Genomic DNA, 288,358 nt, shown 5'->3' on the forward strand with positions numbered 1-288,358 from the left:
AGAACAAGCAAAAATTAATTGCCTGAGCTTGAGCTTGAGCTGAAAATATTTAATTCTAATAAAGGTATGAAGTGCATCTTTGATATTGATGAGGAGAAATGAGGTTTGAGGCAAGTGTAGCAAAGCAAACGATGAAAGTGGTCAGAAAGCTGAGATGTTGCTTTACTTTCCGGCTCTTCTCCTCCCCCCCCCCCCCCCCCCCCCCAAAGCTAAGAAATTCTTTATCAAAAGCAAAATACTGCGGATGCTGGAAATCTGAAATAAAAACGGAAAATGCTGGAAATTCTCAGCAAGTCAGGAAGCATCTGTGCAGAAGGAAACAGAGTTAATGTTTCAGGTCGAAGACCTAACTCTGTTTCCTTCTCCACAGATGCTGCCTGACTTGCTGTGTTTCCAGCATTTTCTGTTCTTTATTTAAGAAATTCTTTATCCATGTTGGAGACTGAAATTCAGCTGATGTAGGATGTTTCTAGAGATCACACTGGAAACTATGAAGACTATTCTTGTTAGAAAAACAAACATTTATAAAATTGTAAAATTAATCATAATGGACAACTCACTTTCTTCTTACACAGAACCCTGGCTTTGACTTCAGTGGGGCTGACATATCTGGAAACTATGGTGGTGGAGGTCCAGATTTCTCAAATTTGGGAAAGTGAAGAAGACTGAAAGGCATAAAAAGTGGTGACAGAGTTTTTCCTACAGGGTACCCCATGGACTTTGAGAAGGCCAGTGCAGAAGACAGGCTGTTGTAGCGCTAGAAGGACTTAATGGCCCAGAATTTGCTGGGACAATAACAGCGAATTCACGGCGCACGCCTTTGTAAGCACGTAAATAACCCAGCAGTTTGTGGCGAGGAAGGTATACGCCATGAGTTGCGAATTGCTGGACGATTTGCACTGCACCGCTGTTAGCCTCGCAAAAACGGGATCTTGCCGTCAACCTCCTCATGCGTGTCAAGAAATTACAGGATTTGCACCATAATTACAAATTAAACTCACTGCAGAAAGTTAGGGCTGCTATTTCACATCGTAAGGACCCTGTTAATGGGGTGATTAATGGTCCTGACATGCCACTCAACCTCGGAGGCCCAGAAAGAGAACAATTGAAACTGAAGTCTCATTCCTGCAGGTAGTAAATTGTCCCTAGAGGTTTTTTAAATTTAAAATTTTAAAATTTTTCTCTTGCTTTTCCTTTCTATCTTTTTCTCTCTCTCAATCTAATCTTTATTTCTCTATCTTAATTCATCCTATTTCCTTTTCTGTCGTTTGCTTTGTTTCTCTATCCTAAAATTTCATTGGTTAAGGACATAGACTGTTAGTCCCATAGTTCACCAAGGTTGACCTTGGTTATCAATTCGTACTTCCGGCAATTTGCGGTACAAGAATAATTGGAGCCGAACGGTGAGGAAAAGAATCCGGCGCATGGCGCGAGATGCCCCACTTCAGCAAATTCTGGGCCACTGATACAGGAACTTTAAAATGCATTTTACTGCTTAAAAAATAAACTTCTGCACTAGAATTCATACATTAAAGTTGGCTTCTTGGTTATGATATTTGTAATGTGGAAGCACATACAAATATCATTAATGGTGAGATGTTTTTGGAGCAATATTTTCATTCATTTTGGATTAGATTTATCGGAACAATTGTCTGACAACTCTGATCTTCACAATAGCATGACAGGAATTCACCAAAATATATTTTTTAATTTGTTAAATTCTCAGCTGAAGGAAGTGAAAAAGAACACAAGTTTAAAAAAAATTAAGGAGTAGTGTTATATTATTGTCTTCGTATTTTTAAAAAAATATATTTAAATAGTTCACTTGTGCACAGTGCCATACCATGTGTTGACATGTTGGTGTGAGGTGTAGAATGACAGTTGGTAACATTGCAGGTTTCCATCCAAACAGGATTAATGGTCCTGCTGAAATATGGGCTAGGTTTCCCTTTTTAAACAGAATAAAAGCTTCAACTGCCCATTTGAAACTCTAGTCCTGATCCAGTAAGAGGATGAATATCTAATAATTTAGTGCTGGGCCCCACCTTGAGATCATTTATACTGGAAAGTTGGCCACAATAGACACTGTAGGCAAGAGGACAGCTACAAATATTTCAAACTGAATTACTTTGAGGCAACACATTCATTGTAATGTTCTGAAATAGCATGGAGCTCCCTTTACATCCGTATACAATTTAATTCAAGCCTTTAATGCCTACAAGCCCTCAACCCTGTTCACACAGAGGGTTGTGAATCTTTGGCATTCTTTACCCCAGAGTGCTGTGGATGCTAAGTTGTTGAATAAATTTACGGCTGAGATAGATAGATTTTTGGACTCATAAGGGAATCGAGGGATATGGGGATCAGGCAGGAAAGTGGAGTTGAGATCAAAGATCAGCTGTGATCTTATTGAATGGTGAGGCAGGCTCAAGGGGCCGTATGGTCTACACCTGCTCCTATTTCTTATGTTCTCAATCCAGTATACCACGATCCTTTAGTATTTAGTGCAGCTTTCTGTAGAGGATTAACATTGTTCAATGCAGCAAAAGAATTGGAGCAAATATCTTATAATATTGTATCTAAGGTTGCTATAATAATCAACCTGAAAGTGGGTTTAATACTTATTTCAAAGAGCTGTGCAGTTTCACTTGGCTTCAATGCCTTATACTGTTCTGTTATATCTAATGAAGTGAAGTTTGAGTGTGAAGATTTTTGTTTTATAAATGATTATGAAATAAACCAGTCATATATAATAAAATTGAATAAATGGTCCTTGTGTACTTTTCATGGAGTGCACCTTATTGAAAACTGAGTGATATACTGATTTAATACTGGGCTTTCACCTCTTGGACCTGGGTTCAAGTCCAACCCAGACTAATGGAATGAAATTTCAAGGTCATTGACAGTTGCCTTTGATTTTTGCCCCATTATTTTAACCATAAAATAACACTGAAATTAAGCCAGGTTGGTGATAGTAGTTTCACACATTCAAAAGGGCAGCTTTCTTAGATCTGTATGAAAATAAATATCTTGGCTGTTTTTCAGGGGAACCAAAGGAAAAACATTATATAAAATTATGATGGGACTTGATAGAATGGATAGGGAGGACCTATTTCCCATAGCAGATGGGACAGTGACCAGGGGCCATAGATTTAAGGTAATTGGTAGAAGGATTAGACAGGTGCTGAGGAGAATTTTGTTTCATCCAGAGGGTGATGGGGATCTGGAACTCATTGCCTGAAAGGGTGGTAGAGGCAGAAACCCTCAACTCGTTTAAAAAGTACTAGGATATGCACTTGAAGTGCCATAACCTACGGCCCAATTGCTGGAAAGTGGGATTAAGCTCGCTAGCTCCCCTTATGGCTGGCATAGACGTGATGGGCCGCCTTCTATACTGTAACTTTCTATAGAATCACAGAAAGATTACAACAGGGAAGGAGTCTATTCGGCCCATCGAGTCTGTGCCAGCTCTATGCAAGAGCATTCCAGCTAGTCCCACTCCCCTGCCCTTTCCCTATAGCCCTGCAAATGTTTTCCTTTCAAGTACTTATCCAGTTCCTTTTTGAAGGCCGTGATTGAATCTCCCTCCACCACCCCCTCGCAATGTGTCAGCTTTGGTTCTTTTGCCAATCACCTTAAATCTATGTCCTCTGGGCCTTGACCCTTCTGCCAATGGGAACAGTTTCTCTCTATCTACTCTGTCTAGACCCTTCATGATTATATTAAACGTAACCCCACCAGCGAACAAATGTTATCTGTTTTTAATATAACCGGTCATTGACTGTCTTCCTTATCTCTTTTTTTTGATGTGGAGATGCCGGTGATGGACTGGGGTTGACAATTGTAAACAATTTTACAACACCAAGTTATAGTCCAGCAATTTTATTTTAAATTCACAAGCTTTCGGAGGCTACCTCCTTCATCAGGTGAACGATGTGAAAATGGGGGGTTTGTATATTCAGTGGCCTTTTAGGTGACACCTTTCTGTCTGCTCACTGTGATTGCCTTGGCAACGGGCAGTAATCACCAGACATTGTTCTGTGATTTTAAAATGCGAAGGATTCGAAAATGTCATTTCCACACCACCTGAGGAAGGAGGAAGCCTCCGAAAGCTTGTGGGATTAAAAATAAAATTGTTGGACTATAACTTGGTGTTGTAAAATTGTTTACAATTGTCAACCCCAGTCCATCACCGGCATCTCCACGTCATATTAAAACTCGTGAGAGGGTGCAGAGCAGGTTCCTCAAGATGATAATCTATATTTAGATTGAATTTGCAGAGGTGGTAATCCATTTTGTTCAGTCATTTGATTGAAATTCGCTTGCACTCTTAAGATTTGTGCATTGCAGTTGCCGGGGTCGTGGCAGTCAGGCATTGAACTGAAGCAGTAGCTCACACCACTGATAACTGTACGGCACTGACAGTTCCGGTTGCCGTTTGACGTACAATGTTATGACCGAGCTGATTCACGGAAGTGACGCCAACACGTCGGAAAGGCGCAGCCGGCGAGGAGTGGTGTCGAGATGTCGGATCTGTTCGTGAAACCAGGTGAAGTGTGAAAAAAAAGTGAACTGTTTCGTGTAGGAAACGACAACTAAAGTTAAAAGAAAGCATAGGTGTATGAGGGGAGATTAGTAACAGACCTGCTTAGGGATCCAGGGTCCAGGTCCCTGACAGTTACCCTGGTTACGTGGCACTAGGTAGGACCCAGCGCCGGGTGGTGACGTAATGCTGTCCAGGAGCCTGGTGGTGTGTTTGCACCATGGATTGCTGCTGATAAAAAAAATTAATTGAAAACTTCGATAATCTCTGCACATTATAAGATGCAGAGGCAAATGGAAACAATAAATCTATATATAATTTTTTTTAAAGTTTATACTTAACAAACTTCTAGGCAGACCATTTAAAAGCAGTAGCTCTATTGTCAATAGCTGCAGCCCTAAGACAGGAAGTGTGGAAGACAAAGGAAAGGAGAGGGTCAGAAGTAAAGTGCAGCATTTAATGGTCTCAGAGGAGAAAAAGTGTCATGAGAAATTTTTAAAAAACTCATCTTCCTGCATCAGATCATCCTTTTAAAGAGCCTCTCACTGCAAATCTCTCTGGGAAAGGTTCTGAATAAGAATCCTCCACTTGCGTCCCTGTCTTGTGTAAAGCAATGTCCTTCAGGGGACAAAGGTTACTTCTGAGATTATTAGCCACCATCTAGGATTGTAGCTAAAAGTCCTGGACTGGAAAAGGAAGCCATTGAGTCGAATTTTGACTTAACAAATATGGCCCAACTCCGTTCACCTTATCTGGAATGACCATACGTAGAGCTGAGAAAGCTGAATAATGTAATTGATACCAGCAACTCATTTCTGAACCGTTTACATTTCAATGAAACTATGCATACCTAAAGTTTGTGTTTTAACCCTGTTCACAGCCTAAAAACATTTTAAAGGAGAATAATACATTTGATGGAGAGAAAAGTACATTCAATCTAACTTATCCCTCCTCCTGAAAATGAATTAGTGTTTATAATGACGAATGCTGGAGAAGAAATAGTCTTGGTTTTCCTAGAAAACCTGCCATATTACATTACCTCGCCAGGAAAGATTTTGATGATTGACTTTTCCATCAAGTCCATCCTGATTGTCACTGTTAAACAGGATCAATATTTATCCACAGCACAAAATTGCCACTTATCTGGTACATGTTGACACAACAGTTAGAAAGCTCACTCAAAGAGGATTTAAAAAGTTTAGAGTGAAAGGCTTACACTGATACATTGGCGAGTGCTCTTGTGATTTTTGGGCAGTGCAAGGAGAGCTCTACTTGGTACTGACATGGTAACAAAATGGAAAAATGTATTTCACTGTGCATCACTGATATCCTTCACCTTGATGAGTGCAAAAATGACTTTCCCAGGCAACAGCCTGTCATTTATCCTCCTTATCCCCTCTTCGTACATTTTAAAAGAAATATGCCGCCATTGGGTCAGTGGTTGTGTGTTCCTTTAGGTGAGAGTCATGCTGTAGGGTGAGTCTTTCCTATTTGGAGACTTGACATCAACACCTTTGCAGCAACATTTTTTTTTCAGCATTCGTCATTATAAACACTAATTCATTTTCAGGAGGAGGGATAAGTTAGATTGAATGTACTTTTCTCTCCATCAAATGTATTATTCTCCTTTAAAATGTTTTTAGGCTGTGAACAGGGTTAAAACACAAACTTTAGGTATGCATAGTTTTATTGAAATGTAAACTGTTCAGAAATGAGTTGCTGGTATCAATTACATTAATTTCACATCTTGCGAGTGAGATAATGGAAGGGAGTTTGGTGGAATGCTTGTGAGCACTGACGTGGTTGTGGAGGAAATAGGTTTAAGTTCTTTACCTTACAAGTAGTAGAGTAAATGCAAGTTGTCGGTGTCTTCTGTTTGCTGATTGGGAGCAACTCTGGATGTGTGCCTGTGTGTCTTATTCACAATTGGTTATTTGCTTAGGGAGACATAAATTCCTGATTTAACAAAACAGGAGAATGCCTGTTTTCCTCTGTAGTTAATGAACTGCTAACAAAATCACATTAACATGTAGCTTTGAAACATGCGGTTTCTGAGAATGCGGTTTTCATTCATCATTAATTATGGAGAAAAACAGGATCTTGTGAAGAGGAATTTCATGTTTTAAGTAAATTGGAGAGAAAAGAAAGGATTTGATATTGCCACACAAAGGTCTGTCCATTTGTGAAAATATTCATAACACTTACAATTTATTCTGTACATTTCAGTTTTCGAATAGTTCACTGTATTTAGTTGTTTACTGTTTTTTTGTATCATATATCAATTATACTGGCTTGCATGATTATAATTTCTTTTAAATCAGGAAACCAGGAGCGAGGCTGGAATGATCCTCCACAATTTTCGTATGGTTTGCAGACACAAGCACAGATAGGTCCAAGGAAACATTTTCTCACTAAGAGGGTACCAGCATCTCAGCCGGATAAACCGAAAGGTGAGTATTAGTTACTACATTACACATGCAGCCAAAGGCAGGTTATCTGCTTGGATTCAGTGGGCTCAAGTATTTAAATTACAGTTACATCAAAATTGTGGCCATCACCTGTTTTTTTCATACAATCAGACTTCCTCTTTTGTGTCTGTAAATCCACCAACTGTTTGCAAAATATAAGCTGCAAGTCTGGGTTATTTTTTACTCAAATCAGCACTTCCTCCACAACTATTACTGGGCAGCCCCAGTGTAAACATGGTTTTAATTTTCTCCAGCTTATGTGTGTTTTTTTTTAAATCTAACTATCTCCTCTTATATGTAGTTTCCTCACATGTTGCACTATTCCAGCTAAGGGGGGTGGGCAAGCGACCTCTGCACATGCTGATCTCTAATCTGCCATTAGGAGATTCACAGCGGTAAGCTGGATAACTGCCTCAATTTCCCTTTCTCCCTCTCCTGAGAGCAATCACCTGTCTTCCGCTCTGCACTTCCTCCTATCCACAATTGGGAATTCACCACATGGGAAAATGAGGCTGGGAAACTACCTTCTACCACTCTACACATCATGCAGCTCTCTGGCAACACGTGGTTTAATTTAAAATAGAAGCATAGAATGATACTGCATAGAAGGAGGCCATTCGGCCCATCATGCTTGTGACGGCTCTTTGAAAGAGATATCTAATTAGTTCTGTTCTCCTTCCCTTTCCCATACCCCTGCTTAATTCAGCGATTACTCCATTCCCCCTATAAAGTCTGGTACAGGCCACTTTTATCTTTTATGAAATAATGTATTGTATTTACTGCCAGTGGCACCATGATATAAATATTGTTTTTTCAACGACAAGATTCTAACGATATACTGTGTATTTTTCCTGTAGTTTGTGAACCAGCTGGAATTCCTCCTGCGAAGATACCGCCTGGCCCTTCCATAGCCTGCGAGAAGATGCCACCACCACCTCCAAAACTCTCTAGTCTGCCCAACATTTGTAAACCAGTACAAAGTACTACAGTTGTGTCTGAATGTGAAGTAAATATGGAAGATGTTTTAGCTCCATTGAATAAGACACTGGAGGCTTGTAGGACAACTGTTAAGGTAAGCAGCGTGTGAATGATATTCCTGCAGCAGGGCTCTGGAAATCTCATGCCACTAGGTTCTAAAAACAATAATAATGTTTCAGAGCCTCACCTAATTAAGGAATTAACCAGCTATTTTGATATTCTCCTGGTCAAATCAATCATGGTATACTATCTTAAACTCTTACCATGATTAACCAACAACGCACTATATAGAGGTAGGATGTGGATTCATGTATCTGATTATTTACACATTGAGTTCTGTGTCTCTGAAATGCTGAACACCAACCAAGTGCTTCCCCACAAAGTGGAAGGTAGGGAAGATTACCACAGAATTCCCATACTCTTAGCACCTGATTGTGGAGTTATTTTAGCAGATGTGTAGCAGCTTGTTGGTTGGAATTGGATGATGGAAGGCTAACAGGGGAGGAGGAATGATGCCATATACATTATAGTAAGTATTGAAACAAAAGCAATTGACCAAGGTAACAGAATAAGCACAAATTGATTTCTATTTTTATAGAAAGGAGAAAGATCTTGCATTTATATAGAACCTTATCACCTCTCTTAGACTCATCCCAAAGTGCTTCACATACAGTAAATTACTTTTAATTACCATTTTTATGTTCGCAAGCATGGCAGCCCTTATATGCACAGCAAGGTCCTGCAAACTGCGGTGAGATGAATGACAAGTTCATTTAGTTTTGGTCATTTTGGTTAAGGGAAGAATATCGACCAGAGCCCCAGGAGGACTTGCTGCCCCTTGAATAATGATCTAGACTCTCTAAACCACCTGAACCATTGGAACAAGCAAGTGGGGTATTGGTTTAGTGCCATATTTGAAGGAAGGCACCTCTAACAATACAGTGCAACCTCAGTACTGCACTGAAGTGTAAGCCTTGATTGTGTATTCAAGTCCTGGAGTGGAGCTTGAATCTACAACCTTCTGATTCAGTGGCAACAACCAAGCTGACATGCAGGAAAGCAACAACAGGAGCAGCAGTCTTTCAAGTAATAGTTCTATTCTCTCTTTGTGTTTCTATTGAAAGTGAGTATCAACTGTGTATAGAAATTTGGTATTTATAAAGCAACTTGGCAAAAAGTTGATATCAGTACAATGTATTATGGAATAGTGGGAAATTGGATTATGGCCTTGATTGCCCATATGCAGAGTTCCCAATTTCAGGTTATAAATTGAGTTACAGAGTAAAAGTAAAGCATTTCCCCAGAAAGAGGGAAAATCATATGACTGATTCAGTGGCCTTCCACATCTTCAAGGTGTGAATTTATTCTGTAGCAAAAGCCTAAGAATAGGTTGACTGCCCCCATTTGGGGATTGATGGGAGGTGCAGACGGATTTTAACAAAGAAAATTTATATTAGAACAGTGGAAAAAATAGTCTAAAACAAACATTTTTAAATTTTATTTTAAAAAAGCAATATTTTGATGGCGGCTGATAAGTGTTGTTTCATTTTGGATACTTACAGCCACTTATCATTAACATTTTTGTAACAGCTAATGACTGATGACTTTATTTTCAAACTTCCTGTCTAGAAACAAGTTTGTGATGATATTGGAAGACGGCTAATAATTTTCCAGGACATGTGGCAATCTGGAAAGCTGTCAGAATCAGTGCGAAAGAGGATGCACATGCTCGTCCAAGGTAACCAATTCATTGAGTCTTAAATGGAAACAACTTGGACAAGACTTAAATTAAACATAATAATTGTAGTATCCCATGGTTTAGATTTGTATGGAATATGCATTTTGGGATGTCTTGAGAGATGTGATAAGATACTATGTAAATACAAGTTCTGCTTCTCTAAGTGTAAAAGACCTATAACTCACAGGTTCCAAAATGTGAATGAGCAATGCTGCACATTTTTCTGTGAAGGCTATAAGTGAAAGGATAGACTTGTGAAATCCCTAATGCCAGCCAAGCCATTGCAAAAGGCACTAACTGGAGAACATGTGCTTCATCCCCTGCTACAAGAAGGTAAAATCAGAAAGTAATTCATTCAGTGCTAGTTCTATGCATCACTCACCAGCTGATCATAGTGCCATTGAAAAAGAGCATGACTTGTTGTATTTCTCAGCCAGAAAAAGATATATTTTATGGAGAAGCCAAAAAGATGAGAAAAATAAGTTTACAAATGGGAAATAGGGAATTAAGAAAGATGGTACAGTGCCTTGGAGTTTCTATGAGATGTGTTGAATAGGACACAAATTCATGCTGATTTCCCCACACTTCGAACACTGTCTAGGCATGCATTCAAGCAGTGGTGCCAAGCAGAATGTAGATGCTATGTATATTTGCCCAGAGACCAAAATGTGGAGTGAGAGTCACTTTCTAGCAGCTGAATGTAGAAACAATTCTGAGAACAGTCTGCCAGCCCCCTCTTGCATGAGGTGTGAATATTAGAATCATAGAATCTTACAGCACAGAAGGAGGCCATTTGGCCCGTTGTGCCTGTGCCGGCTCTTTGAAAGAGCGGTCCTTAGTTTAGTCCTACACCCCAGCTTTTTCCCCATAATCCTGCAAATTAGTCCTCTTCAAGTACATGGCCAATTGCCTTTTGAAAGTTCCTATGGAATCTGCTTCCACCGCCCTTTCAGGTAGTGCGTACCAGATCTTAACAACCCACTGTGTGAAAAAATTTCTCCTCATTTCCCCTCTAGTTCTTTTGCCAATGATTTTAAATCTATGACCTCTGGTTACTGAGCCACTTGCCAGAGGAATCAGTTTCTCCCTATTTGTTCCATCAAAACCCCATATGATTTTGAATTCCTCTATTAGGTCTCCCCTTAACCTTCTCTGTTCTAAGGAGAACAATCCCAGCTTCTCCAATCTCTCCACATAACTGAAGTCCCTGGCACCATTCTGGTAAACCTCCTCTGTACCCTCTCCAAGGCCTTGACATACTTCCTAAAGTGTGGTGCCCAGAATTCCACACAATACTCCAGCTGAGGCTTAGCCAGTGATTTGTAAAGGTTTATCATAGTAGGTACAGCACAGGAGGAGGCCTATCGTGCCTGTGCCGGCATTTTGAAAGAGCTATCCAATTAGTCCCATCCCCCTGCTCTTTCCCCATAGCCCTGTAATTTTTTTCCCTTCAAATATTTATCCAATTCCCTTTTGAAAGTTTCTGTTGTATCTGCTTCCACCACCCTTTCGGGCAGTGCATTCAGACTATTACAACTCGCTGAGAAAAAAATGTTTCCTCATGTTGCCTCTGACTCTTTTGTTGATCACCATAAATCTGTGTCCTCTAGTTACCAACCCTTCTGCCATTGGAAGGAGTTTCTCCTTATTTACTCTTTCAAAACCGTTCATGATTTTCAACTCCTCTATCAAATCTCCCCTTAACCTTCTCTGTTCTAAGGAGAACAATCCCACTTTCTCCAAACTCTCCACATAACTGAAGTCCCTCATCCCTGGTACCATTTGAGTTAATCTCTTCTGCACCTCCTCTAAGGATGGTGTGGTGCCGAGAATTGAACACAATACACCAGCTGAGACCTAACCAGTGTTTTATAAAGGTTTAGCATAACTTCCTTGTTTTTGTACTCAATGCCTCTATTAATAAAGCCCAGGATCCCATATGCTTTTTGAACAGCCTTCTCAACTTGTCCTGCCACCTTCAAAGATTTGTGTACATTCACCCTCAGGACTCTGTTCCTGCACTCCCTTTAAAATAGTTTATATTGCCTCTCCTCATTCTTCCTACTAAAATGTATCACTTCACACTTCTCTGCGTTAAATGTCATCCGCCACGTGTCTGCCCATTTCACCAGTCTGTCTACGCCCTCCTGAAGTCTGCTACTAACCTCACTATTTATTACGTTGCCAAGTTTTGTATCATCCGCAAACTTCGAAATTGTAGTCCCTATACCCACGTCCAGGTAATTTATTTATAACAAGAAAAGCAATGGTCCTAATACTGATCCCGAGGGACCCCACTTCTCTCCAGTCAGAAAAACATCCATTCACCACTACTCTCTACCTCCTATCCCTTAGCCAATCACATACCCAAGTTACCACCGTCCCTCTAATCCCATGTGCTTCTATTTTCCGAATAAGTCTGTTATATGGTACTTTATCAAATTCCTTTTGAAAGTCCATATATACATCCACTGCACTACTTTCATCAACCCTCCCTGATCCTTCATCAAAGAACTCATTCAAGTTAGTCAGACATGATTTACCTTTAACAAATCCGTACTGGCTGTTCCTTATTAGCCCATGGTTCTCCAGGTGAGAATTAAGTTTGTCCTTACCAATGCTCTCTAGTAGTTTTCGCATCACTGCGTTAGACGGATTGGCCTTTAGTTACCAGGTTTATCCTTCTCCCCTTTTTTGAACAGGGGTGTAACGTTTGCAAGCCTCCAGTCCTCTGGTACCACTCTCATATCCAAGGAGGATTGAAAGATTGTGGTCAGAACTTCTCCTATCTCCACCCTTGCTTCCCTCAGCAGCCTAGGATGCATCCCATTTGGACCGGGTGACTTGTTAACTTTGAGTGATGCCAATCTATTTAGCACCTCTTTTCTATCTGTTTTTATCCTATCCAATACCTCTACAGCCTCCTCCTCTACTGTGACATTAACTTCATCCTCTTCTTTTGTGAAGACAGATGCAAAGTACTCATTCAGTAGCGTAGTCATGCCCTCTGCCTCCACAAGAAGATTTCCCTCTTTGTCCCTAATTGGCCCCACCATTCCTTTGACTATCCTTTTACTTTTTACATGTTTACAAAAGATTTTTGGGTTCCCTTTCATGTTACCTGCAAATCTTTTCTGATGTTCTCTCTTTGCCCTTCTTGTATCCTTTTTCAATTTCCCCCTGCATTCTCTGTATTCTGTACCTGACATTTGTCATAAACCTTTTTCTGTTTTATTTTAACCTCTATTTCCTTTGTCATCCAGGGAGCTCTAGCTTTAGATGCTCTATCTTTTCTCCTTATGGGAATATGCTTGGTTTGTACCTGAACTATCTCTGCCTTGAAGGCCTGCCATTGCTCATTTACTGTTTTCTTGGCCAGTCTTTGTTTCCAGTCCACCTATGCTAGATCCCTTCTCAAATCACTGAAATTGGCTCTCTTCCAGTTGGGTATTTTCACCTTTGATTTTTCTTTATCCCTTTCTGTAACTACTTTAAACCTAATTATATTATGATCACTATTACCCAGATGTTTGAAACACACTCCACTTGCCCTACTTCATTCCCCAGAACTAGATCCAGCACTGCTTCCTTCCTCATTGAACTAGAAACACAAGTTTTTTTTTTACTTACAATGTGATTCTTTTAGCAGACCCCAGCCCCTCACCCAGTTCTATTAGCTTGTCTACACATCGAAATCCTAATTTGAAGCAAAAAACAATTAAATTTCCCTGTTATTTCAACAATTTCACAGCTGGAGATATGATTCAATTGAAAAGTCATTGAAATCTTTAATCACACCACAGATCTGAAAGTTGTGTAATAAGATAAAAATTTGATTCATCGTTTTATAAATCTCAAGGCACTATGAAACTTATTTCTAGGTAGTAACTGTTCAAGCTTCAATGTCTGAAGCTCCTAAGTTGTGAATTGATTATCATGTGTATAATAAATCATTCCAACTAGTAACTATATCAATGTATTTTTAATTCTGAATAAATTATTGATGACATTAAGCTTTCAGGGCACTATAGCCCCAATTTAAAACTGTGCAGTACATGAGCCACTCATTTTTTGCAATTTAATTGAGGGGGAGATGAACTATTCCTGGTTACACCCCATACAGCTGGCAAATAGTTGTGTTTAGTATTGGACCCAGCCACGAATGTTTGACTTGTACAGTAGTGTGCTGATCGAGCTTTAAGCACAAAATTATCCAATAAATAGACAGAACACAATGCACCAAAACACACTCTACAGCCAAAAAACACACTTAAATGTTTTCCTAAGCCCAATAAGTGATAGGTTTATTTCGAAGCTTAAATAAATAAATTTGTCAAGCAAAGCCATAGTAAAATGAGAGCTCTTTTAATAAGGGCAACCCCATAATGAGAAAAATGATTCTTCTCGTCAGCTTTTCATATTAATTAACGGGTTTATAATGTGAGACAGGAGTGTCTAACCTACAACCCATGGAGCATTTATAGCCCTTGAACCTGGGCAATTTGGACCATGGGAATGCAAGCAACTCAGTGTCTATGTATCCACTTTTAATTGCTGGCTTGTCCTGTTTGGAAAGGGTTGTTCTTAATGCTGTTACCTAATTGGTGGATAAGTCCTAAATCAGAATACCAAGATCTGTTAGCACTAGCAGATAGTGAAATGAAAACTAATGGGAACATTGATTTAAAATTTTATATCTGTCCTGTGAGGCTCTTTGTATGAAGCACAAAGACAAAAAGCTTGGGTACTCCTGATATATGGGAACTAAATCAGAATTGTGTCTCAGAACACAGCATAGGAAAATATTTATGCAGTGCTAGTTGACTGTTATGTGGATTAAGGAAGTTCAAAGTTTCCTTCTCTTACCTCTTATCTCCATCCCCCTGCCCTTCCAGCACATCTCTGAGTTTTTGTACATAGTATTTGGTTAATGACATCTTTTAAGTTCTAAGAATGTGTAGCATATGTTTGTCTGTTAACAGAAATGGAGCACTGCAATTGGGATTCTGCTGATGAAATCCACAGATCTTTGATGGTTGACCATGTGAATGAAGTGGGACAGTGGATGGTCGGAGTGAAACGTCTCATTGCTGAAACCAAAAATCTACCATCTGACCTAGCTGCCTGTGCAAATGAAGGTTGCGAATCAGAGAACTGAGATGCTGAGTTGAAACCGCTCGTGATGACCCAACTGATAAAACTGTTCTGCAGTGAGAATGCAGTCAAGAACCAAAATTATAAAACCGTAACATTAGGAATAAAGAAAATGCTTGTTTATGATACCTGCATTGAGCAGGAGAGAAAGCATGTATTCAGGCTGTACTGTATCTCAAGACTGTTCAAGAGTTTACAAAAGCACTTTAGTTTTAAAATAATGGACTGAGCTTCTCCAGTCTTAAAATGCCAAGAAGCTGCTGCAATTGTCAAATCCTTTCTATATATCCTGTTTGGAACACTAGTGTGTGATGTTGACTATATCAGTTTCCTCTGTCACAGAAAATACAGTCAAGCCTCATTACGACAAGCACGTAGGGTACTTCCAGAGAGGATTTTTGTCTTTTACGTGGCCGTCTTACTCACGTTTGAGCTCCTTAGCATTTGCTCAAGCAAAGGTCTATCAAAATGAGATTTCCTTGCAACTTTACTGCAAGCAATTCAGAAACTGTGGCCCTCCTGCTGCCTTTTTATTTTTAAAACCATTATTAAAGATTCAAGCTGGAGAGTCAACTTGAAATAACTTTGGGTTGCAGTGTGTATAAAGTCTTTCATTTTATAGAAAAATATTTTCCTTTCGTTCATACACACATACATATACCATGTCCTTATTTGGAATGTGCTGGATGATTGGATGTGATGAGGATAGCTGCTTGCTTGGCCTGTTCGGAACTGCACTATGGTGAAGGTTGTTTGCCTTTCCTCGCCCAGACAAAGCTGAGACTGGGAAATGCTCTCTGGGAAAGTAAACACTTTAGATATGTGCAATTATTGCCCTCTCTAAGTTCCATTTCTTGCAAAAAGACTGCCCAGAGACTTATCCCCTTAATAGTACACTGCATTTTTTGTCTTTTTATTTTCTTTTTCCTCAAAAAGGTTTCCTAATTGTTCAGTCTATAAAGTGACTTCTAATGCACAATACTGATACTTTTGCACACATTCTAGCAGCCAGTTTTCATCATTCTTGGCCATGTATGGAGATAGAGAATCTGTTCCCTGGCCTCTGGTCTGGGAGCAAGTTCTCAATCACCATCCATGGCCAAGCATGATGTCCATACCTTTCAAGTGTCCTGAATTGTCTGTTCTATTAGTTTGAAAAAAATTGTTTGTCCTGCTTGTTGGTATTTCACTATGAAGACTTTTTAAAAAAAAATTCTTTTGTTTTCCATGGAGGGGAGGTATCAGCATCCACATCACAAATTAAGTGTTCTTCGAACTATAAGCTATAACATTGTAATGGTACTCTCACTTTTGCTAGAAAGCAAAACAACAAAATGGGAATGGGGAAAAAATATTAAATAGACTAGGTACATGGCCAGGAAGAAGAAAAAGAGAGCTAGAAAGATAAAGGGAAAGTACACTTTCATTTTTATACTGCAATTATAGATGTAAAATTATAGAGGTAAAAAGTTAAAAACAGTGGATGTCCAAAGGGACTTAGGGGTTCAGGTACATAGATCATTGAAGTGTCATGAACAGGTGCAGAAAATAATCAATAAGGCTAATGGAATGCTGGCCTTTATATCTAGAGGACTAGAGTACAAGGGGGCAGAAGTTATGCTGCAGCTTTACAAAACCCTGGTTCAACCGCACCTGGAGTACTGTGAGCAGTTCTGGGCACTGCACCTTCGGAAGGACATATTGGCCTTGGAGGGAGTGCAGCGTAGGTTTACTAGAATGATACCCGGACTTCAAGGGTTAAGTTACGAGGAGAGATTACACAAATTGCGGTTGTATTCTCTGGAGTTTCGAAGGTTAAGGGGTGATCTGATCGAAGTTTATAAGATATTAAGGATAACTGATAGGGTGGATAGAGAGAAACTATTTCTGCTGGTTGGGGATTCTAGGAGTAGGGGGCACAGTCCAAAAATTAGAGCCAGACCTTTCAGGAGCGAGATTAGAAAACATTTCTACACACAAAGGGTAGTAGAAGTTTGGAACTCTCTGCTGCAAACGGCAATTGATACTAGCTCAATTGCTAAATTTAAATCTGAGATAGATAGCTTTTTGACAACCAAAGGTACTAAGGGATATGGGCCAAAGGCAGGTATATGGAGTTAGATCACAGATCAGCCATGATCTTATCAAATGGCGGAGCAGGCACGAGGGGCTGAATGGCCTACTCCTGTTCCTATGTAATATTGGCTGTATTTTTACAAGACAAAGAAAGAATCATGTTTCACTGCTTGCTTGCATGAAGTTGAGGTAGATAAATCTCTGTGCAGGTACACTCAAACTGGGCGGAGATTTGGCAGATGCAATACAATATTGGAAAATGTGAGGTTATGCACTATGGCAGGAAAAATCGGAGAGCAAGTTATTATCTTAAAGGCGAGAAACTGGAAAGTACTGCAGTACAAAGGGATCTGGGGGTCCTCGTGCAAGAAAATCAAAAAGTTAGTTTGCAGGTGCAGCAGGTGATCAAGAAGGCCAACGGAATGTTGGCTTTTATTGCTAGGGGGATAGAATATAAAAACAGGGAGGTATTGCTGCAGTTATATAGGGTATTGGTGAGACCGCACCTGGAATACTGCATACAGTTTTGGTCTCCATACTTAAGAAAAGACATACTTGCTCTCGAGGCAGTACAAAGAAGGTTCACTCGGTTAATCCCGGGGATGAGGGGGTGGACATATGAGGAGAGGTTGAGTAGATTGGGACTCTACTCATTGGAGTTCAGAAGAATGAGAGGCGATCGTATTGAAACATATAAGATTGTGAAGGGGCTTGATCGGGTGGATGCGGTAAGGATGTTCCCAAGGATGGGTGAAACTAGAACTAGGGGGCATAATCTTAGAATAAGGGGCTGCTCTTTCAAAACTGAGATGAGGAGAAACTTCTTCACTCAGAGGGTAGTAGGTCTGTGGAATTTGCTGCCCCAGGAAGCTGTGGAAGCTACATCATTAAATAAATTTAAAACAGAAATAGACAGTTTCCTAGAAGTAAAGGGAATTAGGGGTTACGGGGAGCGGGCAGGAAATTGGACATGAATTTAGATTTGAGGTTAGGATCAGATCAGCCATGACCTTATTGAATGGCGGAGCAGGCTCGAGGGGCCGATTGGCCTACTCCTGCTCCTATTTCTTATGTTCTTATGTTCTTATTTATGGTACACTGCTGCCCAGAAACTCCACCAGCAGTCTGAATTTTTTTTTATTATTAGCTAAGCCTGATCTTGTTACAGCCATTACCCACATATTTGTACTTTTTGCTGGGATTACTGAATAGTGATCAGTTCTAAAGAAATTAGATGGGATGCCATCTTTGCAATTCTCTAAAACCTATTTTTGAACTATGTGAAATCAGCTTAACTCTCTACTCGTGCACCTCTTATTAAACAATGGACGACCCTACTTCGTTCAAACTGATGAACTTTTTTGGGGTCGATGGCACAACCCCTTCAATTTTAAAATCTTCAATATGCAGCTTTGTCTGCTGTGGAGTCAGGGTTCAAATTTCAACTGCTTATCTCTTGTCTCAAACCTCTCGTTGATGCAGGCTGATGCATACTTTTTGACAGACCAAATATCTCACATTTATTCATTAATTCTGTTCATTGTATAGCCTGAAACATTTTAAAATCTCAGGAATTATACTTAGAATGTATTTCAATCACTGGTACTGTTGCATTGACTAATATCTTGCAGCAATAATATTGTGACTCTGACCTGTTAAGCCTCACTTATTTACAGTGACATTCATTTTAGTTTATACTTATTGTGTTTTGCTTATGCATGTCCTCTGAAAAATAACAGCTACAAATATTTAAATGGGTTTGTAATTTATCACTTTTGCTGATCGCAAAACTCAATCCTTTTAATTGCTGGATGTTGACAATTTGACTTTGAATGCACCCCACTAACAATGAATTTACTACTGGCTTTCTAGTACTTTAATAAGGATTAGGATTTTATTATAACGAGTTTCATAAGCAAAAGTTCTTAACGCATTTGGAATTTGTTTGAGGATATGAATCTTCAGGGAAAGGAAGAGGTGGATATACGGTTGAGAAGTCTGAGCTTGGGCAGGTGCAAGACAAAGGTGTGGGATAAACGGGCTGGGAACCTTTTTTCCGAGTTGCAGTGGTTGTGCGGGAGTGTTTGTGTGCTGGGGCCGGATGCACAACACTTCCTCTTGTTGGTGCAGAGAAGATGAACAGTGTGGTGTCGCGGCTCAACTCGCTGTTCGCCTTCACTCTGATGGTGATGGCGGCGCTCACCTTCCTCGTGTTCCTGAGCACAACGTTCCAGCAGCCCCGGGTACCAGTCAGCATTCGTGTGAGCGATGTCTCCCTGTGAGTGTGGCTCCGGTCGACAGCTGCAACAGGGGAGGGGCCGAAGGGTCGCTCGTTATAAGTCATTACCTTGAATATTTACTTATTTCCTATGTATTCACACATTATCATGTATCAATGGCCGAGGGTGGAAACTGGGTCATAGCTCTTAATTATAAATTGTATTCTATCTCTAATGTATCTTTGACTAATAGTTCAACACTGTACAACTGACATTACTTTCTCTTCGATTTCGTCTTCAATTTGTCTCCTCTGATAACTCATAATATTCTCCTACTGACGGGATGGAGGGTGGAGACTGGGCCATCGCTTTTAAATATTAATGCTAGTCTATCTTTAATTTGCCAGCCTTATAACTTAAACATTGTTATTGGTTTGTTACTTTCATTTCTTGTCCTAATTATTAAATTCTGCCTTTCACTTGTCTTATAATTCATAATACTATTCTGACTGAGGACAAATGGTGGAAACTGTGACCTAGCTCTTTATTAATTATATTGTATTTGATACAACTTATAGCAACAAGTTACATTTATTTAGTGCCTTTAGTGCGACCAAATGTACCGAGATAGTTTACAAGGAGAGCAGTGGGCATCGAGCAGGAGGTAAGGCTGAAATGAAAAGAAGTGATCAGAAGCACAGAAAAAATACATTTTGAGGATAGGGAGAGTTCAGGCAAGGCAAATAGGTTTGAGACGTAATGTAAAGTGTGCGGGGGCATGGTGGCTAAAGGTTCTGGCACTCATAGTGGAGCAGCAGAAAGGGAGGAGGAACCAAATGGCTCAGTTTGGAAGAGCAGAGGGAGTGTGATAGAACATGGAGCTGGAGAGGATTGCAGAGGTAGTAGGATGGAGTGAGGCCATGAAAGAATTTGAAGATTTTGAAATTGCTGCGCTTGGAACCAGTGGCGATGATGGATGTGCGATTGGTATTAACTGAACATCTCCCTATTGGGTCTGTTGCTGTTGCAGAAGAATAGTACAAAGTAGGAGGTTTAAAAGATGAGTTTTGTTCCCCAAATACAACGGGGAATACTTGAAAGTATTTTTCCCTGCATCTACCTTCTTTAATATATTTCAGTCTTGGTGTTCTTATGTTGTATCCATGCACATAAAGTTGCCAGAAAAAGTAGTAAGCCTGAGGATTGGGAGCATTTCAGAATTCAGCAAAGGAGGTCCAAGAAGTTGATTAACAAAAAAAGGGAAAATAGAATATGAGAGTAAACTAGCGAGAAACATAAAAACGGACTGTAAAAGCTTTTATAGGTATGTAAAAAGGAAAAGACTGGCGAAGGCAAATGTGGGTCCCTTACAGATAGAGATGGGAGAATTTATAATGGGGAATAAGGAAATGGCAGAGAAACTAAACAAATACTTTGTGTCTGTCTTCACGAAAGAAGACACAAAAAACCTCCCAGAAATACTAGAGAACCAAGGGTCTGGCGAGAATGAGGAACTGAAAGAAATTAGTATTAGTAAAAAAAATAGTACCAGAGAAATTAATGGGACTGAAAGTCGATAAATCCCAAGAACTTGATGATCTACATCCCAGGGTTTTGAAAGAGGTTACTATAGAGATAGTGGATGCATTGGTTGTCATCTTCCAAAATTCTATAGATTCTGGAATGGTTCCTGCAGAATGGAGGGTAGCAAATGTAACCCCACTATTTAAGAAAGGAGGGAGAGAGAAAACAGGGAACTACAGACCTGTTAGCCTGACATCAGTAGTAGGGAAAATGCTAGAATCTATTGTAAAGGATGTGATAACAGGACATTTAGAAAATATTAGGATTCGGCAGAGTCAACATGGATTTATGAAAGGGAAATAATGTTGACAAAGCTATTGGAGTTCTTTGAGGATGTAACTAGTAGAATAGATAAGGGGGAACCAGTGGATGTGTTGTATTTGGATTTTCAGAAGGCTTTTGATAAGGTCCCACACAGGAGGTTGGTGAACAAAGTTGGAGCACGTGGAATTGGGGGTAATATACTGGCATGGATTGAGAATTAGTTAACAGACAGAAAACAGAGAGTAGGAATAAATGGGTCTTTTTCAGGTTGGTAGACTGTGACTAGTGGGGTACCGCAGGGATCGGTGCTTGGGCCCCAGCTATTCACAATCTATATCAATGATTTGGATGAGGGAACCAAATGTAATATTTCCAAGTTTGCTGATGATACAAAACTAGGTGGGAATGTGAGTTGTGAGGAGGATAAAAAGAGGCTTCAAGGCGATATAGACAGGCTGAGTGAGTGGGCAAGAACATGGCAGATGGAATATAATGTGGAAAAATGTGAAGTTATCCACTTTGGTAGGAAAAACAGAAATGCAGAGTATTTTTGAAATATTGATGTTCAAAGGGACCTGGGTGTTCTTGTACATGAGTCACTGAAAGCTAACATGCAGGTGCAGCAAACAATTAGGAAGGCAAATGGTATGTTGGCCTTTATTACAAGAGGATTTGAGTACAGGAGTAAAGATGTCTTACTGCAATTATATAGGGCCTTAGTGAGACTGCACCTGGAGTATTGTGTACAATTTTGGTCTCCTTATCTAAGAAAGGATATACTTGCCATAGTAGGAGTGCAACGAAGGTTCACCAGACTGATTCCTGGGATGCCGGGATAGTATGAGGAGAGATTGAGTAGACGATCTTGTTGAATGGCGGAGCAGGCTCGAGGGGCCGGATGGCCTACTCCTGCTCCTATTTCTTATGTTATTCTTGACTTTTATTTATATTCACTGGCTATGCTTCTGGTTGTAACCTGATCCTTTAATCCTCTATATTTTACAGGCTAAGTATATTCTATTGAATTAGTCCATAATCTTAAATATCATGAAAAAGATACTTTAGAGAATGACTCATTTCTCAGTTGCACATTTTGACCATGTCTTGTGCTTCAGAACTGGTTACCATGAGACAGTTTGTGTGTAATTTTTGATGAATATGATGACTTGTTCCATTAACAACTAGAATGGGAATAGTAAAGGGAATTTATGGTAGTTTAGGTTTACTAAATATTTTACTCCATGATGTGTTTTTTCATATATACTGTTTGAATGTGGGCAGGAATAGTGGGAATAATAAAATCTATAAAGCTGTTGTATTCTACACCCATTACTTTTACATAATGTGTGGCAGAAAATTCCCTGGTAATTGGCTACCAATTTATTTCTCAACAAACCTGCAGTAATGACGTCACAATTGTTACTCTTTCAGTGTGAACGTCATCATGCATGAACGACGCCGCCGCACGGATTTGAATGCTGAATCTGGATTACAACACCAGGTGTCAGTTTAAGCAAGGTATTGCATGAGCTTTGCCCTCGCAATTTGTAATAACAGAACCGATTGATTGAATTACTGCCTAGTAATTACCTGCCAGCCATCCACTATTTTATATTCACATTGTCTGTACCAGCGATATTTTACAGCGGTGAAATTATTCCTGTTGTTGTATGAAAGTATCGATGGCAGTCGCCAATACGTGGTGTGCGCTTCTCAAGGCTGTTTATCTTTTTTTTCGATGCCACAGGAGCAAAGAAGTCCAATACCAGCAGCGCAAATCTAAATGCCTTTTCACCGTGGAAAATTCTTCCAAATGGCTGAATAATTTCTCGCTTTTAAAAAATTTCCTGCTGCTTTTTCCACATTTAAACTGTAATGGGTGTATAATAGAATATTGAATAGGTAGTGATAGGCTAATGGGTTTTTCACCCATAAAATAAGATTTTGTGAATTGTGTATCTTTCACAATATAAATAAAATACTCCAACTATGTGAAGTGAACAAGTGAAGCCTCACATGCTGTAAATGTAGAGAATATAAGAGCATAGTGCTGGGGGAGGAGGAAGAGTGTTGCATGTGTTTTGTAGTACTTATTTTTTTCTCTGCTTCTATTTCAGAAAAAAGTATGAAGACTACACAGGAAAAAGTGATTTAGGATCGATAAGTTTTAGCGTCTATGTTGATATCCTTTTTGTACTTAATTTTCTGTTATGGTTGTCAAGATGAGGGGTGTTGGGGCTGAATAACGGGGACATTTTCCATTTCAGGGGCTCCCAGGTTAGGTATAGGAACATAGGAATTGCTAGATGAAAAAAGACCAAGGTCCATCTAGTTCGCCTTCTACCACCCTGGTAGTTGCATGATACAATGATAATGGAGTTGTTGTCTAATCATGACATTCAATCTCTAACAATTATTGTACAACAGACCCATACATGCAAACATACAAAATTGACAAGCAGCAAAAGACCAGTTGGTCCATTAAGCCTGCTTCACACAACCTGCGACATGTGGAGCATCATGATTAAGCCTTCGCACCCACCTGCCCACCATCAGTCATGTAATCTCCTGGGAGAGGCAAAAAAAACTTCAGGCCAATCAGGGGGAAAAAAAATAAAAACATGAAACTGTTCCACTGGCAGGAGGGTCGGTAACCAGAGGACACAGATTTACGATAATTGGCAAAAGAATCCAGGGGGGAAATTAGGAAAAGTTTTTTTACACTGTGCATTGTTACGATCTGGAATGTACTACCTGAAAAGATGGTGGAAGCATATTCAATAGTAACTTTTGGAAGCGAATTGGATATATACTTGAAAAAGAAATTTGCAGGCCTATGAGGAAAGAGCAGGGGAGTGGGACTAATGGGATAGCTCTTTCATGGAGCCGGCACAGGCATGATGGGCCGAATGGCCTCCTTCTGTATGATTCTGTGTGGTGAGGAAACCTCCAGTGGTGGAGAGCTTTGGGAACCATAGGTCCAAAGTCATCTGTTCCTCCCAAGTATGCTACACTCGGCATATGTCATGTCTCAAATTACTCATATACTGTATCCCAAAATATTATTTGAAAGAAATGTACCTCATTTGCATTCATTTTCCACCGTCTCCCTAGGGAGCTTGTTCCATAGATTTACCACGCCCTCCCTGAAATAATGTTTCCGCATTATAACATAGTTAGATGCATAGTGAAGCTGCCTATACTCTGTCCAAACAGTGTACCTCAAGATCAATCCCTTACTGCATCAGTGTTTTTCATTTCATGCACCAGCCACTCCATATCAATTTGGATTGATATTGTAAATTTATTGCCAATTAATGCTGAATTATGGACACTTTCGTGCTGCAAAACCCATCAGGAACTGGGTTGAGAATGTCCAAACTGGCTTCACGTAGGACCCTTACAGCCAGCAGACAGAAGGGAGGTTCATCTCATCACACTGGGCTGGATTTGAACCAAGATACCAGAAGTGGAAAGAGCAGTGTCTAGCCCTCCCTACCACCAAATTCTGATATCCTTTTCAATTTCTCTAATGTCTTTTCAGTTATCCCATTTTTCTAATTATTCTCTCTCTTCCTTGAGAGAAGATTGCAGGAATAGTTATGCTTGGCTGCTCTTGTGCACCTAAGCAACTGTTTTGGCAGAAGCATGGATAGGCCCAAGAAAAGGAAAGACAGAACACACCTTAGAAAGGATGCTATTATGAGGTCGTTTTATCTGATTCTCACTTGGTGAATGGCCATTCTATCAAAGGTTTTGTTATAGTATGGGGCTGCTATTGTATGAATTTATCCAGAGCCCATTGGCTCGATTTTCCCGGGAAATTGGGGGTGGGGGGTGCTCTGAAAATCGGGGAAATCCCGTTCAGGTTCGGAGCCCATCTTCAACCAGCCAATGTCTGAGTTCCCCACGGACGCACCTGTGTGCGCGCGAGCGTCCCGAATCCGGAAGTCCCGCAGGCAATTAAAGCCGGCGGGATGATGGAGCCAAATGTACCTCATTGAGGTACTTAAGGCACTTGTGACATATTACGTAGTTGGAACGATTTTTAACTTACCTGGATGGCTTTCTCACGGCTTCTGATTCACGCCTGGTGAAACCAGGTGTGAAGGGTCAGATCAGGCAAAAAGAAACAAAATAAATTAAATAAAAAACCATTGCACAAAGTTAAAACACAAAATCAACCTACCTTTCCATCCTGCTCCAAAGTCTGATGTCTCCCTCTCCGATCTCCCCTTCTTTACCGCCCCCCCCCCTGATGTCTCCCCAATCTTCCACTCCACCCCCCACCCGCCCCCCCAACCCCGATCTTCATTTCCAGCGCCGGATGACGTCTGGCTCTCTTTCCCCCCCCACCCCCCCACCCCCCCTCGCGTTGCAGCTCCTGACAGCAGCCAGCCTGTCAATCATGAAACCCGGAGAGCATGTTAATCACCATCAGTCACGATGCGATTGCGTTGGAAACGGTAAGGTTTGTTTATTCGAGTTTGCCATGCGCACTTTCACTCCCCGCCCGCAACCTGCTGACAACCTAGCACTATTTCAAAATTTAGTCCATGTTTTCTTTAACTATATATCTACATCTGGGGCCAATATTTAACTGGAATGTTAAGCTGCTTTTCCTGTATCTAGCAGCAGAATATGCTACAGAGAACAATGTAAGTTGAGTTTGTGCAGGTGTGATATGTTGATGCTATACAAACTGAGTCTAGGTATACATCTATTTTGATGTGTTGTTTACATATTCTGGCCATTATGCATTATTTGTTCCAGTTGTATGTTCCATCTTTTCAGTAACCTGGTTCTTACATATAGTATTGTGCAGCAGTACATTACTGCTTTATTCTGTGCCTTTTAGTAACATTTACCTTTGGTGCAGTGTCATCTTGAAATTCCTTCCTGCACCTATTTTTATTAATTTCTTAAAATTTTATCATTCTGTTTATGTTTTTGTTCTGTGTTAACTTACAACATAGGCATTGAATCAAGTGGTTCTTTGGGATAAAATCCTTAAGCGAGGAGAGAATCCTAGACTTGATTTTCATGATATAAGTCCCAAATATTTATTCTTGGATGATGGAAATGGTCTGAAGTAAGTGAAAAATATTTCCACAATTTTTATAAGAAAATGGGAAGAGAATGAGAAAATGAAAAAGTTGTTGCTGAACTATACAACTTTTCTTGCTTGTTAATTGCATTTTACTGCTGTAGGACACAATGCTATAAGCTCCAGTGTTTTGAGGTTGTTCTAAAATTGTTGTTCAAGAAGTATAAACTGGTAACTATAGATAAGTTCGTTGAATGACGGTCGTGGGCAAACTCTTAAAATTCATAAGTTAAGGTCAAATTAATGAGCATTTATAAATGCGTGGAATAGTCAAGGATAGCCAGCATGCATTTGTTAAAGTTAGAATCAGCGAATGATACAGCACAGAAAGAGACCAATCGGCCCGTTGTGCCTGTGCCGGCCCTTTGAAAGAGCTACCCAATTAGAATCATAGAACGTTACAACACGGAAGGAGGCCATTCGGCCCATCGAGTCTGCGCTGGCTCTATGCATGAGCAATCCACCTAGTTTCACTGCCCAAACCTATCCCCGTAGCCCTGCGCATTTTTTCGTTTCAAGTACTTATCCAGTTCCCTTTGGAAGACCATGATTGAATCTGCCTCCACCATTCCTTCAGGCAGTGCATTCCAGATCCTAACCACTCGCTGTGTAAAAAGGTTTTTCCTCATGGAATTAGTCCCATTCTCCTGCCCTTTCCCCATTGACCTGGAAATTTTTCTCCTTCAAGTATTTATCCAATTCCCTTTTGAAAGTTATTATTGAATCTGCTTCCACCACCCTTTCAGGCAGTGCATTCCAGATGATAACAACTCGCTGTGTGTAAAAAAAAAAAAAAAAAAATTCTCCTTATCTTGCCTCTGGTTCTTTTGCCAGTTAATTGAGCAGCATTTGAGAAGTGTAATAGAGTTTTTGAAGTTAGGTAGATAAAGGAGATGTAATGTATATGGATTTTCAGAAGCCACTAGGTAAGGTGTCTCACAGGAGGCTTGTTTTAAAAAAAATTCAGGCTTTTTGTCTCGGAAAAATGTTAGCAGCATGGATAGAAAATTGGTTGATGGACAGGAAACAAAGGGTTAGATTTAAACTGTGTTGCTTGGATTAGAGGAGGGAAGTGATGTAATCCCAAGGGTCAGGCTGGATCCACTTTTGTATTCAGTAGATGATTTGGACTTGGGAATAGAGACATATCAAAATTTGCTGATAATACAAAAGTAGGAGGACGGTAAAATACTTCAGGAGGTTGTAAACAGGTCAGAGAAATGGGCAGTCAGGTGGAAGTAGCAGCATTTTACACTAATTTCTCCCTATCTCCCCCATGCCCTCTCTGAGCTCATCTTGTCCATGAGACACACCTGCTGCTCTCTTGACCCCATTTCCACTAAACTGCTGACCACCCAACTTCCCTTCCTGGCCCCCATTGTTAGCTGACATGGTAAATGGTTTCCTCTCCTCAGGCACATCCTTTAAAACTGCTGTCATGGTACCCTCCTCCAAAAACCTACCCTTGACCTCTCTGTCCTTGCAAATTACCACCTCATATCCAACCTCCCTTTCCTCTCCAAAGTTCTTGAACATATTGTCACCTACCAAATCCATGCCTATCTTTCCTTCAACTCCAGATTTGAATCCCCTGCTACAGCACTGAATCAGCTCTAATCAAAGTCACAAATGGCATCCTCTGTGACTGTGACCGTGATGCACTATCCCTTGACCTCTCAGAAGCCTTTGACAACACAGGTGACTACATCATCTCCTCCAACGCCTCTCTGTCCCCACCTTGGTTCCAATCTTATCTATCTAACTGCAGCCAGAACATCTCCATCAATAGCTTGTCTTCCCGCATTGTTACCTCTGAAGTCCCCCTGCTTGGGCCCCTCGGTGACATCATCCAATAACATGGAATCCCCTTCCATATGTACGCTGACGACACCCAGCGCTGCTTCTCCACCACTTCTCTCAACTGCTCCACTGTCTGTGTTGTCGGATCGCTTGTTTGACATCCAGTCCTGGATGAGCCGTAATTTCCTCCAGTTAAACATTGGGAAGACCGAAGCCCATCATCTTTCGGCCCCCGCCACAAATTTTATATCCTTGCCACTGATTTCATCTCCCTCCCTGGCCATTGTCTCGGGTTGAACCAGACTGTTAAGGAGGGTCTTAAAGGAGGAGAGGGAGATGGAGAGGTTTACGAAGGCAATTCCAGAGTTTAGGCCTCGATGGCTGAAGGAATGGCTCAGAAATGAACTGCTGACCCCATATCCTCTCCATCACAAAGACCACCTACTTTTACCTCCACAACTGCCTTTTTCCACCCCTGTTTCAATACATCTGCTGCTAAACCCTTTCATCCATGCCTTTGTCACCTCCAGACTCGACTATTCCAGTGCTCTCCTGGCCGGCCTCCCATCCTCCACCCTCCATAAACTTCAGTTCATCCAAAACACTGCTGCTTGTATCCTAACCTGCACCAAGTCCCACTCACATATCTCCCCTGTGCTCATTGAACTACATTAGCTCCCAGTCTCCCAATGCCTCAAGTTTAAAATTCTCATCCTTGTGTTCAAATCCCTTCGTGGTCTCACCCCTTTCTACCTCTGTAACCTTCTCCAACCCTACAACCCTCTGAGAACTCTGCATTCTTCCAGCTCTGGCCTCTTGTGTGTCCCAAAATCCCTTTCCCTCCATCATCGGCAGCCATTCCTTCGGCCGTCTAGGCCCTAAACTCTGAAATTGCCTCCGTAAATCTATCCATCTCCCTCTCCTCCTTTAAGACCCTCCTTAAAACCCACCCACGAGACTAAGCTTTTCGTCACCTCTCCTTCCCCCTCCCCATCCACTATCTCCTTCTTTAGCTCAGTGTCAATTTTTGTCTTATTACACTTTTGTGAAGCACATAGGGACATTTTTCCACGTTAAAAGAGCTATATAAATGCAAGTTGTTGGTTTTGTTTGGGGGGAAAATAAAGAATGGAAGTACACAATCAATGGTGTGAATGACCAGGGACTTATGGCTTCAAATACAGTTTAAAGTTATATGCTATGTTGCTGTTTATCTGCTAGCTTATCTTGCTTCTGTGTTGTAGTTATTTCAAGTAAGAGAGACGATATTATTCAGGCTATCAGTGTGATTTTTGTATATTGGAGTGATCAGGAATGTATAGTGGGCATCCTATACATCTTCTAGTGCAGAATATCTCACTCAAGGGTAGTTGTTAATCCTGTGGCACACTGACACATTCAGTTCGTAGGAGGCGTGTGCCTGCCTGTGGAAGCTACCTTGTTGCAGTGAGCACAGATATAGTGTTGGGGAAGGGTGGGGGGACTAAATTGTAACAGCTCCCAATCTAAACCTCACTCGAGATTGAGAAATTACTACGTGGGAATTGTGAACCTTTGGAGTAGAAATACATTGTGGTCCTACACCCTAACATTTTCAGGATTTATATTTGCTATTCCCCTATCCCTTCTCGATCAGTGCCATCTCTCATTTGTTAAAAAGGATTTTTTTTTAAACTGCTATTGACAAGCATCACTTTATGGTGCAAGAACAATAAATCCCTTCTCCAGATGATCCAATTAAGAGGAAACAAGAGTGGGAATGTCAGTTAAGAACAAGATTGGTATTCCACATTTCCTAATGTGAATCTAACACTCCCGTGTTGTCAAGACCAGGCTTCTGAAATTGTCAGATGATTGTGATTTGAACTATGTGCAGTTGCCTTTAACAATTTATTTTTAAACTTTCTTTTCTCCCCCTCCCCCCCCCCCCCCCCCCCACAGAGGAAATAAGAATGTCACCTTGTCCCTGTCGTGGAATATTGTTCCAAATGCTGGAATCTTGTATCTGATGCCTGCCTCTGGTCAGACAGTAATTCCATTACCTGAAAAATATGAAGAATTCAGAAGTTATTGATACAAAAGAAAGGGGTGTGTACAAGGCTGAGCCATGAGACTATGTTTGGAAAGCTATTTTCATTGGCATGTCTAAACCTTTTGTAATTTAGCTAAACAGTGCACAATGTTTTTAATAAAAGACTTCTAAAGAGAATGCACCACTTTTTATTTTATTTATTAGATTATTTTTAATCAATGTTTAGTTGTGGTTTAGTTCTCTTCATCCACAATGGGTATTATTCTGCCCCAAGAGTGAAATTAATATATGCCTGGTGCAGTGTGCGAGCCAAACTGATCATGTGATTAGGAGCATTCAAGTCTAATTATTATCTTTGGCCTAAATGTTATTTTGAGCAAATGAGGAGGTTAAACTACCTTGGCATCAATTTTTTTTTCCAGACGATCAAAGCTTCCTGGATGGTTTAGTGGGTGAATGCACTGGCTTGTGTGATACAGAGGCAAGTGCACTAGAAAGTCCCAGATTCAATCTCCGTTCTGGACTATATTTTCTAATCTTAGCAAGGGCAGGAATTGGGCAGTTACACTTGACTTCACTGATCATGGACTGGGAGAGGGAAAAAAATCAGGCAGAGTTCCTTCTTCTGATTCTGCAAAGTGAATGGGCAAGAAGGTGGCAGATGGAGTATAATGTGGGGAAATGTGAAGTTATTCACTTTGGTACGAAGAATAGAAAAACAGAATATTTTTTAAATGGTGAGAAACTAATAAATGTTGGTGTTCAGAGAGATTTGGGTGTCCTTGTACATGAAACACAGAAAGTTAACATGCAGGTACAGCAAGCAATTAGGAAGGCAAATGGTATGTTAGCCTTTATTGCAAGGGGATTGGAGTATAAGAGTAAGAAAGTCTTGCTACAATTGTACAGGGCTTTGGGTGAGACCACACCTGGAGTACTGTGTACAGTTTTGGCCTTCTTACCTAAGGAAGGATATACTTGCCTTAGATTCGGTGCAACGAAGGTTCACTAAATTGATTCCTGGGATGAGAGGGTTGTCCTATGAGGAGAGATTGAGAAGAATGGGCCTATATTCTCTGGAGTTTAGAAGAATGAGAGGTGACCTCATTGAAACTTAGAAAATTCTCATAGGGATTGACAGAGTAGATGCGGAGAGGCTGTTTCCCCTGGCTGGAGAGTCTAGAACTAGGGGTCATAGTCTCAGGATAAGGGGTCAGACATTTAGGACTGAGATGAGGAATTTCTTCACTCAGAGGGTCCATGAATATTTGGATTTCTCTATCCCAGAGGGCTGTGGATGCTTAGTCTTTGAGTATATTCAAGACTGAGATCGATAGATAAAACCATAAGACCAGAAGAGATAGGAGCAGGAGTAGGCCATTCGGCCCCTCGAGCCTGCTCTGCCATTTAATGAGATTATGGCTGATCTGATTTTTACCTCAACTCCACTTTCCCGCCCTTTCCCCATATTTTGGACTCTAAGGGAATCAAGGGATATCAGGATCGGGCAGGAAAGTGGAGTTGAGGTCAAGATCAGTCATGATCTTATTGAATGGTGAAGCAGGCTCGAGGGACCCTATGGCCTACTCCTGCTCCTATTTCTTATGTTCTTATGATATGATACTGCAAAGTGTATGTTTTTGGACATCGATTGAGGACAGGATCAGGTTGCACTGCAATTCCCTCCACCTAACTCATGGTTGCAAAACCTGCCAACATTTGCTCAAGTCATGAAGCCTGCTCGTACCTGTGGAACTGTGGCCTGGAGGGAATTTTATATACTTATCATGGAAGGAATACACACGTGTGTAAACAATCCTAGAAATGTAGAGCCTGCTGACCACAGTATATAAATGGGTATGCATTGCTTAGGAAGACACAATGGGATGCCCGAGGTGTGAATTGTTTGAGCCATCATATTCAGTCACAGATGTCCTTACCATTGCCAAGGATTGGTGCTTCGGCCTCAGCTATTTACAATCTATATTAATGACTTAGATGAAGGGACCGAGTGTAATGTATCCAGGTTTGCTGACAATACAAAGCTAGGTGGGAAAATAAGCTGTGAGGAGGACACAAAAGTCTGCAAAGGGATATAGACAGGTTAAGTGAGTGAGCAAGAAGGTGGCGGATGGAGTATAATGTGGGGAAATGTGAGGTTATTCATTTTGGTAGGAAGAATAGAAAAACAATATTTTGTAAATGGTGACAAATTATTAAATGTTGGTGTCCTTGTACAAGAAACACAAAAAGTTAGTATGCAGGTACAGCAGGCAATTAGGAAAGCAAATGGCATGTTGGACTTTATTGCCAGGGGGTTGGAGTACAAGAGTAAGGAAGTGTTGCTACAGTTATACAGGGAATTGGTAAGACCTAACCTGGAGTACTGGTCTCCTTATCTAAGGAAGGAAATACTTACCTTGAACGCGGTGCAACAAAGATTCACTAGATTAATTCCTGGGATGAGAGGGTTGTCCAATGAGGAGAGATTGAGAAGAACGGCCTATATTCTCTGGAGTTTAGAAGAATGAGAGGTGATCTCATTGCAGTTCTCCAGTGGCTTTTTTTCAATATAACTTCAAAGAGATTTTGATCTTCTATCATTAAATAACCTGTTTTTAAGTTTGTGCTGGTCAGCAAGAAAACTAGGCCAGGTGGAAGCTACAGCAAATGAACTTCTGTTTAAAGTCTATGTTTATATAGAAGTTGAATGGCATATTTATTATTTCATGTAATGAAAAGGGTAGTGAATGTATGATTCACTATTTTATATCATGATGGCATGTGTTGACAGGGTTGTGATCCCTGGGTCTCACTATCATACTATCATTTACCTCAAAACTGGGCAGAAAAAGGTATATGCCAGATTATAGGGAATGCAAGGCTCACTTAACGAATTGGCCAGTAACGCTGAACCGACAAAATATCTAGCATTTAAGGTATTGGCAGCACATTGAAGCACCAATACATGTTACTGTGGAGTAAGAACATAAGAAATAGGAGCAGGAGTAAGCCATATGGCCCTTCGAGACTGCTCCACCATTCAATAAGATCGTGGCTGATCTTTGACCTCAACTCCACTTTCCTGCCCGATCCCCATATCCCTTGATTGCCCTTAGAGTTCAAAAATCTATCGATCTCAGTCTTGAATGTACTCAACGACGGCATCCACAGCCCTCCGGGGTAGAGAATTCCAAATATTCACGACCCTCTGAGTGAAGAAATTCCTCCTCATCTCAGTCCTAAATGTCCGACCACTTAGCCTGAGACGATGACCCCTAGTTCTAGACTCTCCAGCCAAGGGAAACATCCTCTCAGCATCTACCCTGTCAAACCCTCTTAGAATCTTTTATGTTTCACTTCTCATTCACTTCTCATTCTTCTAAATCAGAGAGTATAGGCCCATTCTACTCAATCTTTCCTCGTAGGACAACCCTCTAATCCCAGGATGGGACGCAGGTTGCATGGGTCACTTACAGGTAACTGTGTATACCAATAATGTGGAGATCTGATAATCAGTCCATGATTGCTCCACGTCGTGCTGCAGAAAATGGGTATGTACAGGGCTCTAGCAAGGAATACAACAAGGACAGATGTTTAGTTTTTTAAAAGTTCAACAGAATTAAAACTGGGGTACATTCGGTGGGTATTTATCAGTAATGCTATTTATCTGTGTGTTTCCCTTTTAATACCAACTCATTACAGCCTTAGTCCAAACATTGACAAAAGAGCTGAATTCCAGAGGTGAGCTGAGAGTGACTGCCCTTGACATCAAGGCAGCATTTGACTGAGTGTGGCACCAAGAAGCCCTAGTAAAATTGAAGTCAATGGGAATCAGGGGGAAAACTTTCCAGTGGCTGGAGTCATACCTAGCACAAAGGAAGATGGTAGTGGTTGTTGGAGGCCAATCATCTCAGCCCCAGGGCATTGCTGCAGGAGTTCCTCAGGGCAGTGTCCTCGGCCCAACCATCTTCAGCTGCTTCATCAATGACCTTCCCTCCATCATAAGGTCAGAAATGGGGATGTTTGCTGATGATTGCACAATGTTCAGTTCCATTCACAACCCCTCAAATAATGAAGCAGTCTGAGCCCGCATGCAGTAAGACCTGGACAACATCCAGGCTTGGGCTGATAAGTGGCAAGTAACATTCATGCCAGACAAGTGCCAGGCAATGACCGTCTCCAACAAGAGAGAGTCTAACCACCTCCCCTGACATTCAATGGCATTACCATTGCCAAATCTCCCATCATCAACATCCTGGGGGTCACCATTGACCAGAAACTTAACTGGACCAGCCACATAAATACTGTGGCTACAAGAGCAGGTCAGAGGCTGGGTATTCTGCAGCGAGTGACTCACCTCCTGACTCCCCAAAGCCTTTCCACCATCTACAAGGCACAAGTCAGGAGTGTGATGGAATACTCTCCACTTGCCTGGATGAGTGCAGTTCCAACAACACTCAAGAAGCTCGACAACATCCAGGACAAAGCAGCCCGCTTGATTGGCACCCCATCCACCACCCTAAACATTCACACCCTTCAACACCGACGCACAGTGGCTGCAGTGTGTACCATCCACAAGATGCACTGCAGTAACTCGCCAAGGCTTCTTCGACAGCACCTCCCAAACCCACGACCTCTACCACCTAGAAGGACAAGAGCAGCAGACACATGGGAACAACACCACCTGCACGTTCCCCTCCAAGTCACACACCATCCCGACTTGGAAATATATCGCCGTTCCTTCATCGTCACTGGGTCAAAATCCCGGAACTCCCTTCCTAACAGCACTGTGGGAGAACCTTCACCATACGGACTGCAGCGGTTCAAGGAGGCGGCTCACCACCACCTTCTCAAGGGCAATTAGGGATGGGCAATAAATGCTGGCCTCGCCATCAAAGCCCACATCCCATGAACGAATAAAAAAAAACAGTTTTTCTTTTATTATTCGTTCATGGGATGTGGGCATCGCTGGCGTGGTGTTGTTTCCACGTGCCTGCTGCCCTTGTCCTTCTAGGTGGTAGAGGTCACGGGCTTGGGAGATGCTGTCAAAGAAGCTTTGGCAAGTTACTGCAGCGCATCCTGTAGATGGTGCACACTGAAGCCACGATGCGCCGGTGTTGAAGGGAGTGAATGTTTAGGGTGGTGGATGGGGTGCCAACCAAGCGGGCTGCTTTGCCCTGGATGGTTTCGAGCTTGTGTGTTGTTGGAGCTGCACTCATCCAGGCTAGTGGAGAGTATTCCATCACAATCCTGGCTTGTGCCTTGTAGATGGTGGAAAAGCTTTGGGGAGTCAGGAGGTGAGTCACTTGCCGCAGAATACCCAGCCTCTGACTTGCTCTTATAGCTACAGTATTTATGTGGCTGGTCCAGTTAAGTTTCTGGTCAATGGTGACTCCCAGGATGTTGATGGTGGGGGATTCGGCAATGGTAATGCCGTTGACTATCAAGGGGAGGTAGTTAGATTCTCACTTGTTGGAGATTCTCAATTGCCTGGCACTTGTTTGGCGCGAATGTTACTTGCCACTTATCAGCTCAAGCCTGGTCTTGCTGCATGTGGGCATGGACTGCTTCATTATTTGAGGGGTTGCGAATGGAACTGAACACTGTGCAATCATCAGCAAACATCCCCATTTCTGACCTTATGACGAAGAGAAGGTCATTGATGTTTTCATGTCACTGGTCCTAGCAGTAGCCACTTCTGCAGTATAGACAAGATAAAAATGCAAATCATTTTGGCAAGTGAGCGATATATCTAGAATCTGTAGCCTCAGAAATGCAAGTAGTTCTCTGTACAAGTGAAGCCTGAGAAACATGCAGGAGCTACAAATTGCTGGACTTCCTTGCTGTTTTCTGTTAGCTAACACTATTTCCTGGCTGCAGTTTCTGTGATGAAGCTACAATCTGCTTAAGCTTTTCCCTATTTTCCTGCTGCAAACTTGCTCTGGTACTCAGCCAATCACATGGAATCCAGATGTTCAGCTCTCAGCCAGGAGGTTGGTCATGGTCCATCATTTCAATAGCCTGATTATAAAGTGCTGTGGTAAGACGGTACCTTGATATTGTATTCAGTTGTCATCAAGGCACAAGTGAAACTTCTAACTAGAGTTGGTACTGAGAAGGGTCGGAAAAATGATCCTAGAACTTGGTTCAAGTTATGAAGAAAAGTTTAAAAAGATGTGTACTCTTCAGCTTTAAAATGAGAATGAGTGGGACCCTGACAAAAGTGAAATTATTAAAGTTAATCCAGAGCACTATTTCAAGTAAGCTACAGCTGCAGGAGAATAGATCATTGGTCGAAAAGGAGTAAAAGGTAAGTTCAGGACCGATGTCAGAAAGCAGTTCTTCACCCAAAGGGTGACGAATACTTGGAATGGTCTTTCAGGTAGGGTAGAAGAGGAAAATCTCTGGAATCATTCGATAGAAGTTATTGTGATGGGAGTAATGCATGCTTTGCCAGAATGGCAAGCTGAAGGAGCCAAATGCATTCGTATGCAGGTGGTGACCTGTGTTTTAAGATCCTATGGTATTGTTTGAAAAATATCATGGGAATGATAATTGTGAGCAGAGGCCACGTGCAAAGTCATTTAAACATATGAAGCTGTGTTTACTTTTAGCAGTGCAAAAAATAAAGTCAGAACTTTTGCAGGTTAGCATACACTCAGTGATAAGGTAGTTGCTGCTGCACTTCCCATCACCAAAATGGCCATGGGGTGGCTTCAGCCCAGCCGCAGATAGTTCTGCGCAGGCGTCACCCACCCTGCGCCCAGAGTTTGGTCTCCAGCAATCTTCACGTCGTGCCTAATACGGCTGCTCTGATAGGCTGGCTCCGGCCCATGGCAAATTGACGACGTGAGCGGATTGGAGAACCTCAACGTAGCAACGGCGCCATTTTGTTCCTGGACCAGAAAGGTGCGGAACTGGAATGAAAAACCGTGAACGGCAGGCACGGTAAGGGCCCAGTAAATAGCGGCGGAGGCTCGCGCGCGGCACCCGTTGCTTTGGAGTGTTAATGCGCCACTCGAATTTTATGCGGCCCGGGGGGCGGGAAGATTTGCGGTGGGTCCCCGCTCCTCTTCCGCCGCCGCCCCCCACACAGTGTGGGCAGTGTTGGCGGAGACACGGGACAATAAGGCTGCAGCTCATTGGCCGCCCGGCTGTGTGAGTGTGAGTATGTGAGCAGCAGAGAACCCGAACCTTGCGGGACCCAGGGGAGAGGGACAGGCCGAGGCCCCAGTGCGAGGCATCGAGGGGTGGGAAATGAGAAGGTGCAGACCCCCGGGCGGCGGCGGCGGCGGCGGGGGGGGTGGTGGAAAGGGAGCGACTATACGGCGTGACACCCAACCGGAGGGGAGTGGGAGCGGACCCAGTGGGAGACAAGAGAAGGAAGTGGCCTGAGTGCGTGGGACAAAGAGGGAGAAGCTCCACAAGTTACAACATGGAAATGGGCCACTTGGCCCAGACTGTATCAGTATTTACCCTCCTCGTGAGGTGTTTAGTTCTAATTACATTAACCCACCCTATTGCTCTATCTCTTCAACCCCTTGTCCTTCATCCACCGAGCAAAATAAATCTTGAATATTGATAGATTCTGCCTCAATCACTGACCCTGGAAGTGAATTCCATAGCCTCACAACTCTGTAAAGTTTCTTCTGCCCCTCTGTTTGAAATCTGTGATTTAATCTTGTATCTATGGTCTCTCGTTCCAGACCCACCAACAACCAAGAACATAAGAAATAGGAGTGGCCCCTCAAGCCGACTCCGCCATCCAGTAAGATCATGGCTGATCTTTGACCTCAACTCTACTTTCCCGCCCAACTGGAAACCGTGTGCTTCCATTTTTTTTATTCGTTCACAGGAGTGGGTGTTGCTGGTAAGGCCGGCACTTATTGCCCATCCCTAATTGCCCTTGAGAAGGTGGTGGTGAGCCGCCTTCTTGAACCGCTGCAGTCTGTGTGGTGAAGGTTCTCCCACAGTGCTGTTAGGAAGGGAGTTCCAGGATTTTGACCCAGCGATGATGAAGGAACGGCGATATATTTCCAAGTCGGGATGTTGTGTGACTTGGAGGGGAACGTGCAGATGGTGTTGTTCCCATGTACCTGCTGCTCTTGTCTTTCTAGGTGGTAGAGGTCGTGGGTTTGGGAGGTGCTGTCGAAGAAGTCTTGGCGAGTTGCTGCAGTGCATCCTGTGGATGGTACACACTGCAGCCACAGTGCGCCGGTGGTGAAGGGAGTGAATGTTTAGGGTGGTGGATGGGGTGACAATCAAGCGGGCTGCTTTGCCCTGGATGTTGTTGGAGCTGCACTCATCCAGGCAAGTGGAGTGTATTCCATCACCCTCCTGACTTGTGCCTTGTAGATGGTGGAAAGGCTTTGGGGGAGTCAGGAGGTGAGTCACTCGCTGCAGAATACCCAGCCTGTGACCTGCTCTTTTAGCCACAGTATTTATGTAACTGGTCCAGTTAAGTTTCTGGTCAATGGTGACCCCCAGGATGTTGATGGTGGGGGATTCGGCGATGGTAATGCCGTTGAATGTCAAGGGGAGGTGGTTCGACTCTTTCTTGTTGGAGATAGTCATTGCCTGGCACTTGTCTGGCACGAATGTTACTTGCCACTTATCAGCCCAAGCCTGGATGTTGTCCAGGTCTTACTGCATGCGGGCTCGCACTGCTTCATTATTTGAGGGGTTGCGAATGGAACTGAACATTGTGCAATCATCAGCAAACATCCCCATTTCTGACCTTATGATGGAGGGAAGGTCATTGCTGAAGCAGCTGAAGATGGTTGGGCCGAGGACACTGCCCTGAGGAACTCCTGCAGCAATGCCCTGGGGCTGAGATGATTGGCCTTCAACAACCACTACCACCTTCCTTTGTGCTAGGTATGACTCCAGCCACTGGAGAGTTTTCCCCTGATTCCCATTAGCTTCAATTTTACTAGGGCTCCTTGGTGCCACGCTTAGTCAAATGCTGCCTTGATGTCAAGGGCAGTCACTCTCAGCTCACCTCCTGGAATTCAGCTCTTTTGTCCATGTTTGGACCAAGGCTGTAATGAGGTCTGGAGCTGAGTGGAGTGAATCGAATTGGCTGAAGACTGGCTGCTGTGATGGTGGGGATATCGAGAGGAAGCCGAGATGGATCATCCACTCGGCACTTCTGGCTGAAGATGGTTGCAAACGCTTCAGCCCTGTCTTTTGCACTCACGTGCTGGACTCCGCAGCAACAGCTTGCATTTATATAGCACCTTTAACGCAGTAAAACTTCCCAAGGCGCTTCACAGGAGTGGTTTCAAACAAAATTTGACACTGAGCCATATAAAGATGTGTTACAACAGGTGACCAAAAGCTTGGTCAAAGATAGTACCCTGTACCCTCAATTTTAAACACTGTCATATCATACTGTAATCTGTGCTTTTCTATTGAAAAAACATTCTAGTTTAAGTCTTGGTATTTCCTCAAACCAGGTAGCATCCTAGTGAATCTGTAATGCACCCTTTCTAAAGCCTCAATATCCTACCTATCGTGTGGAGTTCAATACTGCACATAATGCTCCAAATGAGGTCTTAGCATGGTTTTATATAAGGTCATCATTACCTCTTGACTTTTATATTCTGTATTGTGATAAAACCTAGAATTTCATTAGCTTTTGTATGCCCTTAACCTAAGGTGCTACCTTTAATGTCCTGTGAAGTTGAACCTCCAAATCCCTCTTCTTCCACTGCAGTGAGCCTACATCCATTCAGAATATAATTACTGCTGTTCATTTTTTAACCAAAATGTGACACCTCATACTGAATTCCAACTGCAACTGTTTTAGTCCATCTCTGCACCCCCCCACCCCCCCCCCCAATCTGATCAATATCCCTTTGCAGCTTCCTTTGGTCTTCTAAAGATTAACTATACCTCCTATTTTATCAGATTTCAACAGGAGGAGATTTGTGCCTGTCTCAGTGAAAGAGAACTGCCCCAGTCAGCTTGGCTCAGTTGGTAGTATTCTCGTCCTGAGTCAGAAGGTTGTGGGATCAGACCAGACTGGCACTTATATGTAATCTAGGCTGACACTTTAGTGCAGTACTGAGGCAGTGTTGCGTTTTCAGAGGTACCTCTTTTTTGGATGAGACGTAGTGAATGTAAAGATCCCGTGGTATTATTTGAAGAGGAGCAGGGAGTTCTCTTGAAAGTCTTGAAGCCGTAGTCTGCAGGAAGATATCAGTGGACTGGTCAGGTGGGCAGAAAAGTGGCAAATGAAATTCAATCCGGAGAAGTGTGAGGTAATGCATTTGGGGAGGGCCATCAAGGCAAGGGAATACACAATAAATGGGAGGATACTGAGAAGTGTAGAGGAAGTGAGGGACCTTGGAGTGCATGTCCACAGATAACAGGACAGGTAGATAAGGTGGTTAACAAGGCATATGGGATACTTTCCTTTATTAGCCGAGGTATAGAATATAAGTGCAGGGAAGTTATGCTAGAACTGTGTAAAACACTAGCTAGGCCACAGCTGGAGTACTGCGTACAGTTCTGGTTACCACTTTACAGGAAAAATGTGATTGCACTAGAGGTTGCAGAGGAGATTTACGAGGATGTTGCCAGGACTAGAGAATTTTAGCTACGAGGAAAGATTGGATAGGCTGGGGTTGTTTCCTTTGGAAAAGCGGAAGCTGAGGGGAGATTTAATTGAGGTGTATAAAATTGAGGATCCGAGATAGGTCCTCCTTATCCACTCTATTTCCTTTAGCAAAGAGGTCAGTAACCAGGGGGCATAAATTTAAAGTGATTGGTAGAAGGATTAGAGGGGAGTTGAGGAGAAATTTTTTCACCCAGAGGATGGTGGGGGTCTGGAACTCACTGCCTGAAAGGGTGGTAGAGGCAAAAACCCTCACCCCCTCAACCAAGGGTACTTGGATGTGCACCTGAGGTGCCGCAACCTACAAGGATATGGACCAAGAGCTAGAAAGTGGGATTAGGCTGGATAGTTTTTCGTCCTGCACAGACAGGATGGGCCATAAATTGCTATGATTTGACCAACATTATACTCAACCAAACTGACAGTAATTAAATAGTAGTGAAACACTTTGGCATGACCTGAGGATGAGGGACATGCTATACAAATGCAGTTTCTTCGCTTGCATGCTGGGATTCAAAGTTTATTTTTTGGGCAGTGACGAGGGCTCATTTATTGAAAGTCCTCACAGCTTGAGGGGAGAGGTTGGGGGAGCAGTTTCTTTATACAGAATTACTGGAGCATGGAATACTTTGCCAGTGAATGGGTGAGGCAGTGATCATTGCATCTTTTTAGGGAATGGTATTTGAAGCAGAGGATGATGCAGCAATGAGAGAAGAAAGCAGGACATCAGGATTGGTTTTGGTTTGAACGAGCAATGGGCCAAATGGTGTTTTGTGCTGCAAACATCTACGCTTCTGTGGAAACAATAGAGGCATAAAACACATACTATGTCCTTAGTAATCTTATATAAAATTCATCATGGCAATAAATTAGATCTTTGTTTTATACTGCACCACTATAAACAGAACACTCAGTGATAATCCGATGAATGCCTGTTGTGATTTGGGTTTTGAAATGGTTTCACAGCATTTCCTATGAGGAGAACTTACACCACCACCCCCCCCCCACCGCCTGCTGCTCCTCCTCCCCGCCCCCCACCACCGCCTGCTGCTCCTCCTCCCCGCCCCCCACCACCGCCTGCTGCTCCTCCTCCCCCCCCCTCCCCCACCGCCTGCTGCTCCTCCTCCCCCCCCTCCCCCACCGCCTGCTGCTCCTCCCCCCCCCCCGCCTGCTGCTCCTCCTCCCCACCCCCCCCCCCGCCTGCTGCTCCTCCTCCCCCCCCCCCCCGCCTGCTGCTCCTCCCCCCCCCCCCCCCCCCCCGCCTGCTGCTCCTCCTCCTCCCCCTCCCCCCCCCCCCCCCCCCCCCCCGCCTGCTGCTCCTCCCCCCCCCCCCCCGCCTGCTGCTCCTCCTCCCCCCCCCCCGCCTGCTGCTCCTCCCCCCCCCCCCCCGCCTGCTGCTCCTCCTCCCCCCCCCCCCCCGCCTGCTGCTCCTCCTCCCCCCCCCCCCGCCTGCTGCTCCTCCTCCTCCCCCCCCCCCCCCGCCTGCTGCTCCTCCCCCCCCCCCCCCCCCCCCGCCTGCTGCTCCTCCTCCCCCCCCCCCCCCCGCCTGCTGCTCCTCCTCCCCCCCCCCCGCCTGCTGCTCCTCCTCCCCCCCCCCCCCCCCCCCGCCTGCTGCTCCTCCTCCTCCCCCCCCCCCCCCGCCTGCTGCTCCTCCTCCCCCCCCCCCCCCCCGCCTGCTGCTCCTCCTCCCCCCCCCCCCCCCCCGCCTGCTGCTCCTCCTCCCCCCCCCCCCGCCTGCTGCTCCTCCTCCTCCCCCCCCCCCGCCTGCTCCTCCCCCCCCCCCCCCCCCCGCCTGCTCCTCCCCCCCCCCCCCGCCTGCTCCTCCTCCCCCCCCCCCCGCCTGCTCCTCCTCCCCCCCCCCCCCCCGCCTGCTCCTCCTCCCCCCCCCCCCCGCCTGCTCCTCCTCCCCCCCCCCCCCGCCTGCTCCTCCTCCCCCCCCCCCCCCGCCTGCTCCTCCTCCCCCCCCCCCCCGCCTGCTCCTCCTCCCCCCCCCCCCCCCGCCTGCTCCTCCTCCCCCCCCCCCCCCCCCCCCCGCCTGCTCCTCCTCCCCCCCTCCCCCCCCCCGCCTGCTGCTCCTCCTCCCCCCCCCGCGCCTGCTGCTCCTCCTCCCCCCCCCCCCCCCCCCCCCCCCCCCCCGCCTGCTGCTCCTCCTTCCCCCCCCCCCCCCGCCTGCTGCTCCTCCTTCCCCCCCCCCCCCCCCCCCCCCCCCCCCCCCCCGCCTGCTGCTCCTCCTTCCCCCCCCCCCCCCCCCGCCTGCTGCTCCTCCTCCCCCCCCCCCCGCCTGCTGCTCCTCCTTCCCCCCCCCCCCGCCTGCTGCTCCTCCTCCCCCCCCCCCCGCCTGCTGCTCCTCCTCCCCCCCCCCCGCCTGCTGCTCCTCCTCCCCCCCCCCCCCCGCCTGCTGCTCCTCCTTCCTCCCCCCCCCCCCCCCCGCCTGCTGCTCCTCCTCCCCCCCCCCGCCTGCTGCTCCTCCTCCCCCCCCCCCCCCCCGCCTGCTGCTCCTCCTCCCCCCCCCCCCCCCTGCCTGCTGCTCCTCCTCCCCCCCCCCCCCCCCCTGCTGCTCCTCCTCCCCCCCCCCCCCCCGCCTGCTGCTCCTCCTCCCCCCCCCCCCCCCCCCCCCCGCCTGCTGCTCCTCCCCCCCCCCCCCGCCTGCTGCTCCTCCCCCCCCCCCCCGCCTGCTGCTCCTCCCCCCCCCCCCCCGCCTGCTGCTCCCCCCCCCCGCCTGCTGCTCCTCCTCCCCCCCCCCCCCCCCCCCCCCCGCCTGCTGCTCCTCCTCCCCCCCCCCCCCCGGCCTGCTGCTCCTCCTCCCCCCCCCCCCCCCCCCGCCTGCTGCTCCTCCTCCCCCCCCCCCCCCCGCCTACTGCTCCTCCCCCCCCCCCCCCCCCCCCGCCTGCTGCTCCTCCTCCCCCCCCCCCCCCCGCCTGCTGCTCTTCCTCCCCCCCCCCACCGCCTGCTGCTCCTCCTCCCCCCCCCCCACCGCCTGCTGCTCCTCCTCCCCCCCCCACCGCCTGCTGCTCCTCCTCTCCCCCCTCCCCCCCCCGCCCCTCCTCTCCCCCTCCCCCCCTCCCCTCCCCTCTCCCCCTCCTCCCCCCTCCCCCCTCCCCCCCCTCCCCTCCCCCCCTCCCCTCCTCCCGCGAATAAACTTGGAAGCTCTACTGTTTACATATTCTGCTATTGCAAATTAGCCCAATTGCAATAATCTGTGTGCTGGACTTTGTATATAGAATGATACTACATGAACAAAACACAATTTCAAAGCTTTTACTGGTTATAATTAACCAAAGTACATATTTGCAGATTAAACAACAACTTGCATTTATGTAGGTTGTTTCAAACATATGTCATAGGTCATTTGACACGTCATGTTTAAGTACAAGTGTTATTGATTGAGCAAAGGTATGGTGAGTCCGTAACACAGAGAACTTCTCAATGTAGCCACCGGTTCTTCATTTAAGTTCTAAAACTACCGCGTGTTGGACGGTTGCAGCAGTTTGTATTTGGATATTATGTATTTGTGTGTATTTTTCCGCTTTCTCGTCGGGTAGTGTCATTCCTTAATGCACAAAATTAATAAAAACCAGGGTAGCACTTGAATTATTTCGGTCGCTTTTGGATCAAAGATAATACCGAGACACCATCTGTCATAATGCAGCAGTATCGAGTTTGGTACCTTTTGAGATGAGAGCCCGTGTCCTTTCCACCACTGACATCTCACTTTCAGGTCAAACTCACCAATTCAGAGTCAACCCGCCGATGATCACTATACACACAGCGATTCAAGAAGGCGGCTCACCGTCACCTTCTCAAGGGCAATTAGAGATGGGCAATAAATGCTGGCCTTGCCATCAATGCCCACATCCCATGAACGAATAAAATAAAACACAGACTGTCCGGAGAATGGGGACTGCTGACAAAGAGTTTTACTGCAATAAAGTTTAAACCCGAAGCACTTGATAGTAGATTGCAGTCGTTAGAAATATATTTTTAAACATAAAAATACAATGATGCAGCGTGTGTCAAATACATTACCAAGTGGCATATTTTAATAGAAAGATACCAGGGGCCGAGTCTCAGGCAGTGTGAGCTCTCGTCTTGTTGCAGATTTCAAACCAGGCCTTTTAAAAAAAAAAACAAAGACAGCGGTGCTTGGACATCTGGTTTGTGCTGAATTATAATAATGAAAATTTTCCCTATTGCTTTGAACTAAATCAAATGTTAGTTTGTGAAACTTTAATCAAAAAAACTGGAAATTAGATTTTTCTGAAGGTGATATTGTTCTGTGATTCGGCATAGCGACATGAGTTATGGACTGAAGAAAAACCAAGTGACCAAAAGTTTTATACAAGACTCACGTTGAACATAAGGAGATTTTTTTTAAAATTTAAATGCAGCCCTAACTCTTTCGCTGGTTAAAATTGTGGATATTAACTTGTTAGGGTGAAAACCAATTTCACCCATATTGGAAACTGTTCGGTTGAAGGTGAGAAGCTTTGATCATTGGTAATAAATGGGAATAAAGTCAGCAAGAATACTGTAAACAAACTGAGATCAGGGAGGTGTGAGGGGTAATCGAAAGTCCAGCACCAGGCAGTCTCGGCTCAACCTCAAAACACATTTACTGTTCACAAAATAATTCAGAATTTACCACAAACCCATCACCAATAAGTAAAAATGTGTGTGTCTTAGTGACGGGAGGGGGATTACGACAGGGGAGTTCTGAAAGTTTAGCCAGCAAACGTTCCTTAAAAAAAAGGACAAGATTCAGAGTTGCATCTGCTCGCACAGTGCCTGAGACTTCAAACTGCACCAGCAGCATTCAATCAGCTAAAAAGACATGAATAAATGCCATTTTGAAACAATAACCTGTCATTGTTAGTGCAACTTAACATAAAGCAAGGGAAATGCATTTAACGCTTGTAATCCAACATGGCCACTGGAAGTTATCGACTAACATCATTAGGTACACCCGATAGTGCTTTTAACGTAGTGAAATGTCCCAAGGTGCTTCACAGGAGCGTTAACAAACAAAATTTGACACAGTCACGTAAGGAGACATTAGGACAGTGACCAAAAGCTTGGTCAAAGAAGTAGGTTTTAAGGAGCGTCTTAAAGGAGGGGGGGGAAGGGAGGGAGGTTTAGGGAAATGCATAAAAGAAGCACTATGCATCTAAAGCAGCACAATACAATAGTCGATCGTAAAGGTCTTTTGTAAGAGAATCTGCTAATGAAGTGAGGGTAACGTTTCTGGATAAAATACTGTAGATGAAGTTGTCTTTTTCTTGCCTCCTGCAGAATGCTTTGTTGATTGTCTCTGAATCTTGATAGAGGAGGAGATAATCGCTTCTTCGTACCAAATTTGTCCTACCATTAAGCATTTATCGCTTAAATCTCTCCAGTTCCATTTTGTAGGAATGCAGAGACCTAAGTGAGGTAAATACCCTACCCAATTCTCTGTTGTGATGCCATATAGTATATTCCAGAAGAATCCTGGCAAGTGATGTGCTCCTGGGACTCCAGGGGATGAGAAAAAGGGTGCTGATGCCTTTCCCTTAGATTTTTTTTCCCTAAATCAAAAGATTAGAAAAAAGAACTTGCTTTGATATAGCACCTTTTATGACCTCAGGACATCCCAAAGCACTTCACAGCCAGTGAAGTACTTTAGAAGTGCAGTCACTGTTGTAATGTAGAAAGCACAGCAGCCAATTTGCATGCATCAAGGCCTCACCAACAGCAATGAAATAAATGACCAGATAATCTGTTTTACTGATGTTGGTTGAGGGATAAATATTGACCAGGACACCGGGGGAATTCCTCTGCTCTTCTTTGAATGGTACCATGGGAACTTTTACGTTCTGTTGTGAAGGGGCTTCGGTTTAACGTTCATCTGAAAAAGGCACCTCCAACAGCATTCTCTCAGTACTGCACTAAAGTGTCAGCCCAGACTATGTGCACAAGTCTTTGGAGTGGGGCTTGAACCCACGGCCTTCTGACTCCGAGGCAAGAGTGCTAATAAAAATGCAAGGCTATTTCTTCTATTTACCTCAGTGGTAACACTCTTAGCTCTGAATCAGAAGGTTGTGGGTTCAAGTCCTAGTCCAGAGACTTGAGCATATAGTCTAGACTGACACTTCAGTGCAGTACTGAGGGAGTGTTGTACTGTCACAGGTTCCACTTTTCTGATGAGACATTAAACCAAGGCCCCATCTCCCCGTTCAGGTGTGAACGTAAAAGATCCCATGACACTATTCGAAGAAGAGCAGAGGAGTTCTCCACAGTGACCTGGCCAATATTTATCCCTCAACCAACAACAAAAGCAGATTATCTGGTGATTATATTCGTCATCTGAAATGCTAGACCGTCTTACACTCATTAGACACCAGGGCCTCTTTAAGCAGCAGGCAGGAGATGTTTATTACCTTGTACCTTTTGAACTCCTGGCATATTGTGTTTCAATAATATATACATTGTGTTACTCTGCTTAAAAAAAATGTGTACTACTATTCTTGGCTCAACTAGTTTTCCTGTTACCTCAAATCCCTCTGCCTCTGTGTCTTTCTTCCCATGACCAATCCAAATGCCTGCAGATTCAAAGTTGTGTGCCTCAAGAAAAATTCATTCATTTTGCCAATAATCGATGGGACCGTTGCATCTTCTATGATAGTCCTGAAAAGGAAAATGACAAACAAATGGTGACAAGGGGGAAAAGAAGAGAAAGAAAAATGACATTTTAACTTTTCCCCTGCATATTTAGTAGGATAATATGAAATGAATGGGCTTGGGTGTTGGAGGAGGCAGGGAACAATGAGGATGGGTGGTCAAATACCATGGAATTGTTGTCTTCATTTATTCAGCAGGTGATATTTACACAACATGGCACTAGGCACAATCCATATCAAACGTGTGTCGAAAGCATCAGTTGTATCAGAAATATTGGATCTTTAGTTGCCACGATGGTACGCGCCGTGGAGCCTGTATCTTAGCATATTGTGATCTACTGCACTTTTACACATGAAATAATTCTCAATTTAAGGGTTATTTGGAAAAGGTGAAGGGTGCTTCACACAACACTGATTTTACTTCTGTGTACCTGATCCATGCACTAATGTACCTTATTCAATCTATTTTACCCCCAGTTTGTCAAGGGACATCCTGATAGAAAGATATTGGGCACCACTGTGTAGTTTGCACTGAAACATTCATACTCTGATGCCCCCGATTGGCACATTTTTGATCACACATGCCTATCATACAAGACACTCAAGTTCCTTATTGATGAGTCCCAGAGCTGATATCAGTTAAGGAACTTTACGATGAGTTTGGAGACCAGAACTGGTAGGCAGAACTGGACAAACCACGTTAAATGCAAATGTTTCCCATCTGAAATTCTTGAAGTTCTTTTATTAAAAAAAACATCTGAATGAAAATACATCCTGTCACTTGTTTCCATTAAGTCGATAAAGATAATAACCTATGTGTGTTATATAAAATAGTTTTTGTTTGAGTAGGAGCCTATAACACATTGAAGTTCAGATCCTAATTGTTCAACATTGCTGTTGCTGTTTGCCACTTTTAATTTAACTCCTTGATTTATGTCAAACTTTGTAAAGTGTGTACTATTACTCAATAGATTATTTATGGTTGTATTTTAATGTAGAGCAGAAGGTTTGTAATATTTTTTGTTCCTCCTTTATCTCAAGGAATGGATGCCGCGTATGATGGAGCAGAGATAACACTGGTAACAGAAGAAATCGAAGGCTGTTACAGCTGCACAAAAAACTTTCCACCCAAAAAGAAAAAGAAATGGAAAGATCAAAGTGAGGATGGAGCTAAAAAAGGCAAAAAGCCCAGGTAAATAAGAATTCATCATTATCCAAAAGGTACTATTCATCTGAAATCTCGCATATCCTAAACATTCTAGATCTGTCTACTGGTGGTGTGTCTCCGTTGACCAGTTTCTGTGTTTAATGAGTTAAATTTGTTGATTGGAGGCAGTCTAGGATCAGATATTCTGTGCAGCGCTCCCTGCACTTTGACGTAGAATTCTATTGCAGTGATGACCTGGATGGGTAGGATTCTTTTAAAGACATGGGCAGTATGCTTCATAGATTAACTTCATCATGTGAAGCTTTCTCTTTTCAATGTCATTATTGCCGTTTAACAGTACCTACTGCTTTGGTTTAGTGCCAGCCTGATTTCAAAAATAGTTAATTTCAGTTTGATCTATTTAAACATTAACATCACAGTAAGGCTTCTGTTGGAGTTGCGCCTTTCAAAGCTCTATAGGGATATTGTAGTACCTCCACCCATTTTAATGTTGCACCCCACTAGAACAGAGTGAGGTGAGTGAGTTTTTCAAAATTATGAGGAATTTTGATGAGGTAAATAGGGTAAGTAAAGGACATAAATGTAAGGATTGCCAAGAAGAAAATGAGAGATTAGGAGAATTTTGTTTTTACACAGAGCGTTGTTACTGCCAGAAACAAGTGGGAGTAGAGTCCATAATAGCTTCTAAAAGAGAAGTGGATAAATATTAGAAAAACAAAAATTTAATGGGAAAAGGCAGAGGAATTGAACTAGGTGGATATCTCTTTCAGACAGCTGGCAAAGGTGTGATGGGCTGAATGGCAGCAGCCTCGCTCAAAAACTGTTATTGTGTGACCTCTGGGGAAACTTAGAAACGATAATCAAGGACAGAATTAACAGACACTTCGACAAGTGTGGATTGATTTGGGAAAGCTGGCATGGATTTGTTAAAGGCAAATCATGTTTAACTAACTTAGAATCATAGAGGTTTACAACATGGAAACAGGCCCTTCGGCCCAACATGTCCATGTCGCCCAGTTTATACCACTAAGCTAGTCCCAATTGCCTGCACTTGGCCCATATCCCTCTATACCCATCTTACCCATGTAACTGTCCAAATGCTTTTTAAAAGACAAAATTGTACCCGCCTCTACTACTGCCTCTGGCAGCTCGTTCCAGACACTCACCACCCTTTGAGTGAAAAAATTGCCCCTCTGGACCCTTTTGTATCTCTCCCCTCTCACCTTAAATCTATGCACCCTCGTTATAGACTCCCCTACCTTTGGGAAAAGATTTTGACTATCTACCTTATCTATGCCCCTCATTATTTTATAGACTTCTATAAGATCACCCCTAAACGTCCTACTCTCCAGGGAAAAAAGTCCCAGTCTGTCTAACCTCTCCCTATAAGTCAAACCATCAAGTCCCGGTAGCATCCTAGTAAATCTTTTCTGCACTCTTTCTAGTTTAATAATATCCTTTCTATAATAGGGTGACCAGAACTGTACACAGTATTCCAAGTGTGGCCTTACTAATGTCTTGTACAACTTCAACAAGACATCCCAACTCCTGTATTCAATGTTCTGACCAATGAAACCAAGCATGCTGAATGCCTTCTTCACCACTCTATCCACCTGTGACTCCACTTTCAAGGAGCTATGAACCTGTACTCCTAGATCTCTTTGTTCTATAACTCTCCCCAACGCCCTACCATTAACGGAGTAGGTCCTGGCCCGATTCGATCAACCAAAATGCATCACCTCACATTTATCTAAATTAAACTCCATCTGCCATTCATCGGCCCACTGACCCAATTTATCAAGATCCCGTTGCTATCCTAGATAACCTTCTTCACTGTCCACAATGCCACCAATCTTGGTGTCATCTGCAAACTTACTAACCATGCCTCCTAAATTCTCATCCAAATCATTAATATAAATAATAAATAACAGCGGACTCAGCACCGATCCCTGAGGCACACCGCTGGTCACAGGCCTCCAGTTTGAAAAACAACCCTCTACAACCACCCTCTGTCTTCTGTCGTCAATCCAATTTTGTATCCAATTGGCTACCTCACCTTGGATCCCATGAGATTTAACCTTATGTAACAACCTACCATGCGGTACCTTGTCAAAGGCTTTGCTAAAGTCCATGTAGACCATGTCTACTGCACAGCCCTCATCTATCTTCTTGGTTACCCCTTCAAAAAACTCAACCAAATTTGTGAGACATGATTTTCCTCTCACAAAACCATGCTGACTGTTCCTAATCAGTCCCTGCCTCTCCAAATGCTCGTAGATCCTGTCTCTCAGAATACCCTCTAATAACTTACCCACTACAGATGTCAGGCTCACTGGTCTGTAGTTCCCAGGCTTTTCCCTGCCACCCTTCTTAAACAAAGGCACAACATTTGCTACCCTCCAATCTTCAGGCACCTCACCTGTAGCTGTCGATGATTCAAATATCTCTGCTAGGGGACCCGCAATTTCCTCCCTAACCTCCCATAACGTCCTGGGATACATTTCATCAGGTCCCGGAGATTTATCTACCTTGATGCGCGTTAAGACTTCCAGCACCTCCCTCTCTGTAATATGTACACTCCTCAAGACATCACTATTTATTTCCCCAAGTTCCCTAACATCTATGCCTTTCTCAACCGTAAATACCGAACTTGATAGAGTTTTTTGATGAGGTGACAGAGAGGGTCGAAGAGGGCAGTGTGGTTGATGTGGTGTATCTGGACTTTCAAAAGGTGTTTGATAAAGTGTCGGATAATAGGCTTGTCATCAAGATTGAAGCCCATGGAATAAAAGGGGCAGTAGCAGCATAGATACAGAATTGGCTAAGTAACAGGAAACAGAGAGTAGTGGTGGATGGTTGTTTTTCAGACTGGAGGAAGGTGTACAGTGGTGTTCCCCAGGGGTCGGTACTAGGGCCACTGCTTTTCTTGATATGTATTAATGACTTGGACATGGGTGTTCAGGGCACAATTTCCAAATTTGCAGATGACATAAAACTTGGAAGTGTCGTGAACAGTGAGGAGGATAGTGATAGACTTCAAGAGGGTATAGACAGGCTGGTGAAATGGGTGGACACATGGCAGATGAAATTTGACGCAGAAAATGCAAAGAGATACATTTCGGTAAGAAGAATGAGGAGAGGCAATATAACTAAAGGGCACAATTCTAAACAGGGCGTAGGAACAGAGAGATCTGGGGGTATATGTGCACAAATTGTTGGAAGTGACAGGGCAGGTTGAGAAAGCAGTTGAAAAAGCATATGGGTTCCTGGGCTTTATAAATAAGAGGCATAGAGTACAAAAGCAAGGAACTCATGATGAACCTTTATAAAACACTGGTTTGACCACAACTGGAGTATTGTGTCCAGTTCTGGGAATTGCACTTTAGGAAAGATGTGAAGGCCTTCGGGTGCAGGAAAGATTTACTAGAATGATTCCAGGTATGAGGGACTTGAGTTACGTTGATAAACTGGAGAAGCTGGGATTGTTCTCCTTGGAACAGAGGAGGTTGAGAGGAGATTTGATAGAGGTATTTAAAATCATGATGGGTCTAGACAGAGTAGAGAGAGAGAAATTGTTCCCCTTGACGGAAGGGTCAAGACCCAAAGGACGTAGATTTAAGGTGACTGGCAAAAGAACTAAAGGTGACATGAGGAAAAACTTTTTTACACAGCGAGTGGTTAGGATCTGGAATGCACTGCCTGAGGGGGTGATGGAGGCAGATTCAATCGTGGCTTTCAAAAGGGAACTGGATAAGTACTTGAAAGGAAAACATTTGCGGGGATAGGGCGGGGAAGTGGGACTAATTGGATTGCTCTTTCATAGAGCCCACATGGACCGAATGGCCTCCTTCCGTGCTGTAACCTTTCTATGATTCAGATATGCAAATCTTTAAAAGTGGAAGGACAGTTTGATGCGCTGTAAACAAAAAAGCATATGGGATCCTGGTGATATAAAGTCTAACAGCAAAGAGGTAATGCTAAACCTATACAAATCATTTAGGCTACGTTTGAACTATGTCTCATTTTAGGAAGGATGTCCAGGCCTTGGAGAGGGTGCAAAGGAGATTCATTAAGATGATACCAAGGATGAGAAGCCTTAGTTATGGGGATAGATAATGGAAACAACGGCTCTTTCCATTAGAACAGAGAAGTTTAAGGAGAACTGATCAAAGTGTTCTTAAGTATGCAGGGTTTGATGAGTCGGTAACGAGAAGGCATAAGTTTAAGATCATCAAATGGAGAGGTTAGGAAAATTCTTTTCTGTAAAGGGTTGTTAGGATGTGGAATGCCCTACCAGAAATATTGGTGGAAATGGAATCCATAACAGCTTTTAAAGGGAAATGGATAAATATTTGCAAAATAAAAGGATATGGGGAAAGGCAGGGGAATGGGACTGAGTAGATAGCTCTTTCAGAGAGCCAGCACAGGCATAATTCTAGGCTGTAAAATTCTATGATTCATAAACTTGAGGTGTAAGATATACTATAATTCTGTTTGAAGAAATAATAATGCATGTAGAATTTTAAAGTACTTTTTGAATTAACCTTGATTTTATAGTCCTGTAGCTTGTTTTTGAAGCTGACCTTTTGGAACATGCATTTAGTTAAAACCCTAATCATATTTTAATATGAAAACTTTTGTTGCCTTGGCACCAAAACTGCGTCTTTATTTAAAAGTCTTGTGGCTCTTATGATCGCTTGGCAAATTTATCCAGTAAGAAGCTGAGCCAAAGAAACCAGAAAAGTCCTAAGTTTTACTCCCAGTCTGCTCATTTAGTGAATTTTAACTGGGAGTTGATGTTTGCTACAATTAGGGAAGAAACAAAGCAGCCAAGATTCACAAGAAAAGTTAAGACAAGAAAAAGGCATTTGACCCATGAAAGAAAACCTCTTTAAAAATACATCTGTATTTTTGAGCGTGGTTTTGGTTTAAATTTAGAATTTTTTAAAAATTTGATTTTGTCTCAAAATTCTTTCACTTGTGTGATAACTTGATTGTGGATGTATCTGACATTCTCCCCCTGAAATGACAGAACAATTTTTCCAAATTTCTCATATTCTTGTTCATACTGAGATATGTTTGTGTGGGAGCTGCATGCAGTATTGTGCTTTAATATGATGTTTGTATGTTTCAGGCCAGCATATCTACTGTACTATTATGATACTCACTTAAAAGTGCAACAAGACTTTCCTAATTTGCCCCGGTCCGAGATAAACAAGAAAATTAGTGAAAGCTGGAGGCGGCTTAGCGTTGCTGAAAAGAGTGTTTACCTTGAAAAGGCAAAACTGGAAAAAGAAGGAATAGATCCGGTAAAAGCTTTTTCTTACCTACAATACATAGATGTGCAGGTAAAAATATTTTTCAGCCTTTAGTTTCTTTTATAAGGTTCCGCCTTAAACCTCTGCTGTCCTCTCCCAATGGCACTTAGCTCCCAGTGGTATTACGAAGTGTGTAAGAGTAATCTGCAATAATTAGCCTTTTTATTTTTCCTTCTCTTTCATGGGCAGATGAAGCCGGTTATGTGACGGTGGGGAATGTGGGAGGAGAAGACGACAAGTGAATGACCAGAGACAGCCTGGTCGGTGATTGAGGCCTCTAGAGTGGAGATTCCGAAATGATAACGAGATTGAGGGGGTGGCTGTGGTTACGGGAGTTTTTGTGGAGGATGAGATATAAGTGAGATGGGAGGGTAGAGAAATCAGAGGAGGGGGACTAAGGGTATTTAATTGTACGCTGAAGTCATCAAGGAGGAGAGGCTAAGGGAGGCGATCTCGATGAGGAGCTTTGTATTGAGCTTGAAAGGGCAGTAAATGACAGCGATCTTTAAATGAGAGGCAAGTAGAATGGAAGACTTCTCCTGTTCTGTACAGCTCAGCATCACATAGATGCACTTGCATGCTGTGTATTGGAAAGCTCTGAAATTGCAATTTTGTTAGTTTCCATCTCTCTGTGGCAACAAAATGGTTGGCATAAAATCAACATGATACAAAGAGTTGTGATGTTAGGCTTTAACTCAAGATACCCATCTTCAATCGTATGATCTTAGAATAAATTGAAACAATTAAATATTATTTGGCTCAAAACCACTAATTTAGAGAGTAGCATGTACTGGATCGTATTATTTATCTATAACTGCATATTATTTCTAGATTAAATTTGCAGTGATTTATTTCAGTCATTTATATTTTTGCTGATGTCATGCATCAGCAACACAAAGCATTGGATGTTGCCATCTGTACTAAAAAAAATCGCTGCCAACAAAAAGATAAATCTGAATAGGGCTACCCTTATTAAAATAAGCTTTATATTAAAGAAAAAATAACATTCTGGAGTTCTTTCAGGGCTGTGGTTTTGGGTTGAGATGACTATAATACATTATTTAGCCTTTGCTCTGTGTGATATCATCTGGGCCTCTCAATCTGATGACTGCCTTGCAAGCGTTTGCTCTCATATTATTGATGTATTGCATTCTCAAACATGCTATTGACATTAGTATACTCCATAATTTCCATCAAAAATGGAGACTTTGCCTCTTTATATTGGATTTTGGTTTTAACCAAACTAGTGTATAAATGAGTTGTGCTCACATTGTGTTTTTTCTCCTCCCTACAGAATGATAAGCTAATCAGTGCATCGACTGGTGTCCCTCCTGCCGATATTCCAGGATTCCGCAAAATTCTTCCTCGTTCCAGTTATATTATAATTCCCACTTCTAATTTATCTGGAGATGGGAATGGTCAGCAGCTGGCGCAGTCTCCCATACAGAGGGGAGGTGAAGGCAATCCCACCTGGCAGACTCTTACCCACGACACTATACAAAGCCTCTTTACAGTTAGTAGCACACTTACGGACTCTGGCCATATTGACAATACCGAGGAGAGCATTGCTATTGATGGAATTACAGATGAAACCACTGCTTTCATTCACACAGAAACAATGCAGGAGATTGTTACATCGGAGATGCTGTCTCAATTTTCCAATGCTGGAGATAAAGTGACAGGAGAACTTGCCACCAATGAGACGTCTTTGGAATTAACTCATCCCTATGACTCCCCTTGTGTTATCATTGAAGGAACATTGATAAGTACAAGCGGCGATATTTCAGAAAGTGTAGCCAGCTGTACCAGCCAGCAGACTGTGGAGGCAAATCCTGTTATAGCAGTATTATCAAATCAGAGCAAGGCAACTGGAAGCCTCACGTCTCCTCATAAAACTGTAGGACAGGCTATTAGTATTAATACCAAACAGGTAGGTGACTATGAATGTGCTTTTTCACCCCTCACCTCAAAATGGTATAATGAGGTTACTAACTGAGATGTTTTTGGATTTATGCTGAGCCATAGGTATAAAGACCAAGCCCAAGTAATCCCTTTCACAGTCTACCTAAGGCTATAAAATCGCAACATAGTCAGTAACCTGTTTATAACTAATTTTGAGAGATCTTTCCTAAGGGTAAAAGCTATTCTATAGCAGTTTATGTTCAAGTGTCTTTTCCTTATCTTTGTCCCAAAGTTAGGTTGTCCATATTAAAAAGGAAACTGGATCACTTTTTACACAAGCTTTTCTTCAACCCCCATGTGCACACTGCGGTGGCTCTTCCTGTCTCTGAGGCGTTTATCTGCTTTACTTTCTTTTAATTTTCAATTGCTGCTATCTGGGTTCTTTTGTAGAACCCTTCAGATAAAGGTTCCTGTGAAATTTGAAAAAACATTTAAAATATGACATTGCTAATGTCCCACACTAAGCACATCCCGAGTCTATTGGCCAGATAGGTGACTTGTACCAGGATCTCTGCCCATGTTGCTGTGTTTCCAGTTGTTAGGAGTTGTGCAACAAAGCTGCAGGGTGTAGATTTCATTAACTAATCTCAGCTGACACTTCAGTGAAGTGCTGTGGGAGCGTTGCACTGTCTGAGGTGCCATCTTTCGATTAAGACGTTAAACCGAGGCCCCGCCTGCCCTCAGCTGGACCCAAAAGATCCACTGGCACTATTCAAAGACGAGCAGGGGAGTTCTCCACGGTGTCCTGGTCAATATTTATCCCTCAACCAATACCTAAAAACAGATCATCTGATTGTTATCACATTGCTGTTTGAGGGACCTTGCTGTGTGCAAATTGTCTGCCGCGTTTCCCTACATTACAGCAGTGACTACACTTCAAAAGTACTTAACTGGCTGTAAAGTGCTTTGGGACATCCTGAGGTTGTGAAAGGCATTATATAAATGCAAGTTTGTTTGTTCTTAATGATATGCACCTTACCTTTATTCTAACTCCCTACTACACCCATGGTTGAGATTGGAAATTGCAGGTGGAATTATCTGACCTCGTTCCAGGTCTCTGGTCCTAGTAACATTAATCTTAACTGACGATTCAGCAATCAGAATTTCTGTCAACGGTAAAGGTCCTGTCCAGGATATTGGCCAATCTTTTGGTCTGAACCAAAAGTGATTATTAAAAATTATTTTTACCTACCTTCCTTCCACCTGCTGCACTGGAACATATTATTTGTGCAGAAAATTGAGCCTCAGTTTTTTTGATGCAGAAAATTGAGTCGAGAGATGTGTGCAACGTATGTTATGCATGTCTATTGCCGGATTCGATTTTAGATAGGGAAACAATGGGGAATTTAAGGTTTTTGAAGCAAATTCAGGAGGAAATCATTTTTTTAATCAATTTGCCACCAGAAAAAGCATGAATTTATAATGGAAATTGGTAAAATCTAATTTTAGTGATCCTTATTTATATGCCATTACAATTAAGTGATAGCCTGAATGGATTTTCTCCTTTAGGAGTCGGGAGAAAATGTTGCAGCATCGGCCACCCAGTTCTTAATGTTACCATTGACGAGCAAGCAGTCGCCAGCCGCTCCAGCAAAAAAGGTGAGACGGACCTTGAATAATACCACAGCTTGGTTAGACTATATTTTAATATAAGTTTGGAACAGGCCTTGCCAGGTCATCCTATTACAATTTCAGGGTTTTAAAGAACCATTTCTCTCCAGGCAGCAGTCTCAGTAAATGCACCTTGTCCCTTTGTGACTGGGAAGCTGTAATATTTGAATAATCTTCCCTTGCAGATTGCATGACCTGGAAGGTTAGCAGTGACTCTATTTGTAGTCATGTGTTTACTGGATGAAACATCACCTTGTGACACACTATCACACTCACTTAATTGATATTACCCTCAGACTAGGATATTAGTTTGTTGTATATTCATAGGGAATGTATAAATACAAAATGTAAATATAACTTGAAAAGTCTATAATGAGCGAATTATCCTTGGTAAGTGCCTCAATGCTGAATTTCACTTTTGTCTGCTTCTAGCACCTTTAGTATCCGTTATCAGTTATCTAAATTCTAACATGAAGTATATAAAGTAAACCTCATATTTAAAGCCCTCTGTCTAAACCTATACCAGAACCGGAAAAAAACTTGAACTGAAACAACTCCATTTTTTAACCTGCTGGGCATTAGAGCCAAGCATTCTGGGAAATCTCAATCATTTACTTTTCACAGGCAGAAGTTAATAATAACCTATGGTATCAGACTAGCATAGGAGATGCTTGTAGCTGGTTTCAACTTTATCCTGCTCAAACCCTTGTACCTCAATTTCTGCTGATTATAGATTGATTCTGATTATAGATTTGTGAGATTAAGGAAAAGTATATATTTAGACATAATGATTTTCAGGGTTATTACTTCATTTAAATGGGGAGCATTTTTCCTATTTTTTAAAAGGTCAATTTCAGTACACTTGGACTGTACTTCTTGTTGTAAAAAGCTTCATTTTGGTCGTGAGAATCAGCTTGTGATCTTCTTTATTATAGTTCTGACAAAGGTTCCACACCTGAAATATTAATTTGTCTGTTTTCTCCACAAATACTGACTGAACTGCTGACTGTTTCCAGCATTTTTTGGGTTTTTTCAAATTCCCAGTATCTGCCATTTTTTGCTTTTTGTGACTTATTTTTCTTCTCTGCATCTAGTTTGAATGGTTCAGCACAGTGGGAAACATAGTTATTGAGTTGTAAACACTGCAGGAAGAAGAAATCCTTGTGATAGAAAAAGTGCTTTTGAAACCTGAATATCCCCAGGACAAAATGCTGTCTTGAAAGTTGCCATTTGACCTTTTTAAGAATTTCACCATCCAAGTTTCTTTTTCCATTTACCTTTCTCAGTAATTGTTATCAAAATCAGTATTTTCACTAGTTATGTTTAACTCGTTGGTTCAATAAGCTGTAGGGAGAAAAAACGCATTTAAGCAAATGTATATTACTGTGCCAATCCTAAGCATCAACTTTAAAAACTTTGAGGGAGCAGAACTGAGGCATCCAGTCATACTGTGGCATAGCACATTTGTGTTAACCCATTATTTCTGAATTTGGAAATATATTTTTCATCTTGTTCGAAGAAGGTTGCTGTCAATGTTGCCAAACTGATGGTGTTTGAAATCCTTTTTTGTGCAGTCCATCTTTGCCCAGAAGACAACCTATACACGAAGAGGCCGTGGCAGTTGTCCAAATCCAAACTGTTTGTTTACCTATGTCACAAGACACAAGCCCCCACAATGTCCAAATTGTGGGAAGTGGTTGGGAGGGAAGTGGATTCCAAAGGTAGGTTAATAACATGTTTGACAATGGTTAAATATAGTTTTGCTCCCAACACACAGCAGCAGGAATATCTGAGAGAAAAAAAAACTGACTTCAATTAAAATAGCCCTCAGGTGATCTTTTTGTGAAGAAGTAACTTCACTGTATAGGTTCAAGTTGGATTAATTTATTGTTTGGACTAAGATGAGGTGGTTTTCTAACAGGTTTGTTACATGTATCACTTTTATTAGGTAGATCGATCAGGAATTTCTCTATAGTTCAGAGCATTCACTTTGGATGGTTACAAGGTTTGCTTGAACTGATTTTCTTTAAGGAAAAGTTGCCACTCCTTGTGGTTCCTCTGTGTGATTGCTAATTGAGCTTGAGAGCTCACCAGTGGGCAAAACACCTCTTATAGAGCATTTATACACTTGCCATACCACCCTTATAAAAAGAGCTTTGAGATGAAGCCTATACATAGTTTAAGTAAAATGCATTTTTAAGAGATCCTTTTTTTTGCATGTGAACTAAGAGTTTTGATTTGTTTGTAACAGGGTAAGGAATTGCAGATATTAAATGTTCATCTGGAATGTAAGCAAGAGAAGCAAAGCAAGGTACATTGTAACGCTGGGTTCTCTGGCATACTTATCATCCTGTTTCTTTTCAAATGCTTATTTTTGCCACCAAAACTGGCACTGAAATACTAAAGGATTTTCAGATTGGTCATGATCTTTCAGATTCAGGAATTTGTAATTGTAGCAACTGAAACTTAGTTTTCAAAATCCACACTGTAACACATTAGTGAATGTGTTTTTATGTAGATCACTTATGGCAATGGGAGGTTAGAAGATTAAACTAAATAAATGTACTGGACCGAAAAATTTTCCTTTATTTAAAGTATTTGAGAATTGAACTAAGAATTACTTCACCCAACCTCCAAATGGAGAGACCCCTTTTAATTTTAAGCTCCTATTAAAGGGGCAGTCTTGCTCTCAGAACTCTTCCCCCTAAAATTTAGAAGTTGCCAAAGATCATGACCAATTTGAAAATCCTTCAGTTTTTCAGCATTTCAGTGCCAGAGAGAGGGACTGTCTGAAAATGAGATTTCTCTGGTTTTGCATAAAACAAGCCAAGTAGCTTTGTGTTCCAAGAAGTTCTGTAGTCTTAAAATTCCCAATGTAGCTAAATTCTAGGTTAAAACTAATAAATATGATTAAAATGACTGGACTGTTCCATAAAATTGTAACAGCATGCATGGCTAGCACATTTTTTCCATTCTGTAATTTGTTAGTATTCTTAGGTGATCATAACTATCCAGGTAGAATGATTTACCTGAAGTTCATCTGGGAATTATAGCCTGGACTAGTATTTTGGTTTACCACATATTCCATTCTAAATAAATTGAACAAAATTCTTTACTTCTATACTCTATTATTGGAAAATTTCCTAGCATGTTGTGTGGTCTAGAAGCAACCAAATGTGTATAGTGCTGAATAGATTTTTCTTAGAAAGCTCTCATAGCTGATTTCCTCTGTAAATGGACAGGAAGCAGCAGATGTGTCTGTGGGCACAAAGGACACGACCCAGTCCAGTTTGGAAAGTTCACAAGCGGTAACTCAGCTTCTAAGTGCAGCTTCAGAAGATCATGGGGAGGAGCAGCAACCGATGCAGACTAACTGGCAGCAAACTGTACACGTTGAGTCCAGTGAGCCAACTGTAGCAGTGCCCGCAGTAAAGACGGAGGAACAGGCCCTTCCAATACAGCTTTGCAATACAATATTGATTGGTGAGCATACAGTGGAGGCACAGTCTGAAGGTGTCGTAAAGGAGCCGGAGGTTCTAAACCACCAAACATCAGAAGCAAGTAACAGCACTGTCAGTAGCTCCCATGGAGTTAAGATTACAAGACCGGGATCAAGGTCAGTCTTTTGCCAAATAAATTTAATACTTTTCTGAACTTGGACATAACCAACAGTGGTGGAAAATTATATCTGAATAAGGTCAAGGCCTAATAGTTTTGAGAGACTGCAATAATTTGCCAAAAATAACAAATAAAGCCAGTTTAAATGTTAGTCTTGTTTCTGTTGTTAAAGGAAGCTGTACTACTACCATCTCAAGGGAGGCTTCCAGCAGAAGAAACAGAAAGCAAGTACCAAAGCCGGTCATGCACTGTGTGTTGATGGTTTCCCACAAAAAAGCATTGAGTAATGTGGCTTTACAACTTGGCATTTGCAGAATGAATTGAATTACAACTAGCGAGTAATGTCAGTACTGATACAGGTGGCTTATATTTTCATAAACCATGGTCCCTGATTTGTGCATTATACATATATAAATGTTAAAACTTTTATGAATGGTATAAATATTTTTCCTTGCTTTCCACTGATTTGGGGATTTGTATTTGTGAAAATGTAACCAGATAATGTAATAACAGATTTGGAAAGGTAAGTAGTTAAAAGGTCACTTTAAACTCTGTCTTTCTCCTCACTGCTGTCAAGGTGTAAATTCAAGCTGGAATACGAATCCACAATCAGCCCTCTGGTAATTCACTTCAGTGGCTGTCCTTCACATATGAACCCATTCTTCACGTGAACCTAGACAATAAATATTGGCTAGTTATTCAACTGGAGAAAGCACCACAATCCTGTCTTTACTTGATAGACACGTGCATACTTGCCAACAGGAGTACCTGGATGAAGATTAGGAATGAGAATATTTTCATGGTCCCAACAACACAGAAACCATCTTGTTCCATAAATTGTTTGATCATCTCATTCTATTTTTATCCTCAAGTTTGATTGACATTAAAAACCAGGCATTTATGCAGTCCCTTTTTAAATGAATTAATCAATACAGCACTAAATGCTTTTGGTGGGAGTCAGTTCATCAGACAATTAGTTGTGCCAGTCTTAAGACCATTCTAAACCAAGATTGTTCAGCAATCTCTCATTCTTCAAAAGAATTTTAAATTTCTCTTATAGAATGGCGGAAATAGTGATTGTTGTGACTACTTAGAATAAATGGAAAACTTATTACTGCTAATTATCTTCCAAAGAGGAAATTTTGCATCAAAGAAGCAACGCTTGTACCTGAAACCTCTACTCTGAGATAGCAGGAGTGGCTTAGAACACATCTCGGTTGTTATGTGAACAGAGCAATTCTTCTTTCTTCTCCCCTTGCCCCAGACCTGCAGATTTGAACTTGTAATCTACCATCCAGTGTATCACAGACGCACCACTGCACCTATTTGAGTTTTCTTCACCACCCCACCCCCCCCAATAAAATTTTTGATGAGAGCCTAATTCATAGAGAGAAAATTTCAAGGATAATGGTCACCCTCCCCTGTCCATGTGCAGTGGAACCAGTGGAGCTGTTGGGCTAATAGGGATTTAATTTATTCTTTTTTTTAATGCAGTCGTGTAAATTCCTTTCTGCATTATTTTTACACAGTTGTTAACCCTTTTCAAAAACAGGTGTAACAATAACACATTCAGGAATTCATGCAAATATGTTAATTCAATGCACTAAAACTAGCACACAGAAGAAATTAAACCTATTAGTGAGTTAGTCCTAATGCCTGGTGAGCAGCATGTTGTGCAGCCATGTTGAGTTCCAAAGGGAATGAATTTTATCAGGCAAATACTTTCTTTCTCTCCTGCAGTATTTCTAGACAAGGCTTACAAGTACGAAGAAGAAATAAAGTCAGGGGACGTGCAAAAGCCGGCTTATTGACTGGTGCTGCTCGGTCACGACCACCGCGAGTTATCCTGCCAGCAGCTCCATCTAATGCAGGTATGTATCAGTGTGGTGATACAAAAATGTTAGCCACATAACACTTTTTAATTTTACTCACTTATTAATTAACTATTGAGATAATAAAGTGAGACCCATACCAGCGTAGAGTCTTATTGATGCTCAGTGAGCTTTTATGAGTCAGATTTTAAATCAGCAACCAAAACAATGCCTTTTAGTGGTAATATAACCAAATTGTCCCTTGGGGCAAGGACCATCCTATGATGTGTACAGGGTGTCAAACATAATTTTATCTCAAATATCCATGTGTCCCGCTCCACAAAGAGGATAATTATTACTGGGGAAGGGAAAGAAGAGTAAACCATCCAAATGAAATAGGTGAGAAGATTCATCAGCAAGAACTTGCAATTTAGGAAGTCATGGTAGTATAGGAAATTATACAGCTCAGAAGGGGACCATCGTGCCTGTGCTAGCTCTTTGGAAGCGCTATCTAATTAGTCCCACTCCCCTGTTCTTTCCCCAAAGCCCTGCAAATTTTTCCTTTCAACTATATATCCAATTCCCTTTTTAAAGTTGAATGTGCTGCCACCACCTTTTAGGTAATGCATTCTAGATCATATCGCGCTGCGTAAAAATAACTTTTCTCATCTCTCCCTAGTTCTTTTGCCAATTATCTTAAATCTGGTCCTCTGGTTACCGATCCTTCTGCCACTGGAAACAGTTTACTCTATCAAAACCCTTCATAATTTTAAACACCTCTGTTAAATCCCCCATAACCTTCTCTGCTCTAACGAGAACAATAACCGCTTCTCTAGTCTCTCCATGTAACTGAAGTCCCTCATCCCTGGTATTGTTCTGGTAAATCTCTGCACCCTCTCCAAGGTCTTGAATTCTCCCTAAAGTGTAGCACTCAGAATTGGACACAATACTCCAGCAGAGGCCTAACCTATGATATCCTAATATATTGTGCCTTTTATAGCTGCACAGTCTGGGGTCACCTATATTCGAGTGGTCACAATGCCCGTCAATCAAGCAGATACAACAGAATCCTCTATGACTTCAGCAAGCAACGGAGCCACAGGTATAGAAATATTTATACAGTTGATGTGAAATAATCAACATTTTATTTTCCAGTAACCCGCTGGCAAAAAAAATCTCTGCCAATTATCTATTCCATGATGCCATGTGCCTAGAGATTGAATGTTACAATCTGCTTTATCTTTTCTCGTTACATTGCCTGTATTGTTCTACTTGCATTCATTGCACAGTCTTATTTTTTAAAATCATTAATGTATTACCTGGAACCAATTGCTGCCCAATAATTTTGAGACTGCAGTTCAAACTCAGGATACTGTTCATATTACTGGAGCCCATTCAGTGGATTGCAGTCTAAAAACTCATGTATTGCCATGTAGAAATATTTGAGATATTTTCTTAGCTAATTGGCGTCTGCAATGGTAAGGATGTAAATCTGTATCTGTTTTATGCTGGCATTTACTATAACCTTTGTAAATAGAATGTAAAATATTGAACAGCAAGACAAAAATAATATCTGTTAACAATTTGGGGGAAATCTTGAATCTTTCCCAAGATACTGAATCTTTTGAAGATCATTACATTGCTGGGGTAGAAAAATGGTGAAAGTTAAGAGCTCCAGCACATTTTGTCATAGAGTATTAACATATGCCACAAGACTAGGATGAGAAAATAAATTTAAGCCAACTATCAAGCATCTCCTACATGCCAGTTGTAGAGAGATCTGGGAGCATATCTACTGTTCTGTCATCAGAAATTGTTGTAGGGTTGGGAAATCATGAAAAGATAACATTACAAAAAAAAATCTTAATGTGTCTGATAGAGTATGCTAAAAATTGTAATTCTTTTTTAGCTAGAAGTTCCTCTGCAAAGAGCTTGATGAGTTCCCCTCCCCCATCAGGTTTGAAACCCAGCACCTTAAAGCAACTGGGGCATTCTGTTTTACATCCGAACTATGCTGATGGAGAAGAACAGGCAAGTGTTCAGCATTTGACAAAATTAATGATTTTAATCTTTGTGATATCGAAGTGACTTGGGTAAACATGCCAGTTCAAGGAAATGGACTCATTTTAATTAAATGTTCCTAGTTAGTCCTGATTTTAATTCACTCCACCTGAATTGGGATGGGGGGCTGGGAGCGGTTTGAGTCGTATTCCTGATGCCTTTCCGCCCACCGCCATTTTTACTTACCAGAAAACTCGTTTGATATGGCAGCCCGCCCCATGGAGGCAGAGCCTACTTTCGATTCAAAAGTCACAACGTGATGATGTCATTGGCGCCACAACAAGTTTTTAACTGCAGAAATCGCGATGTCCACACGTCTCCAAAAACGGCAGTGAAATCAGGTGGGAGACAGTTGAGAGGCCAGGATAAGCACTATTTTCCCAGTTTTTGTGAGGGTTCCTTGTGGGGCAGGAGGAGTAGGAGTGCTTTTCTAGGCCTCGCAAAGAATCGTTGGGCCTCTCCAGCCCCGGCCTTCCCTCAGTATTAACCTGATGCCAGGGACTGTTCTCTTGGGTCCCTGGCGACATCGGCCTCCCACCCAATTTCCTGCTCCCATCCCCAGCTGTGACATAATTCCCACTGGCTTCAGACAGGAGACGGTACTGCACTATTCAAATGAGGCCCGAGTTAAAATGACTCTGGTTTCATGCCGAACTCCTTGTGGAGCTTTCCCTCCTGTCTCACACACTCAATCCCTCCCCCTCCGTGAACACAACCTGCATTAAAATCTGGGATAGTACCTCAACTATACACTCTGCATATGATTGAAAGTGTTACTTCAAATTAGAACTGAATACTCATTACTAAAAGTAATGTCCAAGCTAATAATCACCTACATTCTTTAATACTACACTTATTTAAAGCCATTTTTGTGCTACCTACACTTTATAGGCCCTTGCTTATTCCTACCTACCAGTTCATTGCTGACTTCAACATAGAGTTTCAACTCTTGGCTTCTCCATCCTTTGCTAATACTGGTAGACTGCGGCTTCATGCCCTGCACTCTTACTTCACTGAGGGTCTAGGCCATGAACTTCTCTATACTCTATATTCTTGAGTTTAGAAAGTTGAGGGGTGATCTAATCAAAGCCCTTCAAATGTTAAAGGGATTCAATAGGGTTGATACAGAGAAAATATTTTCTGCTCAAGGAATCCAGAACAAGGGAGCATAATAAAATTAGAGCTAGGCCATTTAGGAGTGAAATCAGAGGGCACTTTTTCACAGAAAGGGTAGTGGAAGTCTGGAACTCTCTTTCCCCCCACAGGTTGAGGATGCTGGGTCAATTGAAATTTTTAAGATTAAGATCGATAGAGTTTTGTCAGGTAAGTATGTTGGAGGAGGGGTTTCTCATTTATAATTTACTCCTCAAATCAATGAGGTTTTAAAATATTGAATATCAGGTATCTCAGATTTATTAAGCATAAAGATTATGTAATAGTGCTTAAACATACTCTTAAAAGACAATACTTACATCTGAACCTTGCTGGTTTAGTTGAGGAACTCAAACACGTCACAGTTCTGAGCTCAGTATCTTAGGCCTTTACGAATCCAAATACTCATTACAAATAGCCAGTTTTATACATTTCTCTTACTCCATCCACGTGACAATCCACACAATTCTGCATTACTTAATTATATAATTGTTAAAATACAACTCCATATAAGGAGAATTTAATTGAATTATCCCTTATCAATAACTTCAGTTTTCCTGACTTAACAAGCTTTTTTGTTATCTTATCGATAGTTTCATTCTTGTTACATATAATTGCTATTCAACCAAATGAAACTTTAATTATAAGTCTGTCTTTGGGTATCATTCCGTATCAGTCAATGTCCTACTTTTAAAGAAAACTTAATTAAAAAGGTTGATGTATACCCAGAAGTTTTCCTTTTTAGAACTAACTGTTTTTTCGCACTGTTATCAAATGATTCAATGCCAGTCTTTAATTAAGCCTCTTATTACTTCATCCTGAAACTGATCATTGCTGGAGGGTCAACCCTGGCTGAATAGCCCAGTGGTGCTTTAAATTGACAAACTTCCCTGCTTAAAGGTTAACATTACTACTATAAAGATAAATTAATCATATAACATTAGTAGATTTCAGAACAGTCTAATTAACCCTCTCCTTACAAGGTATCAAGCGATATGGTGCAAAGGTAGGTAATTGGAGTTGAGGACAATGGAGATCAGTCATGATCTGATAGAATGGCGGAAAATGCTCAAGGGGCTAAATTGCCTACTCCTGTACCTATGTTCAGTGTTAACTTCTTGTCCTGATCATTGGACAAGTGGTGCAGCCCCGTTGAGAATTAACTGTTTCTTTTGCGCCCCACCAAAGAATTGGAGTGTTCCATTGCCACAGCACCAACACTGACAGGTTGCCTGAGAAATAATGAAAGGCAAGAACAATTGACTTCAAATGTAAGACCAGACGGGATTTAAATTTATGGGGGTCCAGCATTCTGCTACAAGAGCTGAAAGCTCTTTGTAACTATGCTGTTATAAAGAATAGTTGTTTTTTGCTTATAGACAGAATTAAAAGTTGCCACAGAGAATGGGTCACCTCAAGCCAGTGCAGTTTCTGTCAGAACTGTGTGCCTGACTCTTCCGAAAACCAACAAAGCGAGCGCTTTTGTAAGTAACATATGGACAATGAAAGAAGATTAGAATTTTGTTTTAAACATTCTGTAAAGAAAATCTAGCAGTTTTGTATGTATTTTCTCCTCTATTAACAACCTTCACTGTTTCCACATATATTGAGAGCATCGGTCACGCTCCAAACTTCGGTTCAGTCATCATTTGTTATTTTACACAATATTTTAAAAGAATACACACAAGTAAAAGGAACCCAGTTATTTCCCACTGTACTTTTGGCCTTAAGGTCCTGGAGAGGTTGCCAAGATAGCAGAGAGGAAACCAGCAGCTGCAAATTTAGAGAAATTTCAGTAGCAACAAAATTAGCCTCTAACTAACTTCGGGACTATTTAGACCACTTTCCCACAGGAAGTACCTGAGCTACAGCCTGAAAGCCAAAAACCAGGTTAGCAGATAACCACCACAGCTATGCTCCAGACTACCCATGAGTAATGTCGTGGGACATCAGCTGATGTGCAAGTAATCTTTGAAATGCAGCATTCGTGCATGATCCAAAACAATATAATGTGGAAAATCCTGTGGATTATTTTTAGATGAGAGATTTTTGTCCCTTCACCTTTTCTTTGACCTTGACACTATGTCAGAGAGTAACAGTAAGAATTTTTTTCAGTACGACAATAGTAAGAAGGAAGTCGGGAAAGAGGTGAGTACACCAAAGGGTGTTTTTTGTTCCTCTCTGGGAAAGTGCTTGTCTATTCAGTAACTCCACTTGATGGCACAGCTGGCATCAGTAGCACAACATGTGGAAGAAACCAAGTATGGACCTGCATCCTACCACTACACACTGCAGAGTACCTAGGGTGCCAGTGGTACTGTGCTCCCTTTTACGTGGGTGATCTTATAATACACTTGCCACTTTATGACACGAGTTTTTGGATTATCCTCCCTCTTGGGAATTCTAATTGTATTCCATGACTCCTTATCGTAAAATCATACAGCACAGAAGGAGGCCATTCGGCCCATCATACCTGTGCCGGCTCTCTGATAGAGCTACTAATTAGCCCCACTCCCCCGCTGTTTCCCAAAGCCCTGCAAATTTTTCCTTTTCAAGTATATATCCAATTCCCTTTTGAAATTTACTATTGAATCTGCTTCCACCACCCTTTTAGACAATGCATTCCAGATCATAACAACTAGCTGAGTTAAAAAAAATTTTCCTCATCTCCCTCCCTGGTTTTTTTTTGCCAGTTATCTTAAATCTGTATTCTCTGGTTACCGATCCTCTTGACAGTAGAAACAGTTTCTCCCTATCTACTCTATCAAAACCCCTAATAATTTTGAACACCTCTATTAAATCTCCCCTTAACCTTCATTGCTTTAAGGAGAACAATCCCAGCTTTCTTAGTCTCTCCATGTAACTGAATTCCCTCATCCCTGGCACTGTTCTGGTAAATCTCTTCTGCACCCTCTCGAAGGCCTTGACATCCTTCCTAAAGTGTGATACCCAATAGTCTAGCTGAGGTCTAACCAGTGATTTATAAAGGTTTACCATAACTTCCTTGCTATTGTACTTCATGCCTCTTTTTTGAAAGCCAAGGATCCCGTATGCTTTTTTAACAGATTTATCAACTTGTTCTGCCACCTTCAAAGAGTTGTGTTCCTACACTCCCTTTAAAATGTTAACATTTAGTTTATACTTCTTCTCATTTTTCTTTCCAAAATGCATTACTTCACACTTCTCTGCATTAAATTTCATCTGCCATATTTCTGCCCATTTCACCAGTCTGTCTATGTCCTCCTGAAGTCTGCTACTATCCTCCTCACTATTTACTACATTTCCAAGCTCTATGAAGTCTTCTGTTTTTAAATTTGTAGTTATGGTATGCTGTGTCAATAATCTGCTGCTGATTGTACTCTTCATTGTATTTTCAAGGACCTGGGTTTGGCAACTTGTAGAGGTAAAGGAAGATGTAAAAATCCGAAATGTACATATGTCTACATGAACCGGTACAAACCAGGAATTTGTCCAAAGTGTGGCTATGACTTCACAAGAGACAAACAGGATATAAAGCCATCGAAACCTGTTGTGAGTAATGTTTCTAAGGTATATAGTGTACAGTAACAAAGGTTCTCTTATAGAATGTATATTTAGACATTTTTAGAGGATTTGTTTTTACTCATTTCACGATATTGAGATTTCTTCACACCATACAACATTTTCCAGTTGTGGGGGCAGGCTCGCAACTTACGCCCAAGCCTTTCTTGACCATTAAGAGTATTCTGGGTGACTGACTTTCTGATCATTTGTGTTTTCCTCTCTTTTACTGTGGTGAAATACTTGTCTTCTGCTGTGCACCTGTCCTGACTGTGTGGTTGAGATCAACAACTACCACTTACAGAATTGTTGATTGCCTACTGGTGAGCTGGTGTTAATAATGAACACAGTGAAGCATTTGTTTCATGTGGTATTGTGGCAATCACACTCTCATGCACAGAATACTGTGTAGCCACAAAACTCATATTCTTCCCTAATATGTATGGCACATCCCTGGTTTGCGGTTCTGTAATGAGTGGCTCATGCATCTGATTTTACAGAAATACTTATGTGGTACTGTGTGCGCAAAACCTTTGAGATAGTATTGTTCCTATGCTTCAACTTTAATTTGTGTTGCACTGTAAATTGTTTATTTGCATAATGTGAAGTATTTATTTTTGCTTCCATTGTCTTAATTAGCACAAAGTTGCAAAACTTTGATGGAATGTAAAACTTCTTGCTGGGTGTGATTTTTTTTTTGAAGAGATCAGTGTTGTAGGGGTGAAAGAACATTCAGTTGTTTTATTTATAGACTTCCCCCAACCAAAACACAGTTTCCTACAGTGACAAGCTCATTGTGCTAAACTGAATCCATCAAATACCCTCTTCTGGTTCAATCCATTTTTGCCCTCTGCTTTTATCTAGCGCATATGGTTTGTCACCAGTTGTGAAGGCAACCTCTTTGTAATTACAGTCACGCTGCTTTGAGATTGATTTCGACAGGGAATGTGATTTTGAGGAGTCCAAGTTCTGTCAGCTCTTCTGCTATGAGGCCCTTAATGGAGTCCTAGTTGAATATGGACAGAATGTTCCCAACCAAGGTAGTCGTAGGTTTTAAACTTGCAATGATGTCTTTTGGCAAATAGAAGTCAATATTTCAAAGCTTTCTAAATGTGTATTTTAAATCCTCCTTATTCATCATGGAAACATAGAAAGTAGGAGCAGGAGTAGGTCATTCAGCCTTTCGAGCCTGCTCCGCCATTCAATATGATCATGGCTGATCCCCTATCTCAATACCATATTCCCGCTCTTTCCCCATACCCCTTGATGCCTTTTGTGTCTAGAAATCTATCTAGCTTCTTCTTAAATATATTCAGTGACTTGGCCTCCACAGCCTTCTGTGGTAGAGAATTCCACAGGTAATCATGTGGTCCTAGTGACTGGTTTAATAACTGAAGTTTACTTTTGCAGCACAAAGCTTATGGCTTTAAAAGCATGAAATAAAACTTGTGACCTTTAAGGATCTGCAGCACTGATTATTATAGTGTAGTTCCTGTTTCTGACCACATTGGGGACGATTTTAACCCTACCCACCTGGCGAAAACCAGGAGTGTGGCCAATTGAAATTGCCCAGGTTACTTACCCGCCAGTAAGCCACCTGGATCCCGCTGTCCATGATTTTAACCTGCTCTCTTGAGAAGCGGCAAGGACACCCATCCAAAGCCAGTGGGGTCCTTTGCATGTTGGGTCCCAGTGACATAATTATCTCAGCCAGGAGCGGGAAGCCCCCGCTGCTTTCCCTCCGAACCAACCTGGGACAGAAGAGGATCACCCCAGAAGAGGACAAAAAAGGTAAGTTTTTTTTTTCCTTTTGTGAGGTCAGGAGGAGCATGAGGAAGAGTGTGTAGTCACTGTTAATTGGAAAGTATCAAACTTCTGCAGCTGGAAATGGCGATGATTTGTGGGATGATGTGTCCATAGAGATGAGGGCAGAGCCAGAAAATAAAATTGAAAGGTGAAAGATGTCCAAGATGTTGTGCACAGCTTCTGGCTGCTTGTTGTTTGATTTATATATTTTATAAATATATAGTTTTAAATTTTAATTTCAGTTAAACAGTGCACTTTCCTTGGGTCTGCTGAATCCAGAGGAAGGGCTAACTCAGGCCCAGAAGGACTTGCAGCGCCAGACTACGTTACTGCTGCTCAGGAGGACCGTTCAGATCCCTGAGAACGAGGCTGAACTTCATGAAATTTTTAGTCTAATTCAGGAACTCAACAGCTCACGGTTGATCTTGTTGACAGTAAACGAGACCATAACACTTGAACAAAATTCGTGGCCTAATTACTTTGAATCTTCAGCCACCATTTGTGGCCTGTGTGACAGCCAGTTGTTCAAGGGTGGACACAAGTAAGGACATGTTTACTACTTCAATGTTGTTATTTATTAATGCTGTGTATTATTAAACAAAGCGCTCAATTGACATGCCTTGGAATTGTAAGACAAAGATTTGTATCTGCTAATTCTCTATCTAGCCATACTGCTGCAGGGAATTGGAAGGTTCTGAGCAGAGACCAGCTGCTTCCCCACAGGGATCAAGGGCTCGATTTTACCAGGCCTGCGGGTTTCCGGCGGGTTGGGTTTCGGGAGCGTGGTCAACTTGCTCAGTGAAATTAGTGGGTTGCCCGCGCGATCGTAGCAGGCAAACCACTAATTGGAGCCACTTACCTGCTCTTCCGGGCTCCGCGCTGCTGGTCTGCGCGTCGGGTGGGCTGCGCATGCGCAGTACGATCTGTCAGCTGGAGGCTCTCTAGTTAAAGGGGCAGTCCTCCACTGACAGATGCTGCAACCAATAGAACAAATTACAGCATGGAGCAGCCCAGGGGGAAGGCTGCTCCCAGTTTAATGATGCCTCACCCCAGGTATCATCAGATGGGGTGAGGAGGAGGGGGAGGACAGAGCTCTTCCACCCAGCGGGCGGGAGGAAGCGGCCTGCCTCTGCCACCAAGAAGGCCTGGCTCGAGGTGACAGAGGAGGTCACCTGCACCACCAACATATCGCCCACCTGCATACAGTGCAGGAGGCGCTCCAATGACCGCAGTAGGTCAGCCACAGTGAGAACACGAAGTCTTTCCCCTACACTCCGTCTGCCACAACACTGCCCCCACCCCACATCTCCTTCGGCACCGCCAACACTACTCTGTCACATCACCCCTCATACCCACTCAAACCCCATCCTCATCTTACCTGCACCTACTCACCTCGCGAGTACTCACCCCGCCACTAACACGCAACCCAATCCTCATCTAATCTCATGGCTCTATCCCATACTCACCCTCTCGTGCATCTCCCTCACGGCCAGCCTCACTCAACCTGCCACCACCTGTGCTGCAGCCACAGGGCATGCATCACATATGTGCAGTAGGCAGCGAAAGGCAAACGTGTCGTGAGCATGAAGGGGATGCACAAGGGTGTTTGAGGGTTTGTCATGGGTGTTACCTATATTGAATTTCAGAACAACTCACATCACACATTATATTGTCACCACCACTGCCATGTCTCCGCGAATCCTGTCTGTTTTGTGCAATAATGCCCGCTCCTGGGTATCACTATGAGGACCCACCACTGATGCCACCCATTGTGTTACTGCAGAGTAGGTGCAGGTGTATTTGCAGGGCTCTTCCGCGCAGACGACTGAGAGACATTGGCGGTGTACCCGGCTGCACCCTGGAAGGATGCGGTGGAGAAGTTGTGGAGGGCAGTGGTGACTTTGGCAGCGACAGGTAAGCAGATGGTGCTGGGGCCAGCCAGGAGCAGCTCGGCATGAAAGAGGCTGCAGATGTCCACGACTACATGTTGAGTGAATCTGCGCCTCCGTGTGCACTGCTGCTCGGAGAGGTCCGGGTAGCTGCGCCTCGGTCTGTGGACCCTGTGGCGAGGGTAGTGCCCTCTGCGACGCGTCTCTCTCTGCGGTAGCCCTCCCTCCTGCTGTACAGGTGGATGTGTCACAGCACTCTGTTGTGGAGCTCCACGTGTCAGAGGTGGACGGCGTGGATGGCGAGGCTGGCGATGTTGTGCGCCCTCCGAGGGGGTCATGACTGCAGCTACGGCGGCCCCCATCCGCAATATGTACATCTGAGGGGGTCTGCAAGGTAGGCACATGTCTCCGGACCCCGGGGTAAGTGTGCAGGTTGGTGACTTTGACCGTCAGGAGGGGGGTGGTGGAGGCCACACTTTGACCCAAGTGACAGAGCGGCCTCCTGCAATGGGTGAGGGTCTCCCCCCCCCCCCCCCCCCCCCCACCTGTCAAATGGACCTTTGCAGCTGCCACAGGCTGACGGCTGCAACACGTCCAGTTCAACTATGACTGTTTCCCCCAGTGTGTGAAACAGTCCCATGTTTCTCCAAAATCACACACAGTCCCTTAATCAGGTCAGTTAATGACCTGAACAAGCAAAATAAATACACTCAAGTGGCATCCCGCTGGCTTTAATTGCCTGCGGGATTCCCACCAGCGGGGGCTACGCACGCACCCCCGCACGTCATCGGGGAACCCGGAAGTGGGCGGGATCGTGGCGCGATCCGGTCACGTGCCTGGATATCGGGATTTTCGGGGCCCCCCCGCTGGAAACGCACAGGAAACCCGCCGGTAAAATCGAGCCCCAAAAGTCACTCTTGTGAAATTGTGTAAAATGCTTTTGATTTTATTTAAGTTTTAAAAATAACCAGCATGCTAGATTGCGATGTATTTGAAGAAAATTACAAATTGAATAGGTTTAGAAGGTTAAAGGGTGATCTAATCGAAGTTTATAAGATATTAAGGGGAACAGATAGTTTCTCTCTATCCACCCTATTTCCGCTGGTTGGGGATTCCAGGAGTAGGGGGCACAGTCCAAAAATTAGAGCCAGACCTTTCAGGAGTGAGATTAGAAAACATTTCTACACACAAAGGGTGGTAGAAGTTTGGAACGCTCTTCCGCAAACGGCAATTGATACTAGCTCAATTGCTAAATTTAAATGTGAGATAGATAGCTTTTTGGCAACCAGAGGTATTAAGGGATATGGGCCAAAGGCAGGTATATGGAGCTAGATCACAGATCAGCCATGATCTTATCAAATGACGGAGCAGGCACGAGGGGCTGAATGGCCTACTCCTGTTCCTATGTTTCTAATACCTTCCGTATGTCATCTGCCTCGCGTATATCTACAATACATTAAAAGCCATGCATACACCATGCACTTCATGTAAGTGTCACACTTATTTCATGTCAAGCTTTAGGCACCATACTTTGATGTCACTTTTTAGTGTTTCTTGTGATTCACCTTAAGCAATATCAAAGAGATATGCTAATATTTACTAAATGAAAATGTAGTTTTAAAATGTACATAGTAAAAACGAGCTGAGAGAAGACGGAGTTCAGGTAACCACATTTGAACATCAAAGGGAGGGATTTTAAATTCGCCCACCACGTAGAAATCGGTCAGAATGGGAGTTAAAATCATGCGGTACTTTTTGCCACTCGGATACCGCTCCACAGCTGTTGTAACACCAGTTGGTTGAAGTGTCCGCTTGACTCGGGCGCACGCCTCATTGATAAGTGCTAGCCGGGGTCCTATCACCCATATAGGACCCCTAAAAAAAAATTAACAACTGAAGTTTCCTTTGCTTATGGGTAGCAGATGGATTTGCATTAATGCCTTTCTGTGACTGACCACTGGATTGGAGAAGGGAGGTATCACACTTAAATTTTTATTTTTCTTCTGCTGGCTAAACACCTCTTCAGATCTGCTCAGTTTCTCCTGCAGGCAGACCTGATAATTTTGAGAGCTCAGCGCATAGTGTGTCTCGGGCACAAATCCATATTTTACCAGTCCACAGCACATTAAGAACATAAGAAATAGGAGCAGGAGTGGGCCATATGGCCCCTCATGCCTGCTCTACCATTCAATAAGATAATGGCTGATCTTCAACCTCAACTCCACTTTCCAGCCCGATCCCCATATCCCTTGATTCCCCTAGAATCCAAAAATCGATCCAAATCAGCCTTGAATATACTCAACGATTCAGCATCCACAGCCCTCTGGGGTAGATAATTCCAAAGGTTCACAACTCTCTGAGTGAAGAAATTCCTCTTCATCTCAGTCTTAAATGGCTGACCCTTTATTCTGAGACTATGCCCTCTAGTTCTAGACTCTCCAGCCAGGGGAAACAACCTCTCAGCATCTACCCTGTCAAGGCCCCTCAGAATTTTGTATGTTTCAATGGGATCACTTCTCATTCTTCTAAGTTCCAGAGAGTATGGGCCCATTCTACTCGATCTCTCCTCATAGGGCAACCCTCTCATCCCAGGAATTCATCTACTGGATGCACCGCCTCTAAGGCAAGTATATCCTTCGTTAGATAAGGAGACCAAAACTGTACGCAGTACTTGAGGTGAGGTCTCACCAATGCCCTGTACAACTGTAGTAAGACTTCCTTACTTTTGTACTCCAACTCCCTTGCAATAAAGGCCAACATTCCATTTGCGTTGCATGCTAACTTTTTGTGTTTCTTGTAAGAGGACACCCAAATCTCTCTGAACACTAACATTTAATAGTTTCTCACCATTTAAAAAATAATTCTGTTATCCTACTCTTCCTACCAAAGTGATTAACCTCACATTTCCCCACATTATACTCCATCTGCCACCTTCTTGCCCACTCATTTAACCTGTCTATATCCCTTTGCAGACTCTTTGTACCCTCCTCATAGCTTACTTTTCCACCTAACTTTGTATCGTTAGCAAACTTGGATACATTACACTTGGTCCCTTCATCTAAGTCATGAATATAGATTGTAAATAGCTGAGGCCCCAGCACTGATCCTTGCGGCACCCCACTGGTTACCATCTGCCAACCTGACAATGACCCGTTTATCCCTACTCTCTGTTTTCTGTCCGTTAACCAATCCTCTATCCATGCTAATATATTACCCCCAGCCCCATGAGCCCTTATCTTGCGTAACAGCCTTTTACGTGACACCTTATCAAATGCCTTTTGAAAATCCAAATATACAACACCTACTGGTTCCTCTTTATCTACCCTGCTAGTTACATCCTCAAAAAACTCTAATAAATTTGTTAAACACAATTTCCCTTTCATAAAACCATGTTGACTGCCGAATCATATTATGTTGTTCTAATAATGGATTCCAGCATTTTCCCAGCGACCGATGTCAGGCTAACTGGCCTCTGTGGTTCCCTGTTTTCTCTCTTCCTCCTTTCTTGAATAGCGGGGTTACATTTGCTACCTTCCAATCCGCTGGGACCATTCTAGAATTTAGGGAATTTTGGAAGATCATAACCAATGCATCCACTATCTCTGCAGCCACCTATTTTAGAACCCTAGGATGCAGGCCATCAGGTCCAGGGGATTTATGGGCTTTTAGTCCCATTTAGTTTCTCCAGTACTTTTTCTCTACTGTTATTAATTACTTTAAGTTCCTGACTCTCATTAGCCCCATGGTTCCCCACTATTTCTGGTATGCTTTTTATGTCTTCTAATGTGAAGACAGATGCAAAATATCTGTTTAACATCTCTGCCATTTCCTTATTCCCCATTATAATTTCTCCTGTCTCAGCCTCTAAGGGACCAACATTTACTTTTGCTGCTCTCTTCCTTTTTACATACTTGTAGAAGCTCTTACAACCTGTTTTTATATTTCTTGCTAGATTACTTTCATATTGTATTTTCTCCCTTTTTATCAATTTTTTGGTCATCCAAAAAAGTGCTACATATTGCACCGCCACATTGCTCAAAGTCTAAAGGGGGGAAAAATATCAAAACCAGCTTGTGTATAGCTTATGACCAACAACATTGGCTCTTTTACAGTTGAGGACAATGGTGATCAAAATACAGCATATAATCCTGTTAGAACAGCATGTACTTGGAACACTTGTGAACCTTTAAGATGTTGGCTAGTGAACCTGCACTGTGCGAGTACGCACAAGTGGACTGTTATTAATCATTAACCAACTGAACTGTATAGTGGGTCTGGGACCAAGAAGTCAAGTCCATCTGTGATTTCACCAAATTCAAGAAAACTAGGCAGTGCCGTAATTATAAACAAAGTGCTTCCCCATTTGTTTGAGGAGAGCTGTATTTTTTTTAATAAAATGAACATTTCACATACAAAATTAGTTCTATTTATTTGTATCTGAGGTGAAGCAGAAGCTTCTGGTCTGGTGGTACTTTCAGGAAAAGGTCAGCCTGACCTGCAAGATAATTTTTTTATTCTGGTCCTCACACTCGCCTGCCATGTGTGTGCAGGGATGTTTTTCGTTGCTTTCTTGGACAATTTTCTTCCCTTCTCTTTGCTGGGGTGCAGTTGTGGTTTCCCTTTGGTACCTCGCCAAGTAGTCATTAATCATGACCAAGTCTGGGCGATGCTATTTGATAGTGAGAGGCATCTCAATCAAAGAGTGACCAACAGTGATTGTTCATAGGCATCAGAAGCATTAATCTTTGGAATACTGAAAAAGCTTAGCTTTCAATGTAGGCACCTTTCTGTTGCTTCGCAATCTATAAGGATTGTTATTAGTAAATTTGTAATGGTGAGCATTTTGTAAATGCACAAAATCAGCCTGTTTTCCCAACATGGGGAGACCAGATGCTTCCGCACGGGGAAGGGATAACTTGCAAAGCAGTCACTATCACAGTCTGTGTCAGAGTGACCTTGGTAGATGCCTGTGATCAAATCAACCATTATACCCTCTTGGCTAGGCACAGGAAGAATAAATAGAGAAAAGGAAGAACTTCTGAATAAATAAAGGTTCTAATTTGGTTATATCTGATTTCGTGGACTAAAACACATCTCAAGTTCTGGGGAAGAAAGTCGGAAATATTTTTATTCAAAGTACCACTCTGATGTTCACTGATAGGGGAGTGTCCCTCTGCATGCCAGAATCATTCCGTTGAAAGTTCAGACCAGCCTGGATGCCGATTTGGATAGGTGGGCCCCATTAACAGTCACTAAAGTATCCTTAGGTAGAGATGCACTTTAACCTACAAGCATTTCAGTGATTGCATAATTAAATGATTTGAGGTCCTCACAATGTCAGAATTGAATTATCTCCAACCAGTGATGCAAATATTCACTGCTTTAGACAACATGGGCAAAGAGCAGGAATAGAAACAAATGGACTTAAATCATGATACTTACAATGGATACATTTTTATATAGGGTATTTAGCTGTGCGAACTCTTCTTTGAAGTAGCATTGTGTGCTCAGAACTGTACTACTTACTGTGTTCTAAAGACTGTATAGCCCATTTATGTATATTTATCTGTTGGTGTAATCTGCTAGAATCGTAAATAACTCAAAAATGGATTCAATTTTTAAATTTATGTTATAAGCTGTGGAAATTACTAGATATTTCTTTTAGTCCATTTAACAGAAAAAAGATACCAGAAATGTATGGCATTCAGAGATTATTCCATATTGTTCTGAGATATTTTAAGTATACACCAGTAGGTGGCAGTATGCTTTTTATTCAGAATAACATGAAACAGTGTGAGGCTATTAAAGTTCATTTCTCCACTTCAGTTTCAGCTATGTGATCTATCTGGATGTCTACCATATTGTATAAATATATGCACTTTTGCTGAACTCGGTCCAGTGAGAGTGTATTACTTTTGCTGAGTGTTTTTGGATGCAGTCCTCAGCACTCTTTTTGGAAATGCAGCTGCTAGTTTGTACTGCATTTTTCATTTCGGACTCTGAAACGATTCAAGAAGAATGCAGGAAGTTGATTTGGAGCTCATCAAGAAAGTAAATGTGTGTGACACATGTACCAAACACTTACAGTAATGCTTCCCCGCCACTTCTCGTAAAATGTGCATTGATTTCTCTGTTTCAACCCATTGCTTTTTATTTAAAAAATAGGTTCTTCAGGTTTCCTTGGTTTACACACTGAGTGAGCAAGTGGCTGGAGGAGATGGGGAAGAATGTCCCTGGGTGGCTTGCTATTCGAAAATTTTCCCTTGATGATGGCGGTGGGGAACGAGGAGAAGGGTCCTGTCCTCTTTACAGTCAGTGCCCCAATAGTGTGTATGTGGGGAGGGGGAATGGCTATGGATGTGGAGCCCATGTACATTACTGAGCAGCTGAGATCCAAGCTGGAGAAGCAAGGATTACAAGTTAGATCACAATTTTCAACATAATTGGCACAAATTTTCGGGGTGGCAAATTGTCAATCTTAAAATTTAAGCTAGCTCTGTGGCAACTAAGCTTAAATCATAAATTTTGCCGGTGCAGTGCATTAGAGTGTCGGTTGTGCTTTGTTAGTGCCAAGGCAGCTTTGTGTCGGTGATTCTTCACCACAACCTCAGCCATGTTGCGGAAGCGATGAGCAGTGGCCAGATCCTCCCAATAGGGAGAGGGATAAAGTCAACGGGATAGTTGCCCAGATTTAGCAATTAGTTATGGAATGTGATACTGTGCCACTCAAATTAAATTTTTGGTTGATAGAGTTTATATAGGGGCACGTACCATGGAGCCTTGCTGTGTCTAAGCCAGTAGTATGTGGTCTAAGGGGTCGGGAACACCGGGAAAAGAAACTGGAAATTCCCAACACTCCACGCCCCCAAAAAAATATACAATCCTGATCGTTTCTGTGCTGTAAGTCTGAACTTTATTGCTTAATCTTGTAAATGCTGACAGAATGGAGTACCAAATTGCTGATGAAGCTTGATTTTTTTTTTCTAGTTCAGTAGCTGGTCCTGAGGAATGCTGGCTGTTGACAGAAAGTCAATTCCAGGTGGTTATAGTTCAGACGAAAATCTGCTTGAACCCCCACTGTCTTGCACTTCATAATTTCACTGACATCAGCTCAGGTAAGAGATGTACCTTTTGCTGTGCCAATTTACCTCCTCCCACATCATTGTCCCAGGCTCCAAACAATCCTGTGTGAGCCAGCAATCTGTAGTTTCTCCAGTCAAGTATTTACTGCTTTACATTGGGGAGCCCGTGGGTGAGCAATTCCTGAACACCTCCAGTCCATATGCAAGTGTGACCCTTGACCTCCCTTGCTTTGGGATTTGAACTCAATCTCTGAGTTGCTAGTGCAGTTCAATAACTGCACACTACCATATCCATTTGCAGGTCATTCAGCCTATTAAGTCCCTCTCTGAGTAGAGTGTGTGTTTTTTCTCTCCATTTCTTTCCAAATTTCCAAAAATGCTTGCTTATTTTATAGGTTTCAGTTCTAGTGAAGGGTATACACCTAATATGTCAACTTCTCCTTTTTCTTCACAGATGCTGACTGACATGCTGTATATTTCTGGCAATTTCTGTTTTTAATTTCACATTTTCTGTGCCGGCTGTTTTTACATTTTATTTGTACCTTTTGTTACTGCGCTACACTATCTTATTAACAGTTTGTTGCGGTTCTGGAATGGGCTGAGATAACAAGCTCTACTTGTCAGATTTTAAATGTAATTTTTATATTGTAGAACACTAACAAATAATTGTAATTTTAATTATGATCACTACACTCGACCAATTATAGCATCACTCATGACTCAACTCTGCTTACAAATAGCAAGTTCTTGAGTTGAGCAAACTATCGACATAGGCTGTGCACCCTTGTTGCATAGCACTCCATGGATCCTGCTTTATTTTGTATGCTGTTATTAAATTTGGAGTTGAGGTGATTTTTTCCGCTCTGTTTTTGCTTTAAAGTGTTTCAATTGACTGTACCTTAATCATGCAGAATTTATGGTTGGAGTTAATCCTGACGTGGATCTTGAATCCAGCACACACAATAATTACCAGTGGTAATGACTAGCAGTTTTTATTTTGTATTTACTTCTGCAATATATGATATGGTAGCCATGAAATAAAAGGATCCCTTTCTGTATGTTTTTGGTGTACAGGAGAGGTTTATTACTTTGTACCCTTCGGGATTCATGCACTTAGAGTTTAGTTTGATTATGGGCACCATATTTAGGAACTTGTTATAAGCCCACTAATGCTTGCAAAATTTCACACTGGAATCATTCGTTGTTCTGTCTCATAGCTGGTTGTGTGAAGTTAAGAGAATTGCAACAGAAAAAATTAACAGATAAAAAGCAATCTCTCCATTAACTCCTGAGAGTTAGTAACTTAAAAAATTAATTCATGTTAGGATCATGTTAGGATTTTATTTTATTGCTTAAAATTGATCTTGGGTTTGTTCCTAATATCTATGAGTTAGTGTTCTGTAATCCTATTCTTGTTCCAATGGTGCTTGGCTACAAATGTTTAACTTTAATTCAAATATAAGTAAAGCAGCTGAAGGAATAATTGGCATGCATTCCAATATAGTAAATAACTGCATGATTTACCTCCCTGCTCAGAGTCACAATCTCCTCTTTGCACACTGTTTTGCTTTACATTCTACATTTTTTTCCCTATTTTTCCAGTATATACACAGTTTTCATGCATATGTATACTAGAAAAATACTTGTTTGAGGCACAGCTCTAAAGAAACAACATGCACTTATATAACATCTCTCACGAGCTCAGGACATCCTAACGCACTTTACAGGCGATGGATTACTTTTGAAATATAGTCACTGAGGTTTTCCAGGGCCTTGGTTTAACTTCTCATCTGACAGTGCAGAACTCCCTCAGTATTGCACTAAAGAATCAGCCCAAATTATGTGCTTAATTCCTGGAGCAGGGCTTGAACTCACAACTTGCTGACTCTGAGGTGAGAGTGCTACTACTGAACCAAGCTGACACTATACCTCATTTTACTTATAGTTTGTCTTTCTTTTTCAGTTCCATTTCTTGCCTCAATATCATCTTATTTTTTTTTGTCTGCTGCTTTTTCATTGCTTTCATTTTCTCTCCACACCCTTATCTCCTCATGGATTAGATTACACAGAACACAGAAATAGGTCATTTAGCCCAACCAGTCCGTATTGGTGTTTATCCTCCACACATTACACTTAATCCATATCCCTTATCTTTCCTTCATTTAACCTATCGTTAAATGTTGACATGATCTCTGCTTCAATCACTAACTCTCCAAGTCTCTCTTTGCTTTTATCTGAGTTTTTCTGAGATTGCTCTAGTTGCCTCTTACTGACACTCTTGCTCAAAGTGCATAAGGCTGCTCTGATCTATTTGTTTCACATTCTGCAGCCAATTGCTCAATCCTGCCACTAAGTTGGTTTGCGCAGTATGTAAGCTAACTAGTCAGCTTCCAGTTGCACTGTATACAAGGAATCAAGAGCAAGCATAGTCTTAGGGTGAAGCAGGGTTAGAGGGCAGGAGAATAAATAAACCAAGGTGAGAAGGCATAATTCTCTCTCCACTTTAAAGGCAAACATTTTGTGCTTATTTTTATATTTCCGTTATAAATGTCTCTGTCCATATTTATAATGAAACTGCCTATTTAAACTTGTCACGCTTTAATTACTTGCTCCTGCCATTTGTAATGCTGCAGCACCTCCATGGAGGGTATAATTGCAACGTAACAATTGCATAGGTATTTTAAATTTAATAGGTATGTTATAACTTCAGTTGTTAGAAACACCATTTTCTGTTCTTTTCCTCGTGCTGGGGAAGGGTTGGAATACTGTCATTATGATTTTAAAAAAACAGATTTCAGGGATTCCTTCTTGAATTCATCTTTTGTACCTGTACTTTCACATACAGATGAAAGCTCTGGTATAGTCAGTCTGCTTCTGATAAAATGCTTCGGTACAAGCAGAATAAAATGTGTGAAATGCTTACTTTGGCAAGGAATGAAGGATTTGTGTAAGCTCATTTTTGGCAACATAAGACTTAAATGAAGAAAATGGCTGCCAAGGGACCGTGTCGTAACTCCATAATTTCTTTATGGAACAGTAACTTTCTATGTTTTCAGCAGTGTAAACTCCTGATAATTTAATGGATTAAATATCTTACCTCTGCACGCACTTCCTGCCCACTTTTTCCATCATGAACTCTTGTCAACATTTATAATGGAAACTGCCTGTGTAAAGTGGTCACCCAGTAATTATGCCCTGCTGCAGCGCCACCATTGGCAGGAGGGTTAAATTACAGCATGACAAATTTACATACAGTTTCCATTTTAAATAATATGGGAATTTTTACTGGAAACTTAAAAATAAGCACAGAATATATGGCTTTAAAATAGGGACTGAATTATGCCTGTGCCCCTGGTCCCTTTATCCTCCACCCTGTGACCCTACTACACTTGAAAATTACACTTGATCTTGACTCCACATGTGCAACTCCACAGGAGATCGACCAGTGCTATATTACAATCACTCAAAATTGTAGTGACGAGGGAAAAAGCCTAACAAAGTTAAATTTGTTAAATTTCCACTTTCCAATCTGCCAAGTCTCCCAGATTAACACTGTTTTCCTGACGGAAGGACCTGTCTCGAGGACTCTGACAATCCCACCATTGAGGCCACATGCAGCCGCCTTCCCTATTGGTGGAAGAGGGCCTGAAACACACTGAGCACCTCCACTTATTGCACAGTTGGATTTGTTAAGTCCATCTTGTGAAGAATAGCATAGATAGATCAGTGTAATCATCACCCAATCCATATTTACTTCTGATGCACTCCGAGACCAGTCAGTTGCTTATCATTCTCAAAACTCAGCATTTTTCAAAGATAAATATTTGTGATGTTTTGTGACAAATTTTAGAGAATTCAAGAATTTTAGTAATTAACATTTGCCATTCCAGGTTTATTTAATATTGGAAACAAGCTTTTGGTCAGCTTGGACTTGCTGTTCAAAATAAGAAACCATATCAAGCTTGGAGAAGATCCTAGGGATGTGACCACTCCCATTTTGGACTCTGTTCAAAAATTCACAGGTAGGTTCAATATTTTTTGTGTGAATTGCTTCAAGTAGTCTGGGTTCCATTGTTGAAAGGTAAATAGAAGACCGTGGATAACCAAGTTCATGACCTGATTGTAATTTGATGTTCCAGCATTGCAATCTTGTGGTACTCTTTTCTTGCTACGGGTGACCTTTTGTGAGCAATGGAATTATAGTAGCACTCCTTTTATTTTGTATAGTTACTTACTGTGGAATTTCATTTTATTCTCAGGTCCTTTGGGATTTTTCTTTGTAGCTCCTGGACGCTTGTTGTGAAATCTTTTTGGGCACTTAAGCTTGAAAGCTTGTTGGTGGTTTTGAAACTTTTTTTTTATTCATTCATGGGATATGAGTGTTGCTGGCAAGGCCAGCATTTATTGCCCATCCCTTATTGCCCTTGAGAAGGTGGTGGTGAACAGCTGCCTTGAACCGCTGCAGTCCATGTGGTGAAGGTACTCCCACAGTGCTGCTTTCTGCAGCGGGATTATACAACTGAGTGGCTTGCTAGGCCATTTCAGAGGGCAGTTAAGCATCAACCACATTGCTGTGCGTCTGGAGTCACATATAGGCCAGACCAGATAAGGATGGCAGATTTCCTTCCCTAAAGGGCATTAGTGAACCAGATGGGTTTTTACGACAATCTGATAGTTTCATGGTCATCATCACTGATACTAATTTTTTATTCCAGATTTTATTTAATTAACTGAATTTAAATTCCCCAGTTGCCATGGTGGGATTTGAACTCCTGTCTCCAGATTATTAGTCCAGGCCATTAGTTCTGTGTACTTAAGAAAAGTATTCAGTTGGTAAACTGATGTAGAAGCACAAATAGTTTGGGTACTGAAGTGTTAGAGTAATGCTGACGAGCAATGAAAATAAAGTTTATTTTTTGTTACAAACAAATGATGGTTCTTTGGCAGCTTCTCTATACAGAACTTAATCGTAACACTGTGAGGTTATATAAAGCTGAAGATTAATAGACTTGGGTTGGAAGACGGGAGTTACAACTGCCACAAGTATAGTTGCACTTTGGACCTAGCCTGAATAAATATTTCTCATGTGACAAAAAGACAAGGAGAAATCTGTAGAAGCACTCCAACAGCTGAGCTATTTTTCCCTAGCCTGAATAACTATTTGATTTTATCGCTGATCAAATCTTTGGCATTGTCTGCTGCAAATATTACAAACTGTGCTTTTATTGCATTGATTTTTTTCTTTTTCGCCCTCTTCCTTTCCCCCTCTCTGCTGAAAAATTAATCCACTTCAAAATGGGTGAAGGGATACAATGATAGACTGTCCTTAATTTAGCACTAAATTGGAAATCTCTTACAGATAGATCACAAGGATGGCTGATGTCAAAATGGAAATACCAAGCTGCGTTTAGGTGGCATTAGTCTGAGATTGAGGCAAATTGTTAGGCAGAATTGAGGGAGTTTTGTTCTGGATCTAGCTCTTGTGAGTTAGGCATATTGACACTGACATTAAGTATAATAAAGCGTTCTATCCTTCAGTGATGACATCCCTCAAGCACCGTACAGCATTTTTTTTAAAACCATGAAAATTCACTGTTTCAAGCCATTTCTTTTTAAAACCATATATACTTAAAAGAGGGGTGCTGAATTTTTAATCCCATATTTAAAAATCTAATACATTTGACCAAGACAGATATCAGTTGATCCATAAATTTAAACAGAATTATGTTCATTTTAAAATCTGATGTCTGCAAAATGAAAACTATTTCAAAAAGTCTTCTAGTGGAGGAGAATCATTTGATTCCTGGCTTTTAACGGAACCTTGTGGGAATTTGAGGATAAAAGTTTCAAGCTTGTATGTTTTTGGCCAACCAGATGCTGCAATCTGGACTTCTGATTTTACTATTTCCCACAAGACCAATTTGTGAACAATGTTTCCAGATAACAGCTGAACATAAAACTTGTCAAGCTACATTTAACACATAACTTGCATGTAGTTAAAGTTGAAGTCAATTCAACAGAATTGTCACATAATCCTTACTAATTTATGTGGCAATTTGGGAGCTAACCCATTTCAAGCCTATGTAGCTGTAAAGAAACATGTGGCAGTTCTGGTTGATTGTAATCTTATTACTTGAGCATTTTGGTGGATTTTAACATTGTATGTCAGTACTGCGCTGTGCATCAGACCACCAGTTCCAGGATTTATTTTTGCACGTGCAATTTATATGGGGTATGTAAGATTAATTTTCATGTTCAGTGCCCCTTTATTGTAGAAATGATGTGTGCATTTCTGTAGTTTTTTTTAAAAGTAATTCTGATATCCTCAATTATGTTTTGATTTAATCTCTCAATCATATTTGGGTTAACTCTAGGATAAAATTACAGAACAGGAATTCAGAGTGTTTAAGTGCTATGTGCATAACCTAACAGCAGCAAGACATGAGCTTACATGCCTAGTGTGAAGACTCTGGTATTTCCCCCCAACCTTAATTTAACACGTGGTGTTGATAGCTTTGCTGCTTTAACCAAGACACAGCTGATTAAACTTGAGGTAAATGTAGCTTCTTACACTGAAAGGGAAACTTGCAAAAATTTGCTTAGTTATAGAGGCTCATTTAGTAGTTTAAGACTTCAATTTTAAAAAAGGAAGAGAATTCCAATTAGCATTTGTAAAGAATTAAGCAGTTGATAGTCTTCATTTAGTCAAATCCCAAATCAGAGTGGTTTTAAATATTTTTTATTTTAAAAAATAAAAACTTCTCAAGCTTTACTATGAGATCCCTTCCTATAAGTTATAGACAATACTTAGAGGAGATGGAAGAATCTAGGAGAGAATCATTGTTTTGCTGCTTTCTAGTCATCACTCTGTTCTGTTGAGGAGCTTCCCGATCACTGAGGATATTTTAGCCATGGCTCTTATGTTAATGAAGGAAACTTGGGCCACTCCTGCCCCAGGCTTCTCTCCCTCAACACACTTACCTGACTTTCAGGAAACAGTCCACATATCCCTGATGGCGGCCTCCTGCCACGCGTGCCCCATTTCCGCCCACTGGCCTCCAGATCATTCCTGCCCAGTTTGGGTGGAAGTCGAGCCTGGAGTATGGTAATGAGGCTTGGGGGTTAGAATGGCCTGGGCCTCACATCGGCGAGTTGGGAGCGAGCAGCAGGTTTGGCCTGCCGGCCCCATGCTGACCTCTCAATTCAACTTAAAATCGGAGCTATAGCCTCACGTAGACTGATTTATTTTCCAGAGAAAACCTTGTCTGAAGAGCAGCTGAATCACCTTCAAGAGCTTCTATGGAATGGGTATTGGGCATTTGAGTCCCTCACCATCCGTGATTACAATGACATGATTTGTGGGATCTGTGGAGTAGCACCCAAGCTAGAGGTAGCACAGAGAAGCCCTGAGAATGTTCTTGCACTGAAAAATGTTGAGGTATGTTTGAACATTAGTGACTTGATCATTGAGATTTTACGAGTTTTCTGCTTAATTGGATGGGACCAACTTGTTTTTGTATTCCATTTATGATGGTTAACTGCCTCTGCTTGGTCTTGCATGTCATCTGAAGCCCATATTCAGATTATTGCTTTGCAATCACTCCCGGATATCCATTATTATATATAAACCACTCATTTGCATGAAATTTTGCTGAGGGATTGATTAACTGAATGATTTGCTTTTGATTTGACGTCCCTCACTAAAACACTTATTTTGTCAAAGCAGTATGAACCTGCCATGTCAGAAATGCAGTAACCTCCTGAATTTTAAATTCCAGTCTTTCAATATGTTTTGTTTCTCTTTTATTGTCATAACCCAAATCCACAAGTTCTAGTGGTTAGAGGAAGGCATATCAGCTGTGGTGACTAAATCAATGCAGGAGGGAGAGACTATTGATTTCAGCAGAGGCCATTTAATTGTAACATAAGCATTGATCCTGACATTGCCATTTTCATTGACCATTTTTAGCCTTAATTGTTTCTTTCCATTCCATATGCATTGTACAATTCCCAGGCTAACAGTGCAGGCAGGTATAACCTACTATCTTAACATGGATCACATCACAGCTGAGACAAATCATGTCTTTATCCAATGTCCACAGATAGACACTTTCCAGCAGAGGTTACTGGGTGGTGATCTGCTATTTTTTTTTCTCTTCATAGCTCAGGGACTGGAACCAATTGTCTTGCTCCAGCCTGACATCAACCAAGACAACACAGATAGGGGATTGAACCTAAGATTTGTCCTGATTTGTACACCTCAGCACCAGCAGAAGTACATTTATGCACTGAGCTATGGAGGAACCCCTCCCCTGACTCTCAACTTTTATGTACATTTTTTCTTCGATCCCTCTTCACTTTTCCCTGATGGCTCAGATTAAATCACCATGTTGGGAATGCATAGCACAGTAGGTAGCATTAACCAGGTACTCTGCGTTAGGGTTAGGGTTATTGCCTTTTCATGTGTATCTCTTTTTTTTCTGACCAGTTTACATGGCCCGATTTCCTTACCTCAGATGAAGTAAACGTGGAGGATTTTTGGTCTACAATGGAGAATGAAGCCATAGAGCAAGCAGTATTTCCATCCAGTATCCCGATCACAAAATTTGATGCCTCCATAATTGCTCCATTCATTCCGCCACTCCTGAGGGGGCCTGTGGTGGTTAATAGTGAGAAAGATAAAAACCCTCAGCCACAGCCAGTTGCTGGTAAGACACTATTTCTGTATGGGTTTGAGCCTGCTGTTTCTACACAAGTTCCTGATCTTGGCTAAGGGCAACAAGGAGGCACTGACCAGGATTCCCTCACAGGGAGGAGCAAAAATCAGAGGGAGAGTCATAATATTATTTCTTACTAGCCATCAATATTTGATTTTAGTTAATAGTTAGTATCTAGTTTCTAATTCCCAGTTACTAACTGAATTATTGGATAATCTGGTTTTGATTATGATGTAATCATTAATCTGTCATTCTGAACATCATGCATCAGCTATGTGAATGCACAGGTCCTCAAGGTCCATCATGATCTGCCCCACTGGCCAAAAAGATCATCACTTCTACAATATCCATGGCACTAATGTGGTTTAAACAAAATATTCAAGCAAAGATTTTAATTATCCTTTTTTAAAAAATGACTAACGGTAGAAAGAATTCTTTAAGTATAGATATTTCACTTCATCAAGATCACATGGAGACTTATTTGGTGTGCTTGAGCCCGGAATGGATTACATGCCATTACTACTTTCAACAGGAAATCCAAGAGAACTGGTGAGACTGTTGCACGATGAGGTTTTCAAACTAGAGGAGCTCAACTCTTATACTGAAGCTGAACTAACAAACTTGCTAGTGTCATGTGACATTCCAATTCATCCTGGTGACTCCAAGGTAGGTCATCTGTGTACAAAAGAAAAAACATGAAACTAGAAATTCAGCCTATCCAGCTCACCTCACTACCCCTCCTCCCCATCCCTATTCTGCACTCCAGCCATTTAAGAATGTTTTTTTAACCTCAAACTAATACTTTGCTGCTCCATACAGAATGGGGAATTTGTGCAATTTCATTTTGAATACTCCAAACTGATGCATTATTTATTGCACTGAAGTTGAACCTTGGGGTAGAATCAATCCCTGTGAGAGGGAACATTCACATTACAGTGACAAGGATATTGAAGCAAATCATCTTCATTGGCTTTGTGCTGTATTGGAAGAATAATTATTGAGAACATGGCATATTTCATCTTTGCACTGGTCCTCTCTGACTGCAATCCTTTAAAATTTGAGGTTGGAGCAGCATATCTTGCCATATTTAGTAATTTTGGTAGGCTGTGGGAGGAACATTTCTGTTTTGGAATAATCAGTGCTGCAAGTCTAGATGCAGTCACAGTTTGGAGATTTATTTAAAATATTTATTTAAAAATGGTTTAAAAAACCCAAGTTTTTTTTGTTTTTTTTTCAGTTCTTACTTTTAGCATCAAAACTTGGGTGAAAATCAAAGGAGGGAATTACAGCCTGAAAAATCAGGGTAAATTTAGAGAAAATCAGATTTTATTTTAAACATAACTAAACCTCAAGAAATCGTGCAAGAAACTAACTAGGCGCAATCCACAATTATTTACACGCCTCACAGACACCACTTTTGCAGGCCTAAATGGTGTTCCAAAAGTAATGTAAATTTCCATAATCACAGAATATTATCAAGCTATTTTAACAGCAAAATATATTGATAGTATTTGTGGATGGATACTGTCAAAATGTTGACAGCTAAAATTAACATTTAAAGTAGCACATCACCACCATTGTATTGTGAAGCACAAATATTGTAAAAGTCTGAGTGAAATCTGAAATGGTTGATGCTAAAATTTAATCTTGCAGAATGTGCTATGGACATTATATTGCATGCAGTCTATCCGTTTTGTTAATAAGATGGCCATAATTATTATCAAGGCCCTTCAACATGCGCTCTTGACATTATGGATATGATGCACACAAATCTCTGGACTTGGTTATGGCATGAAAATTATGGGAAATTTCAGTTTTTCTTAAATTTGGCAGGAAATTAGATTTTACTGATTCACCATCTAAAAATGGTAATTTATTAGTGAAATTCACTTAAAACTTATTTTAAAGGGCCCTAAATATATCTGAGACTTTGTTCACTCTACAAAATAACCTACCACTCATCTTTTTGTGTCCTCCATAAAATCTGTAAATGGCGTCAAAAACAATGCCCTGCTCCAAGTGCTTGTTTTTAGCGGTAAAGTCCCCCTAATGTGTTTGTTTGAGATTCTAAACGTCCTGGTATGTGAAGCAGAATCACAGTTTACTGTGGTGCTAATAAAAGACCATGGTAAAAATACAATCAAAACTTACCTATGAGTTTGCTGAATCAGATAACTTGATTCCTTCTGTTCAATATTTGGTTTGGAGTGGGACTGAAAGTTATACGGGTAAGTACAGACAGAGATGGTCAAGTACTTCACAGTGTTATGGGAGATGAGGGGAGCAAGAGTGGTAGCATCTGGAATATAGTCAGCAACGTTAAATAGTGATAATATGGGAACAGGTAAGTATTCTGCAGGTTCACTTGATTACCCTTGGAGAACTTTTCCTCAGATTAAATAGGTGGAGTGCCACCCACAATAGGGTAGATAGTATGTGCATTGTGGAGGGAGAAGCTCAATAAGCCAGTCCTTGTTCTATGTTTTCTTCTTCTGAAGCATTCCATGCCTGCCTGACCACCAAATAAAATTAATCGTGTCACTTTCACGCCTGAGACAGACCTACATAACTCTTGGTACTTCAGTATTCATAAATTTAAAAAACAGCCCTTTTTTGATAAATGCAGTCTCGCCCTAGTTTCTCCACAGAACATGCTTTATAGGCTGCCCTGTTCTGACAATCCTTTTAAGAATTAATGATTTTGTAAATCTTCATATGTGAAATAAAAATTGGGCAAGATCTTGTTCCTCTTTAGAAAGAGAAGTTTTATATAGCATGACATCAACAATTGCTCTCACACAATTTCATCATAACATGCCAAGTTTTAACTTTTTCATTTCAATACCACAATCTGTGAGGTTTAATGTTGCCTGATACTCAATTAGATAAGATAGTTTGATAAAATTGCTGAGGTTTCTCTTTTAAAGATCGAAGCAACAGATTTGATAGCATAATATTCCGGTGTCCAAAAATATTGATTGTGTTGTACACTGTGATAACGTTCGAAAGAGTTGATCACGCCAACTTTCTGACTGACCCAAATACTGTATGTATGGTCCTAGGTTGGATGCAGTGATTGCTGTGTCTTTGACATTGAAAGGCTAATTAACTTTCAGACTGTGGAGACTTTCTTGTTCGTGTCCTTATCTGACTTTTGCCATCTGGCTTCCAAACAGTTCAAGTGAGTTTTTACATGGTTTTGCCAGTTATGAAGGGAAGATTTACGCTGGGCTGTTGCATCCCAGGTTCTGTTCCAGTGCATTGAACCTCAACTCTGACCGTCGTAATCCAGCCAGCACTTCACAGCTGTGTGACGAAGGCTGCCAAAAACCTCAGAAGTTGTTAACCAATGTTAATTTTCACATTAAGCTGTCTATAATGTGATCTCCTTATTGCGGTCTCCTTATAATGTGGTCTCCTTATTTAAGAAAGGACATAATTGTTTTAGAGGCGGTTCAGAGAAGGTTCACTCGACTGATTCCTGGGATGAGGAGGTTATCTTATGAGGAAAGGTTGGACAAGTTGGGCCTGTATACACTGGAGTTTAGAAGAATGAGAGGTGATCTTATTGAAACATATAAGATCCTGAGGGGACTTGAAGGGGCAGATGCTGAGAGGATGTTTCCTTTTGTGGGAGAGACGAGAACTAGGAGCCACAGTTTAAAAATGAGGGGTCTCCCATTTAAGATGGAGATGAGCAGAAATTTTTTCTCTAAGGGTCGTGAGTCTGTGGAACCTCCTTCCCCAGAGAGCAGTGGGGCAGGGTCATTTGAATATTTTTAAGGCTGAGTTAGATAGATTCCTGATTAACAAGGAAGTCAAAGGTTATAGTAGGTACACAGGAAAGTAGGGTTGAGGTCACAGTCAGATCAGTCATGATCTTATCAAATGGCAGAGCAGGCTCGAGGGGCTTAATGGCGTACTCCTGCTCTTAATTCGTATGTTCATATGTATGTTCGATCTGCTGGAAACATGTCATTTTCAAAAAAGCAGTGATATTCGCTGAACTCCTGTCTGCCTGTCAAACAGCTGTCTGCCAAAAGGACCAGAATAGCTTCAGTTGTAGAGTTAAGAGTTATCTTGTGCTCCATAGTAATAGGACAGTAGGGTTTTGAAGACAGAATGTGTTATATAGAGGATATTGTTTAAGTCCTAGTTTGATATTACATGTATCAGGATAGTGGAACCATCCATAAAGCATGACTACAAATGTATTATATCGACCTGGATACTATATTTGTATAATTGGTGTATTGCACTGAGACTTTACCGGTCACTCGAATTTTCTGTTTTTGACAGCAGTATTTTTTTAGAATTTTGGGGGAGTGTTTTACCATTAACAGCAGTCGCAGTTCTGTAGCTTCATTCACAGCTCTCCCATGATCTTATGGGTAAGAAAGCTGCACAGACCTGAAGGTGCTGCAAGGCTAATTGCAGGTTTGTGCTAAGTAAACTTGTCATAGCTAGTTTGGGCACTACAATTGACCATTGTGCTTCTTGGCTAAGGAAGGAATAATCAATCAAGGTCCTTGCTATCCATTAACATCTGCTGGACAGTGCATATGTGTGGACTTAGAGAGCACCGGTTTGGGCTTGATTCTGATGCTTTCCATGCCTGAAAGCTCTATCTAGTGCCTAAGGAACCAAATCCCAGCAAGAGTCAATCTCTTCAGGAAAGGATGGGGAAAATTGGGTGAGGGGAAAGAATAACCTTATTCACTATGTCCCTTACTGACAAAACATGTGTCTCTCTTTTTTTCTCGCTTCCTATTTCTCTCATGTTCACATTTAGCAAACAGCCTTGATATGAATGTATATCAGACTTGAGCCTAAAAGACAGATGTTCTTTCGCTGCTTGCTAAAGTGTTTTTAGAATATAGCTGTCGCATTGCCAAAATAAACAGTTGATGATATGCTTTGACTTCTCTTCGTCATGTTTGCCTGGTACATATTTTACAGGAGCATCTGTGTTCTTCATTAATCGCTCTGTATGCCAATGTGCTAGATGGATCAGCTGCACAGATCCAGCCTCCGTGTGACGTGACAGGAGGAAAAGTCTATAAATTGTGCCTGCATCAGGTAAGATGTGGTAGAAAGCAAACACTCCCGTGTTTATCATGGAAATATAGTTATTAAAATAGCTTTTAATATTGATTTTTACTTATCTCCCACTTTTCCATCTTACACCAAAGTTAGCTTTACACATTCCAATTAGTATCCTCTCAATTGGGAGTGTTTCAGCTGGCAGTGGTGCTCGCCTGAGCCCCAACCCCTGCCCCCCTCCAACCACTGATCCACTTTTATGTAGAATGGAAGATGATCAAGATGATCCCCTTTCTTGTGGAGCAAAGACCTGAGTGCAATTTTGTCCTGTGATAGGAAGTTAAATCTGTTGGTGGAGTGCTATGTGCTTTAGATTCATTACAAAGGCTAGGTGTTGTGGAAGAGCAGAGGGATTTGTGGGTACGGTTTCACAGAAAGGCAGCAACTCAAGTTGGTATGGTTATTCATAAAATAAAAGCTAATGGCATTCTCTGCTTTATCACAAAGTATAGAATATAAAAGCCGAAAAGTAATGGTAACCCTCTATAAGACCTTAATAGCCCTTAGTTGAACTACTGTGTGCAGTATTGGGCTCCACACGATAAGAAGAATATTGAGCTTTAAAGAGGGTACAACACAGATTCACTAAGATGCTGCCTGATATGAGGAAATACAAATACAAAGAAAGGCTTGAAAAATTGGGTCTTTTTTCATTCGAACAACACAGTTCAGAATGTGTTTAAAATTATTGAAGGGTGGGGCAACGTAGATTGAAGCAGACTGCCTCCAGTAGTTCAGAGGTCGAGCATGGGAGAAAATAGATGCGAGATTACATGCAGGAGATTTAGAACAGAGGGCAGGAGAAACCTCTATGCACAAGTGTTGTGTGGCTGTGGAAATCATTTCCAGAGTTAGTGGTTGAGAAACTATGTCAGCTTTCAAGATTAGATTGGCTAAGTGAATGGAGGAAAAAGGGTTGAAGGGATATGGGAACAAGGGTGGGTAAGTGTGCTCGAGTGGCGTGTAAACGCCAACATGCACTGATCGAGCCGAATGGCCTGTTTCCGTGTTGTAACTTCTGTGTATTTCTGTGTAATGTGGGCTGCCTCTAATCAGTTAAATACAGATTACATCGCTCAGTAGGAAAGCAAATAGATGCCTCAAAGAGAAGCATTGGAAAAGGTGCCCCTCACTCAGTTTATTTGCTTGCTGAGAAGCTATAGTAAATACCTGCAGTACCAAACAACAAAAATGAGGAAACCTTTAGTGTGTGCAAACCAGCCTGTGTTGTAGGTACCTGTGTGATACAATTTTCCATTTCAGGAATTTGTGGCTCCATGCAAGAATCGTTAGTTGGCCCAGTAGTATGTTGAACTGTGGTAATGGGTTTCGTAGAACACTGAGACAGCCATCCACGTTATAGGTCATAATAATGCAAATATTTTAACAGGATCATATTCTAGGTATGATGTGAGACTAGTCATTTAGTTTTATTCCTTATAAGCTAGCAGTGGCCAGAAATAAGCATGGTTATAGATGGGGGTCAGTTTGTCTCTAATAGAAACAGTGCTATAATCAAAATGGATTATTAAAGAAAGCCATTTACATCTACTTACAGGGGAGCTGCAGCATAGAAGTAAGAGCACTTATATGTGCTGTTGGGGGAGAGTTTGGTCGTTGGGCAGCCAACTGGCGGAGCGCACCAGCTGCCTGCCCGCTCAGCCAGTTTTCTTGTGGAGCCTGGAGCAGTACTCCTACTCCTCCTGACCGAATTTGCATATTAAAAGGGCTTACTGCTACAAACAGGCGGGCACTCCGACCACTCATTGGAAGGCCCCCTCCAAGATGGTGACAGCCGGAGCGCCAGCGTAAATGGGGCAGTAAGTGACCTCACACTACTTTTGGGCCACTACTGCCCCGTTTACGTCGGGCGAGCTGGCCAAAAATCGGACCCAATCAGTCTTTTGAGTGTGCAATGATGTGGAAGTATGCACCGACTGGGGGGAAGAAAGTGTTATTCGTTCTCTTCTGCCTGATGCTGGAATTCTGAAATTAAAAAAGAAACAACTGGGAATACACAGCAGGTCAGCCAGCGTCTGTAAAGGGAAAAGACAGGTTAATGTTTTGGGTGTATACCCTTTGCTGGAATTCTGTCCTGGTACAGTGCTGTACAGGTTTAAATAACTTTTGAAAGAAATTAATTTTTAATTACTCTCCCATTAGTAGATGGGAGTGGTCTGCCACAGGTTTGTATGCACAATGTCCTACACATCCAGTGTCTATTTTTGGTTGTACCATCAGACTGGCCAGCTGCTTATTCACAAGGAATTAGAAAAGTTACTGGACCAGTCACTAGTAGCGGCTCTCACACTTCCTGATGCTTGATTCAAGTGTTAGGTTGTCAGAAGTCAAGAGGATGTTGCATGCCTGCCTTCTTGCTGGAAAATATTATGTAGCATTGGGGGAAAACCCGCAGCTCTGAATCACAAGAATATATAGCAGTATTTGCAGAATGCTATGCTCTTTAAATCAATAATGGACTAATCATACTTTATGGGTGATGCAGGATTTTGCATGCATCTCTTATCTTTGTGCTCCGTTTTAAAGTTTTACTTCCCTTCTTCAGTTCTCCTTTGCTGCAGCACACACCATTCCAAGTAATCTGCTTTCAGGCCTCTACCAGTGCTGCTCTTGTACTTATTCTTGAAGGTGTGGAGTGAGCAGATCAGATTGACTATCCATCTCCCCAGCTGGAGAAGTGAATAATCTACGTGGTAGCACCAAAATTGGGAATTCACCTTATGGGGAAACTACAAAAATGAACCCATACTCATGCCAAGGGTGTGGCATGCTGGCTGAATTCTCCATTTTTTTTTGTTTAGCCCAAATACTTAAGCGAGGTCTCTTGCCTTGAGACCTCGCTTAAGTTGCTTTGGTTAGGTAAGTGAGAGTGGCACTGGGTGACTATCACTCTGTTTCCTCTCCTTGTGCACTTTCCTGTGAGAAGCATCTAGCTTCCAGTTGACTTCTCCGATGGCACAGCCGAGATTTGGAAAGTCATTTCACATTAGTGTTCCCAAAACTGTTACATTGCTCTCTGTCTTGATCTATCAACATCATTTAAGTGCATACACTGCAGTAGGGAAACAGTGGTTGAGTTGTAATCTAATTTTCAGGCCAGCTTCAGCTGAGGAACCCAACATTCCCACATTCCAGGTCTGCTCCGTTTAAAATGAATGTTGTTGGTAATTAGCAGAAAGCCATGTGACCTTATGAGTTCTGTGGGCATTTGCTTTTGAGATAAGACCTTCACTTGTTTCCTTCTAGGATTATAATTCCAGCATTTAAAATACAAAAAGCAAAAAATGTGCAGGGTAGTATTGTTGAGGTGAAATCACAATGGCTTCTTTGACAGTACGTACACACCATTTAGGTCAAAGAAATGCATGTTTAATGAAATTTAATGTCACCCTGTTTCACAGCAATAATCACTGAGGACATCCGGCCTTGGCTACTTGTGCAGAAACATGTTTAGAAATTATAAATGGGGTACAAGAGGATTATTGTAGGCTTTTTTTTGCCTTTTAGAATTCGTTAAATACATGACAAAGCCCTGGTAGAGTTCTTTGGGGAATGGGGCAGAAGACAGGTTCTCAGTCTTTAAACAGACCAATCCCATTGATAGCAGTGTTAAGGAGGAGGTGCCCTGTAAGGGGATCTCCTTGCTGTATGTCACTTTGGTGCTTTCATAATCTTTAGACAAATCAGAATATTTCCTTAATGGTGAGAGACAAGGAGCTGTGGAGGAACAAAGGGATTTAGGTGTCCACGTACACAATTCTCTATAAGCTACTGCAGATGTACAAAAAGTTAATCAAAAAGGCAAATGAAATGTTGGCCTTTATTGTAAGGAAGTTGGAATTCAAAACTGAGGAACGAATGCTTCAGTTGTATAGAGTCTTGGTTAGACCCCATCTGGAGTACTGAATTCAGTTTTGGGCACGAACTGCAGGAAAGATATATTGGCCCTGGACAGGGTACAGCGCAGATTCACCAGAATGGTACCGGGAATTAAAGGGTTATATTATGAGGACAGATTGCATAAACTTGGCTTGTATTCCCTTTTATTTAGAAGGTTGAGGAGTGATCAGATTGAGGTGTTTTAAATTATAACTGGATTAGATAGGGTAGATACAGAGAAACTATTTCCTCTCTGGTGGGGGAATCCAGAACAAGAGGGTGTAATCTTAAAATTAGAGTTAGGCCACTTGGGAGTAAAATCAGGAAGCACCTTTTCACAGATGGAAATCTGGAACTCCTCGTTTCCATTCACCCCCACTCCCCCCCCCCCCCCCCCCCCCCCCACCCCTCCACAGAGGCTGTGTCCATTGAAATTTTCAAGACTGAGATGGATAGATTTTTGTTCAGTAAGGATATCAATAGATATGGAGCAAAGGCGGGTAAACAGAGTTAAGGTAAAGATCAGCCATGATCTAACTGAATTACAGAACAGGCTTGAGGGACTGTATGGCCTACTCCTGTTCCTATCAGATCACACAGCAGAGGCTGCATCACTATAAACCAGCAGTGAGGAAGACCCATTTTTCACTGGGCCTGCCTGACTGCTCCTGTCTTACTGGAGTTAGTAAAAGTGCGTCGAAAAGTGTGCGGTTAGCCTTCAGAAACCAAATTTATAAGCATAAACATCAGGAGTCAGCTCGTGGATGCTGAGCTCCCAGAATCTGACTTAAAAGAAGACCGATATAAAAAGTCCTTACAAGTGGTAGAATAGCTAAGTAAGCTTACTCACTTGAGACTTGGGCTGCATTATTAAAAACATCTTTCAGCATATTAGCTTCTTTGGGATAAGTACTTAGGGGATCCACAGATCAGCTCAGTAAGCAGGGTTAGTTGGTGCACAAAGTGATTAATTAAAAGTTCTCTTGTTTTTGGCAAGTTCTTAGCTTGTAGTGAAACTTGTGCTAAAGTTCCCCATTAAAACACAGCGGAAATCCTATCCTATTTAAACTATAGGAATGGAATTGAGTTCAGGCACCTACAATAAGGCAGCATGGAGGCCCCTTTGTTGAAATGCAAAGCTAATTGGCAAAGCACTTGTATGGAATTCCTTTTCTTCTATAGGATCCCTGTAACATTTAATCTAAATTGTTTGGTCTTATATTTTGAAAAAAAGGAAAGAAAGAACAAACTTCCATTTATATAGTGCATTTCACATTCACGGAACGTCTTAAAGCCCTTCACAGCCATCACACTTTGAAATGTAATCACTTGTTACGTAGGCAAACACGTAGGCACACAGCAAACAGTGACATAATGGTCAGTATTTTGATGGTGTGGGTTGAGGGATAAATGTTGACCAGGTCACTGGGACAATTCCCTGTAGTTCTTCAAATAGAGCCACAGTGATTTGTTGAGATCAATCTGATTAGGCAGATTGGTTTAACATTTCACCCAAAAGAAGGTACCTCCAACAATGCAGCACACTCCATGCTGCCTTGAAGTGTCAGTTTAGATTATATGCTCAACTCCTGCAGTGGAGTTTGAACATAATGGATACGGTAGCATAGTGGTTATGTTACTGGACTAGTAATCCAGAGGCCTGGACTAATAATCTGGAGTCATGAGTTTAAATCCTGCCACGGCAGCTGGGGAATTTAAATTCAATTAATTAAATTCAATTAATGAAATAAAAATCTGGAATTAAAATACTAGTATCAGTAATGGTGGCCATGAAACAACTGGATTGTGGTAAAAACCCATCTGGTTCACTAATGTCCTTAGGGGAGGAAACCTGCCGTCCTTACCCGGTCTGGCCTATATGTGACTCCAGACCCACAGCAATGTGGTTGATTCTTAATTGCCCTCTGAAATGGCCTAGCAAGCCACTCAGTTGTAAAATCTCGCTAAAAAAAGTCATAATAAGAATAAAACCGGACGGACCACCCGGCATTGGACCACTCGGCACTGGACTGGACAACGGCGAACCAAGCCCAGTCGACCCTGCAATGTCCTCCTCACTAACATCTGGGGACTTGTGCCAAAATTGAGAGAGCTGTCCCACAGACTAGTCAAGCAACAGCCTGACATAGCCATACTCAGAATTATACCTTTCAGCCAACGTCGCAGACTCTTCCATCACCATCTCTGGGTATGTCCTGTCCCACCGGCAGGACAGACCCACCAGAGGTGGCGGTACAGTGATATACAGTCAGGAGGAAGTGGCCCTGGGAGTCCTCAACATTGACTGTGGACCCCATGAAATCTCATGGTATCAGGTCAAACGTGGGCAAGGAAACCTCTTGCTGATTACCATCTATGTCCTCCCTCAGCTGATGAATCAGTCCTCCTCCATGTTGAGCACTACTTGGAGGAAGCACTGAGTGTAGCAAGGGCACAAAATGTACTTTGGGTGGGGGACTTCAATGTCCATCACCAAGAGTGGCTCGGTAGCACCACTACTGACCGAGCCGGCCGAGTCCTGAAGGACATAGCTGCCAGACTAGGCCTGCGACAGGTGGTGAGCGAACCAACACGAGGGCAAAACATACTTGACCTTGTCCTCACCAATCTACCTGTCGCAAATGCATCTGTCCATGACAGTATTGGTAGGAGTGAAGCCCCATGTTCGCACTGAGGGCACCATCCAACGTGTTGTGTGGCACTACCACCGTGCTAAATAGGATAGATTCAGAACAGATCCAGCTGCTCAAAACTGGGCATCCATGAGGTGCTGTGGGCCATCAGCAGCAGCAGAATTGTATTCCAGCACAATCTGTAACCTCATGGCCCGGCATATTCCTCACTCTACCATCACCAACAAGCCAGGGGATCGACCCTGGTTCAATGAGGAGTATAGATCAGCATGCCTGGAGCAGCACCAGGCGTACCTAAAAATGAGGTGCCAACCTAGTGAAGCTACAACTCAGGTCTACATGCATGCTAAACAGCGGAAGCAACATGCCATAGACAGAGCTAAGCGATTCCACAACCAACGGATCAGATCAAAGCTCTGCAGTCCTGCCACATCCAGTCGTGAATGGTGGTGGACAATTAAACAACTAACGGGAGGAGGAGGCTCTGCAAACATCCCCATCCTCAATGATGGCGGAGTCCAGCACGTGAGTGCAGAAGACACGGCTGAAGCGTTTGCAACCATCTTCAGCCAGAAGTGTCGAGTGGTTGATCTATCTTGGCCTCCTCCCGATATCCCCACCATTACAGAAGCCAGTCTTCAGCCAATTTGATTCACTCCACGTGATATCAAGAAACGGCTGAGTGCACTGGGCACAGCAAAGGCTATGGGCCCCGACAACATCCCAGCTGTAGTGCTGAAGACTTGTGCTCCAGAACCAGCTGCTCCTCTAGCCAAACTGTTCCAGTACAGCTACAACACTGGCATCTACCCGACAATGTGGAAAATTGCCCAGGTATGTCCTGTCCACAAAAAGCAGGACAAATCCAATCCGGCCAATTACAGTCCCATCAGTCTCCTCTCAATCATCAGCAAAGTGATGGAAGGTGTCGTCGACAGTGCTATCAAACGGCACATACTCACCAATAATCTGCTCACCGATGCTCAGTTTGGATTCCGCCAGGACCACTTGGCTCCAGACCTCATTACAGCCTTGGTCCAAACATGGACAAAAGAGCTGAATTCCAGAGGTGAGGTGAAAGTGACTGCCCTTGACATCAAGGCAGCATTTGACCGAGTGTGGCACCAAAGAGCCCAAGTAAAATTGAAGTCAATGGGAATCAGGGGGAAAACTCTCCAGTGGCTGGAGTCATACCTAGCACAAAGGAAGATGATAGTGGTTGTTGGAGGCCAATCATCTCAGCCCCAGGGCATTGCTGCAGGAGTTCCTCAGGGCAGTGTCCTAGGCCCAACCATCTTCAGCTGCTTCATCAATGACCTTCCCTCCATCATGAGGTCAGAAATGGGGATGTTCGCTGATGATTGCACAGTGTTCAGTTCTATTTGCAACCCCTCAAATAATGAAGCAGTGCGAGCCCGCATGCAGCAAGACCTGGACAACATCCAGGCTTGGGCTGATAAGTGGCAAGTAACATTCGTGCCAGACAAGTACCAGGCAATGACCACATCCAACAAGAGAGAGTCTAATCACCTCCCCTTGACATTCAATGGCATTACCATCGCCGAATCCCCCACCATCAACATCCTGGGGGTCACCATTGACCAGAAACTTAACTGGACCAGCCATATAAATACTGTGGCTACAAAAGCAGGTCAGAGGCTGGGCATTCTGCGGCGAGTGACTCACCTCCTGACTCCCCAAAGCCTTTCCACCATCTACAAGGCGCAAGTCAGGAGTGTGATGGAATACTCTCCACTTGCTTGGATGAGTGCAGCTCCAACAACATTCAAGAAGCTCGACACCATCCAGGACAAAGCAGCTCGCAGTATTGGCACCCCATCCAGCACCCTAAACATTCACTCCCTTCACTACCGGCGCACAGTGGCTGCAGTGTGTACCATCCACAGGATGCACTGCAGCAACTCGCCAGGGCTTCTTCGACAGCACCTCCGAAACCCGCAACCTGTACCACCTAAAAGGACAAGAGCAGCAGGCACATGGGAACAACACCACCTGCACGTTCCCCTCCAAGTCACACACCATCCCGACTTGGAAATATATTGCTGTTCCTTCATCGTCGCTGGGTCAAAATCCTGGAACTCCCTTCCTAACAGCACTGTGGGAGAACCGTCACCACACGGACTGCAGCGGTTCAAGAAGGTGGCTCACTACCACCTTCTCAAGGGCAATTAGGGATGGGCAATAAATGCCGGCCTCGCTAGCGACGCACACATCCCATCAACGAATAAAAAAAAATAATGACCTTCTGATTTAGAGGGGAGAGTGTAACCACTGAATTCAAGGTGTTACTTTGAATGCTATTACTGTCCCCACCGCCTCTAGCGGCGCGATCATTGCTAACGCGATTTACCTGCACCATGCAGTGGGTGGTAAAACCATAATATGTATTAAAAAATGCAAACAGCTGAATGAAGCTGCCTGAAGTCTCCACCTTCTGACTGCTTCCCATAGTTGTTAACAGTACGAACAGCTGATTGAAGCCACTTGAAGACCTGATTTTGCTTGAAGTCAGCGAAGCTTTTAAATCGGTAATTACTGCACTGCACAAAATAGCATATGTTTTAAACTGTGCGTTTGTAATTGTCATATGTGATGATGACAAATGGTTAGCGGCATTTGCCCAACATGTGGCTGTCCGTGATAATCGCCGACGGTGTAAGTGATGGGGACTGTATATTGAACTTGTGCCACTGTGCCAATGCATTTATCTGTGTATCGGTTTCACAAAAGTGATGACTGACTCTGGAAATAAATGAATCTTAACAAGCCTACAACCTTGTTTTTGGTACGTACGCTAAACAACTAAAATGATTTTGTGCCACGGGCTGTTTTCCTTTTTAATTAACTGAAGATTTAAAAAAATTGTTCCAAAGCAAGACAGCCAATTAATTACTTCTGACATCACTTGATGTAGGCAAATATGGCAATCAGTTTGTACAGAGCAAGGTCCCATAAACTTCAATGAGATGATGAGCAGTTTTAGCTGTTAGTTAAGGGATAAATGTTGGCCAGGAGAACTCCCTTGTTCTTCAAATAGTGCCACACAATGCTTTACATCCACCTGAACAGGCATATGGGACATCAGTTAAACATCTCATCCGATTGACAGCACCTCCAACAATACAGTACTCTCTCAGTAATGCACTGAACAGACTAGAACTATGTCTTCATGTGTGCAAAGAAAAAATAATCATCTACTGATATTTGACTGTTCAAACTTCACTTTTATAATTCCTGAGAAGACTGATGATAGGAATACATAAATCTTTTATCTGTATTGCCTTGGTTCAGTGGTAGCACTTTCGCCTCTAAGTCAGAAGATCGTGGGTTCAAGTGCAACTCCAGAGACTTGAGCATGTAACCTAGGCTGTCTCTCCAGTACAGTACAGTCAGAGGTGCCGTCTTTCAGATGAGCTGTTAAACCGAAGCCCCATCTGCCTTTTCAGGGGTATGTAAAAGATACCGTGGCACTATTCAAAGAAGAGATGGGGAGTTCTCCTGGTGTCCTGGCCAACATTTATTCCTCAACCAACATCACTAAAACAGATTATCTGGTCATTTAACTTATTGCTGTTTGCAAATTGGCTGCTGCATATCCCTTCATTATAACAGTGACTGCAATTCATCAGTACTTCATTGGCTGTATAGCGCTTTGGGATATTTTGAGGTTGTGAAAGGTACTGTCATTGCAAGTTCTTTTCATTCCTTCTTTCAAATTGCTGAATTTAGCATTGCTGGCTATAATTTGCAGCAAAATAAAGTTTCTAAATTTTGTGACCAGGTTGTTTGTGGATCAAAGTACCTCGTGAGAAAAGAATCTGCGCGTGACCATGTTGACCTGCTGGTATCTTCGCGCTACTGGCCCCCAGTGTATGTGGTTGACATGGCTCCACATGTTGCATTAAATGCAGATGTGCGGTATCCAGAAGTTGCTGGACAAATGTGGGAACATAAACAAGGCTGCTTTTCAGATCCGCTGGAGCCACCAAAGGTTTGTACTACACCTTCCTGTTACTACTGTAACCTGAAAGCTAATGCACTTTATACCACACACATGATCTGAGAATCAGTGGGTTATTTTTGTTTAAATATTTTCTAACCCATGATTAAGCAATTTCTAACCCAGAAGTACTACTGATGGCCCATGGCTTTTGGGTCACATTCATTGGCCAGATGCTATTTGTGTGAACTGACTTTTCAATTTTAAGTGTATATTGTCACTTCTTTAAATGTCTCCATGGCTTTCCTTTCCCTATCTCTGTAACCTCATCCAGCCCTATAATCTTTCTTCACCTGGCCCCATATAATGACTCCTTCCTTCACTCCACCAGTAGCAGCCGTGCCTTCAGCCACCTAGACCCCAGGCTCTGGAATTCTCTCGCCAAATCCCTCCAGCTCTCCTCCTTTAAAACCCATCCCTTTGATCACCCGTCCTAATCGCTCCTTGGGCTCCATGGGATCTTTTATGTCCATCTGTGGGTGCAGGCGGGGCTTTGGATTCACATCTCATCTGAAAGATGGCACCTTTGACAGTGCAGCACTCCCTCAGTACTGCACTGAGGTGTCAGCCTGGATATTGTGCTCAAGTCTCTGGAGTGGGACTTGAACCCACAATCTTCTAACTCAGAGGCAAGAGTGCTACCATTGAGCCACAGCTGGCACCTTAATTGGTTGGCACATTTGCCTGGCGCTGTGCTTTGGAATGTCCTGAGGATGCTATATAAATGTAAATTTGTTTTCTTTCTTTCTTCCTTTCTTTGTTGTCCCTGATTGCCTCAGAGATTGCAGTACCAATGCTTTTCCCTCTCTTCCTACACTTTGCCAGGGTACAACACAGAACACCAAAGCAGTATTGAAAATGATAAGCTACTACTCTTAGAAATGTGCAGAGGCGAACTGGGCATGTGGGAAATCGGGAGATTTCCCGAGTGCCCCTGTGAATGGTTCCATAGTGCTGCATTATCAGCGCCCCCCTTTTTTCTGTGAGAATCCTGCGCCCTTTCAGGGAGCCAAGTACGCCGCTGGTATGTGACAATAACAAATCACATATCTTGAGTCTCTATTTTTGGAAAATAATAGTTAATAAAGTTGTCATGTTAGAGTCCAGGTGTGGGTATTTTGATACTGGATCTAAAACTGAATTCTTCTTCCAGCATGTGTCTTGTCCAGAGCTACTTGATCAGCATTACACTATGGATGTGACTCTAATGGACAGCAACATTCAACATCCTATAACCAAGTCCAATGCCCGCAGAATTGTGTACCATGATACAGACCAGAGCACAGAGAAGGACACAATGGCAAGACACCATTCTATCAGCCTTTGTAGTGAGCTGGAGCCTTACAGCGACGTCCTCAAAGCTATTCCAGACAGCAAGGTGGATAATGTGCGGCAAAAGTCCATCACCTTTGAAAATGCTACTTACTATTATTTATACAATCGCTTGGTCGACTTCCTCACCAGCAGAGACATTGTAAACCAACAAATCAGTGAAGTTTTGCAGAGCTGTCAGCCTGGAGAGGTGGTGATACGGGATAGTTTGTACAGACTGGGGATAGCACACCTTAACACAGAGAGTGAGACTGAGGAGCTGGCATAACAACTGGTCCTTAAAGTAGTTAAGGAAAATGATTTGTCAAGTAATGTATTTATTCACTACTATTTAATTAAAAATATTATGTGTTTGTGATTTCTTATACTCTTTTTTTAGAAACCTTTTAGTGGTCATGGGCAGGGGAAGGATGGTACGGTTGGATTTGATTTGGGTTGTGCCTGAGATTGTACTACCATAGAGAACACTTTGTAGTCTACATTTGTTACTGTTTTTGTACTCATCAAGGTGAGGGATGATAATGCTGGTGAATGGGACTGTTCCCTTTTTGGGTATCCAGTGTCAGCATCAAGCACTCTCAGGTAAGGCATAGAACAGCTTGATGCAGAGTGAAGCTCCCTATACTCTGCCCCAGCAACATGCCTCAGCCTCAACCTCAGAAGAGCACTCCATACTACATCAATGTGACATTTTCTTGTATTCCCTACTTAACAACTGTGACAACACTTCAAAGGTAGTTCATTGGCTGTGAAGCGCTTTGGGACGTCCTGAGTTCATGAAAAGTGCTATATAAATGCAAGTTTGTTCTTTATTCCTGTAAATTACACTCTTAAATTATTTTTTTAAAGTCACTTTGAGTCTGAATAACTTGCTCCTAGGAGCAGCCCTTGTACTTTTAGCAAATACTGGTTCAATGTCGCAGCTATAGTTGATTTACACTTTGTCAGATTATTTCTCTCCACAGATATTTTGCCTAGTGCAAAAGTCTTGAATGACTTTGAGCTTCTCTGTATTAGTAGGTCAGACTCCTGTGCTAAAGGCAGGATGCCGATTGAGTAAGAAAATAAGATGACTTGCCTCTTCACTCTTGGAGTATGGCATCTTTCATGTATTAAGGTGCAGCTCCATTGCCTCGCTAGAGATTCACTGTGAATTGGATACATCTGTGTGTTTTGTTATGTTTAACTGCACAGGTCCAGGTGAGATGACTTTGTGACAAGAATGGGAGAGCCACATGGGTGCTGCCCCAATGTCCTGATAATGTCTAAGTCTTAAATTGACTATTCAGTGATTCACCATATTGGTAAAATGGACTAACTTCTGTGATCTGTGAAGGGTGATTCATTCAAAGAGCATGGAGGTCCCTACAAGACCGGTAATTTCAATGTATCAGTAGTTTTGCTCTTGGGAGTTTTGTTGATTAAGCATTACTGATTGTTTGAATTGCAGAAAGCAGCGAGTTCAGCTCTATTTGGAATTTCTACATTCTTGATGATTCAACAATTCTGTAATCCAGATAAGATGCTACATTCTTTCCTTCAGTAAGTTTAAAACCTGCCCTGAAACTAAATACACACATTGGAAAAACAAAATTGATCCTTACATTAAGTATTTTCTATATCTAGGTTTATGAAGCCATCTGACCAAAAGAGTATTTAATAGCACTACCTATTCACAGCCATGCTTATGCTTTGTTTGATCGTAGTGTGAGATTATATAGCATTATAGTTATCTCTACGTGGTATGTTAAAACTCAATTTAGGTCATTGGAGTCTCATGGATGGTGTCTGCATCAGATGTTCCAATGCATAATGAGATGTTAACCAGTCTTTATCTTGAACATGTCAGTTGTACTTTTTTTCTCCAAAAATTGTAACTGTCAAAAAAGATAGGATAATGGCACAATCAGATGCTGAAATGTGCAACAATAATGTGTTATACCATGAATCCGAGGGTTCGCCCACTGAGTCCATATGGGTAGAACTGAAAAATAAGAAGGGAGAGATCACTTTGATAGGATTGTACTACAGACCCCCAAATAGTCAACGGGAAATTGAGGAGCAAATATGTAAGGAGATTACAGACAGCTGCAAGAAAAATAGGGTGGTAATAGTAGGGGACTTTAACTTTCCCAACATTGACTGGGACAGCCATAGCATTAGGGGCTTGGATGGAGAGAAATTTGTTGAGTGTATTCAGGAGGAATTTCTCATTCAGTATGTGGATGGCCCGACTAGAGAGGGGGCAAAACTTGACCTCCTCTTGGGAAATAAGGAAGGGCAGGTGACAGAAGTGTTAGTGAGGGATCACTTTGGGACCAGTGATCATAATTCCATTAGTTTTAAGATAGCTATGGAGAAGGATAGGTCTGGCCCAAAAGTTAAAATTCTAAATTGGGGAAAGGCCAATTTTGATGGTATTAGACAGGAACTATCAGAAGTTGATTGGGAGAGTCTGTTGGCAGGCAAAGGGACGTCTGGTAAGTGGGAGGCTTTCAAAAGTGTGTTAACCAGGGTTCAGGGTAAGCACATTCCTTATAAAGTGAAGGGCAAGGCTGGTAGAAGTAGGGAACCTTGGATGACTCGGGAGATTGAGGCACTAGTCAAAAATAAGAAGGAGGCATATGACATTCATAGGCAGCTGGGATCAAGTGGATCCCTTGAAGAGTATAGAGATTGCCGGAGTAGAGTTAAGAGAGAAATCAGGAGGGCAAAAAGGGGATATGAGATTGCTTTGGCAGATCAGGCAAAGGTGAATCCAAAGAGCTTCTACAAATACATAAAGGGCAAAAGGGTAACTAGGGAGAGAGTAGGGCCTCTTAAGGATCAACAAGGTCATCTATGTGCGGAACCACAAGAGATGGGTGAGATCCTGAATGAATATTTCACATCGGTATTTACGGTTGAGAAAGGCATGGATGTTAGGGAACTTGGGGAAATAAATAGTGATGTCTTGAGGAGTGTACATATTACAGAGAGGGAGGTGCTGGAAGTCTTAACGCGCATCAAGGTAGATAAATCTCCGGGACCTGATGAAATGTATCCCAGGACGTTATGGGAGGTTAGGGAGGAAATTGCGGGTCCCCTAGCAGAGATATTTGAATCATCCACCGCTACAGGTGAGGTGCCTGAAGATTGGAGGGTAGCAAATGTTGTGCCTTTGTTTAAGAAGGGCGGCAGGGAAAAGCCTGGGAACTACAGACCAGTGAGCCTGACATCTGTAGTGGGTAAGTTGTTAGAGGGTATTCTGAGGGACAGGATCTACAGGCATTTGGAGAGGCAGGGACTAATTAGGAACAGTCAGCATGGTTTTGTGAGACGAAAATCATGTCTCACGAATTTGATTGAGTTTTTTGAAGGGGTAACCAAGAAGATAGATGAGGGCTGTGCAGTAGACGTGGTCTACATGGACTTCAGCAAAGCATTTGACAAGGTACCGCATGGTAGGTTGTTACATAAGGTTAAATCTCATGGGATCCAAGGTGAGGTAGCCAATTGGATACAAAATTGGCTTGATGACAGAAGACAGAGGGTGGTTGTCGAGGGTTGTTTTTCAAACTGGATGCCTGTGTCCAGCGGTGTGCCTCAGGGATCGGTGCTGGGTCCGCTGTTATTTGTTATTTATATTAATGATTTGGATGAGAATTTAGGAGGCATGGTTAGTAAGTTTGCAGATGACACCAAGATTGGTGGCATTGTGGACAGTGAAGAAGGTTACCTAGGATTGCAACGGGATCTTGATAAATTGGGCCAGTGGGCCGATGAATGGCAGATGGAGTTTAATTTAGATAAATGTGAGGTGATGCATTTTGGTAGATCAAATCGGGCCAGGACCTACTCCGTTAATGGTAGGGCATTGGGGAGAGTTATAGAACAAAGAGATCTAGGAGTACAGATTCATAGCTCCTTGAAAGTGGAGTCACAGGTGGATAGGGTGGTGAAGAAGGCATTCAGCATGCTTGGTTTCATTGGTCAGAACATTGAATGCAGGAGTTGGGATGTCTTGTTGAAGTTGTACAGGGCATTGGTGAGGCCACACTTGGAGTACTGTGTACAGTTCTGGTCACCCTATTATAGAAAGGATATTATTAAACTAGAAAGAGTGCAGAAAAGATTTACTAGGATGCTACCGGGACTTGATGGTTTGACTTACAGGGAGAGGTTAGACAGACTGGGACTTTATTCCCTGGAGAGTAGGAGGTTAAGGGGTGATCTTATAGAAGTCTATAAAATAATGAGGGGCATAGATAAGGTCGATAGTCAAAATCTTTTCCCAAAGGTAGGGGAGTCTATAACGAGGGGGCACAGATTTAAGGTGAGAGGGGAGAGATACAAAAGGATCCAGAGGGGCAATTTTTTCACTCAAAGGGTGGTGAGAGTCTGGAACGAGCTGCCAGAGGCAGTAGTAGAGGCGGGTACAATTTTGTCTTTCAAAAAGCATTTGGACAGTTACATGGGGAAGATGGGTATCGAGGGATATGGGCCAAGTGCAGGCAATTGGGACTAGCTTAGTGGTATAAACTGGGCGACATGGACATGTTGGGCCGAAGGGCCTGTTTCCATGTTGTAACTTCTATGATTCTAATTGATGCGCTCAGCATGTTCATTGCAAGACTATGGGTTTTATTATTGGCAGTTTATTGTGTTGCATCATCAATTGGTGCTCTAAATATTAATGGTACATTGTGGAATCATTTTTCTTTAAGAACATAGGAGCAGGAATAGGCCATACGGCCCCTCGAGCCTGCTCCGCCATTCAATAAGATCATGGCTGATCTTTGACCTCATCTCCACTTTCCCGCCCGATCCCCATATCCCTTGGTTCCCCTAGAGTCCAAAAATCTTTCGCTCTCAGTCTTGAATATATTCAATGACTGAGCATCCAAGGCACTTTGGAGTACAGAATTCCAAATATTCATGACCCTCTGAATGAAGAACATCCTCCTCATCTCAGTCCTAAATGAACAACCCCTTATCCTGAGACTGTCTCCTAGTTCTAGACTCTCCAGCCATGGGAAACATCCGATCAGCATCTACCCTGTCAAGCCCTCTTAGAATATTATATGTTACAATGCAATCACTTCTCATTCTACTAAACTCCAGAGAGTATAGGCCCATTCTACTCAATCTTTCCTCATAGGAAAGTCCTTTCATCCCAGGAATCAATCTAGTGAACCTTTGTTGCACTGCCTCTAAGGTGGGTAAGGAGACCAAAATTGTACACCGTGCTCCAGGTGTGGTCCCACCAAAGCCCTGTACAATTTCAGCAAGATATCCATACTCTTGAATTCCAACCCCCTTGCAAAAAAGGCCACATACCATTTGCCTTCCTAATTGCTTGCTGTACCTGCATTTAACTTTGTTTTGTGTACAAGGACACCCAAATCCCTCTGAACACCAACATTTAATAGTTTCTCACCATTTAAAAAATATTCTGTTTTTCTATTTTTCCTACCAAAGTAAATAACCTCACATTTCCCCACATTAAACTCCATCTGCCACCTTCTCACCCACTCACTTAGCCTGTCTATATCCTTTTACAGCCTCTTTGCATCCTTCTCACAGCTTACTTTCCCACCTAGCTTTGTATCGTCAGCAGACTTGGATACATTACACTCCATCCCTTCATCTGCGTCATTAATATAGATTGTAAATAGCTGAGGCCCAAGCACCGATCCCTGCGGCACCCCACTACTTACATCCTGCCAAGACGAAAATGACCCGTTTATTTCTACTCTCTTCTGTCCATTAACCAATTCTCAATCCACACTAATATATTAGCCCCAATCCCATGAGCTCTAATCTTGTGTAACAACCTCTTGTGTGGAATTTTATCGAATGCCTTTTGAAAATCCAAATATACTGCATCCACTTGTTCCCCTTATCTGCCCTGCTAATTACACCATCAAAATACTCTTAATAGATTTGTTAAACACTATTTCCCTTTCATAAAACTATGTTGACTCTGCCTAATCATATTATGATTTTCTAAGTGCCCTGTTACTACGTCCTTGATAATAGATTGTAGCATTTTCCCTCCTACTAATATCAGGCTAACTGGCCTATAGTTCTGTGTTTTCTCTCTCCATACTTTCTTGAATAGTGGGGTTATATTTGCTACTTTCCAATCCATGGGGACCATTCTAGAATCTAATGAATTCTGGAAGATCAAAACCACCTCTTTTAAAACACTAGGATGTAGGCCATCAGGTCCCGGGGATTTGTTGGCTTTTAGTCCCATTAATTTTTCTAATCCTTTTGCTTTACCAATCTTAATCACTTTAAGTTCCTCCCTCTCATTACACCCTTGGTTCCCCACTATTTCCAGTATGTTTTTTGTGTCTCTCACTGTGAATACAGATATAAAATATTTGTTTAACGTCTCTGCCATTTCCCTATTCCCCATTATTCCCCATTATAGGCACATAGCAACAGGAGTAGGCCATTCAGCCCCTCGTGCCTGCTCCGCCATTTGATAAGATCATGGCTGATCTGTGATCTAACTCCATATACCTGCCTTTGGCCCATATCCCTTAATACCTTTGGTTGCCAAAAAGCTATCTATCTCAGATTTAAATTTAGTAATTGAACTAGTATCAATTGCCGTTTGTGGAAGAGAGTTCCAAACTTCTACCACCCTTTGTGTGTAGAAATGTTTTCTAATCTCACTCCTGAAAGGTCTGGCTCTAATTTTTAGACTGTGCCCCCTACTCCTAGAATCCCCAACCAGCGGAAATAGTTTCTCTCTATCCACCCTATCTGTTCCCCTTAATATCTCATAAACTTCGATCAGATCACCCCTTAACCTTCGAAACTCTCGAATACAACCCCAATTTGTGCAATCTCTCCTCGAAGTCCGGGTGTCATTCTAGTAAACCTACGCTGCACTCTCTCCAAGGCCGATGTGCCCTTCCGAAGGTGCGGTGCCCAGAACTGCTCACAGTACTCCAGGTGCGGTCTAACCAGGGTTTTGTATAGCTGCAGCATATCTTCTGCCCCCTTGTACTCTAGTCCTCTAGATACAAAGGCCAGAATTCCATTAGCCTTATTGATTATTTTCTGCACCTGTTCACGACACTTCAATGATCTATGTACCTGAACCCCTAAGTCCCTTTGGACATCCACTGTTTTTAACTTTTTACCATTTAGAAAGTACCCTGTTCTATCCTTTTTTTGATCCGAAGTGGATGACCTCATATTTGTCTACATTGAATTCCATTTGCCACAGTTTTGCCCATTCACCTAATCTATCAATATCGCTTTGTAATTTTTTGTTTTCATCTACACTGCTTACAATGCCACCAATCTTTGTGTCATCGGCAAACTTAGATATGAGACTTTCTATGCCTTCGTCTAAGTCGTTAATAAATATTGTGAATAATTGAGGCCCCAAGACAGATCCCTGCGGGCCTCCACTAGTCACATCCTGCCAATATGAGTACCTACCCATTATCCTTACTCTCTGTCGCCTTTCGCTCAGCCAACTTCCTAACCAAGTCTGTACTTTTCCCTTGATTCCATGGGCTTCTATCTTAGCTAACGGTCTCTTATGTGGGACCTCATCAAATGCCTTCTGGAAGTCCATATAAATAACATCCATTGACATTCCCCTGTCCACTACTTTAGTCACCTCTTAAAAAAATTCAATCAGGTTTGTCAGGCACGACCTACCTTTCACAAATCCATGCTGGCTCTCTCTGATTAACTGAAAATTCTCGGTGTTCAGTCACCCTATCCTTAATTATAGACTCCAGCATTTTCCCCACAACCGATGTTAGGCTAACTGGTCTATAATTTCCTGGTTTCCCTCTCCTTTCTTAAAAATCGGGGTGATGTGCAATTTTCCAATCTAGAGGATCAGTTCCTGAATCTAGAGAACTTTGAAAGATTATAGTTAGGGCATCTGCAATGTGCTCACCTACTTCCTTTAAAACCCTGGGATGGAAACCATCTGGTCCTGGGGATTTGTCACTCTTTAGTGCTATTATTTTCTTCATTACTGTTGCTTTACTTATGTTAATATTAATCGAGTCTCTGTCCCCGATTCAATATTAGTTTTCTTGGGATTTCCGGCATGCTATCCTCTTTTTCTACTGTAAATACTGACATGAAGTAATTGTTCAACATGTCCGCCATTTCCCCATTGTCAATGACAATATCCCCACTTTCAGTTTTTAAGGGGCCAACACTGCTCCTGACCACCCTCTTTTTCCTAATATAACTATAAAAGTTCTTCGTATTGGTTTTGATATCCCTTGCAAGTTTCTTTTCATACTCTCTTTGTAGCTCTTACTATCTGTTTTGTGACCCTTTGTTGATCTTTGTATCTTTCCCATTCGTCAGGATCTGTACCATTTTTTGCCTTTCCTTATGTCTTATACTGTCCCTTACCTCTTTAGTTATCCATGGCTGTTTTTTTGGCAAGTAGAGTTCTTGCCCCTCAGGGGTATAAACCGGTTCTGTATTACGTTAAGTGTTTCTTTAAACATTTCCCACTGATCATCAGTCGATTTACCCATTAACAGATTTGCCCAGTTTACTGTGGACAGTCTCTGTCTCATCCCATCGAAGTCAGCCTTACCCAAGTCTAGAATCTTAGCAGCTGCTTCACTTTTTTCCCTTTCAAACACTACATTGATCGCTATTGGATAGATGTTCACGCACAGTTAAGATGTTAATTAAATATGGTTCATTACTCATTACTAAATCTAGTATGGCTTGCCCCCTTGTTGCCTCTAGGACATACTGCTGTAGAAAACTATCCCGGACACACTCAAGAAATTCACTACCTTTCTGACAGTTGCTAGTCTGCTTTTCCCAATCTATGTGAAGGTTAAAGTCCCCCATTAAGACCACTATGCCTTTGTTACAAGCTTGTCTAATCTCTGCATTTATGCAATCTAGCACTTCAGAGCTGCTGCCAAGGGTCCTATATACAACTCCCTCTATAGTCTTAGATCCTTTCCTATTTCTCAATTCAACCTATACGGTCTCTGTTGGCTGCTTACCTCTCGTTATATCCTCCTTTATCATTTCTCCTGCCTCTGCCCTAAGGGACCCACATTTACTTTTGCTAATCTCTTTCTTTTTGTATACTTGTAGAAGCTCTTACAATCTTTTTATATTTCTTGCTAGTTTACTCTCATTCAATTTTCTCCCTCTTTATCAATTACTTGGTTATCCTTTGCTAATTTCTAAAACCCTCCCAATCCTCAGGCTTACTACTCTTTTTGGCAACATTGCAAGCCTCTTCTTTTAACTTAATTGATATCTTTTTGCACGCATGTGTACCCCAGATACTACAAAATGTTCTTAATTGCTTTGAATCAGCATTGAGAATTAGAATCTGCTTAACATAATGCCTAATGCAGGGCAACGGGGAAAGGGCGGGGGAGTGGGGCTAGCTGGATTGCTCTTGCATAAAGCCGCGCGGACTTGATGGGCCAAATGGCCTTTTTCTGTGCTGTAACCTTTCTATGATTCTGTAATGCCCTTTAATGGATCCCCCACATTTGCCTGTGAAGTAGCTGTCATCTGGCAGGCCGACATAAAGCTTAGAAGAAAAGGCTATTTGGCCCATCAAGTTAGCAGCTTTCACAGTTCATTCATGCCAATCTCAATCATGGATTACCCTTCTCCTTCCTACTGTTCTTTTTCTCCCCCCCCCCCCCCCCCCACCACCCAAAAAAAACCCACCAGTGAGCGAAAATAGAAATTTTACCTTGCTGGTAGGAGATGCAAAATACTTTTATATTTTACAAGTCGTAAGTGAGATGTACTTTAAATTTGAGGTGCTCCTCCCCTTCTCCTACAATGTCAGGTGCTGAACACGTACAAATATAATTTACAAATATAATTTTTTTATTTAAAAAAAAGTATTCTGTGGTTAAAAAATCTAGTACACATCTTAAAATACAGTATTACATTGAGCCAGCAATAAATATACAATTAATTTGTCTTTTATAAAGTAAATTTGTGTTTAATACATATGTTCACAGCTTTTGTATAGAAAATTACCCATAGTGTGACCAAAAACATTTCATGGAATTATTTATCCTGTGTGACTATGTATGGAGTGATACAGCTAGTAATTTGTGCTTGCTTTTAATGTGGAATCAATAACACCAACCTAACTACAGACAATGTTATTAATTATTGCATACTCTTGGATTGAGATAGCAAATGGGATTGGCTGAATAGTTGCATTAGAAAATAATTTTCACTCTTGCTCACTAGCTTGAAGTTAGCAGGTGAGAATCTTCCTCAGATGATGTCAGTGGACAACAGAATGGAGAGTATTAGCCACAGACATCATGAAGCACTGGTTGTAACTTGTATAAAGTAGGTAAAAAGATCTCCTTTCTCTCCTTGCTAATGTTCTCCCCTTCTCTCCTAAAGGATTCGACTCCTTGTTGAGTTATGATTCCACAGGCACTGGTTGCCCTTCTGTACCTTGCCCAAGAAACCATTATTCGTGCGTGAGCCTTGATGGTGAGTGTTGGCAAGTGATTGACCATCTAAGGCGATCTGGCAACAGCCAAGACTGATGTTATCCTCACCCAACATCCACATTTGTGTCCTTAAAACAAGGGCGGCTGAATCAGGAACAGCAACCCTAGCCAAATCCCTCCTCCATAACCCAGGAGTGCTGAGCCCTATTGTAGCAGTCCCATCACTGCCCTAGCTAAGATCAGCTGACTCAGCACAGATCGGAGATTGAACCTAGGACCATCTTGATCTGTAGGGTGCAGCCACGCGATGTGTGAACTGAACCATTAAAGGAGGCAAAACTTTCTATTTAAAAAGTGAATAAAATTTTAGTCCAAGGATATAATCCAACAGTATAAAATAAACCATTGCCTCCCAAGTTGAATATTTAGTTATATCCCCTTCTTCCACCCCACAGCATCAGAAGACGCAACATTAAAATGTTATCCAGCCAACTCTAAGTAGACTTACTACCTACCTACCTACCCACCCACCAGCCTGCCTCAGCCCTGATGCTACAAGGAGCTTGCAAAAGAGCTGAATGAACACTTGCCTGGTAAAATATATATATACACACAAACATTGCCAGTAGTAAAATCAAATTACTGCTTAGTAGCAAACACTGTTGAAAGAATTATGGCCAATATAATTCTTACAAGCAGTCTCATACAGACCCAGGCACACACTATTGCTTTTAACACACTGCCCCACACAGCACATCGATCCAGAGCAGCAATCCTCACTTGGATTCAGCCCAGGATGGGAGGAGAAAAACAAGGTGACTAGTCTTCCACTGCTGGATGTCACTTGTACTTTTCTTGGGGAGCTAACTGAAGAAGTTGACTGACAAAGGAAAAACTGCAAATGCTGGAAATCTGAAATAAAACAGAAAATGCAGATGGGTTGGTAACCAGATGACACAGATTTAAGATAATTGGCAAAAGAAACAGGAGAGAGATGGGAAGAATTTTTTTTCTGCAGTGTTATGATCTGGAATACACTACCTAAAAGGGTGGTGGAAGCAGATTCAATAGTAACTTTCAAAGGGGAATTGGACATATACTTGGAAAAGGAAAAATTTGCAGGGCTATGGAGGAAAGAGCAGGGGAGTGGGACTAATTGGTTAGCTCTTTCAAAGAACCGGCACAGGCACGATGGGCCGAATGGTCTGCTGTGCTGTGTGATTCTATACAGCTGGTCAGTAAGCATCAGAAAGGAAAGACAGGTTATGGTGTTTCAAGTGCATATCCTTTATCTGCATTTTATGTTTTTATGGCAAAGGGAAGGCAATGGGGAAAGTGGGCAACTAAAAAGGATGGAGAGATAATGAAAAAAAACATTTAAGATTCTAACAAAAAAAATCTATTCAAACCCCAGTTTTATAGTGGCTGGAAGGATTGACTAATGCATAAGTAGGTAAGCACATTATTTAGAACTCATTGAAATGATGAATTTCCAATTCAGAAGTGTGTGAAACAATAAATGACTGTGCTGACTATATACTGTTTAATGTAAGTTCAAGGCTACCCTGACAAAAAAAGGTTTATTGGCATTTTAAAGTTTTATGGAGTAACATTGTGACTCATTGCTCCAGGCATTATGTTCCAGAATCGCCTGACTTGAATTTGCATCCATGATCCTTCATGCCTGGAGTTATGGATCTCAGCCATATCATAGCAGGGAGTTGCTGACCAAAGTCCAAATACTCTTTGAGGGGGAGGGGATGATCAAGAAGAGTCAACTGTATGCCTGTTGTACATCTCCTCGTCGCTGGTTTTACTGATATTAGAAGAGATCTTAATGCAGGTCAGAGATAGTATGTGCTTTGGATTGACCCAAAAATGGGAAGGAGGCAAATACACCTCAAACAGTAGCAGTCTCGCCCTTCAAGAAATTTTTTAAAATATCACCCTTCAAGAATTTTTTTAAAATAATTTTGACAGTTGCAGAACTATGTAAGTTTAAATGTGAAATTTGTAATCATGGAACAACCAGTCAATGACTTTACTTCCTAAAGAGTGACTACCTTTACACCATATAGTATAATATTAGATAACGTGACAATCCCCTTCAAGCTGAGAAAGTGATTGATCCATGAGTTCGTGAAGGAGACATGGAAATAATTTTATGATTGAAGACTTACAACTCCAAGTGATGGAGTCACCAATTCATAAATAATTTTTCCTAATTGATGCCAATACTTGATGCTATGTATATCTCAAAACATTTTGTCACTTTCAGCAAAGTTTTCAATGTGAACTATGGAAATTTCACTTTTTTACAACGGGGAAAGGAACTCTTATGATGCCAAATTGCATGGTCAGGTTTCATGCTGGTGGTAGTTCAACATGATGTAGAGATGCTGGTGATGGACTGGGGTTGACAATTGTAAACAATTTTACAACACCAAGTTATAGTCCAACAATTTTATTTTAAAATCCACAAGCTTTCGGAGGCTTCCTCCTTCCTCAGGTGAATGTGGAAATGAAATCCACAATTTCATTTCCACATTCACCTGAGGAAGGAGGAAGCCTCCGAAAGCTTGTGGATTTTAAAATAAAATTGTTGGACTATAACTTGGTGTTGTAAAATTGTTTACAGTAGTTCAACATGGCACAGATCTCTGATCGAGGTGGGACTGGTTCTCATTTGTAATAATAGAAAATTCATTTTTTTTAATTGCAGAGCAGTATTTTTCCTGTGTTCTGCACTGAGGTCAGATGTAGCTTCTAACTTTTATAATGGGAAATGTTATGTGGCTGAGACTGGATGTAATGGTGGCTCAGGCCATGGGTTAATTAAGCTTCCCGTCTAGAGTGGATGAATTGAGCTCACAGTAGTGGGATTGTTTCAATTGTTAAGAGAAATTGTAGCAGTTTGATAGGTTCTGTTGTTCCTGACATTTAAATGTACCTCTCTCCGTTGCCATGGTGTAAATACTTATACCTAATGTTCCAAATGCACCTGATGTATCATATGGTGAGAAGAACAAGGGGAAATTGTCCAACTCATTTTGCTTTTGCTCCCTCGCCCCTTGATGTACATTTTGTGCCTTAGTCATCATTTCTCCTTCACTCATTTCATCTTCCACATACATTCAAGCTAGAAGTCCCTTGCTTTTCCTAACATAACAATGTTCATATTCTTTGTTGCCATCTATACAATTCATATAAATGTATTTTGTGAAAAGACAAGTAACTAACTTTTTTTTTGACATTCAAATGGTAAACTCTCATGATGTTGCTCAACCAATCCACTTTGCACAATCAGAGTATTACATTATTGGCATAAAATCTGTACAAGATCTACAAAATAAACGTATTCATTCTGAAGCATAGGACTCATTTCCAGTCGCATAATCTCCCTGCATCAATAAAATCATTGCTTTGTGCAAAACAATACCCTAAAATCTGGTCAATACTATTACATTTTTTTTTCACAACTGAGTCATTCTGATTGTACCATGAAGTAATATTAACTTAATAAAAACACGCACAAAAACCTATCTGGGCAGTTGTTTATAATATTTATCCTGCTGTGATCATGACATTGGTAATCACACCAATGGCTTCATTTCTTGTGTGTTATGAAGATGGGCTAAACTTGTAAGAAACGAATCATAACCCACTCTCTCCGGGACGGCTCATTCGTATATCCTGTATGTTTTCAGTGCCCAGCGTACCTACTAGATTGTAGAGAAGCCTGATAGAAAAGTACTTTTGTAAGTGCTGCAGGCTGAAAAGTTAAATTCTTCATTGATGAAGTAAGGCAAAGTAGAGAGCAGTTTGTGTATCAGTCTTCAGTTTGATATTCCTTCATGTACAATGGAAGGCAGCTGCAAACATAATGACTGAAGTAAAAGCCTGACGGGCACTGCTTCACTTGGGTTCTGCAAGGCAACCTGTAGCACCTATTTTTTTTTTGCAGAAGAAAGAGAAAAAGAAAAGATAAATCATTACGTTGAAGATTTATACAATGTTTACCTTCATGCAAGCCCTTGACAGGAGGACGTCATGTTTTTCAGGCCAATGCCTGGATAAATATTAGGATCAAATATTTTTAGTCTCATTAAATTTGATACAGATAGATTAATTTTAAAATATATGACTACATGTGCTATCTATTCCAGTCTTGCTGCTGTTCTGGATTATTCTCTTTTGCCAAGTCTATCATCACTCTTGTGGGCTATATCAATTATCCCTCATATTTGGAAAGTTAAGTTTCATTAGAATTAGTGTCAATAATTCTCTTTTGTAATGTATAAAGGATCTTGCATAAGAGTGCAGCCCTACTTCGTGTAGCCGATGAACTGACACCACTAGTATGCATGTCTATTGTCTATCTGACAGTACAGGCTGAGCATGGGATCGGTCAAACAGTGCAGGACCTCACTTAGTGACCTCCTAAGAATACAGCTGTGTGACTGATTGGATTCCATGACAGAGCAGCCTTATATCTGTGTGGCTAAATGATCTGGAGTACCTGGATCTGGCTGGATGTGTGCACTTAAGACCCTGCACATACATCCACTTACACAGATTGCATTTACAAATCAGCTGTCGTTATAGTGTTCTGTTTTTAAATCTGTTTGACCATATGCATCGTACAGAAGAATTGAGTGCTGCTAGGACATGTTTTCAAGATCATGGCTGTGCTGGGACAGAGGTACAAAACAGAGGTGAGATGTTTCTCCTACATAGAGGAGGCAAAGACCAGATGGCAATTACCCCGGGACTACTCATGAGAAACTGCAAGTGGCATATTGCGTAACACAACTGTCTTTGGTACAGATGTCAACATTGAGAAAAGTTTAGGAGACAATGCAATTAAATAGTGACATACACCAAAATTATCTCTCAATGAGTGATGGTCATATTTTGAGCTTATTGACTGCTGCAGTGGGGAAGACCTTGGTATCATTTATGTTTAAAAATGCTACTATTGAGTTAAAACTAGCTCTTCAGGGGTTAAATTCACAGGACAGTAAGGCCAGGAGATATAGATTAAGATTCAGATGATGTATCTGAACCAGGTTAATTAAATTAGTTTGGACATTTCAGTGACCGTTTGCACTTATTCTGGTTGAGCTGACTTGATCCATTTGAGCACAGCTAGGGCTACCTTCAATGTTCCATAATTTTTTTCAGAATTTCAAGAAAGTTGTACAGAGTAGAACCAATGTGATAATGAAGAAATGGTTTGTTAAACTTTGGTCACCTGCATGTTTGTGTATCAAACTTCTTCCCTTTGCGAAAGCATGAAGATACAGACTCTGTGCATTCACAGGTGCATTTATTGCTGTTCAAGGGTTGATTCTTTGGGCAGTTCTTCCTGCACACACACTCACAAGCATCCTCATCCCATTCCTTCTGTGGTTCACACAAACCGTGATGTTGTGTGTTGCTACAAACACATTTGCAGGTACTCTCATCAAATTCTTTGTTGGGGCCACAGCTTGATGTGGAAAGCCTGTTCATGCACATGCAACTGCACGTGTCTTCATCGAATACCATATAGGGCCCACAAAAGTCATCCATCTCGCCTTCACTATCATCTGACAAGTATACAGAAGAAATGTCAGCAACATCCAATATTTTGACAGCCACCATTTTAAATAATATTTTTTTTTGCTCTTATTTCAATTTTATTTTTCTTCCTTCTTTTGCTCGTCCCCTTCCAACCAATCCAGTCAAGGGCAGAGGATAAGCTGCTCTGAGCTTTCTGCTGGCAGATAGGTCTGTGTGCAGAAAGAGCCCAGAGGGTGACTAATCCTCTAGTTCTTTTCTCTTTCGTCTCTTTGTCTTCCAATGAGAAACGTCTGACTTCTGTTCAGTGATTCTGGTGGAATGAGTAAGTTTGGGAACTCACAAGAGAAATACAGTCATGAACCCGTATCATATCGTTCCATTAGACAGCACCTCTCACGTGGTTTTACGTAGTAAGCTGAGTAAACAGATTCAAGTGGAAAGGCATTTTACGAGTTAGATTTTTTTACTAGTCTTTTCATGTCGCTATAATTCTGCACCAGGCCTACAAAATATCTTCCTTAATCATATGAATTGTGACAGATTCGGCATACAGTGCTGACATTACAATAGTTCTTCCCACTCATTCAGTTTAATTTTAGTGTGACTGTAATGTTATCATTGCAGCCATTTGTTTTGAGGCTGCAATATAAATTACAAGGATACTATAGAGGAAGCTATTGAATACTTATTCTATGAGTTAGGAAATGTTTTATACCTCTACTTCCTAAAGCATCATAAATATTATAATTAAGAACTCCATATATAATATTCTGCTGATGTGAAGTTTCTTTCTAATTAGTGCTGCGATTTTATAAGTCTACTGGAATGGTAACCGGGTAATACTGCACTGATCCACTTCTTATATTGATGTATAACTTAAGAACGTGAGAAATAGGAGTAGAAGTAGGCCGTTTGGCCCCCTCGAGCCAGCTCCACCATTCAATAAGATCATGGCTGATCTTCTACCTCAACTCCACTTTCCTGCCCTAATCCCATATCGCTTGATTCCCTTTAGTGTCCAAATATCCATCGATCTCAGTCTTGAATATACTCAATGACTGAGCATCCACAGCCCTTTGGGGTAGAGAATTCCAAAGAATCTCAACCCTCAGTGAAGAAATTTTTCCTCATCTCTGTCTTAAATGGCTGACCCCTTATTTTGAGACTATGACCTCTAGTTCTAGACTCTCCAGCCTGGGGAAACATCCTCTCAGCATCTACCCTGTCAAGCCCTCAATGAATTTTATATGTTTCAATGAGATCACCTCTCATTCTTCTAAACTCCAGAGAATATAGGTCAAACTTCATCCAGTTTTGGGAGAGTGATGTCAATGTGCTGCTCTCCCATTTTTTTAAACTGAAACTGGGGAGGCCATCTCCATATGTACAATAGGTTCCACTTTTATACAAAGGCTACGAGACAGCTAACAACGCAGGACAGACTCCCTAGGGAGAGAAATTCAACTTTGGGGGGGGGGGCGGGGGGGGCGCAAAACCGGTGTTTGTATATTGTCCGCCCGTTATACACCCTTTTCCAGTGAAGTAACGAATGCCCGATCCGCTAACCCCCATTTTGCACTCCCACCGAAGTTGAATTTTACCTCCCCCACCCAGCCCCCAATGTGTTTACATGAATTACACCAGCTCTCTTATCATGAAGGCAAAATCGTAATCCCCCATTTTAGTGGTTCAGCAATACAGCTGGGATAAGGAAGCTGGGCTTATTTACACTATGGAATGCAGCTGACAGATTGAGCCTGAGTCTTCCTTCCTTGGCTTGCTCTCCAACAGTGTAAGAACATCCTAAGCAAATTTTTACCAAAAATTGAGGGGAGAAAAAAGCAAATTGGTAACCTGGTTCTGAATTGCTAGCAACTGAGCTGAAGAGCTCGTGTTTGGTGACACATCTGCAGTAATGGGGATCCCAGGTGAGACCATGCGGACATGTTTTGTTTTCCATTGCGCACCTATGGGGAGAAACATTTGAAAATTAGTTGCAAGGTCCATCAAGAGTCTCATCTAATTTTTGTCAACTGCAAGAAATATTATTACAGTCAGGTACTGTAAAAGGGGAGGTTGCTTTCTGTCATCCTGCAGGAGTACAGTTCCCCAGGCACTGGCAGACTCCTGCACCTTACTCAAGTGGCCATTCTTCATGTGAAAGTAGGCCAGGAATACTGGTTGGATACCTGATCCTGTCCTTGCCCAAAATCCACACATGCTTTTTGCAGCAAGTGTCACTGCTAAATGGATCAAGGGATATGGGGAAAAAGCGGGAACAGGGTACTGAGACAGCAGGCAGGTGCAGGAATCCTGGTGAATTTTCTTTTCCCTCTACTTAGCCCTGGGATGCTTAAACAAAAATTGTACAACCCCACCACCACGCTGAATAAGATCAGCTAACTCAATAAAGTTTAGTACCACACTAACCAGTGTGCTTACTCTAAGCCTTTTGGATAACCCACCACCAGGTGACACTTAAAAATTTTTCATAGAACCTATGCTAGGGTACGGTAGCATAGCGGTTATGTTACTGGACTAGTAATCCAGAGGCCTGGACCAATAATCAGGAGTCATGAGTTCAAATCCTGCCATGGCAGCTGGGGAATTTAAATTCCAGTTTTTATTTAATTAATTGAATTAAAAAAACTAGTATCAGTAACGGTGGCCATGAAACTACCGGATTGTCGTAAAAACCCATTTGGTTCACTAATGTCCTTTAGGGAAGGAAACCTGCCGTCTTTACCCGGTGTGGCCTATATGTGACTCCAGACCCACAGCAATGTGGTTGATTCGTAATTGCCCTCTGAAATGGCCCAGCAAGCCACTCAGTTGTACAATCTCGCTTTAAAAAAAGTCATAATAAGAATAAAATCGGACGGACCACTAGGCACCGGACACGACAAAGGCAAACCAAGCCCACTTGACCCTGCAAAGTCCTCCTCACTAATATCTGGGGACTTGTGCCAAAATTAGGAGAGCTGTCCCACAGACTAGTCAAGCAACAGCCTGACATAGCCATACTCACAGAATCATACCTTTCAGCCAACGTCCCAGACTCTTCCATCACCAAGTCTGGATATGTCCTGTCCCACCAGCAGGACAGACTGACTAGAGGTGGTAGTACAGTGATATACAGTCAGGAGGGAGTGGCCCTGGGAGTCCTCAACATTGACTGTGGACCCCATAAAATCTCATGGCATCAGGTCAAACATGGGCAAGGAAACCTCCTGCTGATTACCACCTACTGCCCTCCCTCAGCTGACAAATCAGTCCTCCTCCATGTTAAGCAGCACTGAGGGTAGCAAGGGCACAGAACGTACTCTGGTTGGGGGACTTCAATGTCTAGTACCAACTGTGGCTCGGTAGCACCACTACTGACCGAGCTGGCAGAGTCCTGAAGGACATAGCTACCAGACTGGGCCTGCGGCAGGTGGTGAGCGAACCAACACGAGGAAAAAACCTACTTGACCTCGTCCTCACCAATCTACCTGTCACAGACGCATCTGTCCACGACAGTATTGGTAGGAGTGACCACCACACAGTCCTCGTGGAGACGAAGTCCCGTCTTCACACTGAAGACACTATCCGACGTGTTATGTGGCACTACCACCGTGCTAAATGGGATAGATTCAGAACAGATCTAGTAGCTCAAAACTGGGCATCCTTGAGGCGCTGTGGGTCATCAGCAGCAGCAGAAATGTATTCCAGCACAATCTGTAACCTCATGGCACGGCATATTCCTCACTCTACCATTATCAATAAGCCAAGGGATCAACCATGGTTCAATGAGGAGTGTAGAAGAGCATGCCAGGAGCAGCACCAGGCGTACCTAAAAATGAGGTGCCAACCTGGTGAAGCTACAACTCAGGACTACATGCATGCTAAACAGCGGAAGCAACATGCTATAGACAGAGCTAAGCGATTCCACAACCAATGGATCAGATCAAAGCACTGCAGTCGTGCCACATCCAGTCGTGAATGGTGGTGGACAATTAATCAACTAACGGGAGGAGGAGGCTCTGCAAACATCTCCATCCTCAATGATGGCAGAGTCCAGCACGTGAGTGCAAAAGACAAGGCTGAAGCATTTGCAACCATCGTCAGCCAGAAGTACCGAGTGGATGATCCATCTCGGCCTCCTCCCGATATCCCCACCATCACAGAAGCCAGTCTTCAGCCAATTCGATTCACTCCACATGACATCAAGAAACGGCTGAGTACACTGGATACAGCAAAGGCTATGGGGCCCGACAACATCCCGGCTGTAGTGCTGAAGATTTGTGCTTCAGAACTAGCCGCGCCTCTAGCCAAACTGTTCCAGTACAGCTACAACACTGGCATCTACCCGACAATATGGAAAACTGCCCAGGTAAGTCCTTTCCTCAAAAAGCAGGACAAATTAAATCCGGCCAATTACTGCCCCATCAGTCCACTCTCAATCATCAGCAAAGTGATGGAAGGTGTCGTCGACAGTGCTGTCAAGCAGCACTTACTCACCAATAACCTGCTCACCGATGCTCAGTTTGGGTTCCGCCAGGACCACTCGGCTCCAGTCCTCATTACAGCCTTGGTCCAAACATGGACAAAAGAGCTGAATTCCAGAGGTGAGAGTGACTGCACTGGACATCAAGGCAACATTTGACCGTGTGGCACCAAGGAGCCCTAGTAAAATTGAAATCAATGGGAATCAGGGGGAAAACTCTCCAGTGGCTGGAGTCAAACCTAGCACAAAGGAAGATGGTAGTGGTTGTTGGAGGCCAAACATCTCAGCCCCAGGACATTGCTGCAGGATTCCTCAGGGCAGTGTCCTAGGCCCAACCATCTTCAGCTGCTTCATCAATGACCTTCCCACCATCATAAGGTCAGAAATGGGGATGTTCGCTGATGATTGCACAGTGTTCAGTTCCATTCGCAACCCCTCCCGCATGCAGCAAGACCTGGACAACATCCAGGCTTGGGCTGATAAGTGCCAAGTAACATTCACGCCAGACAAGTGCCAGGCAATGACCATCTCCAACAAGAGACAGTCTACCTCCCCTTGACATTCAATGTCATTACCATCGCCGAATCCCCCACCATCAACATCCTGGGGGTCACCATTGACCAGAAACTGAACTGGACCAGCCATATAAATACTGTGGATACAAGAGTAGGTCAGAGGCTGGGTATTCTGCGGCGAGTGTCTCACTTCCTGACTCCCCAAAGCCTTTCCACCATCTACAAGGCACAAGTTAGGAGTGTGATGGTATTCTCTCCACTTGCCTGGATGAGTGTAGCTCCAACAACACAAGAAGCTCGATACCATCCAGGACAAAGCAGCCCGCTTGATTGGCACCCCATCCACCACCCTAAACATTCACTCCCTTCACCACTGGCACACTGTGGCTGCAGTGTGTACCATCTACCGGATGCACTGCAGCAACTCGCCAAGGCTTCTTCGACAGCACCTCCCAAACTCGCGACCTCTACCACCTAGAAGGACAAGGGCTGCAGGCACGTGGGAACAACACCACCTGCACGTTCCCCTCCAAGTCACACACCATCCTGACTTGGAAATATATTGCCGTTCCTTCATTGTCGCTGGGTCATTATCCTGGAACTCCCTACCTAACAGCACTGTGGGAGAACCTTCACCACATGGACTGCAGCGGTTCAAGAAGGCGGCTCGCCACCACCTTCTTAAGGGCAATTAGGGATGGGCAATAAATGCCGGCCTCACCAGCAATGCCCACATCCCATGAAAGAATGTAATTAAAAAAAAATTTAACCTGACATAGCTGGCAGGAAACTGGCAGGTTCGGGCGAGCTGTAAAATGGGCCGATCCGATCTCATCTGTTTCCCGTTGGGTTAAAATGACCCTCTGTTTTTTCGTGGAAACTCAATGGGTACTGAGTGAAACAGAAACGTGGTTTGCTGGCACATTTCATTTGAAGAGAAAGTCCTCAGCCAGCTCACGTCACTAACGTATCTGACTTTTTATTACAGCAAATGGGATCTAAGGAACTGTTAAGATGTGGTTCTGTTCATTAGTTGCATGGAACACATCTAATGTTCAGAACTTAAGGATAACTAAGGAAAGAGTAGGGCCTATTAGAGACCAAAAAGGTAACCAATATGTGGAGGCAGAAGATGTTGGTATGGTTCTTAATGAATACTTTGCCTCTGTCTTCACAAAAGAGGGGAATGATGTAGAGATTGTAGTTAAGGAAGAGGAGTGTGAAATATTGGATGGGATAAACAGTGAGAGAGGAAGTATTAGGGGGATTAGCATCTTTGAAAGTAGATTAATAGCCAGGTCCAGATGAAATGTATCCTAGACTGTTAAGAGAAGTAAGGGAGGAAATAGCAGAGGCTCTGGCCATCATTTTCCAATCCTCCCCGGCTCTAGGCATGGTGCCGGAGAATTGGAGGACTGCTAACGTACCATTGTTTAAAAAGGGAGAAAGAAATAGACCGAGTAATTATAGGCCAGTCACTCTAATCTCGATGGTGGGCAAATTATTGTAATCGATTCTGAGGGACAACATAAATCATCATTTAGAAACGCACGGGTTGATCAAGGACAGTCAGCATGGATTTGTTAAGGGAAGGTCGGGACTAACCAACTTGATTGAATGAATTTTTTGAGCAGGTATCAAGGAGGGTTGATGAGGGTAACGCATTTGATGTAGTGTACATAGATTTTAGCAAGGCTTTTGACAAGATCCCACAATGCAGACTGGTCAAAAAAGTAAAAACCCATGGGATCCAAGGGAAACAGGCTAGTTGAATCCAAAATTGGCTCAGTGGTAGGAAGCAAAGGGTAGTGATAGTCAGGTGTTTTTGCGACTGGAAGGCTGTTTCCAGTGGGGTCCCTTGCTGTTTGTAGTATATATTAATGATTTGGATTTGAATGTAGGGGGTTTGATCAAGAAGTTTGCAGATGATATAAAAATTGGCCATGCGGTTGATAGTGAGGAGGAAAGCTGCAGACTGCAGAAAGATATCAATGGACTGGTCAGGCGGGCAGAAAAATGGCAAATGGAATTCAATCCAGAGAAGTGTGAGATAATGCATTTGGAGAGGGCAAACAAGGCAAGAGAGTACACAATAAATGGGAGATACTGAGAGGTGTAGAGGAACGAAGGGACCTTGGAGTGCATGTCCACAGATCCCTGAAGGTAGCAGAAAGGGTAAATTAAGTGGTTGAAAAGGCATAAGGGATACTTTCCTTTATTAGCCGAGGCACAGAATATAAGAGCAGGGAGGTTATGCTAGAACTGTATAAAACATTGGTTAGGCCACAGCTTGAGTACTGTGTACAGTTCTGGTCACCATATTACAGGAAAGATGTGATTGCACTAGAGAGGGTACAGAGGAGATTTACTAGGATGTTGCCAGGGCTGGAAAATTTTAGCTATGAGAAAAGATTGGATAGACTGGAGTTGTTTTCTTTGGAAAAAAGGAGGCTGAGCAGAGATTTAATTGAGGTATGTAAAATTATGACGGGACTAGATAGAGTGGATAGGAAGGACCTATTTCCCTTAGCAGAGGGGTCTATGACCAAGGGGCATAGATTTAAAGTAATTGGTAGAAGGATTAGAGGGGAGCTGAGGAGAATTTTTTTCTCCCAGAGGACGGTGGGGTCTGGAACTCACTGCCTGAAAGGGTGGTAGAGGCAGAAACCCTCAACTCATTTAAAAAGTACTTGGATGTGCACTTGAAGTGCTGTAACCTACAGGGCTATAGACCGAGTGCTGGAAAGTGAGATTAAGCTGTATAGCTCTTTTTCGGCCGGCACGGACATGATGGGCCGAATGGCCTCCTTCTGTGCCATAACTTTCAATGATTCTATGATTAACATTTACACTACTAGCTCATCCCAATGAAAAAAGTGTAAGTTCAGTTTATCAGGACAGAACATTTCTTTTTTTCTCTTCATTCATGGGACGTAGGCGTCGCTGGCAAGGCCAGCATTTATTGCCCATCCCTAATTGCCCTTGAGAAGGTGGTGGTGAGCCGCCTTCTTGAACCGCTGCAGTCCGTGTGGTGAAGCTACTCTCAGTGCTATTAGCTAGGGAGTTCCAGAATTTTGACCCAGCGACGATGAAGGAATGGCGATATATTTCCAAGTCAGGATGGTGTGTGACTTGGAAGGGAACGTGCAGGTGTTGTTCCCATGCACCTGCTGTCCTTGTCCTTCTAGGTGGTAGAGGTCATGGGTTTGGGGGGTGCTGTCGAAGAAGCCTTGGCAAGTAGCTGCAGTGCATCTTGTAGATAGTACACACCGTAGCCACGATGCGCCAGTGGTGGAGGGAGTGAATGTTTAGGGTGGTGGATGGGGTGCCTATCAAGCGGCCTGTTTTGTCCTGGATGGTGTCGAGCTTCTTGAGTGTTGTTGGAGCTGCACTCATCCAGGCAAGTGGAGAGTATTCCATCACACTCCTGACTTGTGCCTTGATCAGGAATGGATTAAATCAGACATTCAACCGTCCACTGTTACAAATTGATCTTGTTCATGATACGTAAATTGCTTCCAACCCACATCCTTCAAATGAAGAAACCTATAAAGCTCAGCGTGGCCATCCTGTAGAAACTACAGCAAAATCTGTTAGGCAGGGAGCACACAGACATCACTATCTGTCCATTGGGAGTTACTAAAAGAGTTCACCATTACTTGCCCTCTGCTAATTGATGAACAATACTGTTCTTCGAGGAAAAGAAACTGTAGTGACAATAAGGGTAATTTTCGAAGCTTGTGCTCCCAGCAGAGAGCTTCACCTGCTGAGAATACATATTCGAAAATGGCGTGCTGTGTACACCATATTTGTCAATATGCGCACTTGGGAACGCAAAGTCAGAAAATTACTCAAATATACCTTTTCAGCAACAACTTGCAATTGAATAGCACTTTTAACATAGAAAAAAACATCACAAGAGGATTCACAGAGGAGAAATGGAGCAGACACCAAGCCTTTGCTGGAGGGCTAAGAGACTTGACTAAAAGCTTAGTCGAAGTGATATACTTTAAGAAGGTTTTTAAAGGTAGGACATAGAGAGTTGGAGCTTTTTGGGCAGCGAGTTCCTAATGAAAAGGGCCGAGGTTGCTAAAGGCTCAGACAGTGAAGGTAGAGCAGAGGGATGTGCAGGAGGCCACAATTTGACTGGAGGATGGGGAAAGTATGTAAGACTGGAGAAGGTTGCAGAGGATGAGGCTGTGCAGGGATTTGTAGACAAGGATAATTGGGGCATAAAGAACCAATGTAGGTCATCATCCCCAGCCCTACTGACGAGTGGGGCTTAATGAGGGGCAGGATATGAGTGGTGGAGTTTTTGATGATTTGCAATACCATTGGTGACTTTGACCAGTGTGGTTTCAGTGCTGTAGATAAGGCAGACTGAAGGGATCTGAAGATTAGAGATTGGAAGGCCATCGAGAAAGGCATTTGAGAAATCGAGCCTAGAGATGGTGAAGGTGTGGATAATAGTTTTGGCAGCAGTGAGGTAAGGTATAGGCGGAGGTGGGAGTAAGCTGTTTAGGGAGTGGATAGAATAGGGGGTTTGGAACTCAGCTCCAGATTTAGCAGAACTCTGAGGGTATGTGCAGTCACATTCAATCTGAGTGTGCGGTAAGAGAGGGGATGGAGCCAATGGCAAAGGTGGAGAGTTTTTTGGCAGGAGCTGAAAACATTGGATTAGATCTTCTCAATGTTCAATTGCAGGAAATTCTGTCATAAAGTTAGACAACCTTCCTTTAGGAAGTATGTTAAGGCCACAGAGAAGGTGTAGAATAGATTCACTAAGATCATACCGGGTACGGTAGCCTAGTGGTTGTGTTACTGGACTAGTAATTCACGAGTTCAAATCCTGCCATGGCAGCTGAGGAATTTAAATTTAGTTAATTAAATAAAATCTGGAATAAAAAGCTAGTATCAGTAACGTGTGACCATGAAACTACCGGATTCTTGTATAAACCCATCTAATGTCCTTTAGGGAAGGAAACCTACCATCCTTACCTGATTTGGCCTATATGTGACTCCAGACCCACAGCAATGTGATTGATTCTTAACTGCCCTCCGAAATGGCCTACACGGTTGTACAATCCTGCTACAAAAAGACCTTCACTGCACGGACTGCAGCAGTTCAAGGCAGGAGCTCACCACCACCTTCTCAATGCAATTAGGGATGGGCAATAAATGTTGGCCTTGCCAGCGATGCCCACATCCCATGAATGAATAAAAAAAAACAAGGATGAGAAGCTTTTGTTCTGAGAGACTAGAGAAACTGGGGCTCTTTTCACTAGAATAAAGAAGTTTTGCAGGCGATCTAATTCAAAATTACGAGAGGTTTTGATGAAGTAAATTGGGAAAAATTGACTCCCGGTTGGTGAGTCAGTAACTTGATAACTTTTAAGACCATGACCAAAAGAACAAAGGGAGATTTTGAAGAATTTTTTTTTGTACCGAGGATTATTATTAGGGCACGGAATGCCCTAGCAGAAGTACTGGTGAAAACAAAATTCATAACAGCTTTTAAAAGGGAAGTCAACAAATATTTGAAAAAAGAAAAACAATTAAGAGTATGGGAAAAAGCAAGGGAATGGGACTAAATGGATAGTCCTTTCAGAAAGCAGACACAGGCTGAGTGGCCATCTTCCGTGCTGTAAAATTCTACAGCCTAGAAATTTGGGTGAGCCCCGTTAAATGAGTGCAATTCCCAAAGTCCATTCAGATTATTGGGTCTTCAGAGCAGAATTATACTGTTTTATATTGTTTACTTTTACTTCACTACCATTCCTTTCATGGATTCAGTCCAATTAAAATAACTTGGAGAATCTGTATATGGAGCAAACAGACCCATTTGTAACAGGTTGGCTCTTAGCCAGAGTAGTCAGTGGTTCCTAAACATTCCAGTGTATTTACCACTAATATAATATTCTCAAAGGGAAGTGAGCTGCAGGTCTCTTTCCATCAAGGAAAATCAAGTAATATAATTAACATGGAAGTACAGAATCCCGTGACAGTGAGCAAGTAACAAAGTCAGTGCTTTAACCAACAGTCGTATTGAAGTTGGAGTTGTAATAGCGGATTGGGTTTAAGAGAAGGGGCGATTATAACCCTGCCCACCCGGTGGAAATTGGGCAGTCATTTATAACTGCATGCGAGATTTAACAGAGAGGGAAACCTGCCGGTAACCAGCTCGATATATCTTTAAATATGCAGATAGGGCTCTGATGACATCATCGGGGCTCCACTACAATTTTAACTAGAGGCCTACACGGGAAAACTGTTGTGGCTGTCCCGCCAGGCCAACCTAGCAGGAAGAGCAGTCAGAGCAGTCAGAGCTGGAAAATGCCCAAAAAGGGAAAGGGGCTTCCTTCTTCTGAGTTTAGGCCACCCCTCACCACCCCCTTCCCTAACCTTAAGGCCCTCCTGAAACCCCTACCAGCAACTTCCCCCTAGTTTCGGGCAGGAGACTGATGCGGTCTATTCTGATGTGGCCCTGGAGCTAAAATCTCATGATGCTGAGGTCGGGACAGATTGTCCTCTGCCTCGGCCCTAGGCTGCACAATCACTGCCCTGAGTTAAAGTTGTGGCTAGAGAATATTGTGACTGACAGTCTCATAGTGAGTGTGTGGTATAGCAGGGACTGTGTTATACAGTGGATGCTATTCCCCATAATCATTGTAGTTCAGTGGAACTTTAGGGGGAATTTTATCTCTTGAGTGAGCGATTTATCTCCTGGCCCTACAAAGGAAAGAAATAAAACTTATCTGGAGGGGCCCCTTCTCCTTCTTAGCCTCCTCCCGCTAGCTTCAGCCTGTCAAGAAAGCCACTCAGACCAACGTTAAAATAGCAGTCGGGTACCCGATGACATCATTGGCTTAGATCTGCATATTTAAAGAAGAACCCCGCTGGCTTCAGGCGGGTGCCCTTGGCGCTGGTAGTTTAAAATTGCAGTCGGTAGGATCGTGGCATAAGGCCAGCGGGTAAGTCTCCCGCTCCATTTTAACTGCTCCCCCTCCCTTAGTCTTGATCACGTGATTCAGGTACAGGAGTCTGCTGTTTGTTGCTCTGTCTGATGTCATGTGGCACCAGAAACAACAAGTGGCTGATGACGAGGTTGAACACTCCCCTTTCTCCACCTCGCCCCCCCCACCCATTAACTTCATTCATGTACACAAGTTGATGCCTTTCAAGGGCATGGTTTGACTTGAGCCTCACTCTCACCATTTAAACCACCTGAGCTGTTACTGCCTGTAGCACACTCCAGCCCAAGTGTTACCCTCCTTAACAGAGAATCTGAATTACTTGTGCTTGGCCCTGACAGGGTGTGATCGCATGAATCCTTACCCGGTTTGTGCAGCGTGAAAAGAACGTCTGATAATCGAGTGGGAACGTGCGAAGGTGTCACGCTTGGGCTGACAGCTGCAGGCGGTGTGATTGATAAAGCTGATCATTACTGGCTTGGAGAGTCCGACTTGTGGTAGTGTGATCTCCATCAACTAGAGAAATAAAACACAAACTCCTTCTATAGCGATGGAACTAAAACGAACCCAGAAAATATCTGGCGAAGTAACACTGAACACTTAGCACGACAACAGTGATTGCCTTGGTACAAAGTGAAGCACAGAGGTAAAAAAAACACTTGCTTGATCAAGAATTTTAAGTAAATGCGAGTCGATTTCCTGTGGCATTGCTCATGGTGAGTTCTGTATACCCCGGATCTTTGAGTTTGTCTTTGCTTTTCTCTCTGTCCCCCTGTACTTGTGTCTATCTCACTCCACTGAGATGTCTTTCTTTGCCCACAAATTTCTTTTCTGCCCCTTGATTTGCCTGTGTGATTTTTCCTTATCTCAGATATTGGTCTTTGTCTCTCTCTTAGCTCTAATCTGCATGTCCCATGTCTTTCTATATCTCTATCTCTTCATGCGATCACTTCTGCACATGTGCCTCTACCTTGAATTGTTAGCCTTTCAATTTCCCCCACTGTCCTGTATCTCTGATGTTGATCTTTGCCTGTGTGTGAGATATTTGTATTTGTTTTTGTTTTCAGTAATATTTCTGTGTAGCATCTGTCTCACAGTCTCTGTGCTATATTTTATGTGTATTTGACTGTTTCCTGTCTTTTTTTTAAACCTCATCTCTTGCCTGCCCTCTGTCTCAGTGTTTATGTTCCTGAATGTTTCCCCTGGCTGTTGTTTGAACTAGTCTGTCTCTCTCTCACAGGCCGATCTCTCTCCTCCCCCATCCGCCTTCCAATCTCATCCCCCCACAAGTGCAATCTTCCTGTTGGTGCGGGTCGAACATACTGGAAAAGTTGAAAAACAAATGCAAATCGCCAGGATGCCAGCATTGGGTAGGTGGGAAGGCCCAGGGAGCCCAGGGAGGGGCGTAGGATGGGAGAGGACAACACAGAAATGCAGGGAGGCCACAAAAGGCAGAGGCCTACGAGTGGCTGCAGGGCAGAAAAAAAAACAGGGGCAAAAGCCCCAAAAACTAGATAAAATTTGGGACAAGAGGCTCACGAAAATCAACACAATCATCAGAATATCTGCATAGGCAGGTGGGGAAGGTTCAGGAGCCCCAGGAAAGGGCAGCAAAAAAGTGATATCAGGAGGCCCAAAAATTAAATGAAATCAGCAGGATGGCGGCATCGACTACAGGGCAAGTGGCCATAAGAGGAGAAACAGAGGTTAGTGGGGAGAAGCACAGAGCCTTGGAGAGGGGAAGAAATTGGGGGCGGGAGCTCAGCTGAGGAGAGAGGGCTGATGACCTGTGAGAAGTTCACAGCTCTTACATTATTGGTCTGTATCATTTCTTTGAAGTTTTGGGAGGTCAATTTGACTTTGGGCGATAATATAAAACGGTCGATGTCGATTCAGCCGCCCGTTATACGTCTCGCCCCAATGAACTCAATGGAAATGAATATCGGGGGAGATGTATGATGGGCGGCTGAATCGACAGCGACCATTTTAACACTGTCGCCCAAAGTCAATATTACCCGTTTTATGTTTTGTTTTCACATTTCAGCAATTTTCTTTTGGCGGGGGGCGGGGGTGGGGAAAAAAAAAGTAGAACTCCCCCCTCTTTTTAAGAGATTTTGCTTCTCCATTCCTCCTTGACCCCTCATACCATGCAACATCCACAGTGAAAAAAGTGGACCAGCAACTTGCTCTCAGGCCTCTAATGATGGCTCGTGAAACCGGAACACTAGAGGGGTGCCACTCCCTCCTTGCGAGGTTGCGCTTGGTGCCTCCTCACATGTTGCTTGACTGAGAACGGAAACACAGCATGTGCGCGACTGAGGGGGCCGTGCACTGCTGATTTGGCACAAAGCCCCTTGCACGGCGACAATGAACAAATATTTCAGACAGGCACGCTGAGCTAAACAAGATTAAAAGTCTAATGACAGGAAGAGGTACTTACCGTCTTACTGACATACGAAGTGCTGACGTTTACACACTGTAGTCCCTCGCTATTGCAGCAGCCTCCACATCTGTGGACAGACACACAGGGAGGTTTGTAGAACTTGTTTGTTGCAGTCCCAAGCTCTTTCCCCACATCCAAGCACACTTCTCTAGGCTTACACTGAGTCTTTTCCCATTCAAGTTCAATATCTGTCAAACGATTTGGTTTAGTTATTAGTTGCTTATTATGAAACATGCATTTAAATAAAGGATACTTACAACAGCAGATAGTGAGTACTGAGTTAGATCTATTGCGCACTTGGAGATTAATGGGGAAGGGAACTGGCTATTTAAAAACAAAATGGCCTGCCAAGTTATACTTCAATAGAATTTTATAATATCTTTAAAAATTCCTGCTCTTGTATCTTAGTCTCACAGCAAGGTCAATTTGACTTTGGGCGATAATGTAAAACGGTCGGTGTCAATTCAGCCGCCCGTTATACGTCTCGCCCCAATGAACTCAATGGAAATGAAAATCGGGGGAGTCTATAACGAGGGGGCATAGATTTAAGGTGAGAGGGGAGAGATACAAAAGGGTCCAGAGGGGCAATTTTTTCACTCAAAGGGTGGTGAGTGTCTGGAACGAGCTGCCAGAGGCAGTCGTAGAGGCGGGTACAATTTTGTCTTTTAAAAAGCATTTGGACAGTTACATGGGTAAGAAGGGTATAGAGGGATATGGGCCAAGTGCAGGCAATTGGGACTAGCTTAGTGGTATAAACTGGGCGACATGGACATGTTGGGCCGAAGGGCCTGTTTCCATGTTGTAAACTTCTATGATTCTAAGTTTGACATACACTTTAATGACATAGTTTGTCTAATTAGGCCTCTGCAAAGCACCTTGGAGCATTTTTCTACATTGAAGCTGCTATATAAATGCAAGTTGTTGCTGTTGAAACAATTCCAGTGTGCAATTATCTGCTCTATAATTTAACATATTCAATACCACCAGTCAATTCTTTAAAAAAAATTCCACCTTCCCATTATTTAAAGGTATTTCTATTTTTTACGTCAGTCCTGACACCTGGCACCATTCCCCGTCTGAAAGGATGGGCAGGTACTCTGGTCGCAGGTGTTAGCAGGGCCTCATCTTTATCCACTGAGGAAAACTGTCCTAGAAAATCATACCGTGACTTAGCTGATGTTTGCAGAGAATGCACTGTGTGTTTTTACAGCTTCTTCCTTTGCCAGCATAGCCTATAATGCGAATCTTCTGTGTGGGGAGGTGAGGGGGGAGGGAAGGACATGAGCCTGTGTAATAGCATTCATTTCCACAGTCGACAGAAGCTCCAACACAGTGCAGCATGGCCTGTCTTTTCTGCTTCCTGACAAAAAAAAGTACTTGTTTTTTGATGAAACACCACTGTCGGAGGTGCCATCTTTCAGATGAGACGTTAAAACGAGAACCCGTCTGCCCTCTCAGGTGGACGTAAAAGATCCCACGGCACTATTTCGAAGAAGAGCAGGGCAGTTCTCCCCGGTGTCCTGGCCAATATCAATCCCTCAACCAACATCTAAAAACAAATTATCTGGTCATTATCGCATTGCTGTTTGTGGGACCTTGCTGTGCACAAATTGGCTGTCACGTTTCCTACATTACAATAGTGACTGCACTTCAAAAGTACTTCATTGGCTGTAAAGCGCTTTGGGGCATCCTGAGGTCGTGAATAGTGCTATATAAACTTTCTTTTAGTTTGTGAAAAGTTTGCTCAGGCTTCTTGTTGACTTCTTAACTTAACAAATGAAGCATTAGTGTTCCTCACTTTTTAAATCTTCCTCTTTCCATAATATTGTATACGCTGCTGCCTCCTTCCACTCCTCTTCTTCAGTCTCTGACAGCCTATGCTCCACAATGTGGGCTTTCTTCTGCAGACACTCGTGGATCTTCCTGTACTCTGGGTAGAAGATATCCATCAATTCTGTGATGCTTGACGCAGACCTCAGCTGGTCCTCCAATTCGCTGCTGGCCTGGCTCTGGAACAAAGAGCATACAATGAATCTAACGCAGCAAATAATGCTGAGCATCCTGCCGCAATCATGGACCGGCTGAGAACTCTGGGATAAAACTGAAGTTGGCAGCTTATCCATTCCAGCTCAGCTGGTGCTTTTCATTCTCCCATTGATGATAAGCCAAACAAATTCATAACCCAGGATACACAAGAAGCATTTTACTTTGGGCAACTCGATGAAGGCCCATAATGCAGGACGCCAAAGTTGGGAGGAGTTGGGCAATGATGAGGTAAATCTAGAAACATTTGTTAGGTGAGACCAAGCTTGTGTAAAAGCATGTTGATTGCAGAAGGTTGCTGAGGGCAGAGTTCTGCAGTTTTGAGGTTCCAGGAAAGAGTGAGTTAGAGTAGGACATGGCGCATTGAGCTCTACAAAAAGCAAAATACTGCAAACGCTGGAAAGGTGAAACAAATACAAAAAACGTTGGAAACACTGACCAGAGTCAGGCAGCATTGATGGAAAGAGACAAGAAGTTTCGGGTATGGACCCTTCCTCATTACTAGAAGATATTACTGAGGAACAGCATTTAAAAAAGGAACGGAACAAAGGGCAGAAAGTGGGGGGGGGGGGGGGGGAAACAACCACACACAAAAGAAAAGAAATAGAATAACCTATAAAGTGATTAAGCGGAGAGCAAGAGATGGTTAAACATCAGAAGGATATTAGCATGAGACAATAGGAGGCATAATGAGAGAAATAAAAAAATAATAAGACACCTACGAAACATAGACAGTCTGTGAATAGCTAACAGTGGGGGGGGGGGGGCGGGGGGGGGGGAACAGTTAAGTAGGGGATATGCAGGGAGAAAGGGAAGCATGAAAAACTGGCCAAGCGGAGTGGGCTCCAGTGGTCCAGGAGCCATAGAAGACAAGAAGCAGGCCAAGGTACAGATTATCTCACCAGTACCATGTCTCACTGGAGATGCCCAACCCCAGCACCAACCTGTTCTTTCCCCTCATTCCTGGAACACCCACCCCATATTGCACCTCCTGCCAAAGGGAATATGGTGGCTGTGGTTAAGATCTGAAGTTATTTAAAGTCAGTATTAAAGTCAGAGGGCTCCACATAACGAGGTCGCAGAGACATGGGACTGAAATATAATGGGAATTTTGTTCTCTTGCATTTTAGAATGTTTTCCAATTAGTTTCTATGGTAGCCTTTTAGGTAATGGCTATTGTGTGTTATAACAAGACATGACCGATTTTACTGTAATCCACCAAAGTATTGTGGTGCTGTCTAAACACCCACTGTAAAAGGTGACGTTAATTCTCCATCTCACCATTAATGCCTAGCCAGTATAAATATTTTGCTCTACATTCTATAATCAGTCCTAGACTTGGGAATACGTAACAGCAGGTTTCCAAATAATTTAGTATTTTACTGCAGTGACTATACTATGCTCCTGGATATTTATAAATTGCATATATATATGTAAAATACCAATTTGTAACCTAACCAAACACAATGTTAGGTGGTTTACCCACTACCAACCCACTCATGGTTGAATCCATTAGGGGTCAGTCAATCGACATAAGGCATAACTGTGTGCACCTCCTGGCAGCCAATTAAGAGCAGCAATGACAGAGAGTCCGAGAAACAGATCATTCTGCCAGTCAATGATGGCAAAGAACCTGTAATGAACAGGGAAGGGGATACGGAGGGGAGGGGGAGGGGGAGGGGGAGGGGGAGGGCAGGAAACACATTTAAAAAATGGTACTTTCTAAAAATGTATTGAGATCATACTGTTTTCGATGGTGCAACCAATTAATGTGTGATTGACTAACCCCACGATGGTGCGACCCTGTAATGTGTGATTGACTAACCCCACGATGGTGCGACCCTGTAATGTGTGACTGACTGACCCCATGATGTGCAACCCTATTACTGTTTGACTAATTGACTCCATGATGGTTTTATTGTGTTTGGGTTTTATTGTGTTTGGGTTGCTTTTGGAAATTGTAACTGGCAAAAAAAAGCGGGTACTGTCATTACAGGATCACTCTGTAGTAGATTTTGGATCTCAGCTGTGGCTCAGTGGTAGCACGCTCATCTGAGTCACAAAGTTGTGGGTTCAAGTCCCACTCCAGAGACTTGAGCACAAAATCTAGGCTGACACATCAATGCAGTACTGAGAGAGTGCTGCACTGTTGGAGATGCTGTCTTTCAAATAAAACAACCTAAACCCTCAACCAACATCACTAATAAAACAGATGATCTGGTCATTTTATGTTTGTGGGTCCTTGCTGTGCACAAATTAGCTGTCGCATATTCTACATTACAATATTGACTGCACTTCAAAACTACTTCATTAGATGTGAAGCATTTTGAGATGTCCTGAGGTTGTGAAGGGTGCGATATAAATGCAACTTCTTTCTTTCTCTACCAAGCCCATATTTGTTGCTTAAGTAAACCTGGCCTTGTTAAGATCGGAAAACTGCGGTAGACGCAATTTTGGCTTCAACTGAAATATTTAGTTGGCTGCAGGAGAAATGCTGAACTAGCCCTGTCAACATAATCATTAGATCCAATTTTTTTCTTTTATTTTCTGTGCTTGTTGGTTGCTGTGACACCTTTCCTTTTTCGCTGACTGTCCCTCAAACTTAGACAGGGAGCATGGTGACCGACAATGTGAATAACAAAGAGTTCACAGTGGCAAAATATCAGTCAGTTTCTTGGCTCTGACCACCAGACCTGCCCCAGGAAAAACATATCAGTGCCAAACTGTAAATGGGTTTAACTCCAAAACTCCCTGCAGACTCCATTTTAGAGCCAACGTTGGTACAGTACCTTCTATTTAATTACATAACATCAATCTTGACGTAAACTCAATCAGCAAATACATTTAGTTTGGTAAGTAATGGCTCCTTAGTGAAATTACAGTGTTCGAGAGTTCAAATTCATAAGTTTTCCCTTTCAGTTTTTTCTTGTTAAATTTATGTTGCTTCCCCCTGCTGTGAATGGACTGTCCCATGGGTTGAAACTCAGCCATGTTCTTCACAGTGACTGTTCAACATATGTCTTCTTCATTCGCAGTTTCTATTTTCTGTTTTGGACAAGAAGATAGCATACTAGAGATTGTCAGAATGTGTTTTCCCTTCTCCTTCACCCCCCTCCCATTCAGCATCTGTGGGGTTCAAAATCCCTTTAACAAAAGACATTTGATGGAAAGGTTTAACTGTCCCCCTTTTAAACAAAGACATTTGAAAACCTACAAATACAGTAATGTAGTAAACTGTGTTTTCGCAAATCTTGTTTTCCCTCAATGACACTGATGACATTGGACAGCAGTATGAGTTTCGGGATCGAAGACATTGTACTGCGGATGGATATCTAGATTATTAAATAAATAAGATAGATAGATAATATTGAGCTTAAAGTGTTGTCAGGATTTCAAAACACATAGGCTTTTGGAAACACAAACTTTTCACACAGCAGGGGGTAATGTAAGAGAAGGCAACAAGGGCATACGTCAAAGGCTTCGGATCGGGAAAGCAATGATAGGTGTGAAAAAGCATGGGCCTCTCTTTCCTATCTGATAGAACCGGGATTTATAAAACATCAAATAATGTTGCATCCAGCATATGGTCAAATGGTATAAGGAATGGATTTGAAACCACTGAAGCAATCAAAATTGGATATGTCAGGGCCATTAAGAATGTATGGGCATAGAAATGAAAGGGGCTCTCTCTACATGATAGGCCATAAACAAAGATAGTAAAGAGGCCTTTTACATTCCATGGTTTGAGCACACAGTCTTTTCTACATCAAAGGGTCTCCATGATCAAAGCCTAAACTGTCAATCATTGGTGTATGTTAATGATTGAGGCATAGCAACAGGGAGCGATTGGACAAAACGAATGGCACACCCCAATCCTACATCCTATTGGTAAAAACAATGTTAGGGTAAAATTTGGGCTGTTGGGTTAAAGGCAAAGATGAAGTGACTATTGTGTGCATGGCTGCGGTCATTGCCCCAAGACCACACTGAAATGCGCTTTGTGTAGATCAGACTAACCATAATTAAAAGCTTAAACATAACACTTGACTACTAACAAAATGGACTCTACTAAACAAAATGGATTCTGTGACTGTGGGAAAGACAGTTAAAGTGCTGAGTTTGTATATTCCAAAACTGACTTACAGTCTGGGAATACAAAAGACATTTCACAACGAGCTGATAAAAACTACAGAACCAGGCTGAATAGACAAAGCCCATACTGTCTTAAGGTGATAACAGTTGTTTTAATATGATTGGAGGTCCGCGGTTGCTGTGCGGGCTTAATTGGCTAATGCATACACTAATAAAGACTAATGATGTAATAGCTACTGAAAATCTGTATTTCAAAGGTATAAAAAAGCATGACAACCATTTTGAAGTTGAGGAGGTAGTTGCGAACGCTGCAGAGCGTCCAGTTCTTCTCCCAAAGTACTTTGTCCAATAAACTGCATGTTGAATCTTTAAGTCTGACTCCGAGTGGTGATTTTCCCGCAACAAATATATAAAAAGACTTTGAGAAAGAACAGTCTCTTCATCACACGGCAGTCATAAGGAACGCACACTGTAGGTAAACATCACGCAAGAAGAGGACCTCATGGACTGAAGAGCTGATCACTTTCAGGCCCGTGAGCAAAATCCTTGGTTTAAAGGTTGTATATGTATTAATGATTTGCCTGATGTGTGTATGAATTGTTAAGTCATTACATAATAACATTGTGAATTATTAAGTGTATAACGGGATTTTATTAGAGGAAAGTCCAACATATGGTTTGATTTTGTTTCATGAATGCTCATATGAATTATATTAAATAATTACTTTTGATTAGCGAAACTACGTGAGTGAGGATGACTTTCTTTGTTTGACTATTTGTCCAGTTCTGAAAATCACAGGAAATAAGGAATACCCTATACATCTGCTCAGTGTCATGATGAGCAGCAGACCTGGTCTAATGGGCTCCTGACAATGCAGCTTTACCTGACCTCTCAATGGTGGGGCAAAGTGTCCGGGTTGTCTTGAGCAACTTGACTTCAGTTCAGCAAAGTCTTGCAAGACCAGAGCCCACATCAGAAGCTTAGCTTATGACAAAATCATGGATTTAGTACATGTGACTTACCATTCAATGGCACAGTGCACCAGACTGCAGCAAGTTATCTTGCTGAATCTCCAACTGATTCCAACAAAAAAAATTGCAAGTAACCGCGGCCGAAACCAAATAAAGTGTGTTCCACAATTTATTACACAGATTGTGAGCGGACTTTCAGTGACTAATGAGAATGGGTTTTCTTGCAGTAAAAATTACCTTTGGAAACATATCATAGCGACCAACATCTGGTCTCTCTTTGTGCAGGAACCGTATAAAGAATGCAAGAGAATGTGCACGCGTCACTTAGTCCTCAGTTTAATTCAAAGCAGGAGGCCTGTCTGTGTCATTATTGGAACAAATCACTGCTGAACAGCACCACTTCCAGTACTAATTGCCGACAGACCCAGCAACACTAACTAGATGCAGACTTTTGATTCATCATGCAGCTCATTTTGTTAATAATGCAGAAACAAAACTCATGCCCACACTGACCATCCACATGTGCAGCACAACTATCAGTGATGCAATAGGGATTGCTGGGATCAAGGTATATTTTTGGACAGACTAAAGGGAGCTTTACTCTGCACTTAATCCATGGTGTATCCGACCTGGGAGTGTTAGATACAAAAACATATTGAAGAAAAAATATTTTCGAGCACCGACATTTTTAGTCTTGCTGAACACAGAAAAAGACAAAGAGGAGAATGCAAAGGAAGGAACTCTTGTTATCACCCTGAGTCTCAGTGTGACAGGCTGTCCCACAACAGCTCCAGAGTCACTGACTGTCCCACAACAGCTCCAGAGTTACTGACTGTCCCACAACAGCTCCACAGAGTCACTGACTGTCCCACAACAGCTCCAGAGTCACTGACTGTCCCACAACAGCTCCACAGAGTCACTGACTGTCCCACAACAGCTCCAGAGTCACTGACTGTCCCACAACAGCTCCACAGAGTCACTGACTGTCCCACAACAGCTCCAGAGTCACTGACTGTCCCACAACAGCTCCAGAGTCACTGACTGTCCTACAACAGCTCCACAGAGTCACTGACTGTCCTACAACAGCTCCAGAGTCACTGACTGTCCTACAACAGCTCCACAGAGTCACTGACTGTCCTACAACAGCTCCACAGAGTCACTGACTGTCCTACAACAGCTCCACAGAGTCACTGACTGTCCTACAACAGCTCCACAGAGTCACTGACTGTCCTACAACAGCTCCACAGAGTCACTGACTGTCCTACAACAGCTCCACAGAGTCACTGACTGTCCCACAACAGCTCCAGAGTCACTGACTGTCCCACAACAGCTCCACAGAGTCACTGACTGTCCCACAACAGCTCCACAGAGTCACTGACTGTCCTACAACAGCTCCACAGAGTCACTGACTGTCCCACAACAGCTCCACAGAGTCACTGACTGTCCTACAACAGCTCCACAGAGTCACTGACTGTCCCACAACAGCTCCACAGAGTCACTGACTGTCCCACAACAGCTCCACAGAGTCACTGACTGTCCCACAACAGCTCCAGAGTCACTGACTGTCCTACAACAGCTCCACAGAGTCACTGACTGTCCCACAACAGCTCCACAGAGTCACTGACTGTCCCACAACAGCTCCACAGAGTCACTGACTGTCCTACAACAGCTCCACAGAGTCACTGACTGTCCCACAACAGCTCCACAGAGTCACTGACTGTCCCACAACAGCTCCAGAGTCACTGACTGTCCTACAACAGCTCCACAGAGTCACTGACTGTCCCACAACAGCTCCACAGAGTCACTGACTGTCCTACAACAGCTCCACAGAGTCACTGACTGTCCCACAACAGCTCCACAGAGTCACTGACTGTCCTACAACAGCTCCACAGAGTCACTGACTGTCCCACAACAGCTCCACAGAGTCACTGACTGTCCCACAACAGCTCCACAGAGTAGGGCTGGAGGGTTGGTGGATCTCCAAAGCAGACTGTTGACTTTTGAGCTGAGGCAAGTAGACCAGAGTTTCAATTTTCTGCATTGAAGATGCAGTGTTGCATCATGTTAAAATGTCTGCATGTGCTTCAGGCCATTCTCAGTTTTTCGAAACATGTAAAATCAACGTAAAACAGTCGCCCTGGAGTGTTTAAATTGATTTATAGCACAGGAAACACCTCAAACCTGAAGCAAATAGTTGTAGCTGCCCCAACCACAGGATATAAAAATCTGAGAATGATTGATTACCAAATTGACGTTTTAAAGCACTTCTCCATAAAAAGCAGGATAGGCAATGGAAGCAGTATCATAGTAGCACAGGAGGAGGCCATTCGGCCCATTGTGCCTGTACCAGCTCTTTGAAAGAGTTATCCAATTAGTCCCATTCCCCTGCTCTTTCCCCATAGCCCTGTACTTTTATTCCCTACAAGCCTTTATCTAATTCCCTTTTGAAAGTTACTATTGAATCTGCTTCCACCACCCTTTCAGGCAGTGCATTCCAGATCATTACAAGTCAAAAATGTTTCTTCATGTCGCCTCTAGCTCTTTTGCCAATCACCTTAAATCTGTGTCCTCTGGTTACTGGCCCTTCTGCCACTGGAAACAGTTTCTCCTTATTTACTCTATCAAAACAGTTCATGATCTTGAACACCTCTATCAAATCTCCTCTTAACCTTCTCTGTTCTAAGGAGAACAACCCCAGCTTTTCCAATCTCTCCACATAACTGAAGTCCCTCTTCCCTGGTACCATTGTAGTAAATTTCCTCTGCACTCTCTCTAAGGCCTTGACATCCTTCCTAAAGTGTGGTGCCCAGAATTGAACACAATACTCCAGCTGAGGCCTAACCAATGTTTTATAAAGGTTTAGCATAACTTCCTTGCTTTTGTCCTCTGTGCCTCTATTAATAAAGCCCAGGATCCCACATGATTTTTTAAACAGCCTTCTCAACTTGTCCTGCCACCTTCAAAGATTTGTGTATGTGCATCCCCAGGACTCCCATGCACCCCCTTTAAAATTGTACCATTTAGTTTATATTGCCTCTCCTCATTCTTCCTACCAAAATGCATCACTTCATACTTCTCTGCATTAAAATTCATCTGCCATATGTCTGCCCATTTCACTAGTATCCCTATATCCTCCCGAAGTCTGTTTCTATCCTCCACATTTTTTATTAAATTTCTGAGTTTCATGTCATCTGCAAACTTTGAAATTATACCCTCTATACCCAAGTCCAGGTCATTAATATACATTAAAGACAGCAGTGGTCCTAATACTGACCCCTTGGGGAACACTACTGTACACTTCCCTCCAGTCTGAAAAACAACCGTTCATCACTACTCTTTGCTTTCTGTCCCCTAGCCAATTTTGTACCCACACTGCCATTGTCCCTTTAATCCCATGGGCTTTAATTTTGCTAACATCTATTATGTGGTACTTTATCAAATACCTTTTCAAAGTCCATATGCACAACATCAACCACACTACCCTCAACAACCTTCAGTCATCAAAGAACTCAATCAAGTTAGTCAAACATGATTTTCCTTTCACAAATCCATGATGATTTTCATTTATTAGCCCATACTTTTCCAAGTGCCAATTTATTTTGTCCCACACAATACCAGTGTGTTCAATCATACAATTAAAAAACACACTTTTGAGTATCACATATATACCTGATTTAGGGGAAGCACTGAGTCTATCTTTAAACCATATGTATTAGCTTCTCACAGCAGCATGAAGCGTCAGCCACACTCAGGTGGCTGAACAACAACAAAGGTAAACAATTTCACGCCTTTAAAACTGGAACCGTGCAATCCAATTTCTACGCCAAACAGCCCACTTATTCCTCTTAGTACCACAGACCATTTGATCCAGCCAGCCAGCAATCCAATCCAAAGGAAAGCTCAGACGTTATAATAAAGGATCAAATGTGCAGTTACCCCTCGAGAAACATGGCAATGTATTGATCGTATTGAGTGCAAAAAAAGACTAATACGCTGGAGAATATTTCAAAAATAAATCGGAACTTTACAAAGGTGTTATTCTTGGAGTCTTCTTCTTTGGCATTCCCTCAGGGTCGAGGATGACTTGCTTCCACTCCAGGAGGGTGGGTTCTGCGGTGGTTGAATAGTCCAATCCTGGAGCTGCAGACTCTGCCACAGGCGGGGCAGGAAGTGCTTTATAAGGCGGGTAGATGAGACGCTCTGGATTCTGCATGCTCTTTCCGCTGATTGGGATTGTCCATAAGGGTCCTGATGTTCCAGGTCCCGAAATTCATTTGGATGGGTAGGGTGGGGTTGGGGTGAAAGATGCCTGTGCGTGGATTCTTTTAACGTGGGATGGTCGTTGCACACCAACCACCACACAGTCCCAGTGGAGCGAGGTCTTGGCCCAATGGCAGGGAAATCCAAGACGATTGGAGACCAGGCTCTGCTGTAGGACGGAGAATTCTTGGAGTAGGCTTTCCACGTTGTGAGAAAGAATGAGGTTTGGTGTATTTGAATTCTGTGCAGTGAAAGTGAATGAGGAGTGCTTGATGCATTAAAATTCAATGCATTGCTCAGCATTTTATTTAGGTCTGGCATATGTTTAATCTTTTTAATGAAAAATAATCTCTCTTTTGCTTTTTACATTGGCTCATGTCACATAATAGGGAAGAATTTCTAATCAGCAAAATTCAATTTGTGCACATTTAACATATTGTGCTAGATTCCTGTGTGCACCAACATTACATGGGGTTAACCCGTTAACGCCTGCATAAAAATAGCACACATAGAAGTGCAGTATAAGCCTGTTAAACATTTGTACGTGAACTTCGCTGATCAGATATTCTATCCTCGGTCAGGAGAGCATGCAAACTGTCTGCATCCTGGCCTTTCTAGTCTTGACAGAATGGTAACTGCCACTTTTTTGTGCTTTCAGGGGTTGTTATTTCCCTTTTTCTCTCCCTCCCTTTGGGGAAGTGCCTAACCTCTCTCTGCCTGGCATCTGGTCTCCCTTTTTACATTGCCAAGACTGGGAATTCATAGCATTGGGAATCGCCTGTTTTTATATAGTGTAACAGGACCTTGTTATAAATAAGTGGCTGCCCAGGTAGAGTTTTTGTGCCTGAGGAACATTTTTTTTTTAAAGTGAGTCTGTGTGTCTGTGTATTTAATGAATTCTCTGTGTGGCTGCCAGCTCTGATTCTATTTTTGGTAAAGTCCATGATATCATTGGCAAAAGAGCAAGAGGGGAGATGAGGAGACAGTTTTCTTTAATGCAGCGAGTTGTTATGATCTGGAATGCCCAGCCTGAAAGGGTGGTGGAAGCAGAATCAATAGTAACTTTCACAAGGGAATTGGAATGTGCAATGGGGAAAGAGCAGGGGAGTGGGATCAATTGGATAGCTCTTCCAAAAGGCACAATGGGCCGAATGGCCTCCTTCTGTGCTATGATTCGATGTTGCAACCTTGTGTAGAGATGCTCCTTTGTTTTGTTATAAATTCTACAAGGTCCAACAATGTACACTGTTGTCATCAGTATTTAAAACAGCTATGGAGGTGAGAATTACACAACAGATTTTAAAATATATTCATACATACAAGTGTAACATGCGTATGTCTAATGTGCGTCACTTGTTTCAATTCTACTTTGTATGTTATGTGTTGTATTATTCATTATGTGGACTGCTTCTGATTTATTTCCATTAGATTTTTTTTTTACAATTTTTCAAGAGAAAAAGAAAATAAAGGAAGTATGTAATGTGAAGCTTGGGTGCCTCCCTTTCTGATACTCCCTCCTTCTCCCCAGAGAGTCTCCAGGCCCTTGCTCTGTGTTTCCTCACAACGACACAGCTGAAATCTGGAAATCAGTAGTGTGGAGAGTTGTGGGCACAACACCCAGCCCCCAAACTCCCACTCCTCCACGGTGCCACAAGTTAGTGCTCCTACAAGCTATGCCACTGTGGCACCATATTCTAAAGCGGCAATAACCTGGACATTCCCTTCATTCGTGGTAACGGGCCTCAATGGTGATGGACCTATCTGGCTGTCCATTGGTTCATTTTGCACTCTTTGCTGATGGCTACCAGATTCTGGAGGAGGACCTTGCATTTAAAGAACACCTTTTGCCTTCTCAGGACATCCTAAATCACTTCACAACCAATGAAATATAATCACTATTGTAATGTAAGGAAAGTGACAGCCAATTTGCACACAGCAAGATCCCACAAACAGCAATGAGATCAATGGCCAGATAATCAATTTTTGGTGATGTGTTTTGAAGGATAAATATTGGCCAAGAAACTAGAAGTACTCCCCTTCTGTCCTCTGAATAATGCCATAGGATCTTTTACATCCACCTGAGATGGATATAGAGCCTCAGTTTAACATCTCATATGACAGTGCAGCATTCTCTCAGTACTGCATTGAAGTGCCAGCCTAGATTATGTGTTCAAGTCTGGAGTGGGGCTTGAACCCACCACCTTCTGATTCAGAAATGCATATGCTATCACTGACACTTTGAATATTATAATCTAACATAATCTTATAAGGATCAATCAGCAGTGTTCAAGCCAGAAATGAGGTTGTGCCTATGGTAAGTAGAGGGTAAAAGTCTAGCTCAACGGGAGCCAGGTTGCCACAAGATTTGTTACAACTCCCTCCCCCAAACTGTGTTTGAAACACAGTTCATGTTGTACCCTGCCGATTGGTACAGAGCTGGCATTATTACCACTGACATTTCAAAACTGGAAAACCAGGAATCGGATAGTTCTGCTCTCATGCTATTTTCCCCCCAGGGTCATATCAATAAAATAATTTCATCTGCTGGTCGTAGTTACTACCAGGTAAAAATTGAAATCATTGACTAGACTTATCACCAGTGGAGGGTGTCCAGGCACCTGTTGTGCCTTCAAAATCACTTCATCAGGCTTGTAAATACAATGACTAGTAATATCACTGTCAAATATTGCTTGTGCTATTAAAAATGTTACTTTTTGCATGAACTTAAATAAAAACGCAGGCTGAAAACTTTCAGGCCGCAAGCAAACTTGTAGCTATAGCCAACATGGTGACACATGAGTAGGCCCCTGGACTGTGGAGGGGAGGGGTACATCAGCCAGGGTTCCTTCACCTGATCGCTATACAGGGTGTATGTGAGGACACCAGGTGAGGACTGGATTGGAGTCAGAGGTGATGACCTCCATGGTTGGATAGTCTGCTGACAATCACTTTTAAGGCAGACACATGGGGTGAGGCACTGTGGGCCACTGATGCCCATTGAATTGTACTGTATTAAGGTTTCATTGCCTTCAGGAGGGAAAATAATTGGAGAGACAAAAATTGTAATCTATTTTGATGTATCTCACTCCTAAAACAGCTCTGTGTTTTTAAGTGGGTTTATGATCTGTCTCACTCTTTCTGATGAGGTGTCGACATTATTCAGATATAAAAAACAGAATATTGTTGACACCTCTACATTTGAACCGTGCTTTTCATTGTAATATTCCACAAACTGAGGCAACCGAAAGACAGACTCTCCCCCCATGCTCTGGCACTGCTCCTTTAATCAAGGGTCGCTATCGTTAGTCTAATACTGACCAATAAGAATATCACTACACTTGGCTGCAATCCAATAGTAAAATCCTCTTCTCATACTTCTGCAACTTCAAACTATGCTACTATTGCAGACCAATACTTCAGTGTGGTGAAATGTAATTGGAGGCATTGAGAGTGAAACGTAACTGTGCGTACATTAACCAGCAAAACACACCATGTGGTGTTAAAACAGAGGAAAGGACCACAGTTCTACACACTCACAGCAACTTATTGTTGGAAGGATAAGAGGGACAAGGATCCAGAGAGAGGAATGCATGGATAAACAGCCCATTTAATCTTACTAGTCTGACTGCCTCTTGGAATTCAACTTGCTGAATCTAATCCAAGCCACCTTTCACTCTGTAGTGAGGTTAAACTGCTACAGCAATGTAACTGTACATCCAGACATAAAGACTTTTCTGATCATGCATTGCAACATGACTTCTAAAATATAAGGGAACAAATCAGTTCTAAAAACCACACACCAAGTACCAGCACCTACATTAGAAAATACATCCGAATTTCCCAGTCACCAGCTGCACGTTATGTCAGTAAATCTGTACCAGTGACATTATAATCACTAATCCTCTTGTGTGATCATCACTCATCAAGGACAGAGAGTGCACTGACACTCAATATCTGTACTGACAACTGGCATCTGAACAGATGCTTGGGGCTCGATTTTGGGATCGTGTTTCCGGCGGGTTCCCAGCAGGGCGGCCCCGAAAATCCCGATATCCGGTCACGTGACCGGATCGCGACGAAATCCCGGCCACTGTCCGGGTACCGCGCTGACGTGCGGGGCTGCGCGCGCAAGCCCCGCTGGTGGGAATCCCGCAGGCAATTAAAGCCAGCGGGGTTCCACTTGAGTGTACTTAACTTGCTCGTTGTGGTCAGTTAATGAGCTGAAGCAGCTGTCAAAAGAGGAAGTGTGGGATTTTAGGTTCAAGGCAGTGAGTTTCACACACTGGGGGAAACAGTCCCTTTCCAACCAGGCGTGTTGCAGCCAGCAGCCTGTGGCAGGTGCCAAGGTGCGCTCCACAGGGGAGAGCCCTCACCCACGCAGGAGGCCACCGCGTCACATAGGGCAACCCCTGCCCTCCACCACCCCCCGCCAAGCCAGAGGACAGACCGACACGAAACCGCAGCCCCAGTCCGAGGACCCACCCACCTACCCTGCACAACCCCTCAGACCAACACCTGCCAGATGGGTGGTGCGTTGACATCGTCGGAGGACGAACAGGATGACCAGCCCCAGCAGCCTCGCAGTCCACGCCGTCCGCCTCAGAGACGTGGGGCCCCCCAACACGGTGCTGCGGCACACCCGCGTGCACAGCAGGAGGGAGGGCAACCGCAGAGAGAGATGCGTCGCAGGAGGCACTACCCTCCGCACAGGGTGTACAGAGCGAGGCTCAGCTTCATGGACCTCTCCGAGGAGCAGTGCATACGTCGGCTCAGAGTCAATCGCCAGGTAGTCGCCGACATCTGCAGCCTCCTCAACGACGAGCTGCTCCCTGATGGACCAAGCAGCATCTTCCTACCTGTCGCCGTCAAAGTCACCACTGCCCTCAACTTCTTCGCATCCGGTTCCTTCCAGGGTGCCACCGGGGACATCACCGGGGTCTGTCAGTCCTCTGCACACAAGTGCATAAGGCAGGTCACCGATGGGTTGTTCCGCAGGGCCTCGCACTACATCAACTTCGCCATGTACGAGCGCAGCCAGATGGAGAGGGCGGTTGGATTCCATGCCATGGCCGGCTTCCCACGGGTGCAGGGTGTAATCGACTGCACCCACATCGCAATACGGGCACCTCCGCATGAGCCAGGGCTGTTCATCAACAGGAAGGGGTATCACTCCATGAACGCCCAGCTCATCTGTGACCACCGCCAGAGATTCCTACACGTGTGCGCCAGATACCCCGGCAGCTGCCACGATGCCTTCGTCCTCAGGGAGTCCGCCGTCCCGCCCATCCTGCAGGCACCCAACGCCGGCAACGGCTGGCTCCTCGGCGACAAGGGGTATCCCCTACACACGTGGCTCATGACACCTCTGAGGAACCCCATCACCGAGCCGGAGCGTCGGTACAATGACAGCCACACGGCTACCGGGTCTACAATTGAGCAGACCATAGGGCTTCTCAAGATGCGCTTCAGGTGCCTTGATCGTTCTGGGGGAGCGCTGCAATACACACCATTCAGAGTGGGACGAATCATAGTTGTCTGCTGTGCCCTGCACAACATGGCCCAACAGAGGGGGGTGCCGCTGGAGGAGGCCCCATCCACACCCGCCACCCACATTGAGGAAGGCGAGGGCGAGTAGGAGGAGGAGGAGGAGGCGGAGGAGGCGGACGCGCCAGAGGATGTTGGACGACACATTGGCGAGCCGCGACTCACCGGGATGGTCGCCGGGCCAGGGAGGCACTCATACGTCAACGGTTCTCCTACAGTCAGACACTGCGAGGCGCTCACATCTCCTCACCTGCACATGCGAGCGGCCATACCAGCCCCCTCCACTGAAGAGTGCTGCCAGTAATCCTGCACCCACAGCAGTGTGCCCAATGGGTGGCAGCAGGTGTTCGCCGTCATGATGGCCTCCACGGAACGCACCTATTGCACAAGCCGCGGAAGAATGGACGAGAGGTGGCAGGAGTGGCGAGAATAGAGTATTTAATATCTCGAATGTGACATTATATAAAAAAGAAAAGTACAAATTAATAAACACCCTGGTGTATTCCCTTGGTGATTATAAGGCCTTTGCAATTCTTTTCCGGGAACCCCTACGTGGTGCTACCCCTGTGGCTCCAGCAGAGGTAGTGGCAGGTTGCTCGTGTTCTTGCCTTGACCGGGTAGATGCTTTTGGCGGACGGCCCCTGGGTTTCGGTGCCCGTGACGGCACCTCCACAGACTGCTCCTCCTGCACCGGGGCAGGGGCAGACTCGGCCACCTGGAGAGGAGGCACCATTGCGGGTACTGGTTGAGAGGTGGGCGACGGGTGGGACGTGGGGGCGCCTTGAGAAGCGTCCCCGCTTCCATGTCCCCGGTCACCATCATCCCTCTCTTGGCCTCGGCCCACATCACCCCTTCCACCCTGCTGGACGGCAGTTTGGATGGCATGTGTGAGGCCTTGCAAGGCCACCCCTAGTGTATCCCTCAGCCTGTTGATGGCGTCGGAATGTTGCTCACCCTGAATCCGTACAGACGTGGTCAGGGCCTGCATGGACTCGATCTGGAGCTGTGCGTGACGCTCGAGGGAGGCCAGCCTGTCCTCCACCGCAGACAGTCCCGCACCTACCCGCGACACTGTGTCGCCGGTAGCCTCCTGTGCCTGCGCCACCAATGCCCACATGCAGGAGTTGGACTCCTCCATCGCCTGCGCTATTGTGGACAATGCGCGCGGCACCTCTCCCAGTACCTCAGCAATTAGCTGGTGCCCCTCGACGACTCTCCTTTTCACTGGTGGCCCCCTGGGTACAGCATCTGGGTCCGGCTGAGCAGAGCCTGGAGATGAGTGCTCCCTCCGTCGCGGACCCTTCGCGGCTGCCCCTGCCACCAGGGTCTGCTCATGCTCACTCGTGCGCGGTGACTCACCAAGTGCTACCCCAACTAGTTGGCGAGGGGGACCCACCGAGGTGCGTGTCTCTGCGCTGGTGGATGGTTGGCTCTGATGTGACGATGCACCCTCAGAGACCGCCATGTCCTCTGAGGAATCGCCCTCCACGATCGCTTCACACAAAGACGGACCTGCAAGAGAACAGAGGGCACTTTGAGGCATGTGGACCAACTTGACAGTGCGCCTGATGGCAGGTGATGATACGGTAACTCGCGATCATGGGTGTTGAATGTCAGCTTTCCCTTACCGGCCGTTTCGGCAGCGACACACTCGCCATCGGCCACCGACAGGCAATGTCGCGTGCGGGCGAGGTCGAGCGCCTCCACCTCGGCGTCGGTGAGCTCCACCACTTGCGGCGGCCCACCTCCGGTGCGTTCCCTTTCCCTATTGTTCTTGCTTCTCTTCTCCTCTGAAGGCAAAACACAGATGTGTGAGTGGGTGCGTATTGCATCGTGAGACGCATCGAGCATCGGTGTGGTTGGATTGAGCGTGGCGCGGATGGATGGGAGGATGCGTGGGCCACGTGCCCATCCCATTGCATGGGGATTGGGGTGTGTGGTAGTGTTCGGGTGGGGTCAGGGACGGTGGGTACTTGCGTGCACGGCGAGGATGGTGAATGAGTGGCTGTGAGGATTGCTGATGGAGCGCAGTGGTGGCTGTGCAGGAGGGGTTGTGATCTGTTTGGCGTGATGGTGGGGACGGGATGTGGGAGGGTGCGTTGGTGTACTCACCTTGCCAGACCTAGTCAGGTCATTGAAGCGCTTGCGGCACTGCTCCCAAGTCCTTGGGGTGTTGCCCCTGCTGCTCACCTCCGCCGCCACCTCTGCCCATGCCTTCCTGGTGGCGGCGGCAGGGAACTTGCGTCCATCTTCTGGGAAGAGCGTTTCCCTCCTCCTCCTCACGCCCTCCAGCATCAGCTGCAGTGCCAGGTCTGAAAAACGGGGCGCAGCCTTTCCCCTTTGCTGAGCCATCATCTCAAACCGCTTGCTTGCAGCAGGAGGGGCTTTGGGAGACTGCCCCTTTAAGTGGAGCTCCTACATCGCGTCGCCGGTACTGCGCATGCGCAGCCGGCCGGCACGCAGCTGGGGAGCGGAGAACCCGGAAGCAGGGCTTAATCAGGTCAATTATCCCACGATCGCGTGGGGGACGCACACGATTAGCCGTCCGCGTTTTCCACGCTCCCGGAGGACCACCCGCTGGGAACCCGCAGGCCTGCTAAATTCGAGCCCTTGGTGTCTGTACTGAGCAATTTCCAGCATAAAAGGCCAAACTCAATTTTTAAAGCATATTATATTGAAACTATATATGAATGAGAGGATAGGATATGACTGTGAGGCTTTTGAGTGAAGGCATGAACATATAATTGGCAAAGCTGAAGCAAGATGACTGTCCCAAATAAACACCCCCAGTAGACTAGTAGTTATAAACATACAATAAACACCCATCAAAAGTGATTAGTTAATTAAATCCTTTGAAAGTAACCGATTAAATATATCTGGCTTCGGATGGAATTAAAGGTCATATGGATAAGTACTGGTTTAAATGGCCAAATACTCCCAGGCAATATTATGGTCTCCATCAGTGGAATGTAATTAGCTGGGGCTGAATAAAGTAGACTGTAATGTTAGACTGATACCCTGCAGCTTTCACGGGAATCAAGAAGTTCTGAGTTTCAACTTCTTAAGAGCTTTTTCCTGTGGTTATTCACCTCCCCCAGGAGATTAAAGAGCCAATTCATGATTGGAGGACGAGCATCAGCCCATGATTTAATTTTAGTTTTAATGGAGTGCCCAATTGAAGAATCAGCCCTTAAATACTTTAAGAAGAGTCTGTAATAGTGCCAGCTGTATGCAGTCTGTTGAAAAGACAGGATTTAATTCCACAAACAGCTTTTATCTCATTTCTTATATTCTTAAAGCTATAAACAAGTTTCAATTAGATTACACCTTGTAATGTCCACCAAGTATCCATTCTCCGAGATTTAAACCATCTGAGTCCCTCAATCAGATTGTAGTCTGCAATTCGTTCTCAAGTATCCACTATTCTATATGTAAACCATCTGAATGCCTCAATTAGATTACACTCTTGTAATCATTCCTAGGTATCCATTATTATGTAAACCATCTGAACATTACTGGAGGCAACTGGACGGAGGAGTCAGTAAACCAGATGGTGTGAGAGCTGATTGTAGTGCAGCTGATGCTATAACAATCTGGATTAATTACTGTTGGTCTCCAGTGTTTCCTCATACTGTCAGCCTCAAATGTCTCCAAGTAAATTTTTCCCAATTATATCATCAGCAGTTACTGTTTAAACAAACATATATAAAAATGATTTAAGGACCATTCTTTTTAAATTTCTATTTCTTCCTTCTCTCTATCTTCGGAGGTTGGTCAGGTTGCTTTGTGACTTCTGCCTGTGATGATCTATAATCAGACAGTGGGAAAGGCACAAGAGCAAGCAGGTGTGACTCTTCCTTTGACTTCTTCCCTCGCGACGCAGAACTGTCTGACCACCGTTCAATGGGGTCAATTTTCATGTGGAACATGTATCAGAAGGGCAGCGGGCAGAGTGTCTGCTCCAACTGCCTGACGATGTTGGCAGGAGGCCCAATGAATTTTTGTGTTTGGGCCTCATTTAAAAGCAATAGGTGCACTAATCATGCACATTATAGGCAGCTCACTGATTGGGAGGGCAGGAAATCCAGCAGGGTGGCTGCCACTTGATTGCAGAGTACAGGCCCTTAAAGGGGAGGTGTGATTTTCAAAAGGTGGTCAGTGGAGAATGAGTTATTGAAGCAGCAGACACCATGATGTCATCCAGGGCCCCCTGATTCTCCAATGCAAAACCATTGAGCAATGTGAGGGTACAGGAAGGAAGACCTCTTTTCCTCTGATAGGTGATGGGTGCACCTTCAAATTAGGTTCAGGGCTCCACCATCGCCTAGAACAGGCTGGTAGAGTGAATGGATAGGGGGTTCAGTGGTATCACTGATGTCCCACAGTCTGCTCTTCCACAGATCAGTAGGAGTGCTGAGCCGCAGCCCCATGGCAGGGGCAGTCGCACAATGGGAATGGAACGTCGGCATGTCTAGACACTTGCCATCCCCTCAACCAATGCCCACCCTGGTACCAGAAAGTTAGCTGAGCCAGACTGCCATGGCAGCCACTGAGTTGCTGCAGTCTACACCTCAAGAGCCCTTGACTGAGCCACAGCAACCTTCCACCTACCATGCTAAAGTAGGTAAAAGAGCATTTAAGACAGACACTATGGGCTCCATATGAGCACCAGGGTGATGATAGTGCGTAGGCATTTGTGTAAGTAAAATGAGAAACTTTTTTGAAATCTTTGTGCAGACAATGTTCCTGTAGTTGCTGGTGACATTGCAATGTCAGTTAACATGAATATCAATATCGGTCTTTGGGCCCTTGTAGTTTATTCAAGGGTGGAAGAACTGGAACAGATCGTGGACATGATTGTTAACGCAGTGGAGTGGGGATAGTTCAGCTGAAGTGCTGTTCAGTGAGCTGTTGCCGAAGAGCTCAGGAAGCTCTACAGAGGTGTTGGAGCCCTCCTGCTTCTTCAACATCTTCTGTGTCATTTCCCTTTATCATGTTGAAGGTTCTCATCCAATGGTGGCTTCACATGTTGTCCCCGTTGCAAAGCACAGTTATGCAACACAAAGCAAACCACTATCATACGGGGCACTCTTCGTGGGCAGTATTGCAGGAAGCCACCTGTTCTATTCAGGCAGTAGAGTCGTTTCTTCAGAACCCAATGAACTGCTTGATGAAGGCTATAATTGAGCCATGGATCTGATTGTTGCACAGTTCAGCTGAACGTGGGTTCCTGAGAGGAGTCATGAACCAAGCATGCAGGGGGCAGCCCTTGACCGAAACAGCTATCCTCTAGCCAAGAGGACGGGCAAGCCTCTCCTGATGCTGCTGCATATCTGGCATCTGAGAGGTGAATCAAAGAATCATAGAAAGTTCGGCACAAAAGGCAACTATTGTCCCACCGTTACTGTGGCAATGTTAGTTCCACATTGCAGGGGTCTACTGTAATTCCATTTCCTTCCTCTTTCCCTGTATCCTTTAATATTCTAGATCTTCATGTACTCACTTACTTGCCTCATTAATGTTGACAAATGTAAGGAATCTTACAACACCAGGTTATAGTCCAACTGTTTTATTTTCAAATAAAACATTTGGACTATAACCTGGTGTTGTAAGATTCCTTACATTTGTCAACCCCAGTCCATCACCGGCATCTCCACATCCTCATTAATGTTATGATTGATTGAGCTTCAACAGCCTCTTGCAATAATATATTCTAATAACTCCTTTATGAAAAATATTCTTCTAATCTTCCCCCTTTTTGCTTCTAGTACTAACCCTAAATTTATGCCCTCTTATTAACTGGGAAATATTTGTTCACCGTTTGCCCTCTCAAAACCTTTCAACATTTTGAACATTTTTTTAAAAATTCCCCCTTAACCTTCTATGGTCCAATGAATACAGTCCTGGTTTTCCAAGTTCTACTATAATCAGAAATAACCGAATCCCTGTCCTGAGCACAGCAATAACAGAAGGATCAGTAACTATTCCAGTTGCTGCATCAAAAGCATTTTTAAGGGAAGTCACGGATTTAAATTTCATTTTTGTGATTATCTTTTCAGCATGACCATGATTTATTCATTCAATCTCCTGGCGAGGTGGTAAGGAATGAAGTCAAAGAGAACTAGGCAGATTAAACTGATCTAAAAATCACAAAAGTTAATTTACAAGAGTAAAGACATTTAATTCCATAATTCGGAGGTCAGCTGTCCAGGCAGAAACCTGAAACGTCTGCCTTTGTTATAGTTCAGAGCAGCAGACAAGACTGACAACAGTTGAACTGTTTTCTGTCTCCCTGGCAACAGTTTATTCTTCAATGAGCATGGATTGCTAAGTCCTATTTGCAGAACTAATTAGAATACAGAGATTGAACCACAGCACACGTCCACCCAATGAGTACTGTCAGTTTCAGCAAACTGAGAGAAGGTCTGACAATGAACGAGTCAAAGGAGATGCTCACCAGTGATGATTCAGTTAATCCTCAGTTCTGGTGAACATGAAAGCCAGGTGCTCCTCCCACGGGATGGAAGGGAGCAAAGAGCAAAGGGAGAGTGAGTCACCTTAAACTGCATCTCTGAGATAAATTTTGTGCAGAGAGAGCAGCTCATCTATCTGCCCTGTTGGGAAGGGAGTGATACGTGGCACACGGAACGAAAGGGTACACCAAAATCTAAAATAATGTGAAACACAGCCAAAGTAAGAACTGGAAGTATCAATTACAATATCACAAAAATATTCAAGAAACGTTGAAGACACAAATTTCTAGGTCTTTATGGGAGGCAGAATTTTTCAGATTGCTTCTAAATCTGTTTAAATACAAAACAAATCTCTTGATTGGCCACAGTTACAGTAACAAATATCTGATGATTATTTCATTTAAATAGGAAATTCTTTTGACAGTGTTCTCCATCAGTCACGGGACTACTTGTGTGTTAGATTTTTCTTCAATTTTAATTTGATTTAATCTGAGATGCTGGGCATAGGATCATAGATTGTGATCTTTTTTACTCATTTCATGATTTAAAAAAACACTTTTTAAACTTGGGGTGAATTTTATACTCTACCTGGGGAGGAATTTCAGTGCTTGGGAATTGAATATTTTTGCATATTTTGCACCCACTATTAGTAGCAAGTACGTCTAGGTCAGGTGTAGCACAAATTAGATACAGGATGAAGTTAGCTCCACTCCAACTTTAGAATAGGACCCTCTACAGCGCGTGTGACATTTCCATTTCCAAAACAGCCATTGCTTTTGCCCTTCTGTTGAATGAAGCGACCAATTTAGAGGTCAAAGGTTTGATGCATTGCCTCTTCACCTGTGTATGTTGCAAAATTGCATATTTCAAACTCACAATTTCTGTCCATTAAAGTTAATGGATGGAAAATCATGGGCTGGGAGCACCCAATTTTGAAATTATGCGCTCCTAGCACAGGCCGAGGAGCTACTATACACTGGATTTTTAACCCTTTGGAGCTGAATTTTGGGTCGCTTTGTGCTGTGAACTTGCACCCAATAGATTGATTGGGATTGTTAAAATACATTTGACATAGGATCCTTATGGCCAGCAGTTAGAGGGGATTCCCATGCTGTCAACTTGCTACTATTCCAGCAGAGGAGACAGAGGGGTATTCTGGGAGAAGTCAGCTCAGTCACCTCCACTGAACAGTGGGTAGCAGAAGAAGCCCTTCAGTGACTACCAGGAGGAAAAGCGTCCAGCAGAGGAGACAGAGGGGTATTCTGGGAGAAGTCGGCTCAGTCACCTCCACTGAACAGTGGGTAGCAGAAGAACTGGTGTCGAGGAGCAGTGAAGGGCAAGGCTGGTAGAAGTAGGGAACCTTGGATGACTCGGGAGATTGAGGCCCGAGTCAAAAAGAAGAAGGAGGCATGTGACATGCATAGGCAGCTGGGATCAAGTGGATCCCTTGAAGAGTATAGAGATTGCCGGAGTAGAGTTAAGAGAGAAATCAGGAGGGCAAAAAGGGGACATGAGATTGCTTTGGCAGATAAGGCAAAGGAGAATCCAAAGAGCTTCTACAAATACATAAAGGGCAAAAGAGTAACTAGGGAGAGAGTAGGGCCTCTTAAGGATCAACAAGGTCATCTATGTGCGGAACCGCAAGAGATGGGTGAGATCCTGAATGAATATTTCACATCGGTATTTACGGTTGAGAAAGGCATGGATGTTAGGGAACTTGGGGAAATAAATAGTGATGTCTTGAGGAGTGTACATATTACAGAGAGGGAGGTGCTGGAAGTCTTAACATGCATCAAGGTAGATAAATCTCCGGGACCTGATGAAATGTATCCCAGGACGTTATGGGAGGTTAGGGAGGAAATCGCGGGTCCCCTAGCAGAGATATTTGAATCATCGACAGTTACAGGTGAGGTGCCTGAAGATTGGAGGGTAGCAAATGTTGTGCCTTTGTTTAATAAGGGCGGCAGGGAAAAGCCTGGGAACTACAGACCGGTGAGCCTGACATCTGTCGTGGGTAAGTTGTTAGAGGGTATTCTGAGGGACAGGATCTACAGGCATTTGGAGAGGCAGGGACTGATTAGGAACAGTCAGCATGGTTTTGTGAGAGGAGAATCATGTCTCACGAATTTGATTGAGTTTTTTGAAGGGTTAACCAAGAAGATAGATGAGGGCTGTGCAGTAGACGTGGTCTACATGGACTTCAGCAAAGCCTTTGACAAGGTACCGCATGGTAGGTTGTTACATAAGGTTAAATCTCACGGGATCCAAGGTGAGGTAGCCAATTGGATACAAAATTGGCTTGACGACAGAAGACAGAGGGTGGTTGTAGAGGATTGTTTTTCAAACTGGAGGCCTGTGTCCAGCGGTGTGCCTCAGGGATCGGTGCTGGGTCCGCTGTTATTTATATTAATGATTTGGATGAGAATTTAGGAGGCATGGTTAGTAAGTTTGCAGAGGACACCAAGATTGGTGGCATTGTGGACAGTGAAGAAGGTTATCTAGGATTGCAACGGGATCTTGATAAATTGGGCCAGTGGGCCGATGAATGGCAGATGGAGTTTAATTTAGATAAATGTGAGGTGATGCATTTTGGTTGATCGAATCGGGCCAGGACCTACTCCGTTAATGGTAGGGCGTTGGGGAGAGTTATAGAACAAAGAGATCTAGGAGTACAGGTTCACAGCTCCTTGAAAGTGGAGTCACAGGTGGATAGGGTGGTGAAGAAGGCATTCAGCATGCTTGGTTTCATTGGTCAGAACATTGAATATAGGAGTTGGGATGTCTTGATGAAGTTGTACAAGACATTAGTAAGGCCACACTTGGAATACTGTGTACAGTTCTGGTCACCCTATTATAGAAAGGATATTATTAAACTAGAAAGAGTGCAGAAAAGATTTACTAGGATGCTACCGGGACTTGATGGTTTGACTTATAGGGAGAGGTTAGATAGACTGGGACTTTTTTCCCTGGAGAGTAGGAGGTTAAGGGGTGATCTTATAGAAGTCTATTAAATAATGAGGGGCATAGATAAGGTAGATAGTCAAAATCTTTTCCCAAAGGTAGGGGAGTCTATAACAAGGGGACATAGATTTAAGGTGAGAGGGGAGAGATACAAAAGGGTCCAGAGGAGCAATTTTTTCACTCAAAGGGTGGTGAGTGTCTGGAACGAGCTGCCAGAGGCAGTAGTAGAGGCGGGTACAATTATGTCTTTTAAAAAGCATTTGGACAGTTACATGGGTAAGATGGGTATAGAGGGATATGGGCCAAGTGCAGGCAATTGGGACTAGCTTGGTGGTATAAACTGGGCGACATGGACACGTTGGGCCGAAGGGCCTGTTTCCATGTTGTAAACTTCTATGATTCTATGATTCTATGATTCTATCTAAACCCAGATGTGAAATAGCAGCATTCAGGTTCTCTATGTCATCTGGTCCCTCTTACTTAATTTTTTAATCGTCTGGTAGTTCAAGTGATTGACTGTTTGAACCCAACCAGAAGATTATTACTTCAAACTCTGAGGTTGTCTCTCACTCCAACCAACTTAAGCACAGTTGAGTAAGTTTAATTGTTGGGCTGATGGGTGAGTTTTGTCAGTATCAGGGCTGTCATGACAACCAGCACCAGCCCCCCAAAGCTCTCGGTGAGTTAGGCTTGATCTTGGAGCACTCACTAGATACAGCTGGTGTTACATCGTGGCAAGGCAGTAGCTGAAACAAATGTCAAATATCATTTTTGAATTGCATCTCCTACTGGCCAATAGCAGAGCAACACTAACCACAGCCATTAAGAAGTCCTGCACTGTGATTTATAGTCATTGTTCAAAGAATTTTGCTGTACATCTCACTTAAAATCTAAAGCTCTCCTAGGCCTGTTTCTACTGATGACAGTCAATTAAGTAGTTTTGAAGTGTAGTCACGGTTATAGGGAAATGCAGCAGCTAATTTGCTCATTGCAGGGTCTCACAAACAGCAACGAGATAAATTACCAGAAAATCCATTTTTGGTGGTGTTGGTTGAGGGATGAATGTTGGCCAGGACACCAGAAGATCTCCCCTGCTCTAACTTCAAATAGTGCCATGGGATCTTTTACACCCATCTAAAGGGGCAGACGAGGTTTTGGTTTAACATCTTGCATAAAAGACAGTACCTCCAAAAATGCAGCACTCCTTCAGTACTGCACTGATTTGTCAGCCCAGATTATGTGCTCAAATCTCTGGAGTGGGGCTTGAGCCCACGACCTTCTGACTCAGGCGAGAGTGCTGCCACTGAGCCAAGACTGTCAAAATAAGCTCTTTTAAACTTGTGTAGATCATTACTGAGACAATATTTGGTTTACTTTGTGGAATTTGATTCAATAAAAAGGATTCTGAGAAGAGCAACAAGTACGATTTTGAAAACTAGGGCTCTGTGTTATGAAGAAAACCTCACAGATCTTAATTTGTTTTCACTGGAGAAAAGAAGATACAGCACAGAAGGAGGCCATTCGGCCCATCGTGCCTATGCCGGCTCTTTGAAAGCGTTATAGTTCCACTGCCCTGCTCTTTCCCCATAGCCATGCAAATTTTCCTCCTTCAAGTATTTATCAAATTTCCTTTTGAAAGTTATTATTGAATCTGCTTCCACCACCCTTTCAGGCAGTGCATTCCAGATCACAACAACAGACGCTGCGTAAAAATATATTCTTCATGTCACCTCTGGTTCTTTTGCCAATTACCTTAAATCTGAGTCCTCTGGTTACTGCCACTGGAAACGCTTTCTCCTTATTTACTCTAACAAAATCCTTCAAGATTTTGTACACCTCTATCAAATCTCCCTTGACCTTCTCTGCTCTACATAAGAACATAAGAAATAGGAGCAGGAGTAGGCCATACTGCCCTTCGGGCCTGCTCCGCCATTCAATAAGATCATGGCTGATCTTCAACCTCAACTCCACTTTCCTACCCGATCCCCATATCCCTTGATTCCCCTAGAGTATAAAAATCTATCTATCTCAACCTTGAACATACAACCCTCTTGGGTAGACAATTCCAAAGATTCACAACCCTCGGAGTGAAGAAATTCATAAGAAATAGGAGCAGGAGTAGGCAATACGGCCCCTCGAGCCTGCTCCTTCTACTCAACCTCTCCTCATAGGACAACCCTCCCATCCCAGGAATTAATCTAGTGAATCTTCATTGTACCGCCTCCAAGGCAAGTATATCCTTCTTTAGATAAAGGAGAACAAAACTGAGTGCAGTACTCCAGGTGAGGTCTCACTAAAGCCCTCTGCAACTGTAGTAAGACTACCTTCCTCTTATACGCCAATCCCCTTGCAATAAAGGCCAACATGCCATATGCTTTCCTAATTGCCTGCTATACCTGCATACTAACTTTTTGTGTTTCTTATATGAGGACACCCAAGTATCTCTGAACACCAACATTTAATAGTTTCTCACCATTTAAAAAATATTCTGTGTTTCTATTCTTCCTACCAAAGTGAATAACCTCACATTTCCCCACATTACACTCCATCTGCCACTTTCTTGCCCACTCACTTAACCTGTCTATGTCCCTTTGCAGACTCTTTGTGGCCTCCTCACAGCTTACTTTCCCACCTAACTTTGTATAGTCAACAAACTTGGATACATTACACTCGGTCCCTTCATCTAAGTCATTAATATGGATTGTAAATAGCTGAGGCCCAAGCACCGATCCTTGCGGCACCTCACTAGTTACAGCCTGCCAACCTGAAAATGACCCGTTTATCCCTATTTCTGTTTTCTGTCCGTTAACCAATCCTCTAAACATGCCAATATATTACTCCCAACCCCACGAGCCCTTATCTTGCATAACAACCTTTTATGTGGCACCATATCAAATGCCTTTTGAAAATCCAAATATACTACATTCACTGGTTCCTTTATCTACCCTGCTAGTTACATCCTCAAAAAACTCTAATAAATGTCAAACACAATTTCCCTTTCATAAAACCATGTTGACTGCCTAATCCTATTATGATTTTCTAAGTGCCCTGTTACCACTTCCTTAATAATGGATTCCAGCATTTTCCCGACGACTGATGTCAGGCTAACTGGCCTGTAGTTCCCTGTTTTCTCTCTCCCTCCTTTCTTGAAAAACGGGGTTACATTTGCTACCTTCCAATCCGCTAGGACCATATTAGAATCAAGGGCATTTTGGAAGATCATAACCAATGCATCCACTATCTCTGCAGCCATCTTTTTTAGAACCCTGGGACTAACCTAACTCTAGTACCCATCAGATCCAGGGGAGAACAACCCCAGTTCCTCCAGTCTTTCATCCCTGGTACTATTCCAGTAAATCTCCTCTGCACCCTCTCTAAGGCCTTGACATCCTTCCTAAAGTGTGGTGGCCAGAATTGAACACAATACTCCAGCTGGGGCCTAACCATTGCTTTATAAAAGTCTAGCATAACTTCCTTGCTTTTGTACTCTATGCCTCTATTATAAAGCCAAGGAACCCATATGCCTTTTCAACAGCCTTCTCAACTTGTCCTGCCACCTTCAAAGACTTGTGTGCGTACACTCATAGGTCTCTCTGTTCTTGCACCCCCTTTAGAATTGTACCATTTAGTTTATATTGCTTCTCCTCATTTTTCCTACCAAAATGTATCGCTTCAGACTTCTCTTCATTAAATTTCATCTGCCATGTGTCTGCTCATTTCACCAGTCTGTCTACGTACCCCTGAAGTCTGTTACAATCCTTCTCATTGTTTACTACATTTCCGAGTTTCGTGTCATCTGCAAACTTTGAAATTATGCCCTGTATACCAAAGTCCAGGTCATTAATATATATCAAAATTAACAGTGGTCCCAACACCAACTCCTGGGGAACACCACTGTATACTTCCCTCCAGTCTGAAAAACAACCACTCACCACCATTCTCTGCTTTCTGTCCTTAGTCAATTCCATACATAGAAACATAGAAAATAGGAGCAAGAGTAGGTCATTTGGCCCTTCGGGCCTGCTCCGCCATTCAAAATGATCATGGCTGATCGTCTAACTCAGTACCCTGTTCCCGCTTTTTCCCCATATCCCTTGATCCCGTTAGCATTAAGAAATATATCTATCTCCTTCTTGAATACATCTAATGACTTGGCCTCCACTGCCTTCTGTGGTAAAGAATTCCACAGGTTCACCACCCTCTGAGTGAAGAAATTTCTCCTCATCTTGGTTCTAAATGGCATACCCCGTATCCTGAGACTGTGACCCCCGGTTCTGGACTCCCCAGCCATCGGGAACATCCTCCCTGCATCAAGTCTATCTAGTCCTGTTAGAATTTTATATGTTTCGATGAGATCACCTCTCATTCTTCTAAACTCCAGTGAATATAGTCGACCCAATCTCTCCTCATATGTCAGTCCTGCCATCCCAGGAATCAGTCTGGTAAACCTTCACTGCACTCCCTCCATGGCAAGGACATCCTTCCTCAGATAAGGAGACCAAAACTGCACACTATACTCCAGATGTGGTCTCACCAAGGCCCCGTATAACTGCAGTAAGACATCCCTGCTCCTGTACTCAAATCCTCTTGCAATGAAGGCAACGGCAACATACCATTCGCCTTCCTAACTGCTTGCTGCACCTGAATGCTCACTTTCAGCGACTGGTGTACAAGGACACCCAGGTCTCTTTGCACCTCCCATTTTCCCAATAGATCACCATTCAGGTAATAATCTGCCTTTCTGTTTTTGCAACCAAAGTGGATAACCTCACATTTATCCACGTTATACTGCATCTGCCATGTTCTTGCCCACTCACCCAACTTGTTGAAATCATGTTGGAACCTCTTTGCATCCTCCTCACAGCTCACATTCCACCCCAGCTTTGTGTCGTCTGCAAACTTGAAAATGTTACATTTAGTTCCCTCATTCAAATCATTGATCTATATCGTGAATAGCTGGGACCCAAGCACTGATCCCTGCGGTACTCCACTAGTCACTGCCTGCCACCCTACTCTCTGTTTCCTGTCTGTCAACCAATTCTCAATCCATGCCAGTATATTCCTCCCAATCCCATGTGCTTTAATTTTGCACACCAACCTCTTCTGTGGGACCTTATCAAAAGCCTTCTGAAAATCCAAATGCACCACATCCACTGGTTCTCCCCTATCTATTCTCCAGTAGATTTCTTAAGCATGATTTCCCTTTCATAAACCCATGCTGACTTTGTCCAATCCCGTTAACGCCTTCCAATTCTGTATCCACGCAGCCACTGCCCCTTTAATCCCATGGGCTTCAATTTTGCCAACAAGTCTATTATGTGGTACTTTATCAAATGCCTTTTGAAAGTCCAGATACACAACATCAACCACACTACTCTCATCAACCTTTTCCGTTACTTCATCAAAGAACTCAAATTCGGAAGGATGTCAAGGCTCTGGACAGGGTTCAAAGGAGGTTTACCAAGATGATTCCAGGGATGAGGGACTTCAGTTATGTGGAGAGATTAGAGAAGATGGGATTGTTCTCCTTAGTGCAGAGACCTAACAGAAGTATTCAATATTATGAGGGGTTTTGATAGAGCAAGTAGAGAGAAATTGTTTTCTCTGGCAAGTGGGTCGGTAACCAAAGGTCATAGATTTAAAATAATTGGCAAAAGAACCAGAGAGGAAATTAGGAGAGATTTTTAAGATCTGGAACGCACTACCTGAAAGGGTGGTGGAATCAGATTCCATAGGAGCTTTCAAAAGATAAGTGGACATGTACTTGAAGATAGCTAATTTGCAGGGTTATGGGGAAAAAGCTGAGGCGTAGGACTAAATTGGACAGCTCTTTCAAAGAGCCAGCACAGGCACGATGGGCTGAATGGCCTCCTTCTGTGCTTTAAGTTTCTATGATTCTATGACATGCAGAAAGACATAGAAATACTGATGTAAGCAGGCTATTTTACTTGTGCTGAAAAGTGCAGAACTAATAGAGATACATACAGCATTCGCAACATAAAGCAAGGTTGGAGACTAGAAGATTCTAGTCCCCCCTCCCCCCACCACCTCCAATAATGTAGTGGATATTTGGAACAAACATTCAGCAAAAGTAATTGATGTGTAGATTAGGTCCATTATAAAATAATAGGATAAATATTTGGTTACAAATGGGATTCAAAGTTATAGGGTTGAGTGCAGAGAGGATGATCAGGGAACACTATGGCCCAGAATTTGCTGGAGCGAGGCATCACACAGCATGCCCCGTTAGTTAGACTTTTCCCTCACCCTTCAGCTCGAAAATTGCTAGAAGTGTGTCAGCTAATAATGGGGCAACTGGGACCTTGGTAAACGACAGGACCAACAGTCTATCTCCTTAACCAATGAGATTTAAGGCATCTGAAGGAATGAGACTCCACAGTTTCAAATGTTCCCTTTCTGGGCCGGAGTGGTTAAGTGGCATTGCAGGAACATAAATCTCCTCATTAAAAGGGGCCTTACGCTGTTAAGTAGCAGCCCTAACTTTCTGCAGCAAGTTTAATTCATAATGAATGTGCCAATGCAGCAATTTTTTGAAATTCACTGGGAGGTTGAGGGTGAGATGCCCTTTTTGCGAGGCTAATGGCGGAGCAGCACAAATCATCCAGCAATTTCCTCGCCACAAATTGTTGGACAATTTACACACTAATAACAGTGTGCGTATTAAACTCTGCGTTATTTTGCCAGCAAATTCTGGCCCTATAGTTCCTGTACTGCTGTTATCATGGAAATGCCATCTGCAGAAAGCAACTTAGCAGGTGGCTTCTTGCTTTACTCTCTTTGGGGTCAAGAAGAAATTCTAAGACCTTTTTCTTAGTTGACTACATAAATGATTAGAGTTCACGATAGGTCAGAGTGGAAGGAGTGGACTTGATGGGATGAACAGCCTTTTCTTGTTCTACGCATTCTTATGTTCTTAATTTTAAATGGTACTTGACAAGCAGCAGACTGAAGCCAGGAAGTTAATGGCTGTTTGCCACCACCCATCATTTAAAAAAAACATAGTTATGATTTATGTGGGACAAAAACCCTACCTTAACCACAAAAGAGAAAATGCTGGGTAGGTCAAGAAAATCAGCTTAACCTTAGTTGAAAGGGTAATTTACAACAGGAGACCAGTTTTCAATCATTAAATAAAAAAGACAAAATTATTTGAAGTACTTAAAGCAAACAACTAACATTGATATATTAAAAGACAGTAACAGACTGATAGAAAAAAATGATTAGAATGTGAACCAAACTAAATAAGAAACTGAAATGATAATCTGAGATGAGAAAAAGAAAAACTGGAAGAAGAAATTTCAAGGAATATTAGGAACAAGAGAGTAGATTTTACTTTAGCCAAAATATTAACAGAGTGAGAGAACGAAATGACATGATAAAAATGTTAGAATTTTCTCCTATGCAGTTTTCACTGTATTAAACAACCAGTGTCCTTTCTGGTAACTGGAGAGGAACCAGATGCTTCGATTTCATGCAGGAAATGGAAGACAGTAATGAATTGGTCACTCAAAAACTTAAGTTTGGAATATCAATAAGGCAAAAGAATACTTTAGAAAATGAGGGAAAAAGTACCAGGATCTTGGCTAAAATCTTTTACAGCTTATTAAACACAGGGATAGTACTGCAAAATTGGAAAGTAGCTAATATTTTTCCAATTTGTATTAAAGAGAAAGGTCATGAGTTTGTTTCTAGGAATGATGGGCTGGTTAACTTGACATTGGAGTTATAAAGGAAGTAATTCAAGTTCAATTCAAGAAAGTACAGGCAATAATTCCCAGCCAACATGGGTTCATGAAAAACAAGTCATGCCTAGCAAAGTTATCAAAATATTTTGAGAATGCAATACAATTGGGGTGTGGGGGGCAGGGTGGTGGTGTTATATATCTTGACTTTGAGAAGGCAACCAATAAGGCAATTCACAACAGGCTTGAGGCTAATGTAAAAGCCCGTGGGATAAAGAATGAAGTTGTAAGTTGAATAGTGAATTGATAACATAACAGGAAACAAAGGATAATGATCAGTAATAATTAGTTCTAATTGGGCAGGCATAACCAACAAAGTACCTCACAGACCAGTCAACACAGAATGCAATTACTTCTTCCCACTGCATCACTTATTTATCACTGTGAAATAATTATTGCAAAATCTGCATGTAACATTATGACAAAGATGTTGCTGAACTCTCGCAGGCTCTTTCCCTCCCCCGAATGGTGATGATGCTCCCTTTAAAAGTAAAACGACTAGATAAATTGTTTTCTGGTGGTATTGGTTGAGGGAGTAATTTTAGCCCGAACACCGAGAAAGCATTCTGCTTCACTTTGATTAGTGCTACGGGATTTTTAACGTTCACCAGGACAAGGAGACATAGCTTTGATCCAATATTTCATCCGAAAAACAGCCACTCTAACAATGCAACTCTCCCCCAGTATTGCACAGGAGGGTCAACCTAGATTACAATCGTAAACCACTGTAAGGGGTTCAAACCCACAAGCTTCTGATCCAGAGGTGAGAGTGCTACCAGCCGAGACAAACAACTACAAAGGAACGTATGAAGCATCAGTAATAGAACCATAGAAAAGATACAGCACAGACGGGGGTCATTCGGCCAATCGTGTCCGCGCCAGCTTAATATTCATATATGTTCCGTAGAGGTCCATGTAAATGAAGTATTCCTTCAAAAATGCATTCCCAGGTATTCGGTATCTCTAACAGTTGTTAGGAAGCTAACCTCAAGTGTAATTCTGCACAGTTTCTCCCACTAAAATAACAGATACATATAAACCTTGAAGTTGCAGTGTAATGTTATCTTATGAACATTTAACACACTTGAATCTAATGCTTCTCTCCACAATTTTTTAAAGAAAATGTTAATCCATTGGGTTAATCGCTCTGTTAAAATAGCAAAGAAAGGAATTAAATGTGAGCACATTAAGCATTTGTAAGGTAACACAGTAATTTCCAGGTTATGGAAACTTAAAAATCACCAAGATTAGCATCTTCTACCACTTGGTGACACAACACACTGAAGCACCCAGGGAAGTCAATGGTTGGTTTGGGAAATGGAAATGCCACATTAGTTAGCAGGATTGTAGTAATCAGGAAGAAAAAAAAAGAGGACGATGTGACGAAAAATGTTTTAAAATTCTAAGATTCTGTCACAGTACATAAGGGATTAAAATACAGATTCATTCACGGAATTATTAATTTGACTTGTTTAAACGAATAGGTCTGCAGCCTTTGTAGAGAGATAGTCAGGACATGCAGCTTCCACAGACAGTGAGAAAAGAAAAAGAGCCATTATGTGATATTACTTATAGTTTAGCACAGCAGTTGTGAACTACATATCATTTTCTACTACACGAGGAGCTAGCATATGTTCTTAGCTTAACAACCACTGTAAAAATAGATTGTGTTACTGCTACTTTTCATTGTTAAAATCAAAGTCCAGTGTAGCGTTATTCTGCTGCCTTCCAAAGCGAACGACATGATAAAACCAATAGCTGAATTAAACTGAAGAGGGTTCTCTGATTAATTCCTGGGCATGCTATAAAATCTACTTAGCTCTCTATAACACAAGGTTTACCCACGAGAATAGTATGTGACATGCAAACAAAAAAAAGTTAAAGAATAAAGAAGCTCCAAGAAGAGCTTTACTCTATTAAAACCATGCTTGATGCCAACAGCAGATGCAAGAATTAGAGAATGTCCAGTTTTCCAACAGTGACAGCCCTCATCTAGATAAGCATAAAGTATTGAAAATGTTAAAAAAAAAGAGACCTAAGGCAGTAGATGATGTATCTGTTTGGCGCATCATCACTGCCGATGAGGATACTGACAGATTGAAATGAAAATAATTGTTAGTGCACATTCTAATTGTATTTCTTGATAATGGCCCTTCTTTCCAGTCAGGCATTTGAAAGTATGATTCGATGTACTTTGTTTCCACGCTTGTTTTTTTTTATTGATTAGATTAGATGTTAAAAAAAGAGACCAACTAAGATTACTTGTATGTGCAACAAAGAGCCATTCTACTTACAATAGTTGTACGCAGGACAAGTTTAGAATTTAACTTTTAGTAATGACTTTTCTTGACTTACAAAATACCCACCTGCCTCTGCTTTTATTCAAGATTCCTACACGGTGAGTTTGTGTTCTTTGACTTGCTGTCTGTGAGAGACATAGAGCGTGGCCAGGAAAATAATAGTATAAAATGTGATTAAATCATAAGATATCAGACTTTCTGCTAAGAAAATGCAGCTATATTTAATACCTTACTAAATTGTGTTACCACATTATTTTCCATTGCTTATGCTGTGCAGAAATCTTTCTATGTCATTTGCCTTGCTATATTGAATCTTCTTCATTTTTCTGCTGGGTTTCATTGATACTGATGGATGGACTTGTTCAGTTAGCAGTCTTTTCCTTTGTATTAGCATTCCTGGGTAATGACCTCAGTGTGCACAAATTGGCTGCCGCATTTCCTATATTACATTACAACAGTGACTACACTTCAAAAGTACTTCATTGGCTGTAAAGTGCTTTTAGACGTCTATATAAATGCGTCTTTCTTTCTATGTAGGAAACAAACCAACCTCTCTAGTTTTGTTAAATGTATCAAAGAAATAGTCTCTTCCAGATTTTTTTGCTTACTTGATCGACTGTAGCACCTTGTAAATAGGAGAAACACAAACAAATTCATATAAGAATAAACCAGCACCAGGATGGAACTGAAGGATATGCTACAAGCCACCAGTTAGGAAGACACACCATTGTACTAAAACTACATGTATGAACAAGAAACATCTTCTAGTCTATCACACTCCACAGACAGAATAATTCAGACCCCTAACGTTTTAGAATGTGTACAAAAAGGAGTAACAGCCCACACAACACAGCCCAAACTGAAGATGCAAATAGGTCAGTGGTTAGTATCCCTTTTCAATAAGAAAGAAAACATGTACATACATAGATCCTGAATTGGAAAATAAAGCCTCTAAATCTAAGATAAGATGCCCCAAACAAGGTTAAAATATGTCACAAAAGATAGAATGAAAATATATCCAAATGGAATTAGAATGGGGGAGGGGGAGCAAAGGGAACAGCCAGGAAGAGATTCAAATTTGGAACAGTCACAGCAGCCGATGATGAATAGATATTACACAGCAGAGGTTCTGTATCAACTGCTCATGCCCTGATTCAGGCTCCACAGTTCTGCTCTGTACATTAAGTTCACAGTCAGGCGACTCATACATAATCTCTCAAACTCCAGCACATGTACTAATGCTAAGGCTGCTGGTTGAAGTTTTCATGGAGAAATGGTCAGAATTGCGGAATGTAGTAAGAACATGCGAACGTCCGAAAATAATGGACAGCAAAAGACCAGCTGGTCCATTGAGCCTGTACCTTACTGTCGTGGTGCATCCTAACACCTATCAGGACCCACGTAATCTCCTGGGAGAGTCAAAAAAAAAATATTGAGAAAAAAACCCTGGGCTAAGTTAGGGGGAAACAATCTGGGAAATTCCCCTTTGACTCCACAGTGAACAGAAGACACATTACCCAATACCCCACCTACCTTTTGTACATTTGATATCAGCCACTGTTGGAACTCATCCAGCTCCCTTTTGATTGCTTGCAGCAAATCTACACTCACTGCATGAGCCTGCAACTTGTTACGACCGGTCAACAACCCTCTGTAAAATGAAAAACCTCCAGACACCTAACCTAGTTCTATGCTTAGATAACTTTTATGCATGTCCCCTGGTCCTCCCCAATCTACCTTTTTTTTTTATTTGTTCATGGGATGTAGGCGTCACTGGCAAGGCCAGCATTTATTGCCCATCCCTAATTGCCCTCGAGAAGGTGCCGCCTTGAACCGCTGCAGTCCGTGTGGTGAAGGTTCTCCCACAGTGCAATTAGGTAGGGAGTTCCAAGTTTTTGACCCAGCGCCGATGAAGGAACAGCAGTATATTTCCAAGTTGGGATGGTGTGTGACTTGGAGGGGAACGTGCAGGTGGTGTTGTTCCCATGTGTCTGCTGCCCTTGTGCTTCTAGGTGGTAGAGGTCATGGGTTTGGGAGGGGCTGTCGAAAAAGCCTTGGCAAGTTGCTGCAGTGCATCCCATGGATGGTACATACTGCAGCCACGGTGCGCCAGTGGTGAAGGGAATGAATGTTTAGGATGGTGGATGGGGTGCCAATCAAACGGGCTGCTTTGTCCTTGATGGTGTCGAGCTTCTTGAGTGTTGTTGGAGCTGCACTCATCCAGGCAAGCGGAGAGTATTCCATCACACTCCTGACTTGTGCCTTGTAGATGGTGGAAAGGCTTTGGGAAGTCAGGAGGTGAGTCACCCACCGCAGAATACCCAGCCTCTGACCTGCTTTTGAAGCCACAGTATTTATGTGGCTGGTCCAGTTAAGTTTCTGGTCAATGGTGACCCCCAGGATGTTGATGGTGGGGGATTCGGCGATGGTAATGCCGTTGAATGTCAAGGGGAGGTGGTTAGACTCTCTCTTTTTGGAGATGGTCATAGCCTGGCACTTGTCTGGCACGAATGTTACTTGCCACTTATCAGCCCAACCCTGGATGTTGTCCAGATCTTGCTGCATGCGAGCACAGACTGCTTAATTATCTCAGGGGTTGCGAATGGAACTGAACACTGCAATCATCAGCGAACATCCCCATTTCTGATCTAATTCAAATAGTCTATCCACATAGATTGAATCTAATCTGTTCATTATTTTAACAACTTCAATACAATCTCCTTCAAGTAAATGCTTTTCGAGAGTAAAAAGACCCAGCTCTCTAAGCTCATCCTGGACCTAAGGGCCTCTAAATTAGGTATCAGTCTAGTGGTTCTCCTCTGTACCTTTATCAGGGCCTCCATATCACCCAACATGTGAGGGGGCCAAAACTTGACACAGTATTCTAGATGAGGCCTAACCAAGGTCTTATACAAGGACAATATAGTGCTTTTTTTTGTATTGGATTGTTCTAACAATGCATCCTAACACTCTATTAGCTTTTGCTATAACCTCGAGGCACTGGTCATAAACCTTAACCGATTCAAGTACAATAACACCTAGATCTTTCTCCCGTTCATCAGCCTTAAGTTCACAACCCTGCATGGTGTACACATTCTTGGCATTAGCCCTACCCGCATGCATAACACTACATTTATCTGTATTAAATTACATCTGTTAGACACGGACCCATTTCCCCATCTAGATCTGCTTGTAATTTATTTTTCTCATCTAAGGTCCCGGCACCCACACAAATCTTTGTATCGTTCACAAACTTTCAGACAGTTCCTCTAACGCCCCCAATCATTAATACAGGTTGTGAAGAGCTACAGCCCTAACACTGATCCCAGCGGGACTCCACTAGTAACTGGTTTCCCCTCTCCCCTGCAAAGCCACTGCCATTAATAACAACTTTCTGCCTGTAAGAATTTCTTATCCAACCCAATATCAGGCTCTAATCCCACAGGACTTTAATTTTATTAAGTAGCCTATTGCATGGCACCTTGTCAAAATGCCCCAAATAATGGTAAGAATCCCAGAAAAAGGTATTTGATGTACTCACTCACCATAAGGGAATGGCAGCTCCTTTGATTTTTTTTACAGAAAAATCGACAGAATGTAAACTGAAAAACACTAGCAAAAATCCTGGAATCTCATGTAATTAATGCAAGATTTGACTTAATCATCCTAAACCAGAGGCCCCGACCATCAAACGACAAAGAAAAAATAAGAATGCAATGTAAGGAGTCTCTCTAATGTTTTAATTAGACATAGAAATTCCAACATATTGAAATAAGTGTCTCCGTTAATGGTTATCAGATCTCCTATGTTCTATAACGGTATCAGAACCAAAGGAAAGTTGCTGACAAGTTTATGGATTTTAGTCAACAGTTTCTGTCATGAAGTATCTATAATTACAACAGTGTTAGAAATGAGCCAGCCAGGAATCTGTACACAATCTAGTGATACAATAGTTGTTGGAAGACAACTGCAGTCTGGCCTCAATATCATTCTGACTTTTAAGTGTGCAGGATCCACACAATCTGGTATCTGCCAGCTGGGGCCAGTTTTACTCTCAGCTACTTGTGAAGAGGATAGTCAGGGAAAGGAAAGTGATTCCTGACTTACAATCCAACCTTCTGAAGGTCTATTGAGGATGATGGGCTATGTCAAGGGAATTGGATATATAGTTGAAAAGGAGACATTTGCAGGGCTATGGGGAAAGAGCAGCGGAGTGGGACTAATTGGATAGCTCTTTCAAAAAGCCCGCACAGGTACGATGGGCTGAATGGCCTCCTTCTGTGCTGTATGATTCTATTTCTGGGGGCGGGTGATAGAGGCCTTTACTGCGCCAATGGTGTGAGCAGTCAGTCTTCCAATACAAGCACGCAGGTAGCTGGTGACAGCACCCACATCCTCTGTAATCCAGGCGTACCTTTTAACAAAATTGATTCTCTAACAGCAATTACTTAGTGTACATAAAACCCCGCCTTATTGCAAGAAATCTTTTGGTGCCATGAACAATACTTAAAAGTTGACTCAAGGACTTAGAAGACTGTCTTGCATGGACACCGTCCTCTCAACATAAAAAAATATGAGCACATCAATAATTTTAAGGACAAAACGAGCAGATACAAAAGCTTCTAACAAGTCTAAATTACAATTCCAGCCAGCTGGAAACAAGAGCAATGTTAAAGTATTGTATGCTTCCTCTTTACCTCGCCTTCCTCTTCCTCCTGATACTGGTCATAGTAATCCTGGCTGGACTCGTAGGCAGAGCTGGGTCCCAGCAGCAGGACCTGCAGGAAGCACAGAGACACCAGCAGCCCTGACACGCTCCAAACTCGTCTAAACTTCTGACAGCCCACTCCTTCTTTGCTTCGGGGAAGTAACTCGCTTAAGCAAACGCACATTTTTTTTTTCCTTTTTCTACTTCAAAAAAAAAAGCTAAATGAATATCTAAAATCAAAAAGTCGATGCTTTTTCGAAATTTAAAAGAAAAATAACTTTTTCCCCCCCCCAAAATCCTGCAATTTTTTTTTTGGAATATAAAGAGAGAAAAGTAGTTGAAAATCGCCAAAATGTCCTTGTTGATGATGTTGTTTAAAAAAAAAATCAACAAGCCCCCAGTGTGCTTTCTGCTCATCAGCTTTTTTTAAAAAAGCCCTGCGCCTTTTTAATGTGGAGCTGCTTATCTTGGGATGAAAGTGGTCGCGACGTCAGAGGCTGGAAGTGCAATAAAACGCTGAATAAAAAAAGGTGGGTGATGTCTGGGGGCGGGCTGCCTGCGCTCTTTCCTCATTGCCTGTCAACATACTTCTCTCCCCGATCAAAAAATATGCCAAAAGCGTGTTAGTGCAAAATAATAGAAATATGATCCCGTGCGCTCGCCCGCTTAACCGTTTCAAAGCTCAGCAATTCCCCCCCGGCGTTGATAAATTGTCTCCTAACGCGTTTGTTGTGTTGAGATTGCCCATTTAAACCCGGTGTGTGAGGAACATGCACCTGAAAAACAAAGGGACGAGAGAAGGGCACCGTTTCCGGCCGAGACAACCCCCCCTCCCCCCCCCCCCTTTTCATCACAACTTTCCGGGGTTCATTTTCCAACTTGTCGCCCCCCTCCCCAAGGGCGTAAAACTGGCGCTGCTGCGGGAGCGCCCGATTTTTATTTCCACGACGGGCCGATTCCGGTAAGCACCCGGTTTTACGCCCAGGGCATCAAGTTGAAAATCTCCGCCTGAAACTCAAACCTCTTGTCTTTTTTTTGTTGTTGCAGATGTTTTGACAGACCTGCATTTTCTGCTGTTTCAGATCGGCGACCATCAGAGTCTTCCTTTTTATTTCTTTTGTGTTATAATGTAAAGAGTTCCCAGAGGGAAAATGTCACTTTGAATTACAAAACTCTGATACAACAATCGTTAGTGTTGATGTAGAATTGCAGAAACATTACAGCACCGAAGGAGGTCTTTTGGCCCATCGAGTCCGTGCCGGCTCTATGCACAAGCGATTCAGCTAATCCCATTCCCCCGCCTTATCCTCGTAGCCCTGCAAATTTTTTCCTTTCAAGTACTTATCCAGTTCCCTTTTGAAAGCCATGATTGAATCTGCCTCCACTATCCTCTCAGGCAGTGCATTCCAGATCCTAACCACTCACTGTGTAAAAAAGTTTTTCCTCATGTCATCTTTTGGTTCTTTTGCCAATCACCTTAAATCTATGTCCTCTGGTCCTTGACCCTTCTGCCAATGGGAACAGTTTCTCACTATCTACTCTGTCTAGACCCTTCATGATTTTGAATACCTCTATCAAATCTCCTCGCAACCGTCTCTGTTCCAAGGAGAACAACCCCAGCTTCTCCAGTCTATCACGTAACTAAAGTCCCTCGTCCCTGGAATCATTCCAGTAAATCTCTTCTGCACGCTCTCTAAGGCCTTCTCTTCTTTCCCAAAGTGCGGTGCCCAGAACTGGATACAATACTCCAGTTGTGGCCAAGCCAGTGTTTTATAAAGGTTCATCATGACTTCCATACTTTTGTACTCTATGCCTCTATTTATAAAGCCCACGATCCTGTATGCTTTTTTAACCACTTTCTCAATCTGCCCTGCCACCTTCAACGATTTGTGCACATATACCCCCCGACCTCTCTGTTCCTGTATCCCTTTTAGAGTTGTGCCCTCTAGTTTATATTGTCTCTCCTCATTCTTCCTACCGAAATGTATAACTTCGCATTTTTCTGGGTTAAATTTCATCTACCACGTGTCCACCCATGCCACCAGCCTGTCTATATTCTCTTGAAGTCTATCACTACCCTCCTCACTGTTTACTACCCTTCCAAGTTTTGTGTCATCTGCAAATTTTAAAATTGTGCCCTGTACACCCAAGTCCAAGACATTAATATATATCAAGAAAAGCAGTGGTCCCATCACTGACCCCTGAGGAACACCACTGTACACCTCCCTCCAGTCCGAAAAACAACCGTTCACCACTACTCTGTTTCCTGTCCCTTAGCCAATTCTGTATCCATGTTGCTACTGTCCCCTTTATTTCATGGGCTGCAATCTTGATGATAAGCCTTTATCAAACGCCTTTTTAAAGTCCATATACACCACATCAACTGCATTGCCCTCATCCACCCTCTCTGTTACCTCATCAAAAAACTCTTATCAGGTTGGTTAAACACAATTTGCCTTTAACAAATCCGTGCTGGCTTTCTCTAATCAATCCACACTTGTCCAAGTGCCTGTTAATTCTGTCCCAGATTATCATTTCTAAAAGTTTCCCCACCACTGAGGTTAAAACTGACTGGTCTGTAGTTGCTAGGTTTATCCTTACACCCTTTTTTGATCAAGGGTGTAACATTTGCAATTCTCCAGTCCTCTGGCACCACCCACGTATCTACGGATGTTTGGAAGATTATGGCCAGTACCTCTGCAATTTCCGCCCTTACTTCTTTCAGCAACCTAGGATGCATCCCATCCGGACCGAGTGACTTATCTACTTTAAGCCTTTCAGGTACCTCTTCTTTATCAATTTTTAGCCCATCCATTATCTCAACTTTACTGAGACTCTGGCAGCATCTTCTTCCTTGGTAAAGAGAGGTAGACTTTTCTTGATAGATATCATGTAGTCAGGTCTCAAAGACATAGGGGCTGTGTGATATTAGTATTAAGTACATTAAATTTTCATATCAAATTATTTTCCCCATTATATTAACTCTTTGTTAAAATAGTGGGTATAGGAATTTCATAGGAACACGTTAATGCATTCATTACTAATGTGATAAAATTTCACCCCGAAAGTATCTTGTTTATAAACAGAGCAATGGTGTCAGGAGATAATGATCATTGGAGGCGATTTTCTGTCTCCATAACATATCGGACAGATGGTAGGCAAGGCAACACAAAGGTGATGTTGGCAGGAGGCCCAGTCGATTTTAGTGGTCGGGCATCATTTAAATACAATAGGCAAGCTGCCAGTGCTAATTGTGCCACTTATAGCCACCTCACCGCTTGGATGGGCAGGAATCCCGGCGAATGTCACAGGCCTGCAGCAGAACCTTAAAGAAGGGGGGGATGAAGTGTTGAGAGCGAAACATGGCAGCGGTTTTCAGAAGCAGGGAAATTTCTGCAGCAGCCACAGCAGCAAGGAGATTAAATAACAGAAGTCTTTAAGGCTCCAAATACACAAGAGACTGAAGAAAAAAATGAACTATTTCCAGCCTTCCGCTGACTGCAGCTAAAGGAATACCGTTGGAAATGGCCGTCTCCTGACCTGTACAGCCCATGGTTTGTGGGCAGGTTGAGGAAGTACAGGTAGCAGCACTGGTTGAGCTAGAAGCGGAGTTGGGGGTTCAGACAATCAATTGACTTCTATTTCCATATATGTATTGGGCCCCTACCTATTTCTGGTGTGAGTACTAGCTGCCTAAATCAAGGTCCACCGAAGATCAGAACAGGTGGACCCCCAGCAGCACGTCAATGTTTTTTTTAAGAAAAATTGTCCCAACAGTGCCCTATTATAACAAATTTTTCCCTGATTTTCTCTTTTTTTCTATCTCTAAGGTGCACCATTCTTCATGTTTTAGCCTAGGCAATGGGTGTTTGCTGTACCTTATTCCTTATGAGGAAAGCAGTACTTTTTTTATCTAACAACACGGAAACTGCGACAGCGCATGAGAAGAATGGCTGCCAGCTCCTCCTGTGAAATTTCACTGCAACTTCCAAAAATCAAATGCCACAGCCAAAGCAGTAAGTGTGACAAACCAAATGGTTTAACTGAAAACAGCCAGTAAAACAATAAATAATAAGAGCTAGAAGAGAGGGATTTCAAGATTGTAATCTAATCTGAGGGCTCGGATTGTAAGTTTAACCACATAAGCTTCACTCTTGTTACATCATCTGAACCCCTCTCATAAATGGTAGTTTTCTTTATCACTCCTAACCGTTCAGTATTCTGTACTAATTACATAGATGTTACCACTAGATGGCCAACAAGTTAAAGTTTGCTTCTCTCCAGTGGAATCCCAAGACTTAAAAATACATAAATGTACAAATGAAACATGGCTGTAGTACACAAACCTGTACAACACAAAGTGTTGGTATCACAAATCCAAGGCCCTTTGGTTCTTTCTCTGCCAAGGTGACCAATTTCTGTGCCGTCCACTTATAACCTGCTTCAGATGTTATCACAGCTGGGGTTTGTTATTTTCTCCTCCTTCCCCTCCTGTCACACGATCCTCGGCTGAGTGGGTGGGCAGGTGATTTTCTTTCAAGCCTCTGGCAACATCACCTTTTGACCTGCTGCTCGGAGAACGATGGCTGGCCCAGGGTGATCTTACCTCGAATTCTCCCTCCCTTGCTTTCTGTGGAGAACTCTTGGCCTCCGCTTGGTGCTTTGACCATCCACTATAGTTTGGCTCGGATCAGGGATTTACTGTTGGACACAAACCACATGCACAGTGCGTTGGAACTCCAGTGAGCTGTGCCACTAAAGTTTCTCTAAGGAAAGGAGATGGTAACGATGCAGGTCAGTACTCTAAATGTGAAGTACTCTCTCTCAACATATTCTAGTATTTGGTACGATAGTTGTTCCTGTTTTGTTACTAACCCTCCTCAATCTTCTCTCTCCTCTCTTCTGGAAACACTGATTCTGACACACCAGCAGCCCTTCAGTACCAAGTGCTCGTTCTTCACGTGTAAGCCTAGATGATGAGCGTCAATTGATTAAAATACAAAATCCTGATACAATAGTAGTAACTGAAATGTGACTGCCTCTGAGCCATAATTGGCTATTGTAAAACTCTGGGTTATAAAACTATCAGGAAGGATAAGGAATGAGCAAAGGGTGGAGTGGTATTAATTAGAGGAAATACCATAGCATTAAACATAAGGATTTACATAAAGAAGTGGTTCAAGCAGAACCCTTTGGAATTGAGTTGTTTTTACAATTTATTTAGGTTCAGTGTAAAAATTGAACAGGAGAAAGAAAATTTGAAGACTTGACTGGGAAAAAAAAGAAAGTTGTTGCATAAAAAAAGAAACTTTCCCCAGATTAAATGGAAGGTAAAATTGGCAAATAGATCCATAGATCAGGAAATATTTGGATAGGAAATAGAAAGGGTACAAAACAAATATATTCCAGTGAACAAATAAAGGGAGTGCATTGAAGGCTGAAGTGGGGAGATTAGATCAAATTTGAAACTTAAAAAAAGCATTTAGCACTTAGTGTAGATAATAAAATGAAAGCCAGGAGAGATATGAAGAGTAAAGGAAAGCTACAAAAAAGCACATTATAAAAGCTAAGAGGGAGTATGAGAGAAATTATTAAAAAGGGATAAAGGGCAATAAAAAAGCTTTCAAAAGGCACAGTAGTAACATGAGGATAGTCAATGTAGGAGTAGGGCACACTAAGAGATGAAGCAGGCAAGCTTGGAGTGCCAACTGAGAGAATGCTGTAGATACTAAATAAGTACTTTGCCTCAGTTTTCACAGAGAGGGTAGGTATTTAAATTATAGAACCACCAGCAGCGAATGTAGAACAGATATTGGAGATTATTATTCAAAGAGTGATGGTACCAAAGAATTTACTCAAATTTAAAGTAGACAAATCACCAGGATCTGATGATTTACTTTCAAGCATCCTGCTGGAAGCTGGGGAAGAAATAGCATGGGCTCTGACTGTAATTTTCCAAAATTCTGTGAAAAGGAAAATTGTGTTGGGGATTGGAGGATGGCAAATGTGGCATCTTTTTTCAAAAAGTAAGCAAGGACAAGCCAAAAAATTATAGGTTAGTTAGCCTTTCTTCAGTTGTTGGTAAACTACTTGAGTTTATAATATGAAATTACATTACTGAGCAAGTGAAGAAACATGAGGTAATCAGACACAAATTTCTAAAGGCAGGTTATAATTGATCTGCCTCATCAAAATCTTTGAAGAAATGACAGAAAGGATAGATACAGGAAATGCACTGGATGTGGGTTATATGGAGTTTCAAAAATCATTCCATAATGTACTACGTAAGTGTCATATATATATATATATATATATATATATATAGAACTGTGGTGTATGGCCATGGTACTGGACTAGTTACCCAGATGTCATTAGCACAAATCCATCACAGCAAGTTGCTAAATCAAATTCAAGAAATCTGGTCATTTATGGGCTAGCATCAGGAAACGTGACCATCAAAGCTGCCACATTGTTATGACAATCAAACTGGCTCACTAATGCCCTTCAGAGAAAGAACCTGCCACTCTTCTATTTACAGAAAGTACTGCAGCAACTCACCAAGCTTGCTTCCACAGTACTTTCCAGGCCCACAACCTCAATCAATGAGAGAGCAAGAGCAGCAAGATCTTGGGAACACTAACATCTCCAAATTTTCCTCCAAGTTGCACATCATCCTGGAATGGTCCTTCATCAATGCTGAATCCTGGAATTCCCTACCCCACACTATTGTGGGAGCACCATCATCACAAGGATTGCAATGGTTCAAGGAGAAAGCCCACCACCACCTTCTTAGCAGCAGACAATATATTCTTTAATGGTAAGATTTTAAATGGAGTAGAGGAGCAGGGAGACCTTGGTGTGCAGATTCATGGGTGGCTGCAGAAGTAAATAAGGTCATATAAAAATCAAAAGTGGGATGTTTGATTTCGTACCTTGAAGCATTGAATACAAAAGCAAGAAGGTTATGTTACTTATACAATACCTTAGTTAGACGTCGGTTGCAGTATTGTGTGCAGTTTTGGTCACTCCATTATAGAATGGGTATAAAAGCAATGGAAAAGGTGCAGTGTTGATTCCCTAGGGTATTAGCTGTGATGAGAGGTTACAGCTATGAAGAAAGATGAGAAGATAGAGCTTATTTCACTAAAACTGGGAAGGTTAATGGGTGATCTGCTAGGCATCTTCCAAGATTATGAAGAATTATGATAAGGTAAATTGTGATAGATTGTTCTCCTGGGACAATACTGAGAGGTCAAAAGGTTCAGATAATTACAAAAAGAACTAAAAGAGAGGTGTGGGCAGTATTGGTGATGACACACTTATTCCCCGTCCCTAGTTGCCCTGAGAAGGTAGTCCTGGGCCTTCTTGTATAGCAATTGTACAACTGAGTGGCTTCTAGGTCATTTCAGGGGGCATTAAGAGTCAACCAGTAGAACCACATACAGGCCAGACTGGGTTGGGGTAACAGGTTCCATTCCCTGAAGGACATTAGTGAAACATTTGGGTTTTTATGACAATTTAGCAGCTTTCATGCCAATCTTCATATTGCTAGGCCACAAATGACGAGATTATTGAATTCATTTTTACGTTACCATGGCAGGATTGTGAACTCACAAGCTCTGGGTTACATAATTCTATATAATGGGAGTGCATAGTAAAGAGTTGGCTCCATTGGCGTACAATGTAATGGATCAGGTCTGCATTTGGATGGCACGGACTCGACACTTTAGAATCTGCAGGACCAACAGCTGGTAGTGTAGAGGGGTTTGCTGGTTCAGACCAGCTCATTTCAGATTTATCTCTGATGAAATAGGAATTCTTTATCCAATTAGTGGTACATTTTTTTCATAACTATGTAACCAGCTCAGCTCTGAATATCCGGCTCAAAAATTCTTCTGCAAGGTGGAATGGAAATCATCCCCTCCCAAAAAAATTATTAAAGTAAACAGTCGGAAGGACTCCTGTGTTATGCATTTTTATTAAACTACGTGGCTCGCCTGTCACCATTTCCTCTCCTCCCTCAGTTGATGCGAGGCATCTGTTCAAGGCACAGCAATAGCGAGGAGGCAAATTTGAACTGTTTCATTCTGTATATCATGAGTTCAAAGGGGAGTCCCTTCCTCTAGAAAGATACTGTACAGTGTTATCTGAATGTTTCATAATATAATCTGGCAATCCAATACAAATGATCACACAATAAACATACAGTGACTCTTACAGTTGTGAAACTATCAGCATGGATGTCAACACTGCTTCTGTCTCATGAAAGGTGTTCTTGGTAAATAAAAGGAACCAAAATGGAATAAGACCAAGTTCATTAACTTAACTTTGTTTATTTTTTTAAAAATAAACAATCATGTTACACTTTGTAACTCAGAAACATCCATTGTTCTATATATTATTAAAAATATTATTTTATTAAAAATCTTGCGTAGACCCTTCATGGATGCAGTGGCTCCTTAATGCAGTCTGAGCCTCTTTCTTTTTGTGGGAGTTGACTCACATTGCCCTGTATCAACTTGTATGATAGTAGGACCCTAGGGTATAACCATGGAACTGAAGCACGTTGTGACCTGAACCGGATCTCCGGAACTTTTGCGTGCATTTCTTCAATCGTTCCAAAGTTAGACTGAGTTAACACTAGATGAGGCAAGGCTTAGTTCAAATTGTTAAGCTGTTTTATTTCATAGTAAGGTGAACAGACAGAAAAAATTCAGATTCACTTAATTCAATTAGTAAAACTTATCTTTGTGTAATGATACAAAATAATGAACACACTATGCTATCCTACTTCACCTTATTTAACTTAAACAGAATAACTCCTCTGCTTGTTGTACTGCAGCTCAGGGCAGAAACTCCTCTCCCATCAGTCTCCTGTCTCTTTCTGAGCCTTCTTTTTTGCTATCTAACTGCCTGTGAAACATCCTATGCTCTCGCAAAAGCCTGTTTCTCTCCAGTGTCAGCTTTTACTTAAAACTGACTCCCCCGCCGCCCCCCCCACCAACAGTGGAATCAACTAGCCTAATTTGTCAATGATACCTGCTGTGTTCAAATGAGTCCCTGCAGTAGCCGTGTAAATGTTGGCTGGAATGTCAAACTATCTTTAATTGTCCCACAATGGTGGGTCAGATGCCCCATCAGAAGCCTCATATACACTTGCCAGCCCAACTGTTCCATAAATTTAAACCCTTGAGTGCTAAATTTAGCTCAATAGTACCATTTTAAATGTATATCACATCAAGGTTTACTGTGGCAACATATCCTGAAACATGAGAATATGTAAACATTTATAATGGGAATACAACAAAAACTTGCATTTATATAGCACCTTTAATGCAGTGAAACATCCCAAGGCGCTTCACAGAGCGTTATCAAACAAAATTTGGCACCGAGCCACATAAGGAGATATTAGGACAGGTGAAAAAGGTAGGTTTTAAGGAGCATCGTAATGGAGTATAGAGAGGCGGAGAGGTTTAGGGAGGGAATTCCAGAGCTTAGGGCCTATGCAGCTGAAGGCACCTTCGCCAATGGTGGAGCGATTAAAATCGGGGCTGCGCAAGAGGCACGAATTGGAGGAGTGCAGAGACCTTGGAGGGTTGTAGGGCTGGAGCAGGCAATAGAGATAGGATGGGGTGAGGTCATGGAAGGATTTGAAAACAACGATGAGAATATTAAATAGAACACCAAGGTTGCTAACAGTCTGGTTCAGCCTCAGACAGTGGCCAGGGAGAGGGATGGAGTCAATGGCTAGGGATTGGAGTTTGTGGTGGGTCTTCCCAATGTTTAATTGGAGAAAAATTTTGCTCATCCAGTTGTTGGACAAACAGTGCGACAAATCAGAGACAGTAGAGGCGTCGAGAGAGGTGGTGGTGAGGTAGAGCTGGGTGGAGTCAACATACATGTGGAACCTGACGTGTTTTTGGATGATGTCGCCGAGGGGCAGCATGCAGATGAGAAATAGGAGAGGGCCAAGAATAGACCTTGGGGTCTCCAGAGGTAACGGTGTGGGAGCAATAAGAGAAGCCATTGCAGGTGATTCCCTGCTACGACTGAATAGATACGAATGGAACCAGACGAGCACAGTCCCAACCAGCTGGGACGATGGAGGAGAGGCGTTGGAGGAGGATGGTGTGGTCAACAGTGTCAAAGGCTGCAGACAGGTCAAGAAGGATGAGGAGGGATAGTTTATCACGGTCACAGTAACACAGGACTTTGTGACTTTGATAGGGGCCGTTTCAGTACAGTGGCAGGGGTGGAAACCTGATTGGAGGGATTCAAACATGGTGTTGTGGGAAAGATGGGCATGAATTGGGAGCTGACAACACGTTCAAGGACTTTGGAGAGGAAAAAGAGGTTGGAGATGGGGTGGTAGTTTGCAAGGACAGAGGTGGGCTTTTTAAGGAGGGGGTGATGATGGCAGATTTGAAAGGGAGGGGGACAGTACCCGAAGAGAGGGAACCATTAACAGTATCGGCTAACATTGGGGCCAGGAAAGAAAGTTGGGTGGTCAGCAGTTTGGTGGGAATAGGGTCAAGGAAGCAGGAGGTGGCTCTCATGGTCAAGATGAGTTCAGAGAGGGCATATGGGGAGGTAGGACAGAAACTAGAGAAAGATGTGAGTTCAGGGCCAGGGCAGTGGGGAACTGGAGGGGAAGTTTGGATTGGTGGGCTAAGGGAAAGGAGGGAAGCAGTAGAGGCAGCTGAACAGATGGTCTCAATCTTAGTGACAAAGTAGTTCATGAGCTCCTTGCACACTTGTTGTTGGAGGTGAGGGTGGAGGAGGCAGGGGAGAGGGGTTTAAGAAGATGGTTTGTATTGGAGAAGAGAAGCCAGGGGTTATCTTTGCATTCTAGGATGATCCTGGAATAGTGAGCAGTTTTGGCAGAGGAGAGCAGGACCCAATAGTGCTTTATGTGGTCCAGCCAGATCTGGCGAAGAATGGCTAAACCAGTTGTCCACCATAATACCCATGTGAACACCTGCTCTAAGTGCCTATTCCTTCTTTCTCTTTGTCCTTTTCCTCTCCCTTCTACCACCACACCCAAGTACCCCAAGCACACATATCTTACCACCCTTTGGCCTTTCCTTCTTCCTTCTACTGTTTCCCCACCCCACTTAGCCACCAGAAAATACACTCGTGACCTACAACCGAAAAGGTACCAGTGATCTGCTGGGCTGCAGCACCTAATGATGTATATACAGACACAGACAGGACTCACAGTAGAACCCAACAGTCAGACCCACCTCCTGATATGTATGACACTTTGCAGCAGGAAAGAAGAAGGACACTTTGGGGTAGACTTCAACTACCGGGCGGCCGACCGGCAGAGTACGCCAGCCTGATGTCCGACAGGAGGCCTGATCTATTTTGAGAGCCTGTCTCCATTATCATATGGTCGGCAGGCTCCAGGTGCCAAATAGGTGCCCAGGCTGCAGTTCACCTGCTCCAGGTTGGTGCAATATCAGGTGGCCCAGAGGCTAACTTGGCCAGCATCAAGGTACATCCGGGGGCTTTGGAGGCGTTCATGGAAGGGACTCTAAATTGTTGTGCTCTAAATTGGTAATAGGGGTTGTATGTACTTCATAGGACCCCAATTGCCATAATAAAAGAGCCTACCGATTGAATCAGATCGGCTTTTCAGCCACCTTGAGGTAGGCCCTTCCAAAGATGGCATTGGCTGGATCGGGAGCAGGAAAGAGGCAGTAAACTTTTCCTCACCATTTAAAGGATGCTCCCATCCTGTTTCCGACCAGTGAAAATCTCCCCCCTTATCTCTCATGCATGAATCCTGCCAGTCCACTCAGAGAATAATTGACACTGAAAGACCTGGAAAAGGCATGTTTCCCTTTCCTCCTCTCTTAAGAGAAACAGAATGGCATGGATTCAAATAATTTTAAGAGGGGTAATGACATTAAAAAAAAGCGAAATAATTTTTTCAGCATCCATGCAATTGCATTAAGCTAAGGGGTGACTGTGCTGGAGAAGCAATGGCCTGTTTTTCCTGCTTTGTATCCACTCACACCATCAATCAATTCAATGTCAGATATAGAGTGTGTCAGATAAATATACAGTACCTTGACCTTAAGCTCAAAACATGCAGCAGAGCACGAGAATGTCGTTTCCACCAGCACCGCAGCCTCCTTTTCTTGTGGACTCTCAGCATGAGCTTGCTCCATAAATTCAACATTAATGGCAGCTTTGAGCTGTGGAGCTGCATCTGGTCTGCAGGGAACTAGTTAGAGAGTAACACTGCCCAAACTCATTTAGCTTGTGACCTGGAACAGCTGTCAAAAAGAGGAAACCTTCATCCCATCTGGCTGGCTTGATTCCAGTCCAGGTTCCACAGATGAATGGAGATTATTATAAAGCACAAAGACGCTCTCAGACAAGTTCCGTACATGGGCAATCCTGAAGACTAGCCTGTTTATTTATTTCTTTTACTTCTCTATTTTTGAGGTCATTTTCTCTCGACTCCTGAAATTCTCCAGTTCCATTGCCATGCGTTAAGTTGATTTTCTCCAGGTTGACTTAGTGATCAAATGTTGGTCCTCCACTTGATGCCTCTATTGACAGCTCAGTTGAGACTGGAAAGTCACTGTGTGGGCAATTAGAGGAAGCAGACTTGAGGCCTAGCACTAGGTAACACAGCATGTCATTGCACAGTCCCACTATCAGATTACCACATATAGAAAGGTTTCACTCTCTATGCATAATATGTAATCTCTTCCATGAAATGAGTTTTCTTTGATATTTTTTTCCCTTCCTAACCTGAAGGTGCTGAATTCTGTAGGGGTTTGTCTTCCTGGGCTCTAGCAACCTCACCCAAATCACCATCCTTCACCTGAGGCATTGAGACCTGGATTTTCCTCAACCTGCCTCACCCATTACCCTGACCTCTATGTGAGCCAGACCCGTGGGTTGGAGGTAATTAGTTTTGTAGTGCAGGCTTCCAGTGAGATCCCCACCACCAAAAGGGACCCCGTCACTCCCAGAGGAGGAAAATGCCAGCAGTGCTGGAACAGAACCACCGTTACTGCAATTGAAGTGGAGGGGATCATTAAAGGGGGCAGAGGAGCCTCAAAGCCCAGTCTAGAATTTCTTGTTTAGATCTTGGACTAGGCCAAGGCCTTCATCTAGTGAGTGACTGTAGCTTGAGGAAGGGACCACTACTGAGCCCTTTCCGTCAAATGGGGATCAGTGAATCTTCTGCAACTGCTCCAGCCCTCTCCTGGCAGGCCCGGGGGTCAACAGGATCAGTGGCAGAGGGCAAGGAAAGGAGTCATTTGCCAGGCTCGCCTCCCCATTACCATTTACATGCAACAGGGCAGTGAAGGGATGGTTAACATGGGGCAAGGGGTAAAAACATGCGTTGGAACAAGGAGGTGATGGTAGGCCTCCCTGGCCAATTTTCCCGATGTTTCTACCACTATGCTGTCTAATTTGGAGTAGGATAATGGAAGATATCAGGCCTCTGAGTATCAACGGGCTATTCAACATCGTATTCTCAGTCTGATCCTGTCCTTGTGCTACATAGATGCAGATTAAAAGTGAGTAAATTGGGAATGTTTTCTACTTAGTAAAAGAGTTTTTGTGTAACTGTTATGCTTGGATTAGGGGCTGCATGCAGTGGGAGTGAATGGGAAGTGGTTTGTTCCGTTGGAATTCCCTCTTTGGGAAGTTATGCTTGGAAAAGGAAAAGTATTTAGCTTGTGTAAGTGATAAATTATCGGGAGTACATTGGTAGGAATCTTGGGCTCCATAGCCTTTCCTCAGGGATCTTGCACACGTATCAAAGTGAACATGTTTACTCAGCTAAAATGAGGGAACATTCTAGATCATTTATCTGGTAACAGTGCCCATAAAAGGTCTGTGTCCAATGCAGAAAAACTAATCAGACATTTCTCAGCCCCATATGGTTTCATGCCCACCTGATTTGAATTACCGTAACAATAACAAAGTCGAGTATGATATATTCATGATTTCAACCAATAACACATGCACTCCAAGTCACGAGCAAACTATGTTTATTTGCCTCCATGGCTTTATGTAAATGTATTGGAACAGATCAAATAGCTTTTTTTAACATCACTGAGATCTATCCAACCGTTTACTATTTAGAACAGAGGGAAAACATGTGGGGATGTGGCAGAGAGTGGGGGCAGTACAGCCCGACATGGGTTTTAATACAGCAAGAAGGAGGCATTAACATTTCTTATGAACAAACATGGCACATGAAGTAAATTAAGCATGACAGGAGCTAGAAACTGTTTGCTAACTTACTGAGGTGAGGGACTTGCTGAGGTGTAACAAGGAAAAGGAGAGAAACATGAGGATAAACTCACCTTTCCCGTGTTGCCAGGAGGGACTCATACTAAAAGGGAGTACAGGTCGAAGTACTAGCATTACAGTGTAGTGGTCCCATTCCCATCCATGATCCCTTTTGGTGCAGTTCCCTTGCCGGGAGTGAATTTTCTGTACTCAATGTTAATGGGAACATCACTTGGTAGAGATACTGGGACACATGGCAGAATCTTGCAAACTGTAAAACAGCAGTGCTGTTGGCCCAGTGCTTGTAATAATGTGACTTCATGAATTCCTGTACATTCTACTTTTTCAATAACACAAATAGTGTTTTATATTAATGACAGGTTTTATTTCAACTCTGCATTGAAGATGAGAAGGAGGAAGTTTTGCTTTTTCTGGCTTTTTCTTTTAAAACACTTGGGATCATCTTGTTGATACTTCTGGAATAGAATTCAACTACTTTTACCCAAAAATGTAATAAACCATTTAAAGGAACATTCCATCTTGTTGCCATGAATATGCATCAAAAATGAATGCAGATGTTTTACAAATCTCCCCTTGCCTAATTCCCTAGAATCATTTCGATTGAAAACAGAAGTTGTTTATTTTTTTTTGTTACAAAAAAAATCTTATTTTCCAAGCAGTTTAAAATTTACTTTGACTCAAGTTTATTTTTGTCTCCCCATTCCTTCTAGTCCTGTCGGTTGGTGCTGCACTTCATCCCTATTAGAGAAATACAGGCAAGTAAACCAGCTCCAAATCATTGGCAATGTTAATCTTGAACAGATTGGTAGGGAGTGGGTGAGAGTGTTGCAGATTGCTTTCTCCTTTCCCCCCTTTCTTCACTCTCTGACACAGCACATTAAAACCAGTGCACTAACAGCTCCTTTAAAAGTAAATTCAGAAGGATTTTTTTACTGCCCCGCACCCCTAAATACTCAATATCCATGTGTTGGACACAGTGGGGTAGAAATCGGTTATGGCCCATTTCCATTCAGCCAAATGGAAAGTAAAATCGGGCGGGGTGTAAAAGTTTCAGATTCCTGCCGGGTGGGTTAGATTAAAATGACCCTTTTGGTCAATGAGGTGTGTTTTCATGAGACATTTAAAGGAGAGAAAGGGAGGTGGAGAGGCACAGGTTAGGCAATAGGACCCAGGTGGCTGAAGTCTATGCTGCCAATGATGGGCGAAGGGAGGGAAGGAATGCACAAAGGCTGGAGTCAGAGGAATGGAGAGTTCAGAAGCAGCTACTTTCCGATGTTTTCTAATCGTTTAGATTGTGATGAGAATGGAATGCACCTTTAAAAATAGAATGTCAGTAATATTGGAATCTCGCACTCTTCAAATGACACAAGCGGGAGGAAACAAGTCAATAAACCAAAACAGGATATTGCTTTATCCAAAGGATTATGGGATGGCGAATCCCCTCTGAGGCATTTTGTCTGATGTAGTGAAGGGGTCTGAAAGGGCATGCTTGTTAGTGACAAGACAAATATACAGACACATTGAAGTAGTAGGTGGCTTAACTTTTAACCCATTATGGTCCACATTCCAGAATAATGCTAAAATAGAGAATGTTTCCATTTTCTTCTCAATCGATGTTCAGTGTTCTTTACTCTAAATAAGCAAATAATTACAGGACACCATTTTATAATGCAATGAAAGAGGCAGTGAGTAATTCCACTGTGAGGGGGGTAAGACTTGTGTTTGCAATGATTTCAGTCACTGCATTAATGGTGAGTAGAGGTCAGATGTTTCCAGGTTGGGGTTGAGGCAAGTGTGTAGTCAGTAGTATAGTTAGGGGGTGAGTTACCCCACCCCAACCATCACCAACTGAGGGCCAATTACACTTCCTGCCAATGTGGCGCTGGCAGAAGGATGTAATTATGGTGTAACATGTATATATGTGCAAAGTGACAAACAAAAATGAAATTGGTTAAAGTTCAGAGAGATTGCAGCTCCGACGTAATGGTATTTCTAACATGTTTAAGTTAATTCAGCTCTCACACACTGTCGGGCTCAGTGATTCCTCTAAGCAGGTTTCTTCCAATGATTTAATTAAAACTTTTTTTAAACACATACACACACATATATGGCTACATATAGTGACATTACTATTCCTGGCCAGAATGGAGATGATTGAGTAATTCCCCCGTCAATCACGTCTGGAGACCGCACAGCTGCAATTAACTGGGATTGATTTTATGCACAATGTAACTATCCTCCACTCACTGCATTTTGCTGGAGAAGTAATCAGTTTGTATTATGTAACTGTGCTCCACTCACTGCATTTTGCTGGAAAAATAACCCTGCTTTTATCAGGAGACGTTACTGTAGTTTCGGGCATGAGTTCTGTTTGCTGTAATTCATAGAGACTCTTTTTAAATAGACTCATTTTGCTGAGTAAATAGATGGTTTGCTGCAGTGCGCTTTTTAAATAGACTCTGTTTGCTGAGTAAATAGACTTTGTTTGCTGTTAAATAGACAGTTTGCTGTAAGTCCTGCCATAAGGTCCCACCCCACCTCCAACTCATTGGCTGACATAGTGCAATTTATTGGCTGACACAGTGGTGTCAATAGACACTTTGCACATATATACATGTTACACTGTAATTACATCCTTCTGCCAGCACCACCATTGGTAGGAAGTGTAATTACAGTGTGATAAGTTTACATGGGCAGTTTCCATTATAAATGTGAATATGGCAATCTATAATGGAAAAGTAAAACTAAAGACATGAGGTTTAACTTTAAAATGGGGCACTAAATTTTATCTGTGCACCCTAGTCCAATTATCCCTCAGCCTCCAACTCCACTTCACCTGAAGACTACACTTGGTCTTGATACCCTGTGTGCAATGCCATGGGCGATCAATCAATATATATATTTTTTTAAACAAAGAAATAAGAAAACAAAAGCATATTAAGGTTAATGGTACCTACTTGTAACGATGATGTCTAAAAGGAGTCTTAATGATGTGACTCCCTCTTCAAAAAAGGTTCAAAGATAAATTAGCTGGATTTGGAGCTAGGCTAGAGCAACACTTTAAAAAATGTAAAACACTCTCCTCTTTAAATACACATTCCCTGATTAAGATTTCTATGGGAAGAGTTTCAAAATTGCCAGGCTTGCTAATAAACAAGATATGTAACAGTGATAGTAAAGAATGTTATGTCTGCCAGCTTGTGAAAAATCCTATCAATGTCTTTGTTTTGAAAGCACATTTGAAATTCAAAGGCTAATTTTTACAAACATTTTTTTTAATGTGAAGTTTTTGCTGCAGGGACGTGAAACATATCCAGTCCATATTTTGTGAAAGGTCTATTCCATATTTCCTGATAGATGCCATCCGGGAGGTGATTGGCATGGAGGTCCTAAAATTCCACTGGCCTTCTCCAGGCCTGTCATAGTAACTCCAATGAGGGACAGGTGGAACCCCCTAAGTAAATGATCTAAACGACTGAAAACAGCCATCTTCCTGGGGCTCTGACAGTCTCCCTCTGGAGTTATGTTGAGAGACCAGAAGAACCCTGCTCGTCTCTGAAAAAAGCTGTTTTTGGACAGAAGTGTGTGGTGTGTCCTTTCTTCACCACACTTGTGACTTTGGTAGACTGAGCAGTCACAGTCCACTGAACTGTCAGACGCAAACTGTAATTAGATTTGCAAACGGCCTCACAAGACATTGAATTACATTTTCATGGTACAATTCAAAAACTTGATAAGATTGTATCAATTAAAATTGCAAAACCATTAGATCATACTCATGAAAAGCTGGATTTTCTCCATCCTACTTGGCTAATAAGAGCACAGCATTGATATTCTCACATAATATATTACATCAAGTTCATCCTGTCCAGAATATATGATTTTATCAAGATTTTCACTGTGTAATGTTAATTTGGAACTAAAGTTGCAGCATGTCTTGATTGATGATGCTTGTTATAGAATCGCAATATGGCACTGTTACGAATTCCAGTCTGTCATAGGACTCTTCTTGGGTTCAGTGGTTTCAGTCATTCCTGCAAATGGTCTGAGTGTTTTACTTTTATGGGAATTGACTCACACTGTCCTATATCTACTTGTATGCTAGCAAGGCCTGGGATGTAACAATGAAACCCCCCTTGTGTCCTGAACCAGATATCCGTACATGTCTTTCTTCAATCTCTGTGAAGGGGGGCCAAGTTAATACTAGATGAGATGAGGTTTGGTTCCAATCATGAAGCTGCTTTATTCCACAGTGATCTGAATGTACTCAACAATAGTTACGATCATTCTTAACAGAGTAGCATTACTGCAATCCTGCTAAGGTTGCCAGTCTAAATATAGACAAGCTAACCGGACTACAATTAAATGTTCCTCTTCACCTATCACCTGATGCCATTTCCAGCATCCAACTTTATTTTTCATCATGACCCTTTCTTTTCTTTATTTTATCAATATTACAATCCTTATTCCTATGAATTCTCCTCTCTTGTTCCTCTTCAACTCCAAATGTGTTATTCTACTTTTTGTTCACCTTGCATTCCCACTATGTTGAAATCAAAGCTCTTCACATAGACTTCTACTCTAATTCTTTTCCAGGAGCTCAAAACAGTGGAGCTCCTCACTTCCTGCGTCTTTACTTTCTGCTGCAACTTCCAAGCTTTTGAAACCCCAAACTTGGCATCATCAAATCATTACTTCCTGTTCTTCCATTTTGATGTTTTCAACCTAGTGGTGCCCTGCACAGTGGGCCTTAGATTTCACCAAGGGTTATCAATAGGAAAAAACAATCGAGGACACGCTATGCATTACAAGTTTAGGGTACTGTCTCGGATATTCTGTTGGGTATAATGGTGCTTGTCGCTCCCATATATAGTTAGAGCATCTTACGTTTAGCAGTATGCCAAATATCTAATTATATAATAGCATAATCCAGGAATGTAACAACAGTATCCCACTACAATCTGAATTGGATATTTGAATCTTTCATACGTTTGCTTCTTCAGTTCCTTCGAAGGCAGACCAGGAAAACTAAGACAAGGTCATTAAGCTGCTTTATCTCACAGTGAAAGAACATACAGAGCAACAGTTATGGTCAGACTCAATTAGTTCAATCAGTAAAACTTGTCTTTGCGTAATAATGCAAAATAATGAACACACAATGTTTCCCCACACTGCTGGGTTGTCTTACTTGGGTTAAACAAAATAACTGCTAACTACGGGGCAAGATAAAGCAGAAAAAGAAAGCTGATGACTGTCACAGAAAACTAAATACTGCAGAAAGCCTAGAGGAGTATAGAAAGGACAGGGATGATGTAAAAAAGGAAATAAGGAAAGCAAAGAGAGGGTATGAAAAAATATTAGCTAGTAAGATTAAAGAAAACCCAAAGATGTTTTATCAGTACATTAAGAACAAGAGGATAGCTAAGGAAAAGGTGGGCCCTATCAGGGATGATAAGGGTAACTTATATGTAGAAGTAGAGGATGTACGAAGGGTTTTAAATGAATATTTTGTCTCCGTATTCACAAAGGAAAGGGATGATCTGGACGTAGTAGCTAAAGAGGAGAGGTGTGAAATGTTGTGTAAGGTAAACATAACGGGCTCGATGTTAGCAGGGCTGCGGGTTCGCGGCGGGGGGGCTATTGGGCGCGTGGGTAACACACCCGGTGAAATCAGTCTGCCCCCCGCGCGATCGCAGCCTAATTGGATCCACTTACCTGGTATTCCGGGTTCCCCACTGCTGATCTGCGTGTCGGGTGGACTGCGCATGCGCAGTAAGGTCTATCAGCTGGAGGAGCTCTATTTAAAGGGGCAGTCCTCCACTGACAGATGCTGCAACAAAAAGAAAAAATTACAGCATGGAGCAGCCCAGGGGGAATGCTGCTCCCAGTTTAACAATGCCTCACTCCAGGTATCATTAGATGGGGTGAGGAGGAGGGGGAGGACAGAGATCTTCCCCCCGGCGGGCGGGAGGAAGCGGTCTGCCTCTGCCACCAGGAAGGCCTGGCTCGAGGTGACAGAGGAGGTCACCTGCACCACCAACATATCGCCCACCTGCATACAGTGCAGGAGGCGCTGCAATGACCTAAGTAGGTCAGCCAAAGTGAGTACACTTATTCCCCTACAGTCCATCTGCCACATCACCGCCCCCACCCCACATCTCCTTCTGCACTGCCAACACTACTCTGTCACATCACCCCTCATACCCACTCAAAGCTCATCCTCATCTTACCTGCACTTACTCACCTCGCCAGTACTCATCCCGCCACGACCACTCAACCCAATCCTCATACAATCTCATGGCTCTATCTCATACTTACTCTCTCACGCATCTCTTTCACGGCCAGCCTCACTCAACCTGCCACTACCTGTGCTGCAGCCACAGGGCATGCATCACATATGTGCAGTAGGCAGCGTAAGGCAAACGTGTCGTGAGCATGGAGGGGATGCACAAGGGTGTTTGAGGGTTTGTCACGGTTTTTACTTATATTTAATTTCTGATAAACTCACATTACATATTATATTGGCACCACTACTGCCACGTCTTTGCGAATCTTGTCTGGTTTGTGCAATAATGCCCTTTCCTGAGGATCACTATGAAGGCCCACAACTGATGACACCCATTGTGTCACTGCAGAGTGGTGTAGGTGTATTTGCAGGGCTCTTTTGTGCAGACGAGTGAGAGACATCGGCGATGTCCCCGGTGGCACCCAGGAAGGATGCGGAGGAGAAGTTGTTGAGGGCAGTGGTGACTTTGACAGCGACAGGTAAGAAGATGGTGCTCAGGCCAATCGGGAGCAGCTCAGCATGAAGGAGGCTGCAGATGTCCACGACTACATGTCGAGTGACTCTGAGCCTCCGTGTGCACTGCTGCTCAGAGAGGTCCAGGAAGCTGAGCCTCGGTCTGCTGTGGCGAGGGTAGTGCCCTCTGTGACGCATCTCTCTCTGCGGTAGCCCTCCCTCCTGCTGTACAGGTGGATGTGTCACAGCACTCTGTTGTGGAGCTCCACGTGTCAGAGGTGGACGGTGTGGATGGCGAGGCTGGTGAGGCTGTTCGCCCTCCGAGGAGGTCATGACTGCAGCTACGGCGGCCCCTATCTGGAAGATATACATCTGAGGGGGTCCGCAAGGTAGGTACATGTCTCCGGACCCCGGGGTAAGTGTGCAAGTTGGTGAATTTTCTTGTCAGGAGGAGGGTGGTGGAGGCCAAACTTTGTCCCAGGTGACAGAGTGGCCTCCTGCAATGAGTGAGGGTCTCCCCCCCCACCCCCACCTGTCAAATGGACCTTTGCAGCTGCCACAGGCTGACAGCTGCAACACGTCCATTTCAACTGAGACTGTTTCCCCCAGTATGGGAAACAGTCCCAGGTGTCAATACAATCCCACCCCTCCTCACATAACCCCTTAATCAGGTCTGTTAATGACCTGAAATACCAAGATAAATATTGTCAAGTGGCACCCCGCTGGCTTTAATTGCCTGCGGGATTTCCACCTGCGGGGGCTGCGCGCGCACGTTGGCGCGTCTGTTGGAGCCGGGCTCCGGACCCGCTCCGGGATTCCCCGATTTTCGGAGCCCCCCCGCCAGGAACGCACCCGATAGCGGGTGCTAAAATGAAGCCCAACGAGAGAGGAAGTACTGGAGGGACTGGAATCCTTGAAAGTTGATAAGTCACCAGGGCTGGATGGATTGTTTCCTAGACTATTGAAGGAAGCCAGGGAGGAAATAACAGATGCTCTGAGGATCATTTTCCAATCCTCCCTAGATACAGGGGAGGTACCGGAGGACTGGAAGACTGCAAACGTAGTACCATTGTTTAAAAAGGGTACGAGGAAAAGGCTGAACAATTCTCGGCCGGTCAGTCTTACCTCGGTGGTGAGCAAACTATTAGAATCAATACTGAGAGATAGGATAAATTATAACATGGAAAGACATGGTTTAATCAGGGATAGTCAGCATGGATTTGTTCAGGGAAGGTTATGCCTTACAAATCTGATTGAATTCTTTGAGGAAGTGACAAGGAGGATTGATGAGGGTAGTGCAGTGGATGTTGTCAACATGGATTTTAGTAAGGCATTTGACAAGGTCCCACATGGCAGACTGGTCAGAAAGGTAAAAGCCCATGGGATACAGGGAAATGTGGCGAATTGGATCCAAAATTGGCTCAGTAACAGGGAACAAAGGGTAAAAGTCGATGGATATCTTTGCAAATGGAAATCCGTTTCCAGTGGTGTGCCACAGGGCTCGTTGTTGGGTCCCTTGCTGTTTGTGGTATATATTAATGATTTGGACTTGAATGTAGGGGGCATGATTTGCAAATTTGCAGACGTCACAAAAATTGGCCATGTGGTTGACAGTGAAGAGGATAGCTGTAGACTCCAAGAAGATATCAATGGGTTGGTGGAGTGGGCGGAAAAGCGGCAAATGGAGTTCAACCTGGAGAAGTGTGAGGTAATGCACTTAGGGAGGGCAAACAGTGAAAGGGAATACGCAGTAAATGGGAATATATTGAGAGGGGTAGAGAAAGTGAGAGACCTTGGAGTGCGTGTGCATAGGTTCCTGAAGGTGGAAGTACAGGAAGACAAGGTTGTGAAGAAGGCATACGGAATGCTCTCCGTTATTAGCTGAGGTATAGAATACAAAAGCAGGGATGTAATGATGGAACTGTATAAAATGCTGGTAAGGCCACAGCTGGAGTATTGTGCGCAGTTCTGGTCACCATATTACAGGAAGGACGTAATTGCTCCGGAGAGAGTGCAGAGAAGATTTACAAGAATGTTGCCAGGGCTTGAAAATTGCAGCTACGAGGAGAGATTGGATAGGCTGGGGTTGTTTTCCTTGGAGCAGAGTATGCTGAGAGGAGACTTGATTGAGGTGTACAAAATTATGAGGGGCCTAAATAGAGTAGACAGGAAGTACCTGTTTTCCCGAGCGGAGAGTTCAAGAACAAGAGGACATAGATTTAAGCTGATTGGCGGAAGGATTAGAGGGGACATGAGGAAAAACTTTTTTACCCAGAGGGTGGTGGGTGTATGGAATTTGCTGCCCGAATTGTTGGTAGAGGCAGGGACCCTCAAGCTTTAAAAAGTACCTGGACCTGCACCTAAAGTGCTGTAAACTGCAGGCCACGGACCGCGTGCTGGAAGGTGGGATTAGAATGGGCACCTGGTTGTTCTTCGAGCCGGCGCGGGCACGATGGGACGAATGGCCCCCTTCTGTTCTGTGTCTTTTCTATGGTTCTATGGTTCTCTCCGACACTCTATTCTTCTCACAGCCTTTACTGGGCTTAGACTCTCTCCCTGTTTCTCTGGGGTTAATTTTAATCCAACCTACTGCCAAAAAACTGATGGATCGGATCAGCAGCCTACTTTAAGTCCCATCCAATTTTATTTTCTATGACAACAAGTTGACTGATCTATAGCTTATATAAATGCTGATCCAAATTTAATATTTTCAGGGTGCACACTATTTATCAGGATTCATTAGTAATGTAATCTCTGGATTCCAGTAACAAATTTTACTCAATCGTCTGGGAAAATTCATGTGGGTTAATTATCTATTCAATAAAGAGATACAATTCAAAACTAATTGATTCACATTTATTCCAGTCCTAGGCATTAGAGATTAATTGTATCTCATGGAAGCCAATTTTATATAGTCCTGTAAAATCAATATAGCTGGCTCATAAAGGCATATTTTTTTTTATTCGTTCATGGGATGTGGGTGGCGCTGGCAAGGCCAGCATTTATTGCCCATCCCAAATTGCCCTTGAGAAGGTGGTGGTGAGCCGCCGCCTTGAAACGCTGCAGTCCGTGTGGTGAAGGTTCTCCCACAGTGCTATTAGGGAGGGAGTTCCAGGATTTTGACCCAGCGACGATAAAGGAACGGCGATATATTTCCAAGTCGGGATGGTGTGTGACTTGGAGGGGAACGTGCAGGTGGTGTTGTTCCCATGTGCCTGCTGCTCTTATCCTTCTAGGTGGTAGAGGTCGCGGGTTTGGGAGGTGCTGTCAAAGAAGCCTTGGCGAGTTGCTGCAGTGCATCCTGTGGATGGTACACACTGCAGCCATGGTGCGCCGGTGGTGAAGGGAGTGAATGTTTAGGGTGGTGGATTGGGTGCCAATCAAGCAGGCTGCTTTGTCCTGGATGGTGTTGAGCTTCTTGAGTGTTGTTGGAGCTGCACTCATCCAGGCAAGTGGAGAGTATTCCATCACACTCCTGACTTGTGCCTTGTAGATGGTGGAAAGGCTTTGGGGAGTCAGGAGGTGAGTCACTTGCTGCAGAATACCCAGCCTGTGACCTGCTCTTGTAGCCACAGTATTTATATGGCTGGTCCAGTTAAGTTTCTGGTCAATGGTGACCCCAGGATGTTGATGGTGGGGGATTCGGCGATGGTAATGCTGTTGAATGTCAAGGGGAGATGGTTAGACCCTCTCTTGTTGCAGATAGTCATTGCCTGGCACTTGTCTGGCGCGAATGTTACTTGCCACTAATCAGCTCAACCCTCGATGTTGTCCAGGTCTTGCTGCATGCGAACTCGGACTGCTTCATTATCTGAGGGGTTGCGAATGGAACTGAACACTGTGCAATCATCAGCAAACATCCCCATTTCTGACCTTATGATGGAGGGAAGGTCATTGATGAAGCAGCTGAAGATGGTTGGGCCTAGGACACTGCCCTGCGGAACTCCTGCAGCAATGCCCTGGGGCTGAGATGATTGGCCTTCAACAACCACTACCATTTTTCCTTTGTGCTAGGTATGACTCCAGCCACTGGAGAGTTTTCCCCCTGATTCCCATTGACTTCAATTTTACTGGAGTTCCTTGGTGCCACACTCGGTCGAATGCTGCCTTGATGTCAAGAGCAGTCACTCTCACCTCACCTCTGGAATTCAGCTCTTTTGTCCATGTTTGGACCAAGGTTGTCATGAGGTCTGGAGCCGTGTGTTCCTGGCGGAACCCAAACTGAGCATCGGTGAGCAGGTTATTGGTGATTAAGTGCCGCTTGATAGCACTGTCAACGACACCTTCCATCACTTTGCTGATGATTGAGAGTAGACTGATGGGGCGGTAATTGGCCGGATTGGATTTGTCCTGCTTTTTGTGGACAGGACATACCTGGGCAATTTTCCACATTGTCGGGTAGATGCCAGTGTTGTAGCTGTACTGGAATAGCTTGGCTAGAGGCGCAGCTAGTTCTGGAGCACAAGTCTTCAGCACTACAGCCGGGATGTTGTCGGGGCCCATAGCCTTTGCTGTATCCAGTGCACTCAGCCGTTTCTTGATATCACGTGGAGTGAATCGAATTGGCTGAAGACTGGCTTCTGTGATGGCGGGGATATCGGGAGGAGGCCGAGATGGATCATCTAATTGGCACTTCTGGCTGACGATGGTTGCAAACACTTCAGCCTTGTCTTTAACACTCACGTGCTGGACTCCGCCATCATTGAGGATGGGGATGTTTGCAGAGCCTCCTCCTCCCGTTATTTGTTTAATTGTCCACCACCATTCACGACTGGATGTGGCAGGACTGCAGAGCTTTGATCTGATCCGTTGGTTGTGGAATCGCTTAGCTCTGTCTATAGCATGTTGCTTCCACTGTTTAGTATGCATGTAGTCCTGAGTTGTAGCTTCACCAGGTTGGCATCTCATTTTTAGGTACGCCTGGTGCTGCTCCTGGCATGCTCTTCTACACTCCTCATTGAACCAGGGTTGATCCCCTGGCTTGTTGGTAATGGTAGAGTGAGGAATATGCCGGGCCATGAGGTTACAGATTGTGCTGGAATACAATTCTGCTGCTGCTGATGGCCCACAGTGCCTCATGGATGCCCAGTTTTGAGCTGCTAGATCAGTTCTGAATCTATCCCATTTAGCACGGTGGTAGTGCCACACAACACGTTGGATGGTGTCCTCAGTGCGAAGACGGGACTTCGTCTCCACGAGGATTGTGCGGTGTTCACTCCTACCAATACTGTCATGGACAGATGCATTTGCGACAGGTAGGTTGGTGAGGACGAGGTCAAGTAAGTTTTTCCCTCGTGTTGGTTCGCTCACCACCTGCCGCAGGCCCAGTCTGGCAGCTATGTCCTTCAGGACTCGGCCAGCTCAGTCAGTTGTGGTGCTACCGAGCTACTCTTGGTGATGGACATTGAAGTCCCCCACCCAGAGTACATTCTGTGCCCTTGCTACCCTCAGTGCTTCCTCCAAATGGTGTTTAACATGGAGGAGGAACAATTCATCAGCTGAGGGAGGACGGTAGGTGGTAATCAGCAGGAGGTTTCCTTGCCCATGTTTGACTTGATGCCATGAGATTTCATGGGGTCCAGAGTCAATGTTGAGGACTCCCAGGGCCAACAAGGCTGGTGAATGAGCCAAGCCCTCCCAAATATGCTACTTATTTCAGCTGACCTGTACCACACTTTCATTGTAGATTGAATAAACCTTCTAATTAGCAAAGGGGTTAGTGGGGCCGATTTTCGGATGGCCGAGCGAGTGCGTTGGGGGCGGGGGGGCTCTCAAAATGCGGGAATCCCGGAGCGGGTGCAGAGCCCGGCTCCAACCCGCCCACTTCCCGGTTCCCCAATGATGCGTGCGGGTCCGCGCGCAGCTCCCGAATGCGTGTCTCCCACCGGCAATTAAAGCTGGCGGGATGACAATTCGTCTACTTATTTAGATAGTTGAGGTACTTGACAGACCTCATTGACAGGAGATTTTGGCAAGGGTATCCTCAGCGTGTTTCCCGTGCTGTGGGAAACCCTTCTTGTTGAAGCAGACGTGTTTCAGCCAGCAACCATTGGGAGATGCAAAGGATTATTTGACAGGTGGGGGGAAAACCTCATTTATTGCAGCAGGGCACTCTGTCACTTCAGACAAAGTTTTGGCTGCAACACCTTTGTCTTTCCACTCAAAATTATTGATTTATACCCTAAACTCTGCTGTGCAAACACATTAACCTACTTTGCGGACCCCCTCAAACTCACACCATCAGGATGGTGGGCGCCATAGCTGCATTCATCGCTTCATCCGAGGACGAGCAACATCACCAGCCTCGCCAGGCACGCGTCCACCTCCGACACGTGGAGCTCAACAACACCGTGCTGCACCACACGCACTTGCACAACAGCATGGAGGGCAACAACAGAGAGAGCGGCGTCGCAGGAGGCACTACCCTCGCCACAGGGTCTACAGACCGAGGCTCAGCATCCTGGACCTCTCTGAGGAGCAGTGCATACGGAGGCTCAGTCTCAGTCACCAGGTAGTCGTGGACATCTGCAGCCTCCTTCATGCCGAGGTGCTCCCGGCTGGCCCGAGCAGCATCTTCTTACCTGTCGCTGTCAAAGTCACCACTGCCCTCAACTTCTTCGCCTCCGGATCCTTCCAGGGTACATGCGGGGACATTGTCGGGGTCTCTCAGTCGTCTGCACACAAGCGCATAAGGCAGGTCACCGACGGCTTGTTTTGCAAGGCCTCGCACTATATCAACTTCCCCATGGATGACCTCAGCCAGACGGAGAGGGCAGTCGAATTCCACACTGTGGCTGGCTTCTCCTGGGTGCAGGGTGTAATCGATTGCACCCATATATCAATGTGAGCACCTCCACACGAGCCAGGACTGTTCATCAACAGGAAGGGCTATCACTCCATCAACACTCAGCTCATCTGTGACCACCACAAGAGATTCCTTCACGTGTGCACCAGATACTCTGGCAGCTGCCACGATTCTTTCATCCTCCGGGAGTCCAACATCCCGCCCCTCTTCCACGCACCCAACACCCGCAAGGGCTGGCTCCTCGGGGACAAGGGATACCCCCTGCACACGTGGCTCATGACACCTTTGAGGAACCCCACCACCGAGCAACAGCGTCGATATAACGACAGCCACATCGCTACCAGGTCTACAACTGAGCAGGCTATAGGGCTGCTCAAGATGCGCTTCAGGTGCCTTGATCATTCTGGGGGAGCGATTCAATACGCGCCAGACAGAGTGAAATGCATTATAGTCGTCTGTTGTGCACTGCACAACATGGCACAACAGAGAGGGGTGCTGCTAGAGGAGGCCCCATCCACATCCTCCACCCATATTGAGGAGGAGGAGGCAGAGGAGGAGGAGGCCGAGGAGGAAGAGCAACCCATGGGCTGCTCGTGAGGCCAGGGAGTCACTGATATGTGAACGGTTCTCCTAACATCAGACAGTGTGAAGAGTCCAGTCCTCACCACCTGGACAGAGGAGCGGCCGCACCAGCCCCCTCCCCCACCCCCTGCACAAAATAGTCGTACAACTGCACCTACACCCACTGTAGAGTGACCCGATGGGTGGCATCAAGTGTGAGTGTTCATGGTGAACCTCATGAAAGGGACTTATTGCACAAGCCAGTCAAGAATGGGCAAGACGTGGCAGGAGTGGCGATAATAATAAGATTTATTGTGAGTGGAAAAAAAATCAAATCTAAATAAAAAACATGACAAAGCGTCAAACACCCTTGTGCATCCCCTTTGTGCTCACAAAACCTTTGCCTTACACTTCCGGCTACTCCTATGTGGTGCTTCCCCTGTGGCTGCAGCAAAGGTAGTGGCAGGTTGCTCTTGTTCATGCCCTGACTGATTAGATGCTTTGGGCCTATGCCCTCTGGGTTTCGGTGACCGTGAGGGCCCCTCCAAAGACTGCTCCACCTGCACCTGTGCAGGGGCAGACTCGGCCACCTGGAGAGGAGGCAGCATTGTGGGTACTGGTTGAGAGGGGGGCAACGGGTGAGACGTGGAAGCGCTTTGAGTGGCGTCCCCACTTCCATGTCCCCTTTCGCCATCATCCCTCTCCTGGGCCAGACCCACATCACTCCTACCACCCTGCTGGATGACAGTTTGGAGGACATGTGTGAAGCCTTGTGAGGCCAGTGCTGGTGTATCTGCCTGCCTGTTTAAGGCGGCAGAAAGTTTCTCACCCTGAGTCCGAACGGCCGTTGTCAGGGCCTCAATGGCCTCATTGTTGAGCCGTGCTTGAAGCTCGTTGGAGATTAGCCTTCCCTCCATCAAAGACATTCCTGCACTTACCCACGACACTATCTCAGAGATGCCCTCACGTCCCTGTGACAATATCTCAGAGATTCCCTCCTGTACCTGTGCCACCATTCCACTCATGCAGGAGTTGGACTCCTCCATCCTCTGCACGATTGTGGAGAGTGCGCGTGGCACCTGTTCCAACACCTCTCAAATGTGCTGCTGCCCCTCGATCATTCTCCTTTTAAAGGATGGCCCCCAGGGTTCAGCATCTGTGTCCAGCTGAGCAGAGCCTGGAGAAGAGTGCTCTCACCTACGGGGACTTTCCACAGCTGCCCCTGCCACTAGTGTCTGCTCGTGCTTACGTGTGTGGTGACTCACCATGTGCGACCCCAACTAACAGGGGACGGGGACCCACCGAAGTGTGTGTATCTGCGCTGGTGGATGGCTCGGTCAGATGTGACGGTGCCCCCTCAGAGGCCGGCAGGTCCACTGAGAAATCGCCCTCCGCCGTCACGGCAGTCGCTGAAGGCCCTGTAAGAGAACAGAAGGCAATATTAAGCATGGTGGCAGATGTTGAGGTGCTGAAGATGCAAGGCATGTTAACATCATTTGCTCTTGTGAATGCTGAATGTTAAAGTTCTGTCACCAGCCGGCGTCCCCGACGGACAGGCACTTGAGGGAGCGGCTCAATTCGAGAGCCTCCTGCTCTGTGTCCGTGAGGGCGACCTGATGTTGTGGCCCCCCTCCGGTCTTCGCCCTCTCCCGTGCATTCTGGGCTCTCTTCTCCTATAAGGGGAGAGAGTAGAGAGGCGTGAGTGAGGGATGGTGACGTGGCCAATCGCTGAATGCATTGATTTGGATGAGGCTGACCGTGAAAGAGATGCATCAGAGGGTGAGTATGAGACAGAGCCATGACATTGTATGAGGATTGGTTTGAGTGGTAGTGGTAGGATGCGTACTGGGGAGGTGAGTAAGTGCAGGTAAGTTGAGGATGAGTTTTGAGTGGGTGTGAGGAGTGATGTGATAGAGTAGTGTTGGCTGTGCAGAAGGAGTTGTGTGGTGGGGGCGGTGATGTGGAAGATGGAGTGCAGGAGAATGAGTAAATGTGCTCACTTTGGCTGACCTAGTTAGGTCATTGAAGCGCTTCCTGCAATGTATCCAGGTGCAGGAGACGTTGCTGCTGCTACTGACCTCCTCCGCTACCTCGAGCCAGGCCTTCTTGGTGGCAGAGGCAGGCCACTTCCTCCCATCTGCCAGGTAGAATATCTCTCTCCTCCTCCTCACCCCATCCAGTAACACCTGAAGTGAGGCATCATTAATCCTGGGAGCAGCCTTTCCCCGGGCTGTTCCATGCTGCTCTTTTGGTTGTTTGCTGCAGGAGCAGCATTGGAGGACTGCCCCTTTAAATAGGGCTCCTCCAGCTGACAGCCTGTTACGCGGGTGCGCAGTCCGCCTGCTGCGCAGGTTTCCAACCCAGAAGCCAAGGTAAGTGGCTTCAATTTACCCGCGATTGTGTGAGGAATGCATCGATTTTACTGGGCGGATTACCCACGTGCCCAGTCGCCCCACCCCCCCCGCTGCCAACCCGCCTCCCTGGTAATATCGGGGCCAGTAATTGCAGATACAAACATCTTAACCTTTCCCAATTTTTATTTTATTTCACCCCGAATAAAAAGTCAACACTTTTTATCTTGTATATGCCCTAGCTGTATTCTTGCAACAATTCTAAACGGTCAACTTGGTGATTATCGTGGTTAAAGAATCTGCAGGATGGGAAGGTTTGCAGTGATTGGCTGAGGGACCAATTTCTACCCTCAAACAAGGTGTACCAGGGATATCAGAAATCTCTGACCCTGCATTCTTTTTCCATCCGTTGCTTTGGTCCCTTCATCTACCTCTCAATGTAACAAACCTGGTTCTGGGCTTATCCAGTTCTTCTTTTATATCACACTACCACTCCAGGATACATTATGTAAAGAAAAAAAGGAAATAAAGACTGACATTTATATTATTGCAGCTCTTATAAATATCTCAAAGCACTTCACATACAATAAATTATTTTGAAATGCAGTGACTGCTATTATGTAACACAGCAGCCATTTTGTGCACAGAAAGATCCCACAGGCAGCAGTCAGATAAATGACCAGTTATCTGTTTTTTGCTGAGCTGGTTGAGGGCAGAATGTTAGCCAGGATACCTTCCTTGCTCTTCCTTAAATAGCATCATGGGACTTTAAAGCATTCATTTGAACCAGCAGGCACTCAGATTAAAGTTTAATTCAAATAACATCAGTGCATCAATCCTTCAGTCATGTATGGGAATATCAACACTGGTTATGGGATCAAGACCTTGAGTCGGGCTTGAAACCACACTCTTTTGATTTAGTGGCAAGAGTATTACCAGCTGAGACATGTGATTTGTAATGAGTTGTCCCGTATATCCCATTGGAGGCTATGGCGTAGATATGTGACTTTTATACGTATATTTTTTTGTTTAAACATGAGTTCAGATGACATAATTAAGAAACTTTCTGGGAGGAGTTACCAAATTCAAGTGTAAAGTTGCTTCAATAAATATGCCACTTATAATATGTGTGTCTTTGTCAGTTAACTCACTTACATCACATCAGACCTTCTGATGATGTCATTAGTAATTCACTGTTCAAACCAAAATATTGAATAAATTACAGAAATAGAGAGAAAAAAAGCTGAACTTGTAAGTATTATTCTTCCTTTTTTTAAAGATGTCTTAATAGTGATGGCATTCTTATGGTAGAACAAGTCAATGTAATTTCTGCACAATTACCATCTAAATAACTTTAACTCCTGCTATCAGGACAATATTACTATCTTCTGAAAACTGTAGTTACCAAAGTCTTTCCTTTAAACACACCATAATCATGTGACTTGAAGCTGAAGTGCAAAATGCAGCATAAGGCACATACCTCAGGATAGAAAGAGGGCCTGGGTGATGCAGTGGGTCAGCACATTGTCCTTTCACCTCTAAACTGATAAGTTAGTAGTCTTTACTGGATTTAAGGCAATTGAAATGCGTTTGGTTAGTTTCAACCCAACTACAAGTGGCTGCAAGCCCACAGCACAAAGCTGCCGCCCATAATTTGATCAAATTGACACCCTTACTGACATAGCAGCTAGTTTGGTCAAGTTACACTTGCACAATGAAGTGTGCTCTTCTGAAAGTGGGTTTAAGGTATCTTATTGAAGCTAGGGGGAATAGAAGAGGGAGCGGTACTCTGCATCTGGACTTGCTGTACCTGACCTGGGAGTGCATGACGCCAACAGTGGTAGAAAAAATGCTTTGTTCCTCACCACTGATAAGCCTAATATAGATGGGATCATAACTTCTCCCTCCTCCCCAAGGAGGAACTAAATTTAACAAGAGTGGAAGATACATACTGGTAAACCAGCAATGGTTAATTCTTAAAATTCTTCTAAATCCATGGGCTGTAACACAGTCTAAGGATTTTAATGTCTGCGAAAGCTGATCCATAATTGCGTTGTAGCTTCTTAACAAATTCCTAGCTTCAGTTGTTATTCTATGTGTTCATGTGCCAGGAGATCGAACTGAACAACATCATTTCAAAATACACTAGGGTCTAGGTAAACACAGACCTAATCTAAGCATAGAATTTCAATTCCCCTTTTCTCATTCACTCCCATTAAGGATAACTCCTGATCTAAGCACAATCCTGATCCAGGCGCCTGATATCTTGGCAAATTCGTTACGCATTTATCAGGATTCCACTGAACTAGAATATACTGTTAGAATTATGATATTATGATCCCACAGTGTAATATAAGATTGCATTTTGACTGTAAATCAATTTGAACAAAAATACAATATGCTACAGTGAAGTCAAGCGAATAATCCAATAAATTACAGGTATGCTTCACCCCATCATGTGCCTCTGGCTTATAACCATTTTCTGTACTATCGCTGCCAAATTTCTCTAGTCATATTTATGCTGTTTAGTGAGGTATTAGTAATGCCATAGAGTCTATAGGTAATCTGATTATATGTAACACAGAAAAGTTTCTTTAGCAGGTATCAGGACCAATGGTAAATTCACACGTTCAAGCAGTATCTTGTTGCTTCCCCTATTTGTCGATTTGTGTCCCAGCCTACCCAATGCAGGTGAGGGTGCTTGCCTTCATAGCAGGGCACGTGCCCTGAAACTACGAATAAAAAGTTGCAGTGGTCAATAGTTTTTGAAAATGAATTGATGAATAGGTAGAAACTAAAAAAGCCAACCTGTTATGTAAATACTTTGATGACATTGTGGGAATAAGTTTCCCAGTATGCGTTGCCAGTGAGGCAACTCACCTGGTGCCAGTGCGGATCAGAACGTCGTAAATAGTTGGAAAATGCCGGACAATCCACCTACGATTTTCTGATATGTGTTGGGCGAGGTTCCCCAGCTGGGGAATATGAGGGGTATTGCAAATATAGCAGGGGTATTGGGAAAATGATCTCTTGTACGCTACACTTATTTGAGTAGTACGACCAATGTTATCATACTTAGACATAGCATACAATATAGTAGTTTTTTTCAACTGGCGCCAGACAAGCCATCTCCTACAATGCATAAAAAGTCAGGACTCAACGGATCAAAGAGGCATCAGAGTCCATGCCGGAGGACTCCAGGCGCTTCGCAGGTCGGGCACCTAAAAGTTAAAATTCTGGAAGGATTGCTCTAGTTCTTAACAATTAAGAACTTTAAAAAAAAATCATTCTTGGGATGTGGGCATTGCTGGCAAGGCTAGCATGTATCCCTAGTTGCTCTGAGAAGGTGATGGTGGACCGCCTTCTTGAACTGCTGGAATCAGTTTTGATGCAACTGAGTGTTTGATAGGCCACTTCAGAGGGCAGTTGAGTTAACCACGTTGGTATGGGACTGGAGTCACATATAGACCAGACCTGGTAAAGACAGCAGGTCTCCTTCGCTAAAGGACATTAGTGAACCAGTTGGGTTTTTACGACAATCTGACAGCTTCATGGTCACTTTTATTGATACCAGCTTTTTTATTTCCAGATTTTTAATTCTCAAATTGAATTTGAACTCACGCTGTCTGGATTATTAGCCTAGGCCTTTAGATTACTAGTCCAGTAACATAACCACTACGGTACCCATAACTGATTTACACCAGAGCATGAAAATCAGCCACCATGGATCAAACTGGGAAATTAATATGCTCTGAGACAGCTTGTCTGAAACTGGAGAGAGGTAAATTGAAACTGATGTCTGGTCAATCGTACAGCCACTGTTTGGTAAACAGCCACATAACCATCTCCAGTGGGCCCAATTATATTCCGATCGTATCCAATGTGTGCTTGGGTATCATTTCTAATGCTATTGCTAGAAAGAGACTGGTGTATTACTCTAATGTGGTCTGAAATTTGGTAAATATTTCCTCATAAAAATACCCATGATTAAGTCAAAACCGAGTCATAGTTATTTTTCTCCTCTTTGATGTGTTTCCTGGCACATCATTCTGCAAACTGATAAACCTCAAGGAAACCTCACAGACTCATTTGGAATTTTCACACTTCCTCAGAGGAAACATGCAGAGTAGCACACACGCAGTTTCATCATCTTCAATCGTTTTTCATTAGTAATCTGAGATGTGTACATGACAATGGATGGGTTACAGAGTTTCACCATTGAGCTGTCCTATTTGAACCAGCTGGTTTATTGTCAGGTGTCAGTGGTAAGACTTCTTCATTAGGATGTTCAATCATGTTTCTGTAAGTAGATGTGGATCAGAAACATGAAAGATGAGTGGACTGGTTGGTACATTGTGTTAGAACGCCATTTTGTAAAATCTAGCCCACATGATAGGATGGAAGTCTTATTTCTTTGAATGTTTGAAGTGAATTTAGTTTGGGGTGGTCTCAATCCAATTCTCTGGGCATGAGTCCAAAGCATATCAGTGCCCATAATGTACAGTAGCTGGGCAGAAATGGGCTGTTTAATTTACAAAGGATACAAGGATGGCTGGTGTGGGAAGTAGGAAATGCCACATTGCTGCAGTAAGAGATGCTCTTCTGCGATTTGAGAGGTGGACATTTGGCATAAATTTACTTATGCTGCTCTGGGTTAACACAGGCATATGTCTCCCCCACAGCCCTCCCCCCTATCTCTCGATTGCTTTACTTGCAGAAATTCTTTACAGTGGATGGAAATAATAGCAAGACAGGCCAGTGGTCAAAGGTCATTTGTCAGGTTGTTTTAAAAAACAAACTGATTTTTAAAAATAAATTTCTTTGCAACATGAGGAATAAACCTTTATTTTGTTGTAAATATACTTTGTACAGATGGCCACAGTGGCATCCAGTGCAATCAATGTTCCAGGTCTCCCCTGAGGTCCTATTCATGGGAAAATATTGGAGAGAAAAATGAATAAAGAAAAATAAATAAACTTTTTTAAAAATGCTATTGGCCCATGGCCTCTCAGAAAATGATTTATACTGTGCAGTCAATTGTATTTTTGGCTGATTAAAGGTCAGTAACTATAACAGTTAGTTGCCTGCAGTAGGTCATGTGATGGAGGTAGGAAAGTTTCCTGGGAACTTTAATGCAAAAGGGGAGATTCCAGGCAGCAATTAATTTGAGATGCTGACAGGAAAGAAGCACGTCTCTGTAAAGACAAGGACAGGTTTGTGACCAGTTCCAACATGTTTACAAATACAAGATTATAACAAATATTCCCACTTTCTGTTGATCTCTAGGCATGAAGCCTTGAAAGAAACTACTACAGGGCAAAAAATAGGGATTACTAAAATAAATCTGCGAGAATTCCATAGAGGATGGATTTTAGGGTGTGTTTACACTTCGTCTTTAGTACTGACATTAAAATTACGCTGTTAATCTGGAGTCAGGGCCCAATCTGACTGAAGAGAATTGGAGGGAGACTCTCTGGAGGTTGTAGTCTCTCACTGCTCCAGTTTGATGCCATATGGAGACTGTGTGTAGAATAAATGGCACCAATGGCAGAAAATCACAAGGGCTTCCAAAGTTGCCTTTGATATAGAGGCAATCTTGACTTTGTACAATAGTGTAAAATGGGTGATAGAGAATCGGCAGTCTGTATTACATCTCTCCCGATTTTTATTTCCATTAAAGTCAATGGAAATAAAAATCAGGAGATGTAAAACGGGCTGCCAATTGGCTATCATCCATTTTATATTATCGCACAAAGTCAAAATTACCCTTTATATGTGCTATATATAATTTATCCTGGTCTTTTTCTCTGGTAATAAATGAGAACCATTGGCTTTGGACTTTCCTCCCAAACAGGATTCACCACTCGCTGTATAAAATTATTCATAAGGATCAACAGAAACACAAGTAGTGTCTACACTATCTGTGTACCACAATAGTGTACAAAGTAGTGAAACCACAAGTGTGTAACAAACTAGTACACAAAGTAGTGGTACCACACTGTACCGCCATATCTAATGGTTTAATAGGGATAATTTTGCAAAGTTCGGTATCAATGACCTGCATTCGCGTCCAGCGTCTCAGGTCCTGCGTCTGCATCAGCAGCAGAGCCTTCGAAATTATTCCTAATAACTCAATTTCTGGGATCAGAAGGTGGCAAGAATTTATTGAATTATGACCAGTTGTTCTACATGTTTATCATTAGGGTGGTATAAAAGTAAAACACAAGAACACTGTGGAGTCAGTGCTGCAGTCCAACTATGGGGCTCATTCTATGGTTCCACGCTCAGACCGGGGAGCTGTGCTGCAGACAAGTGAAACCAATGGGATGAAAATCAAGTGGGTTCTAGAACGGGCAGTCTGCTCTGCCAGGTTACCGCCCAGGCGGCAAAGTTGAAAATTACCCCCAATGTTTCTGGAGTATTGTGGCAAACCTCTGGATCTGCATTTCCTTCCTGTCTGCCTGTAAAAAAATAGTTGTCTTCATCAAATCAATAACATAGCTGTCAATTTCCATTATAGCATTCTTTGTGATATCAACACATTTATAACAGGTAGTTTATAAAGATCATGGGGGTGAATTTCTGCAATGGTTCAACCACCACCCCCCCACCACAATTTGTTGATTACAAATCCTAAAAATCATCTGTGGTTACATCTTAGTTTAATGATAATGCTGTTCCTATTAATTGCTGCTTCATAAATATAATGTGGAAAATATCCAAAAGGAATTCACATAAAGAGGGGCAGGACTAGCCAGCTAGCTCCCGCATGGTACACCATGGCCCTTCTGCAGGTGAAACAACAATGAAGGAAAAAAGTGAGAGCTGCGAGTCTCAAAGACATTGAAAAGCCACAAAAACATTGGCTTCTTCCTTCCCATCCGTTCTGTGTTATGATCTCCTACTCATTCCTGGCCTCAATGATCCCCACTTAACTACCTCCAAAATGCCCTGCTCCTTTTGCCCTGCCTCATCTCTGCCACAAGCCCCATCCCCTACTCCCAAACGGGTTCCACCTTTCCCTCCATCAGCTCTGCTGTTGTGTTTCATGGTGTTGTTGCAGTGACAGTGAACACTATAGTGCCGTGCTGTCTGTGAAAACAATCTATTCCCACCTTTGCACTCTCTCTGAGGGTGAGAGTGGTTGATGACGATTGGTGTGAGAGAGAATTTTTTAAAAAATCACAAAAGTGTAAGAAAAAAATTGTAAACTACAGGCTACTTCTACATGGAAATCAGGAAATCCTGTTCTCCATCTAGAGTAATTAGATTAGAATTGCCAGTTTCTATGAGAAACTGAAACCATGTGGATCTCAAATATGTGGTAACCACAGCATGTTAAATGGCTCAATGTTTAGTCAGTGCTTAGGGAGTTAGGGAAATAAATTTATTCAAACCATTGGATGGTTTCACTGACTCTAAATGGTTGCAAAACTTTTCAGAAATCGATATATTAGCTAATTAAAACCATATCCTGACAAATAGAAAAATCTTTCTGCAATTATATGATGCCTTATCATGCGATGAGAAGCAACCCAATGCATTTCACACAAATTACATTTGAAGTGCAGTTTCTGTTATTATATAGACAAATGCAGGAGACAATTTTCACACTGCAAGGTCCCACAAATAGAAATGAGATGAATGACACGTTAATATTTTGCTAACGTTCGGTTGAGGGACAAATGTTAGCCAAGACACCGAGAAGGCTCCCTGCTCTTGTATGGTGTGGTCAGTCAGGAACCAATTTCGCAAAGGAGCCTGAGATAAGTGCTAGGCCCCCGATTTGCACAGGCAATGGGCAAACGGCAATACCATCGCCGAATCCCCCACCATCAACATCCTGGGGGTCACCATTGACCAGAAACTTAACTGGACCAGCCATATAAATACTGTGGCTACAAGAGCAGGTCACAGGCTGGGTATTCTGTGGCAAGTGACTCACCTGCTGACTCCCAAATGCCTTTCCACCATCTACAAGGCACAAGTCAGGAGTGTGATGGAATACTCTCCACTTGCCTGGATGAGTGCAGCTCCAACAACACTCAAGAAGCTCGACACCATCAAGGACAAAGCAGCCCGCTTGATTTGCACCCCATCCACCACCCTAAACATTCACTCCCTTCACCACCGGTGCACAGTGGCTGCAGTGTGTACCATCCACAGGATGCACTGCAGCAACTCGCCAGGGCTTCTTCGACAGCACCTCCCAAACCCGCGACCTCTACCACCTAGAAGGACAAGAGCAGCAGGTACATGGGTACAACACCACCTGCACGTTCCCCTCCAAGTCACACACCATCCCGACTTGGAAATATATCGCCGTTCCTTCATCGTCGCTGGGTCAAAATCCTGGGACTCCCTTCCTCACAGCACTGTGGGAGAACCTTCACCACACGGACTGCAGCAGTTCAAGAAGGCGGCTCACCACCACCTTCTCAAGGGCAATTAGGGATGGGCAATAAATGCTGGCCTCGCCCACATCCCATGAACGAATTTTTAAAAATGCAAGTTTCAGACAGGAACCCTAACTAATATGGTGTGTGGACATGCCTGGCACAGAATGAGCATGTGCACGTCACACACCATATTGGACCCTTCAGAGCCTGTTGTTTGCCTGAAAATTAGGTGCTGCACAATCCAATTTCAAGGCCAATAAATTTTCTTGGTGTTCATTTAACAAGGCACATCATAAAACCCTTTGTGGCTAAAAGAAACAGGACATGGTCTCTTCCTCACTACAGTAACTCCTTTCAATTTCCATCTGTGCTTACACTACACCCAGCATCTCAATTGCCAATACATTAGCAACTTATATGAGCATTGTTACTTTATGTTGAATCTGCAGTGTCCTTTTCCCCAGTGATCTATTCACAGATTTTACATCAACATCCCACATTGAGTCAATTCAAATTCAGTCAGGAGTTAGGTGGTAACTAGGTTGCAGCTATACAAAACCCTGGTTAGACCGCACCTGGAGTACTGTGAGCAGTTCTGGGCACCGCACCTTCGGAAGGACATATTGGCCTTGGAAGGAGTGCAGCGTAGGTTTACTAGAATGATACCCGGACTTCAAGGGTTAAGTTACGAGGAGAGATTACACAAATTGGGGTTGTATTCTCTAGAGTTTCGAAGGTTAAGGGGTGATCTGATCGAAGTTTATAAGATATTAAGGGGAACAGATAGGGTGGATAGAGAGAAACTATTTCCGCTGGTTGGGGATTTTAGGAGTAGGGGGCACAGTCTAAAAATTAGAGCCAGACCTTTCAGGAGCGAGATTAGAAAACATTTCTACACACAAAGGGTTGTAGAAGTTTGGAACTCTCTTCCGCAAACGGCAATTGATACTAGCTCAATTGCTAAATTTAAATCTGAGATAGATAGCTTTTTGGCAACCAAAGGTATTAAGGGATATGGGCCAAAGGCAGGTATATGGAGTTAGATCACAGATCAGCCATGATCTTATCAAATGGCGGAGCAGGCACGAGGGGCTGAATGGCCTACTCCTGTTCCTATGTTCCTAGAAAGATTGGAGGAATGTGGAAACGTTCTATTCTATTCAGAAGCTATGTAAACATTAGACTAAATTGGCTCAGTAGATGAAGGAAAAGGAGTTGAAGGGATATGGGAACAGGGTGGGTAAATGTGATTAGGGCTATTTGCTCATGTGGAGGGTAAACACTGACATGGACTGGTTGTGCCTAATGGCCCGTTTCCATGTTGTAACTTCTATTGATTCTATGACAACAGTGAAGCACTCCTGCCATTACCTGCACTTACTAAAAGACCAAAAAAAATTAACATAACTTTTATTTTCACTGAAATGTTACCACAGAATTGTTATAAAATGTCTTCATTAATCTTGTGAATCACCTGACCATTGTTTCTGTTAATGGGTCACATCATCTTCAATCCATGTCATTCTGCTCTGTCATTGGCATCGTTTTCATTTTATTGAGACCACTTTAAATATTTTTTTAAATAACAAACGTCAAAGAGGACGTGAGTCTGTAATTTTTTTTTTGGTTTCCCACATTACAACAATGACTACACTTCAAAAAGTACTAAATTGGCTGTCCTGAGGTCAAGTAAACAACTATATAAATGCGTATTCTTTCTTTAAATGATGCCCATAAGTGACTGGAACTCTGCTTTTGTGGTCTATGACTCCCTTGATTAAATTACAGCCCAAGACTCATCCCCTGCCACCCATTATCTCTTACTTCTCAATACAGCAATAGCATTTTCACTTTCCGGAGTAACAGAAATTGAAGCAAGTCACAGTCTGGAAACTTTCAACTGTTAACACTTCACTGCAAGAACTACAGCGAAGAATTTTTGGAAATAATAGAGCATGTGCAGAAGACTGATAGGGCCAGTTAGACCAAATCTTAGACCTTATTGTGCACTGAACAAGATAAGCAGGTTGTGCCACAGACTGAATAGATGGCAAAGTCTGCCTTTAACCTAATACGTCAGTACTAGGTGGTTGAACAAGTGGCTAAAGTGTGAACTACAGATAAAAGATGAATAATGTGTTCTTCCCTTGGACAGTTTGTTGAAGGAATTGTGGCATTTGTGGTTTGGACATTTTGAAAAAGAAAAACACTACTCATTAAAGTTCTGAGGTGGATGAAGTTTAGAAATGTGGGTTGAGGTATCTTCTGTTGAGTTAGAGAAAATGTACAATTCAGAGATCCTTTAGGTGAGTGAAGTTCATACTATAAAATTCTGACAGGGCTAGACAGACCGGATGCAGGGAGGATGTTTCCTCTGGCTGGGGGGGGGGGGGTCCATAATGAGGGGTCATAGTCTCAGGATACAGGGTAGAACATTTAGGACTGAGATGAGGAGAAATTTCTTCACTCAGAGGGTGGTGAACCTGTGGAATTCTCTAGCACAGAAGGCTGTGGAGGCCAAGTCACTGAATATATTTAAGAAGGAGGTAGATAGATTTCTAGACACAGAAGGCATCAAGGGGTATGGGGAAAGAGCAGGAATATGGTATTTTTTTTTATTCGTTCATGGGATGTGGGCGTCACTGGCAAGGCCAGCATTTATTGCCCTTCCCTAATTGCCCTTGAGAAGGTGGTGGTGAGCCGCCTTCTTGAACCGCTGCAGTCTGTGTGGTGAAGGTTCTCCCACAGTGCTGTAAGGAAGGGAGTTCCAGGATTTTGACCCAGCGACGATGAAGGAACGGGCGATATATTTCCAAGTCAGGATGATGTGTGACTTGGAGGGGAACGTGCAGGTGGTGTTGTTCCCATGTGCCTGCTGCCCTTGTCCTTCTCGGCGTTAGAGGTCGCGGGTTTGGGAGGTACTGTCGAAGAAGTCTTGGCGAGTTACTGCAGTGCATCCTGTGGATGGTACACACTGCAGCCACTGTGCGCTGGTGGTGAAGGGAGTGCATGTTTAGGGTGGTGGGTGGGGTGCCAATCAAGCGGGCTGCTTTGTCCTGGATGGTGTCGAGTTTCTTGAGTGTTGTTGGAGCTGCACTCATCCAGGCAAGTGGAGAGTATTCCATCACATTCCTGACTTGTGCCTTGTAGATGGCAGAAAGACTTTGGGGAGTCAGGAGGTGAGTCACTCGCTGCAGAATACCTAGCCTCTGACTTGCTCTTGTAGCCACAGTATTTATGTGGCTGGTCCAGTTAAGTTTCTGGTCAACGGTGACCCCCCAGGATGTTGAGGATTAGGCGATGGTAATTCCGTTTAATGTCAAGGGGAGGTGGTTAGACTCTCTCTTGTTGGAGATGGTCATTGCCTGGCACTTGTCTGGCGCAAATGTTACCTCCCACTTATCAGCCCGAGCCTGGATGTTGTCCAGGTCTTGCTGCATGCGGGCACAGACTGCTTCATTATCTGAGGATCAGCCATGATCATATTGAATGGCAGAGCAGGCTCAAAGGGCCTACTCCTGCTCCTATTTTCTATGTTTCTATACCAAACACCAGACACTTGGCAGTACAGAGTGTCCCACTTGACGGATCTTCTAATTAATGAGTAGAAATTGAAAATTGTGAATTACTTTCCATCTGCAAACAATGGGCAGAATTCTACTCTTCTTTAGTAAGTTAACACCTGGGTTGAGTACTGAGTAGCTCTGGAATGTTTCATATAGTTTCTCGTTTCCTTTACACTATGCAATGCACTGTCTTCGCCTCACCTCAGCTTCTTTGTCACTGAAACCCTCACACATACGTCGTCACCTCCAGACTCCACTACCCCAATGCTCTCCCCCTGGTGGCTTCCAAGCCTTTACTCTCCATAAACTCCAACTTGCTGCACACATCCTGTCCTGCACTAGGTCCCTTTCGCCCATCACTCCAGTCCTCGCTGACCTACTTTGGCTTCTCATCCCTCACTGCATTAAATTTAAAATCCTCTATTTCATCTTTTGATCCCTCCATGGCCTCACCTAAAACAGCTCTGCAATTTCCTCAGTGCGACATTCCTCCCCAGGAACACTCCAATCCACTGACTCCAGTCTTCTGTGCATTACCCTCGCTTTTCCTCACCTTTGGTGGCAGATCCTTTAGTTATCTGAGTCCTACTCTCTAACTTTACTGTCTAAACTCTTCCAACTGTATCTATCTCTCACCCTTTAAAAATCTCTTTAAAACTTTCAGTATCCCTGCCTAATCGCTCCTTTCCCTGCGTGGTGTCTGTTTCCCTTACGTCTAACTGTGAAGGATTTTTTATACCTTAAAGGTGCTATATAAATGCAAGTTGTTGTTATTCACATTATAATCTATCTTAATATTACCTACTTTTAGCCATTTTCCTTTTGGGTGCTTATCTTCTCTCATTATTTGAAGTCTTTCACTTTTTTTCATCTACGGATACCCGTGGATGTTCGAAAATTTAAGAGGGAACTAGATGGATATTTGGAAAGTGGTTTGATTGAGAGATAGATACTTTCTGGGCTGTGGGACCAGCCTGTTTGAATATGATTGTCTTTTCCTGTCATGGACATTCTTATGTCGTATTCCATATACCCGATCCCAGAGACATTGATGGAGATTTTCAACTTGCTGCCCCAGCATAAAACTACCATCACAGATCGGCCATCTGTTAAAGGAACCGCCTGATTTTCACTTCCATTGATTTCTGGGCGGCAAATTGAAAATCTACCCCACTGTAATCTTGATCTCGGTGTCTCTGTCACTTGTTCCCAGAGGCACCTGAATCTGAAGTTGTAGTTATTTGATCCAAAGATCAAGAGGACAGGTTTAAACCCTTTCTCTCTAGAGCCAACCCAAGGTCATGAAGACTTATAGTCACTGTCCCATTCCCCTGTATCATGCAGTCCCTAACAGATGTAAACTTCACTTTAAAAAAACATCTTTCACAAAAGCTTTGTGGCTATTACTGAACTTGTAATAACCCAAATCAAGACATCAAGTCAATCCTGTTGGAGACAAGAGCGCAAAAAAAAATTAATTCATAATAAATCACAGGGTCAGTGACACAGCAGTAATTTGTGTGGGCTAAGGTATTCAATGCCTTTAAATGTCACTGTGTCCTTTGTTAGTACAGAATGGATCTGCACTCTTATTTTCCAAAAGAAGGGTTTTGTAATGATTAGTGGCAAACTCTCAAGTTTTTGTGACCTAAATTCAAGCATAAAAGAATCACTGTAGTACTTTTTCTGCTCGATGCAGCCTAATTTTCGTAAGTGTAATCTTGTAGCCACTCAGAAATGATGTCAAGGGTCCAGCTCTTGCCTACATAATTATATATTCTAAAGAATGGCACCTCTAGGGTGATGGGTGGTGGTGATGGTGGCGATGAAGATGCTGGTGGTGGTGGTGGGGGTGGGGGGAATGCCATTTCTTGCTCCATCGCTTTGGGAGATATTAAACTGCCTTGGGGGTTACATACTGGAATTGCTGACCATACCTTGTTTTGAGATTTTAACTTTATGTGATTGGAAGGTGAAGAATACAGGTTGTTTTTGGACTTTCTTTTGACTCACTATTTTACCACTCAGTTTTCAATCCCGTTTCTAACTTCACATCTCCTGCACATTCATAGGAACATTGGAATTGCTAGACAAAAGAAGACCAAGGTCCATCTAATTCGCCTTCTACCATCCTGGTAGTGGCAGAATACAATGATAATGGAGTTGTTGACTAGTCATAGCAATCAATCTCTATCAATTAGTCTACAACAGACCCAGACATGACACAAGAACAACCCCAGTGATGGAGAGCTTTGAGAACCAGCAGTCCAAAGTCATCTGTGCCTCCCAAGCATGCTACACTCACCACATGTCATGTCTCAAATACTGTATCCCAAAATGTTATTTTCTGAAAGAAATCTGTGTAATTCTGAAGAGACCGTTATAAAGAAACACTGCAAATTCTGGAAATCTGAATTAAAAAACAGAAAATACACAGATCAGTCAATACCTGAATGAGAAAGATAGTAAGCTTTGAGTGGGACCCTTTACCAGAACTCAACAGAGAGAGTGGCTTGTGTCAGCACAGCTCACAATGCCAATCCCATCCAACGCTTAATTGACTTGAAGTGTACATATGGCCTTGTTTTGGGAAACATCAGCATTTATTATTGACTAAAGTGCTGGGACATTGTCTGGCTTCCTTCCAACGAGCCTGGCTCTGCCCTGTACACATCCCACACGAATGTCTTACAACACTGATCGTAGGATGAAACATTTTCAGTATCACAACAATACCTTTTTTTCCCCTAAAGTACTGACCCTTCTGGTCACATGATCTGATATAGCCGAAGACTTTCGTCACAAATACTATTAAGGGGAAGCTAAAAAAGTACATGAGGGAGAAAGGAATTGAACGGTACCCTGATAGGGTTAGCTAAAGTAGGGTGGGAGGAGGCTTCTGTGGAGCATGAACACCAAAATAGACCAGTTGGACCGAATGGCCTGTTTCTGTGCTGTAAATTCTAATACTTCCTCTTCCTTTCAAAATCTGCCTCTGTTTTGAAATGACCATTTATAGCCTGGATGAAAATGAATGAACGCAACAGTTTTGGCTGGTAATATTGTACTAGTTACAGTAAACTGCTTGTGCTTTGCCCTCATAGTTTAGGACATATCGCGATTCTTCAGTTGTGTAGAAGCCTTGTAATACACTCTGACGCATCTATTCTCCTGAGATCTTGTGCATGGTATAGAACAGACTTTGGGATAGGTATATTTACAACACTAATTTACACGATTCAAATCTGATTCTTTTGGTTCTGTAGGGTTCATTACTTATTTTGCTCTTATAACTGACAAGGATTATTACTTACTGATATATAACTGAAGTTTCGAAGTCTTGCAAATCAGACTAAACAGCAGACCCTGGGGCTTCGTTCTTCCTGTTCAACAGGACTTAATTTGACAAATATATTTTAATTTTTTTAATTCTTTCTAAAGGTCAAGTCCAACTCAGTGAAAATGCATGGGCATAAAATGCATTTCAAGTCTTACTATTTTGGTTTTGTAGTCCCTTGATTCTTTCCCTGCAAAACAGGCGTTAGCGAATCGGCCACCGATTTTCCTTTGTATTGACTTCAATGGAAAGGAAAAGCTGGCGGAAGTGTATAATGGCTGGCCGATCCGCTACAGCCAATTTTGCGCCACAGCCAAAGTTGATTCCTTTGTTGCAATAAGGAACAGGTGCCCTGACAAACTTGTCCTTCCTGGTACAGGTGCCCTGAAACCAATTATGTGCCTTTCCAATGCCTTGGCTGAGACTAGCTAACTCAACAGAGAAGAGATATTGAACCACAGACCTTCCTGTTTGGTTTACCTCAGCCATTCACTGGATAGAGGCAGGTAAGCACAACAGTCACACCTCTGTATTGTATTAAACATGGTATATTTCTCTGTGTATCCAGTTAGAAAAATAATTCATATTACTTTATCTTATTTATGTTACTTTTATCTAATTCGATTTTGGATTGTTTATCTTTGTCCAATTTTCATTCAATTTATGATTGCCTTTTTTCATAAAACATAAATTGTGAACAGTAAGGTGCAAAAGAGTTTAATTGAATAAATTGTAAATAAATATAGTAACATTAAATGTTTTTCTGTCTGTAGTTTCAAGCTATGATACTGACAGTTAATATTAATTTCAATACATTTCCCATTATGGTTTTTAATATAACTGTTGCAAATATAATTTTAGAGCAGTGTTGGGTTTCTTTCACCTATTTGTATTTTATTTGCAACATGTTTCCATTTGAATGAGGCTTTTAAACCTATGAAGCTTGATTTGAATTATTGGGTGCTCATCCAGGAATTCTCATTCACTTAATAAAATGAAACCCTGGAATCTATGCTGTGTGATAGTAATGGTTTTACTCTTAACATGTTCATATAAGATTATTTTGTTTGTTATTTTAATGAAGGTGTTAACTTGACTAAAGTAAACGGGGTAGATCTTGACTTTGCGTGATTGTGTAAAATGGGTAAAAGCGAGTCGGCAGCCCGTTTTACATCTCTCCCGATCTTTATTTCCATATACTTGAATGGAAATAAAAATCGGGAGAGATGTAAATGGGCTGCCGACTCTTTCATCACCCATTTTACACTATCGCACAAAGTCAAGATCTTCCTAAATGGTTTAAATTCTCAGTTAAAATAGCAAAGTAATTTCATACAAAAACATTAAAAGTTTGTCTACCAATGTTGCACAATGCAATTTCTAGGCTTAAAAATTTAAACTAAATGGATGGATGGTTGATTTTTCATTGTTGAGTTGTTTGTTTGACATGCCCTCATGATTATAGTGCAGTACTTGTTATTTACTCGGTGACATCAACTTTGTCCCCCTATTCTATGCAACTGAGATACAAATTAATGTTATAACGGGTGTCAGCTTGGCTTAGTTGGTGGCAGAGAAATATGGGTTCAAGGCCCCTAAGGAATTTTTTTTATTCGTTCATGGGATGTGGGCGTCGCTGGCAAGGCCAGCATTTATTGCCCATCCCTAATTGCCCTTGAGAAGGTGGTGGTGAGCTGCCATCTTGAACCGCTGCAGTCCGTGTGGTGAAGGTTCTCCCACAATGCTGTTAGGTAGGGAGTTGCAGGATTTTGACCCAGCGACGATGAAGGAACAGTGATATATTTCCAAGTTGGGATGGTGTGTGACTTGGAGGGGAACGTGCAGGTGGTGTTGTTCCCATGTGCCTGCTGCCCTTGTCCTTCTAGGTGGTAGAGGTCACGGGTTTTGGAGGTGCTGTCGAAGAAGCCTTGGTGAGTTGCTGCAGTGCATCCTGTGGATGGTACACACTGCAGCCACAGTGCGCCGGTGGTGAAGGGAGTGAATGTTTAGGGTGTGGATGGGGTGCCAATCAAGCGGGCTGCTTTGTTCTGGATGATGTTGAGCTTGAGCACATAACCCCGGCTGTCACTTCAGTGCAGTACTAAAGTAGTGCTGCATCTTTGGTTGTGCTGCCTTTCAGACAAGACATTAAACGGAGTCTGCCTGTGCAGGGGAATGTTAAAGATCCCACAACACTTTTTGGTGACTGGCAGGGAATTTTCCTTTTGTCCTCGCTAACATTCTTTCCTTAACCAACACAGTCAAAAAAATTAAAAAATGATCATTCATTTCGTTGCTGATTGTGGGACCATGCTGTGTGCAAATTAACTGCTGTATTTGTCTTTATAATAATAGTCACTGCACTCCAGAAAGTAATTCATGTGAGGGACTTTCTGACATTTCTCAGAGACAGGATAATGTGTTATATAAATGCAAAGTCTCTTTTTGATGGCACAATTTCAGCACCTAATCTGGGCTGACACCAAATTGGACTACTGAGGGAGTGCTACATTAAACTAAGGCCCTGTCTGCCTGTTCAGGTAGACATTAAAGAGCGTTTGTTACTATTTGACGAAGAGCAGTGAGGCCTCAATTCCACCCTCAATTAACACCACCCAAAAAAAACATGATTAACTGATCATTCATCTCATTTGCTTTTTGGTGGATCTTGCTGTGCATGATTGGTTGCTGTGTTTGCCTACATGGCAACAGTGACTGCACTTCAAAAGGAATTCATTAGCTGTGACGTTCTTTGAGATATTCTGACAATGGGATGAGGTGCAATATAAATGGCAAGTTCTTTCTTTCGAACGTGTTTAAACTTGTCTGCGAGTGTTTCTCTGTGTAATAGAATGCAATGTAGCCTCTGTTGCCTCTGAAATGAATCCTACAGTGGCCCCTTTATATCACCTGGAATGCTATCCTCAGTCTCTGTTTCATTGCCAATGTATTAAAGCCACTTGACGGCTATTTGCCAGTTCCCAAATCTCATTCCTGAGTGTTCTGGGTGATGATAACAATCAGTCTGGAAGGTTCTATATCAAGTAAAATCTGGTATGTGCATAAACAGATATTTCCAGCTCACAGAGAAAACAGGCGACCAGTGAACAGAGGATACTTGATAGCTGTGAAGGTGTTAAGATGAAGTAATGAACTGCAAGAATAAAATCTGAACAGTTTGTTCAGTAGCTGAACCCTGAGATTTGATTGCTGCCCATGATCCACAGTATTTGTCCAGAGATTCCGATCTTTCCACTCTCAACTGTATCTGATGCCTCCTTTCACGAGTTTTCTCCTGAGTAGTCTGGTTGGGCTTTTTGGCTCGACTATGCATTTGTCAGTTTAATGTTCTGCTCCTTCAGTGGTACTGGATCATCATCAGGTTTTCCTCTATGCTACACTACTTTGTTTTCCTTGTATTTCTCCTGTGAGTTTTTGTTAAGTTTCCTTTTTTTTTGGTACTATCCCGATATGAAAACACACTTAGTGAATTGCACTTGGTGATATTTCACTAAACAGTGACAATGTAGAATCCGTTAATTGCATTGCAATCCCTTAAACAGTCTATGGTGTCACTTGAGCCGGATTCGGTCTGCAACAACTCTTTGGATTCTGGAAGCGTGAGGCAGCCATCTGAAAATACGGCAGGGAACAAACAAGAGGCCAAATCACTTGTGATTGAGCAGTTTCCCATTTTCTTTCCCATATCCAAACTTAAAGTGCTTTTGCTGAAAAATACTGTCGATGTGGGAACAATGTTTTAAATTGCAGCAAATGGCTGGCAAGCACAGATTGCAGACATTTGCATGCCATCACAGGTGGAAACTTTAGGCTGCAGTTCTCACACAATCATAGAATCGTAGAATCGAATAACAACAACAACAATAACTTGTATTTATGTATCACCTTTAACGCAGTAAAGCATCCCAAGGTCCACGTGAGCGTTATCAAACAAAATTTGACACTGAGCAACATAAGGAGATATTAGGATAGGTGACTAATAGCTTGGTCAAAGAGATAGGTTTCAAGGAGTGTCTTAAAGAAGGAGAGAGAGGCGGAGAGGTTTAGGGAGGGAATTCCAAAACAGCACAGAAGGATGCCATTGGGCCCATCATGTCTGTACCGGCTCTTTGAAAGAGCTGTCCAATTATTCCTACTACCCTGCCCTTTCCCCATAGTCCTGCAATAATGCTATACAGTAACGTCATTGAATAATGCAGATTCACATTGTATCATAGTATCATAGTATGTTACAGCACAGAAGGAGGCCATTCGGCCCATCGTGCCTGTGCCGGCTCTTTGAAAGAGCTATCCAATTAGTCCCATTTCCTTGCTCTTTTCCATATCCCTGTAAATTTTTTCCCTTCAAGTATTTATCCAATTCCCTTTTGAAAGTTATTATTGAATCTGCTTCTTTTTTAATATTCGTTCATGGGATGTGGGCGTCGCTGGCAGGGCCAGCATTTATTGCCTATCCCTAATTGCCCTCGAGAAGGTGGTGGTGAGCCGCCTTCTGAACCACTGCAGTCCGTGTGGTGAAGGTTCTCCCACAGTGCTGTTAGGTAGGGAGTTCCAGGATTTTGACCCAGTGACGATGAAGGAACGGCGATATATTTCCAAGTCGGGATGGTGTGTGACTTGGAGGGGAACGTGCAGGTGGTGTTGTTCCCATGTGCCTGCTGCCCTTGTCCTTCTAGGTGGTAGAGGTTTCGGGTTTGGAAGATGCTATCGAAGGAGTCTTGGCGAGTTGCTGCAGTGCAACCTGTGGATGGTACACACTGCAGCTACTGTGCGCCGGTGGTGAAGGGAGTGAATGTTTAGGGTGTAGATGGGGTGCCAATCAAGCGGGCTGCTTTGTCCTGGATGGTGTCGAGCTTCTTGAGTGTTGTTGGAGCTGCACTCATCCAGGCAAGTGGAGAGTATTCCATCACACTCCTGACTTGTGCCTTATAGATGGTGTAAAGGCTTTGGGGAGTTAGGAGGTGAGTCACTGATCACAGAATAACCAGCTTCTGAACTGCAGTTGTAGCAGTAGTATTTATGTGGCTGGTCCAGTTAAGTTTTTGGTCAATGGTGATCCCCAGGATGTTGATGGTGGGGGATTTGGCGATGGTAATGCCGTTGGGAGGTGTTTAGACTCTCTCTTGTTGGAGATGGTCATTGCCTGGCACTTATCTGGCGCATATGTTACTTGCCACTTATCAGCCCAAGCCTGGATGTTGTCCAGGTCTTGCTGCATGCAGGCACGGAACTGAACACTGTGCAATCATCAGCAAACATCCCCATTTCTGACCTTATGAGGGAAGGTCATTGACGAAGCAGCTGAAGGTTCACTAATGTCCTTTAGGGAAGGAAACCTGCCGTCCTTACCCGGTCTGGCCTATATGTGACTCCAGACCCACAGCAATGTGGTTGATTCTTAATTGCCCTCTGAAATGGCCTAGCAAGCCACTCAGTTGTAAAATCTCGCTACGAAAAGTCATAATAAGAATAAAACCGGACGGACCACCCGGCATCGGACCACTAGGCACCGGACACGACAGCGGCAAAACACCAAGCCCAGTCGACCCTTCAAGGTCCTCCTTACTAACATCTGGGGACTTGTGCCAAAATTGGGAGAGCTGTCCCACAGACTAGTCAAGCAACAGCCTGACATAGCCATACTTACAGAATCATATCATTCAGCCAACGTCCCAGACTCTTCCATCACCATCCCTGGGTATGTCCTGTCCCACCGGCAGGACAGACCCACCAGAGGTGGCGGTACAGTGATATACAGTCAGGAGGGAGTGGCCCTGGGAGTCCTCAACATTGACTCTGGACCCCATGAAATCTCATGGCATCAGGTCAAACATGGGCAAGGAAACCTCCTGCTGATTACCACCTACCGTCCTCCCTCAGCTGATGAATCAGTCCTCCTCCATGTTGAGCACCACTTGGAGGAAGCACTGAGGGTAGCAAGGGCACAAAATGTACTCTGGGTGGGGGACTTCAATGTCCATCACCAAGAGTGGCTCGGTAGCACCACTACTGACCAAGCTGGCCGAGTCCTGAAGGACATAGCTGCCAGACTGGGCCTGTGGCAGGTGGTGAGCGAACCAACATGAGGGAAAAACTTACTTGACCTCGTCCTCACCAATCTACCTGTCGCAAATGAATCTGTCCATGACAGTATTGGTAGGAGTGACCACCGCACAGTCCTCGTGGAGATGAAGTCCCCTCTTCGCACTGAGGACACCATCCAACGTGTTGTGTGGCACTACCACCGTGCTAAATGGGATAGATTCAGAACAGATCGAGCAGCTCAAAACTGGGCATCCATGAGGCGCTGTGGGCCATCAGCAGCAGCAGAATTGTATTCCAGCACAATCTGTAACCTCATGGCCCGGCATATTCCTCACTCTACCATTACCAACAAGCCAGGGGATCAACCCTGGTTCAATGAGGAGTGTAGAAGAGCATGCCAGGAGCAGCACCAGGCATACCTAAAAATGAGGTGCCAACCTGGTGAAGCTACAACTCAGGACTACATGCATGCTAAACAGCGGAAGCAACATGCTATAGACAGAGCTAAGCGATTCCACAACCAACGGATCAGATCAAAGCTCTGCAGTCCTGCCACATCCAGTCGTGAATGGTGGTGGACAATTAAACAACTAACGGAAGGAGGGGGCTCTGCAAACATCCCCATTCTCAATGATGGCGGAGTCCAGCACGTGAGTGCAAAAGACAAGGCTGAAGCGTTTGCAACCATCTTCAGCCAGAAGTGCCGAGTGGATGATCCATCTCAGCCTCCTCCCGATATCCCCACCATCACGGAAGCCAGTCTTCGGCCAATTCGATTCACTCCACGTGATATCAAGAAACGGCTGAGTGCACTGGATACAGCAAAGGCTACGGGCCCCGACAACCTCCCAGCTGTAGTGCTGAAGACTTGTGCTCCAGAACTAGCTGCGCCTCGAGCCAAGCTGTTCCAGTACAGCTACAACACTGGCATCTACCCGAAAATGTGAAAAATTGCCCAGGTATGTCCTGTCCACAAAAAGCAGGACAAATCCAATCCGGCCAATTACCGCCCCATCAGTCTACTCTCAATTTTACTAGGGCTCCTTGGTGCCACACTCGGTCAAATGCTGCCTTGATGTCAAGGGCAGTCACTCTCACCTCACCTCTGGAATTCAGCTCTTTTGTCCATGTTTGGACCAAGGCTGTAATGAGGTCTGGAGCTGAGTGGTCCTGGCGGAACCCAAACTGAGCATCGGTGAGCATGTTACTGGTGAGTAAGTGTCGCTTGATAGCACTGTCGACGACACTTTCCATCACTTTGCTGATGATTGAGAGTAGAGTGATGGGGCTTAATTGGGCAGATTGGATTTGTGCTGCTTTTTGTGGACAGGACATACCTGGGCAATTTTCCACGTTGTCGTGGCTTTAAAGGGTGTTGGCTTCCAACACCCTTTGAAGCGTGCATGCCAGATCAATTGGAAGTGCAATTTTTTGCTCAGAGTGTATTGCAGTCATGCCAAAGATAGAATCATCACCGGAGAAAGCTCAATGTATAACAATATCATTGAAGTAGCATAGCAAAGTGTGGCAGTACTTGATACATAATGATGGGACATTATGTTGGGAGCACCAACATCTGTGCTGTGGAATGGCAGGACATGAAATCAAGCTTGCCATTCCACACAACCAGTTTGTAATCTCATTCAAGGCATTCAGTAATGTGCAGAGCAAATGGCAGACACTTCCTCCAAGAGGGAGAATGATCCCTCCAGAGCGTTATTACATGCTTCCTAGGGAACCAGTTACAGAGCACCACTGGCCGATGCTTTCACCAGGCTATCTGCCCACCCCGATAGATGGGCAAGGTTAAATGCGGAGAAACTTAGAGAAAGGAAATTATGGAATAATAAAGTAAATACCTTACTAACAAACCAAAGAAAATAACTTAGATATACCATTCCATAAACAGGTGAAATTGTATTTCACAGTAACAAAAATGTATCTCTTGCATTTTACTTAATTACAAAACTGGAGGATAAGAGAAAAGAAGAAAGTTCAAGAAGGCCAGAACTCTCCTTCACACATGGATATGGTGAAAGGTCATTTGCCGGTTTGGTGATTATTCTATCTGGTTTTATAACTTCACTGATGTTGGAGTCTGGCGCACATGTTTTCTTAGATGGTAGGGTAGTGAGAAATCATATGATGTGATGATATCACATGATTACTCCAGACAGATGATCTATTGTTGCAATTATTCCTTGTACACATGACAACAAACTCTTTGGCTTGACATTCTAATAGTTTGTAACAAACTGGGCTGTTTCTGGGACAGGAATTTGAGATCAGTGCAAAGCTCAGTGAAACCCAACGTAATGTGTTGCCATTGAGCTCTGGAAGATTCCGGAAAGCACTACGGAAGGTAATGTCGGGGTAGCTGTGAGCCTTGCTCCTTCTGGCGGTAACTTAAGCTGCTTTTATATTGCTGGCCAGGTCTCAGATGAATGACCTAAGTGTGCCCATGCTCTGCTGAAGTGATTAAGTGCTTTAAAAGTAAATGACCTAAGTGTGCCCATGCACTTAAGCCTGAATAATGCAGCTGAATCTTGGCATGTCGCCCATACACAGACTGGCTTATGACTGTTTGCCCAGTGTGCATGTGAAAAGTACTAATGTCAGCTGTGGCTCAGTGGTAGCACTCTCGCCTCTGAGTCAGAAGGTTGTGGGGTCAACTCCCATCCAGATACTTCCTGAATGTTTAGAGGTACAATATGAATACAAATTATAATACTTTTTGTAGAGCAGAATAACCTGGGTCTTAACAGTAATCATCCAATAAGCAGATTGTTCCATTGAGTAAGAGGATGGGTTTCTATTCTGTTTTTGTCCATCTTTGAGATGTTTCTCTATACATGAGGAGCACCTTAGAAATGCAAGTTATTTTCTTCTGTACTGTGATGAGGACAGTGCCCCTTTAAGAGCTGCATGCATGACATTTGCCTGAACAGTTTTATTGCATAATCAGCATTAGCAGACAAGATATAGTAGGATGTCAAACCAAACATTTGGCCATTGTAAGTCATTGTGTAGCAGTTCCCCTGAGAGGCAGACTTCCTTCCTGTTCTCCAGTTATAGCCTCCCTATTAGGCCGTGATCACAAAACACTTCATCTTATCTCTAGATAGAAGAAGTCACACAATGACATCACACACACTGCAATAAATGAGTAACTTTTAATCTTCAAAACATTGTAGAACGTCATGCCCTATCAGTGCGGTTGCTGCAGCATGAATGTACTAATGCCTGCAATGTGACGGGAGCTCTGACGTTTGTTCCAGGAATTAAGTGTGCCCAAAACAATCTCCTAAAGGAGGCCGTGATGTCATTATCATTTTGTCATGAAACATTTTCAGCTCCACTTCCAGTGAACTCTAATCTTCCTCATTGGAAGTGTGCAAAATGTCAAAAGATAATCACTTTTAAAAGTGTATATGGTTCAATCCTGATAAATGCAGGACTGGTTTACCAAGAAATATTATGCTGAGATTAGAATTCCTGAACATAGATGACCAATTGACAAATTTCTGGCACTCAACCCTTTGAACTATTCATTTAGCAAATCAATCTAAACAAAAATAGCAGCTAAACAGAGATTAAAAAGGGAAAGAAGTGATTGCTGGAATTCTTTGCTTTGCTCCGTTTTATTATGACACCTCTGATGAAGGATCGTACCCGAGACGTTAACCTATCTTTTCTCCTTCAGAACCTGACTGATTTGTTGTGTTTTCCAGTATTTTCAGGTTTTATTTTAGCAGCTGAGTAGAGAGAGCATTCTGTCTACTTGAACTGGCCAGATTCTTGTTTTCTGGTCCTGTACATTCCTATTTTCCGAAGCAGCTTGTATTGAATGGTGATAGTTACTGCAGAATTTAACCTAAGATATTTAGAAAGAATGACCCGCTCCTTGAATAGCCTCACATTTGCAATGGTCACTGGCACATTTGTGACTTGAAACATTTCTTAAAGAAGGTGACTCAGTTTTGGAACTAAAAGTTGTGGTAGGCCTGTTTTTAGAGTTAGCTCCTTCAAATACATGGATTGAGAATAGATTGGCCTGTTAGAATTGCACGCTAGAATTTTGATTAGCTGTCAAAAAAGGTTTCTTCCTGTGCAGGAGAATGATTGACAGCTTCAGTCCACCAGTTCCAGTTCCCCTGCTGGCACTAATTCCTGGAATTCCAGCAATAGCTTCAGGGAAAAAAGCTGTGAGCAAACAGTTTATGAAGTAGGTGAGAAAATAATTAGGTAGATATGTTAAGGGTGTACGTTGACTTTCTGAGAGGCATTGCTGATCTCTATTGAATGCGCAGAATGGAGGTGTGTGCTCCTCCTGAACGATACTGGATTCAAATGTTATATTTTTAAATAATTCAGAGAATCAGCAAGGTGGATGTAGAGAGATATTTTATCCGAAATTAGAATAGGAGGACCAGATCATATATTTCCATGCTAGAAGGATTACAAGATAAACTTAAGAAATAATGTCTTCATGTTTGGAGATATCAACTGCCATTGAGTGCAGCGAATACTTTGGAGAAACTTTGAAGATTCTCGATTCCGCGATGTGTGGGATATGGGATTCAACTGGAAAATGATAAAAAGTAGTCAGATTGGGTGTTGATGTAACAGCTAGATGGCTGGGCTGAGCTGAATGGGTTGAATGACCTGTTCTCATTTGTATAATCTTAAGAGCAAAGGAGGACTGGAAAAAGACAACGGAGCAGAAAGAAGAAAAGGAAGGAACAAGAAAACTTTCAATCTAGCAGAGAGGGAGAGAGAGAAATGATAATAAAAGTGAAGTTTAAAAACATTTTACATTCTATTCATCTTTGTAATGAACCAGAGGCAACACGAGGAAAAAAAAATTACACAGTGAGTTGTTATGATCTGGAGTGCACTGCCTGAAAGGGTGGTGGAAGCAGATTCAATAGTAACTTTCAAAAGGGAATTGGATGAATACTTGAAGGATGAGAATTTGCAGGGCTATGGGGAAAGAGCAGGGGAGTGGGACTAATTGGATAGCTCTTTCAAAGAGCCGGTACAGGCACGATGGGCCGAATGGCCTCCTCCTGTGCTGTATCATTCTATGTGTATAACTTGTCTCCTTGAGCGCCGTTTCCAAGGACACAGCTGGGCTCTTTTGCTCAATTCTTGGGTTCATAATGGGCACTAGACAGGGAGAAAAACTCACCAAAGAATAACTCCAGTCTGCCTGCTTAGGCAGAGCAGAGCTCACTCAGTGCAATTGAGATCTTACTGACATACCACATACAGATAAGGACAATTTGCAATCATATCTTCTTACACTGTGTGCATCTAACCACACCAAAATATTGCTAGCTGTGCAAAGGACACAGTTTTGCATGCAGTAGGAATTCATCAGGCTATTGAAGTAAAGTTCAGACCTTTCATACAAATTAACTGGCAACACAAGAGAATTTAGTGGGGAAAGCTGGTTGCTCGGAACAAAGACCTGTCACGTTCTTTAAGTAGGAAACATGGTATTTTTATGCCTTCTCAGCTCATAACTTTCAAAATCTGTAACCTCATGGCCCGGCATATTCCTCACTCTACCATTACCAACAAGTCGGGGATCAACCCTGGTTCAATGAGGAGTGTAGAAGAGCATGCCAGGAGCAGCACCAGGTGTACCTAAAAATGAGGTGCCAACCTGGTGAAGCTACAACTCAGGACTACATGCATGCTAAATAGCGGAAGCAACACGCTATAGACAGAGCTAAGCGATTCCACAACCAACGGATCAGATCAAAGCTCTGCAGTCCTGCCACATCCAGTCGTGAATGGTGGTGGACAATTAAACAACTAACGGGAGGAGGAGGCTCTGCAAACATTCCCATCCTCAATGATGGCGGAGTCCAGCTCGTGAGTGCAAAAGACAAGTCTGAAGCGTTTGCAACCATCTTCAGCCAGAAGTGCTGAGTGGATGATCCATCTCAGCCTCCTCCCGATATCCCCACCATCACAGAAGCCAGTCTTCAGCCAATTCGATTCACTCCACGTGATATCAAGAAACGGCTGAGTGCACTGGACACAACAAAGGCGATGGGCCCCAACAACATCCCTGCTGTAGTGCTGAAGACTTGTGCTCCAGAACCAGCTGCGCCTCTAGCCAAGCTGTTCCAGTACAGCGACAACACTGGCATCTACCTGACAATGTGGAAAATTGCCCAGGCATGTCCTGTCCACAAAAAGCAGGACAAATCCCATCCGCCCAATTACCGCCCCATCAGTCTACTCTCAATCATCAGCAAAGTGATGGAAGGTGTCGTCGACAGTGCTATCAAGTGGCACTTACTCACCAATAACGTGCTCACCGATGCTCAGTTTGGGTTCCGCCAGGGCCACTCGGCTCCAGACCTCATTACAGCCTTGGTCCAAACATGGACAAAAGAGCTGAATTCCAGAGGTGAGGTGAGAGTGACTGCTCTTGACATCAAGGCAGCATTTGACCGAGTGTGGCACCAAGGAGCCCCAGTAAAATTGAAGTCAATGGGAATCAGGGGGAAAACTCCAGTGGCTGGAGTCATACCTAGCACAAAGGAAGATGGTAGTGGTTGTTGGAGGCCAATCATCTCAGCCCCAGGACATTGCTGCAGGAGTTCCTCAGGGCAGTGTCCTAGGCCCAACCATCTTCAGCTGCTTCATCAATAACCTTCCCTCCATGATAAGGTCAGAAATGGGGATGTTCGCTGATGATTGCAGTGTTCAGTTCCATTCACAACCCCCCAAATAATGAAGCAGTGCGAGCCCGCATGCAGCAAGACCTGGACAACATCCAGGCTTGGGCTGATAAGTGGCAAGTAACATTCACGCCAGACAAGTGCCAGGCAATGACCATCTCCAACAAGAGAGAGTCTAACCACGTCCCCATGACATTCAACGGCATTACCATCGCCGAATCCCCCACCATCAATATCCTGGGGGTCACCATTGACCAGAAACTTAACTGGACCAGCCATATAAATACTGTGGCTATGAGAGCAGGTCAGAGGCTGGGTATTCTGCGGCGAGTGACTCACCTCCTGACTCCCCAAAGCCTTTCCACCATCTACAAGGCACAAGTCAGGAGTGTGATGGAATATTCTCCACTTGCTTGGATGAGTGCAGCTCCAACAACACTCAAGAAACTCGACACCATCCAAGATAAAGCAGCCAGCTTGATTGGCACCCCATCCACCACCCTAAACATTCACTCCCTTCACCACCGGCGCACAGTGGCTGCAGTGTGTACCATCCACAGGATGCACTGCAGCAATTTGCCAAGGCTTCTTCAACAGCACCTCCCAAACCCGCGACCTCTACCACCTAGAAGGACAAGAGCAGCAGGCACATGGGAACAACACCACCTGCACGTTCCCCTCCAAGTCACATACCATCCCGACTTGGAAATATATCGCCGTTCCTTCATCGTCGCTGGGTCAAAATCCTGGAACTCCCTTCCTAACAGCACTGTGGGAGAACCTTCACCACACGGACTGCAGCGGTTCAAGAAGGCGGCTCACCACCACCTTCTCAAGGGTAATTATGGATGGGCAATAAATGCCGGCCTCGCCAGCGACACCCACTTCCCATGAACGAATAAAAAAAAAGGGAATTAGATATATACATTATAAGGAAAAAATTGCAGGGCTATGGGGAAGGAGCAGGGTAGCGGAACTAATTGGATAGCACTTTCAAAGATCCGGCAGAGGCACGATGGGCCGAATGGCCTCTTTCTGTGCTTTATGATCTATGATAAGATTGGTTTAAACACCTTGTTTACAGTGAGAAATGCTGCTGTGTATGCCTTTACAGTCTCTTAGAGTTAATTAGAATTAGGCTCCTGGAGTATTGATTTGGTCCAATAAAGCTGGCTTCAGAATGGACAACAACCTAGCTTACACATCACTGAATTAGAGAGGCTCAAACAGGCCTGAAGTAATACACTGGTATCAGAATGGACATTGAGCTTACACAGCAACAAATTTGCAAAATTCATATGGACCTGATCCAAAAAAGCTTGTTTAAGATTGAACAACATCCTTACTCGCACAACAGTGACTTAACTTGGATTGATTCACATGGCGTGGACTGGAGAATCAGAATAGACACCAGCTTCACTTGCTGTAGGTAGTTCTTGTGAACACGCTGTTGGGAATGTGTTTCTGGTAAAACTGTCCAGGCTTAGTTAGTGGCTGTTCCTGTTAAAGCAGTTTAAAAAAAACAACTGCAGTTCAGACTCATGTAGCAAGTTTATTTTGAAACAATGTTGTAAGTTTTATCAACTGCAGGCTGGAGAGAGAAATAATTAAATGATGCTGTGTGATTGGTTCAGTTTGTACATGACCTTTTAAAATCTGAGTGGTGCGATATTCAAACTACAGGAAGTTTTAGTAACTATGTTCTGGGATATAAAAAAAGACCTGTTCTGTTTAAATCAAAGAAACTGTTTGAAAATCTCAGAGGAGTCAGTTTGAAAAGAAACAATCAGTTTGAAATGGGCATTGGTTGCTCAAAATGTTAATTAGAAAAATAGTTTTGATTCAGACAATATTGTGGTATTGGAGGAAGGCTGCTGAAGAATGTTGTGGTGAGCTCTGCCCCACTGTGTGTATCCTGAAAACACTTATATTTTCGATAATCCAGCCTGAGCTTATTTGTCCTGCTTGAAAAGGCAGTCATTTCTGAAGTGTGTTTGGCGAAGATTTTTTGTTTGCCAAATGTTGTGATGAGACGATGAAAGCCGCGTCAAGACGCGTCACTATGATGTGAGACTGTTACTCTTCGATTGTTATAGTCTGACAGTATGACGGTTCTAGCACCTCCACTACGTACAGTTTCTGACGAATTCAGCTAAGAATTCTAGAACATGTAGCGGGTGTTGGATTACAGTCTAAAAAAATTTGTTTAGAAATAGCCGAAATTAATCTTTTCATTAGAAGACTTCTGTGCTGTTTTGATGTAACAGTCTATATTGAGAATCAAACTACTGTACACTTTAAAATGAAAAGGAAAGAAGTGAGGGGGCATTATGGTTAAAATGGATTAACTTGCAGAAAGTTCTCTGCAACATTACAAAAAACATATGAAATATTTGTATAGGCAAATAGGCGTTCCCCATAAACATTGTCAGCTGGGTACAGCACCCTAGCCAAGAGACAGAAAATTGTTGGCACCAAGAAACTCTACCCTCACCCTCAAGTCATTGCTCGTCTGAAACAACTCTGGCTGCAATGCTCAGTTGTACTTATATCTTGTTTGCTTTTATTTTTGTTTTCAAATTCCTTTCAGGTCATATTTTTCTATCTCTGTGGGGTGAATCAACCGTAAAACTACAGAAGTTTACCACACAGAAGGAGGCTATTTAGTCCATCATGTCTGCGCTGGCTTTTTGCTGGCGAAATCCAGAAATAATCCCAGTTCTCTGTTTCTCATCGCCCTGCATCTTTCTGTGCTTCAAATGTTTGTCGACTCTTCCATTAAAAGAGGCAATGGTCTCTCCCTCAACTACTCCATGTGACAAAGCATTCCATGTTCCAATCAGAATAAATCGTCTTTCCCTATTCACCCTATCAAAAGTCTTCATAATTTTTTTTAAAACCTTTATTAAATCTCCTTTAAGTCTCCTCTGTTCCAGTGGAAACAGTCCCAGTATATTAAGTATCTCCTCATAACTATTGTTTCTCATCCCTGGTATCATCCTGGTGAATTTAAGCTGTGCACTCTGTGACTTTAATGGGGAGGACTATCAACTTGGGACTGCCCGTTTTACCTAAAAAAAATGAGCGCCAAGGCACTGAAATTTGGGTTGTGATCTATTCGCAGGGGTTCCCCAGTGACATCATCTGAGCTGACCGATTTTAACAGCCTGGCAGCCGCTTCCAGCCTGTTTTGGTCAGAAAGTTGGCAAAGGGCATGCTAATAAGGCCTGGCCGTTAAAATCAGCTGAGTCTCCCTGCTACTCACTAGGCCTCATTCCTGCTGGGAGTAAAAAATTGGCCCCAATATCTCCCTAAACCTCTCCACATTGCTCCTCTCTCCCACCTTCAAATGCCTCTTCAAAACTGACCTCTTTGACCATACATTTCGTTACCTCTCCTAATTCTTCTTCTGTTTGATGCACATTGAAGTGCCATGGGACATTTACTATGTTAAAGGCACTATATAAAGAAAAGCTGTTGATTTCTACATTTCTACTAGATGGATGTAAAATTCCTATCCATATGTTAAATTTGTCAGAAGGAGCAAGTAGATTTTTCTGTAAGTGATCCAAGGCAGCTGAGACGTGATATTTTGATGTAGAGATCAGATTTTATCAGTGGAAACATACATATGAAGGTATAAAGTGAACTGCTATGACAGCAGTTTCCATGGACAGGCTGCATGTGTCTCCTGATGTTCTTTTTAAAAAGTGTTCCACGTCTCCCAATTTTATAGTATTTTGCAGGTTACAAATCTGCTTATTGGACCGAATCTTCATCAATGAAGGTTCATTTACCCAATCTTTCACATATGATTCCAGTCGACATTCATCAACTCCTTTCAGCTTGCACTTCCTCAATGCTCTCAACCTCCAGTCCTGTTTAAGTGCAGTTAAAGAATCACTCCATTTCCTTCAGATTTTGTTCTTTCAACTGTTCAAAGATACAGATTCTTCCTATCGCTTGCACATCTAACCAACAGCTACCACCTCTTACTTTTGATGGCTTCACCCTTAATCCGTCTTCATCTGTTGACATTCAATATCTCCTCTGGTCTCAAATAGAACTCCTGCATCCCTAAATCAGGCTCCAAGAAGATTGCTTTCTTCTTTCATAGAATCATAGCATGATACAGCACAAAAGGAGGCCATTCGGCCCATCTTGCCCGTGTCAGCTCTTTGAAAGAGCTATCCAATTAGTTCCACTCCCCTGCTCTTTCCCCATAGCCCTGAAAATTTTCCTACTTCAAGTATTTATCCAATTCCCTTTTGCAAGTTATTATTGAATCTGGTTCTACCACCCTTTCAGGCAGTGCATTCCAGGCCATAAGAACTCGCTCAGTAAATGTTTTTTTTTCTCATGTCGCCTCTGGTTCTTTTACCAATTACCTTAAATCTGAGTCCTCTGGTTACCGATTCTCCTGCCACTGGAACAATTTTTCCTTATTTACTCTATCAAAACCCTTCACGATTTTGAACACCTCTATCTAATCTCCCCTTAACCTTCTCTGATCTAAGGAGAACAACCACAGTTTCTCTAGTCTCTCCACGTAACTGATGTCTCTCATCCCTGGTACCATTCTAGTAAATCTCTTCTGTACCATCTCTAAGGCTTTGACATCCTTCCTAAAATGTGGTGCCCAGAATTGGCCACAATACTCCAGCAGGGGCCTAACCAGTGTTTTATAAAGATTTAGCATAACCTCCTTGATTTTGTACTCTGTACCTCTGTTTAAAAAGCCAAGGATCCTGTATGCCTTTTTAACAGCCTTCTCAACTTGTCCTGATACCTTCAAAGACTTGTGTACGTGCACCCCCAGATCTCTCTGTTGCTGTACCCCCTTTAAAATTGTACCATTTAGTTTACATTGTCTCCCCTCTTTCTTACTACCAAAATGTATCACTTCGCACTTCTCTGTGTTAAATGTCATCCGCCACATGTCTGCCCATTTTACCAGTCTGTCTATGTCCTCCTGAAGTCTGTTACTATCCTCCTCAATGGCCCAGAAATTGCTCACTAAACAACGGGGTACCTCAAAGGCGTCCTCCGTCTCTGATGGCGAATTGAAGGAGCAAGTTCACGCATTTGCACCTGCTCACTAAAACCCTGAAATGGTGAACTTGCTCCTATTGGTTCACCGGCAATTTGACAGCTGCAAGTTAAAGGGGAATCGCACGCTACAATCATTGACATCGATGAAAAATCGTAAACTTGGCAATCTGCCCAACTGAAACGTAATTACTTATGCCACCAAAAGGTACGTTGAAAAATACCAGGTCTACACTACTTTTTAAAAGCGCAATGACTCTTAATGACTGCCAAACAACTAAAAATTAAATTTTAAAAATGTGGAATATCATAATACTCCTTATTGTAATATTTTTTGATCACTAAAATTTTTTTAAAGAAGTAAAATGTTAAAAAAAATTTTACTTTTAACTTCTGTCTCTTTAATTTAATTCAATAATTTGCTTGGCTTTTTATTAAAAAAAAGGTTAAATTTTTATTTACAATGTCTTCCAGAATACTAACTTTAAATGAATGAAGTCTGCTTGCCTGCTTGTGGGTGTGACTTCTCTTCCTGGCAGATTCTGTGGGCGTGGGTTCCATTCTCACAGACTGTCCCATACGAATCAGCTGCTGAGAGGATGAATTGATAGCGCACAACCTCATGAAACTTCAAAATCGAGCAAGTGGACGCTGCGGAGCCCGCAGTAAGTGCTTTCGTTCTTTTAATTTGTAGGAGCTGCGGAGAGCCATGCCACGCCGCTCTGCACAATTTCCGGCCCACTGTTCACTGCATTTCCGAGTTTTGTATCATCTGCAAACTTTGAAATTATGCCCTTTATATCCAAGTCCAGGTCATTAATATATATCAAAAAGAGCAGTGGTCCCAACACCGACCCGTGGGGAACACCACTGCACACTTCCCTCCAGTCTGAAAAACAAACGTTCACCACTATTCTCTGCTTTCAGTCTCTTAGCCAATTTCATATCCACACAGCCACTGCCCCTTTAATCCCATGGGCTTCAATTTTGCCAACAAGTCAATTATGTGGTACTTTATCAAATGCCTTTTGAAAGTTCATATACACAATAACCGCACTACCCGTATCAACCCTCTCCGTTACTTCATCAAAGAACTCAATTATGTTAGTCAAACACAATTTGCCTTTAACAAATCCATGCTAGCTTTCATTTATTAACCCATATTTTTCCAAGTGCCAATTAATTTCGTCCTGGATCTTATTGAATGGTGGAGCAGGCTCGAGGGGCCATAAGGCCTACTCCTGCTCCTATTTCTTATATTCTTACATGTTCTTAACTCTCTATATGTCTAATTCTGTCCAAAGCTTGAATACTGCTCCCATATTTGGGAAGGCTCTCCTAACATCTCTCTCACACTGCTGGACAGAATTCAAGAATAAATAGCTGCCCGATATGTAATCCCTCTTGCACCTCTACCGCCCAGCCTCTCTCGAGAACCTCTCTTGACTTTACCCTTTTGCTACCACTATGGCCAATGCTCCTCTGAGCTCTCCTTTCTTGTTCCTTATAAGATCCAGATATACCCTGAAACCTCTTCCTCCTCCCTGCATCCCATGATGTTGAAATCAAGACTCATCATACAATTCCTTACTTTAACTCATTCTTTCCAAAGACCTCAAAACTGGGCCCCACAGGGAAAAGTCAGGCATCCTTTGCCCCGTACTCCCCGCTCTCCCCTCCCCTCCCGACTTCCCTACCACAAATCCCCTCCCCGGAACCTGGTCCCCACAATTAGCTCCATGGGTCAATAACTCACTCCACGGCTTTGAGCATAAGTACACAAATGGTCCCAAGTGAGCAATTTTAAGTGATGTAAAAATAGACCTCCGCATACATACCTGAGAATTAATCTCCCTGCATTATATGGACATGCTAATGCGCCACAAGGATAGCTAAACTTCAGAAAGCTACTTGAGTACTCCGGATGAGTCACAGAGAAGAACACAGATTTATATTTCCATACTTGTAGTAACCACTCGTAACCCAGGTATTGCACAATACAACCAAACAATTAATCAGGCTGGAATTATTCAGGATGCCCAGACATGTTTGTAGATGGTTAATCTGCTTTAAGGTATTGCTTAAGCATAGCTATTTTGATTTGAATGAGTCCTTTTGCATAAAAGCAAGAGACTGCAAAGAAAGGAACTCGTGATGGCAGCTGGCTGTTTCGTAAGAGTGATGTACCATGTGCTCTACACTTGTTGACCGTCACGCGACTGCCACATGTCAGATAGGAGGCTTCCTGTTTAAAACATGACCTGTGGCTGATCGGTTTATATAATGATTAATGAATGATTGTGGTAAGAGGGAAGACAAGCACACTGTTGAAACACTTACCAAGCTGAATAACATGATCTATCTGCTCGTGGCAATTCAACAGCAAAAGTGGGTCGGGGAAAAGTGGAATGGCATATTACAATATATATACGTCCTCCATACTCGGTAGTTCAATTACTTCAAGCTTCAAAATATTTAATTATCTTTGCAGCTGCAATTAATGAAAGAGGATTATAGTCATCTATATCAATAATAGTTTATGAAATTACAGCAATGATATGGCCACAAGCCCCTATCGCTTATAGGGGTCATGTTGGTGTTAACGTGATTAGCCCGCTATAAGCATTGGTCGGTGTATCATCATGAATGTACAGGAACTTGGACCTTTTTCGCTAACAGAGGACTGAGAGCAGTAAGCAGGGCGTACACACTCACACGCGCAGCCAGGCACCACTCCACTCAAATATCCAAAGGTTGCTGTCCGAGTTGCCATTAGCTTCACGAAAACTGCAGCTCGTTGGCTGCCTCACCATTGAAATGCATTGAATGGAGTGAAGTTAGAGCGGTAGAGAAGGCTTTAAACTAAATAGAGGGGGGGGAGGGCTCAGGTGGGGCGAAGTTTAGATTGATAAAGAGAAAAGACAAGGAAGTAGTACAGGAAAGTGATGGGGGTAATGATAAACAGAGTGTGTCAGGAAGGGACAGAGCGTACAAACATAAGAGTACACTAACAAATGGGGCTGGGGTAGGAAAGAATGGTAAAAAGACAAAATTAAAGGTTCTTTATCTGAATGTGCGCAGCATTCGTAATAAGATAGATGAATTGACGGCACAAATAGAAACAAATGGATATGATCTTGTGGCCATTACAGAGACGTGGTTGCAAGGTGACCAAGGTTGGGAACTAAATATTCAGGGTTATTTAACATTTCAGAAAGATAGGAAAAAAGTTAAAGGTGGTGGGGTAGCTCCATTAATAAAGGATGAAATTGGCATAATAGTGAGAAATGATCTTGGCTCAGAAGATCAAGATGTCGAATCAATTTGGGTGGAGGTAAGAAATATCAAGGGAAAGAAATCACTGGTGGGAGTAGTATATAGGCCCCCTAACAGTAGCTACACTCTAGGGCAAAATATTAATCAGGAAATAAGGGGGGCTTGTAAAAAAGGTAATGCAATAATCATTGGCGATTTTAACTTTTACATAGATTGGACAAATCAAATTGGCAAAAATAGCCCTGAGGAGGAGTTCATGGAGTGTATTAGGGACTGTTTCTTAGACTAATACGTCGGGGAACCAACCAGGGAACAGGCCATTTTGGATCTGGTATTGGGTAACGAAACAGGATTAATTAATGATCTCAAAGTAAAGGATCCCTTGGGAGGCAGTGATCATAACATGATAGAATTTCACATCCAGTTTGAGAGTGAGGATCTTGGGTCTGAAACAACTGTATTAAACTTAAATAAGGGCAATTAGAAAGGAATGAGGGCAGAATTGGCTAAAGTGGACTGGGTAAACAGATTAGATGGTATGATGCTGGATAAGCAGTGGCAAACATTTAAAAAGATATTTTATGACTCGCAACAAAAATATATCCGTGTGAGGAGGAAAGACTCCACAAAAAGGGTGAACCAACCATGGCTAACTAAGGAAGTCAAGGATGGTATCAGGTTAAAAGAAAAAGCATACAACATGGCAAAGATTACTGGTAAGCCCGAAGATTGGGAAAACGTTAAAAACCAGCAAAGGATGACTAAAAGAATAATAAAGAGGGAGAAAATAAATTATGAGAGTAAACTAGCAAGAAGTATAAAAACTGACAGTAAAAGGAAGAGGGTAGCTAAAGTAAACATTGGTCCCTTAGAGGATGAGACTGGGGAAATAATAATGGAAAACAAGGAAATGGCAGAGGAATTGAACAGATATTTTGTATCTGTCTTCACAGTAGAAGACACTAATAACATACCAATAATAGTAGAAAATCAAGGGGCAAAGGGAAGGGAGGAACTAAAAACAATCACTATCACTTGAGAAAAAGTACTAGGTAAACTAATGGATCTAAAGGTTGACAAGTCCCCTGGACCTGATGGCTTGCATCCGGGGGTCTTAAAGGAAGTGGCTACAGAGATAGGGGATGCATGGTTGTAATCTTCCAGAATTCACGAGATTCTGGAAAGGTCCCAGCGGATTGGAAAACCGCAAACTTAACACCCCTGTTCAAGAAGGGAGTGAGACAGAAAGCAGGTAACTATAGACCAGTTAGCCTAACACCTGTCATTGAGAAAATGCTAAAATCCATTATGAAGGAAGTAGTAGCAGGACATTTGGAGACTCATGTCAAGGAGAGTCAACATGGTTTTATGAAGGGGAAATCGTGTCTGACAAATTTATTAGAGTTCTTTGAAGAAATAACGGGCAGGGTGGATAAAGGGGAACCAATGGATGCAGTATATTTGGATTTCCAAAAGGCATTCAATAAGGTGCCACATAAAAGATTACTGCACAAGATAAGAGCTCATGGTGTTTTTTTTGGGAGGTAATATACTGGCATGGATAGTGGATTGGGTAACTAACAGAAAACAAAGAGTCGGGATAAAAGGATCATTTTCAAAATGGCAATCTGTAACTCGTGGGGTGTTGCAGGGCTCAGTGCTGGGGCCTCAACTATTTACAATATATATTAATGACTTGGATGAAGGAACAGAGTGTCTTGTGGCCAAATTTGCTGATGATACAAAGATAAGTGGAAAAGCACGTTGCGATGAGGACACAAAGGGCTCGATTCTCGCACCCCCGAGCGGGTGCGTTTGTGGCGGGGGGGCTGCGAAAATTGGGGATTCCCGGGGCGGGTCTGGAGCCTGGCTCCAACCCGCCCACTTCCGGGTTCCCCAGTTACCCGCTGACATGCACGTGCAGCCCCCGCATGTGGGACTCCCGACGGCAATTAAAGCCGGTGGGGTGCCACCTAAAGTACTTAAACAGGTACTTCAAGTCGTTAACAGAACTGATTGACCTGATATTTTAGGAGGGGTGGGATTTTGAAATGAACTGAGACTTTTTCCCGTTCTGGGGGAAACACTCCCAGTTCAAATGGACGTGTTGTAGCCATCAGCCTGTGGCAGCTGCAAAGGTCCATTTGACAGGTGTGGGGAGAGACCCTCACTCATTGCAGGAGGCCACGCTTGTCACTTTGGACAAAGTTTGGCCTCCACCACCCTCCTCCTAACAATCAAATTCACAAACTTGCAAACTTACCCAGTGTCCAGACACATGTACCTACCTTGCGGACCCCCTCAAATGTAAATCTTCCGGATGGGGGCCGCCATAGCTGCAGTCATGACCTCCTCGGAGGACGAACAGCATCACCAGCCTCTCCGGCCACGCCGTCCACCTCTGACACGTGGAGCTCCACAACACAGTGCTGTGACACATCCACCTGCACAGCAGGAGGGAGAGCAACCGCAGAGAGAGATGCGTCGCAGAAGGCACTACCCTCGTCACAGGGTCTACAGACTGAGGCTCAGATCCCTGGACCTCTCTGAGCAGCAGTGCACATGGAGGCTCGGAGTCACTCGACATGTAGTCGTGGACATCTGCAGCCTCCTTCATGCCGAGCTGCTCCCGGCTGGCCCGAGCACCATCTACTTACCTGTCGCTGTCAAAGTCACCACTGCCCTCAACAACTTCTCCTCCACATCCTTCCAGGGTGCCACCGGGGACATTGCCGACGTCGCTCAGTCGTCTGCACAAAAGAGCCCTGCAAATACACCTACACCCACTCTGCAGTGACCCAATGGGTGACATCAAGTTTGCGTGTTCCCATGAAAGGGACCTATTCCACAAGCCAGTCAAGAATAGACAAGACATGGCAGTAGTGGTGATAATAATAGGATTTATTGTGCGTGTGGCAGAAAACAAATATAAATAAAAAACATGACAAATCGTCAAACACCCTTGTGCATTCCCTTTGTGCTCACAAAACCTTCGCCTTGCGTTTACGGGAACCCCTACATGGAGCTACCCCTGTGGCTTCAGCAGAGGCAGTGGCAGGTTGCTCTTGCCCATGCCCTGACCGATTAGATGCTTTGGGCCGACGCCCTCTGGGTTTCGGTGCCCATGAGGGCCCCTCGAAAGACTGTTACACCTGCACCTGTGCAGGGGCAGACTCGGTCACCTGGAGAGGGGGCAGCATTGCGGGTACTGGTTGAGAGGGGGGCAACGGGTGAAACGTGGGAGTGCTTTGAGTGGCGTCCCCACTTCCATGCCCCCTTTCACCATCATCCCTCTCCTGGCCCAGGCCCACATCACTCCTTCCACTCTGCTGGACGACAGTTTGGAGGGCTTGTGAGAGGCCTTAGAACGCCACTTGCAAAGTATCTGTCAGCCTGTTCAAGGCGGCAGAATGTTGCTCACCCTGAATCCGAACGGCCGTTGTCAGGGCCTGAATGGACTCATTGTTGAGCCGTGCTTGACGTTCAATGGAAGCTAGCCTTGCCTCCATCGCAGACATTCCCGCACCTACCTGCGCCACTATCTCAGAGATGCCTTCACGTCCCTGCGACACTATCTTGGAGATACCCTCCTGTACCTGTGCCACCATTCCCCTCATGCAGGAGTTGGACTCCTCCATCTTCTGCACGATTGTGGAGAGTGCGCGTGGCACCTGTTCCAGCACCTCAGCAATGTGCTGCACCTCGATGACTCTCCTTTTCACAGCTGGCCCCCAGGATTCAGCATCTGGGTCCAGCTTAGCAGAGCATGGAGATGAGTGCTCCTACCGACGTGGACTCTCCACGGCTGCCCCTGCCACCAGGGTCTGCTTGTGCTCACATGTGCGTGGTGACTCACCATGTGCAAGCCCAACTAAGTGAGGAGGGGAACCACCGAGGTGTGTGTATCTGCGCTGGTGGATGCATGGCTCAGATGTGACGATGGACCCTCAGAGGCCGGCAGGTCCTCTGAGGAATCGCCCTCCACGGTCACGGCGCTCACAGATGGGCCTGCAAGAGAACAGAAAGCAATATTAGGCATGTGGACAGATGTTGAGGTGCTGCAGATGCCAAGTGATGCTAAGATCATTCGCTATCAAGAGTGCTGAGTGTTAGCTTTCTGTCACCAGCCGCTTGTGCAATCCCAGCCTCGGCATCCGCCACGGACAGGCACTCCAGCATGCGGCTGATCTCCAATGCCTGCTGCTCTGCGTCTGTTAGTGCCACCTGGTGTGGCGGGCCCCCTCCGGTCCTTGCCCTCTCCCGGGCGTTCTGGCATCTCTTCTCCTATCAAGGCAAAACACAGAGGCATGATTGAGTGATGGTTGCATGGTGACCCGCTGCATGCATTGGTGTGGGTGGGGTTGAGCGTGAGGGAGATGCATGGGAGGGTGCGTGTGCAACATAGCCATGAGATTGTATGAGGATTGGGTTGCGTGGTAGTGTTCGAATGGCGACAGGGGCAGTGAGTACGTGCAGGCAAGGTGAGGATGATGGTTGAGTGGATGTGAGGAGTGATGCGAGAGCGTTGTGGTGGCAGTGCAGAAGGGGTTGTGTGGTGGTGGAGGTGATGTGGAAGACGGAGTGCGGGAGAATGCGTAAGTATACCCGCTTTGGCTGACCTGGTTAGGTCATTAAATCTCTTCCTGCACTGGACCCAGGTTCGTGGCACATTGCTGCTGCTGGTGACCTCCTCGGCCACCTCCAGCCAGGCCTTCTTCATGGTGGAGGGAGGGCACTTCCTCCCATCGGAAGGGAAAAGGATTTCCCTCCTCCTCCTCACCCCATCGAGCAGAACCTGGAGTGAGGAGTCCGAAAACCTTGGGGCAGCATTTCCTCTGGCCTGCTCCATGGTTCAGAATTGGTTGTTTGCTGCAGGAGGAGCATTGGTGGACTGCCCCTTTAAATAGGGCTCCTCCAGCTGACAGACTTTGCTGCGCATGCGCAGTCCGCCCGCTATGCAGCTTTCCAGCGCGAAACCCGGAAGCACAGGTAAGTGGCTGCAATTAGCCTGCGATTCCGTGTGGAGCACACTAATTTCACCGGGCGCGTTACCCACGCGCCCAGTCGACCCCCCATTGAGAACCCGCCTCCCTCCTAATATCGGGCCCAAAGTGTCACCAAAGGGATATTGACAGGTTAAGTGAAAGGACAAAAATTTGGCAGATGGAATATAATGTGGAAAAATGTGAAGTCATCCACTTTGGGAGGAAAAATAAAAAAGCAAAATATTATTTGAATGGAGAAATACTACAAAATGCTGCAGCACAGAGGGATCTGGGTGTCCTTGTACATGAAACACAAAAAGTCAACATACAGGTGCAGCAGGTAATCCGGAAGGCAAACGGAATATTGGCCTTTATTTCTAGGGGGATGGAGTATAAAAGCAGGGAAGTCATGCTACAACTTTACAGGGTGCTGGTGAGACCACACCTGGAGTACTGCATACAGTTCTGGTGCCCTTATTTAAGGAAGGACATACTTGCATTGGAGGCAGTTCAGAGAAGGTTCACGAGGTTGATTCCGGGTGTGGAAGGGTTGTTTTATGAGGAAAGATTGAACAGGTTGGGTCTGTACTCATTGGAGTTTAGAGGAATGAGAGGAGATCTTATTGAAACATACAAAATCCTGAGAGGACTCCATTGGGTCGATGCTGAGAGGATGTTACCCCTCATGGGGGAATCTAAAACCAGGGGGCATAGTCTCAGAATAAGGGGTCGCCCATTTAAGACGGAAATGAGGAGGAATTTCTTCTCCCAGAGGGTCGTGAATCATTGGAATTCTTTACCCCAAAAAGCAGTGGAGGCTGAGTCATTGAATACATTCAAGGCTGAGTTAGACAAATTTTTGATCAGCAAGGGAGTTAAAGGATATGGGGAAAAGGCGGGAAAGTGGAGTTGAGGTAAAAATCAGATTAGCCATGATCTCATTGACTGGTGGAGCAGCCTCGAGGTGCCAAATGGCCTACTCCTGCTCCTATCTCTTATGGCCTTATAAGTTGCCTCATCTGCATGGCATATATGTACTAAACTCGCCACAGAAAGCTAAGTCTTGTCCATTTCAGTCTAAGTACCCTTTTAACGATGTGATAAGAGTTAATTAGTGCCAGTCAACCGCTCAGGCACTGAAAATTAACTATTACAAGTGTGGAGTCTCATTCCTTCAGGTTTTAATTGCTGTCGCTTCCCTCCCTTCCTCTAGCCCACCAAGCCAAGCTTCCCCTATGGTTCCCCCCTGTCCTGAACTCACATCTTTCTCTAGTTTCTCTCCTATCTCCCCTCCTGTTCTCTCCGAGCTCATCTTGACCATGAGATCCACCTCCTGTTCCCTCGACCCTATTCCCACTAAACTGCTGGCCACCCGACTTCATTTCCTGGCCCCCATGTTAGCTGAAATTGTTAACGGTTCCCTCTCCTCAGGTATTGTCCCCCTCCCCTTCAAATCTGCCATCATCACCCCCTCCTCAAAAAACCCACCTTTGACCCCTCTGTCCTTGAAAACTACCTCCCAATCTCCAACCTCCCTTTTCTCTCTAAAGTGTATATGTTGTCACCTCCTGAATCCGTGCCCATCTTTCTTGCAACTTCATGTTTGAATCCCTCCAATCTGGTTTCCGCCCCTGCCACAGTACTGAAATGGCCCCTATCAAACTCACAACTGACATCCTATGTGACTGTGATGATGGTAAACTATCCCTCCTCATCCTCTCGACCTGTCTGCAGCCTTTGACACCACACCATCCTCCTCCAATTTCTCTCCTCTATTGTCCAGCTGGGCGGGACTGCGCTTGCCTGGTTCCATTCATATCTATCCAGTCGTAGCCAGCAAATCACATGTAATGGCTTCTTTTCCCGCTCCCGCATCGTTACCTCTGGAGTCCCCCAAGAATCTATCCTTGGTCCCCTCCTATTTCTTATCTCCATGCTGCTCCTCGGCGACATCATCTGATAACACAATGTCAGATTCCACATGTACGCTGATGACACCCAGCTCCGCCTCACAACCACCTCCCTCGACCCCTCCACTGTCTCCCATTTGTCACATTGCTTGTCCAGTACCTGGATGAGCAAAAATTTCCTCCAACTAAATATTGGGAAGACTGAAGCCATTATCTTTGATCCCCGCTGCAAACTCCGTTCCCAAGCCACCGACTTCATTCCTCTCCCCGGCCACAGTCTGAGGCTGAACTAGACCGTTCACAAACTTGGCATCCTATTTGACCCTGAGATAAGCTTCTGATCACATATCCGCTTCATCACCAGGACCGCCTACTTCCACCTCTGTAATATCACCCGTCTCCACCCCTGCCTTAGCTCATCTGCTGCTGAAACCCTCATCCATGCCTTTGTTACTTCCAGACTAGACTATTCCAATGGTCACTTGGCTGGCCTCCCATCTTCCATCCTCCATAAACTTGAGCTCATCCAAAACTCTGCTGCCCATATCCTAACTCGCACCAAGTCCTGTTCACCTATCACCCCTTTGCTCGCTGATCTATGTTAGCTCCCGGTCCAGGAACGTCTCGATTTTAAAATTCTCATCCTTGTTTGCAAATCCCTCCATGGCCTCGCCCCACCCTATCTCTGTAACCGCCTTAGAACCTACCTCTTTGACCAAGCATTTGTCCTTATAGCTCTTTATGTGGCTCGATGTGAAATTTTGTTTGATAACGCTCCTGTGAAGCATCTTGGGACGTTTTACTACATTAAAGGCGCTATATAAATACAAGTTGTTGTTGGAGAATTAAAAAATGTAAAATTTAAAATTTTTATTTTACTTTTCCTTTCTGTCTCTTTTTTCTCTCTCTTAATTCAATCTTTCTTTCCCTTCCTGTATTTCTCTTTCTGTACCTGATTTGACATTGAATTCACCCATTCTAATTTACACTTCCTTCTCAGTCCTTGTGCTGTTAATGTCACAATCCTCCAATCTGATTGTTTAAAGAGATGCTTGCCCTGTTTTCCTTGCTGCGCTCGCACTTTCAGCAACTTGCCACGCAAAAAATTTTAAAACCTAAATGTGCAGGAGCAAGTCTAACTAACGACAGTACCGTTAGATGCCCTGTTACAGCAAATTCTGGCCCAGACTCTCTAAAGTCAGTGCGGTGCCCTGTGTTTGACCACGTCCCTCCGGAACCGATCACTCTGTTCATCTCCAGCCTCGGGAGAACGACCCCTCCTGCATCCACTGGCTGACGAGTGAACTCTACAACCCTGACAACCACCAAATCTAACCTAAAACCCATTGAGACACAAAAGAAAAGCCCAGACACAGACACAGAGTGATCCACGGAGGGATTTAAGTACAAATACAGTATGATTACGAGGTGGGAAAAACTTATTGAATTGCGCAAAATAGCCAGCACACTTGATGTCTTATAAGTGGTGCCTTTGTAATTGACCTCAATGGAAATGGCAAATGGTGCTAACCCGATATTAGATTCTGACCGCGATATGGGTGGATGGTGTGAGTGGTGGGGACTGTAAAAGGTTGACCATCAAAAGACCGCTCCATAATTAAACTACCTGACCACGTGCTTTGCTCCCATTATGGTTCAACTGGTAAAGGCAATGAATAGCAAGATATGCAGGCCACAGGTTACATGTACGATCTTCATTCTGAGCTAGTCTGTGCCAGAGGCGGGGCTGCAATCATTGGCCCTGGGGTCAGGAAGGTGAAAATCAGCTACGGTCTATACTTGTGATTGTTATCAAAGTGGGTATACGTGGATTGTCTGTGAGAAGAGGATTGGGCTTGGCTATGCTGCACTGAATATCCTTTAAAATGTTTAATTCCCTTTGTACCTTGAACAATCTCGGCTCATATATAATGAATGGCCACTTGGGTGAGGTGCCACATGGTGACCATACCCCAGTGAGGAGCTAACATCTTCAGAAAAGGATGAGGGCAGCAAAGGAGAAAGGGAAAGAAACAAATTATTTTTATTTAATTCTGTCTTTCCGTTAAAAAAGAAAGACTTGCATTTATATAGCACCTTTCACAATCTCAGGATGTGCCAAAGCGCTTTACAACCAATGAAGCACTTTTGAAGTGTAGTCACTGTTGGAAACAAAGCAGCCAATTTGCGCACAGCAAGATCCCACAAACAGCAATGAAATAAATGACCAAATAATGGACCAGATTTTGCTGTGAAAATGGTGAGGCTAACAGCAGTCACCATTATTTATGCGCAAATCAGACAGCAACTTCCGGTGAGTGGAGATGCGCAGTTAAACTCGAAAATCCGGAAGTTGCTGCCTGGGATACAATGCTCCTCCGTAAACTGCGCGAAAACAGCATCTCACCGTCTGGCTCCCCATTGGAGTTCCTGTACTGACGTCATAGATATGGACTAAACTTGCCACAAAATGTTTGGGCTTGACCATTTTAGCTAAGCACCCTTTTAGTGGCATGGTAAATCTGAATTACTGCCAAACAACCTCTCTAGCACTGAAAATTAACCTTTACAAATGTGGAATCATAGAAAGTTACGGTACAGAAGGAGGCCATTTGACCCATCGTGTCCGTGCTGGAGTCTTATTCCTTCAGCTTTTAATTGTTGGAGATTTAAAAAAAAAATTTAAATGACATTTTTTTCTACTTTTTCTTTCTGTCTCTTTTATCTCTCTCTCTTAATCCAACCTTTCTTTCTCTTTCTGAAACTGATTTGACATTGAATTCACTATTCTAACTGACACTTCCTGGTTCAGACTCTGCGCAGCTCATTGATGATTCTTCAATCTGATTGGCTAAGGAGACACACAGTTGCTTTCCCTGTTCACACAGGTCCCAGATGCCCTGTAGGGGGCGCCGTGCCCTTTGGCTCTCCCGCTGACAGCAACTTGCTATGCAAAACCCCCGGAGAAAGTCTATGGGCAAATGCAAGTCTAATGAACGGTGGGCACCATTCGTTCGCCACTCACAGCAAAATCTGTTTTAGTGATGTTGGTTGAGGGATAAATATTGGCCAGGACACCAGAGAGAACTCCCCTGCTCTTCTTCACAATAGTGACATGGGATCCACCTGAGAGGGCTCACCTGAAAGACAGCACCTCCAACAGTGCAGTACTGAAGTGTTAGCCTAGATTCTGTGCTCAAGTCCCTGGAGGGGGATTTAAACCTGCAACTTTCTGACTCAGAGGCGAAAGTGCTACCACTGAGTTACACTAACACCTTTTTAATTACATTGAGTCCTGATGACATCATTAGAACTGGTCTGACGGGGTTATGAGTTAAGGAAATGACTTATGCCATGAACAAGAAATATAAATGATGCATTTTTTTTATTCGTTCATAGGATGTGGGCATCGCTGGCAAGGTCAGCATTTATTGCCCATCCCTATTCCCCTTGAGAAGGTGGTGGTGAGCCGCCTTCTTGAACTGCTGCAGTCCATGTGGTGAAGGTTCTTCCACAGTGCTGTCTGGTAGGGAGTTCCAGGATTTTGACCCAGCGACGATGAAGGAATATATTTCCAAGTCGCGATGGTGTGTGACTTGGAGGGGAATGTGCAGGTGGTGGTGTTCCCATGTGCCTGCTGCCCTTGTCCTTCTAGGTGGTAGAGGTCGTGGGTTTAGGAGGTGCTGTCGAAGAAGCCTTGGCGAGTTGCTGCAGTGCACCCTGTGGATGGTACACACTGCAGCCACTGTGCGCCGATGTTGGAGGGAGTGAATGTTTAGGGTGGTGGATGGGGTGCCAATCAAGTGGGCTGCTTTCTCCTGGATGGTATCGAGCTTCTTGAGTGTTGTTGGAGCTGCACTCATCCAGGCAAGTGGAGAGTATTCCATCACACTCCTGACTTGTGCCTTGTAGATGGTGGAAAGGCTTTGGGGAGTCAGGAGGTGAGTCACTTGCTGCAGAATACCCAGCCTCTGACCTGCTCTTGTAGCCACAGTATTTATGTGGATGGTCATACTACAAGATAAGAGGAAGGCTGCACTTTTTATCTATAACTAAACACCAAATTAACAACAAAATAAAAACTCACAGATCACTCATCTATTATTAAAAGCAGCACTGACCCAAAGTGTAATTTTAGCATCTCGGTGCCAAAATTAAATTTAGATCAGTGTTATTATATTTCAGCACTTTGTCACATTCTTTCTGTCACATCCACTCATACATGCTGCTTTAGACCCACTGCAGCTTCCAAAAGGCCCTGAACAACACATGCCACACTCATTTAAACCGTCTGTTGTGGTGCAAAACATGTTGGACAGTGAATTTTTCTGTAGTTTAGTGATTAAAGCAACCTGTTATTACTGCGTAAAAGTTATAGGCCTAGAAACTGGCTGATGATGCCTCCGTTTTATAGGCGTAAAACAGGCGTCAAAGCGCCCAATATGGAGGGTGGCGTGCACATGTACATTCTGAGCTCGAAGTGCGCAGCCTGCCATATTGGTATAGGCATCAAAACAGACGTTATGTCCTTTGAATATGCAAATAAGGGGCCTACGCTCGTTGGCGGTCTCCTTTACTAAATTGGTTTGCCCTGACTGCAGCCAGCACCGGGCCAACTGCATTCAGAAAAGCCAGGTCCACATGCAGCCTATCCAGTGGTCCTTAAAGGGAGTGCTCCATGCCACCACCAGAAAACTTACTTGAGTGTGGAGCCGGGAGGAACAGGAGTTCTCTTCCTGGCTCCACTTTAAAACTACAAGTCGCTGCTGGCCACCACTCATCCCTCCTCCAGATCGCAACCTCGGCCCCGCCCCTCCCAGTCACCCCCTTCCCCCAATTGCTCCCCTCTCCCGGTTGTGCCCTGCCCCTCTCCGGGTAACTTCCCCTCTCCCAGTCACTTCTGGCCTCTTCCAAGACCTACTTGAGGGCTGCTGCCAGTGACACAGTGGCCCAAAATTCGAATGATCTTCGCTGGCGAGCTGCTTGGGGACGTCGGTCTGACGAGGCCCGAGGCCTAATATCGGGTGGCCTCATGCCTACCCATTCCGGTACAGGGAGAGATCCCTGCACTCAGTTGATATCGGCAGGCTGACGCAAACCAATTTCTATGCCATAATGGTTGAGTCACTCCATCACAAAGTCCCGTAGGATATATGAATACATCCAGCAATATATCTGCACTGTCCAAAATGACCAGATATTTCTGCCAGTTTTCAAATGCCTGAGATTTATTAAGAACCAAATGCACTGAGAGAAGTAAGTGGACCTTTCTCAATTCAGGCTTCTGGCAACCCAATCGCTGCTATTGAGGCAGGGTGATTTCTGCCATGTGCACCTTAGGCTGGGAGGGCTAGGGTGGTATTATAATTGGGGTCTCCTCATTTTAAAAGCTAAGAATGTGAAAGGAAATGAAAAGTGTAGCCATTTATCAGTGTCATAGCAAACCATGAAACAATGTGGGTTAGAAATCTGGAATTCCCTCCCTAAACCTCTCCGTCTCTCTACCTCTCTCTCCTCCTTTAAGACGCTCCTTAAAACTTACCTCTTTGACCAAGCTTTTGATCACCTGTCCTAATACCTCTTTATGTGGCTCGGTGTCAAATTTTGTTTGGTAATCGCTCCTGTGAAGTGCCTTGGGACATTTTACTATGTTAAAGGTGCTATATAAATGCAAGTTGTTGTTGTTGTTGTGGAAATGGCCAGTGACAGCTCCAGTAACAAAATTTTGAAAAAAGGAGGATGTACACAACATGCATCACACAGAACTCTTTCAGCTCACTGCATAAACACTGGTCATGCACTGCACTCTGTCTGTTATCAAAGACAGTACTGTGGTGGAAAGCAAGATCTGTCCTTGAAGATTTCTTTAGCAACTTCAAGAGAAAGCGTCAACCTTTGAAGATGATTGGTGATGTTGACATTCACTCTCTTTCATCTTGTGGTATCTTGGCTCCAATCCTTTTATCCTCGAATTTGAAAGAGCAGTCAAATTTTCATTCAGAGGATAATAAGAGCAAAAACACACCACAAGACTAAATAAACAAATAGCTTCTGTCTGTGCAGACTTATACTTTTTTTATATTAATTATTAGTGGCCTACATTTTCCTGCAACGACTGTAAATTTCGCTGTTAACTTACTCCATATTTTCATGCATTTCTAATTTGAATACGCCGCAGCGAACATAGCAGCAAATCAGAAACGGCCATTGTACTTACCGTCACTTCACAGGCCATTCCTGATAACTGTCCTGTCGTGCTTGGATTAAACATTTGTACACATATCGATATGCAATTGTTGAATTGTCATTTTTAGGCCTTTATTTATTCTGGAGGGACCTTTTAGCTAAGCAAATGTGTGAAGTAGCAGACCAATGATAATAAATGACAATGTAATCTGTCTTTCAACAAGTCAGCAAACACAATCGATCAGCACATTAGCACGTCATATCCCAATCAGCAAACGCAGCAATGGCCCACTTAGCACGTAATTTAAATGCAATCAGAAAACGCATTCAGTCGATTAATCAGATCACTGCCAGGTCTCCAGCACCATTATTTCTAAGTCTAATTGGCAGCGTCCTGAAAACTAGCTTAAATCATAGAATTATACAGCACAGAAGGAGGCCTTTTGGCCCATCATGCCTGTGCCGGCTCTTTGAAAGAGCTATCCATTAAGTCCCGTTCCCCTGCTCTTTCCCCATAGCCCTGCAAATTTTTCCCTTTCAAGTATTTATCCAATTCTCTTTTGAAAGTTATTATTGAATTTGCTTCCACCACCCTTTCAGGCAGTGCATTCCAGATAATTACAACTTGTTTCATATTTTTTTTTCCCCTCATGTCGCCTCTGGTTCTTTTGCCAATTACCTTAAACCTTTATCTTCTGGTTACCGACCCTTCTGCCACTAGAAACAGTTTCTCATTATTTACTCTATCAAAACCCTTCATGATTTTGAACACTTCTATCAAATCTCCTCTTAACCTTCTCTGCTCTAAGAAGAACAACCCCAGCTTCTCCAGTCTCTTCACGTAACTGAAGTCTTTCATCCCTGGTACCATTCTAGTAAATCTCCTCTGCACCCTCTCTAAGGCCTTGACATCCTTCCTAAAATGTAGTGCCCAAAATTGGCCACAATACTCCAGCTGGGACCTAACCAGTCTTTCATAAAGCTTTAGCATAACCTCCATGCTTTTGTACCCTTTGCCTCTGTTTATAAAGCAAAGGATCCCGTATGCCTTTTTAACAGCCTTCCCAACTTGTCCTGCCACTTTCAAAGACTTAAGTACATGCATCCCTAGATCTCTCTGTTCCTGCACCCCCTTTAAAATTGTACCATTTAGTTTATAATGCCTTTCCTCATTCTTCCTACCAAAATGAATCACTTCACACCTCTCTGCGTTAAATTTAATCTGCCATGTGCCTGCGCATTTCATCCGTCTGTCTATGTCCTCCTGAAGTCTGTTACTATCCTCCTCATTGTTTACTACATTTCCAAGTTTCATGTCATCTTCAAACTTTGAAATTATGCCCTGTATACCCAAGTCCAGGTCATTAATGTATATCAAAAAGAGCAGTGATCCTAATACTGACCCCTTGGGGACACCACTGCACTGTTCCCTCCAGTTTGAAAAACAACCGTTCACCATTACTCTCTGCTTTCTGCTCCGTTAGAAAATCACAATTGCCATTGATTTTAATGGAGGGGGAGCTATGATAATTACCTTCTAACTGTTTTCGGCGAGTGGAGTGGTGCTAAAGTCCCAGGAGAGTAAGAAGTGGCATAATTAATGACGTAAATCACTTATTCCATAATTTCCTCTTTCTTTTGCGCCATTCAAGGATCCCCACATCATAAGTACCCAGGAAAATCTGGGCCAGTGGGCCTGAATTTGCTGAAAACAAGTGGCATACTAATGGTGCATCTGTGGTGTTCGGCATTATTACAGTGCAGAAATTCCAAGAAATGATGGTGTGAGTGACTTTTGCCATTACTTAGTTCATGCCATAATTTACTGGGACTTCTGCACTGCTCCACAGATGCTCACCGAAAAGATTGAACAGTTAATTATCATAGCTCTGCCCTTCATTAAAATCAGTGGCAGCATGGAGTTTGCTGAGTTAATGCCACTGTGATCACGATGGCCACTTAGACCACGACAGAATAGCACTGGAAGGCTTATAATCAGTAAAGTATTCAATCGCTCTGCATGTTTTGACACAGTTTGCATGAAGTTCCCACTAAATAAAATTCCCTGCAGCTAAAAAGTTGTTGGGGAGTTATACTCAAATGCACTTATTTTGGAACAACTTGATTACTTTGAATGCTGAGGGATTCTACTGATTTATTTGAAAACATATGTCTAGTAACGGGAGATGCAAGGACTTCCTGCCGTTGTTCAGTGTGGGTTCGAGGAATCTCCTTTCATATTAGTCCATTTGATTATCAGGAAAGGAAATATAAACAATTTTACCAAATACATTCGATCTTTGTTAGAAGTGCAGTTTGTAGTAGTTGAACCCTCAGCATTCGGCCAATAAAGTGTCTGGCACACTGTAACCCCGAGTTAGATCAATGGGGTAGAATGGGAGTGAGATAAACCGGTATTGTATGGAGGTGTGGGTTGTGTGTGCAAAGACATGACAATTTAACACTTTATCAAACCAGTCTTACTTTAATGTCATAACTTTGTTTAAGATAAAACAACCAGCCATTTACTAACAAGACAGATGGTCAGAAGTAAAATTAACCAGACACCGGGATATGCAACAACGATGAGCAACTCTGGTTTGGACAGACTGCTTCCCTTTTGCACCATCCTGAGTATGAACAACGAGAATTAATTACAAATTAAGAAAAAAAAAACTCCATTTATACTAATCAATGATAAAAATACGACAATGGGAAATCTGCACAAATTGTTTGGCCCTTTTATTGTTATGGAAACATTAAGTAACCTGTTGTTCCGTTTGGTACCCTGGATGTTTATCAGACATTGGCTGCGCCATTCCCAATTTATGGCCATGCTCGCTGTGGCATATTCTAATTATTATTCAAGTGAACTGTGGCATGAATTTGCCACTGGAGGATTGGGGAGCTCAACGGGCTAACTTATGGGGCTTGATTTTCGGATATTCGTGACGGCGGGTTTGTGGCGGGGGGGGGGCTCCGAAAATCGGGGATTCCTGGGGCGGGTCCGAAGCCTGGCTCCAACCCGCCCATTTCCGGGTTCCCCAGTGACGCGTTTAGATGCGCGCGCAGCCCCCGCATGTGGGACTCCCAACGGCAATTAAAGCCGGCGGGATCCCACTTAAACCAATTAATTAGATAGTTCAGGTCGTTTGCAGACCTGATTTGTAGGATATTTTAGGAGGGGTGGGATTTTCAACTCAACTGAGCGTGTTTCCTGTACTGGGGAAACACTCCCAGTTGAAATGGACGTGTTGCAGCCACCAGCCTGTGGCAGCTGCAAAGGTCCATTTGACAGGTTGGGGAGGGGATCCTCACTCATAGCAGGAGGCCACTCTGTCACTTTGGACAAAGTTTGGCCTCCACCACCCTCCTCCTAACAATCAAATTCACAAACTTGCAACCTCAACCCCGGTGTGCAGACACATTTACTTACCTTGCGGACCCCCTCAAATGTACACCTTCCGGATGGGGGCCGCCGTAGCTGCAGTCATGACCTCCTCGGAGGACGAACAGCATCACCAGCCTCTCCAGCCACGCTGTCCACCTCTGACACGTGGAGCTCCACAACACAGTGCTGTGACACATCCACCTGCACAACAGGAGGGAGGGCAACGGCAGAGAGAGATGCGTTGCAGAAGGCACTACCCTCGCCACAGGGTCCACAGACCGAGGCTCAGCTTCCTGGACCTCTCTGAGCAGCAGTGCACATGGAGGCTCAGAGTCACTCGACATGTAGTCGTGGACATCTGCAGCCTCCTTCATGCCGAGCTGCTCCCGGCTGGCCCGAACACCATCTTCTTTCCTGTTGCTGTCAAAGTCACCAGTGCCCTCAACATCTCCTCTGCAACCTTCCAGGGTGCCACCGGGGACATCGCCGACATCTCTCAGTCGTCTGCACAAAAGAGCCCTGCAAATACACCTACACCCACTCAGCAGTGACACAATGGGTGGCATCAGTTGTGGGTCTTCATGGTGATCCTCAGGAAAGGGCATTATTGCACAAACCAGACAAGATTTGCAAAGATGTGTCAGTAGTGGTGACAATACAATATGTAATGTGAGTTGATCAGAAATCAAATATAAGTAAAAACCATGACAAACCCTCAAACACCCTTGTGCATCCCCTTCATGCTCATGACACGTTTGCCTTACGCTTCCTACTATACATATGTGATGCATACCCTGTGGCTGCAGCACAGGTAGTGGCAGGTGGGGTGAGGCTGACTGTGAAAGAGATGCATGAGAGAGTGAGTATGAGACGGAGCCATGAGATTGTATGAGGATTGGGTTGAGTGGTAGTGGTGGGATGAGTACTGGCGAGGTGAGTAAGTGCAGGTAAGATGAGGATGAGGTTTGAGTGGGTGTGAGGAGTGATGTGATAGAGTAGTGTTGGCAGTGAAGAAGGAGATGTGGGGTGGGGGCGGTGATGTGGCAGACGGAGTGTAGGGGAATGAGTAAGTGTACTCACTTCGGCTGACCTACTTAGGTCATTGAAGCGCCTCCTGCACTGTATGCAGGTGTGCGATATGTTAGTGGTGCTGGTGACCTCCTCTGCCACCTCGAGCCAAGCCTTCATGGTGGCAGAGGCAGGCCAATTCATCCCGTCCACCAGGGAGAAGATCTCTGTCCTCCCCCTCCTCAACCCATCCAGTAGGACCTGGAGTGAGGCATCATTAAACCTGGGAGCAGCCTTCCCCCTGGGCTGCTCCATGCTGTAATTTTGGCTCCTTTCTGCAGCAAGAGTCAATGGAGGACTGCCCCTTTAAATAGGGCTCCTCCAGCTGACAACCTATGATGCGGCTGCGCAGTCCGCCCGCTGCGCAACTTTCCAGCGTGAAACCCGGAAGTCAAGGTAAGTGCCTTCAATTAGGCTGTGATCGCGTGCGGAGCACCCCAAATTCACTGGGCACGTTACCCATGTGCCCAGTCGACCCCCGCTGCCAACCCGCCTCCCTCCTAAAATCGAGCCAATGGTGTTCGTCACCAATAGCACCACTACAGCGAATTCCAGGTTATTATATCCTTTTTTAGAGAAAGAAAGGAGGGAGGGTAGGTGGGAGACAGTCTATGTTTAAAAAACATTCTAATCAAGTACTCACTGTCAGGATAGTGTTACCTACACAAAGTAACTCTATTGATAAATCTGCATTCTGACCCTGATGTTATCCTTGCCTTCTCTACTAGAGTACCAACCTGTACTTAATTGCAAACATTCAGCACCTTGGCATACCCAAGTTACACTGAGATAATCAGATGCCAAAGATATCTTGAAAAGCTGCCAGAAGAAAGTTTGGCTCTGCTTGCCGCAGTTGGTAACATCAGTGTTATAAAGAATCTATATCTGTTCAGTCAGTGCGGTCTAAAGCCAATAAGACCATGGGGTGAACTAATTTGGCTGACTCCACGTCAGTATCTGCCTCATACGATATTGGGAAAAGTGTCTGGGTTGTAATATTGTGCCTGCAGTACGCAGTTTCAAGTACTGAGGCCAGACCTTCATGGTTATGTCATGAGCACAAGAGTTGCTGCAGCTGCATATGAACACTGTATCAATCCAAAAGAGTTTGCACAGCGGCAAAGTTTCATACTTCTACATCTGAAACACTTCCCTCAGATATTGTTGTACCTGGAACTCCATTTGTAGAAACTAATATTTGACAAAGGGGAATCAATTGCCTTTTCTCACATTGGGAATAAATAAATCCAATAAAAAATTAACTTGAAGTTACCACCAAAGGTCACTGAAGTAGACAATGTACATGAATTCAGAAGGTAATTGGATGTTGTTGCAGTTTGGGTTTTCTCATTTGTTTTGTGTTCACAACAAAAAGGCAGTTTCTATAAGCAGATCTGCATCATTATATTTGCTGTAAGTGGGATAGCAGACCATCAGAATGACAAATACCCCTCTAGTTATAGTATACATGAGAAACCCACCATGAACTCCAGACCTCTCCAAAAGGTGGCAAACACAACACTGTCAGACAAAGATCTGTTCAGGATACAATTAATAGATTGGTTTAGAAATAAAATAAGACACAGAAAATTACTGGAACAATAAAGATAATATCAGTCTTCAAAGAGTTAAAGTAGTCTTTTTAGAATGTATTTCTTACACAGCTTGGAAAGCAGCAGGTCTATTGGATGAAATAATCTTTTGTAGACCTTCATTATGCGAAGTTGTACACTGAGTTCAAATCTCTAGATAGAACTAAAACTGAGTAATTAGAGCTGTATTTTTATGCCATGGGAAACTTTTTAAGTTATGGAAATGCCTTTGAAGTCCACAGGCAGCCTGCGAGCTCAAAAAGAATTTACCCTTTGTGGAGAAGCGTGTTAATGTCAGATATTATAGTCGCTCTGCAAACATCCTGCTTTAATCATAGAACCAGGGAATATTACAGCATAGAAACAGGCCACTTAGCCACTCAGCCCATCAACAGTTCAGCATTTGGAATAATTGAACGTAATTATTCTCAGGCCTGTTAACCTATGTTAGCATATCAAACTGCCAGAGATGTTTGTAAACAATTTTACAACACCAAGTTATAGTCCAGCAATTTTATTTTAAATTCACAAGCTTTCGGAGGCTACCTCCTTCCTCAGGTGAACGATGTGCACATCGTTCACCTGAGGAAGGAGGTAGCCTCCGAAAACTTGTGAATTTAAAATAAAATTGCTGGACTATAACTTGGTGTTGTAAAATTGTTTACAATTGTCAACCCCAGTCCATCACCGGCATCTCCACATCATGACTGCCAGAGATGTTGACACAGACAACGAGAATCTATCCAGGACAGACCTGTCCATTGGCCACAGTCTGCACTCAGTTACATGTATTGGTCACCAATGCTAAAGAAACAATGAGCTGCTCTTATCTACCTGAACTATCTGACCTGCTGTCCCATGGAGAGCCTGGGGGTGATTTTAACCCTCAAGAACGGGTGGGTTGGGGGCGGTTAGGAGTTGAAAATAGTTGTTTTTTAGGTTGCTACCACAAAATTTTCGGACTTGCATTCCCAGTGGGAAGCCTGTACTTTTACACGCCGACGTTAAACCCGGAAATAAAGCCGGGTTGCGGTTGCGACCCAAAAAACAACTATTTTCAACTCCCACCCGCCCCCCAACCCACCCGTTTTTGGGGTTTAAAATCACCACCCGACTGTTTCTGTTCTCCATTTTGAAATTTAGTAAGGGAAACCAGTTTCCAGCTTTAAAACACCAAATATTCCTTATTTGACACAGGACAAAAACTCACAGATGCAAGTGTGGTGAAAGAAGGAATGAGGAATACTGTGAAAAAGTGAGTAGGTTGGGACTAGCCTAATGGTCTTTTACTCTTCTTAAAATTCTTTTATTCTTAACTGCTTCTAAAACTGTTCCATAGAGTGCTATTTCAGTGAAAATAGTAACAGGATAAAAGCACGGTTGAACGTTTTAAATGTATTTTCTAATGCAAAAGTACAACTACTATCCCTTAAAAGAGTTAAATTAGAGAAGGCAGATGTGAGTAGCTTCTAGGTGAAGGATGTTTCCGTTGCTGGTAGTAAGTTTTTGTCATGGTGGTTTTGCTTTAAACAAAGGGTCAAATTGCCTGGACGTGCAGTTCATGCTGCTCACAGTACCAGTGCGGCTGACAGTCTATTTGTTTTGACATTTGAAGCTCAATAACCACATATGGGATGTATATAAACCTGAGTCAGTGACCCCCAAAACCTGACTAGATTGCCGCATTCAGATAAAACCTCTCAGACACCAGTACTGGTGGAGTGCAATCTTATTAAGTGAACAACTGATTTGTACATTTATCAGGAATCTTTGTTTGAGAGAAGAATATACAAATTTATGTTGCAGAGCATAACCTAATTTATTTGAAACAGTATTTGGGAGTTTTCTCTTTTCCATTTTAGGCCCGCGCCCCATTCCCTGCTTCAGAAAGCAAACAGTTGTACTATTGTGAAAACTAAAAAGTACAGATGAGAGAGGCCATTTGTCCCACCTATCTCATCCTTCCATGGTAACCTTAGCTCCCCATCATAACATTTAAATACCTCTTAGGCAATTCCAAAGTTTTTGCCTCCGCTACCTTATTAATTACGATTTGCATTAAGTCAGCCTTGATTCAGTGGTAGCACTCTCACCTGTAAGTCAGAAGGTCATGGATTCAAGGCCCACACCAGACTTGAGCACATAATCTAGGTTGACACTTCAGTGTAGTGCTGAGAGAATAGTGCACTGTCGGAGATAGTGGCCCCAATATTTCCGGGGAGGTGGGAAGGATGTGAGGAGTGTGAAAATGGCCAGGGAACACATCGGGGCTGGAGACATGGAGGAATTTATTATAATTTTTTTCTTCCGTTTCCCACCTAGCAGCCAGCCAAATTGACAGGCTAGCTGACGGAAAAGCCAGCAGCAGGAGGCCGCAGCCGGGGACCCTTGGGGACGGTCCCTGGCAGTTGGGAGGAAGGAAAGCCGGAGATCGGGCCTTGGAGCGGACATCGGTGCTTAGAGACGAGGTCTGCAATTGTGGCAGGCTGGAGAGAGAGGCCGCGAAGGGCAGAGGGGAGGTTGAAGGCTTCTTTAAGCTGCCTTGGCAACTGTTAAATTTAAATCAGCCCCCCAATTGCACTGTGGAAGTCTGATTTAAATATGTTAATGAGATGTCCTGTCTCTCCATAGTGGGACGCTGACACAACACGAAACCCGTGGCAGGTTTGGGACACACTCCCCATTTTTAAATTTTTAACCCCCGGATCCTCTCCCGCCCATCGTTGGGGGGGGCTAATATCAGGGCCAGTGTCTTTTGGATGAGATGTTAAACCAAGACTCCATTTGCCCTCTTTGGAAGCAAAAGATCCTATGGCACGATTTGAAGAAGAGCAACAGAGTTCTCTCTGGTGCCTTGGCCAACATTTGCCCCTCAATCAACAGTATTAAAGCGGATTGGAGCGCAAAACAACCATAGCGAATCGGCCGCCTGTTATACACTCCGCCCAATGTTCCTTGACTTTAAAGGAAATTTGGGTTGGCTGCATAATGGGCAGCCAATCTGCTGCCTCCTGTTTTATGCCCCCGCCAAAGTTGAATGTGTGCCAAAATGTAGGATTATTATTATTAATTTTGTTTGTCCCTCTGTTCAGGGAAATAACCCTATTTCTAGCTCTAACCTTGTGGGGAGACAACAACCACAGAAACTGGTACTAAGCACATTATTGGAATGCCAAACGACAATAAGCAACAGATGTAGACAATACTCACAAATGAAATACAGTTCAGAACATGCATTGACCAAGCCATTTTGTTCTGGAGAAGAGAGCCCTGGAGTGTCTACTAAGAGATTACATAAACTAGGCTTGTATTCCCTGGACTATGGAAGGTTAAAGGATGATTTGATTGAGGATTTTGAAAGGAATTGATAGGTTAGATAGAGAGAAACTTTTTCTTCTGGTGGGGGAGTCTAGGACAAGGGGACATAACATTAAAATCAGAGCCAGGCCATTCAGGAGAGAACTTAAGAAACACTTCATGCAAAGGGTGGTAGAAGTGTGGAACTCTCTACCACAAAAAGCAGTAGATGCTAGCTCAATTAATAATTTAAATTCTGAGGTCGACAGATTTTTGCTGGCCATGGAGCCATGGGATTGGGGGTAATATATTAGCATGGATTGAGGATTGGTTAACGGACAGAAAACACTAGGAATAAACGGGTCACTTTTGAGTTGGCAGGTTGTAACTAGTGGGATGCCGCTCGGATTGGTGCTTGGACCTCAGCTATTTACAATCTATATTAATGACGCTGATGAAGGAACCGAGTGTAATGCATCCGGGTTTGCTGATGATACAAAGCTAGGTGGGAAAGTAAGCTGTGAGGAGGATGCAAAGAGTCTGCAAAGGGATTTTGACAGGTTAAGTGAATGGGCAAGAAGATGACAGATGGAGTAAAATGTGGGGAAATGCGGAGTTGAGGCCGAAGATCAGCCCTGATCTTATTGAATCTTATTATCCTGCTCCTATTTCTTATGTTCTTAAATCATTACCCTCTCTATTGTTGTCCCAGAGCATTTCTCCCCACCCAGTCGAAAGATGAACCACATTGATTATACTGATGATCAGTTCCACTATTTGCGCTGAGCTATAAACTAGCTAACACTGCTTGGCCTCCATTATAATCTACAGGTATGCACACATTACACTATTATATAGTGATAGGATACATCAGTTTCAGTGCAGACTGGTTCTGCCGTCTGCACTGAGCTATAACACTAGAATGGTATTTTTATTTCGTGTTTCATTTTTTTTATTAACTGCCCTGTTCAATTTATGGATTGAGAACACGAACAATGCTGAACAAAATAAGAATGGACATGAGAGTGTATGTTCCAGACATGGCGATTTATTAAACTATCTGTTCTACGCCAGACGCTTTCAGTGTCTACATTTCATTGGGCCTGTCAACGGCCTACACTGATCAAGAAACTGACATGTACATGAAGATTCAATACCTCCGTTCCATGGAACAAGCTCTCACTTGCTTGCTGCTTTTGCTCAAATAAAGTAATCACCCTGTTCACATTGTTTTCTTTTGACGTTTGATTGAATGCTCTGCACCGCGCTCTTGGTATTTGAGAGGATTGTTTATTGTGTAAAATCCTTTCTGCTAATTAAGATAAATCATTAATCATCAAAGAGCAGAGGCTTAAAGCCCACATGGTACACTTTGCTTCAAATGTGCATTCATTTTTTATTTTATCTTTTTTTTAAAAAAAACTTTCCAATCACTTTTCAGTCTTCAATCTTCTGCACCATACATTATTCTCCAATTGAGATAGGCTCTTCCAAGACTTCTGCTCATGTTGCTCTTAAGATGACCGCTAAAATGTGTGCGTACATGTACTTGGTTATGGGGCAGGAGAGGAGAGACTCCTCTTTGATTTACTCCCCTTCTTACGGTGAATGAATGCCAGCTGTCTGTTCAGTACCACCAGTATGGCACAGCCAAGATCAGGATCTTAATGTGTGTGGAATCGGTGCTCTTTATACATACTGTCTTTTTCACCAAAATTATTGATGGGAGAAATTTCACTCCTTTGTATATTTTATTATGTTAATTCTGCTCTCTTGCACTGTTGGGCTTAGTGCGTCTTCCTAATCAGTCCCACTGATAGGACACTAGCAACAAGAATTGATATTTTTCTTTATTGATATTCTTCCTCCTTGACTCACTCCCTCTTCCCCATCATACATAAACGTCCACGCTATCCTCTTTGGTCAAGAGGATATGACAATCCAGCTTGACAACATATTGTCTACTATAGTTTAAGCTGACAGGAGCTGGCTTTTTGAGTAGCATGATGGAGGATGGGAAGGAAGTCACTTTCCCTCATCCCTTTCCAGATAGTTTTCCTCCTTCTCACAGCCAACTGGACTGCACTCTCTACCACCCTCTAAGGTAAAAGCACAAAGCTGCTTGCCAGTGGAGCTTGGCATTTGAACTCAGGTTTCCTCCCCTTAGAGAAGATACATATGGCATATTATGCATGGCTTGCTAGTCACCAGATGTGTCTGCATGCCGTTTAGAAGCTGTTACAACATGCTTTGGAACTGTGCAACTAAAATTGGAACAATATAAATCATGTTCAAATACTGTCAAAATATAGCCACGATGGTCTGCTCAGCCTTCTGTTTCTTGGCACTGAGATTTTCGCTTCAAAATAGAGGTTTCAAATTAACCAGTTATAATTAATACACGGAATTCTCCTTCCAATATCTAGTTCATAGTGCAAATGTATTTTAATCATGTCATCGACATCGCAAAAATTAAAATTCCCCAAAACTGACATTTTAATGCGAACAATGAGTTTTGGCTTTGGAGTGATTGGTTGCAGCCATTAGTCACCTGTCAATGAGGTCACAATACAGCTGTTCAGCTGATGAAAAATTCCTTGCTTTCCAGAAATCTGTTGAATACGGAAACTCAAAAAGCATTAACAGCATGTGTGATGGAAGTTGGAGGGATACTCTGTTTTACTGTGTTTTTGGCAGACTTGCTTCTACCTTGGAACGTTTTACTACATTAAAGGTGGCTATATGAATGCAAGTTATTGCAACAAACGTCTTACCCCTAGTCCCATCAAGTATCCTCTTTATCTGCTGCAGTGCGATATCATTTTTTGACAATAAAGGGTAAATTTATGATTTAGTGCTGGTGGCAGAGAGCTTTGCATGAAGTGAGCATATATTAGGAATATCAGAGGTCAAAATTTTGACGAAGAATTTTTTCTTAGGGTTTTTTTCTATCTTCAGCTTGCTAATTGCTTCCACATCGCTGCTGGGCGCTATAGAAATGTTCTTGGATTTTCAACTATAAAGCTCAGGACACAACGGTCTTTCCATTAAGGGTTCCCCTATAGCTGTGTTATGAACAGATGGGAAAGGAAAGTGAAGAAGGGCAGCAGGCTAAGCAGGCAGCCGAGGCTCCGACTCGGGAACAGATCGCCCAGGAGACCCCCTGTTGCCAGCTGCCAAGCATCTGCAGAGGCAGTTCATAGGGGAACACCGTCAGCTGAATAAGATCCTTGCCAACTGGGAAAATCAGTCCAGCCATTATGGTCTCCCTTTGGCATATGCATCGACTCATTAAACAAAAAGCAAAACACTGCAGATGCTGGAAATCTGAAGCAAAAACAGAAAATGCTAAAAACGCTCAGCAGGTCAGTCAGCATCTGTGGAAAAGACAAGTTAATGTTTCAGCTGTAAAATCCATCTTCAGAACTGAAAAGAATTACAGACAAACAAAATCTACGAAAGAACAAAACAAAGGGAAGGGGGAGGGAAAAAGAAATATGCACATACGAGAGAGGCAGTAGAATGACCTGTAATGTGCTTAAATGGAACACAGGAGATGGTTAAATGGCTGAAGTGATATTAACAGGAAACAACAGGAAGAAGCATAATGAAATAAATTAAAGACATTTAAGACATACAGAAAATGTGTGACTAGCTGAGGTGGTGAGGAGTACGACTGGTCTGAAATGGAAATAGGAAAAGCTGGCAAAGTAGAACAGAATCCAGCAGCCCAATGAGAAGAAAAAAGCAGGCCCACACCAAGGGTGCAGACTGCCTCGTCAGCACAAAGTAGAAGGCCATAGATGGAGAGGTCTGAGTGGGAGTGGGACAGGGAATCAAAGTGGCAAGCACACAGCGCTCGGGGTCGCACTTGCAGACAGAACAGAGGTGCTCAGCAAAGTAGTCAACTTATCTGCATTTGATCTCTCCATTGTAAAAGAGACTGCAGTGCAAGCAGTGAATTCAGTATACTAGGGTGGAGGAAGCGCATGACAATTGATGTCTCACATGGAAGGCATGCTAGGAGTCATTGACAATGGCGTGGGAAGAGGTGAATGGACACACGTTGCACCTCCTGTGCTTACACAGGAAGATGCTAGTGCAAGGACACCAGCTGGTTGGGGTGGTGGTGGAGTGAACCAGCATGGAGGGAGGTTCCTTCAGAACGCAGAGAGGTAATGGAAGGCATGGGATTGTGTTGGAGGTGGCAAAAATGCCGGAAGATAATCTGATGAATGTGGAGGCTGGTGGGGTAGAAGGTGAGGGCCAGGGGGGCCCTTTCATGATTGTGAGGGGGGAACGGGGAAGGGGTGAGAGCAGAAGCATGCATAATGGGACGGACCCAGTAGAGAGTCCTGACTACCTTGGGAGAAAAAAGAGGACATTTCAGAACTTCTGGTGTGGAAGGTGGCATCATCAGGGCAGGTGTGACGGAGATGGAGAAACTGGGGAAAAACGAATAAAGTCCTTCCAGGAAGTGGAGTGGGATGAAGTATAATCCAGGTAGTTGCGGCAGTCAGTGAACTTGCAATATAAACTCATTAATTTAGGTTTCCAACTCAAATACCAACAAATCAGCTTTTGAAAAATATTATGCTTCTCTTCCTCACAGGCATTGCCCACCTTGCCCTAAATAATTCCACGCATATCCCATCAGTGATAAAAACAGAATTTTTAAAAATCTCTGTGCCTTCTTACTGTTCTGACGAAAAGTCATCGACCTGAAACATTAACTGTTTCTTTCTCCACAGATGCTGCCTGACTTGCTGAGTATTTCCAGCATTTTCTGTTTTTATCTTAGATTTCCAGCATCTGCAGTAGTTTGCTTTTGCCTTTTTACTGTGTTTTTTTTAACCATTTTGCTCCCCATTCTACCTACAATTGTGTGCCTTTTAAATCCTAACCTCATGCTTCTCTTCAATGCTTCCTCAGTGACAGGTAATTCTGAGGTAGCTCGCTATTGCTTTCCAGCTGGATCACTGGAGGACTGAGGTGGCACTTCCTTGTCTTTGGCTGTGGCCTGTTTTCCCCTTTAAGAAGAAAATAGGAAGTGTGAAGGCACGATGCTTGCCAGGTGCCAGAGAGCATTGCCAAATGAGGGTGACAGCAGGAGCAGGAAATGAGCAAATACATATAAGAGACTCTCACTGCTCGTCTTCATATTTGGCCATGAGTGAAGGAAAACTTGCAAGGGGAGAAAGGGAGTGTGAAGGATGTTGTGGTACCTCCCGTGTATTTGCTTGCAACTTGCAGATGATTTCCAAGACAGCAAGCAAGGTGGTTGAAAATGGCAAACATACGTATTACAGTGAATTGCTAGAAGATGTGACTGCCTCGTCTACGTTGACTGCCTTAGTGAGGTCAGTTATTCTGGCATGAGTAGTTGTGCTGTGGTTGATGGAGGTCACGCTCACTGGATCATGGTCTTCGTTGGGCCTCCTTCCTTTGGGGCCAAAAGCTGGCTCCTTCTTTACTGGATTTCACCCAAAAGCACCTCAACTGAAGTGTCTATAAATCTGGGTACTCAGTACCCTGAAGAACCTCAGCCTCAGACATTGCAGTGATCGCAATTGTTTCAGACACTAAATGGTTGCCATGCCCCATTAAGCTGCTGCAGCCAGTTTCATGTCACAGCGCAACCAAATTTCCCTCACCCTGCCCCCACCCCTTCCAGAGGTGAGCTCTCAATAGAGGAGGCAAATAAGATTGACAGTATTAAAATGACGTTGATGGAGGAAAATAGGACAGTCACGGTTGGGTCACACTGGCAGGCGGAAGTGCAGCCCTGGCACATTTCAATTAGTATAGCCACCATGGATGAAAATCTAGCCCACTGTCTTATTAACACCCAAACATTACAGAAAGAAGCTAACAATCAATAGGCTTTTCTAAACTATAGCAGCCAGAAGCTCAGAGCTTGTGGGAACCCCATCGTAGTCTTTGAATTTTATTTTTTAAAATTACAATCGTGTTATGTTTTTGATTTTAGAAGAGGAAGAACTTCAATGGTCCTCAAAGGGTTAACTCAAAGCCCTGATTAATATTGTGTTAATAGAGGGAAATTTGATGTGTGTCACAGATGGTTGTATAATTAGTTCTCTAATGAATTTCCAACACCTGGTTTCAGTGTAACCCCAGCAATGACACCGCATAGATTACTATGTTCGCTGGGTACGGAAGCCTGTGCTTTTCATGCAAGATTATAAAGAAGGAACAGTGAGTTTCTGAAGGCATATGGGAGGTGTGAACCTGTCAAGACCTTGCAGATTTGAAGGTAATTAAATGGTATTCATCCCAGCTTGGTCTTCCTATCGTGAAATTGTTAGAGATTCTTCGCTGAGTGGTGGTTCTGTAGAAGTTGACATATGTCACCCAGAAATTGTTCACCTCCTGTACAGGAAGTTCCATAATTTATACAGCTGTTATAACTGCCCTAGATACGAGAAAACATTATTGGTTCCTCCATCACTGACACAATTTGTCCTTTGTCGGCTCCTTTGCAATGCTGGTTATACTTCTTCCAGCATAAATATATAAGAATTAGCACAGATGTTCACAATCCATACATATCATTTGTGAGTGAATCAGTGTCTTTTACTCAATGCATGTTCTAACAGGATGGGAAGGAGCTCTCTGTGTTCCAGGCCTCGTAACAGGGGAAGGAAGGGAGTTTTATCTGTGCTTCAGGACAGGATTCAATTCCATGCCTCACCTTTGTGCTTGTCATAAACTCTCGTCCTCTTTCCAAATCGCATCGGGTCTTGGATAGTGTGAGGATGGAGGGGCGAAGGGTCCCAGCCAACAGCCCTAATGAAGGAAAGTCAATGAGTCCCAATGGGTTACATAGAAACAGGAGTAGGCCATTCAGCCACTCGAGCCTGTTCCGCCATTCAATTAGATCATGGCTAATCTGTATCTTAACTCCATCTACTCGCCATGGTTCCGTAACCCTTAATACCCTTGCCTAACAAAAATCTATCAATCTCAGTTTTGAAATTTTCAATTGATCTAGCCTCAGCAGCTTTTTGGGGGAAGAGAGTTCCAGAATTGTACTACCCTTTGTGTGAAGAAATCTACCCTATCAAATCCTTCAATCATCTTAAACACCTCAATTAGATTGCCCCTTAATCTTCTTTACACAAGGGAATACAAGCCTAGTCCATGCAACCTGGCCTCATAATTTAACCCTTTTAGCCCTGGTATCATTTTGGTGACTTCGTTGCCACCCCTCCAAGGCCAATATATCCTTCCTGAGGGGTGGTGCCCAGAACTGAATGCAGTACTCCAGATGAAGCAAAGTTTACAGGAAGTGAAGAACACAATTGTAATAGAAACAAGCTTTTTATGTAGAAAACACAGGGAAGCAGGTTACTCACCCATTGCATGCTGCGCTTTTACCCATTCACGTACAACATGCTGTAACATTCTTAGGCCTGTCTCAGTCATGTTGAATACACATCCTAACTATGTCAGACCATTTATACATGGCAACCTTTGGCCTGACTTGATACTTACATTCTCAATACAGGTTCAGAGAAAAGAGGACTAACTTTTACTTTAGAAGATCCAGCATTGAGCATCACAAGCAGGGATACCATTACCTTTCTAATGCAACACATACAACTTAAATGTCCTATGCACACTTGTATACTTGCCTTGATATAGCATCACAATAAATTGCAGGCAGGCACCCAGTATTACCTTAACATAGCATGCTAAATTACAAGTCCTATTCATACAGGTTTATATGTAACTCAAGAACTGAAGATAACAGTTACCCTCCTTCTTTAATTCGAGACCCTAAAATATCGGTCTCAAACAGCTAACGGAAGGCTTTTCACCAGCGACTGGATTGAATGAGAAGCAGTTTTAGATTTCGCACAACCCCGTGTCATTGTAATTTTGTCCCAGAAAGATCATCGTGAAGATAAATGATTCCTCTTTCTGTTGTACCTGCCAATCCCAGTTTCCAGCAAAACCATTTTCAAAGGCCCAATCACCATTGTAATAGGAATCATTTCTGACAATGGCTACAGTAGCTCAGAGTTTCAACCCATAAAGGCTCATTAACCTACCCTTATCAACCAATATTGTTTGACAACCTTTACTCCTCTGTCTTTACACTACCATTAGGAGCCATTTTGAACACTTCAAAATCTTAAGGTTTTGAAATGTTACAGTTCTTAAAATTCACATTTTATATGCATTGAGATTGTACAGTACCAGACATAAATAGGTCCCTTGTATCTGGTATGTGCTGTACATACTACAGCAACCCCTCAAATAATGAAGCAGTCCAAGTCCGCATGCAGCAAGACCTGGACAATGTCCAGGCTTGGGCTCATAAGTGGCAAGTAACATTCGCGCCAGACAAGTGCCAGGCAATGACCATCTCCAACAAGAAAGAGTCTAACCACCTCCCCATGACATTCAACGGCATTACCATCACCGTATCCCCCACCATCAACATCCTGGGGGTCACCATTGACCAGAAGCTTAACTGGACCAGCCATATAAATACTGTGGCTACAAGAGCAGGTCAGCGGCTGGGTATTCTGCGGCAAGTGACTCACCTGCTGACTCTCCAAAGCCTTTCCACCATCTACAAGGCACAAGTCAGGAGTGTGATGGAATACTCTCCACTTGCCTGGATGAGTGCAGCTCCAACAACACTCAAGAAGCTCGACACCATCCAGGACAAAGCAGCCCGCTTGATTGGCACCCCATCCACCACCCTAAACATTCACTCCCTTCACCACCGGCGCACTGTGGCTGCAGTGTGTACCATCCACAGGATACACTGCAGCAACTCGCCAAGGCTTCTTCGACAGCACCTCCAAAACCCGCGACCTCTACCACCTAGAAGGACAAGAACAGCAGGTACATGGGAACAACATCACCTGCACGTTCCCCTCCAAGTCACACACCATCCCGACTTGGAAATAAATCGCTGTTCCTTCATCGTCGCTGGATCAAAATCCTGGAACTCCCTTCCTAACTGCACTGTGGGAGAACCTTCACCACGCAGACTGCAGCAGTTCAAGAAGGCGGCTCACCACCACCTTCTCAAGGGCAATTATGGATGGGCAATAAATGCCGGCCTCGCCAGCGACACCCACATCCCATGAACGAATAAAAAAAAAGTTGACATTGAGATACACTTAAGCCACAGTGTACCTAATGGATCCAGATGTCATTTGTTCCTCTTTTAAAACAAAAAAAGATACTGTGCACTGTATAGGAAGTACACATTGAAGTACACATGAGCCAAAAGCTGAGTGGTTTGAGTTATTCCCATTTACGTAATGTGCATTAATTAAATAACATGCTGGAAATTGATTATTTCCATTCCTTTACATTATAAAGTTGCATTCTACTTAGGATGTATTTACACTGCAATGGGCAAGCTTCCAATCACAGGCGTAACAATGTTAATGAGGCTGAGCCCAGAATGAGCCCTCACATCCTGACTTCTGGTCAACATTAGTCCTGATCGCAAATGCTAGGGTCATATTTCAAAAGTGGGTCAAACTCCTAAAAGAATGAGAAAATGTATTGGTGAACATGTCTAACAAGGAGCAAGTAGTATTTAGGAATAATGGAGGATGATCGTTATATTGAGAGTCATGGGAAACGATTTAGAAAGCACCATCATTTATTTGAAAAAAAGAGTGCATCTGATCATATTGCAGAAAGCAAAACTGTTCAGCTGTGGGGGAGGGCATGTGTTTAGTGCAAATGTAGGCTAAAACTCTTGTGTGTATAACACGTGTGGATGTATAGAGGGAGTACTTGCTCGATGGTGAAACTTATATGTTTTAATTTGAGATCTCTGAACTCGTTTATAATGAAAGCATTTTATATTTGAGACCATGTAATGCTTGTGACATTGAGAAAAAATAAAGTTAATCATAATTCCAAACAACAGTCTTATTTTTTTAAAGTTCTTCCCACCAAATTCCAATAATATTTCCAATTACTACTCCACCTATCCACATGGCCTGTCTGAATGAGAGAGACAATTTTGTGCTAATTGGTCCTGAATAATGCCCTGTTTAATGTTATGGTCTTGTAACCACTATGAACTAGGTTGAAACTATCAACATCACATTGCACTTTGCATCCATACAGCCAAACAGAGAGAGGAGCCTTTCATTCCATCAGACTGTTAGTTGAAATGTTGTATAATGGAAAAGAAATGGCTGTATCTAATAATTAATCAAAGTAGTAGAGAGTTGGTGACACGGTAAGATTGAAAGAAATAAATTTGCATTTTCACTGCATCATGTCATGTCTCAGAAACAACTCACAGTACTTCACATAAAATTAAATCAATTTTGTAGTTGCTGTTATAGATGTATATGATGTTCAACTGAGGCTACAACTTGGCCTCATTTCCACTGCCTCTTGACCTAGTCCCTGCCCTCACACACTCAGCAGCTTATCCCCACCCCCAGCCAAGGCCCCATGAAACTCCACAAAAACCACCACTTGCTCTCTTGATTCACTTTCAACCCTCCTCCTGACCACTCAACAGGTCCATCTCATTCCCAAGCTCATTGATACTGCCAACCACTTTCTTTCTTTGGGCATGGTTTTCATCCCTTTATTTAAAAAAAACTTTCATCACGCTCTCCTTAGAAATCCCCCTCGTGCCCTCCCTCCACCCCTGCCCCATTCTCATGTACTACAGCTCTAACTCTCACCTGTCCTTTCATTCCAAGGTCCTTGAACAAGCAGATGCAATCCACCTGGGTGTTCACCTCTCTCGCCATTTCTCGTTTGAGTGTCTCCAATATAATTTCTGACCAGCCTATAGCATTGAGGTCAGAGTTACCAAGGGCATCCTGTGTAACCTTTTATTTACAAGTAAGTGGTAGGAAAGATAATGGAATCCTTACTCAAAAGTGTAATAGAAAAAACATCTAGAAACCAAAAATAGTCATCATGGATTTCAAAAGGGAAGGTCATGTTTGACCAGCCTCATTGAAACCTTTGAAGAAGTAACAGAAAGAGTAGACAAGGGTAATCTAGAAGATGTGATATATTTGGATTTTCAAAAGGCCTTTGATAAGGTACCGCATAGTAGACTCATGACTAATGTCAAAGCATGTGGAGTCAGGGGCCAAGTAGCAGAATGGATAGCAAGCTGGCTACAAAACAGAAAAGAGAGTAGGGTTAAATGTAGTTATTCAGACTGGCAAAAGGTGGGAAGTGGTGTTTTACAAGCATCGGTACTGGGACCAATGCTGTTCACCATTTACATAAACGATTTGAACTCAGGAATTGGAAGTTCAATTTGAAAATTTGCGGACGACACCAAATTAGGGAGTATGGTTAATACCCAGGAGGACTGCGACAAAATACATTAATAAACTTGCAGAATGGGCATGTAATTGGAAAATGAATTTCAATATAGACAAGTGTGAGGTGGTACATTTTGGTAGGAATGAATAAGGAGGCCACAAACTGCTTGGATGATAAGAGCCTAAATGGGGTCGAGGAGCAGAGGGATCCAGGGGTACAGATACACAAATCACTAAAAGTAGCATCGCAGGTAGGGCCATAAAAAAAGGCAAACCAAGCACGGGGGTTCATCTCTAGAGGGACAGAATTGAAAAGCAAAGAGGTTATGTTAAACTTGTTTTGAACCTTGGTTAGATCACACCTGGAATACTGTGAACAGATATGGCCTTCATATTATAGAGGCACTGGAGAAGGTGCAAAAAAGATTTACTAGGATGATACCAGAATTGGGAACTTATACCTATCAGGAAAGATTTAGCAGGCTGGAGTTCTTTTCTCTAGAAAAGAGAAGACTGAGGGGTGACCTGATAGAGGTCTTTAAGATTATGAAAGGGTTTGATAGGGTAGATGTAGAGAAGATTTTTCCACTTGCGGGGAAGATCAGAACTAGAGGCCATAAATATAAGATAGTCACTAATAAATCCAATAGGGAATTCAGGAGAAACTTCTTTACCCAGAGAGTGGTAAGAATGTTTAACTCGCTATCACAAGGAATAGTTGAGGAGACTAGCATAGATGCATTTAAGGGGAAGCTAGATAAACACATGAGGGAGAAAGGAATAGAAAGATATGCTGATAGGGTTGGATGGAAGCTTGTGTGGAGTGTAAACACTGGCATGGACTAGTTGGGCTGAATGGCCTGTTTCTGTGATGTACATTCAATGTAATTCTATGTGATTCTAAGAAGGGAAATCAAATGGAACATTTTTCACACAAAGGGTAATAGAGTTATGAAGTAAGTTAGTAGAAAAGGCTATTGAAGCAGACAGTATAAATGGATTCAAGAGTAAGAGGCAAATCAGTGTCTTTCTGGAGAGAAAAGGAATTTGGGGATATGGTGAGAAGGTGGGTAAAGGCAGGGTTGAGATTTATTTTGTTCCCAAAATTGTTACACTGTTGCTTGGAATGACTAATCCACATGATGGCGCTACAGGCACACTAACCTGCATCAAGGCTCAATGTAGTTGCTATGGGGTTCGGACGATGGCGACATTACTTCAGCAACAGCACTCTGCGGGGAAACCATCCTCAAGGAAAGTCAGACCTAAAAAAAATAAACAAGCTTTCTCCTTTTCATTTTCTCTCATGATTCTCTGCCACAGGAGAGCCTGAATGTGAGGGTTGAATTATTGAAATTGAATGACTGAGAGGTCATTACATTGATGTATTATAAACAACAGATTTATTATTTTTTAAACAGGGAATGTTGATGCACTGTAATGCTTTTCTCGTGACTACAACAGTTCAATTTAGTACGATTATTAATGATTGAATGGGAAATCACGATCAAAATTAAAACAGGAAATGCTAAAAATGCACAGCATATCAGTTAATATCTGAAAAGAGAAAAAGCACAATGTTTTGAGGGCAGGTCCTTCTTTACTTGATTTCTAACAGTCTGTTAGAAAACAAGTGAAAAGTGCACACCTGACAAGGTGAGCATTCTGATCAATCATTGTGGAGAACCAGAGAGCTCTCATTGAATGCGACCAGTGTGAGATGTCATTACATGATCAGGTTTGTCAAATACTGCAATCAGATGGAATACAGATTCTTCAAGTGGAATAGTAGATCTTTCTCTGTCCTGTAGGGGGAGATAAGAGACTAATGAAAACATTTACTGTACAAGATGAACGTAAGTTTACAACAACATCAACCCCCCCCCACCACCTTATTCTCATGAGAAGGCAACGATACAGTTATAACTTTGTAATGGTTTTGGGGGGTGAAATTCATCTTTCTACAATGGGAAAGCAAATCGGGTGGAGTATAAAACCGTCTGCCAATTCGCTATTGCCCATTTTGTGCGACTGCCCAAAGATGAATTCCACCCTCTTTACCTGCACACTGAGCCTTAGAATCTTCCCATGTATTCAGACTCTTAAGACATCAGCTTAGGTTGTCTTTGTAGCTGGCCACTCTGTGTCATGTCAAAGGTTTAACGCCTGGTCCAGGCAGGTTACTTTAGGCTCTCTTCAGGCATTTATTGCTGGCTGCAGTGGTTTCTTAGCTTGATCTGAGGCACACATTCCGTTGCTGAACAGTATTTTTTTGATTCCATGATGCCCACGATTCTCCATGCTCAGTTGATTTATTTATGTTTTGTGAATGATTTTCCTTTTTGTTTTGTATTGCTGCAATTCTCATTTCCTTACTGGTTTGATTGAGTTTAGGATTTATAGCCTTTATGTAATATTTTTCTCTTTCTCTATTGCAGGAGTGTTCATTGACGACACTGGGTGCCTGAAATGAGAGAACATTCCATTTTACAGTGCAAATATCCCTCACCTTGTTCAACATATAATTCACTTAAAATGTTTTTTTAATATAATAATAAGTAATTTTAATGGAACCATGCCAAACTGTCATGGTGATGCCAATTAGTCACTAGCACCTGATACTAACACAACCAGCACAAAATGATAAGTTAAAAGAACAATTTAAACATAGGCAATGTCAATTTACAACCATTCCTCTAGTTAATCATGATATTCTTAAACATTGACGAGATATTAGATAAAAAGATAGAAATATAAAACCAAAGAATAACCTGGAGGATGTTGTCAGTCAGACTATTATCCTTTCATCTGAGTTTGTATCCAGCTCGCACTAATGGGAGAGTCCTCCCTGATATTTGTCAGAATCCTATATTAAATGAAACTGGGCCAGCTCCCAATGAGTGAGCACTATTGCAAGTCTATATCAACATCAAGAACCATTAGGCCTGGTATAATACGAGTTAGACGTAGGTTAAAGCTTCCTCTACCCTGCACCAACCTCAGAAGTTCCCTGTCTACTGCACTAGAGTAAGTTTCTTCATTTCACACACCAGACATCCTGTGGCCTCTGTCAGTGAGATTGCTGATTAGAACTGAATTCTGGGCAGTTTTGTGCTGTGAACCCTCACTCTCTGGGAACTGGGTTGCGATAGTGACCAAACTCATTTCGCTTCGGGCTCTTCCCACTAACAAGCATACAACACTTTCATCCCATCAATTGCGCTGGATTCAAACCCCAGCATCAACAGTGAAAACAGTTTTCTAACCCATTGCATTGCCATGTCCCCTTGGGTAGATATTCCTCTTTGTTGTGCCTGGGAAACAAAGTTTCCTGGCACAGTGAGGAGCTGAATGGGGTGGAGGCCTGTTATGCCACAACACTGCCTGGGATTTCCTGGGGTTCCCCAAATTTAGGTCACAGGGCCTACACCTTGAGTCAGCACAGGCACAGTGTAAATGTTATTTTCCTCATCGTTAGCCAACTGGGTGGCCCAGCAGAGAGGAAGATTGAACAGGCTCGGGCTCTTTTCTTTAGAAAAGAAAAGGCTGAGGGGTGACCTGACAGAGGTCTTTAAGGTTATGGAAGGGTTTGATGGGGTACATGCAGAGAAGATGTTTCCACTCATAGGGGAGACCAAAACCAGGGGCCATAAATATAAAATATTAATGAATAAATCCAAAGGGAATTCAGGAGAATCTTCTTTAGTCAGAGAGTGGTTAGAATGTGAAACTCGTTCCAACAAGGAGTAGTTGAAACTCTAGCATAGATGTATTTAAGAAGAAGCTAGATAAACACATGAGGGAGAAAGAAATTGAAGGTTATGCTGATAGGGTTAGATGAAGAAGGTTGGGAGGAGGCTCATATGGAGCATAAACACTGGCATAGACCAGATGGGCCAAATGGCCTGTTTCTGTTGCAAATTTATGTAAAGGGTTCCTGAAGAAATCTGGTGGCAGGGTTTGCACTGAGATCCTCCTGGACCAGAGGTGTCTGTTGGGGGTCCCGGGGACAATCTGAGAGGAAAGAGGAGATAATGGTGTTGAGGTAGTTACCCCTTCATCCTGGATGATCTTAAGGACTCTCCAGCAGTGGCCAGAAGGCCCCGATGCTGCTGGCCAGGAGGCCTGCAGCAACATGGTTTCCGTCCTCCAATCCCAGTGCAAGGCCCTGCCAGGGGGTGGTCCTGTGATGGATGGGAAATACAAATAGCCCAGGTGAGGGAAGTCAGGAGTACCTCTTCCTGTAGGTGGGCATGGAGCAGCTCAGGTACCCAAGGTATGTTGCACCCATCGAGTGCTCAGTGGGGGTGGGGCAGAGGAAAATCTAACAAGCCATGTAATCCTGTCAACTTGTTCCCCGGTGTCTGTTATTTTACAGATTGTATGATGTAAAGTTGAAAACTGACGACTGATTGTCCTAGTGACTGCGGTGCAGAATGCTGCGAGGAGCACATTGCGATAATGGGAATGTGTTGTTGTAGTGGTAGTGACGGAAAAATATACCGGCTAATGGCAAATCCTTGAGGCACGATAAAAACATTATAAACAAGTGAAATACAGATAGATTTAGAACATATCTCAATTTATTTTATTTTAAATTAGTATTGAGTGTGCGCCAACAAATCTGGGATGTTGAGTGCGTTGAAGTGTTCCAACATGCTCTTGAGATATCTGCATCGAGTTCAATATCTGACGGTAGAGGAATCTCAATGTGGAAAAGAAGGAAAGTGCCTGATATTGAAAAGATCTCAAAACTGCTCTGCTGATTACCATTGATATTCAGTTGATGTCTGAATGCAGAGTAACACGAGCAGGGCTCTGACTGGGTAAAAGACATCATAAAATTGCTCCTAAACTTCACACATTGTTTGCCAGTTTCAGTTAATTTATTTAAATTGATTTTAGTGAACTACCCCGTGCTAAAACTCTCTTTTCAGGAAAAATGTATTTACTAGGTTCCAGAAACTGTTCCTCCTCCCCATAATCTCCTTCTTCCCCAGACTGGGTTTAATGTGCTCTCTCTTGAGGTTGCCACCTGTTTGGTTTATCCCAGTACGATTCCTTGGTATTTACCGTGTGTAGTGCATTAAAGCCAAAACAGACCACAGTGAATTGCTGCATATCTGTAAAACTGCCCTTTTCTATATTCTTGCATGGTAATTTAACAATGATGGTAAGTCAAGTTACCAATTCGGAAAATGTTTTCAGTAACCAGATAATGTAGTTTGGTTAACCAGACATTAGAGGTCTGATTTTAAACCTACCTGCCCGCCTGCTGAGAACGGGGTGGGTGGATGATTAAGTGCTTAACGCTGTGTTTCCAACGTGTTTGTGCCAACCGCCATTGTAATTGCTGGGTTTCCAGCAGCAACAGGGCCGCCCGCCTCAGGCAGACAGGGGCCTCGTGGATATTTAAATAACGGAATCCGATGACGTCATTCGGACCTCCACGCGATCTTGACTGCCGATTGTGGCAGTGATGCTCAATGCCCCGCCCACCAGTGAAACCCAGCGGCAGGCAGTACTGTGGCCAGAAGAGGCCCAGGTAAGTCTTTTTTAAGTTGTTTGAAGGTTTCCTTGTGAGTCAGAAGGAGCACAAGAGCTCCACTGAGCCCCGCAAGGAAACCTCGGGCCAACCCTTCCAAGGGCTTCTCTCCTCCTCCTCCCCGGACCTCATTTGTCTCAGGATCCCCCACTTACCTTATGCCAGGTACCGTTCCCTCAGGTCCCTCTAGGTCGTCTCAAACCATCCAAAATCACGCTCCCACCTGCCAGCCAGGTAGCAATTCACATCGAGTTCGGGTGGGTGTCCGATTTACATGAGGCCCGGGAGTTGAAATCTCCCAGGCCTCACACTTCGTGGGGGGCGGTGGGGATGCGTAGTTTGCTGCCCGCCTTGCCTCCCGCACGCCACACGTGTGCCCCGAGATGAAACGGAGTCTTAGGTCTTAGGTCTCTATAAGTTACCCATTAACCTTCAGCTTCTCTTGCTTGTATTTGATGCAAAGAAAACAAAAAGCTAATAACTAAATATGACCCCTCAGCATTAAAAAAAACTATTCCAGCGAAATTTTTTGTAAGGGTTTTTTTCCCCTCACACTCTCAAAGTCACTCCTCTCATACACCATTTCTACCCGTGAGGGAATTTGGTCTCGTTTTATTGATCGGTTTGATCATGGAGGACAGCCTCCATCCATGGGAGCAGGAGTGCCAAATTCCGTTGAAGATAATGGAAGGAGATGGCTCAGTGGTTGAATCCAGTTGTTGACAACAAGAGAAATCAACTGCTTGCTAGAAAATGGTTTGAAACTGAGAAGACTGCAAAAGATTCCATTCAACTGCTGAGGTCACAGGGACACAAGGGGCCATCAAAATCTGCAAAATAGAGTGGATTTTTTTAATGTAAGGATTTGGTTGTTACGAAAATAGTGAAAGCAACACTGGTTCTGTTAAGTCATTTTAATACCAACATTGGCCCTTAAATTCTGCATAGGCTCTCCCTGCTGCCCGAGTTAAGCCAGGTCTCCTCTTTTTTTTGGGGGGGCGGGGGGTGGTTCTGCCGGTCTATCACTGGATCTACAGCAGAAGACTGAGCGAGTCCTTGTGGAGTTTCAGGGTCACTTTGTTTAATGGCTGGTTCACGATTTACAAAGGTTTGAGATGACCTTGAGAGGCTTGGAGTCAATCTAAATGGTACTGAACGTTGAAATAACTTAAGGTGAGGAAGGAATACTAGAATAGCGATAACTAGGAACTAGAGGAGCGAAAAACCAGAGCTGCCAAGAAGAAAGTGAATGCTTAAAAATAAGAAGTGTCTGCAAAGAAATATCACAAAGCATCTGACTAGAGTGGTGACGGCTGCTTTGGATGAGGTGATTGTAGTGTAATAAAGTGTAAAGGCACCTGACATTGGGATGTATTGTAATGATAGATAGGTGACTATGCAGCTTGCTTATAAAGTGGGAGACTATTTCTCTTCGCAGAGGTTGGCTCAGTTATTTGGCTACCACACAGCATTCAGTGATAGCAGAGGACCTTAGTCCACTCTCATAGGGACTCAGAGGCTGACGAAGGTTGGGGAGGAGTTGGCCAGAACCCGGAAGGAGATTTTGATCCCGTGCATTACTGTGAACTTAAAATTCCTGGTCTAGGGGCGGGGAGTGATGGTGTGGCATGTTGAAGTTGCAATGTGACACTCCAGGAAATGGAACTGTCCTTGATTCACCGTGTAGTGCAGTCTCAATCTTGGCCACGCTATTAGAGGGAGGCAGCAAATGGAGGCCGAGCACTTTCTCTAATGGGATAGACGGAGAGTAAATCAGAGCAGGATTCACTCAAACTGGCAGCTGATGCCAGTCATGGAGCAGTATTGCCAGAGACATGGGACTGAGTTCTATGGTGTACAAGAGGAGAGACTTTGAGAGCATGAGAGAAAAAATCTGTACAAAAAATTTTGCTGAAATAGTTATAAAAAATGTTTTTAATGCTGACAGGTCATATTTAGTTCTTAGCTTTTTGTTTTCTTTGTAACAAATACAGGGAAAATTAATAGAGAAGCTGAAGGAAAAGCCATTGAAAGAAAGATTTTAAACTAATTTTGACTCTGTAAACTAAAATAATCACAAATAAGTAATGATATTTTTAGTTTTTCTGTGCGTGTTTGTAGATGTTATTCAGATTTAATAATTCTGACAAGAAATTTAAAAAGTACAAATTTGGTTTCTGACAGCAAAAAGAGAACTGGAAAATAAATTCTTTTTAATTAAGCCCTTAAGATTCGTCCTTCTTAACAGCAAAGCTCAAATTGAAAGAGGAGCGTTTTATAATAACAGATTCGTGACTGGGATGCCATTCTGAGTCTTAAGCCACATCAAAACCAATAATACTAAAAGTGTAGCACAGTCCTTCTGTGACTCACCTGACATCACAGAAATGATGCCCTGAATGTGTAATCCATTCTATCTGATTTGTGACAGTGGTTGATATTTTGAGTGGTTTTTTTTGTATTTTATGGGGGCGGGTGGGGTGGAGGGAATATTTATTGGGAAGATAATTTTGACATAGAGGTGTCATTATGTTTTTATCTTAATCCATTGATGAAAGAATTATTACATTTGCTCAAAATTAATGGTTAATACCTCTGTTAAAATAGTGGACAGAATTATGTCACGTAAACATGTTAAGCATCCCGATTTTTTTTTTATTCGTTCATGGGATGTGGGCGTCACTGGCAACGCCAGCATTTATTGCCCATCCCTAATTGCCCTTAAGAAGGTGGTGGTGAGCTGCCTTCTTGAACTGCTGCAGTCCGTGTACTGAAGGTTCTCCCACAGTGCTGTTAGGTAGGGAGTTCCAGGATTTTGACCCAGTCCCGGAGTGGGTCGGGACTTCCGGGTTCCTCACTGAAGCGCCGGCGTGCGCGAGCAGCCCCCGATGGTGGGAATCCCGCAGGCAATTAAAGCCAGCTGGATGCCACTTGAAGCTATTTACTTTGCTTGTTCAGGTCATTAACTGACCTGATTAAGGGATTATGTGAGGAGGGGTGGGATTTTATAGCAAACTGGGACTGTTTCCCACACTGGGGGAAACACTCCCAGTTCAAATGGACCTGTTGCAGCTGTCAGCCTGTGACAGCTGCAAAGGTCCATTTGACAGGTGGGGGGGGGAGACCCTCACTCATTGCAGGAGGCCACTCTGTCACTTGGGACAAAGTTTGGCCTCCACCACCCTCCTCCTGACAGTCAAAGTCACCAACTTGCACACGTACCCCGGGGTCCGGAGACATGTACCTACCTTGTGGACACCCTCAGATGTACATCTTCCGGATGGGGGCCATCGTAGCTGCAGTCATGACCTCCTCGGAGGGCGAACAGCATCACCAGCCTCACCAGCCTCTCCATCCACGCCGTCCACCTCTGACACGTGGAGCACCACAACAGAGTGCTGTGACACATCCACCTGTACAGCAGGAGGGAGGGCTACCGCAGAGAGAGATGCGTCGCAGAGGGCACTACCCTCGCCACAGGGTCCACAGACCGAGGCTCAGCTTCCTGGACCTCTCTGAGCAGCAGTGCACACGGAGGCTCAGAGTCACTCGACATGTAGTCGTGGACATCTGCAGCCTCCTTCATGCCAAGCTTCTCCTGGCTGGCCCGAGCACCATCTTCTTACTTGTCGCTGTCAAAGTCACCACTGCCCTCAACAACTTCTCCTCCGCATCCTTCCAGGGTGCAACCGGGGTCATCGCCGACATCTCTTAGCCGTCTGCACAAAAGAGCCCTGCAAATACACCTACACCCACTCTGCAGTGACACAATGGGTGGCATCAGTTGTGGGTCTTCATAGTGATCCTCAGGAAAGGGCATTATTGCACAAACCAGACAAGATTCGCAAAGACATGGCAGTAGTGGTGCCAATATAATATGTAATGTGAGTTGGTCAGAAATTCAATATAAGTAACAACCATGACAAACCCTCAAACACCCTTGTGCATCCCCTTCATGCTCATGACACGTTTGCCTTACGCTGCCTACTGCACATATGTGATGCATGCCCTGTGGCTGCAGCACAGGTAGTGGCAGGTTGAGTGAGGCTGACCGTGAAAGAGATGCATGAGAGGGTGAGTATGAGATAGAGCCATGAGATTGTATGAGGATTGGGTTGAGTGGTAGTGGTGGGATGTGTACTGGCGAGGTGAGTAAGTGCAGGTAAGATGAGGATGAGGTTTCAGTGGGTATGAGGGGTGGTGTGACAGAGTAGTGTTGGCAGTGCAGAAGGAGATGTGGGGTGGGGGTGGTGATGTGGCAGACAGAGTTTAGGGGAAAGAGTAGGTGTACTCACTTCGGCTGACCTACTGAGGTCATTGGAGCGCCTCCTGCATTGTATGCAGGTGGGCAATATTTTGGTGGTGCAGGTGACCTCCTCTGCCACCTCGAGCCAGGCCTTCCTGGTGG

General features: G+C 43.3%; 5 protein-coding genes across 5 annotated transcripts in view; 4 read left to right on the forward strand and 1 right to left on the reverse strand.

Annotated features, from left to right (window-relative positions):
* nudcd2 (NudC domain containing 2) overlaps positions 1-2,767 on the forward strand; it is a 16,453-nt gene extending 13,686 nt beyond the window's left edge. Inside the window, exon 5 of the mRNA XM_067995799.1 lies at positions 576-2,767. Coding sequence (XP_067851900.1) covers positions 576-659 — 84 coding nt within the window. The 3' untranslated portion in view covers positions 660-2,767. The remainder of the gene's footprint in view (positions 1-575) is intronic.
* Positions 2,768-4,434: 1,667 nt separating this feature from the next.
* On the forward strand, positions 4,435-15,469 carry sra1 (steroid receptor RNA activator 1). The gene is made up of 5 exons (XM_067996096.1): positions 4,435-4,549; positions 6,865-6,993; positions 7,869-8,083; positions 9,619-9,727; positions 14,710-15,469. The coding sequence occupies exons 1-5, from the start codon at positions 4,525-4,527 to the stop codon at positions 14,883-14,885; spliced, it is 654 nt and encodes a 217-aa protein (XP_067852197.1). The 5' UTR covers positions 4,435-4,524; the 3' UTR covers positions 14,886-15,469.
* A 3,578-nt stretch (positions 15,470-19,047) lies between these two features.
* On the forward strand, positions 19,048-30,140 carry LOC137332345 (signal peptidase complex subunit 3-like). The gene is made up of 5 exons (XM_067996097.1): positions 19,048-19,235; positions 23,142-23,206; positions 25,606-25,682; positions 26,001-26,116; positions 29,873-30,140. The coding sequence occupies exons 1-5, from the start codon at positions 19,093-19,095 to the stop codon at positions 30,003-30,005; spliced, it is 534 nt and encodes a 177-aa protein (XP_067852198.1). The 5' UTR covers positions 19,048-19,092; the 3' UTR covers positions 30,006-30,140.
* Positions 30,141-36,846: 6,706 nt separating this feature from the next.
* Positions 36,847-106,343, forward strand: hmgxb3 (HMG box domain containing 3). The gene is made up of 22 exons (XM_067996098.1): positions 36,847-36,914; positions 48,282-48,432; positions 53,543-53,717; positions 55,021-55,656; positions 57,198-57,287; positions 58,874-59,020; positions 59,551-59,610; positions 60,542-60,915; positions 62,658-62,788; positions 63,729-63,830; positions 64,638-64,759; positions 67,321-67,425; positions 69,320-69,472; positions 71,530-71,828; positions 80,164-80,291; positions 84,149-84,280; positions 87,512-87,696; positions 88,747-88,966; positions 89,508-89,641; positions 93,935-94,054; positions 104,435-104,644; positions 105,807-106,343. The coding sequence occupies exons 2-22, from the start codon at positions 48,284-48,286 to the stop codon at positions 106,251-106,253; spliced, it is 4,119 nt and encodes a 1,372-aa protein (XP_067852199.1). The 5' UTR covers positions 36,847-36,914; positions 48,282-48,283; the 3' UTR covers positions 106,254-106,343.
* A 12,679-nt stretch (positions 106,344-119,022) lies between these two features.
* LOC137332078 (vascular endothelial growth factor C-like) lies at positions 119,023-177,980 on the reverse strand. Its single transcript, XM_067995800.1, has 7 exons — positions 177,521-177,980; positions 138,215-138,425; positions 136,414-136,604; positions 134,338-134,489; positions 123,856-123,968; positions 121,691-122,027; positions 119,023-120,383 (listed from the first exon to the last, which is right to left on the reverse strand). Exons 1-7 carry the CDS (start codon positions 177,713-177,715, stop codon positions 120,266-120,268), a joined length of 1,317 nt encoding a protein of 438 aa, XP_067851901.1. The 5' UTR covers positions 177,716-177,980; the 3' UTR covers positions 119,023-120,265.
* Positions 177,981-288,358: the final 110,378 nt, after the last annotated feature.

Source organism: Heptranchias perlo, chromosome 14 (assembly GCF_035084215.1).
Source record: "Heptranchias perlo isolate sHepPer1 chromosome 14, sHepPer1.hap1, whole genome shotgun sequence".
Taxonomy (NCBI): Eukaryota; Metazoa; Chordata; class Chondrichthyes; order Hexanchiformes; family Hexanchidae; genus Heptranchias; species Heptranchias perlo.

Bases quoted from the DNA above. Each gene is read 5' to 3' on its own strand.
- LOC137332345 (XM_067996097.1), top strand. From the start codon at position 19,093: ATGAACAGTGTGGTGTCGCGGCTCAACTCGCTGTTCGCCTTCACTCTG. The intron at 23,207-25,605 runs ATATCCTTTTTG...CTATATATCTAC, and splicing joins AAGTTTTAGCGTCTATGTTG to ATCTGGGGCCAATATTTAAC. The intron at 25,683-26,000 runs GTAAGTTGAGTT...CTTACAACATAG, and splicing joins AATATGCTACAGAGAACAAT to GCATTGAATCAAGTGGTTCT.
- LOC137332078 (XM_067995800.1), bottom strand. From the start codon at position 177,715: ATGTGCGTTTGCTTAAGCGAGTTACTTCCCCGAAGCAAAGAAGGAGTG. The intron at 122,028-123,855 runs GTTACCAATTTG...TATACTTGTCAG, and splicing joins TGCTAGCAATTCAGAACCAG to ATGATAGTGAAGGCGAGATG. The intron at 120,384-121,690 runs GTGACCAAAGTT...AAAAAAAAATAG, and splicing joins TTTGATACACAAACATGCAG to GTGCTACAGGTTGCCTTGCA.
- hmgxb3 (XM_067996098.1), top strand. From the start codon at position 48,284: ATGGATGCCGCGTATGATGGAGCAGAGATAACACTGGTAACAGAAGAA. The intron at 63,831-64,637 runs GTATAGAAATAT...ATTCTTTTTTAG, and splicing joins AGCAAGCAACGGAGCCACAG to CTAGAAGTTCCTCTGCAAAG. The intron at 67,426-69,319 runs GTAAGTAACATA...TGTATTTTCAAG, and splicing joins CCAACAAAGCGAGCGCTTTT to GACCTGGGTTTGGCAACTTG.
- sra1 (XM_067996096.1), top strand. From the start codon at position 4,525: ATGTCGGATCTGTTCGTGAAACCAG. The intron at 6,994-7,868 runs GTGAGTATTAGT...TTTTTCCTGTAG, and splicing joins TCAGCCGGATAAACCGAAAG to TTTGTGAACCAGCTGGAATT. The intron at 8,084-9,618 runs GTAAGCAGCGTG...CTTCCTGTCTAG, and splicing joins CTTGTAGGACAACTGTTAAG to AAACAAGTTTGTGATGATAT.